Raw genomic sequence first — 288,358 nt, 5'->3', positions numbered from 1 at the left:
ATGGGGTGCTGAGATTTGTTGTGATTATGGACATTAGAAGACTTCTTCAAGTACTACTAGTGACTTGAGACTTGAATCAGTCTGGGTTCAACCAAGTCTGCCTATAGCAGCCTAGGCTGATAATTGCTTGAGTAGTTGAGAGACCTTATAGGAAGTATTAATGAGTGTTGTGAAAAGATGATTGATTTTCTTTTTTTTTTTTTCTCTTAAATAATGATCTTGTGGTTTGCTTAGTTTTCATGAACATCACTGAACAAATGATACCATAAAGATAAAAAACAACAGATCTATTTGAAAATGTGTTGCTTCAAGTTTACAAGGAGGACTTATGTTTTATTTCTTCCTAATTATATTGCTTTGTAATCGGTTGCCTAGCTTGCTTTACATTAGTGTCCTGTGTGATAGTGGCTGGGATAGTTGACTGCCTGTAGTAGACAACATTAAAAATGCTACCATAGTAGAGAAAGTCTCCTAGAAAGAGGGAAAGAAGAGAGGGTTGGGAAAGATTACATGGAAAAGAAAAAGAAAGCATGTTATTAAAAGGGCAGCAAGTTTTTTCATGAATACTACTAATAAAAAACACACTCGCTTTTAGATCATGGGCGAAGTAGCTTTCATATTAGACACCAAATGTGAAAAACAAGCCCGGTTTCCAGCTTAAATCCATGAAGCAGAACACACGATCCATAAATTTAAGATAGTGCCTTTCTAAGAGCATTCGTCCATCTCCTGCTTATGTGTATTAGCTAATTTACAGAGAAGGTAGTCAGACCTGTGGTTGTTGCTTACTTGGCGTGACAGAGTAGCTACAGAATACTGACAAGTGTCTTAACAAAAACAATCTAGTAGTGAAGCCAAAAGTGAAGTTTTGGCAGGCAGCACTGGTGGTACCCCATATGATAGCTCCATGCTGTCCTCTGAAAGTGTTGTTTCTTGTCCCTGTGGCTGTCAGGAACTGAGGGGTGTTTGGGAGTTTTAAGAAGTGGCAAGCACGCAGAGTTTTTAAAGTATGAAACAACTTGTCCATTCTTTCATGCTACTTAGAGTGATGACAGTATTTGTATTAAAATAAGTAAACACCACAAAAAATTTAGTGTTCTGTCAGCTTTTCAAGAATCTGTTAGTTTGTCCTTTGAGTTGCTTGAGGAAGTGAGAAGGTTGCAGCAGTGTTGCTGTCATTAGTGCCGATTGACCTGGGGTGAAGAAGAAATGGGTCCTACTGTGAAGTTTTGATCCAATTCCGGAGGTATCCATTTTAATAAGATGGCTAAAGTGACGTGAGGGGTGTATGTATGTACATGATGTTTTGAAAAACACCACAGAAAAATGTCACAACTTGATAATTCTGATATACATATGCAGAGCAAAAATAACTACAGAAACAATGAAATTACAATGGGGAAGTTACTTTGGGAATAGCGTTGTTGGATGGATGTTCCCTGGGACAATGAAGAGATGGAGAGCTTCAGTGTGAAATGCAGCAGCTGTTGTGTAACTTGTCTTAGTGTGAAATAGCCAGACTTTTCTGGGGATAACCAAGGATAGAGGAAGTTAGAAGTTAGGAGATGTTTGAAACAATCGGAGGCAGAAGTCCTAAATATTTCTACAAGGGGACAGCTATCCATGATAGCTGACAGTTGATAAACTATACATTTGAAGTGGAAGGTAAATGGGAGTTAGAGAGCCAGGTCCATTCTTGGAAGGAGTATGTTTTAGCTATGAGATGCAGATGTGCTCAGAAAGAAGCTGACAAAAGTAAGACTAGATTTGGTGCAGCCGAGGCTTTCATTAATTGAGGAGCTCAGTCACTATGTAGACAAGATGGGTAGTAAATATTTTTTAAAGAAGTGGTTTCTCCCCAATTAAGCATGTCCCACAGCTCTTAAGTTTCTGTCCCGCAGAAACAGGTATGAATTTAAACCTGAAATATCATGTGACTTCCAAAAGCTTTTGCGTGTAAAATCACTGTCTAGGTAAATAAAACCTGAAGAAAGGCTGGAAAGACTTCCCTTACCCCAGTATAAAGAGAAAATATTAGTTTTTCTCTTCTCTTGTCAACAAATAGATGTGTTTAGATGCAGACTCTTAGGTCAGTTTATTAATAGGGTGAAACTGCACAGTGATTTTTGGTCTGCAGCTTGAAGGAGGTGAGATCACTGAAATAGCTGTTCATGGTCAGCAAAAGTTAAAATAGTAAAGACGTGTTGAAGCTTTGGAAATGCAGTGGTGGCTGAAGGGTATTTGTCTGAAAGTGGGTGATGATTTTAAAGAGAACAAAGAGAAATTTTTCTGCTTGATGAGAACTAAGTTTAATCTTAACAAAAAGGCTACTAGGTAAAAAAACCAAACAGAACAAAACACAAAGGTCATAGCAGGCAATTTAAATCTAAGGAGTAAAATGGTTACATCTATTTGATTGTTCTCGTAAAGAAATTGACTTGTTTTGGAGAGGGATCTTTGTTTAACTTAAGATTTTTCTTGATGCAGTGAAAGCAAAAAGTAGACTACTGGTGAAGTAATACTGATGATCTGCAAAGCTGAGTCATATTCTTTCAGGAAGGATACTGCTGTTTTGAGAAAACAGATCACTTATCCAGTAGTGAGTAGGAGGAATTGAAATGACAGGGAACAACTCAAGTGCTTTTAGCAGTAGACACTACGGCACATTAAAGCATCTGATTTTCAGCCTCTAGAGTAGGTTGTTGTATTGATGCACAAAGAGGAGGGTCATAAATGAGTTGTGTCCACAAAGTTTTACCAAACAGCACAAATGACAAGATTATGCTTTAAAGATATAAAGCCCTTTCCAGTGGCTTTTTTGCCAAATAGCTGCTCTAATTCATCTGAAATAGCCTAATTGTCTTTGTGCATTTATTTAAAAAATAGGGTTGTTTTTCAGGGCTGTTGAGTGGAGTCTTCTAAAATCATTTAGTCAAATTTGTTTCATCTGCTGTGTTACTGCTATGCATAAATGGCAGTACCATTGGTTAATAAAAAACACTGCAAATATGTAACAGGTTTTCCTGCTGAGCAGTGCTGAACTGCATCTCTTGCTGGTCTTCTGAGTGTGATATTTTGTAATCTGGACCTTACTGAAGAACAGAAATAAGCATTACTGCTTCATAATTATGATTTTTTTTTCCTTAAGAGGACAAAGGAACCTTTACAGGAGGATGAGAAAATTCCTTTTATTGTCTTTCTAAGATGTTGAGGAGGCAAGTTGTAAAGTATAGGAAGAAAAGTGTAGGCTTCCAGCATTCAAAATATGTCAGCAGTTTGCTATATTTTATAGTATAATATATGTATAGTACGGCGTGATTGGATAATTCCTGCAAATCTTTGTAAGAGTCAGGAAAATGTTACTGGCATGTGTAAGAGTGAGAACATGAGTCTGAGATTAGGAAGGTTGGTTTTACCAGTGTGCGTGGAGATATATGTGTCCGTGTATACACTGTCAAACTAAATATTCCATGTAGCTTCAAGTTCTGAGCAAATACATGGCAAATCTCTTAGTTAAAAAGTTGGAGAAAGTATTCTGGGCAGCAGGCACTGAACAGGGCTATTGTGAGCAATCCCGATGCATTCTAGTCACCTGTGAAACTACACGGAGCTTAATTACTCATGTTTTCTTGTAGTCTTAGTGCATGTATGAGCAGTAATAGACATTTGTGAGGTGTCTGCTGACTGTGTAAACAACCAGTAGTGATTTTTGTGGTTAGATTTGTGCATGACTGCTTAGCAATTAGAGTCTGAGGATCTGGGGTTATAGTGAAGTAAGATTTCCTAAGTACTAAAAATGAACAGGGAAATATACTGCTGACAGATAGGGCTCACAAGGACATGGTAAATACCTACTTGTTTTTGTCTAGTCTATACCTCGCTTATTGCATGAAAGAGTGAATCAAAATCCAAAACTTTCAGGGTTTATACTGAATTCCTGCATTTTTGTGGATAATTTTGTGGAAACCTGCAGCCTTATGAGATACTTTATCAAGGCATTTGGTCAAAGGCTTTTCACTAGCTTTGTGATGGTCACATAGCTGGTTAATAACTTTGAGGTATCGAACAATGAAAAATGTTGATGCTGAGATTTAGTGAAAACAGAAGTGTTTGAAGTCTTGGGGATTGCTTGTTTTCAGAGCCCAAGTAGCTGTTAAATGTTGGGAAGAAATTAAGTGACATTTCTTAAAACTTGGCCTAGATAATAAAGGGAGGATACATCAAGAGTTAGAATAAATGGAGTATTTAAATACTAAATATTACTTGACTGACCTCCTGTGCTACACAGTGGACTTTGCTATACACATTGTACGATCTTGGCTGTTGAATATAATTTTCTACCAGCATTAAAGTAGTAAGTTCTTCCAAATTTCAAGTGTTTGTCATGCCATTAAGTTTTGGACATGTTGAGTGCAAAGATGGTACCATTTTCTGTGATCATAAAAATGCTCCACCCTCTTCTAAAAACTTTAGGCTAAGGTTGAAATGTCTTGGCCTTTTGTAATTCTTCTACTGAATTCCAGATATCTGCAGCTCAAAGCACAGAAAATAAAATAGAAAACCATCAGCAAATCAAGGTGAATTGAAATATAAATTGACTGAATTGTCCTGTTCTGTGCAAAAGCTGATAGCACATAGTGCGGTGAACATCAGACTTAAGATGTCAAAACCCATCTTTAGAGGCTTTCTTCTGTCTGTTATTATAGAGTAATAAAATAGGATATGATTTCTTTTCTAAAGAAGCTGAACAGCCATTATTGTTTGGTTTTTTTTTTAATAAAGATTTACTCTTGAAGCTTTTATCCCTGTCTTTATTTATTTGCTTTATTGAGGTTAGTTAGCAAGTTCATTTTGGTTGCATATTGCACATCAGATTGGCCCTAAAAAGAATGGAACTGGAATAGTTACGGCAGTATCTTATGGTCTTACTTTACACCCTGAAAGTCACACTTTGTGTACCCCAAGTACTTGTTTTCTGCAGTTAAGGATAGTTGTTAGACTTGAACTTGCCATAGCTTGCAAAGTTCAAACAAGAAATCAGTGCTGTGCACTGCTTAATTGACAGGGTATAATGTGAGCCAGGCTCCTGTAAGGACAGCAAAGGCAAGCCAAACTAAAATTTATTAGGACAATGGCACCTTTTCACATGGAAAGATGAGGTCAGCCATAATGGCTTATCTAGTAACTTGTTGGTTGACTGTTGTGGTTTAGGAATGGCATTCTCCAATTTAGTGTTCCTGTCAAAGCCACTCCAAATCTCTTGTCACTTGCTCACTCCCCTTTCCCCCTACCTCTCCCCTGTGGCGAGGTGGAGAGGAGAATTGGAGGCACAAAAGGTAAAAGTCACAGGTTGAGATAAGAACAATTTACTGGAAACAACAATGAGATAAGAAAAGGGACAGTAGAAGAAATGTTATTCCTCACCCCCTGTGGAAATCCCTGACACTCCCTGACTGTTCCCTCCAGCACCACGACCTGGCAGCGAGCCTTTCCACCTGTTCCTGGAAAATAATGTGAGGTGGTATAGAACAACATCGGGGTCCTAGCCATGCTCCCTCCTGGCTGGAACCAGGACATTGGCTTGTTAATGCTATATTTTAATAAATAAATAAAAAGATACCAGCTTCTCCAAATGTAGTGGAAGGCTGACTTTGGAAGGAAAACTAGGGCATGTACTTGACTGAATTTCTTGCCTCGGTGGAAGTTACAAAACTGAACTTCATTTCTGTCCCCGTTTTGGAAAAATTCTATTGTTTGTCTGTTGAATTATCAAGGCAGGAGAGCCAAGTCAAGCTAGCTTATAGAAGGTGATAAAATATGGTTGGGCTAGTGATGATCCTTGTTGAGTTTAGCCGTGACATACTTTTACCTGTCAGTGCAGGAAGAGCAAAATCTTTTGTAGTACAGGACGAGGACTGGAGTCAAGTTTGCTTATGCTTAACTCAGAACAAAGGTACAATTCAGCCAACAATAACCACTCAGTGTGTGTGTGTGTGTGTGTGAACTTTTTTTTTAAGCTTGGAATCAGATGCATCCTTCCCTCGCCAAAGGGAAACATTTGAGAAGCTGTGACGCATTTATGCAGATGAAGGAAGGAAATGTCCAAAAGAGTCAAAAGCTAAAAATAGATCAGTTTACTGAGTTGAACTCGAGGTGGGAATTGATGAACTAAATATAAATCTAAATTTGAACCTTTGTGACTTATATAACTGAGTGATGTAACCCTTTCTGGGTTTTGGTGCTTTTTTTTGCATTAAACTTTATAGTAGACAGCTTCAGATAAAAACTTGTGTCAAGCCTTGTGAGACTGCTTTGCAGTGCTTTAAATAGAGAGCACTGAGAATTGGGATTGTCTCTTGATGATTATTGTTACAGCGTAGTTTCACTCCCTGGAAGAGTGGATTGTTGGTTGTGTTTTTGTTTGTTTTGAAGAGCTTCTGTGTGGAAATGGTATCTCCTGTCTGTACTGAATGGAAGTTTTAAGCCAGTAGCTATTAGAACCAGTATCTGTGAGGTTAAAAAAAGGAGCATATTTTTTTTCCCCAACTTCTTCAAAAAGCAGTAAATTTGCCTTTGTCTGATCTGTATGTAAAAAGTAGCGATAACCTGAGCCTTTAAGAATTGCTGTTTGGCTTTGCTTTTTGCAAAAGGGTTTGCTGTCTGCCTTGTCATGAACCAAAGTTTGGAAACTATCAGCTTTCATTTGTGATAAAGAAAAAACAAGCTTGTTGGAGTGTGTGAAATTTGTGTAATGAAAGGGAGTATTGGAAAAACTGTTAATCTGTTAGAGTGTTCTAGATTACTGTCCTTAGATGATGATGCTAGTGCCAAGTTTTCTTTCTTTCTTCCTGTCTTTTTTGGGACAACTGGTGGCAACCAACACAATACCGTTAACTAAGAACTGGCCTTTTCCAGTGCGTGATGAAGCTGGGACAGTGCAAGTGAATCCCTGTAGTTTGGCATTTGCCAACTGCTAGTGAAGAAGTGATTCTTTCATAATGCTGTACCTAATTCTAAAGCTTTGCATTGGAGGGGTGAAATACGTATACTAATGCATTGACTTTGTCAGGAAAACGTTCCTATAAAAGTAGACATATATACAAATATAGTCAATGTAATAGAAAATAATGGGTAAAGTTTGTGGTAGCGCTGAGTAGATTAACTTGAAGCAGTAACTATCTCCTCCCCCATCCAAGGGAGGGTTAGTTTTCTTACTCAATACCTACTCTTTTCTTACTATATCTCTGCTGTAGAATGTTTGCTTGGTAGATGTATAAATAGTTGTGCTCTTGTTTGCTTTTTGTTTTTGTTTGGTTTTCCAAAGGAGCCTGAGAATGTTTTTGCAAGGTTGTACTGAACAAATTTGGAGTCTTTGATTACTAAAAATAGTATTTTTTTCCAAGCAGCAATTTATCTGTTAAAACAATGAACAGTTTGTAGCAAAATATTCTGACTACTTACAGTCATGGGTATGTACCAATATGCCAATTTAAACTTTGTGTTTATGGAATATATTGTTATATAGCAAAGTGTGAGAACTACTGTTTTTAAAATCTCATCTTTCTAGAATATGCTTTTGAAGTGGAATTGTCTGTGTTGTTATCTCCACTATGTTAACCCACTGTTAGAAAGTTAAAGCTGTAAAACCCTTTTTCAAGAGCACTTGGTTAGCTGGGCAGCTACTCAGTCTGTGGTATTTCTGCTTGTAGGCAAGTTCATGATGTAGAATCTGAGCAGGATGTGACTTGCAGTTCATGTCCACTGAGGCAACGTGAGTGGGTTCAAAGAGCAAGAAGGTGCTGCTCTCCATAATGGTGTAGATGGCCTCTAGGCAATGAAAAGGAAGTGGCAGAGCCCTGTGTTTGAGTGTGGGAAGGAAAAGATGGATACACCTTGATGCTCAGGTGGAACATTTAATGTGCAGTCAGTAAGTTGTCTGGGCTGCTTGAGCATGATTCCCTCTGTGTGTACGCTGAAGCTTTTGTATGTGTTGATATAGCAGAGAGTGAGAGGAAGGGTTTATTCGTGGTCTTGAGTAGCCAAAATAGTATCTTAGGCTTTAAGTTGTTTCTTTGTGGAGTATTTTCAGTACTTGGGGTACGAATCTCACTCCCACTTGCCTCCTTTGGTAATACTTTGGCTCTGGCTCTTGTTCTAACTTCAGAAGTGGGGTACAAAACTATCTGATTTGAATTCTAGTTTAGTGAGACTTGCCTAACCACAGGAGAGATGAGTGTTAGAGGAGGAATAGCCATCTTTTTGCAGAATGGCTTATTACTGTCTTAATTGTTGTCCTCAGTTCTGTGATCCCCTTTTCCTCAATAAATAAGACAGAGGTCCAGCAGACAATAAGGTCACTCACCAGGCATCAGTGCTCATCTCCACAGGAGGTCCATTATGTGTACATAAATAAGTAGGGGGTCCTATGCAAAAGCACTACATCTTTGAGAGTTACAGCCTGTGTGCTACACTGACAAATATGGGTTGCCCAGGCAGCCTTAATGCTGCATTACCTAGTTTTTGAGCTCTCTTTGTGGCAGCTTCAGTTGTTCCTGGTCCTAGCTCAATTAAGCACTGTTTAGCGTTTATGTAAAGTTTTCATTAAATGCCTTAGTGGATGACAGTAGATGGCATTGGTTTAACCGGGTGGCAGTGGATTACTATGTTACATCGGAGTTATTTTGGGAGTAAAAATTCATTACTTCACTAAGTAATGTTAAACAAAGCAGATGTGTAAGCTGCTTTGTAATGAAGACATGTTGTGGAAAGCATCTCTTTGAACACAAATTAAGTATTTTACTTTGGGACTTTTTTTGTTGTTGTTTGTTTGTTTGTTTGTTTGGTTTGGGTTTTTTTGTTTGTTTTTTTTTTATAGATTCCCTGAGTACACTACTGTTCAATTTCTTAGGGATTGATTTGTGTCACTTGAGCATCATGTTAGTTCTGCCGTGCTAATAAAAACTAAATGGAACAAGTTGTAAAAATTATCAAATACCAAGGAGGAAAAAGAAATCAAATGATAAATTCTTCTTTCACAAACTTCTGGATCATCATCATGGATAATTAAGATTGAAAAGACAAATTGTGTTCAAAGGTGAGGGAAGCTTTCCCCACAGCATAATAGGCTAGGATTAACGTGTAAACCCCCCATGAAAGAGTATATGACACTGAAGGACTTAATTGGAAATATATAGTAATAAGTGACCTAAGTTATTACACTCTTTATTTTGCCAGCTTTGTGGACTGTATTAAGCACACAAACGGTAAAATTGCTGCTTTAATAAGAAGCATTCTGAACTGAACTGTCATATAGCCTCTGAGAAAGGACCCAAATGGAGATGAAGGGGTGCCTCTCCATAGAATAGGAAGGAATTATGTTGCTGTGTAAAACTGCATTCCTCCTGTTTTGTGGAATAGGAATTGACTGAATATATGAAATAACTGTTTCCATGTTAAGCTAAATATTGTAATGGAATGAAGTGGATTCCTTATTGAAAGGTGACTGGGAAGATAGCTAATTATCAGAAACAAAATAACCCATAGTGAAGTTGTATGTCAAGGATGACAGACATCCTGAAATGTTACAGTTATATTTGAAATGTCAATATTCATTAGTTTCCAAGTCCCGTGCTAGAGATTGGTGTTCTTAGCTTTTGAACAGCATACAGCATAAAGACAGTATTAGTATCCGTGTTAAACCCAGGAATGAATTAATTGTATTTAAGTAGTGCATTTCTCATCCAGGCAACCATTTCTTTTGCAGAAAATTTGAGAATAAAGCCAGGATACAAGTCAAAATTCATATTTCTGTTGCACCGTTGGTATTGTGGGGAAAGAGAGAGAGAAGGGAGTAAAACAGTTGATTGTGCTGGGGACCAGTCAAGCAGTTTCTAACCAGTGAGGCAGGACTTCTGTGTGAATTGTTGAGCATGTAGTAGTTGAAGTATAGTGCTGGAGAATAAGTTCTGCTGTCCTTGTCTTGGTTCTGCCAAAAATACATTCAGGTTTGGCAGTGATGTGAGATGTAGCCTTCAAGAAGGCAGCAATACTTGGCCTAAGGGCAGTCAGGAGCATATCTGAGATGATGAAGGACGAAAGAGAAAACAGAGGAAGAAGAAGACTGACAGAATTCAGGGCAGGGTCAGTTCACTTATAGAAATTATGGAAATCAACACACTACCTACCTACTGCAAAAGCTGCTGTTTCTTTTGTGGTTAAGGTCTTAGACTAAAACAGAACTAACAGTTCTGCTAATGTACACGGGCAGATTAATAGATACAAGGGAGCCTGAATTTTCACAGGCCATTTGACAGAAAACTTAGTTCCCTGAAGCAACTACTAATTTCAGGGCCAAAATAAGGCTTTCTTGTTTTAAAGCAGAGCACAAGAAGAACGAGCTTAGGCAGAAGAATGGGAGGGAGATAATGGGTATTTGATGCAGAAGACTTGGGATTGGAAGTGCAGTGAGGTCATGAAGAGAACTGACCCTTGAAGGGAGCAGAGAGGTGGGTTGCCTTTTTATGTGCCATGCTGCTCAGATGTTTGCTTTACAGGGATAATGTGCTCAAATCAGAGAGACAAGCTGTTAGTAGTCCCTGCCCTAGATAGGTCTATTGCTTCTTTATTCCCCAAAGAGAATAGCAAGAAAGCAGAAAGGAACTTGAATAGAATTCCTTAATTTTGTAATGCGAAGTATAACCTTGATGACACAACTCAAGAAAAAGTCACTCTTAACCTGTTTTTACTTTTAAACTACCTTTTTCCATACTACTACTCCTCAAATTCTCACCACTCACAGTAGAAATGTATTATTTGGTTTTGTGTGGAAAGAGTAGTGCAGTTATTTGAGAAGATTGCTGACAATCTTAGATTCACAAGGACCCCAGCACATAACCATGTTTGTGATTAGTCCCCTTGCTCAAGCCTCTGATCTAGCAGGCCTACTGCAGAGGATAGCTGTATGAGGCTGTACTGATCTCAAGAGTTTTGTTGAACTTGTTGTGTTCAGGTGAGATTACTAATAATATCTTTTAATTAGAGAAATGTCATAGTTGTAGGAAAATAAAGCTATTGGGAAATGGTGGTGGTTATTTTGCTGAGAGTCTTTGTTTAAGGAGGCTCAGTCAAAACCTCCTGCACTGGCAAATGCTCTTGAATGAAAACATGCTGTGACTAATTTAAGGCTAACTTCTTCCCAGGGACTTTTTCTTCTTTGTTGGTGAAGTAGTGAGAGATGTGAAGTATAAATTACTTTGTACTGAACCTATAAAGAGGCAGGTAAATCACTTAAACTTGATTGTTCCCCTCTAGTAAAGTGTGTTGAAAGAAAAGCTGACATTATTAATGTAAAGATAGGTTTCCAAAAAGGGCAGTTTTTGGAAGAAACTAAAGTGGAGTTAAAAAAGAACTAACTTGAGTTTACTCTCTGGGCTAACAGTAATTTCAAAGTTAATGTATTTGAAATGTTGCTTTGATAGCAATCTTGGATTTAATCCTGCAGTATGCAATTAGAATTGTCGTTCCCTGTGATATTTAAAATGCTGCCTTGAGTTTAGCACAGAAAATGAGTATGGTTGAGTGGTTTTTTCGAACATCTACTTCAGTAGTTGCTATCTGTGCAGTTTATCTAGTGTTAACAGCATTCAAGTGTCTAAAATTAGGAATATATTGCTGTCAGAAACAAGCAAACCACAGTTTAAACATGGTGTTAATACTGGGTACTCTGCTTCTGTGGCTTGTTTGGTCGGACTTCTGTGTCCATTGGGCGTATTTTGGTCCATGTCTTAAAGGTAAAATAAAAATTGTTACTGTGACATTTCAAGCTGGTGAAAGAAAGAGTCAGCCAAATGTATGAAGCTAGTAATTGGCTTATAGTTTTAAAATGGTTCTGAATTAACAGGATAAGTTTATGAAGATAGCTATGTATTAATGAGGTAATTTTATATTTTCCTTTAAAATTTGCTTTACCAAAGAGAGGCTTTATGATGGCATCTGGTAAAGGCAGGAGTGGAAAAAATGGCTAGTGGAATGGGAGGACAGGTAGAAAGAGGCTTGTGTTTATGTACAGTTGAAAAAAGTAGACTTAGAAATGCTGTAACAGAACAGCCATATTGACAAGAAGCTGAAGTATGAGGGTAATAATTTATTGCAAATATAATACACAGTTCTAAACAAGATCACAGGAGTTCTTGATAGCCTAACTTAGGTAGAAAATGTGGAAATAAATACTGTTGCACCCATTGTGCTGCCAGTGGTTCTCCCCGTGAACATGATCTGGTGTCACTTTTAATTTGTAGTTGTTTCTAAGGCTGGAAATGGTTAGTCTAGTTTTACTGAAGCTTGCTGTCTGATAATACTACACTTTTTCTTTTTCTGGCTCTTTGGATATCTGTAGTTTGTCTGTTCCCTGACTTCTTAGGGCTGGTGAGAAAGTTTTTTCCTGAAGCAGTGTCTATATGATGGACTTTACTGGGCTTAGAACAGGGAACCAGTGGTCTGACTGTCTCCCGTGTGTTGAAGAGAGTTGAATATAAGCTACACAACTTGAATTCCTGAGGAGAAAGAGTGTGTTCTTTGAAACACTTTTAGTTACTCTATCTCTGCCTTACCCTCAAGCTTTCAGAGACATACCTGAATATAGACTCAATTAAATTCCTGCCCTTTAATGAAGTCCTTTCCTTAATGCGTAGCTGATATGCTTGAAATATCAGGGCATCGGTCAGGATCCAAAATTAATTGCCTCTTGGGACAGATAGGGCCACGTGGGCATCTCAAAGAACACTGTCTCTTTCAAAAGCCTTCTGAATTGGTCAGCTTTGAAAATGAGGCACATCCTTACTATGTTAAGAAAGGTATTTGAGTCTTGAATCCTGCGTCACATTTTCACTTTGTAACAACAAAAGCAAATAAATATTTTGTCTTTTGAAGATGGCACAAGTTGAAAGAGGAGTGTCATAACTTCCTTACTTGCTGCCTTCTTGTGCTCTCCCTCCCCTCCACCAGCTCCCAAATGTAGGAGGAAAAAACCCAAAGCTGGCACAAAGGGAAGAGGGCATGTCATTCCCAAACCAGTGACTAATGCGTCAGTCCATGGTAGAACAATATTGTTTTAACATGACTAAGGCCCTGTTCTTTCCTTTGTATTGAATTCCTTCCTGTTTAAAAACATTGTCTTTAAAGTACACTTATATCAGCTTGAATGGTAGGAACTTTGTGCTTATTGCTATAGTATCTGTATTAATTGATCGGTACAGCTGTTTCAAGTAGGGGGGAAAAAAAAAGAAGTTAAACAGGCATTGTCTGTGGGATACCAAGTGTATTTGTTAGCAGAGCTGTTAAAGCGTGCTAGCTGCATATGGAGTTAAAAGAAGGCAGAACCAGGGAGGAGCTGAAACTCAACTTGCCTTTGGATGCTCAATAAGAGAGGAAGATCCAGCAATCAGGCACAACTATGCTAGATGACATAGATCTAAACATTCAGCTGTCATTAAATATCCCAGATGAATCTCAAATATGTAACTGATGGCCGTTAAGTAACTCAGTGCACCTTTCATGGCCCCTTACATTGTATCAGTTAATATAGAAGATTAAACTCCATTTTCTCAATTAAAGGAAACACCTAATTTTCAGTAATGCTTGAACTAATATCCAGGCATTTCTGTGACTTGCACTTCAAAAGTAAAAGTGGAGGTAGGTATTCTACACATTCTTTCTGACTAATTTCTATGACTTGTATTGGACTGGTTGTGGGCAAGCAGGGAAGGGAGAACTCTGGTTTTTTTTCAATAATTGTGTAATTAAATTCATTGATGGTAGGCCAAGAATACTGATCACAAGGGTTGGTGCTGAATCAGAAGGAATACTTTAAATGGTGCTCTGTTGAACAGAGACATAATTGCCTTCTCTTTCCCCTTCTTGGCTTACTGGATGGCTGAATTGCTCATTTCATACATGACTTTGAGTGTGACTGGAGCTGTGAATCAGTGTTTGTTGGAGTTTTGCATCTGGCTTATGTTCTGACTTCCCTTTTATGAGCTGGAGAGGCTGTCTCTGTTATTACTGTGTAGTGAAAATCCTCTTAAACTCTCCTTCTTGTGAGTGGGTGAAAATGTTTGCCAAACACACGAATCAATAATTGCTTATTTGCCTCACTGCTGCTTTTCAAAAGCTTCACTGTCCTTTTCTGTATTTGCACAGATAATCGATGTCTGTCCCCAAATGATAATTAACAGGGATAGATAACTTAGGGGCCTTCCTTTACAAAGTCATCCTGCAACTGCGCCTCTCTGAAACCGTTCTTGCTTATTCCATTTCTGACCTTTTGTCAACAGCAGCAAGGCTTGCATTTAAATGGCAATAGCTTATATGCAGTTAGAAAAACCTGATGATTATTTGAGTTAGAGGTGTTCACTGCTTTACCATGCTGCTGAAATGCCTGGAGCTCCGTGTGTGACAAAAAGAACAAGTAAACTGAATGAAGGCTATTAAAAGGGAGATATACACTTCTCCGAGTGTGAGCAAAAACACTGCATGTAGCTTGACCTGGTAAGTTTTCATAAAGAAGGCTTTTTAATGGCCTTGTCTAACATATGCGTTTTGTTCTGCAGTTGCTGGCTGAAATTGAAAATTAAAATGAGGGAAAAATAACCTTCATGATTACAGGTTTCCCTTGGGAACTATTTCAATTGTGGCTTTCTTATAACAGAGTTTGTGGCTTCCTTTCTATTTCTGTGGATTGAAAATTCAGATTTGTGTAGCCTGTTTCTAAAGTTAAGAACATTCTAGATACCAGTTTTGGAAGATACGAACAACTTCCAGGTGCCTGCAATTTGAGGAAGTCCCTAACTGAATTAGATTGCCATCTTGATGTGACCTTTGCCAAAAATAACTGCAGTTAAGTAGTACATGCTCAAACTGTCTATGCCGTAGAGCAAGGAAAACACGAAGCAATCTATTTTAATGTACAAGATTTGTTTGCTTTTTTAGATTTGCATTCTGTAGGGGGAAGGCATGCTTTCAAAACTGTCTGTTTTACTTTGTTTGCCGTTCAGGTCAGTGGCATCTTAGTCCACTGGAGGACTGCAAGATAGACTTGAGCTGTTGGCACTGTTCCAAATCAGTAGGGCTCCCTGTCACTCAGTGACATGCTTCGTTCCAGTCCCTGGCTTTGTCATCCACTGAAAAACTACTTTTGGTACCATAGTTCATGTGACTGAAAAACTATTTTTGGTACTGTAATTTACATTACCCGGACGATAACACAATTAAAACTTCAAACTGCATTGTTCCATAGCTCAAATGAACCATAGTGCAATACCTGTACCCACCTAAACCTTAAAGTATGTTCAGATTGTTTGTATCTCAGTGATATGATCTAATGGCAAGAAAGTTACTTCAGTGGACAAAAAGTAGAGGGAAAAGATGACTCTACCCTTCATTCCATGGGCCTGGAACTACATAAAATCTAGACAGAGGATACATGGGTTATCTAGAGCCTTTTAATGGTTGTTTCCATTAGCAATTTAGTTCAGATCAAAGTGTGCTTTTGGAGTGCAATTCTTGATTGTCCTCTTTTGCAGTTCTTTGTTCTTTGTGAAGCATCTCAGGTGCACAAATAATTTCATCTGAAAAGAATTCTAAGTTGGAAGACATACACTAGTTGTAATATATGGATATTAAATGTGCAGAACCAGACATCAGCCAGTCAAAAATAAAACTTCCTGTAAAGCTTCCTTCCAAATATGCAGTTTAGGCATTGAGGTCTCTGCATCAAGGTTTTGCTGTACTGACCCTCTTCTGTTGTGCTGTGCAACAAGCTAGTGTAGACTCAACTGAAGAGGGTCACCAGGTAAGTCCTGAAACTCAGCAGATGGTCTAATGAAGTAACAAAGACCTTATAGTGACAGAGGGTTTATTTACAGTGTGAATTGAAAGATCACTCTAAAGAAGTGGATCGTGCTTCAGAAACCTTTCTTGATATCAAAATAGTCCTGAGACCTCAAGGACTTGGAGAGCTAAAGGAAGGGAGGAGGTGGCTGCTCAAGTAGGTATGAGATGAAGGGCTTAGTGCTGCGTGTGGCAGAGTAGGTGCTGCAGTTGTGTTTTCTCCTGTGACAAGGCACTGAGGTTTCCTGTCATCCCTACCCTAATGCAGGTCCCAGTCAAAACTGCGACTTTTGCGTCAACTTTTGAAGGGTTCTGCATGTCTAAAAAGCACAAGTTTGTCACTAATGCTCTAGAGAGGGGCAGACATTCAAGGTTCTTCTCTACCAAATGCAATTGGATGGAAGGTGTTTTCTTCCTTCACACATTCACTCCTAGAAAAAACATGGTTGAGGTGTGAATGGGAAGATAACCATACGTGTCCCAGTGCTACATTTGTTGGAAATGGCAAGTTCTTTTGCTGTAGAGCTGCCTAAAGCCAAGAAACAAATGAAGTGCTGTAGGAGGAAGACAACCAGAAGCAGGCGTGTGAACTGACTCTCCAATGCAGATAGGCTGGAGAAATCCTTCTCGTCCAAGAGCTACTCCAAAGTTATTAATTTGGAAAGGAATTCAGTAACTAAATCATCAGTGACTGAGCACTGGCCATACCTTTTGAAAAATTTGAAGTGTTATTGTGGAATTCACAATTAGTTGAAGTATTTTTGCAACATGTTGGAGAAGTATAACTGTCTAGTGGATAATGTTATCCTTCCACTGTGCCTTTTCTGATGAGTGTAAATTGTTAGCTCCTAATTTTTAGATAAATATTTGAGTCGAATGGTACTAATTGGCTTAGTGTAAGACCCATCATGTAAGACTTAGAGCTCAAGTTGCCTTGCTATGATAGCTAGATTTTACTTACTTGCCCCACCTGCCAGAATTTCATTTTTGTAGTATAGTTATCTGGAAGAATATTTTCTCAAGTTTCAGCTGCTTGATTGCAGCATCATTGTAGCTTAGCCCAAATGTTGCTAGCTTATGGGTTTGAAAAGTTGCACTTCAGTGGAGGTGTCAGCACTCCATTTGTCTTCTCTGTGGGTGGCATCTGGAGCAGAAACATATCAGGATAACTTACAAGAGAAGTAATGTTGGAAACTGTTGGCAACATTGATCAATTTTGATTAAAAGTCCTGGTGTGGAGCTGTTGTACTTAATGAAGATGTGCAAAGTGGCCTGGTGAAGGTCACTGCTGGCAGTAAGGACTCGTTGAAATCCTGTCTCTTTAAGGGCTGCTGCCAACATAAAGAAAACCTTCCAAGCCCTCAGTTCTTTTGGCTGCTGAGTGTGTTTGCATTGCCCAGGAGTGGGGATGGGAGACTAAGGTGAAAATTTAGATTTCCGAAGACCTACTGTGAGTGAGTTCATTTGCTTTTGCATACTTGTCTGGAGAGACTGTAAGCTCTGGCAGATGAGCAAGACACCTTATTCTTAAATCTGTCATGAGTTGTAAGTTGACGCTATCACAAGAAATAAGAAAAACTTTTTAAAGAAAGTTAATTTATTTTGATGACTTTAAAGTCCTCTGCTCCCTCAAAACTCCAGGTGTAGGTTTCATATTCAGTTCTGATGTAAAAGACAGCATTGAATTTGAAAAATTGTCAAAGTCTCTGGTACTTACTGTCTTACTATCAGTAGGATGGTCCATCTAGTCAGAATTGTGTATGTGCTTGCCAATACATTTGCATCTTTGAAATTTGTGCGTAATGCGTGTCTTGCCACCTTGTGTTTAGTGCCCTAATGGTGACATGTTTTTGCTGGAGGATGATGCAAACCTTGGTCCTCTAGTCACTGTTCTGGTGCCTGTACCCTGATGCATCAACAACCAGCAGCCATCTGTTTCCTACGGGACTTTAACCCTAACCTGTCAACTCTAAGGAGATCTGGTTGTACAGCTTCTTTCTTGAGGGGGAAGCTAAAGTAATGGTGTGACTTAGTGGGTATTTGAGAAATACTTGTATTAATAGATTGAGTTTGAATTTTGTATAAGTGAGTATCACTAAACAGCATTTTTGAAAAGAATGTTTAGTATGTTTAAGATGACAGTATTACCAATGATTTTGTGGAGTAAAAATTAAATGGCATACTTTAGTCATCCCAGAATCAGAGACATGAAGGAACATTTACAAAGGGAGTTCAATTTTACTTTACTTTCCTTAGTTGCATTTATAGGTTGACACATTGGTTTCATAAACCTGTTTGTAGAACTCAGCCTGGACTTTGCATGTGTGTTGTCTAACAGCACAGTTACAATCTGAGGTGATGAGGAAATTCAGGCACATCTTTACCTTTTCCCTTTTCAGGGAAGGGAAATGTTGTGACTAGAAGTCAGTCTGTGACCTCTTGAGGCAAGTGGCTTGTATGGGTAAACATAGCTGGATCTCCTTCAGAAGGGAACCTGTTACTGCACCTCTTTGTTCAGGGAAAGTGAAATAGTATTTCTGATGTGTGCTTGCATATGATAGAAATCTGTGGCCTGAAAATGGTACTTTAGCCTGCAGTAAATTCTGGCTTCCTAGTGTGACTCCTGGTATCCTGAACTTTGGTGCATTTTTCTCTCCTTTAGTAACTTGTAAGGAGTTGTAGTCATTTGTGTGACTGATAATAGACCCTTTGTAAAATCAGAATTGTCAGGCGTGATTGAAAAAACACTCCCTACACAGTCAGAATTGCTATATTTGGAGTTGTTGTGGGATAATTTTCCTCTCTCCTAATATAGCCTCTTTCCCACACTACCCCTCCATTTTGCAGTCAGTGCTATGAGGGCAGAAGTCCCTCAGTGACAGACTTACTGAATTCTGCAGACATGTATGTGGATACCAAGTAGGAGATCTCAGAAGAGGTTTGGCTGAAATATACAGAGCTCTGGTGAGAATGTTGACTCAGGCTGAACTCTACCTTTCCCTTGGTGTAATTCCTATTACGGATTTTCAAGAATTCAGTGTTATCCCTTTCAAAAGTACCCCTTACCTCCAGTTGCTTATTTGACTAATAAGTTCATATGGATATGAGACTCCACATTGCTTTCATATTAATTATGAACACTCAGATGAGAGGAGCAGTTGTTCCTGTAAATAGAATGCTATAGTACAAACGTGTTTCCCAGGTAATAGTCAAATTACTTAAGCAATCTTTTGGTCAGCTTTCATTTTAGATAATAGATTGTGGACATGAGTTATCCTGGAATACTAGTTATTTCTGGTATCCCAACAGGTGCTGTTAACTATGAAACTTGTTATTAGCAGCTGGAATTCCTGTCTGTAATTTTTTTGAAATGTCTTAAGCTGCAGGAACTTGAAGAACTATAGTCAACCCAAATGTGCATCTGTCCCATTATCCTACCTCTTCCAGTGACCAAACCAAATGCCGAGGGAACACTCCCACAAGGATCGGATAAACATCTGTGGAGCTTCTCCATTGCCTTGTCCCAACATGCAACAAGATCTTCCAAAGCCAAATGATATTTCTGTATTTTCAATGACCTGTAGAGTTTTGTTTTTCTACCAACTTGTTCAGTGTCCCCTGGAGTTTGTATGTGCTTTTATATTTTGGAAATCCAGTGGTAGACAACTTAATCCCTTTAACCACACATAGATCGAGGGACCACCTCCTTGTGTTGTTTTGAGCCTACTACCTTCTAGTTTTGTTTGAGAACTCTGTCTCTTGTGTTGGAAGAGTTTGCAAACAATTAATTTGCCCTGTTCCAAACCACTCATGATTTTATAAACCTCTCTCACGTTCCCACACATTTCCATGCTTTTTTATGCAAAAAGCCGCTTTTTATGCAAAAGGATTAGAATCATGGAATGAATCATGGAATCATAGAATGGTTTGGGTTAGAAGGGACCTTGAAGATCATGTAGTTGCAACACTTCTGGATGTTGGTTCCAACAGCAGGGACACATTCTGCTAGACGAGGTTGCTCTAAGCCCCGTCCAGCCTGGCCTTGAACACTTCAAGGGATGGGACATTCACAACTTCACTGGACAACCTGTCCCAGTGCTTCACCACCCTCACTGTAAAGAATTTGTTCCTAATATCTAATCTAAACCTATTCTTGGTAAAGTTTGAAACCATTCCCCTTTGTCCTGTCACTACATGCTCCTGTAAGCTGTCTCTCTCCATCATTCTTGTGGGCTCCTTTCAGGTACTGGAAGGCCACAATTAGTCACCTTGAAGCCTCCTCCTTTCCAGGCTAACAAGTACAATTCCCTCAGCCTGTCCTCATAGGAAAGGTGCTCCATCCCTCTAATCATCTTGGTGGCTCTACTCTGGAGTCGCTCCAGTCTTTCCTGTGCTGAGGACTCCAGAGCTGGATGCAGCACTCCAGGTGGGGTCTCACCAGAGCAGAGCAGAGGGGCAGAATCCCCTCCCTCAACCTGCTGCCCACACTGCTCTGGATGCAGCCCAGGATACAATTTTGGCTTTCTGGGCTGCAAATGCACATTGCTGGCTCATGTCCAGCCACTTATCCACCAGCGCCCTCAAGTCCTTCTTGTCAGGGCTGCTCTTGATCTGTTCATCCCCCAGCTTGTATTGACATCAGGGGTTGCTCCAATCCAGGTGCAGCACCTGCCACATGGTCTTCTTGTTAAACCTCATGAGACTCCTATGGACCCATCTCTGGAGCCTGTCTAGGTCCCTCTGAATGGCATCCCATCCTTCAGGTGTGTCAATGGCACCACTACATCAGGTTGGTGTCATTTGAAATTTGCTGAGAGTGCACTCAATCCCTTTGATTAATTTTATTTATTCCTGTTGTTCTTTGTTGAACTTTCTCAGGTTTTTCTACCTAATTTGAGAAGGTGGAATTAGACTGTGTTGAAAATGTGATCACATTGCACCTTTACACAGTAGTATAATGTGTTCATTGTCTTTCTCTTTTCCTTTGCCACTAATTCAGAGCATTCAGTCTGAATTTTTAATATACTTTCCTCCCTGTGTGGATGCTTTTGTTTATATCTTTATTGATATGGTTAACAAAATACTTAGTTAAATTGTAAATTAAGCTAATGCCACTACTACATCAGTACCACTGTAGTTTAGGCATTAGATGCTGAGCAAAACAACACCTCTGTGCAAGAAAAGTTTAGTATTAATAAACCAGTTTTCTTGAAAGTAAGTGAAAGTGTTCATGACCTTGGATTGCCTGATAATGGGCAACAAGCCTCAGGTCTAGGACTATCTTGAAATTAGTTTCTAAATCTTTAAAAGTAAGATGATTTTTTTCTTGTCTGTGCAAATCCTCTCTCTCATGATTAAGTGTGAAATTACTGACCTTGGGAGAATTTTGGGACTTGAGTATGAGTTTTTATTTGCAAAGGGATAGTGTGGCTTCTCATTCCTTTTGCATAATAGCTCTAACATAAAGTGCTTTGTTTAATCTGTCATTTAAGGATGTGCAAGATGTTGCATCTGTTGGTGGACTTGAAGAACGAGATGATGACGCTGTTAGTGAATATAGAAACAAACAATTATAAGGTGTTGTTTCATTCTATAATAAGCTTATTAGTTCATTGTGAAGACAAAAAAAAAGGACAGTCTTACATACCAAGACGACTGTTGTTATTTAACTTGGTTTTCACCAACGCTACTATAATTTCTTCCCTGTGTTTTGGGTGAGGTGAAGCCCTTGTGCCTGGCGATGCATATGACAGTGCAATTGGTATTGACATTCAAATGGTTCTTGGAATTGGACATTATATTTAAGCTCTGATACTGGTACTCATTGCTGAAGTTGTGAATGGCCTCAGTTTCCAAAAAGATGTACTGTGAAATCTCTGTGTACTCATGGTATCGCAGGTCATTTGATTGCTGAGACTGAATGGAGCTTTTATGAGTTCTGGCATTTATGCATGTAAATATATGTAGGTGTGTGGGCATCTTTGAGGAATTACTATGCATGGAAAAAAGGAGAAGTAGTAGTTTGTTCCAATCCACTTTCACTTGCAAGATTTTTCCATTCTATTTTATTTTTCTCCCATTGAGATAACTCCTTGGAGTTTGAATGCCAAACCTGCATTAGTGAAACACTTTCTCTTTTAGTGAAGCACATGAAACCAGTAGCCATGAATGCCTAGAAATATGCTTCATGCATGTGGGATGGTGCAGAGGAGAGCAGCACTAACCACAGGAGCTCAGAGAGGAATTGTCATGAGACCATGCTGGCCATCCTTTGGTAGCTAGAGGTTATGATATGTTTTGTTGGAATAATCAAGAGCTGATATTGCACACAAATTCCACTTGCATATAAAGCTTTATACTGCACAGGTGTAAAAATAGAGTTCTTTCCAAGGGTTAATATAATAAGACAATCCTATAATAATATTAGAGCTTATGCAGTGTGTATTATTCATCTTAGCCAGATAAGACTTTTTCTGCAACAGTTGAATTAACTGTAATTTGTACTGATATCAGTAAATATAATAAAAAAAAAATTTAGTCTAGATGCCTTTAAAATACAAGGAGTTTTAATAGAGAAGCAAAGACACCTATAATCTTCTAGACTGCTCAAATTACTATAGCCTCTAGGCAGTGTAACCTATATTCAGTTTAGTCCTGCAAACTGTACAACACAAAGCCAATAAGGAAAATACACTAGTAGTAATTAGGATTTAAATTGGAGGTGGGAGTGGTCTTTTTCCCAGTAAGCTAACTGTATGGGATATATGGAATTCTGGAATCATAACATTGTAAAATAATTTGGAATGCATGTATAAAATTACTACATTGGTTTATACTTAATTTTATTCTTGATGTAGGATAACATGACGTGCTTTATGAGAAAGATGCAAATAACAAGCTATTTCTGCTTTTAAATACATGTTCACAAAGAACTTTAAAAAAAATCCATTATTATCCTTAATCATACGGTGGTCCTCATAAAATAAACTTAATATCAAAGCTGCTGCTCTGGTTGCAGAAGAATATTTTTGGATTAAGCTTGTGTGTGAATGCACATAATTACACAAAGGGAAATGCCATCTCTTTGATTCTGTGGAAATTGAGAAAGCTACTGGTTATGTAAATCAAGAGTTGTTAAGACAGTTTGGATTAGCCCCTACTAGGCTTGTGACTTAATTCTCTTTATTTTTTTCTGTGGGTGTTTTCTTAAATATTTGCTTCAATCTTGTAATAATATATCTGTAGCTGAGTTGGAATTAGCGAGAGTAAACACAGTGTTATTTTATTTTAAATCTCTTTTATTGAAGTTTTTATAAGAAGAGTTTTAGCTAATTAGACACTCCAAATAATTCAAAATAATGCAGAAAATGTCCAGTTAGAATAAATGGTACCAAGCATTCTGTTTAAGTGCTTTTAAAGTGAGAAAGTTGTTCACAGATCTTCCAGAGTGAAAGTGCTTTTTTAAGCAGTACAGCAGTTGCAAGTATGATTTGTGGTTGTACAAAAAGGTTGGTTTGTTTGGAGGAGCCACCCAGCACTCCCCAAACCCTGTAATTTCCAATATTGTGGGGTAGAGGGGTTGTGATTTTTTTTTTTTTAATTACAACAAAACAGAAACAAGTATATCTCTCCTCAGAGGAAGGATGTTATAAACAACTCGAGGATAAGGTTGAGTAAAAACTTGGTATATGTCTAGTTCAACATAAACTGTTAGTTTGAATGTTATTTCAGTACAAGAACTACTGATTGTCTTTATCTTCACAGCACTCTGACATCTTTTCAGTCAGGCTTTAGCTGTTAGTTGAACTTCTAAGTTGCCCCTAACTGCACTTCATGAAAATGTAAGCAGCTTTGTTTAAATTAAATATTAAATTTTAAATACCAAATGAAGTTAGTAATTTGTTGACATGGTTGAGTACTCTCCAGAGGCAATAGGCAGTGTTGTAATGATATATTTGCTAGTTCTAATTGGTGAGAAGAAGCTGAGTAACTGAAAGGCTGTCATTGATCAAGTGCAACGTATGTAGACCAAAATGAATGCTATTTAATTAGAATAACGTCGATGCTGTCTTTAAAGCACTGTCTATTACAGGGAAGTGTCTTAAACATGGGTATGCCATGTGTTATTACAAACACTTCTCCATGACCGGAAGCAAAGAGCATCCCTTTTGAATTGCCCAGGCGAGGGAGAGTAGGAGCATAGCAGAGGTCTTGGAACAAGTCCAGAGGTTGGACAGTTTAGTGAACTGAAATAAATGCTCAATTTTTAAATGTAGTCAGCCTTAAAATTGAGATCTAGAAGGAATGAATGCATACTGAAATGGTATATCCCCACAGGGAAGGGGAGCAAAACCCACTGGCATAAAGACACGGAACTATGGAGTTGAATGTCCTGCTTAGTTATGTAACAGGCCTTTTAGCCTGGAAATTGCATGGGCATACCAAAAGCTTGTAAAAGTTATGACTGTATAAGAACCTGTCTTTTATTTTTACTAACAAGTAATGACCTAAACATGCTCTGAAGCAAGAAGTAGTATTATTTTTGTAATCTGTTACTAGGTGTTCCACGTTACAGGACGAGACCCCCTAAAGAATGCTGTGTTCTGTGTCCTGGAACTATGAACTTGCTTTTTTCATGTTCCCAGATGTGGGAAAACTAGGACATCATTAGTACTTGTCCTTGATCCTACTGCTTAGTATGTTAGCAGTGGGTGTAACAGTTGATTGTATTAATTGCACAGTGGCTTAGTGCAGCCTGTCTGGCAATGGCACTGCTGTAGCCAGCACACAAATAACACTGCTGAGTGGGTAAGTTCTCATTTAATGTGAGTGACTTAATCCCCTCTCTGAGTTTGCTTTAGGGGTTGGATTTGTAGCAAAAATATTAGTTTCTTAGAGCTATTGTAGTTGGAACAAGTACTGCTCTTACTAAAATCTCAAACTGAAAAAGTAGATGTGTTTTATAATGACGTTTTAAAAGCATTAGATAACTTCAGTGTTTTAAACATTGCAAATTCTTTCTGTTACTCTTAAGATAATTTTATCTTTATATACAACACTATTGTCCTAAACATGAAGATCCAAACCACAGAAATTAGTTTGAAGCACACAAGAGGAATAGCATTCTAATCCAAAGAATAAATGTACTTTCTAATTATTTTCGCTTGTTGTTGACTTGGCTAAAATGTATGTTCTACTAAGAAGCTTATGTATACTTAACACAAATAAAAGTGAACTGTCCATAACTAAGAACTTTAGTAAATTTAATATAAGTATGTGTGAGTTTCAATTACTTTTCCAAATATTCAATTTTAAGATAGACTGCATAAAGGAATGAAAATTATGTGAAAACACCGACCTAGATGTTTTGGATTGCAGGGTAAATTAATCATCAGTGATTTCATATCTAATAGGAAAAGCACCAAAACCCAGCAACTGGTGTGTAACCACTGTGTGATTTGACTGACAAGTAAAGTAGTTAGCAGGTAACATTTCGTCTTTGTTGTTGTTACAGAGTTTGTTGTTGTTTTGGGGCACTTGAAAGTTTGGGCAAAAAGCAGGATAAACTTAGAAGATACTGCAGTATGCTTTTCTCTTAAAACAGGAAGTAACTTTTAAAGTAATTGAAGGATAGTTGTTGCACCAGGAATAGCAGTTTGTGATGTTCTTCAGTAAACGACATAGTATAAGCCTAAAAGTTGTAGTTAGGATTCAAAATACTTACTGAATATAGATATTCCCTTAAAGAACAGAATGAGGGCTTCTTTGCATCACAGAAAATTGTGTAGATTTTGAATGCCTTACCTGTATTTTCCATTGGAAGACTTAAATTTTCACAATACTGACATACTGCTAAGTAAGAAAATATCTTTGGGAGTGCCTGAATGTAACAGCTCTGAAAAAAAAAAAAAAGTACACAGATTTTTCGTAAAATCTAATCCATACTTTTAGGGGAGATGAATACTACATAAGATTCTGAAAGTGACCTTAATAGTTGTGTAGCAAATGATTTTATTTATTTATTTTTCAGTTAGTCTGATCTTAAGCTTTAAGACATTTTTGCTTAGCTTAGGCTTGGTTACTTGAAGTTGATTTTATCTCCAACTTTCTTTTCCTCTTTAGCTTGTGCAGTTGTTCCCTGAATATAGTATTAGTAGCTACTGTAGAACAGTGAACTTACAGCCACCAAATTATTCACAGTGATCATAATTATCAAAAGCGTAGGAAACAGTTAATCTGCTAAGCTTTGACAAGTGAATAAGGTTCAAGTGTCCCATTTTATGTTTGAACCATGACTTTATTTAAAAGAAGGAGCAAACCTGAAAACAAACCAGATATACTAAGGTGCTTAGTAATATCTGGATCATCTGAAGATAAAAGAAAAATACTTATTCATAATGTTAAGCAACAGAAATTAAAAGAAGCACATATATGTGTGTCGGGGTTTTGTTTTCTTTGATGTGAGAAATGTGACAACTCAATGAACTATGAGTTTGAGAAGTTTAAGGTATTTACAAACATGATGAACTTATGTTTATAACTTTATTTTCCTCAGAGTAGAAACCAGCCATGTGCAGAAGGGATTTGCTGAGGATAGCCTTAACTGTAGAGTAGAATTTGTTTAGGGTGTAAAATGGTGGGAAAGAACTTAATGGAAGAAGTTGACCCTCTAGGAGGGATGTTGCCTTGTAAATGAGTTCTGTAGCCAGGAGGAGACAATTTGACAAAACATTGAAGAAACCTTATTCAGCACCCTGTACTGATTGCCCAGAGGAACCACCAAACATATTAAATGGTGGGTTATCCTTCTAAGTTGATTCTTGTGAGCAGGTGAAAAGTAGAGTGCTAAAACTAAACAGGGATGTTGGTTGTAACCTTGTAGAAAAGGAACTTGGAAATTTGCTGAATACTGTCTTTGAAAAACACACTTTTAGCCTGCTAAGTCAGTGTGAAAATAATTAGATAATATTGCTCTGACTGTATCTGTGTAAGAACATGCAAATTGGTACTGACTGAAAAAGGAGGGCACTGGCGGAGTACAGGTGGAGCAATCCTTGCAATGAATATTTTCTTCAGTCTTTACTGGATGAAAGTGTAAGGTTGAGGGGGGAAAAAGGAATAAGACAAAAAGTGAGCAACTTTAATTTCAGAACCAAATTTTTTTTACCACTTTTGGAGATTTGCATCATTCTGTAGTATATGGTTTTCTGTTCTGCCACAAATAAAACCTACTGTTTAAGGAATAGGACTGTATAACACCTAATCATAGCTGGGCTTTGTTTGTGGTGTGTGTTGGGTTTTTTTAATTATTTGTTTGTTTGGGGTGTGATTTTTTTGTTTGCTTTTTGTTTTTCTTGTTTTGGGGTATTTTTAGTTGCTATGGATGCACAAACACATGAATTGGAGTCGGTGCAGGCATTTTATTGACATAACATGTAACTGAAAGCAAGGCTGATGATTACTGCTGAGGGAAGAATTTTAGTATGTTAAATGTCAGTTTGAACAGCTCCAGATGACATGAAGGAAGAAGAGTTGAAATTGTGTGTGAGACCTTTTGGGCAGTCTCTAAGCAAAGAAAAAGAAACACATTAGAAGGGTTTTTGTGGTGGGTAGAAAATAGTGAGATTTTGTAGGTAAAATGAGGGCATTTTGATGACTACTTTGAAAAAAAAAAGGTTTGACCTTTGTCAAACTGAACCATTTGGGCTTCATGATGCTGTCATTGACTTGCCAAACATTGTCAGGGGAAGGAAATAAGTAGAAGTTCATAGTAGTCTTTGGTAGTTCATAGCCAGAGAAAAATAAGAATATGTTAAAAAAAATGGTGTTATTGCAGTTCATTAATAATTTCTCTGAATTGCTCAGTCGTGGCCTGTGATCATAGTAGTAGTTATGAAATGAAAGTGCTGGGAATGTTAGAGTTGCCAGGCTGCTCAAGTTGAGCTGAGTCAGTCAGCTGGTGTTATATGGGCTACAGAAAAAGTAGGTGATGAGATACTTCAAAGGGAATAGTTACTAGTGTTCATAGGGATATTTTGGTACCCCTTACTTTTCCTTAGTAACTTCGTGGCTCAGATAAAATGAAATTTTGAAGCGGTAGGTCCCCAATGATAGTGTTTCCAGTCTCATCCTGGGGAGGTACAGATCTATGACAAGGTATTCCTTGCCAAGGTGCTGTTCTTCATCTTATGCTATTATGAGTAAGGGATCGATGCTTGATAGTGGCTTTTTCCACTTTAGAGTCCAGTAATTTCTAGGAAACGTAGAAACTGCTCAGTGGTTCAGAAAGCTGTAGGTCAGATGTTGTTGAGGAAAGGGGAAAATGGGGGAAGAAGAGGGTTAAATTCTAAAAGAGAAATTTAGACATACATGTGAATGCATTTCTTGCAGCTCATAGGTATAAGATATCTTATACCTATTGGACAGGGAGATTTCTGTCCAATCTCCCTAGCCCCTAGTTTGCCTGGATTTTCAATTTGTATCTTAAATGTACAGTTTTATGGCAGACCGAACATGAAAATATTGATGAGGTTGTGTCAGTTCAAATCACCTATTTCCTCAGGGTTTAAAATCTAATTTTGAGATTGTGCTAAAGCAGAGTAATGTACATGGGTGACTTGCTGGTTGCTTAGACACTTGTGGAAGAACTTCATGTTAATGTTACTGTTGAGAGATACTTTTTGTGTGCAGGCATGGCCAATGCTGTGGAGAAGAGAGGTTTTTTGACTGAGTGTGGAACAGTGAAGAGAGAGCTCCAGATTCTCAGGTGTTTAAGAAGAAATGGAACCTTGCAGGGGTTTAAGTGTTTCTGATAATTTGATTAAAATTTTAACTTGAATTAATGATGAGTTCTTGTTTAATGAGCTTTTCCTTGTCTCTTAGGTTAAATATAAAATGGGGGGGAAGTTTAAGCACAGATAATTGTCTGTTTGGCACATGGAGAAGTGGAAGTGTAGGTCTGACAAGAGTATGTTAGAAAAATTTCTTAAACGGTTTGTCTGAACCAAAAAGCGAAGGCCATAATTTAGCTTGGTGGCTACAACTAAATTTAAGCCTTGTGCTTCTTTTCCTCACCTTATACAGAAATTCATAATGCTTAATACAAAAGGCTGCATGAAACAAACGTTTCATACAAGGGAAGAGAGTTTTGCTAAGGATACTTTTTGGAATGATTTTGAATATTGTTAACAAAGAGTGCTTATTCTTCTGAATAAAACATTAACTCATTCAAGCTGGACACGGTAGTGGCTTTTGAAATTGTTGCTAAGTACCCACTGGTGCCACAGAAGCTACACAGACATCAGGCTTGTGAGGTGAGGATATAAATGATACAAGTTATTATCAGAAGAATTTAATTTCTCTGTCAGTGTCTAGGTGTTAAACAGTGGAAAGGAAGTAGCTAGTTTTTTAGATGCAGCAAAAAAGCTAGGAGATTGTTGGTAAGGAGCTTTATTTTTATTTGTAGCCAAGTAGCTAGCATTTTGGTTTAAAAATAAGGGATTCCCTGTCCCTTGTCATGAAATAGTCTTTTGCCCACCCCTCAATTCTGTTGCTTTTGATTGTGTCAACAGAAGCTTGAAGATTGTTGCTGGTAGCTTCTAGGGCTCTCTCTAGTAAACTTGTTCATGGTTCAAACCGGCTTGGTCAAATAGTACAAATGACTGGTGGTAAGCCGCACTCAGGAGCAGTCAGTAGTGTTATTAAGGCCCCTTTCTAAAGGAATTTTATATGACTGGGAGGGTTCTTAGCTTGTGGATTTTTGTTAGGCATGTACTAATTGCATTATGGTACAGGCTACTGGGACTAATGATGGTACACACAGGTTCTGTCTGATACAAGACACACTGGAGCTGAAGATGCTCAGTGGTATAGTCATAGCTAGTGGCTTCAAAGGAAGAGAGGAGGAATATGTGGGTTGTGTAGTGAAATATATGATCAAGTCAAAGTACCTTCAGTTGCCTTATTATGTTACAAAGTTGAATGCTTGGAAAATCAAATGGTTGTAGGTAGCCAGTTTTGATTAATGATATTCAGTAATGGTTAACCTTGTGTTTTTTTTTTTCCACCTGCATCTTCCTGTGGTAGTAGTCTGGTCATGAAACAAAAGTATATGCCAGAATAACCCTCTAGAAGGGCTTGGCAGGGGATGAAGTAACCCCTATAAAAATAGGATTTGGGTGGTATGCTTACACAACACAGAGGCCATTTTCCGTCTAGCAGAGTTTTATTTGTTCTTGTTTATAAAATTTCTCAGCAACCACAGACTTAGGGTGTACTGTGGCTCTTTGGTTGAGATCCAACAGGGTTGAGGTTGAGCCTGTACTAATTAGCATGCTTTACTTCCTTGCGGGTGGTGTCTTCACGCAAGGTACTTGGTCGAAGAGCACAGGATGCACAGCAAAGCCTGGCTTTGAATGGAATCTGCTGTGGTCTGTAAGCTGTCATCAGATAGGCATTTCATAATTTAAAAAGGCTGGTATTTCTGGATCTAAGCTGACCCTTGAAATAACTGAATACCATCTGTGTGATGAGTGTATTTCATCCATTCTGCACTAGGGCTTGATCATGCTGGTTCAGAGCTGGTTCTCTTCTCTGTGACCTGCAATCCCCAGTAACTCACATACAGTGAGGTGAATTACTATTATTTGGAAACTGCTGGTTGGCACAAAAACTGTTTTGTATGAGAATAAGTTAGGAAGCTGTCTTCCTTTGTCTTTAAGATTGTTTGGTGTTATCAAAGCCTGTGAAGTTCTCCTAGAAAGGTACTAAAGAGAACTCAAGTGACAAGTGACAAACTGGGAAGCATTCTGTAGGTAGAAATTGTATGTACTTTGGGAGGCAAAAGCCAGAAAATACTCAGTGGTTTAGTCTGTGGAAGGAAATATAAATCCTGAGTCTTATATCTTAAAATTACTGTGATTTGTAGTGTGAAGATTCAGTGCAAATCAGAAGTTACTTGGGAAGAAATATTAAATTTTACTGGCTGAATAGAGTTGAGGCATATGGCTTGTCGTGCAAGTGTTGTCACATTGACCTTTGGGTTGCACGCTAGATGAAAGTACATAGGGGTACATCAGGTCTGAGTTACTGGCAAACAGTATGTTAGAAACTGAGCAAAGTGTTTTCCCAAATCTAAAGAGAAGGCAGTATTCATCAGCAACAGGTCTACTGAATCTTATTAGGCAATGGAAATGTAACTTTGGCCTTGGGGGGAGGGAGAAGCCATGCACTCCTTAGCTATGATAGAGTTCTCCATCTGAGATCCTTGTGTCAGCGATAAGCACAGTCCAGGAACAGCTGTTAGTGTTCTGGCTGCAGATAGCATCTCCTGTCTCCTAATCCATTTTGTAGTTAAGCCTGGAAACCAACTGAGCACTTTAATAGCTAGAAGGGCAGTCTTTGGATTAAAAATATGGCTGAACTGTTATCAGAGCAGTGACTACTGCAGTGCTAGTGCGTGGGGAATAATTTTCAGTGGCTCAGTGACAATAACTCAGCTTTTCTAATCTTGCAGTTGAAATTGTAACTGGGCAGAAGAACTTCTAGCAAATGGTAAAAAGGTTTAAATTTTTAGCATTCATTTTTGCAAAAGGGTAGTGCATTCTTGAAGGATGGTAAAGGGTTTCATTTCTTGGTTTTAAAAGCATGTAGAGAGCAGGTGTATGGTCCCCTGATGTAGATGGTTTGGCTACTTGGAGGTACTTTAGATTGATTAGCAGTCTTCCTTGTTCAAGTAGGACTAAAGATTTGGAGTGTGATCAAGAGAAATCTTCCTATACTTTAGGGCTTTAAGAAGCCTTCCCCCCTTAAATGACTTGCATTACAGACAACTGTAGGAAGAAGTTAGTCACATATCAGTTCATCATTGCTAGGATAAGGTAACTTTATATCAGTCTTTTAGCTGTTTGTAGAATACATCAAGTGATTTGCTTTGTTTATTTGCTGAGTACCCTTAGAAAAGTCTCCTCAAGGCAGACTTGCTTAAACGAGTTGCCACAGGTCGTTGTTGCAATGCACTGTTCTTCATATTGCTATTCTAATAGGGGAACCTGCAGGTTTTTGGCTGAAGATGTTTGATGTAGGGAAGCCCTCCTATGAATTGCATAGGAGGGCTTCCCCCTTGTTCCCTCCTGTCTGGATTTGTTTTAAACTTTCTATTCTTGGTCTTATAATTGAATCAGGATAGTGATTTTAACTGAGACAAATTAGGCCTTTCTTTGCATTGCACAGGGCAGAATACTGAAGTTCTTACAAAGAAAGTTTTTGTTTAAATAGATACACTTGCAAGGGCAAAATGAGAGTCTTTGAATTGCAGTGTAGGGTTGTCTTGTTCCCTGTAGGATGATAAAACAGCAGCAGGAATAAGTTTTATATTTCTCTTAAAAAACCCACAAAACCAATCAACCATTGTCACTCGAATTTCTGGCTTTACATTATGTCCCTAGAATGCACAACTAAAATGGAAATTTATGAATTAAATTAAGACCAGAGCTATAATTTATTGTAATGGAAGTGAAATCTCAATATGTTATACAAAGAGTATTTTTAGAATTGGTTGATCCTAAAAAGCTGACAGCTTTTTCTACATTAAGATTATTTTAATCTGAAGAAGGAAGTAGTGTGTTTTGGTAGTAGAATAAGCCCAGTATGTAACTCAGATTATGCTCCTTAGAGTATTTTCTTCTGTTGCATGAAAACATCTACTTTCCTCCAATAGAGAGGTCTTTTCACAGGCTTATTATAAGGTGTGTGAGGAATTTTAGTTTTGATATAAATAAGATATTCTGAAATGTTTCTACTCAGCCTTCCTGAGATAAGAAATTTTACATGCAAAGTAAAATACAAGTCTGAGGTCAAGTATTATCTTGCACAGTAACTTGGAAATACAGGAAAAATGGAGAAATATGGTAGTGCCTGTCAAATACTGAAAATAGTTTGTAAACCTAAGACTGGCTAAAAAATGTAGCAGAAATAAACCACGATCAAAACTCTCCCAAAACAGTGACCACTTTGCAGCCTAGCTCTTTCTGTCATCATGCAATATATTGCTGAACAGCAAGAGTGCTGTCAAGACTTAACATTTGCCATCTGGTCTCACCCCAACACCTCCAGTGTTAATGTACCCCCTTCATACTTGACTTCTTCTGCCTCTCTCCTCATGTACTTCCTCTGCCCTGCCCGACACATGCACTGTTTCTTCCCATAGCATTTTTTTCATGGAGTCACACCTACAGCCCTTACGTCTGCTGCTCCTGATTGTCTTCCTGGTGATGAACAGGAATTGAACAACTGGAGGTGGCTGCACTGCTCACAGAGGTTAACCACCGTTCCAGTGCTGCGTTCTTCTCCCATTGCTTACTCCTGACTCTCTTTCCATGCTTGAGGGGGACAACTTCTGCTGTGGCTTTCCTCTCAGCTTGAGAAAGCATTCAGAACTCACTGTGGCACAGTGGATACATGTGTAGGTAAAAGGACTGTAAGGATTTGCTAATGGTAAGTTGGTGTGAGGGCTGTGAGATGCTCCAGGGGAACTGCATAGGGCATGGCCTTGTCATGTGCAGGCTTGGTGTAATTCTGTAAAGACAGAGAAAGCATATGACCCTAGATTTTATGCTTTTTCTGCTCTTTCCATAGGTTTTGACAAATTCTTATTTTAACTCTGTTGTTTTAAGTTTCTTAAATGTGTTGAAAAATTTTGCTCAAATCTTCCCAGTATGTCCCGAGAAGTCCAGAAGTTTTAATTGTGTTGGCCTAAAGTTGTGTGCTGCTCAGCTCTCCAGAGGCTGCGTGTAGATACTGTTTCTGTGATCAGTTTTCCCAGCCTCTGGTCATCTACTCTTATGTTTTGTTGCAATATTTTTCCATGCTTACAGGAATAAAAAGAATCTTTGCAATTTTTCATTGCTACTTGAGGAATAAATGGCTTAAATACAAATTGTAAAGATTTCTGCTGACTAGTAATTATTGCATCTTTGTAGCAGCCATGTATAGTTCCAAAAATTAAGCCATAAATATCATGAGTTGAATACTTGCAGTCATTTGCCACAGAGAGAGCTGTAAGTGCATTTTAAGCATTATTTTTGGTTTATTTGGTTTGTTTTGATTTAAGCATCCTAGCTGAAGTCACCTGCAGGAAAAAGCATTTTGAAAGCCTTCTTTGTAACACTGGTGGGAAAGCTTTTGGAAGGATTTGGTTAGCGTGGAGTCAAGAGCAGAGCCTCAACTAAACCAGCTCTCGTAATTTAGGGTGGCAAGAAGTCTTAAAGCTGATTTGGCACTCAGCAGAAAGAACCTGCTGAGAAAGAGGATAAAAAGGATCTTCACCTTAGGCTGTAATTCAGTTTGCAATTTGGAAACAGTGCCAAATTGAGCTTCCTGGCCACTCCTGCTGGTTCCTATGCACACTGGATTTGAACAAAACTAAGTCAGTATAAGACCTTCCTCCTACTCCCTATCTTTTCAGCAGATTACTCTTTGGCTGGATCAGTTCCCTGCTGCTTTTCATCATGCAGCTGCACAAATACTTCTGTTGGCACAACAGTGGGAGCAGTGTAGGGGCAGGAATGAGCAGCTGGGAACATGGGCTCTATAGGTCAGCTTAGGGATCCACCAGCCACAGTCCGCATCTTCACTCTGTTAAAGCAGAGGAAAAGTCTCATGTTGAGGCTTGTTTGAAAGCTTGACTCCCAGCTCTAGGGGGCTGTGTGAGTAGTCGAGGGTTTTAGCTTGCACAGGCTTCTAAAATATCCGTGTATTTCAGCTGAATTTCATTTCAACTGGAGGAGGCTGGACATCTGAGAATGCTGTACTGTGTTGGTGACTTTACTGTGACTTGATGATGGATTGAGATGCCCTCTGTAAGCATTGCTGCAGCCCTTGAATGAAACTATCTGTGGCATGCAGAAGGTATTTCTAATTCTGTCTTGATTGTCTGCTGCAAAATGTCCACAAATGCTCTTAGTTCCTTTGTAGATAGAAGAGCTGAAGATTGAACATGGGCTTTGTTTGGGCACTTTCATTCTGCTTATCTAGTGAGAACTGAATTGTTTAATTGTGTGGAAAACTTAGCTTGTATAGGCGTTGATAGACAGTAGAGACTATGGGATTGGGGCACCATTGAGTGGAGCAGAGAGAAGATATCTCATTTCTTCTTGCTTTAAAAATCCTTGTAAGCCATGCCTGTTTGGGTGAGGTCTTTCTGACTCAGTTCAGCTATCCACGCAATCCATTACTCTATCAAATGATGCAGTCAGATAAGATTTCTTGATAATTGGTGTCACCAATAATTTTAATGGTGACAACTGGCATTAATTTGTTTCTTCACCTTTGGGTGTCCAAGTGCTGTGTGGCCATTTTGTTTCTTTAACACTGGTAGTGCATTAGGGGTTCTCACGCTTTTTCTGTTAGCACATTCTTGCTTTTTGCAGTAACTAATGAGTGGAGATACATCAAGGGGTGAAGCTAACATCAAAACAGGTTGTTTTGTCAGTGGGCTAAATATGGTGAAAGTAGCACGAGTGGACAAGACTGAGATATTAGAGCATCTGACAGCTCAGTATCATCAGGTTGAGTGAAGTAATATGTAACATGCAATTGGCAAGAATATGGCTAGTCAGGTACCCAGTGAACAGACATCTTGCAAAAAAAGAACTGTTTCCAAAAAATCTTGTTTAATTGCCTGTTGATGGCTGAATCCTTGCACCTCTTTGCCTGGTGCTTAGGAGCTCCTTGAGAACCCACAGCTGCGACACTTCTACTTGCTTTGCTCTCAAAGGGCATTAACTTTCTGGAAATACCTTTTAGAAAGAATGTTCCATGTAAATTTTAAGTGGACTCTTGAATGGTATCCCTACAGTGATGCAAGATGTATTTTAAGAGACTGACTCACTTTTGAAATACTGCCAACATTCTGCAAAAAGGAAGATCTGAGTAATACTTTCAGTTAGAAAATATGTCTACAGGGACAGTTAATAGCAGAAATTTTTTTTCATATACAATGTATCTCCAGTAAGAAGGGTGTTGTCTGAGGAAAAAACTCTATCTACCAATGTATTTAGCACAATTAAAGAAGAAAACCAAGGTTTTTTCTAGGAAGATTTGTTTGTTTATTTTTAAACAGATTTCATTTTCTTTAAAATGAATTTTGAAATAAAGTTGTTATTGAAAAAGTGTGGAAACCATACTTGAGAAATCCCACCTGTAAATACAGTCTAAGCAGACTGAAGAGTTCCAAATGACAACTAATATGAATGCTGTTGTGAGGAAGGTAAGTGACAGAATCTATCTGCAACACAAAATGCCCACAAGAAGATTGGACTCCTTAGCACTGCTGGAAGCTACTGTGGCCAGTACATGAAACAAAAAGTTCAGCTATGTCAGTTAAGCTAAATTGTGAAATTAAGCTCCAGTTTTATATTTCTGCCAGCCTAAAATGGAAGTGAAGAACAGTTTTATTGTTCGTGTTTTGTATTAGAGCAGAAGCATAACGAATTCTACCACTACCAGCTAACTGCTACCAGCATAGCTACCACTATGTGTAGTTTTGGATGTGCATGCTATTGGCCTTTTGCATTTTTCCTGAACTCCGAGCTGAAGCTGTTTGTAGCACCCATATCTCTTTATGTTGTTGAGTGCTGTGGGAGAAAAGTACTCAGTTTTGGCTTTGTGTCTCTATGGTTCTTGTGAATGGTTCATGGACAGTCCTTTTGACTGTGAAGCCTCATTTTCAGTTCAGAATGGGAAAGGGAGAAGATGTTAGTGCTGTACTTGATGACCCAGAACTGTACCCTATTTGTTATTAATAAAAAGGAGAGCTGGGACAGCCTTATTCTCTGATATTTTCACATCTTCTTCATTTCATTTTGTGTTAAAACCCGCTTAAACATCTCTCTAAATGAGTGAGCTTTCTTAGGCTGTATATGAAAGAAAAGTTGTTAACAACTATTTGTAATAATCAGACTGGTTAGACAGAACGTGATGCCTGCTGATAATTAGATATGTATTGGCCAAGACAAAATTGGGGTGTGGGGAGAGGTGGGGAGGGTCAAAGGAGTATTTCTTGGTTTTGCTACCTGACCTCTGTAAGTTCCTTGAAACGAGAATAGTCTTCATGGAATTGTTGACATTTTGGCTTTGAACTTCTTGAACTGTTACGCAGTGGTATAGAAAACTGAAAAGATAGTAGTCCGTGTGTCAAGATTTACTCCTTGTACACAAAATGTGTAGGTAGAGAGGCAAATAGAAAAGCTGAACCAATGGTGTGGAGTGTGGAGTGCACCAAGATATGCTGGATTGGCAATTTTACCTGTTCTTTATCAGATTACATCTGTGTATCAGCTTCCTAAATAAAATTCTCCAGAAATTTTGTTGTGTTTGGAAGTTTATGTCAATATTAGGTTTGAACCTGTTACTGTGAAGGGAGCTCTGATTCTGTTAAGAGTATCTCAACTTTCTTCAACATGTTAAATGATCTAGGAGCACTGTGAGAACGTGATGAAAGCCACAGGAAAAAATGTTTGTGAGTCCTTTAAATTGTCTGGCAGTAGTAGAAATTTGTATCTTCAGATGGACAGGTGTAAGAGCCTAGACAATAAGAGGCTAATGTGCGTTAGTACAAGTATCTATCAATAGCCAGATAGCTGTAGAGCCAATGAAGGATTGTTGAGAAGGAACAGGATGTGGCTGGAGAGGGGGGCCATATGGAGGTAGGGCAGCACTTTTCCAGGACAAACGTCCTTGTTCTAGCTCTGGGAGATAAGCACAACACAGTACAGCGCAGACACAGTAATGAGGTTGAGAAGGGGGCATGGAGTGTAGGGAGGGATCAAGACCACCCAGGACCCCCAAAGCCCTCCCACCCATTTTCAGAAACACCTAGAAGAATGGACTGTGCATGATAACTAATTTGCATAGGAAGTGGGAAACTTATCTCCAGGGCAGGGAAAACTCACCTGTTAGAAGGTACCCCCAGGAAAACCAGGCACACATGCGCCGCAGGACCCTAGACACCCCAGCTGGATTACACTAGAGCCAGAATTGAGTATATATTTTTTTTTAATCTTTCTTACTTACTTCGTCTCTCCCCCTCTTTAATTCATCCCTCACTTCTCTTTCACCCTACCGCTTTGTCCAAAACCTACTGCCATGTGCTGATGTAGGAAGCCAGGGACTAACATACCAATTTCCATGGCAACTGTGTAATTACTAATAAAACTTTTTAAGCTTTTACAGACCTTCTGACTTTTGTGTTTCCTTTAAACCACGAGCATCTTTGAATCTCGGGTGCTCCCTTCCCCTTGTCACAGCATGCTGACAATAATAATGAAGGCTTCCAAGGAAACTAGATCTTAACATAATTGTTTGGGTGCTTCTTTGATGACTTCAGTGACAATGTGTAGTTTGGTAGGGCAGACCTTGTTTTATTTGGAGTGTTTCAGCCTGCCTTGAGCAGACTAAAGCTGAATCTATCTAGATAGCGAAATTGTGCGAACCCTTGATTGGCCGTATCATGACAGGAACAATGTAAAGTGGCTTTTAGGATCTTTTAAGTCTAAAAAGTAATCTTTTGAACTGAAATATGATGAACTACACAGCATCTGCTGCTACCTGGAGTATTATACAGTTGCTATGTAATCTTAAGATGTAAGCTAAAGCTATAGAAGATGCTAATAGTTCAGAATATGTTGCAGTGTGAAAGATATTTAAAACCATAATAGGAGTCAAAGACTCAAGTCTCTAGTTTGGCTTCACCATGTCTGGTGGGTTTCTGTTTGCATGGTTAAGCTTGAGCTTGCTACTGGTCTTGCTGACTGGTAGGTGCATGTGTGACAAAGCTGCTGTTGAGTCAAGATCAGGGCTGAAGGAAGTCTCTGGAGCAGTTAGTATTAAAACATGGTGAAGTAAATAAATGAGCAGTTCTGGAAAAACAAGAGTCCCTTTCCTGTGGTTTGCAGCTTGTCTTATTGACAGACTTTTGAACAAAGACAAGATAAATAAAAAAGTGTCCAAAAACCTAATTCCTTCCCTGGCAGAATCTAGTTGATTTTTTGTTTGTTTGTTTGTGGTTTTTGTTTGGGGTTTTTATTTGTTTGTTTGTTTTTGTTGTTGTTTGGGGGTTTTGTTTGGGTTTGGTTTGGTTTGGTTTTGTTTTTAATTTTTTTTGTTGATTTTTTTAAATTTTATTTTACTGTTTTATACTGGAATTCTCTGGACTAAGTTGCTTCTATGTTTCTGGACTCTAAAGTCTCTCACACAAATGGAAAAAATATACGCCCTCTTCCTCTGTACACTATATATATTATCTATGCCATTGCTAATAGTCAGAATTAGTATTGGGACTTGAATAGCTTAGAATGAAATTTATAAGCAAATGCTCTTTATCAATTGACTCTAAGAATGTATAAGAAGGAAGAACTTTGTAAATGACAGGTACAGGCAAGAGGTGCAAAATCATGAGTTTATAAATGTGATTTACACCTGTTCATAACCCATAAATTCAGTCTTCATGAATATAAAGTGCAACCAGGCTTTGATGTGTTCCATGTAGCTTGAAACCATGACCTTTTTCAGTTTTGCATACATCAGAGAATTTTGCATGAAACCTATTGTCTTGATAGGAATTGTGGCTATTCAGTTCAGTTGGGAGTTTATATAGGTTATATAATGATTGTCTTTGATGATGTATAGCAATGCCTAAAAAGGTTCATTCTGGCTATAGGTGAATAGAAATGCAGATTCACTATTGAACCTGTTTTACAAATCTTCCAACCTTTATAAATTAATATTCTTGTAGGTCAAGTATTGTATGATTTTTTTTTTTTCTCAGTGAAATTTCGGAAGTTTTTCGGCTACAACACAATGGTTGGTAAGCCAAGGAAAAAAATTTGCTAATAATTCAAATAGAAACTACTGGGGGCAGAATATACTTGGGTGAAGCTCAAAGGCAGGTGTTTGGTTTCTCTTTGTGTCCTTTTTCCTATGTGAACCCTTTGAAATGGGGTTTGTTTTTACTCAGATATATCTTTGTGTAAGAATTTGTCATGTTGAAATAGCTTTATGGGTTGCTTTTGATCATGTCTGACCCTCTCCATTGACCGATGAAAGCTGGGATGTGGAGTTGATCTCTGTTCCAGGGGTTAGGATATTTTTTTCAAACCTTAATTTGCCTTTAGCAGTCTTGGATTCCACAAAGTCTGGTTACGGGCTAAACCAATTTATTAATTGGTAAGTGGGCATTAGAAAAAAATCAGTCAGTCCAACCAGTGAAAATTATTTTGGAGAAACGTGAAACCTTTTTTTAACTGGATAACCTTTTTCATTGATGCAGGGGCATGAGTGAGGTGCTCTAATATGTCAGAAAGAAATGAAACCATCTTTCAGCTCATGTCAGCATGATTGCAGTTCTGCTAGCCTGTCTAAAACGATTTGCTTTCCCTAGATTTGCTTACAGTACATGCATAATTTCCCAAATTGGTGCAACTGGCACAGCTACCTAAGGTGTAATGAAGGCTGGTAGCTGAGGTAGACATACAGGCTGAACTAACCTCTTGGCTCTTGATATACTGATACCACGAGAATTGTATTTATGTTACAGGTTGTACTGTGTGCTTAATAGGTGAGTGTGGCATGAATCTGCGCAGTTGTCGTCAACCCCTTTCTGGATGACTTAAAGAACTTTTTAAGTTGATAGTTCAGAGAAGAGTCAGTACTTATAAAAATAGGAATCCTTTGTAAAGCTTAGGAAATGATTCCAAGAATCCATAAAAGTTCCGCATTTGACTGCCTTAAAGACATAGGAAAATATTGTAGATCTAGCTGAAGGTCTCTTTTTAAAAAAAAACACGCAGGTGCACACACACACACACACACACACACACACACACACACACAAAACCCAAACAAGCAAATAAACCCACTCCCGCCCCAAACAAAATCGGATCTTTACACTGTGAATATGACATCTTCTTGAGCATGGCCAATATTTCATATGGTAGAGGATACAAAAAGCATTTTAGCTGAGAAGTTTCTTTAATTTAACCAAAGGTTTGGTTAAATGTCATGGAAAATTTGTAGGTATGTTTGCAGAGAATTTTTACATGTTTGAAAAGTTTTCTTTGAAAAACTGGGAAAAAATTACTTAGGGCTTTCCAAGTGTAACAGAATTGTTAAGCATTAGTAACACATACTGATCAGACAAGAAGAGCCGAATGTTAGATTGCATGTATGTTGTGGATGGCATTTCACACTCCAAAATTAGTCTCTCAAATTTCATTTTAAGTGTATTGGATGTTATGTTTTTCAAGGCTTTAAACAACTTTGTTAATGTAATTTTTATCTCTAACCATAGATTTGTTTTCTCTAAGTAGGAGTTTCACACAAAAGTTTATGTTTAACTTCATCTCTGTTATAAAGTATGCATTTTGCCAAGAAGTTTTTTTTTTGATGGAGGTGGGGGGAAGAGGAGAACTTGTAAATTGTTCTTGGACTACACCTCTGGTCTTGCCACTAGCAGACAAGTTTAAGACATTCCTGCTAGTTTATCTCCTCATCTGTTTAAAACAAACAGACAAAGCCTTGCTAGTTTTCCTGAAACACATCCAGAAAGGATCTCTTATTCAATTTGATCTAAAATTTATAATAAAAATAGTTAAAACATTAAACAGAAGAAGCTTTTAAGGCAGGGAGATCATTGACAAATTCAACTGCAATGTTACAAAAAAAATGCTGTCATTCTGGCTTGTCTTTTCTTGGTTCTACAGCTTTACTGTAAAGCATGTTCAATGGCTGGTGTTAATTTTCAAACTTATTTTGCCTTGATGGGATAGAAATGAAATGTCTATTTCAGCCCAATTAAAATATTTTGTGATAAACAGTATGCGTACATGTGTAGAATCATATAATATATAAATGTAATTAACAAAAACTTAAGCTTCAGAATGATAGAAACAACTCGAGAAACAAGGTCAGCGTTTATAGCATTCTTACAGTTGACAAAGAAGTTTTATAAAGTGAGTTATTATCAGTACATTTTTAAGTCAGGTCTGATATTGATGTTTGGAAATATTTTAGCTGGACAGAGTTCATATTTCCAGTTATTTAACTTCTATAGAGAAAAATGGTTTTGGTGCCAGGTGAAATAGATTTTTTTAATTTTTTTTTAATAAATAGAATAAATGTTTGTGACTGGTTTGGTGGACTGACCTCATTAATGTGGATTGCTGTCATTGTAATGGACAGGAAATGAAACGAGGTTTGTTGCAAGTGGATGAGAAGGAAAGCTAGATGGTGGAGAAATTTCTGCTGAAATAGAAGGTTCCAAGTATCCAGAAGGTGGATGTCCCTGACCTGAAAGTTCTTCATCAAAAAAGATACTGTATATTGCAGGCAGGATTGTTGTACAGGGCTGACCTGGTAGTTTGCTGTCAATTCTCAAGGAATTCAACTAAACTAGAGGCTTAGTCTCCCATCAGCTGAGCATTATAGATGAGGATAATGTGATCTGCTGGTTTGTCATTATGCTTCTGTGCATTTGAAATGGATCAGTTTGTTAAATCATGTAACTAGAATGCAGATACCAGCATTTGATGCAACTATCTCTGTTAAACTGGCCGTTTAGAGTGTAAAAGCCCCTGCAACAGAGCCTCTGAGGTGAGGTGAGCTTCCTTCCTTTGCTTTGGGCCAGAGCCTGCAGTTGCTGCATTGTAGGGGTTTGCCCATGATGGAAAAAACTTCCTTTGGAAAACTATACTGAGAAATTTTACACTAAACACTAGACATGATCTCTTGAGGTGGTGCAAAAAGTTGAACAATGAAAGGAAACACTGCATTAAAATATAATGTGAAACATTACATTTTTGTAATGTTCAGAGCCGTAATAGTATTGCTTCACTGACTTCCAAAAATTCAGATAAAATAATTTTTCATGGGTGTTTTTTTGAAGGGTTTTCCAACTTGAAGCCTGTTACCATATGTTCTCTGTGATAATCAAATTTGCCTGATATAAATTAGTTCAGGTGTTTGCTCACCTACAATAAACTAGGATTTTCCCAACAGTGAATTACAATATTCAGAAGACTAAAGTTTCTCTCCTGCGTTGGCAAGAGGAACATGAAACTACTGAAATCAAGTGCAGCTAAACCTATCAGAATCATAATAGCTAAAAGTGCTATGATAAGCAGAAGCATTGGTGGAATTATGTTTTCTGGGACACATGCACTAATTAATGCCATGTGATAAATGGCAAAGGTGATTAGGAATGGCAATATCAGAATTGATCCATCTTGGGCTACTACTGCTGTTTTACGTATAGGAGTAGTAGAAGTAATTGTGGTCAAAACCAAAACAAATGCTGAGTCTAGCACCTCACTTCAGTTGTCTTTATTTAAAAAAGAAAGTAGTTTCACTACTTTTTTGGCAAAATCCCTCTTAGAAGCTGTTTGTTTAACTTTTACTTCTAGTCAGGAAAGATACATGTGTTCCTGGAAAGATGATTTATTGTTGGCTGTAGTTTGCAAGCACAGCATTTTTGATCTAACCATCCATTATGTTTATTGTATTTCTCAACCTCCCAAGTAGAATGCCTTATTTGTGTAAAAATGCACTCCAGTTCCCCAAACAGGCTATGACTGTATCTGTTGGATTTTTGGCTTGTTAAATATGCAGAAAGGGTGCAAACAACATTTCTCACACACATCTCCAGGATTTCCTGGTTTTCTTGGGTAGAATGTTTGAAATTAGAGAGAGTTGCTGTTCTGTCATTAACCTTTGGCAGAAGATTACTAAAGGGAGGTGGATGCAAGTGGCTAAATTGTTGCATTTGCATTGACAGGAGTAAATAATCTTATGGTAATTTATATTTTACTACAACCTGATATATGACAGATCGATCACCTATGTTTTTGAACTAGATGACTGTGGTTAGCTCATGATTTAATAAAAACATTGCTGTGATTTAATGGTCAATAAAAGAATCTTTAGATCTTCTGTATATATTTGCAATGCTAGTGCTTCCTCTGTCACTTGTTCTTCAGAGATCAAATTACAGGCCTGTGATACTGTTGGCATCTTCTCCTATTTAACAACTTGCTTGCTACAGTCATCTGGATTTGTTAACAGGAAGGTTAACAGTGTGATAAATAAATGGGGTTTCTGAGATGATTCACCACTTCCTCTAATTGTTCCCTGTTTTAAGGATTCTAGGTGTTTTTCAGTGAGAAAATTAGAATATAAGAATGAGAAATACACTTAGGAAATATATTGCTAGGTGCTCAGTGGTAACTGTAGAAAGTTGACTGGGATTTTTGGAACAGGTTGTGAAAGCTAAATGGCAACAAGGAGTGTCTTGATGCGCAATGAAATGATCATGTTGTACCTTCCTCATCAGGTCTAATGATAAAATAGACTTTAGGAGCAATCAGTTCAAGAGGAAAGCTCTTGAGACAGTGAATTAGTCCAAGAAACTGTATGGTAACAGTTTATCTGCAGGAAAAATGCCAAGTAGTAATGCAGAGGAAAACAAAAGTCCAACCAGACTTGAAATAAGAGATGGACATAGAGGGCCACAAGAGGTGCTGCTGCAACATTAACAAGAGAATAATAAAGAAAGAAAAAGTGTGCTGCTGCTGAGTGGGGTGGGTGATTTAGTTGCCATTGATGCAAATGAGGTTGAGGTACTCCAAGGCCTTTTGCACCAAGAAGATCTACCAGGTTGTTGTACCTATGAACAGGATTCAGGGAGGAGAAGAACACCCACTAGTGGAAGATGCTCAAGTCACGGAGCTCTTAAGTCTTGACATATGCAAAGTCCATGGGACTAGCTGGGATCCAACGGTGCTGAGGAATCTGCTTGATGTTAGCATAGCCATAATCTTTGGAAGGTCATGAAGACTGGAGGATTTTCTCAATCACTGGAGAATGGCAAGTGCTCTACCTGTCTTCAAGAAGGGCAAGAAGCATTATCCAGGGAACTACAGGGAGGTCAAGTTCACTTTAATACATGGGAAAATCATGAATTAAGTCCACTTGGAAGTCAGTTGTGGGCATGTAAAGGTTCTGTTGTGGGTTGGAAATAGCCATCATGGGTTTACCAAAGGTAAGTCATGCCTGACCAACCCGGTCACCCTCTATGATGAAATGACTGAATCTGTGAATAAGGCAACAAGCAGTGGATATGATCTATTTTGATCTCAGCAAGGCTTTTGACATGGTTTCCCCAAAGCAACAACCTTGTGTTCAAGTTAGGAGACTGTGATCTAGATAGGTGGACTGCTCATTGAGTGAAAAACTGCCTGAATCTTTAAGCTCAGAGGGTGGTGGTTAATGATAAGTTTTGTACGGGAACAAGTTTAATTCCTCTGCGCTGATCACATCTTGATCAGTGGAGGAGGAGGCCATGTGCCTTCATTAAGTTTGTGGGTGTCATCAGACTGGGGAGTATGGTCCATATGCCTGAGGGCAGGCTGCCATTCAGAGCAGCCTATATAGTATTGAGTTACGCACTGACTCATAGAATAGAATTCAACAGAATTCAACATGGACCAGTGTGAAGTCCCGCAAGTGGAATGGATTAACTCTGTGCATTGATACAGTCCGGGGACTGAGTAGTTGACAGCAGCTCTATACAGAAGGGAGTGGCTGGCCTGATGGACAGTAGGCAAAAAGATGAACCAGCGGTGTGCTCTAGCAGTGAGGAAGGGTAACAGCATCCTGGGCTGTGTCAACAAAAACTTAGCTAGTAGATCGAGATGATGAATTTTCACACAGTATTCAGTATCTAGAATATTGTTTTGAGTCCAGCTGGTGAGCCACTAACATTGCTGGGATGGACCTGTTACTGTGTGAGGAGGCGCTGAAGTTCAATCTGGAGACAAGAAGGCTTCAGGGAACCTAATCGTAACTTTCAGATACCTTGACAGAGGGAACTGAGAAGAAGTCAGGCTCTCTATACATGTGATATGAGGAACAATAGACAACAGTCATGAACTGAAACATGGCAGGTTTTCACTGTAAGGGTCATTGACTCTGGAAAAAGTTGCCCAGAGAGGCTGTGGAATATGGCCCAGGGAGGTTTCCAAGACCCAGCTGCATTAAACACTGAGCAACCTGGTCTGACTTCAGACCTGATCCTGCTTTGAGCAGAAGATTGTGCTGTGGGCCTCCCAAGGTTCCTTCCAATCTGAGCCATTCTGTATTTGGAGCCAGCGTCCAAGTTACACACAGCCAACAGGGGCTGCTTTGTCTTTCAGGGTCCTAAAATGTTTCAGGTACCCTTGTTACCTGAGAATTTTTGGATTACTTATTTTAAGTTATAGGCTTCAGTTCACTTGAAGGGTATAGAAAGAATGTGAATATCCACTGGCATTTCATGTTTTTGAACAAGAATGTACTGAGAATTCTGAGATACTTCTATGACTAGTGAAGTTTACCCATTACCCCAAAATTCAAATCTTTCTCAAGTGCTCATGTAAACTAAAAAGAATTTAGAAATTTTATGGATAAATGGAGCTGTAAATTCTTACTCCATGAATTTAATACTGCAATGATACTTCAAGAAAAAATAGAAAACTAGCATGGGGATGAGACTGTAAGAAAGGAAACAGAAAATGAGGACAGCGGTCAGTTATAACTTTACCATGTGTGCTGTTGCTTTGCATAGGTATGCAGACTGTTGCAACATGGTGTGGTTTTGTGCCTTTGCGGGGTGTCTGGGTGTGCTGAGGAGCAAGTGAGTGGCTGATGGTGGTCTCTGAGGATTTCAGGCAGGAGAAGCTGGGCTTCTTCCTCCCTGGCACCATGTTGGGAGCACCCAGGCTGTGCCAGGCAGTTACTGGGGAGAAGAGAACAGTTGCAGGTCTGGCCCAAATGTGCCTGCCACTGCAAATGAAAGAGTTTGCTATGTGACCCCTGTTTGGCTTGGATTTAGGTACTGTGTATAGACTGTCTCTTTTTTTCCCAATTCGTTGGGGGATAATTGTTTCTTTGATAGGTTTGCCCACATGATGTTGGCAAGGCTCGCATTTAGTACTATATGGATACTTACTGGCCTGTCACAGTGAGCTGCATTCATGTTCAGCAGTAAACCCTGGCACCGGGTTCTAAGTTGAATTGCTTACATAGTTGGCATAGTCTTACTGAAGTAATTGGCGATGTATGGAGCAGTATTTCATGGTAAAACACTCTTTCAAGTGCCTGAGTCATGTTAGAGGCATGTTGTCTGGAAACTGCTGAAAGAGATTCCTTGTTGGTTTCCTTTGTACTCTCATTTCCTGAAGAAGAATGAGGGGTTTAGTAATTTTCTTTTTGTGTAGCAGACTGACATGGAATTGTGGTGGCCCTCAGCTAGGACAGCCCATGTCCTAGGTTAGTTGGGAAAGGTATTAGTGCTGCAGATTGACATGCTGACTGTAACACAGATCAAATGGTTTCCCCTTTGTGTAGCTGACTGTCAGTGACACACTTTCTGATACATGCATCAGGGAAGCATTCTGCTACATGGTGAGCACAGGAAAATGATAGGGATTCTGTCTTTCTTGATTTCCTTAAAAAAAAAAAGATTTTCTTAATTATAAAGCTTTTTTTTTAATGAGTTAATCTGCTGTTAACTGTTCTAACAAAATCATGCTGCTTTATTTGAAAGTCCTGGAAACCAAAGGGAGGGTTCATGAGGTATTGGCAAATGTATGCAGGAATCTGGAAATTATCTGGCTTGCTCCTCGTTTTGTTGTATGAGTTGTTAAACAAGTCTGTGGAAGACTAGTGCTGATGGGGAAGCTGGAATCTTTGTCTGCCCAAATGCTTCTGCTGTATGGAACAGTAGTAATATTCCACATAACAGTGAGAGAGAAAGGACTGTCCTAATTTGGGGTTGTCATCTTAAATGTCTCTAAGCACCAAAGTGGCATTGCCTAATTTAAAGCAAATAAGTATATTTCTTTTTTCCTTGATGTAAACTAGGTAACTTTGGTAATGCAAAGGCCAGATCAGAGTTCAGCTTTTCCTGAAGCATTAAGACGACAGCCTGTGAATAAGGCTTAAGCTGTAGTCTGATAAGACGTGGCACTTCACAAGAGCTGTCATGGAGTAGAGACATGGAGTTAAGAGACATTGAGTCAGTTTGCCCAGAAATGCTCCAGTTACAACCTGGATTTCTTGTGCTAGTGCATGGGTGCCCTGTGACACTCTCAGTCACTCTTGGGAAATGACTGAAATTTTTACATTGTTTTTCATGTTTTGTCTTTACCAACCCAACCCAAACCATCCAGGTGGTTTTTTTTGTCTGAGTGCAGCAATCCCTCATCCTCATAGCTGGTATTAAGAAATTTAAATCCATAGTTTATATTATTCAGGTATGTTGACTTTTTGATTAGAGATGATGAAATAATGAGACATTAGATATCTTCAGGTGAAATCAGGCAGCATATTTTATTCTTCCATGTAATTTATCTAAGTTTTATCATCTAGTGCTGTAGGTAAGAGTTGTTACTCACCCTACTAATGCGTAGTTTGTTCTTAATTAAATTGCTGATGTAGAGCGTTATCCAAATCTGAGGTATGTGTAATGTTGAAATGATGAATTTATCAGCCAGTCAATAATTGTGCAGGTTATTTGTTTGTAGAGTAGTAACTAGGCAGAATACTGGGGTGTTGATAGGGTTTTTTTAGTTTTGTTTCAGAGAGGATTTTCTAGTGCTGTAGAGATCAAGGAAGAATTTAAATATGTCATTTAAGTTTTCATTTTCTAAGGTGGTGTGTATGTCAACTTTCATTTAGATCATGGCAATATCTTCTTCAGGAGGATAAGAATTTCAGAAATGGTGTATGGATGTTCAGGGATAACTGAAGGATTCTGCTTCATGTAAATATAAGCAGAGATGAAATGATTAAGGAAATAATTCTAGATTTCATTATATACTTCTGTGAGATCTCCTTGCTAGCAAGTCCTCATGTATAAGAAAGCCTTTTATGTAACAAATCTAGATTGCAGAATTCATAAAAACAAAGCATAAAACTAAATTTACAGTTGATCCTAATAAAAAAAAATTGCAGATCCTTGAAGCTGCCAGCTCTAAAGGTGGAAGTAGTAACCGAGAATTGCTAGTGGACATCAAGCTAGTGTTCAAATTCTACAATTGAAACAGTAGGCCTGTGTAGGATGAGTAGGTTGACTGTTGAATTTAAAGTACATTGGTTGCTTTGCTGTTAGTGGTGGGTGGCTTAAGTCCAGACATTCAAGCGGTGAACTCTGTTACTAAGTTTTACTGGAATGTCATTGCCTAAAGTTCAGATTATTGAACTGAAATTTTAGATAAGGAATAAGAAAACATATAATATTTTGCTTGTCATAGATACATATATATAAATGTAAAAGATTAATAGTTTTTATTTACAATAGTGGTCTTTTCTATTATTGAGTTTTATAGTTATAAGATTCCTAGCACATGACTCCAGACTTGTATGTAGCCAGGATAGAGACTGTGTTTTTAAACTGTCCTCCGATCTGGGAACAGTTGCATCTGGGTATTACATAGGATTAAATAGCAATCATTGTCAAAGCCTATTTGGTAGTAAATCCAGGCAGAGCAACTGTTAAGCAAACTGACAATCAAGCAAACTGTACAGGCAGAAGATACGCATTGACAAAGATGACTTGGATTTGGAACATGTACTGTTCCTTTTTTCATCTGACTGCTCAAACAAGATGGAAAAATGTTTTGACTTGGAAATAGAGCTCCTTGGAGAAGATAGAAACCCAGCATCTATGGAAACTACAACAAATGTATTGGGGCCTTGAACTCAAATCTTAAGGTTTTTTGCATTGGGATTAATTTTTCCTGATAGAGGGATAAGGATTTAAATTCCTGTTGTTCCCAAGTATCACTTAGTTTATCCTTTCTGTTGGACACGGACATATTGAGCCTCTGGGGGTATGAACGTGTTCTTATAAATGGGATGCAGAACAAAAAACTGGTGTACTGATACTTCTGAATGGTAAGTCACTTGAATATTTCTTGAACACTGTCTTGTAATAGCATGTTATTGTATAATATTCAAAATTAAATTGAATGTGTAGCTATAATATGGTAGAATCATCTCTACTTGTTAGTTAATGACCTTGTAAGATGGAGAAACAGAAAACATAGCTATGGTGGGTGAATCTTGACAGTGCTTCTTGACAATGTGTCAAAGCAATTCTGTATTCTTTTACTCTCCAAATAGATGTGGGTAACACTTCATGTTTTAGCTTGATGTAAGTGATAATGGCAGCTATGGTATTAGGTGTCAATCAAAATAGTGTGCTTGTAATATTAGTCATCTGCTGAAGGGAGCACAAATGCAGATACTAAACTCATTATGAAGAAGGAATGCCTTTGGTGTGTTCAGGGTGAACAGCACTTCCAAGTAAACGAAGAAGATTCTAGAGATAAAGGATGTACACAGATAAGCTAATGGCTGCGTATGTCAAAATAACATTGCTCACCTGACAACTATTTGTTTAAAGATGATCTTGGAGCCAGTAGCAGCAGTTGTTTTCTTGCTCTAAAGCTGCTGTTCTGGAGCGTGAAAATTCAGAGGATGGCATTGTAGCTGCCTGGTGTAATGTAGTAATTCTGGCTCTTGTAATTTGATCCATAATCTCCAGTGGCCTTTCAACAAGTGCTCTTGTCTGCTTTAGATTAATATTATTGTAATGCAGGGTTTCCATGATACTTCCCTTAAAAAGAAATATGCATCTCTTCTTGTAAACAAGAAGGACTGCTTAAGATCTTTCCCAGTTGAAGACTCTAGTTGGCATGTGACATACAGTTAACTTTGCTTGGGCATGCCCCACAGTATGTTAAAATTCAAGCTTGCAGTTGACCTGTTAACATGTGGTACCCTTGAACAGAAATATATGGATGCAATTGGTTTATCTAGCTTAACAGTTTCTACTTGTTTGATGGGCTGGAATTTCAGAACTGGGTCTGCTCCATGGTCAGTTACTAGAACCAGCTCTTAGTCTTAACTAATATGCTGCTGTTCTACTATGCTTTATAAATGTGCTGAGGTACCAAGTATGTGTTGAGTGAGCAGATCATATTTTCTTTTTTTTTTTTGATTGTCAGTTTAAGCATAAGGAACTTTTTTTTTTTTTAAGTCCACATTATGTGTATTTTTTTACCATGTGATATATTGATTTTTGTTAATTATAGGTAGTCACTTTGTTGATATCGCTATATCTTCCTCTTGGAGGTGCACATGTGGATGGAGTGCCTTGATATTGACCAATAACTGCCAGTCAGTCTTCCCTTAAGGAAGACAAAGATGAATATTTCAGCCTACACTTTTTTAACAATAGAATGTGTAAAATCAGTTACAGATATTTGACTTAACATATAGATCCATATGGAACAAATTGTTGTTTTCTTTCACCTGTCTGTCCTGCTTTAAATTTGTGTTTGAAAGTTTGTGTACTGGCATGCCTCGTGCGTTGGGTTGTATTTGTGAAAAGAGTTTCTTCCTGATAAAGCATGCTAGTTTTCACAGCCTTTCTTTTTTCTGAGGTCATGAAGAAGTCTATTTTTCTTGAAATTTTCATTTCTTGCAGATGACATGTTCATTTCAGCGGGGAGATCTCTATGATCTCTATTTGTTCAGTTTCGTTATTTTTAACCAGTTTGTCAATGGACAGCTATACTTGATAATCAGAATTTAATGCATGGGAGCCTTGGTTCAGACTACTGATGTGGTAGTGGTCAATCAAACTAAGAATCCCCAGCCTGCTTTTGGTAATTAATGTAAAACTCTGACTTAAGCTGGCACTGCCACCAAAACGGAATGTTCACTGAATTATGCTCTTGACAGTGTGGTTGTGTGGAGCTTGGCAGAACCCATTCCTTGGCTTTTGCAATGTGCCCGTGCATGTGTGCACATGTTTATCTCCTCCAATCATTTCATGAGCTATCTGTAAGTGTTAGCACCTATGTCTGTACCACAAAAATAAAAATAGCTTAGTTTCATAGTGGACTTGGGAGTTAGCACTTTGATAAAGGCTTAATGCTTAATAATGAATTACCTCCTTTTTTGGAAAACTATAAGTAACTACAAGTAACTTTCCTCTAAATCTTTATAATTAGTCCACTGGCTACCAGTGTTTGTTTCCTGCCTACCCTAACTGTATCATACTGCATTAATATTTTTGATACAAGGAGTTACAGTGCCTAGTATAATTAAGCCTTTGATTCAGTTGTAATCAATTGGTAGGTGCTGATAGACTAACAGGTAGCAACACTGGGCTGAACTGGTGAAATTGAAGCAGACTGGAAAATTTTACTTCCTATCTGGAGGCTCTGTAGCAATTCTTTCTTACTGTTACTAAGAGTGATTCAGTTATTTGGATATTTGAAAGCAAATATTTTGTAGAGGTAAGGGGCTATTGCTAAGAATCGTAAGCCATTTCAAACAGCTCAAGACAACAACAGCAAAGGAAATCACGATAAACTTGACTGTCAGATTTAATTGGAAGTCTTTGTGAGAAATCAAATTTTTAAATACCAATGTCTTCAGCGTGGAATAGTATGGAATAATTGGAAAGGTTAAAAAAAAAGTCTGATAAGGTCAGGGAGCTTATATCCGTAGAAAGTCATTGAGCCAAAAGTTTGAAGGATGACAGTTCAAAAAAATCTGAATGTAAGAACAGTCATTTGAAAAGTGATTTGAATGGCAATCAATTACCCAAAGAGGTCAAAAGCAAGCCTTCTGTAAGGATGGGATTATCTCACATCTGCCAGCAACAGGCGGATTTGGTAGGCAACTTAAGCTTCTGATATTGGCCCTGTCTGAGAAGCCTTTTGGACTCATTCAAGGTATTTTGTCATAAATCCAAATAAACTTTAGCTTTGTTGATTTTGATTCTTAAATGAACTTTCTTTATAAAACAAAGCTATCAAGAAGGCAAGTAGAGATGCTGGATTGTGGTGCTGTAGCTTAGATTCTTGGCATCATCATGTGTATTATTATTTCAAGTGCAAGTGACAGAGTAAGCCGTGCTAGTTCTAAGTTTTTCTTTTTATGAGTGTCAAGTACCTCATATTTGCTTTCCCCATATGTTGAAATGGTAGTACAATTTTTAGTCCACTTTGAAATCCAGGCATTTCTGTTGCTGCTAATAGTATTGGTGCTCTGACAGAAGAATATTCTGCTAGCTTGCTTTTACCTCCTTCTTTGAAGGGTTAGAAGCCATGGAGTTTGTGCTTGGTGCTCAGTTACTGAATTTGGAACTAAGTTGATGTTGGAAGTGTACTGATTTGAGCTAACTGGGATAGATTTGTGTGCAATTGAGTTGTGTGTGGTAATGGACTAAATCTTGCTTCTAAAGTATACTGAGTCAAAGCATCTACTAGAGGAAAGGGTCTCCAGACATCTCATATTGCTGTACATATAGTCCAGGTTCTGTTAAGTAACCTCTGAAGAGGACTAGTCCTCATGAAACGTTTTGTGAAGAGTAAGGAGATAGTAGATAAAATACTCCATCTATTTTATTAGTCTTGTGGTCAAATAGTGCCACTGAACTGACCTATCATCAGCATGAACAAGGTTGATGCAATGGTAGTGAGGATAAAATATATCAGGAAAACTGTGTCCAGAAAGGACTTGGAAAGAATGTTCTTATATATGAAATGTATTGGGTGATACTGGTCATATACAGTTGTGCTGAGTTAGGGAAGCATAAAAAGGGAAGCTGTTAGATGTATCAGCTATGAAAACTTCTGGGGAAGCCTGTTAAGGAGGAGTTGCAGTCCAGGTCTTGCAGTCTAACTGTATGCTTCAGTGTACAATGTATATACTTTCTCTTGTGTTGAGTCCAGAATACATTCATTATCTCTCTATAACAAAATGACTTGTGCTGCAAAAGGATGTGATACTACTTCCTATTCAAGCTTACAATAGCTGCCAGGCAAAAGAAAAGAAAGACTCAATAAACCTCTGACATGAGTTAATTTCTCAGGATTTTTTTTGTTTTTCTTTTAAATAATAGTAGATATGAGAGTTTGGCAATGTGAATGGGATGTCAGAGTATTGGAGCTCAAAAGCAAGTAAGAATGACTTGTCTACAACAAAAGTGGTTCTATACCAAAAGCACTTTAGTAAAGAATGCTTCTTATTTAATAATTTGCAAAAATAAAAATATTTGCCTAACTAAATAATGTAGCAACTGCTGCTCTAGTAATGCCATAAACTTGTGTTTTAACCTGCTGAGAAGAGTTGGGGGTGGAAATAATAAAAGAAAGATGAAAACAGCCTAAGAGAAATCTAATTTCACATTTGTTACTATTCTACTCTACAGAAGCTGATATTTTTAATTAAGCTTGCTAGGTCACTTAAATGTACACCTATGGACTGCTAATTGGTTTTAGAATTTAAAATCTTCAGAGACAACTTTGTGAATCTTTAATCATGTCAGGAACAGAAGACATGAAGGCAGAGGCATTGTTAAAATCTTACCTAGTGCTCTTAAAATACATCGTAGACTTTTGAAGTAATGGATTCATATACCTGCCAAAGTACTTTGCTGCTTTTTAATGCAATTAAAATGTTAGCTCCCATTGTTGTCTCAAAGAGCTTTTCCAGGAAATCATGTGTTTAGAATTTTGTGTAGAGTGAGTCAGTGTAGCAGAAGACCAGCAAACCCATTTAATTGAGCTTAAATTAGGCCAGTTTTGTGAACTTAATTAAAATATTGTAACTTCCAGTTCTTGAATCATTGTAGTTATCCTGATTTGCAGATGGTATCACATGGTGTCTATACCATACTTCATAATGCCTGGTAAGTCTGAGCATGTTCTTTAAAGGCATGGATCAGAGGTGCTTGAACATGCCCACGTGATGAATGCCCTCTATTGAAATAAAATAATACAGAAAACATTTGCTGGTGGTGGCATTTTGCAGGTAGTGTTACGGAGGTGAATGGCTGAAGAATAAAGCTGATGCGTGAATACTTACTGTCTATGCTAAGAGAAAAGTAATTGCCTGCGCTTTCTTATCTTAATGAGAGCAACCATCTCTATTTTAACACTGTATCTGTGTGTCAATATATGTGGTGTTAAAATCTGAGCATGAAATAGTGGATTCTCACAATTATTAGGCTGCATTTGTTGTGCTGGCAAGTAGTAGGAAGTGGTAAATTGCAGTCAAGTTTAAATACCTTTTGTCTAGTTTGGTCTGTAAAATGAGCAAGATTTCACATGTGTTTTTTTGCTTGTTTTAAGTTGAAGGGAAACTTGATTTGCACACTTATGAGTATAATGCAGTACCTCTACTTTCAAGTAACAGTTGTTACCAAAGAAACACGACACTATTGTAATGTATATCAATTGTTTGACTGTGCATGCAAACGAACAGTTATCTGAATGTCTTTGGAACATTATGTCTATGGGTTTCTGTCCTAAATACCATTGGGAGCTGCTTGCTTTGTCTTGTCTGTCTTGGTATTGCATATGCTGCATATCCTTGATAAAAATGAATTTGAAGCTAATTTACTCATGAGTTGAGGATAGGTGAGCTGATGAGAAATGCTGGTTTTGAGTGCCGAGTTTGGGAGTATGCTTCTGACCAGAGCCCTGAAAGTGCACGTGCTGCATTTATAGTAACATGTAGCTGTTTGCAGAAATGGAAGAAAGTGAAGGCAAGATGTTTATCTTGCTCTCATTACAGCAACATTGGAGCTGAGTAAATGGAGTTCACGAAGAACACCCAGCCTTGATTTAGGTTAAATTTGTGTACTTAAGTAGCTGTGTTAAATGTAGCTCTAATGAGATTCAGGCTACTTGCCTTTGTCATCTGAAGGAGATAATCTGCTAGAACAAATTTAATAAATGAAGAATGAAATCTCCCTTTCTTAGTCATGACAGCCTGCAAAATCCTTTCTGTTTATTCTTGAGTGAAATCCGTTCATAAAGCATAACGTGGTAAGGGTCTTTTTGTTTCTACTGAAATTTGCCAAAGGGATCAGGTGGGGAGCATTTTTGACAGGATGGGGAGAGGAAGGTTTACGTGACTCCAGATCGCTCGTATTTCTGCCTCCGTATGGTTTGGGGGATGGATCCGGGAATGCAGCATGTGGCTGCGCTCCTCCCGAGCCGAGCTGAGCGATGGCTCAGCCCTGCACAAAGCTGGTGATGTAATGTGTGCCGCTGCGAGTGCGGTGGGCATGTGGGAGCCATGCTGTCACCCGCTCGCATGCGGATCGAGCTGTGCTGCACCGCTTCCACGCTGCCAAGCCCGCGCGTGGCTCACATTGTCTCAGCAGAGCGATTGCTTGTTCGCTTTCTTTGCCTTATAGTGTCTTAAACAATTGTCTTGTGTTTTTTGATTAACGTGGCATGTGTGTTGAGAATACACACCTGCTAAGAGTAATTCAGGCTAGAATTTCTGACGTAATCCTTGAGCAAACGAGATGTGTGTTGGACATCCCTTTTGGTGTTTCGTGCTAATCTTGCTCTCCCTTTTAAAGGCAGGGAGGGAGGGAGAGACAGGTTGCTGTTAGCAACCGCTCACATATTAAAAGTGAAATACCCAAGCTCTAATTCCCCTGTTGACTCCTGATCGCTACTCTTTTTTTTCTTTTTTTCTTTTTTTTTCTTTTTTTTTCTTTTTTTTTCGTTTTTTTTTTTTTAAGAATTGGTTCATTCTAACCAGTAGCTTATGTTAATCAGTGTTTTAAGTAAAATCGATTCAGTAAAGAGATAGAACAGGGAGATGCTCTGATGTAAAACTTTATTCTCTCCCTTCTAAATACTTCTAGCAGCCCCACATCTAAAATTAAGAGCTATAGCTGTGTACGATTCTTTTGCTCTGGTGTTTGATTCAGTAGGACCCTGACAGTTTTTACAGTGCAAGATGAAGAAAAGTGTCTCCTCCTTCCTCCTCATATAGATCTTTTGTATGTGCACTGCAATATAGCAGAGAAGCTTGGATTCATCCTAGATTTCCTGTGTCTCAGTGCTTTTGGAGCTCAAGCTCCTTATGGCTGCAAACTAATAAAATGGGAATTTGAAGGAAGGAGAGCTGTGCACAAATCAGGTTATTTGACATACATCTTGTTGCAAATGGCTAGTTTTTCCACAGAAGGAATATAAAATGTCCTGCAAAAAAAGGAAGGGAGGAGGGAGGAGGAATATTCAAAAAAAATGGTTGTTTAAGTACCAGTGCCTGAAAGTATGAACGTAACCAAGTCTAATTTTTGCATATGTATCTCCATAAGGTGACAAAAATGTTGTGAAAGTGTGTGCATATTTAAAAAGAAAAAAGGGTGGAGAAAAGGAAAAAAAAAGTAACCATTAAATGCCAAATCTTGGGGTCTGTGAATGATAGAAAGCCCAAGTGCAATACCTTGTGCTATAAAAAGGTTTTTTTATTGAAAAATATTCAGTCTGGGTTTGGGGTATTTTTGATTGATTTTGGGGCTGATGGAAATAGTTCTTCCTATTGTTGCTCAGGATAAAACAATGCAGGGTGATTTTCAAGATGTTTTCAAGTTGCTTATTTTTACTGCTCTTGCTGTAGTCTTTATCAATTTCACTGTGGAAAAAGATTTCTCCAGATGGTGATTTGGAACAAGAGCCAAAGGACATGATCTAAAACGTTATGTTCCAGCTGTTGCTGCGCAGAATTTCGAAGCTACTGCCTTTTACTTGATCTGTGTTTTGAACAGAAGAATAAGTAAAATTGCTTACAGACCTCGTTAAAACAACTGCGTGTTAAACCATTCTTTTATAGGAGACTGGGTACCCTCCTGGTGAACTGACAGTGCAGGCCCCTAAGCTGTGACTGTCTGTAGCAACAGTTAACAGGGAAAGTGTCTGACTGCAGTGAGAGCCGTGTGCTGCTGCTGTACACCACAAAAAGGTTTGCTACCTCAGCAGGGCAGTGAATTGAAGTATTGCAGCGCTTAGAGATGGATGAGCAGTTCCCACCAAAACAAATGAACTTCCAACAATGCTGGTAGGACAGCAGGAACAGACTGAACATCCTGAAGAGATAGAGAAATTTAATAACACAGTTGTCCTCATGTTAAAGCGGGAAACTTTGGAGATTTTGATGGTCTCAAGTTTCAGTTGAAAAATGGACATTTGTACTTCTGTCTACACATTTCATAGAATCAAAGGGTAATTCAGGTTGGAAAGGACCTCGGTACAAAATATGGATAGCTCTAAGGTTCTTGTTACCCACTTAAAAGGAAATTGCAGATTTTTAACTGTGATTTAGGATTTGGAGTTTTCTTCAACTTACATTCTTAAGGCAGCTCTTCATCAAGTTTTGCAGTACACACCTGAGGTAGCTAGTTTCCGCTAATTGCTGATTAATAAGTAATTAACTGAGCAATAAATGAGTACGTCAGCTTCCAAGAAAGGGATGGTCATTCAGTCAATGAATTTGATCTTGTTTGAGTAATTACTGCCAAGTACACTAATAGTCTTCTTGTCCCACATCTCTCTGTATGGTACTGTGCTCTTCCCATAATTTAAAGACAGGAGAGATGTGTCCCGGTGTCAGAATAAACCAGGGAACTGGTAAAAATGGCAAGAGAGAACCTCAACACTTAGCCAAAATGCCAAAAGCTGAAAGTGGCTTAAAGAGCTAGTAACTTTCTAATGAATCTCATTTTCTTATTTCAAGGCAGTTTCTCAGCTGTCTGCTTCTGTGAGGCCCTGATTGCCAAATGGTAGCACTGCATATACAGGCTTGGTACTGATGTGTTACAATTCCCTGCAGCTTGTATGGAGAGTGTGTAAGTTGGAAAATGTAAGCTGGAAAAAAAAAGAAAAGGGAAAAGGAGGGGCATTTCTGTGATCTGTTGTGGTTAAAGTGAGGGTTTGAAGGCATGAAGTTTTCTGATGAGTGGGTCTTCAACCTGATCAGACCTGAAGGGAGTCAAAAGCTTTAGAATTGCTTTAAATTCAGGACTAGGTTTTTACCATTAAATGAATACAGCAAATATTTTGCTGAAGTTCATGACTATGGCTGCTGGAACAACACTGAAATCATGCTGCTTTGGTTATATCCCTCTAAACTGTATCCTTGTTGGAGTCCCCTGGAGGTTTTAGAATCTGGACTGAGAAAAAGTGAATGAATAAATGATGAATACCAAGGTTACTAATGTTGCCCAGTGACCTGTATGTCATTAAAAAACCCTGCTGATAGTTCCTTATTTTCTCTAAGAAGAAAGGTCTTAAAGATGCCATGACAGGCATACTTAAAAGTTAGTGTTTCTGAGATGGTTTTGAAACTGGTCATCTGCAAGCTCACAAAGCTTCAGAGAAAGAACTGCAGTCTATGCCATAATTTTCCTGAATTCTCTTGCTTTGTTGCAATGTGAAAGATGGTGTGAGATTGCTGAGCAGCGCTGAATATAGGCAATGTCTATAACGGGAAGTGATAACAGTGCAGTTGGTGAATTGACAGCTCTGATTGCACTATGAATCCTTTACTTGCATCCAAAAGTATGAATTTATAGTTAAGCCTACCATAAAATTGAAATTGGCATTTAAAATTCTTGAGTCAAAATCAAGGAGAGCTATCAGTAATCCCATATATGCACTAACTTTAGTTGCCTTTTGATTGCCTTTGCAATCCCTTTGGGTTATATTCTCATTTACTGCTGTTTTTTTGCCATTTCCTGCTTATGAAAGTTCAGTTTTCTTTCTCACCTTTACCTCAGTAGTCTGATTTCATTTAAAAACCTAAAGACTTGTGGGGTTCAGCAATCATTGAATCTGATTGAAGGAAAGAATTTAATGGTTTTACTGACTTAATCTATACTGGTTTCTATGTAGAACTTCACAGTAAGAATGTAAAAGGTTTTACAGTGGCTGCCTGTGAATCTCCTCATATCTTGTTTAAAATTATTTTTCATGGAATAATACCTTATTTAGAAATTTACACACCAACTTTTAAAACTTCTCCATATTAAAATGGGATAAGAGGAACCTGCTTTGTGCTGTCTTTCTGGACACCTGAAAAACATGGGAGGTAGTGTATAAATTGACTTACAGCTGTGGTTTATCATTTACAGTTGTTAACTGATAAGCAAAGTTGAATAAACCTATAGGTTTCTGGGACTTATCATGGTGCTGATAATGTCAAGGTCGTGGGTTTGATCACTGTACAGGCCATTCACTTAAGAGTTAAACTCGATGATCCTTGTGGGTCCCTTCCAATTAAGAATATTCTGTGATCTTGTAATACGGGGAATTCTGAAAAAGAACAAATAATGAAACCTTAGTCAGTCTAATACTGCACTAATTTTATTCAATTTGAGCTTCTTTATTCCTCCTTTTTTTCCCCCTCCTCTTTTTACTTGATTAAAAAGCAGTTTCTCTTGAAATGTAGCTAGGATGAATTTACAAATAAAGAGAGGAATAGCTCAAATTTCAGTCATGTAGTTGATATAATTCATGCTGTGAAATAGGAAAAAAAGCTAAAGACAGCAGCATCTTGGATTTTTTTTGCTTAAACGTTGACTAGCTGCATTTTTGAGATTTTCTGTTCCAAGGTATCCTTAACACAAAAGGATTAGTGGATGCAAGGAGTTGTGGAGAATGGTTTACAGTTGCTGCTACCTTAGCTGGATGAAGGACATGGCTGCTTGGCTGGGAAACAGTCTCTTCCCCACCCATGGAGGTAGATGTATCTCTCATCTTCTAGCAAATATTTCATTTCACTTAAGACTAACCTAAATCAGACAAGTTATCACCTAGTAACAGGTAATCAGCAGTTCTGAGTCCTGCTTGTACAATTTCTATGTGGGTTTTCCTTCCTGTAGAATTTAGCATAGATTTTTTGAGTAGAAGTCTATTGAAGCAGATCCATTGAAATGAAGAGAGTAGTCTATTGGAAAATAACTCACTGAAAGAGTTTTCTCTGATTCAGGATGGGATATCTGTCAAAGAAGAGGCGGGTATTAGAAGTCTCATACTGGAGTGAGCAGCCTGGTAGATAAGGTGCTTGCTTTCTGTTGGTGACATGACAGGGAATCATTCTGAAGTACAAACAGAGGCTAAAGCACCTCTGGGTTGAGTCTGGGTTTTTTTGTTTGTGCCTGTTAAAAGGTCTTGTTTTTATTTTGCAAGATGAAAAGCAGTTGTGTTATTTAAGGTGTGAGTTTTCAGGGCGAGAGCATTCCCTTTTTTTTGTTCATGTTTTTCTCCAGCCATGTTTCAGAAAAATTTCAAATCAGTTGTGTGTGACAGCAATGGATGAGTGCTTGGTCAACCTCTTTGCTAATAGGTGCTGCTCTTAGCCTCAATTTCTGAGTCTTTGTTGATGTAATTTCTGATTCCATGTTTTATGTTTGTTGCCATAACTGAACAATGTACATCACTGAAGACACCTCTGAAGTAAAGACTCCTGTGTTCTTGGGGTAACAGTGCATCTTTGGGAAAGGGGTTTCCAACACTGATTCATATCTCATTTCTGTAATGAAATTGTTACCTTAAAAGGCTTGAGGCAATTTTGTCTGCTTCATGTAATTGTGTGGCTGACTAGTTACTGATCGTTGCAGTACGAGATGACAACAGAGTTACCTTGTTTTCTGCACGTGAAGGAAGCCTCGGTCTTACACTAATAAGGCGTTGTGTAAACTTCCACACAAGTACCCAGTGTGTTACAGCTCTAAAGGTGACTTTTTCACTGTATTTAAATACCTGTGGGAAGTTTCAGCCAGTTGGGTAACTGGAGAGCAGCAAAGTTACAGGAATGCTATGATTTCCAGGCAAAGATGGCTCCTTTACACTGGGTTACTCTCTGGTTTCCAGGGCAGGTGGACATGCAGCTCTGCACCAGGTCTTCACCAGATTTGGGAACACTTGCAGCCCAAATGAGAGGAATCTGCCCTGGCCATTTGGGTAAAGATCTCTCGGAAACCTCCTAGGGTTGATAACTCTACCCCAAAAATGCTGTCTTTTCATGGATGTTTTAACTTATAAAATAATGTAATATATTATTTATAAAATAATATGTTGCGGCAAAATATCTTAGCTTCATACAACATGAGAAAAAGCACAGACAGTGTAGTTTTTTACATTTGTCTAATCGATGGTGTCTTCTGGCTTTGAACTTGTAGGGGCAAAGATGTGACAGGGTGTGTGTTTGTGGGGAAGACTTCCTAATTTTCTAACATATACATCTGGATAAAGAGTTTAGATTACTTTGCTTGTTTCCTATTGGCATGTTTTAAATATCTTAAGTTGTGTGATAGAACATTTCAATAACTGCTCTGTAATAAGACAGTTTTAGTAAAAGACTATATAACTCACAGGATTGTGTAATTCTGTAATTCTTTGTAAGGGGTGGGGGGAACCTCTTAAATTGAAGTGGGCTATGTAGTCGTGTGTTACTTAATCTACTGAAATTGAATATTAATTAGCATAATTTGAGCATCCTCCCTCCTGACTGGTAGTAAGGGAAAAGAGTCTGTATGATGGGCAACAGAAAGGCATATACTACCTATTAAAAATGCAAAACTGTAAAATAAGTATTTCTTTAATAGGTGTTGAAAATATAAAGGATGATTTTCCTATATAAGACTGAAATTGTCTTTAAAAGATGTAGGATTTATTATTAGAAACAACATTTTTAAAATAAGAATGCCTCTTCAGGTAAACTGGATACCAAAAAGAACAGCATAAATATGTGCCATAGATGCACATACATTGTGCTTCCAAAAGAGAAGAATGTGCCACGGGAATGAAAACGCTCTGGAATTTCATACTTGCCCAGCTGCACCGTGCAGGCGTGGGTTGTACTTTTCCATGGAGCTGGCCACGCCGGGAGTGGGTCTGCCAGCGACCCCTCTGCTCGCCCGTGGCTGCGGGTGGGTACCGAGGCTGCGGGCACTGCGGCGGCACCGCGGCGGCGGGAGCTGCAGCCGCCCGGCTCGGGAAGGATGACATCACCCCCAGGAACATGTGATGCAGCCGGCTGGCGCGGAGGATGCTGAGCTGTGTAGGGAGAGATTGGTGCAGATATTTATGGCATTTCATTTGAGTGTGGTAAATGCCTTTTAAATTTTTTTTTTTAAATTAAATCCTCATAATCGCAAATGTTTCGTGGAATAGAGGCTTTAAAAAGAGGGGGGAGGACAAACCCCAAGCCCTTAAGACCTGCTTATATTGCTGGGTTTTTGTTTTATTATTGCTTCATTGGAGATAAAAATATGATACTTTCCTGCTGTATTCACCCTCTTTGCTCCCTAGCATTCTTTCATCTGTTGTAATCCCCACAGTCTTTTCAGTTAAGCTTTAACACTGCAGAACTGGAATAAAAATAGACTGTTTAGAGCAGCAGGAATATGATAATCCAAGGCAGTCAGCCTTAAGGATATGCAGATGCAGAACATGAGCCAAGCACTAACGTATTTGCTAGGGTGTTTACCTTGAGCGGCCCCTTAATAGTCAGAGAAATGTTAGCTAAATGTTTCTCCCTTCTTACATGCCACAGGCAAAGTAAAACGTGCAGCTGCTGAGCATCATCCGAGGTGAAGTAGTTTAAGGGTTTAGAAATCTGAGCAAGCAATTGTGGTATCATCAGTGTCTTGGGTAATTTTGAGCTAAGAGAGACAGCAAAGTACAGCACTAGTTTCTGCATGCTTTTTAGGTGAGGAGAAAGTGTTTTCTACCTCTAAATTTACTGTAAAGAGAAGGAATTGCCATGGTTGATATGAAAGCTGAGCATGCTAAATTGGCATTAAGCTTATGGTGGGTAGCTCAAAGCACATTAAAAAAAAATTGAACCCTGGAAGTGTGCCTTAGCAGTCAACTGAAACCCAAATATTTCAATGTATCTGCTGTCCTTTTAGATGATTAATTTAATCTTTTTCTTAAAGTCTTGTTTAGAACTTTAGTCCATAATAAGCAAAAACTTAGTAGGATAAAACTAGTAGGCAGTTTTAGTAAAAAGCTGATAACTCAAAGCCATTACTCTGGAGGAGGAATAATGCTCGAGGTTCCTTTGGCTCTCTCTTAGACTCTTGAGAGCCTAAGTGAAAACATGAAAGTAATCCCTCCACTTCTTTGCCAGTCTGGAGTTGCCGTGTAATTGCAAAATACTGTCCATCGTGTAGAAACCCTCCGCGCTGCATGGTTACCCAAAGAACTAGTTTTTCCTGCTCTCGCCTTTCTGAGAAAATGTACCGAATTTTGGGTTTGTTTTTGGTTTATGGCGTTCATGAAAAAACACAGAACTAGCCAGGGAATTTCCATCTGGCTGGAAGTTGATATGTTTTGTTTTCTTTTGTTTGCATTCTGCGGGTGCTGAGACAATGTCGTGGTTGAACACTTCAGTTACAGTGAATTGGAGGGACCCGTTTTTGACAGACATTTGTCTGAATGCGTGTTTTAAAAGTCCCCAGTCATGGGTAGGCCATAGTCTTTCACAGGCAGTCCTATGTGCTGCTTCATGGTTCTTTCCTTTACAAAACGTCCTGCCACCTAAAGTAAACCTCCCAGTGTAATTCTAGTCAGCTTACTTTTGCCACCACTGGGCTTTATGTGTTTTGAGGGCAGTTCTTCAGGATCAACAGTGTCATTCAGTGTAGTTGATGACGTGCGAACACTTGACCATCCGTGTCCCTTGAGTGTTGTGTTTGGTGCATCCTGGGTCTGTTTTGAAGGGCAGTGCCCATAACCTATTGTGTTAGTGACACAGAAGTCTCAATATTGCTGTCTGGATTGGAAAACCTGTTATGTAATTTACATATATGATGCCCTTAATTATAGATCTTATGTTACTTGATGACACCCATTTGCTACCTTCAGGTTTTAGCTCTGAAGTGCGCAGGTCTTTCATTTAAGCTCAGAACCTGAGACCAAAAGTTATGAAAATTTAGATGTTTTTGAGGAGGAAGTGAAGTGATAGCCTCCCTGCTGGACATCAGTGGGGGTTTCTGCTGCCGTCTCTAGAGACACAGGGGAAGAACAATTTATTTTAGAAAAGATTGCCACATATGCACCAGAGCTTGCTCTTGAATGTTTCTCTGAAACTACAAATAATTAAAAAGCTTATTTTACCTTCTATACATCTCAAACTGTTGCCTTTAAGGAACACAACTATGGTGTCATAGAAAGCTATTTAAGCTGTCTTAAAAGCACTTCTGTGCTTTAACAGTGATAGAGAAGTAAAGTGCTTCCCGCTTGCCCCATCAGAGGTACTTTCTTCAGAAATAAGATTATTTAAAAAAACCCCATGAATCCAAATAGACCAGAAAGGGTCATACAGTTAGTTGAGATCTGTTGTATCACAGTTCTTGTAAGATGAACAAAATTGGCCTAAACATGACGATTTCTGTGCTGTACAGGTCAATATGGAGTATAAGGTTAAAAGATCTTCCTTATCAAAGAAGGAAGAACTTAGAATTTGGCCACAGAAACAGAGTAGTAGAAATAGGAAGTCAAGAGGAGGGACAAACTGTTGATGTGCTGCTTTACAAGATTGACTGTAATCACTCACCTTGGGGACAGTTTCAAACTCCATGTATGTGTAGAGTTAATGTGACAAAATGTGCTCTCACTTACAAAATTCTGTGCCTGTCAGGCAGCAGAAAAGAATTGTGCTTACAGAAGTGATTTAAAGAAAGTTGTATGTAAATAGCATCGGGGTTTTTTGGTGTGTGTTTTTGTGTGGGTTTTTTTGGTGGTTGGGGTTTTTTGGTGGGTTTTTTTTGTTGTTTTGTTGTTTGTTTGTTTAGATGGTTTTGTTTGTTTGTCTGTGTTGTTGTGGGGTTTTGGTGGGTTGGGTTGGGGGTTTTTTTGCTGATAATTTTTCTAAAGGTACATGGTCTTAATAGCTTGATGCCCTCCTCCCAGACTTTTATTATAAGGTTATCTTAATTCCTGTAATCATAACATTCACAATATATTCCGAGGGCAAATGTTTTACAGTGCATTCATTAAATGTAGAAGCTGAGCTTGTCTGAATTTCTGACTAATCATCTTTTCGTTTTTTCAGGGTTTCGCAAAAATGATGAAATGAAGGCTATGGAAGTATTGCCAATTTTAAAGGAAAAAGTTGCATACCTTTCAGGTACAGTTATTTTCTGTTGTAGAATATCCAACTGTGGTGTTAGTAGCATGTAAAATGGTATTTTTAATACTTTAATTATTATTACAAAAATCACAGAGAGCTGGGTAGCACCTATTCCAATTGGATATCCCAAACATAGCATAAGCATTTTCAAAGGATCTGTAATAAAGAAGGTGTATGTTTTGTTGAATTTGGAACATTGCTAGTTGTCGTCCTGATCATGTCATATCCCGCATTCCCTCAACCCTGCTTATCTAACAGCATTATTTGCAGCAACCTAGAACTTACTGTACCAATGTCATATTCTTATTTCTGCTTCTTCTGCTGGGGAGTTTTACAGAGTTGCCTTTGTTATTGGCCCATCTGAAGCATATTCTGGAGAAATACCTCCGTTGCAGAGGTGAACTTGCAGTGCCTGTTGGTTACTGAACAAAGAATAGCAGAGGATTTAAAAGTGGGGTTTATATGAGTTAGTATCATAACATAGTCTGTAAATTGATAAGTAACTTTACTTGATGGAATGATGGCTGAGTTGCTTATTCTTGTGAAGTGCATTTTGGTGTGACTTTCTAGGATTAAACACCATCATCCCCTCGGCCATAATCTTAATGTCAAACAATTTAGAGGACATTCTCATATTTGAAAAGGGTTTTTTCAATAAATAATTTGTCAAGAAAGGCAGAAATAAAGCTCTTGTCTGTTAATATTAAAACACAAAAAATGATTCCTGAAATTGTACTATTTAAGAGATTTGCTATGCATGGATGCTGATGCTTGCAAGTACAGCATGTGGTACAGAGTACTTTATCCTGTCCACTCTTTTGAATCAAGTAGAAGCTTAAAGCAAAAAAACGTGTGTGTGTGTGTGTTTTGGGTTTTTTTGGTTTTGTTTTTTTTTTTTCCTAAAAGTTCCTGGCAACTGTAGTGAATGATATAACAGATTCCCCAGAGCTGATTTCTCTGGTATCATGGTAATTCACAATTCTGCAGATGAATTGTAGTGCTGGTGAAAGCTTTCTTAAAACTGTATTTTCAGAGGGAAAGAAGATAAGAGAGTTAAGCACAATTTTTCAATCCCTCATTACTCTTTTTTGGACCTTGTTTTGTAGTATTTAATGAAAATGAAGTCAGTTTCTATTAAAAACCCTCAGAATTTCCAGATTGTCCAGTACTTAGTTTAGACCCCTTAGAAGGGATCTGAAAAATGATTGTTGTTTTCTGATGATAATTTCTAAGCAGATGGCATCTCAAAAGGCATTAATTCAGTGTAAGTGAAATGGGCCAAATGAAAGCTGAAGATAAATTTAAGGGGAGATGATAGATTGTGAACCAGAGCAGATAAGGTGTCAGTAGGAATAAATGGTTGCCAGCTTACCTGTGTGAAGGTAGCAACTTCTAATGGAAGAATAGAGCAAACAGCTGTGGGCAACAAGGCTGGCCAGAACTGATGTGCCAAAATCCATAGTTTCACATTTCCATTGCAAGTGAAACTCAAATGAAATGAGATACTTTAGTAGTGCAAATGATTTAAAAAAACTTCATGAGCAACAACCCACAACAACATTCTTCAGTGTGTTCCCCCCCTTCCCTTTCCCTCAACAAAAGTACCACCACCACTAGGGCTTAACCATTGTGGAACGAGAACTGTCAAGCTTTATACCTGGGAATGAAAAGGAAAGGAAGATTGTTGGTTTACTGAACCAGTTTTCACCTAACTGGGAAATAAACTGCTTTGAATATTGGATGTCTTAGTACCTGAAATGGTTACATCTCTAGGCTTTGCTGTGAAGTACAAATAGAGTCACAGATGCAATTTTTTTTGTTAAGTTTAAACTGAAGTTTGTCCAAGTACAGATACTCTTGCATCTCTACACAAACTTAGATGAGGAGAGCATTTTCTTGCAAGGGACAGTTATCTTGGTTTCATATGGAGAAATAGCCCTTGATAACTTGTCTTGCCATAATAAAAGCTCACTGTTTAGCTTTACCCAAGTACTTTGAAACTAGGTAAAAAGGCATATTCTTAAAATGCCTTCATCAGCCTGTTGAATTTTAGTGCCATTTGAAGACCGTTGACAATACTCCTATTAGTGATGTGCACTACACAGAAGTGATTTGTGTTAGATGGCTCATGTGAGGTGATCAGGTATTCATGTGACACATTTTGGCCTAAACACAGAATATCTCAGTACTGTGGGGGGGGTTGTATAAAAGGAAAGGGGTAAAAATTGAAGTCTCACTGTTGAAAGTAGTATTTTAACATATTTTTGTTAAACCAAGACTAATAGGGAATTGAGTTGGATAAAGACTGTTGTGAGACAGGAAATTCCCACCTGATGCCTCATACATTGTTGCTTTTAACTTTCCTGTTTGTCTATGACACAGGAGCATCAGGAACAAAGGCGATGAGAGTTATTTATTGGAAAAGGCCTAAGAAAGCTGTCAGTATAGCTGATGAAAAGACTCAAGTCTTAGGGACTTTTTTGCTTAATATTTGCAGTTTTGCTATCTGGTTTAAGGTGAGATAAACAGTAAGTGAGAGAACAGTGAAAAGAGCAGTGAAGTTCTTTTTATCAAAAATCAAGGCTGTATTAATTTCTTCATTACACATCTAGACCTGAAATTTGTACAGCAGATTTTGTCTCCGATGTACAAAAATTTCAGGATGTTTTATCAGAAATTTAAGTACCATTTTTAAAAATGGGTTTTCTCTATGACATACGTGGAGCTGGGAGCCAACTGAAGTGGTGTCCAGAATGACATAAAGAATAAGGGTTCCTTTCTTCTGCCATACTGAGAAAATTGCATGATGCAGGAGCTACAGTGTGGGAAAGACCCAGAGGACTGATCTGAGGTGACTGCGTGTAACAAAGCATTTGTTTAAAATGCTTAGAGAACGTTAAAGACAATTCAGCATATGGTCTTCTCTGCTAGCTGCTGCTTTTAAAAGAAGAATATCCACCCTGAGGATTTGAGTTAGTTTTTCTGGGGGTTTGGAATCAGTAGCACTTACCGGTTGAAACATGAATTTTTAAGATCTGAAGGTGATGATGGCCTGTGGTGCAATGAGGAGAGCATTAAGGACTGCAGCAGACTTTCAACTGAGCTTGGTAGCTTTGGGGACCAGTGATCACTCTGGAGCTCAGTAGGGGCTTGAGCAGTTGGACTCTCAGTCTTGTCATTTATCATTCCTCTCTCTTACGGCTCCTGTGTTGTTTTTCTCCTGTCACTTGCTGTGTAAAAATCCTCAAAGCTCTCTGCTTGGCAAATGAGTCAGGATGGTCAAGACCAGCCTTTCTCCATTAGAATGAGACAACTAAGTTTTTTATCTTATCTCCCACTTAAAAAGGTCATGGAAGATAAGGATATGAATTTCCTTTTAAGTTTAGGCTTCTGACACTCTAGTTTGACAGACATTCAAAGATGCTTTTACCTCTTCTGAGTTTCATGTGGTGCCTCACAGGGAACATGTCCAGTGTAGACAGTCCCTAGAGACTTTGACAGTCAGGCTTACTGTCTCTAGCAAGCAGATGCAGACTGTTGGAGAGGATAGTGATGAATTTTTGAGTGACTGGTTTCTTTTATTATTTTTATTTTCTTTTAGCCTTCCTTTCAAAGTGATTTTTAAAAAACTTTTTTTAGTAACGTGGAATTACAATGAGGAGCTGATTTAAAATGAGAAATTCTGGACTGAGGATAGTGTTTTTCTGCGTTTCCATGGGACAGGAGAAAACAGTCCACACATCTGTGGTTGAGAACATATATGTGAAATTTAACTTGCAAGAAAGTGTCTGTGCTATTATGGATGTGTTGATAAAGATATCCTACTGGCTTCAATATAGCCTTTAGTAATAGTAACGGTTTGTTGTCACTAGAAAGGGGTTGGATATAAAATTACATTTTACTATTTGACTGCAGTAAGTCTGTGCAATTTTATGACTGAGATGAACACATTGAAGTGGAACCACTTGAAGTCAGATTTTTTTGCATTATATATTAAGTGGATTCAAAATTTTCTGCATTGTTAACAAAATTTAAAAGTAACAATTCTGAATCTGCAAATTGGAACAGGATAAAAATACAAGTTAAATGCTTAAATAGTTGACATCTACTCAATCTAGCATATGTATGAGTGTGAAATACTATACACCCACATTCTGCTAGTAATGAAGTTAATCATAGAATCATAAGGTCATTTAGGTTGGAAAAGACTTTTAAAATCATTAAGTCCAGCCCCTAACCTGGCACTGCCAAGTCCACCACTAAACCATGTCCCTGCATACCTCATCTACGTGTCTTTTAAATACCTCCAGGGATGGTGACACAACCCCTTCCCTGGGCAGCCTATTCCAATGCTTGACAAATCTTCTGGTGAAGATATTGTTCCTAAACCTCCCCTGGCACAACTTGGGGACATTTTCTCTTATCCTGTCCCTTGTTACCTGGGAGAAGAGACCAAGACTCATCTCAATGTAGCTTCCTTTCAGGTAGTTGTAGAAAGCGATAAGGTCTCCCCTTGAGGCTCCTTTTCTGCCAGCTAAACAACCTCAGCTCCCTCAGCTGCTCCTCATCACACTTGTGCTCTAGACCCTTCACCAGCTCCATTGCCCTTCTTTGGACTCACTCCAGCACCTCAATGCCCTTCTTGTAGTGAGGGGCCCAGAACTGAACACAGGATTCAAGATGTGGTCTCACCAGTGCTGAGTATAGGGGGACGATCACTGCCCTAATCCTGCTGGCCATACTGTTGCTGATATAGACCAGGATGTTATTGACCTTTTTGGCCACCTGGGCATGCTGCTGGCTCACATTCAGATGGCTGTTGACCAGCACCCCCAGGTCTGCCCCTAGACTGTAAAGTTGCATGGAGTTGTTGCGACCCAAGTGCAGGTCCTGGCACTTGGCCTTGTTGAACCTCAATGGCCTTGGCCCATTGATCCACTCCTGCCCAACTGGGCATCATCTGCAAACTTTTCCTTGATTCATATCCATAAACACTCACCCTGTTGTCACTGTCACTGAGCTCTAGACAATCATAACTCTCCTAACATATGGGGCTACCCTGCTGCCTCTCCTTCTTTGTCTATGCCTTCTGACGAGTTTACACCCTTCCATTGCAGCACTCCAGTTGTGCAAGTCATCCCACCGTGTTTCCATGATGGCAGCTATGCCACGCTTTTCCTGCTGCCCAGTGGCTTCCAGCTACTCCTGTCTGTTGCCCATGCTACATGCATTAGTGTAGATGCACTTCAGTTGGGCTGTTGATTCTGTCACCTTTTTGGGGGCAGAAGCCTTCGTTTCTATGTGACTTCTCTCAGGTGCTTCCATCGTTTCAAACACATCAATAACCCTTACGTCTTGGCTGCTGCATGGATCTTCATCCCTATCTCCACTGAGATGGCAGACTGAAGGACCTTGCTAGCATACCTCAAACACTGGTGTGCTAACCACAGGCTTATGTCTAGTGAGCACGGCTTTGTCCCTTTTCCCTTCAAATTAGTTTAAAGCTCTTTCAGCGAGTCCTGGTAACTCCTGTGCAAAGATCCATTTTGTCCTTTGAGACAGGTGTACCTTGTCTTCACTATCAGGCTTAATGATGTGTAAACCAACTCATGATCAAAAAACCCAAAAACCTTCTGGTGACACCAGGCTTGGAGCCAGGTATTTATCTACTGGCTCTTCCCATTTCTTCCCTTATCATTCCCTGCAACTGGAAGGATAGAGAAGCATCGGCTGTGCTTCTGATCCCCCAACCAGTCATCCCAAGGCCATCAGGGAGAGACTTCAGTCATGTCCCTCTTGATTGCTCTTGGGCTTCTTGTTTCAGTGTCATTGCTGCCTACTTGAAAAACCCATAATGGATAATAATCCAAGGGCCATACCAGGGTAGGAAGCTTAATCATCACTTCTTTAACCTGGGACCCAGGGAGGCAGTAGGCTTTCAAGAAGAAGTGGATTCACTTGGCACATAGGGCTTTCTATTCCTTTCAGAAAGGGAGTCTCCTATGACAATGATCCATCCGTCTTCAACCTACTCACCTCCTCCCTGAGCTCTGTCACTAAGTGGAGGAGCTCCTCTACCTGGGTGCGCTTCTCACAGCTGTGCTCTCTGCTGCCATATCATCTAAATACTTGCCTACAGAGTAGCATAATTCTGTGTTTAAATTTAATCTGTACAATTGCTGAGTCAAAAATTAAATACATAACAAAGCACCATTGCTGGAGGTGTCACACTGCCAGTCAGACTTGAACATGACTGTAATGTTTAAGTGTAATGTTCTGGTTATTCTTTGTTGCAATTTTTTTTACATGTATTTTCTCATTGTAGGAGTTGTAACAGTGTGCTGATCAGTGCTCCTAAAATTCAGTCTTAAGTTGGTGTTGAAATGACAGTGTTGGCATTTAAGTTGAAATCGCTTTTTTGGAAGTAGATACTGGCGACTAGTTCTGCTAACAAGAATAGTGTTATGCTGTGGGGTCTTTTAACATTTTTAATTTTTCAGGTGGCAGAGATAAGCGTGGAGGTCCCATTCTAACGTTTCCAGCTCGTAGTAATCATGATAGAATACGGCAAGAAGACCTTAGAAGACTAATTTCATATTTAGCATGTATTCCTAGGTAAGTGATAGTCTGATAAGCTCTAAAGCTGTATAACAAAATAAATGGATTATGTTGCAATACACCCACAAGCTAGATGACTGAATGGGTTAATAAAATGAGCTAATCAATACCAAGTTTTGACAGTTGCTATTTTCAAGTTGCTTTTTGGACGAGAAATAATTACTCTGCCCTGTAAAAGGAAGGCCATTGGCAGAACGGATGGTGTACTTTAGCTGGAAGTAGTTTGTGTCTTGGAAACAGCACTACCATGCCATATTGCTGTCTGTGTTGAAGATTGCAAATACAACTCAAAGGCCTTCAGTTCATCAGTAACTAGAAACATGCTGGTCATCATTCACAATATGCCTTGTGTGGAGTGGGGTCAGCATAACACTCCTAACTCTTATTTGTGTTAGGTAAATCATAGTGTCCGGATAAAGCACAGAAATAACCAGGAGAGAGATATGTAAAATTGCTTGTAAAGGTCTCAGATAAATCTGTGGAGTGATCTGTGAAAGTACTGATAGCATTACATTATCAGCAATTTAAGTTATGCATTGCAATGTGCTATTCAAGTAAATTGGCAGAAGTTAAATCCAATGCTTGTGTGTGTGTGTATATATATACTCCCATATATATATGTATATATGAAGTTAAGAGATATTTTGTATATATGTAAAAAAAGTTTGTTTATATATAACTTTGCTTCTAGGACTATCTGAGCTGGGGACAAAAATGATCCTAAGACCCTGACTTTAGGTCCTCCTTGGAATCTGCCAACATTTGTTGTGGGCTGGAGCAATGCTTGCTGTGCTTCACTATGTTTGCCTATGACCTCAAGGAGCAGTTGTCATTACAGTTGAAAAAAATTCCTTGGACAACATCCCTGAAGGCAACATCTTCTGTGTTTCTGTAATGTGTTAATTTACAACTGGTCTTTTCACCTGATGTAATCAGATGCCAGTTTCAGACTGACAGAAGTGGTTTCATAAAAATAACTTCAAGATATCTAGCTGACAGTGTATGCGGCCTCTTTTTTGTAAAGTTAACTGGGGGAGGTAGAGGAAGAAGGACAGGAAGAAGGCTTGAGATCTTTACTTTCAGATTTGAATGGTGAGATGTATGCTAGCCATTGAGAGCTTCAAGTTATTAGAGAAGTTAATAGATAAATGTGCATCAAACTGTGTCCAAGAATTTTCTAGAGATAACCTGGCAAGATACAGCAATCCTCTGGCAAAAGGCTTATGTTAGTTTAGCATCAAGAGATGTAAGATTAAAAGTTAGTGCAGGTTTTATATCTCTTTAAACATGGCAAAGCTTTGAGAATAAAGGGAGCTTTATTAAAAGCAAGACTCATTTTCATACAAGGCATATTTTAGGGACTGATCATGCAACTCTAGCTGATTAAGAAGTCCAAGGTGGTACAAATAGCCCCCAACATTTGGGCTGTCTGGTATTTATTGCAGTACTGTTATTTGATGTATCTGAAGAATCAGAGGTATCAACTGTTTGGCAAGAGATCTAAAAACTCAAGTTGATTCAGTCTCACAATTTTAGTAATTTAACAATCTATCTTATTGAAAAATATAGCTAAACTTAAGTCATCACCACTGACTGTACCAGTATTTTAGTGTAGTTCAGGTTTACAAACGGATGACCTTGGCTGACTAAAGCCTCCTACCCTAATTGTTGTGATCCTTGGCTAAAAGACATTCAACTTGTGTCAGATGATGGGACCACATGATTGATGACACATCTGATTGTGTCACATGATGAGGGCTTGCTTTGTACACCCCAGTAGATGTACGTATTGTGTGAATTAGTGGCAAGCACTCCTCATGCAGTCCTCAGTTTGGTGGTAGAATAGGGAAGGGCAGAGCAGCACTCATATAATAGCATTTGGCCTTTAAATAATGGGTCTGTCCTTAAAACAGACCCATTGTTTTTGTGCTTGAATGCTGTATCTTAGAAAACATTTTCATTATGGTCAGAAAATTGTAGATTGTAGATTCCAAGCTAGTCAATTTTAATATATTTTGCTTCTGCCATTGCAGTTTTTGATGTTTCTATGGGCAGGTGGTAGAGCCATCATTTATCGTGATAAACTCCCTTTTTTAAATTTTGCAGACTTTTCTTTTTTTTTCCTAACTTTTAAGTTTTCAAACTTAAAATACCCTCCTCTTCTAAGGAACTGATACTGTCACTTTTTCCAGAAGATCTCCTGTATCGGTCATAACACATCTTTCTACAGTGTGACTAATACAAGTGTGTAAAGTATGCCAGTGAAGCTTCCCTGCTTCTTGGATACTCTGAAAAACCTCACCACATGAACTCTAGAATGGCATTTGTATTAGTCACATCCCTGAAAGTGACTCCTACTCAAACAATGGACATTTGGTCCTTTTTGATAGTCTGTTGGCTATGATGCATTGGTTTTGAAATATTTCATTTTCCATGGTCATGCTACAAGGTCACGTAGCAAATTCTGCTGGAATAAAATCAAAGTTTCTGGTGGTGGTGGTGATTGTCACTTTTGATCAATTGCAAGCACTAAATGTACAGAAGGTACTGATGAAAAGAAATTAAATCTTCCATTCTCAGAAGAGGTGCTGGAGAATTTGAATGTAAGGTCTGTCGACTTTTGGACAACAAAACTGAGCTCAAGTTTTGTAACCTGTAAACAGGTTGATGTGGTTTTGTTCACAATGATAAAATACTGTCTTATCCATTAACTGTCCACAAATCGATCCTGTTACAAAAGAAATGGTCAAAAATGGCTTTTTTTCCTCTGCAGACTCTGACTCTCAGATAATATGGGTCTAAATATGAGACAATTTGAAAAAGTTGCAAAGTGGTAGGTAAGAACAATTTACCATCTTCTGTCTTTTAGAGGATCCCCTCAATCATTAGAAAGGCATGAATATTGTCATCCGTCAAGTAAGTGTGTGTGTGTTCCGAAGAGTCAGAATATCAAGTCAGCAACGGGTATAAAGCTATCACCCACAAGGAGTTTGGCATGAGGGTCAGAGAAACTTCTTGAGAGGTTCATGAGATCTGCTGTACGTCTTAGCTAGTGAACAGTGAGACCCTAAAGTGTTACAATTGGCTGAGCAGACTATGTTCCTTAGGCAGTGTGGTGCAGTAGAGTCTGTGTTTGAAGTTATAACACTTGCTTGATAACCTTTTCTTCTTTCTTCTGCAGTGAGGAAGTATGTAAACGAGGATTCACTGTCATTGTAGATATGCGTGGGTCAAAATGGGACTCCATAAAGCCTCTGCTGAAGATTTTACAGGAATCCTTTCCCTGTTGTATTCATGTTGCACTGATAATCAAGCCAGACAATTTCTGGCAGAAACAGAGGACTAACTTTGGCAGCTCTAAGTTTGAGTTTGAGGTAATTTTCCCTGTGGAATATAAATTTATATTTATTTCATGGTTTTAAGTGCTCGCTAATGATCAGCACCTTGAAAACTCCCAGATAAATTATATTCTGCATGAAGGGAGGGTTACTTTAGGCCAGTGGTGCTAGAAGGAATGTGGTTTTCTTCTTTTTTCTTTCTACCTATTAAACTAGGTAGTTGTGCATGTTGTTGTTTATATTCTTTTTCTGAGTGTAAGAAAGATGGAATTAGGGTTTTACCTCTACTACTATAAAGCTAGGTTTCCTCTGTTTATCTTGGTCTGCACTGAGGTAATTGTGATACCTCCAGCATGAAGAGGAAAGCAGCTGTCTGAACCTTACTGTTATCTTCCTTCGGCTTTGCAATACACAAAGTCAAAGCTTAATCAAAACAGTAGTCAAAGGAGTGGCTACTGTTTTCTTCTGAAGTGTAGTGAGGTAAGAAATAAATATTTCTCTGATATTGGGAAATACCTGCAAGACCTTCTGTCTTCTGCTGTTCAGAATTGATAGTGGAAAAGACATGTGTGAGAAAAGGTGCCACGTGGACTTTGTGCACAAAATGATCAACTCTTACAAAGAGAAAACCAAAAGCTTGAAAGGAAATTTCAAATTAATTTCAGTAACAGCATTTTTTTATTTCTGCTTTTATTTTCTAGACAAATATGGTGTCTCTGGAAGGCCTTACCAAAGTAGTTGATCCTTCTCAGCTAACCCCAGAATTTGATGGCTGTTTGGAATACAACCATGAGGAGTGGATAGAAATCAGAGTTGCCTTTGAGGACTACATTAGCAATGCAACCCATATGCTGTCCAGACTGGAGGAACTGCAAGATATATTGTCAAAAAAAGAAATGCCTCAGGACCTGGAAGGTGCTCGCAATATGATAGAGGAGCATTCACAATTAAAAAAGAAAGTCATTAAGGCCCCTATCGAGGACCTTGATGTGGAAGGACAGAAGCTGCTCCAGCGAATACAGAGCAGTGATAGCTTTCCCAAAAAGAACTCGGGGTCAGGGAATGCAGACTTACAGAACCTTTTACCCAAAGTATCCACCATGCTGGACAGGCTGCACTCAACACGGCAGCATCTGCATCAGATGTGGCATGTGCGAAAATTGAAATTGGACCAATGTTTTCAGCTCAGGCTGTTTGAGCAGGATGCTGAAAAGGTAAGGGATTGAGGGAGGGCAGTATAAATGGCTGGTGCTTGATGGACTTGAGAGAAGTACCAGGGGTAACTCCAAATAGTCATTTTTGTCTTTAATCGCTAGACTTTTAACAAGAAATAAGGGACGTCTTGGTTGAGAGGCACTAAGAGTCTTGTAGAGTAAAGGGCATGGGATAGTACTGATAAGCTGTAAAGGACACAGGTAGCTCTCACCAAAGAATATTTTAAGTGCTAGTGACTTGAAAGCTTTTGTTTTGTTAAGGGTTTGTTCCAACCCTTTTTGCCTGCATCATGTGAAGATGAATGCTGTATACTTTATAAATACAGATGACTAAGGACTACATTGGTCTTCTTTAGTGATCTTTGGACAGTGAGTGACAGGCAGTTGACAAAGTCTAAAGAGGCTGATGTGGGAAACTGTTTCATTGATGTAGGGTTTAAAGTCCCAGGCTAAAAACTGATGTATCTCTTCTGACAGTGCATATGTCATTAATAGGGAACTGAGTGATTTCATAATGTTTGAGGCTAACCAGTCCCTTCAGATGAGAAAGCCCTTGATTGTCATGGAATTTGAAGAGGAGGTATGGCAGGCAGTTCACTTTTGAATGAGCTCAAATAAGATCTGTTTTCATATAGAATGGTGTTACAATCACTTACTATTGACTTGTTACTATGGAACAAGTATCTTCAAGGTAGGGTGCAGAGTTTTTCTCCAGGGAAGTGGTAACTAAGCTATGCAATCAAGTGGTCAGTATGGCCTTTGTCAGAGTTCCTAAAGTATTTGGATTTCTTGAAGTATTTTATGTAAGATTACCTGAACTGTATGAAACCAAAGGTCTGTGTTAAACCAGTATCCTGCTCTCCAGCAGTGGTCATAACAAATGCATGAGGAGGAGTAAAAGCAGAGCAAACGTGTTTCAACTCAGGGACTTTTTTTGTACTGCTCTAATGTTTTGTGCTGTGTTTAAAAAAGAAATAATTTTTAAAAGTACCATTTAAAGCAAGCATTTGCTGAATAGATAGAGCTGAAAGTAGTAGGGACATGTAAAGAGTTGAAATAGTTATAAAATTATTAATTATAACATTATTGAGAAAATAGCAAGCTGTTGGTCTAGTGTTGGTCTTTCAGACCCAAATGCTTTTATCAACCTTTCGGGCACTTCCTTGCAGCATTAATTGTTCTGTGTTATGGCATGTCTTTCAGTACTGTGGAAGCACCATCAAAATATATTTTTTTCATTTACTCATCTTTTACCAAGTTGCTTATATAACTTGGGCTTTAAGAAACTTCTTGTGAAATACTTGAGCCTGTGGGATTGACCTCTGTCCTGCCATGTGGTTGCATAAGCTCCTGTGTTTTCTAGGTTTCTGATTGCAAGAATAAGTCGCTATTAAATTAACACATCTTTCTTTCATAAGGCAAATATTAGGCACCTCAAAATGAAGTTGACAGCAGCTAGCATACCTGGGACTTTATTCTCTCAACAACCAGTAAAAAAAAAGATTAAAAAGAAGGTTTATGTAGTATCCCAACTCACTTTTGGATTAAGACCCTTGCCCTAATCTATTTGCAGCCCTTATTTTTACTGCTTATGTCCGATTAGATTTCATAGCTCATGGGTTCTTTATCAGTGTATGTCTATGTATTTTACTTAAATGTGGGAAAGATAAAGGGTATTGTATGAGGAGAAATAAACACGTTCCTTTTGGAGGACTTGCTCAACTCTGTGCTCTCTGGTCCAGAAGAAGAAAAGGCAAGAAGGGGCGAGGTGGGAGGGAATCTAGAATTGCCCTGTAGGTGTCTGAAGGCCGCGAATTAAGATGACCTAGAGAAAGGTGGTCATGAGCAGTACCAGTCTCTATTTTGAACAATGTTCTAACACATCTTCACTGTGTTCTAGATAAGAAGATGAAAATTTTAGGAGTATGTGATTAGCTGTCTCAGTTGTCTAAGCTCTTAGAAGTTTGGTTTACAGTCCTTACCATCTTGTGTTCTACTTATAATTTGTTTTTTTATGGACCTGGGACAAATACTGGATTTGGTTCTGTTAGCCAGCATATTTTGAAAGATCTTTAAACAAGTATTTACTGCTCATTTATACTATTATTGTCTGAACAATCTTTTTCAGGCTATTCAGAGAATGGGTGTATCTTTTTTGCTGAGATACAGCAAAGATTTCAAGACCGTTGAAACTCCCCATTGGGTGGGATGTTAAGCTTAGCTTTTGATGTGTTGCTTGGTCTTTGAAAACTTTGTCTTCCAGTGCCGCTGTTAACATACCTATGTATATCCATTGATGGCCATTGCCAGATAAGGTCTTTTCCTAAAATTTCTTAGGATATTAAAATAATTGGGTTTTTGTTCTTAAAAACAAACGTATTTAAGGGTTCTTCTTAAACTTCTTTGGAAGAAGGTAATGTGTAACTCTTTACTCAAGTATACTTTTATTAAGTCATCTAGAAATAGAATAGTTGTTTTCAAATCTGCTGTAAAGTTACGAACTAAAAATATTAAGCTTGCTGCTGAAGTACTTGATCAGCAAGAATGAATTTATACTTAATTTCCATGAGTTGCTGTTTTCATTTAAATTGCTAAGCTGCTGATGTCAAGAAGTGCTGACACTAGAGAACGTCTAAGCTTGGCAGCTCAGGGCTGTGCTCCAAGTCTGTTTGTTTACTATGACTTCTTTGTAATAATGAAGTTTACAATTACAACTTTACTGTAGCTTGTTGAGATAAACACCTGTAGTAAAGGTAACAGTAACAGCAACAGCCTCAGCTCTTTGATCCACAAAGATTTCAGCAATGATTGGGTTAAAATCATGTAATTTAGAATGGAAAGAGCGTTCATGTTGATTTTTGTGACCTTGGACTCTGTCTTCTCTGTTCACAGATTTCTTAAATTACTTGTCTATGATTTCTGCCATAACAAATTTTTGAACTTTTTTCTTTCCTTAATATTTTCATGTAGATGTTTGACTGGATCACACACAACAAAGGTCTGTTTCTGAACAGCTACACAGAGATTGGAACCAGTCACCCCCACGCAATGGAACTTCAGACACAGCACAATCATTTTGCCATGAACTGTATGGTAAGAACAGGCCTCCCTTCACCACACAAAGATACAAATTATCTATTTGTTCTATGTCAAGGTAGAATTTGTAAGTCATAGACATAAATCATTCCTTCTTTACAAGTAGTATCAGATTTGTATTGGAGAAGTGAAATTATAAAACACAAGGGAGGAAAATAAAGGGTAGTCAAGTACAGAGGTACTGTGATCAAGCAGCAAAATTGTTTTGACAAATGGCTATGTTCAATACAACCTCATCACTCCTCAAATATAAGCATCCGACCTTCTAGAACCTGGGATGTGTGTTTGAGTACTGCTTTGGATCTTGTAGGATGTTTCAGAGAATCATGTGTAGTATGGATTTTAGCTCTCCATTTTGAAAGAAGTAGTTCTCAGAATCTTCTGAATAGATTGCAGCTCAGACAAAAGGTTCTGAGGAGTAGCTGAGCTTGGTGTAATAATTTTCCATGTTTTTAAGAAGACATTTCCCATTTCTGGCATAGTGGAATGGAGCTAAAACAAACAATTTTCTCGGGCAAATATCATCTTAGGATGAGCTGTCAGTAGACTGCAATTAAAAATTTGGATTTTAATTGACAGTGAGTAAAAGCTGTTTATTTTCAGTTTCATGAATCCCTGTTTGGACATGGGGACAAAATTCTCAAGTACATTTTAGATCCCTTACACTAGGAGCATTTGAAGTATTTAAATAACCTTGAGAGTCTGAGCCTAAATCCAGTTCCTGTCTGTCAGATCAATGAAGGAAGAACACTACCAGTCTTGTTAGAAATTAACATTCTTGGCAGTCCAAAGATGGGAATTGAATTACAATATGGTTGAAACAATCAACTCTTGCAAGAGGGTCTTTTTGTAGGACAGGACTACTAATTGCAGAGAGTGGCAAAGTAAACTTAGCTAGGTTATGTGTCTTGCTGAAGTAACAGAGGGGCTAGTAAGGCAGCTCTTGTGTATGGTATAGCTGGAGTTAAGGCAATAGAAGACACCATTAGAGAAGGTACATTTTCTTCTTTAGAAACTCAGATATGTTTGCAAAAGTTAAATAAAAATCAATATGTACTTTTTGAAAAGAGTAAAGCAAATGCTGGGGAACTTTGCAATTAAGTTATGTAACATCATATGTGGATGTAACTTTGACCATTAGGTTTGGTTCGTGGCATGGGGAATAACTCCCTTATGGTGAACCTCGTTGTTGTTCCTCACTGCTCAGCATATGAAGTAGAGCAGAAACAAACTCACAAGATGACAGTAGATGCCATTGACATGAGATGACTTTTGGAACTTAGCAATTTTGGATGACCTTCCAGGCAATTCTTAAGCTTGTACTCCAAGGATTAAAATCTTCATCTGTCAGCCTTTTCTGGTTTAGTCACTATTGTCCTCTTTCCTTCAAATGGGATGACTTTTTTATTTTTTCCCTGCTTTTGTACTATTCAGATGCTATCAACAGTGGGAAGCACTTGAGCGATGCAGCATAATCCTTCCTGCTCTGTGTTTGCTATTAGTCTTTTGCTGTTAATCTCTCTTTTGCCTGTACTTGTCAAATGCTTTAATTACAGGGGACTTTTTCTCAGCCTGCAAAATGATTTCTTGAAGCGTACAGGCAGCAGCTTAAATTTTGGGCAAATTAAACTATCCCAACATTCAAAAGGGGAAAAAGAAGCTGTGTTTTTTGAATGTGTTTCTGTATCATAATCTCCTCCAGGAGAGGTTCTTTGGCACAGAATAGGAAAATACAAATTCAAAATGATCGGTCACTGGTTTTGATTTAAGCAGGGTTCAGATTTTCTGGATTTTATTTGGTTAAATAGCAAAAGCCTTTCATATAGATTAAGGGCAAAGATTAAACTGAATGTGACATAAAAAATTGACATGAACTGATTGAATTTTGGCAAGCCTTCTTTTTCATTAGCTTTTAACTGGAAAAATGTTGGGCAGTCCTAACTCCTGCAAACATGTTCAGCTTCTCCCTGACCACTCTCCGCATATGCTCTGTGCTTAGCAAGCTGCTGTTAGTTCATTGTTCCTGTCAGTGTAACTCTTTAGCAATCAAAGTTGATTTAAGATCTCTTATGTGAATGCTATAATGCTAGAAGTGGAATTTAACTTTTAACCCATCTACAACCATGCAAAATTATTCAATTAGATGGAGTAGAGAAAAGAAGACAACTATGTATAAGCTTTATTTATTGCAGGAGATTTTGAAGGCTTTTCATTGTGACCCTAACTGGACCTTAATAGAGCTTGATTTCTAGGTAGTTTTCTTAGACTCACTTGAGGTGGGGAAGGGCTGTTCAAAGGATGAATGCTGCCCAAGCAGCTAAATGCAACCTCTTGCACTTGCTCACAACTTAACTCTGATGTTGCAGCTGCTTTTCCCAACACACTGTGGTTGCTGCAGGGCACATGCTCCCTTCCACAGCAGGTGCTACCCTCAGTCAATAGCTGGGTCTCATCTTCCTTCCCAAGAAGCAGCTTGGCTTTCTAAGAGGTGCAGGAGGGCAACTTCCGCAGCTGCTTCTGCCAAACTCAGCTGAGAAAGAGTGACAGCCTTTGGGTGAGATGCCAAAATTTTGATCTGGTCTTCCAGTCTGAAGTGAGCCACCTGGATGTAAACCATTGTGAAAGCCACTTAGTTCCTGTCATGAACAGGAGTTGGTTACATCAAGGACAAAGAAGAAATACAGATTTTTTTTTTTCTTGTAATGGTTTTCTGCTATTTTTAGAATCTGCTTTTCGGGGTTAACATAAAGTTGTTGGAAATGTAAACCAAATGTTATAAACCAAAAAGGTTTATGTAGCTTTACTTTCAACAGTTTCATTAGCAAGTAGTCACTCTGGGAATCTTTTGTATTCAGTATGTGATAGGCTCACGTGGTTGCACTTCAAGGTAAAAGGAATAAGTTCATGCAAATCTTAAGTGTAATACACACACTGTTTCTCATTGCAATGAATCTGTCCTAGAGCAAAGCTGGATAGGTGTAGGGCTGTGCATTGAAGGGGGACCTATATTTGGTTACCACTGATTAACACACAGGGTGATGTTGCTAAAAGAGTGAGCTGCTGACTGAAGGACAGTTCACATGTGCAGCTGTAGGTATGTGACCTCCTGTTACTCCTGAATTTGATTCTATCCACTGATAAATGTCAAAACTGTGTCTTTATAAGGCAGGTAGATCCCATCTTCCATAACTGTGGGGAAAAATAAACGCTCAGTGATTCTGCTCTCTAAAGATGAGGATGAATTCTCAGTACAATTTAAAAGGCCTGCTTTCAGCAACAGTAAATTGCTGTTGTCAAGTCCCAAGATTTATTTGAGTTAAGCAATGCTCAGTTTCAGCTTGACGTTCCTCTTTGGGTGACTAAACCAATGCTTCACTTCTCAAAACAAGATTTTAGTACCTTTTAAGGGAGAAACTTTCAAATAAGACATCATAGGAGTTGCAAGTATAAAATTTATGTGTTGAGTTTTCGAACTGCAAAAATAAAGTACCTATGATTGTGCGATTAGTCAGTCTTGCATGCAAGACTGAGAAAGAGTGATTCTCTGTCTGTCCACTCTTTTTCTTGCCATTTTCTATACATCTGCTGCTGCACAAGGAAAACAAGAAGTCACTTGAAGTATGGGTGAGGAGGAGGAGGAAGATGTTATCTGCTTGAACATTTTCTACTCTTGTTGCTGGACCAGATGACCTTGCTTTCATTACATTTTATCTGTGCCTTGCAGTGCACTGGGGAGGGTTAAAATGCTTAGGAAGTGATGTAGGCAAAATGAAACTTTGAAGAAAGCTGGCACATGCTACTGTTAAAGGGTGTGCTGTGACTACTTGTCTCAGTGTTGATAGGACCATCAGTAGAAGTTACTTTTATTAACCATAGTCCAAAAGGTCCAGTGTCAATTGTAAGTATATAGCTAAGTTGATTGATGTTTTCAGAACACGATGTTTTTATACACTAAACCACTTTATCAAGGTAGTAATCAAACACTGAATGGTTTCCAGAAAAAGAATGTCAGAAATGAGCACTGCTGAGAGTTTTGGGATGTTAAAATAAAAGTATGAACACAACAATGGAGTATCACTGGGTTTGCAAAGTTAAAAGTTATGAAGATGACCTGTTTGGCTTGCTCAGATCCAGCCACAGGGACTGGTACAAAAGAAAACATAAACAAGGTCAGGTGAGGTAAAATCAACTTAGTTGACAGCTTGTGTAACTTTTTCCTCTTTCTTTATACTACTGATACATTTGAGCCTTGAGATTCTTTTTACTTTAAATATGTATTTTTGTAACCATACAGATTTGTTGCTTGAGATAGAATTAAGCACCATGTGAATTCTAGAACTGCCCTTGGTCCTCTGGGATTTTGGCATATGGGAGCAAGACCAAAAGTGGTGATTTGGCTGTTTTTCCTCATATTGCTTTGAAATGCAGACTTTCACAAAAGACTTCTTGTACCATGGTGAACAGTAGTAAGCTATCTCTTCATACTTGGTGGGGACGTGCCTGTTTTGTGGGGTCTGATGGGTTTTATTGGTGGGGGTTTTTTAACTTATTTTTATGTTGTTAATCTAATGCTTTGCTTAAGTAGCGCTTGCAGTAAAATAAATAAATAAAAGTTAAATAGTTAAATCCATCAGCTGTTCAACCAATCTAACATCCCTAATAGACAAAGACTCTAAATAGGCATGGGACAGCACAGGAGGTAAAATGTATTCAGTCGCGTTTTTGGTAGTTCTGGGTAACCACAGTCAAACAAACTGTGTATTTTTGGTGTTTTTGAAGTTCAGAGAATGCACAGCTGTGGGTCCTGGTCAGATTGGGAAGGATGTGTCTTGAGTGCACATGCCTAAGAGAATCTTTGTGGTTGAGCAGTTAATGCTTAGACATAATGTCTGGATGCCACCAACCTGAGAACTGACTGAAAAAGGCGAAATGAGTTCAGGCTATTTTCAGCTTCTGAGGAGCACTCAAAAGTCAACCAGGTGAAATAGAACAGGCTAGGTCTGCAACCTTCCTAAGAAGGAAGAAGCAAATAAACATTTTAAAAAGCAGTCAGCTGCTGAGGTGTTAATACAGCAACAAGTGTACTCGTGTCAATGAATCACGGACTAAAGGAACAGACAGTGGTGTTACTGAAAAGAAGCAAATCTTATTTCACTTTTGGTACTTATTGGGAGTGCTGAACTTCAGATTTGTAAAGAAATTGCTCTGGTTCAGTTGGTCCTATTAGAGAACTAGGTCCAGTTTAGAGCCTCATTCTTAATGTTGTAATGGGAAACATCTACATGAAAATGACATGGCTGTAAGGAGAGGTTGAAGGCATGGGTGTTTACTATGAGTAAGTGAAAGTAAGTGAAAAGTACAGGAGGAAAGAAAGTAGTGTTGGCATTGGACTATACAGTCTTGCAGTAAGATTCCCCAGGTCCACCATAAAAAAATGTTGGAAAGAGGTGATAAATTTGAAGAAATTAAGAGTGAAATTATATTTCACTTGTTCCAGTGCTAATAGCAATGGTTAAATGGTTCCCTGAGAATATTTAGAGGATCCTTGTAGTTGAAGGACAGGTTAAACACTTTCCTTACTTGTAATCTTGAGTTGCTGAGTTTGTTTTTTTTTCAAGGGAATAGATCAGGTTATACCTCTAGTTGTTCTGCAGCCCTCATTGTTAAAGTTTGGATTCCAAAACTGAAAGTGTTACTGTTGCTTCAAGAATGAGACTAGAAGAGTTGTTAGAGAACATTTAAATCATTAAAGCAGGTGTTAATTCATACATTAATGCTACACTGTGTTTTGATGGCCATTTGCATGTGAAGTGGCAGATGATTTGAAAATTCCATTGCTAAATTATTTCTATCATAGTCAAATAGCTCCAACTCACTACAGTCTATATAGAGATGCCAGTTATGATGCTTATGGACTGTATCACTGAGGTGATGACATTTAAAACTGAATGCTTAATAGTTTCTGTGTCAGAAAACTACTATTTGAAATCTTGAAGCTAAACAAACATTTTCTAAATGTGTCTGGGAAAATCAGGAAATAAAATAGAACCTTCAGGTCACCTGCCAGGTTTATTTTGTATCGAGTGTGATAGCGGTTCAGTTAAGCTGGTAGGCTGTCACCTGTGCTTTTCGCCTGTGTACTTGCCTTTCAGGCATGCACCAAAGAATGACAGAGTGCACTGCAGCTTGTGTTGAGCTACTAATCTGTGTTGCCTGCTCAGCAATACTTGTTTTATACGTATTCTCCCTTTAGAGAATAGTTCTGCAATGAGGAGCTTTCCAGATATTGTAAGGTGTCTTTTCAACTTCTGGCTGAAGAGCATTTTGGGAGAAAATCATCATACTAAGTACATTTGTGTACTTACTAAACACACTGTAATGCAATAACTTGAATTGTTCCCTTTTTAGTCTTGTTACAATAGTCATGTTTGTAAGACAGTGGAAAAATCACAGAATCACAGAATATGCCAAGGGACCCACAAGGATCATCGAGTCCAACCCTTAGCCCTGTGCAGGACCATTCCCAAGAGTGCCTGTGCCTACCACATGCATACCACATGCCTGAGAATATCATCCAAATACTTCTTGAACTCTGTCAGGCTTGGTGCTGTGACTACTTCCCTGGGGAGCCTGTTCCAGCACTCAACCACCCTCTGGGTGAAGAAACTTTTTCTAATATTCAACCTAAACCTTTCCTGACACAACTTCAGGCCATTCCCTGAGGTTCTGTCACTGGGCACCACAGAGATCAAGCAATGCAGTATCACTTCAGCCTTTCACTTTTTAGACTTTCTAAATGGATACACATTTAGAAGCTTTGGGTGCTTCATGCATAGTCACATTATGTAAATGATATCACTAAATAAATCTTTAGCAGTTATTACCTCATAGCTTTTGCTTTCCTAACTAAAACCAGGATGTAAATCCCTACAGTGAATATATCAGTCCCTGGGGAATGAGCAACAGCATACTTGTAGCAGTGTTTCTCATCTCTTAAGCAGTGTGCAAAATATGGAGTTGTCATATAATAATGGCAGTGGACTTGCCTGTCCTTGTAGGAAATTGAACAAAATTTGTTAACCTTGAAGGATCAGCTGAAGACAGTCTTAACTGTAGCAAGATGCTATTGGAGATTCTTTTCCTTCTTGACTAAGTCTGTCTCTTTTGGGTCATTGCATTTTAAAATACCATCACTTAAAACTTTAGTAGATATATCACATAGTGAGGGAAAAAGTTTAGATTATTGTTAGTTGTTTTTTGTTTGTTCTTTTTTGAGGGATGGAATGTGGTGTACATAGCTTGGAAAGTATTCAACTGTCAGCATATTAACTCATATTCATACTGCTACAGGGGGTGTTCTTCCACACTTGTGAAACCAGATTGCCATGGGAAAATGAATGCATGTTAACCACAGCTCAGTTTTAATTTGTTTTGCTTCACATGTACCGTACCATGTCCTTCATTTTTAACTGGTGTTCCAGAATTTTAAAAATTTCTTTTATTATGGTACAGAAATAGTTCAAATGACAGTCTATGGTTGCCTTTATTCTTTTCTCTTTTGGCACTTGTTGTTTGTTGTTTTTTTTTTCCACAACTGTAAAGACCATTTAAGGGCTTTCTGGATTCATTTAGCAGTCTTGTATTTATGCTACATACACTTAAATAGGCCTAAATGCTCTCCACTCTTTTAAAATTTGTTAGAAATAGCAGATTTGTATTCTTCCAGTTGTTCGACCCTGATTAAAAGGAGAGCAGAGATGTGTGGGATAACCTAAAAAATGGAAAGCAAATATTGTGCAGAAAGGAAAAACAGCCAACATGACACTGCTGTGCTCAGTTTATTAGGTGGACCAGGTGAGGTGTAGGCTGTGTCAGGTCTGCTCCTGCTTGCACATATGCATACAGTTTACAATTAATAGAGACCTGTGCTAATTACCACTCAGATGAGACTGGACAGTGAAGCCTAGTAGAACTGCAACACTTGCTCCAGCCACTCAGTGTCAGGCTCTGGGTAGTGGCTGGGTGCCAACAGGTAGTGGTTCCACCTGAGATGCTCAGCGTCTACGTGGTTGGACTTAGATGACCTCCAACCTCAACAATCCTGTGATTCTAAGAACTTCATTCTAGATGTCTGGGAGTCTACCCAGTTGAAAGTGTCAACTCAGTATTATATACACGTAACTCTGAAAGGGCTACTCAGAAACATTTTGGTGGTGAAGTTGTTCTTGTTGCTGGCTTTGCAGGAATAAGAAACTGTGGATTGAAAATAAGAATGACTAAGAGCCATCAGTGAGTAATGCCAGGATGCTAGAGAATACTTATGATTTTGGACCTTATTTGTCTAATTTTCAGTGCTAGCTCAGAGGGAATATAGCGGCAGGAAAATGTAGTTACTTTAAAAGTGACTTTCACAAGTTGATGTAAAGGTTTGTAGAGTGATGTTGCACATGCGGATACTGTGGATAGATCAGGTACTTACTAATTATACTTTGATTCTCCTATATCGTGTGTGTCTGAATGTCTTGTTGACTTAAATATCCATTAACATTTTTGTTGAGACTGTTGTAAAACATGGTTAACTCTTCCTCTTCCTCTTCATTGTAATAATGCGTCTTCAAATAATATGCATTTGCTTAAGCTGACTGTTAATGTGACTTTTAGACTCTGATTATTTCAAGTCATCTTTCTCACTCGTTATGTTATACACCTAGATTCCAAAGTTTGGCATGTACAAACTTGGCAAATAAAACCAGTCTATTAAATAGTACTGTAATAAAGTAGATTTTTTTAGAAGTATACCTCTTTATTTCAGTGGTCTGCTAACTTCCACTGTATTTTCCCTCCTTCTTCTCCACAGAATGTGTATGTAAACATAAGCCGCATAATGTCAGTAGCAAATCGCCTGATTGAGTCTGGCCATTATGCTTCACAACAAATAAAACAGATTGCCAGTCAGCTGGAGCAAGAGTGGAAGGCATTTGCTGCAGCCTTGGATGAACGTAGCACGTTACTGGATATGTCCTCCATCTTCCATCAGAAGGCTGAACAGGTTAGTGAATGGAGAGGGCACCAACAAAAGTTTATGTGCTGGATGGGTTAGTTGTGCTGTTTGCTTTTGATTTGGTTAAAAGTACAAGAAAGTGATTGAAAAGGTTGGCAGGAAAGCCAGAACATTTATTTCTGCTAATTTCAGTTGATAATCAAACAAAAACTTGTTCTCCTCAGTTTAGCCCACAGCCTTTAAATTCTCCACAAAATGCTTTGCCCATATCAATGCAAGATAAAGCAACCAAGCTATCTCTGTCAATCAAAATGAAGTGGACAGAAATGCCTAACTGTATAAAGCTTTTAATATTGATATAATGCCTTTCCTACATCTAGAAATCATAACCTGTTCTACTGTCCTCACCACTCTGCCCCAATCAGTCCTTGGAGTGTCAAGATTTAACTTACAGTAATTGCTTATAGAAAACTAAGTTGAACTGACCTGAAAGCTGAGAACTTAATTAACTATCTGAATCTGAAATTGTGGTGGGTGATGTTTACTTAGTATTTCATGAGAGATTCCTCATATATTAAAAAAAAAATTAGCTTTAGGCCTATACCAATTATTTTAATTAAGTCATTAACTGTATGTAACTGCCAGAGAAGAGATATATGTATGGGAAGTAGGAATAAATATCCCCAAGTTAATAGTCTTAATGGTGAAAGCGTGTTTTGCCCTCAAGGGAATTCAGTTCTGAAGGAGTTGCTATGTGTGCGCACTTGAGTCACCCGTTGATATTACAGACTGTCTGCTCTGTACATCCCTGGTGTATTTGGAGAGCAGAGGTTCTTGGATGGTTATGGCTGATTGAAGCTCTGATGTGCTGTATGTAGATACTTTTCTTTCCATTTGCCTTGCTAAATTATATCCAAGAAAAAGTCTCATGTCTGATATAACTTTAATTTGAAGTCAATGAAGGAAGCACTTGGGAGTTGAAAATTTCAGAAACGGATAGATGGTGCAGTTTATTTTAAGTTTTCTACCTGATTTCTACTACACAGAAATTTAACTTAATAAATAGCTAGACACTAGAAATATGAATGTATTAAGATGCAAATACACATTGCTTTTTATTATGGTTAGTGGTGACATTGGTTTAATGTCTTAAGACAGACTAAGGTAAAGTGTATAAACTGATGCCACTATAAGTACTTTTGGCAGGTTTTACAGAAAAGCTACATGAAAATGAGATGAAGGAATTGTTTTCTTGTAGAAAAGTCACCAATCAGCTTGAAGCATTTGGTAGACATTGTGTGGTACCTTATCATTATTGATGTTTTTCTAATTACTTGGATCGTTCAGGTTTACATTTAAGCTCTGTCAGCCGTACATGTAGGAGAAAGATGAATGAAATGTTAAAGATAGGTATATCTTGGCTCAAATGCTATCCTTTTTCATTAAAAAAGAAATAAAACTATGCTCATCAGAAGTCAGGGGACTAAATTTTGTGGGATCGTGTGCTGGGCAGCTGTAGTAAGGGTTGGTGTTAACTTCTTTACCACTAATGTAAGTGTAAACAAGAGAAAAGATAAGAATGAGGGAAATAGTGCAGCATCTGTTGGGATTAATTTCCTTTTAATTGCTCCTTCTGCGGTTTTCATTTTATGATTAACTGTGATGGATTGTCCTAGTTGCTTTGTAAGATACCTGGCTGTGATATATTAGCTGTTTCATTAACAGTGGAGCGTGAGTTCAAGGTAAGAGGGTTTGGAATGTGAGGAATGACCCCTCTAGAGACTGGTGGTGCTTGACCTACATAGAAAGATTAAAAAGCAAGCAACCCAAGAAATAACACACTGTTCTTGAATGCCTGTGTTCTCTTGCAAGTAGCAGGTAAGTGTTGCTGCCTACTGTCAGACACAGTGAAGACTGCACCCAACTTTCAGTGCGGGCTAACTAGTGCCAGAGATGTAACTCTGTGGTCCCACATGGAGCTTCTATTAGTGTTCAGTGCTTAACATCAGAGATTTTTTAAGCTGGCCCTCGGTGAAATGAGAATTAAATAAGTATCTTACAGCTAAGTACTCTATCACCCTTCTGCCCAGCTTTGAAACAATAGTAGAGTACCAGAAATGATCTGCTTTTTCCTCAAAATACTACATGTGCTCCAAGAATTAAAATATGTGTGATGAGACAAATGGCTTGGTCTCTTAAAACTTTTGAGTCTTGAACTTGACATAAATAGAGGACAAATTTACTTTAAAGAAATCATATGCTTGGCTGTACTAGGTTTAACAACTATGAAAACTCCTAGAAAAACAGGTTCTTTTCTTCTCTTTCCTTTCCTAGCATAACAGGGGTATAAAATTCATGCCCCCTAGCTGTGAAAAATAAGTTTGCAGAACTTGTACTATGCATATATGTCTGTCAAGACGATTTAAACTTCAGGGATAACTTAAATTGTCTACATAAGAGATTTCTGTAGCAGTATCCTCAATTTCCCCTGAAAGGCTTGACTTGAGCAGTTATGCTGACATAGCTGTGTGCTCAAAGTTCAGTGTTAGTCCTAAGAGACCCCCACTGAAGCTGTAAATCCCTTACACACTTCCTTCTGTAGTAGCTTACCAAATGGATTTAGTGCTTCTTTGCATGTAGAAGTTAGGGCTTTGGAGACTGAGGTGTGAATTTGCTGTGCCCTGACACTGCTTCACCTCCTTGATAACCTCTTTCCAGCAAAACACAACTATGGAGTGTTTCAGTGAACAGTTCACCAGTAATTCTTTGTCTGCATGTGCACACGCGTACAAAGTAACATGGTTTTCTCTGAAGATTAAAAAAGGTGAGGTGATAAACCTCATGATCCCATGAGGTTTTACCTCCTTGTGAAGACAAGACCTTAATTGGCTTTCATGTGTCTGAAATGGTGGTGCAGGGTGAAGCAAACTTTTTCGTAGCTGCAAAATCAAGAAAAAGAGCAATAGTAAAATTGAAGCATCAGTATTGCCAACAGTTAAATCAGTTCTGAAGGCTACCGATATACAGCTAAGCCTACCTGCCTCTAAAGAACTCAAAGAGTTTCAGATACCTAAAAGCATAAGTATACTCAGACTTGAATATTTCTTTCTATCCTGATATAAACTTAATCTTGGCTGTTTCAGAGACAAATGCCATAAGGATTTTTCAGTGGCTGTTACAGAGATGCCTGTCCTTTTGAAAGTTACCAACACGTGTGTACTCACTGGTAGAACCCAAAATCAAGCAGAATGTTTTTTCTCTGTTGCAGTACATGAGCAATGTGGACTCATGGTGTAAAGCCTGTGGTGAGGTGGAGCTTCCCTCAGAACTGCAAGACTTGGAAGATGCTATCCATCATCATCAAGGGATATATGAACATATTACCTTGGCTTACTCTGAGGTAAGTATCTTGTTTGTTTCCTTAGGTAAAATTGTGTCATGTTAAGTGTGGATCATGAATTGGCATCTCTTGTTGCATAGTGCATTAATTGGAAACTCAAGTGCTAGGCTTCTTTTTAAATTTAGTATACTGGATTTTACTGCTATTATTCAAAAATGAAGTGCTAAATCTTCCCCTTAATCTTCTGAAAGAAATTTAAAAGGCAAGATGTAACCATACGTGGTACAAACAACCCATGCAGTGTACTCAGTGTGTTTTAATTTACATTCACATGTTACTACCTCTTAATAGCAGTCTGATACTATCGTCTAAATACTTACTTGAAGGGAACTTAACTGGGTATTCTTTGGGAAAGTATTCTGTTGGCATGGATTGCTCTAAATGTGTTTTGTTGAAAATCCATTGCTGAAATTGCCTCACGGAAAAGGCTTAACCATCAAAGGACTTGTCACTTGACAAGCCAGAAGGTAATACACTTAGTTTCATCAACCTCAAAGACACATAAATGAGCCAGCATGCCTGTGTAGTCATCATTTGTAAGACTAGTGTATCCTATGCTGCTGCTGTAATCTTGGATTCAGCACACAACGGAATCATAATATTTGTCAGTATTTCTAATGATTGCATTTACAACTTAAGATGAAATGCTTATTCTGAAGGTGGCCTAGAAAGTGATGACTATCTGTTTTTTTTTGTCCTCAAATCTAGAGTTTTCTTTTGTGAAAAGAGAAAGTTTAAGTTTACTTAGCTGAAATTAGAAATCAAATGGGTATTCACTTCACTATTACATAACAGGTATTTTCTGCATTTCCTGCTTTACTTATCTTTCTTTCTTCTGACGGGTTGTTCTCATCGTGGAGTAAAATTGGTTTTGCTATTAAATCGGACTGATGTTAGTGTGGATTAAATACAGTAGTTTCTGTACTCATAAAATTATGCATTTGGTTAAATCTTGTTAAAAATGATCAGTGGACACAAGGTAACTTAGGCTACAGCTTGCACCTTTCTTTAAAAGGAGGTCACGTGGGTTTGAACTAACGGTTGTGATTTATACATTACATTAAAGATGCAACTACTTTGTGATGAACCAGCTTTATTATAGGAAGCTGAATTCAAAATCTGGTTACATTTCATTCAGCAGTAAAGGAAGATAAGATTAGTGCTGATGATCAGTGCTATTGTTAGTGTATCAAAACTGGGTTTTTTTGAATACCTGCCATTTTGGGGCCTGCATAAACTTTATGACCATGAGTCAGATGTCCAGAGTTCACACGAGTTCTTGTTCTTCTGTGTAAAATACGCACTGATATCCCTCTTCTTGATTTACGCCACCTTGCTGTGTCAGCTTATCTAATGACATACTGAAGCATACCTTTGGTGATAGTACTTGTGATATTACTACATGTAAGTGTTGTAACTCATTCTTGAGAGTATATTTTGTAGTAAGATTTCTTTTCTTCATTATAACCTTTCGTCATTGGAAGGGTCCCTTTCTAAAACAAGAGATAGGGAAATAGCACATTTGTAATAGATTTATGTGAAGAGAGGCAAGCTGGAGTGCACGCTCCATGAGAGTGCAGCAAGGAATAGGAAGGCTGGATCTCTCTAGAATAATGATTATAAAGAACTGAGGTTAAAATAGTGGCATTTTTTCTATTTGGTTCTATTTGTTTTGGGTTGGTTTTATGTGTTGTTTTTTTTTTTTATCAGGGATGTGATTGGATGAGCCTACTGTTAAGTGTAAATAACTACTGTGGATTAGCATGTTAAATACTGTTTGCTTGCTGGTGATGCCTAATGAAAATAAATTAGACAGGTAGATTATAGGATTGCTCTGGCAAATACCCTGAAAATTTATTTAGGATTTCAAAGGTGTAGCTTTTGACTTTGGCATAGCTAGAAATTTTAACAAATTCTTCATTGTAACTGCTCAAAAAAGAAGAAAAGCAAGCTTTAAGTGCCTTTCTTTTGAGTTCCGGTCATTACTTTTTGCCATCTGGTAAAACAATAGCTTTAGCAGAAATAATAATTGTATGTTTATGCACAAGTCGTGTTCCTCCTCTGGGCAGAAGGTTTTATTTTGTGTTTTTTAAACATGCATTCCTTTTTGAAGATTGATGGAGGTGTCTTTCTGTGTCAAGATATTACACCACTATTGCTTATCATTATTAGATGTATGACTTCATTTCTATTAAAGTACACAGCTCCTTTCATTTTGTGATGAATGAACACTGGGGGAAGAGAGAGAGGAACACTATGGAAATTATAACACTTTGTCATTCATTTTAGATTATAGTGTCTTGACAACATGACTTGGTTGCAAAGTAGAAGACAGTAATTTTAAGGAAGTAGATGCTTTTAATTCTAGACAGTCTGATTTTACTGAGGGTAATTACTGTATATTACTAATAAACTTACTAGCTAACAAGCTGAGATAACTGGTGTACCTGAAACTCCAACAGCTGTGCCTTAAATGAAGTTATATGTATAGATAAGGTTATACATCTCACTGAAATCTTAAGGTAGTCATGCTCTGGGAAGGAAGAAAACTTTAACTCCAGAAGAAAAGCTGTGCGTGGTCATTTGTTTGTAAAGCTAATAAACTAATCAGATCAAGGGACCATCGCAATTTTTTTTTCACCTGAATTTCATGGAATCTGGATAGATCATTGAAGTCGATTATCTTGAAATATTTGAAAGACTTACTAGATGATTCTTTTGGATACAAAAAGGAAAAATATTATTATAACTACTACTATGGACTATGCATTTTTTCATCCTGACTTGACTCTACAGGGGCTGCTTTTCACTAGTGAGCTTCACTTTCTCTGTTGATACTTATTACTAAAATGAAAAAGCTTAAATTGGAACTGAGAAAAAAAATAAGCTCCATTGTAATCTAATTATTAGAAAAGAATTTTCATTTGGTTCTGTTTGACTACTGAATAGCAAATTTAAAATGTGCCTAGATTCAGTAAAAAATTACAGAAAGTAACCACTGGGGAAAGGCCTTGTCAAATTTGCTGTTTCTGACATTATGTTGATTTGATGGTTTCAGACTATTGTTTACACTCCAGTCTTTTGGTTTCAGATGATTTTTTCCTGCCTGCTGGATGAGCTATTTGAAAAGTTCTTTACAGATAGCTGAATGATACTGAATTATAACAGTTCTCTGAGCTTCATGCTAAAAGTGATAGAACAGTTAAACACCAGTGAAAAGTGCTTTCAACACTGAATGGTAACAGGGACCAGATGAGATAGGATTATTGCTTTTTAATTAGCATGCAAGGTAAATCTTAATATTTCTACTGTGGTTTAAATTAGAGAAGATGACAATTAGAAATGACTAATATTTCTAGTCAGTATCAGTTGTTAAACACATTTTGGAAAAGAGTATTTTTCTGTGCTGCGTGGAAAGATTTTAAGTGATTTAATTAAGTTTGCTGTAACAACAGTTGGCACTTGGCTTACCAGTAACAGTAATAATTTAGAAGTTGTAAATTGTGCCAGATAGAATCATGTTCTGAGTTTTATATCTGTTGGTTTAAATGTATTCATCAAATTAATATTAACCTACAGGTAGTAACGTCCCTGTTCACCTTTACAGCAAATGAAAAGAGAGATGCTTCTGGAAGGATAATTCTGAACAAATGCTTAATTTTAGGTATTTTGTTGACTAGAGAAAGAGTTGAATATTCTAAATTAGACTTGACTTGTTTAAAAAATACAACAACAAAAAACCCCAAAACAAACAAAGAAAAAATCCCCAACACTTTAAAGCAAAACCACTTTTAAGATAATGAAAAAATGGAAAGACAGGCTGTTATTTAGAAGAGTGCTGCTTCCTAAAAGTATCTTACATAGAAGGAGAATATAATGTTTTTCCTTTTTTCTATAACAGCTGCATGTCATAATCATGCTTGTAGTAAAAAACAAATCTTCATCACTGCTCCTCGAATTCTTAAAGACATCTAAAATGGGGAGAGGAGGTGGGGGAACAAAATAGTAGCCTAACAAGCTTTTGGCAAGACAAGTAATTCTTCATCCTCTTTGGTCAGGTGAGCCAAGATGGGAAGTCACTCCTTGACAAACTCCAAAGACCTTTGACTCCTGGGAGTTCCGATTCCCTCACTGCTTCTGCCAACTACTCAAAAGCAGTTCATCATGTTCTGGATGTCATCCATGAAGTACTGCACCACCAGCGCCAACTGGAAAATATCTGGCAGCATCGAAAGGTCCGCTTGCACCAGCGGCTTCAGCTGTGCGTTTTTCAACAGGATGTTCAACAAGTAGGTTTTATTTCATGTTGTCTAAATGCCTTTGTATTCTGTCAGCCTGTGATTCCAAGCTGATTGCATTGACAGGTGAGTTTTGACTGCTAAAACCTGTGTTCTTTCATTCAGCAGTTGAATAGTTGAATGGAATTGACTGTCTGATACCCAGTCCTATGTGTTATCAGAGGGTATTGGCTGGTATGGATAGTAATCATATTTGTAAGTTAACCCTACTTCATTTTTTTCTGGTTTTAAATTAATTTATTTACTTTGAGTCAGATATGATGACAAAGACTTCTAGTCTTTTTATTTGGCTATTCTGAGATTGTGCTGGAAGCTGACATTCACATTCTAGGTAAGATTCTGGACTTGAAGTGCCAAAAAGACTTGTAGGAGTAACATGCAAAAAATTAAAAGTGCTATTCTGTAAAATTTTTCGTTTCAAATCCTCAGTGATACATAATTGGCTTAATCATGTTTCTTTAAAACCCAAGAGTAGTATATAAGGAGTTGTAAAGGTTATGGATGAGATTACTTTCTGGTAATAGCACTGTTCTTGAATTAATGGCTATTAGCTGGTATATTTTTTTCATTATGACAACATCCATAAAAGTTAGTAGTTATGTACAGGCATTAGTATCTTTGACATTGTTTAGAATTTCTTGGTTAATGGATTTTTAATAAACATAAAATAGTGGCCTTGGGCTGCAATTGACAGAGACATTAGTAATTTATCCTTTAATAGCTCATCTTCATGAAAAGTAAAGATGGCCAGTATTTACTGATCGTGATCTTTCATTTGAGCATAAAAGTGTTCACAAATCAGGAACTTCCTAGTGGGGTTTTTAGATAGCCAGTTATACATTCTGGTTAAACTAATCTTTTTTCTTCTTCTGTACTTAGCTGGTTCAAGAAGATACTGGATGTGAGCAGTTGGGAGTGAAATAACTGGCTTTCATAATTTACAGTAGTTGAAAGAGATAATTTAGGCAGATGGTGGAGAGAGTGAGCAATCTTGTTAGCTCAACTTTCTTCTATATGGGGTGACTCTATGTAATTAAACAACATAAATACTTAAGCAGTAAATTAAGTACAATTTTTAAAACTTTATTACTTATTTTTTTGTCTGAAAAGAGGCATATATTGAAAGACAGGCTGTTTTTCAAATTCTCAACACTCGGATGTGACAAAGGATGCAGAAAGGCATGAAAAATGTTAGCTGACAAAAGAAGTAGGAGAAAGTAGAGTCAATGTTATGAATTGTCAGGAAGGGCATAGAGAACCAAACTGAAAACTCTGTTATGCCATTGTAAAAATTCTTGAGGCTCTTCATCAAGATAACAACATAAGTAGTAACTAGTCAGGAGGGTCAGTGCTGGTACTTGCACGAGTTGTCAGTGAAGGGCCAACTCAAAATATTCTGTGATCCTTTGATGAGGCACAGTCTGCAAATGAATCACCTCTGAAACTCAAAAGGCTTCATAAGGAGTCTTCAGAAAATGAAATTAACACAGTAGTTTGCTTCTCACAGAGAAAAATGTAGGTCTTCTCTGTAGTCTAGTGCCACCAAGCGTGGATTGGATGGTGAAACTTTCTCCTTCAGTTTGAATTCAGTTCAAGTAGGGCCTACTTAGCCAGTCTAGGCCAGGTGATCTCCTGAGGTAATCTGCCAGGTGCATAATTCAAGTTTCAGGCCTGTAGGCCAGGCTGCAGGCAGTTTGTTCCCTGGGGAAAGGTGTTCATTAAATGCTGCAGATTGTCTTGTTGTGCTGTTCCTAGTCTTTGCCTTTATTATCTTGGGAGTAATAAAATGCTTGCAGGAAGGAGCAGAAAATGAAAATTTCCAAAGTCATGGTTATCAGTGTGGAGGAGTTAGCTCTCAGACTGCTTTGTTCTTTGAAGCTGGCAAATAACTCTTCATTAGCCTCAAGTTATTGTACAGTCACCACCATGTTCTTCAGCAAGAAGCTGGATTTTCCTTTTCAGTATGAGACCCCTCAGCCTTTGGAATGGATGCATTTAAGATCAAGTAGTCACAGATTTGAAAACAACAAAGTAGACAGCTTTACCTGTTTTTATAACTTCCAGTATCAAAAATGTGTTATCCAAATCATGCATGTGGATTGTAAGTATACGGGAGGTTTTCAGTATGAACCAGGTGGCTCAAGGAGGTTGATCCATCTCAACTTATTATTCAGTACTTGCCTTACCTACTGGTTGGAGAAATTTGTTTCTTCCTGTTTGTGCCTGTGGTTCCTTTATATGCTTTGCAAGGCAGACATTGCATTAGATAGCAAGATATCCTCTTGACAGTTTGAAGTTGTGGCCTTTTGTTCTAATGCACATCTTTATCAATCACATGAAATTTTGAACTAGATATGTACAGAGATGCAGCCCTTACTTGCCATGGTTCTAAGCCCTTCCCTTAATATCCAGTAATTATCACTGCCAGAGATTGGGTTGTCCTTCGGTTTATCCCTGTAGCGACTGTTAACTTCTGAGTGGTGCATGAGGAACTTTAGCTCCTTGTTACGTTGCTTTAACTTAACTTTACAGATATTGGTGTATTTTAGGCACTGCCTTATGAATCACAATGTCAATTTTACTTAATGTTCCCTTTCATGATACAGCTTTTCATACTTGGATTTCAGTGCAGGTCAGTCTGTAAGACAATGGCAATTCAACATCTGTACCAAATAAATTAATCCAATAGCCACAGCAGATGTCTTAAAGATAACAGGCAAGCAAATAAGGGTATTTCCATGGAATAGCCTTGATTTGACAGATTGTAGCTCTCTCAGCTTTCAAAATTCATCAGGGGAAAAAAGCGATCTTGAATAATAAGGATACTTTTTTTCTGGCAAAACAAAACCAAAACAACCTTATCAGATTATCTTAATTTGTCTGAGAAATGCTAGCTTTTCAATCAAATAATCATTAATGCCATTCAGTACATGAAATTACTCTGGTTTGAGGTGTTAGTTAAATTTATATCTGAGACAATTCTGGAATGGTTTATGTGGAGCTCCAAAGCAGTTTTCTAAAATACTTTAGTTTTTGTTTGCACATTCTCTCAGGCTTCCTGGTCTTTGTTCAAACTTAAAAAAATTCAATTAATATTGATTTAGAAACTAACGTAAAAACCTTTTAAAATTATTGTCAATAAAAGTTATATGTGGTGGGGATTTTTTTCATGTCAAACTAAGGGGGCTCTCTTCCACTGTTTATAGTTAAATTGCACGTAGTGGCAAGCAACCAAGTGCATTGTAAGCGAATCTGTAACTGTCCTTTAGCGTGAGTCTGATTTCCTCCTCTTCCCTCTGCTGGCATTGTTTTCTGCTGGATTAATGAAATAAATCAGTTTATGGAAGTGTGAAGTGAGTGACAGAGCTGAGTTGGAAAAGGGAATTTGCCGTGTTGAGCTGGTACTTCACATTGTGTTACTTCCACCTTAGAAAACTCATTGAGTTTTTTTTCTTCTATCTTTCATGTTCTTGTATAAGGTGAAACTATTTCTAGTGGAGCTTTCCAAATCAACAAAAGCATTGTAGTGCTATCTGTATACACCATCTGCTAATATCTTGAAATAAGTAGTAAGGAAAGTAGCATGTGAAATAATAAAAAATAGTAGATAAGATGTGAGTTACAGCAAATTTGAAATGTGAAAACCTATGACCATCTTAAGCTGAATGGAATTCTGAATTTGACCCTAGATAGCAGAAACATGCCTGGAGATGTAGTTTCTGGTTAGTTTGTATATTAACACCAAAAGAGAGGATGTTAATTTACATTTTTTTGAAAAATTCTGGCCACTGGCTGTTGCATTCAGTTGTTTAATGTAACCTTCTAATACAAAGCATGCTAGTAAAAGTATAATTTCATACTTAAAAGTTAACAAGCTTACCAAGTGGATAATAGAGCCAGCCTTTTACCTAAGTAAAGGAGCTGGCTCTGATGCTGATATGAAGCAGTAAAGTAGACTTGGAGCAGCAACGTGGAGTTCTCTACTTGTAGGCCGTGAAAGGTCGAAATTGAATGTACAGATAATGTTTCTGGTAGAGTGACACTGCTGACACTCGTATGATCAGAGTTTTGGTGCTTGAAAAACACTCCTGATGGCTTGCAAGCCAGAAATAAGTAAAACATACTGGTAGGAGGTTTGTTGGGATTTTTGTTTGTTTTCTTTTTGTTTGGTTGGTTTTCTCCCCAGACATACATTTATTGGTTCTTACTGACCTTGTGTGCCTTCTCTCTCCATTCTGGATAAATGTGCTGTTTCTCCTTCCTTGATCTGCCTACCTCAGAGATAGGTTTTTTTGTTACAGTCACTAGTTTCAGCCTTGACTAATGAAGGGTGGACCATGAATGCTTGCTACTTGTTCAGCATGAACATGATTTCACTGTGTGATTCCCACGTGGCTTTTGAAGGTGGTTCCAGTGTAAAATGGTTCTTTTGGGGAGAGAGTATTTCCACATTCTCACTATCCAAAGATTAGAAATACGAAGGTTTCCATCTTCCCCTTCTGAATGTTATGTCAGCAGCAAGTAAGTGGTGGAGACCAGAAAAATGAGTGTGTGCAAAGTACGTAAAGGGGCAGGGGATAAGGGCTGGATAATAATGTGGGAAAGACTGGTGAAAATAAGCATACCGGATCTGCAAAAGATCGGATTTATTTCTACAAGCAACATACATAAAACACTTATTTTACAGGCATGAGCAATGATTCTGTCAAAATGAAGCTATAGTTTCCATAGTAGTTTCTTTTATATTCAGTTTGATGCTAGAAAAATATGCGTTTTTCTAGATCCTGTATTGGACATAAGGATGGTTCTGCTGAGACTGCAGTTGGAGCTTAATTGCATAATTAAAACAACTTGCTGCAGTGGAGGATGATATTATTCACCCTTTCACTGAAAAGTGTTGAGCCTCTTAAACTCCTATGTATTGCTTAGTACCAGACTGAATTCGATTTGCTTTTAGTTTAGTAGAAGAGTCCTTAGTGGGTCAGTATGATGGTTTCTGTAATGTGTATTTCTCCCAGGAAGAGGAAGAAAATGCGTAAGTTAAGGTTGCTAGATGGCTAATATCAGTGCCAACTAATTGTATCATGCTTTGGTTGAAGTGGTACGCAAAACTCTCACTGCTGAGCAAGAGCATCCTGTGACTCTGCCTTTATATGGTAAAATTCCCAAATAAAGAGTGCTTCCTCAGTTTTGTTAAGAATCAAGGTAAGAAGGCTGAGCATTAATAAGACTTATATTCATCCTGGTTTCACTGAAAGCCAGTGATGTTTCTCTACATGAGTGGTTTATGTCGTGGTCTGTGTACTGGATTTCTATGACAATTTCTTCCCTTGAGAAGTTACTGAGCATTATTTGGAGCAAAAATCATTCTCCCTGGGCTGTTTTCTGCATTTCATCCCATACTTTCTGGGACTGATTTTGCTGTTGATTTCATTTGTTAGCTTATAACTGTTAGTAGTCTCCAGAGTCCAGTCTAATTCTTTCATCCAAACATATCTCTTTTTAGCTCTTTTTATAACGAGAAAAGCAGAGTAGTCTCATGAAACTAGTCAAAAGTATTGGTAATATAAACTTCACAGGTAACTGAGGCCATGTTTGTCTCCTCACTCTCTCTGATCAATACCTTCCCTTGAAAGAAGCAAATGAAAACTAGCAATGACCTAAAACACAATAAAATTCTTTTGGCAATACTTGCTAGGAAAACAAATATTACATAAGTTAAGTATTTAGATTTAATGAAGTGTTGGTGCTTTGAAGTGGCTTATTTTGTGGTATTAGGGGATTGTTTATTGTTTTGAAGATGTCCAGTAGGAGAGAGGATTCGAACAGTCAAGATAAATAAGAAAATCATGTTTTCATTTTACTGCTAAAGAAAGCATGAATGTTTTTTATAGAAATAGTGTGTGGGATTACATGTGTGTTGAATGTAGTCATGAGTGATGTTGCAGAAGTGATTCTCAAACCTGTTTGGAAGCAAAAAGGAAAAAAAAAAGTCTTTCTCTTTAGTTACACTAAGTATTAAATGCTTTCAGTACAAGAAAAGGGGGGAAAAGCTTCACCCAACTTCAGGAATCAGAGTAAAGGACACTAGTAGATAAGAAGAGGGAAGATACAGGCTTTTGAAAGGCATATTCAAAACAAACTGAACTATTCATGTTTTAAAAAAAAAAGAACACCTAGCACGAATTTTCCACACCACTACATAAATACTGTATAAAAATGGTTAGCTGACTTAAGAAAACTGCTTATATGCAGTTGTCTTTAATTTTGAACATCATTCTTGGACCTCTGAGTATCTTCCAAAAGGTTAAATACCATATGCATTCTAACTAATGAATTAAGATATGACTAGGATGTATTAGTTTGGAGAGGGATCAGATGTTTTTGTTCATTCACTCATCAGAAATTTGGTTTATGTGCAGGAATAACTTTTGTTAACTGGCAGGAACTAATTACGTGTACAGTTTTTACTATTTATAGAGCCGCCAGCCCAATCCTTGTGGTAGAAACATTAATGCCCTTAAAATGTCTTCCGCTCATCAGTTTTTCAGGTATAAAATTTGCAATAAACAATTATATGTGATGTTTTGAGAGGATACTTCAGAATTGGGGCAAATTCCTCCATATGCTCTGAATACAGACATTGTCATTATCTCAGTGATTTCTACTCAATTTTCTTGTGTTAGTTAAAAATTGTACTACTGATTCTTTCTTCTTGACTGTGGAAGGAGAAGCAAGCTCTCATCTAAAATAAAATTTCACTGTGTTATTCAGCAGTAGTGTGCAAACTCTGTTAGTCTTACATTGCAGAAAAATGTCAGCTGAAGGCATAAACAGATTAGAGAGACCCTCATGAGGGGTCCCACCACTCAGATCAGATTACTGTCAAATTGATGAATGTAGAGAATTGAACTTGTCCTTCAAAATAAACTTATAATCTTGAATCATACTATTTTGCTAGTTTGAGCTTAGTTTCTGCTTTGAGAAAAGTTAAGAGATGTAGTCAATGTCCTTCAATGGCAACACTGTGTTTTAATCCAACAGTAAGTTCCTTATAAGCAGTCCCCTTACAGCTTCTTAGTTTCTTGAATAGTTGTCTTTTTGTTGTAACACTCAGTACGTCCACTCAGAGTTTCTGTGTTGTCTCTCTTCTGTACCACAGGTGTTGGATTGGATTGAAAACCATGGAGAAGCTTTTCTTAGCAAGCATACTGGAGTGGGAAAGTCGCTGCATCGGGCCAGAGCTTTGCAGAAACGCCATGAAGACTTTGAAGAAGTTGCGCAGGTAAAAGCAATCGCATGAAGGACTGTACACTTGCCATGGAAATAAATGAAAAATTCCTGCTTTTGCACTGAAGGGCTGGGCACAAGGAGCTGCACTATAAAACATTCAGTTGCAGGAACAGACTATTTTGTTTCTGTTGCAAGTTTTTGTTTCATTTCTCTTTTGTGCTCCAGCTTTGATAAGAAAAAGACAAACTTCCACAGTCCCACGGAGTGGGAGTCTTGGGGCACAACAGGGCTGCTTTGCTATTATTTATCATTATTATTATTTTCAAAAGTATGCTTTCAAATATTGATTCACAGAAGAATGAAAGGTCTTCCTTAAAAGTAACTTAGTTCTATAGGATTCTAGGATTTAAACTTTTGTGCAACCTAATAAGAGAGGCTGGAGATCAATTAGAAGTCCTGCTTTCTGACTTTAAGCTTGGAGAGCTCTCAAATCCTCTCACCACAATCTCATGTGGAGGAAGAGGGGAGATTCCTAAGGAAACCAGGTGAGCCAGCAAACTGGCTGATCTGGCTTGAAGTTTATTCTTTAAATACAGTTCAGTTTGTATATGCGCTCCTGTTCTGAACCACTGATACCAATGCTTTTTCCATAGGAGGACTCCATGGGAAGTTAAGTGGAACCGATAGAACTTCAAAACACTTTTCTGTGAAAAAAAAAGAGTCAAAAGACACAGAGATTCAAAGGGATACAGGGACATTAACAAGAAATTGGTGTGGGTGTCATCCTCTAAAAGGGCATGTGAGCTGAATAAAACCCTGCAAAGGAAGCTGAAGGCCAGAATCCTCCCCATTAGTAACATTCACTATCTGTCCAATCGTAATGATGGATAAGAGTAAGAATATCTAAGATTAATCAAGAAAAGTGTCCTTAATGTAGGGTTGACATAGTGGCCCTTCAGTCAGAACAGAAGACAATGCTATTAGAAAATTCTGAAGTGACATGCAGGAACTCAGCAGTCACATATACTATGGTGGATGCATCACAAGTGTGTTTACAGTTTACCTGTTTAGTGGAAGATGAGGCTCTTGATAAAATTTTGTTTTAAATACGGTCCTCCAGTGACCGAGGACTTTGAAATAGCATCAGAAAGCTTCCTCAATACTGATTTCCTATAACATTTTCAAAAATAATAGGTGTTGTTATTTTTGATTATATATATGCTAGATTTTCCAAATGCATGTCTAATACTTCATTTTTAGTAAGAACCGTAATATTTTCCATGTGGAAATACTTACTTTTCTGGGTCAGACAAGCAAGAATCTATTTCCATAAGATACTTCAGAAAACCTGAATGATCTCATACTTAATACTGTGTTATTTGAACGAAGAAGAAAAAAATGTTTGAGTAACCAAAGGGGATGAAGTGTGTAGAACTGTTAGTGGGATGTTAAAAAAAGTGTCTTGTTAATTTGCATTATACTTTTAAAGTAGAAAATTGTAAAGCAAATTCTTAGCAAAAACTTCATAAAACTGAATGTTACTAGAGTTTAAAATTATCTCTTTAGGGGATTGGATGGAAAGTCTATTTTTGGAGATAGAAAACTTAGATTGGTCAAAGAACTTAAATATACTACAGGGGACTATCTTCCATTGACAGAAGGATGGACAAAATGATCTAATAAGTACTTTTTTCATCTCTAACTCTTGAATGTGTAGCGAGTTACTGCCAAGACAGGCACACCCTCTGAGTTATTCCTCTTATGTGCTCTAAAACTGGATATAAGCAGGCCCCAAAAGGCATTCCTGTTGTTGCTGTTACAAGGAAGATTATGTTCAAGTATAAAACAGCAATCTGCAGTCCTTTGTTAAAGTGTCAATAACTTTCAGCTGACTGACTCTCTACCTACATTTCTGTTTTGTCCATGTCTTGGTTGCGTTTTGGATTTTGGTTTTTGTTGTTGTCATTTTGTTTTGTTTCATTTTTTAATAGGACCCTAGGCATAATCAGAGAATTTCAGTCAGTTCTAGTTAGAAGTTGAGAGAAAGTAGTGTCAAGTGAAGTGTTGGTGGCATGGCAATGTTCTAGGAAATGCAGGGAGCCAGCAGTAATGTTGAAATGTTCCTGATCAAAGGTTAACTGCTGATTTTGAGGGGAGCAAAAATTATTATTTCTTTTTTCCTCCTTTCTGGTTCCTCCCTCATTCTTTTTTTAATGTGAATGAGGTGCCATTTCCTCAACAGCATTCAAAGAGTTATTATTCAGCTGTATGTTGAATAGAAAAGAAGTTGCATAGTCAATAGGCTGTGGTCTCACAAATTATTCACTTTAAAATTCATGTGAAATGACAGTTTGTTTTTTCTCTTCAACACTTTTTGTTAGCACTTCAGAAAATATATAGATAAAACTCAGCTACTGATTCTCCCTAAATTCTTTTGATAAATTCCTACACATACATACTTGGACTTGGACCCACCCTTGTAAAATTTTGTTGCTCTCTTCATGTAAAGCCTGTCCAGTTCAATTACCCATTTTTTTTCTTTTTTTCCCCTCTCCTCATGATCATCTTTGTGTCCATGAGACCATTTAGTCAAAGTGTCAAGACTCCAAATTTGTACATAATTGATTCACTTTTGGGCATGTATTTTCAAGTTAGAAACACTGGATACAAGTCAGTATTGTGGTTCTACTTCCCCATGCGTTTCCACGTGAAATTGTAAGTCAGCTTTTTGTGTTTCAACTATAATCTATGTCTGCTTTTAACAGTAATCTATGCTCAAAAAACACAAAAGATATATGACAAGAATTAATTAATGGGATCTTTTTCCATAGGTAAGTTCTTTTCTCCATGTGCAGACTGCATCTGAGTAAAGAACTCAAGTCTTCTTGGTGCAAGAAATGCACAAGAAAGATTCTTCCAAGTTTGTGTTTGAATACCCCTTTTAAACACCACCACCAGTTGCTCTCTCCTTTAAGGTTATTAAAAAAAAAGTTATGTATTTGAACTGGTTTGGAATTTTACTCATGAAGGTTGCAGTACATCAAATTAAAGGTCCATGTCTTACAGTATCTTGTGCCTATCACCAGATGCATAAAGAAAAGGGACCTGTACACTTAAAAAATTACCTTCCCAGTTATCTGGGCCTGTTTGATGTTGGAACTGAATGATGCATCAGAACCAGTGTTTAATAGTCACTGATGGACTTTTCTTTCCTTAATTAGGCTAGCTACTTTTTGAACCCATTTATGGTCTTGGAACGTGCGCCAGATCCTGTGGCAATGAGTTACGCAATTTAATTGCTCCTTAGATGAAAAGTACTTTGCTTTTTCATTTTAAGTGTGTTGTCTGATGTTTAAATGCAATAGCATCCATTGTAGTTAATGACTAATCTATCTTAATTTTCTCTACCTTTAATGATTTGTATACCTCTGTTGATCTCCCTCCATCCATTTGTGTCTCTTTTCTCTTTCTGTAGTGCAATAAACTCCAGTTTTTGTCAAGTTCAGACCATACCTCCACTCACTTCTGTTGCTGTATTTATGGTCAGTTGTACTTATTTCTGCACTAAAATTTAGCCTTTGGGTTTTCTGTGATGTGCCACTTCATATGCTTTCTAAACATATGGTGTTTGTTTTTTGTGAAGAATATGTAGAAAAGGTTTCTCAACAGGAAGACTGGAAAAATGATGGAATATGTTGTTGCAGAAGGTGGTAAATTCCATACAGAGAATTTTTCAGCCTTTTGGAGAATAATGCCTGTTAAAGACTCAGATCTTGGGGCACAGAGGGATGGACTACAGGTCATCTTGAAGCTCTTACAGGGCTGCTTCCTTTCCCCTGGGATCTGGGGAGGCATATGCTAGTGGAGATATTCTGAGGAAAGTTTTTCACGGTGAAGTCTTTGCCAGTTTAGGAAACTGGCATAAGCAGCATCATGGGAGAACTCCTGCTCTTTCTGCCTAACTTTCTGCTTTCTAACTGGTGGCTGTCTCCTCGGACCAGCATTTTCAAAATCTTCACATTGCTCCTTTGTTTCCTCCGAGCATTGTTTAGAAGTAAGCAGAAAACTGTGAAAGGCAGTAGTTAGTACCGAACGCCTATTTGCTGTGATGTCTATTTCAATAGGCAGTTAATATTTATGTTATATTTCAGCTCTACTTGGAAGTGAAATTTGTGTGTTAAGGCATGTGTCTGCTGCTAGATTTGAGAATCACAACCCCTTTTGAAGAAGCATCCAGGTTGTGATCTTTTCTGAATACAGACAGTTCACCATCCCGTTTACAGAAAGAGAAGTCAGATATGCCTGGGCCTGTGTAATGCGGAAGATACTTCTGGAATTTGTAAACAATGCTTCACATGTGAGATAAAGTTTTCATTAAAATGGGAAACTTCTGTTTCAGCCATCTGCAACTGGGTGTGGTGCTCTGGATTGATGAAGTAGTTTTTGTTTGAGGAGTGCCTTTAAGGCTCTTTGACCTTGCCCCTTGAACACATGTGAGCTGCAACCATGGAAGTCAAAATACCAAAGCACAGATCAGAGTGTGTTCTGGGCCAGCATGGCCTGAAACAGTGGTCTGGAGTGTTGAGTAGTGCGCTCCCCACTGAATAAGGTATACTTATATTTATCTCTGCAGCCTTGCTGAGGGAAACCAGGGAGGAGTTCTCTACCCCTCCATGCAATTAAAAAGCTGAAAGTTAAGGAAGGGCTAAGAGGTACATAGTCAAATTCAAGAAACAGCATGGATTCAATTCCTTACATAAATAGATCATAATAAATGAAGGGGGAACTCCCCCGCAAATATATGAAAGCTGCACTGAGTCATGTAATCTGTCCTGGGCTTGTCTGGTAATTTGCTTGATATCCTGGGGCAGAGGTCTTATTTCCTGCCCTTCAGTACAGTTTTAGGGCCGGACTTGGATTTAACTTTTGTGGATATTATAATGTTAATTAGAGGTGTGATACTATATTTATGGCAAAGAAAAGTACATTTGCATAGGCTTAATTTATCTTGGCCAGCAGTGTTTTTACTTGGTGTAATTGATGTTGGGAAAACATGGAAGGACAGAATTGAAAAGAAAAAGCTGTAGTTTATATTGTCAAGAATGCTTTCTTTTTTTAGTCTGTGGTGCAAACCTATCAGAAGACCTGATGTGGTGACATAAGCAAAGCTTCTTTAGTCTAGACTTGACTTCAGTCTATTTTCTCCAGAGGTTAACATCCTTCTAAGCTTTCTTGAGTATTTTGAGAACCATTCTAAAATATGAAAACCCAAGGTTAGGCTCAAAAAGAGCAACCAAATGATAATGAATGCCTGGACTCAGTCCTGTTTTGAATTAATGAGAAAGTTATAGAGGCAGACTGCAAATTCTAAGTTTTAAGAGTTGTTAGACATCTGTCTCTTCTCTGGACCATAGCACTCGCAGCACACAAGATACCAGACTTCTGTTCTTTTTCTGCTTAGACCCAAGTCTCTTGCAGGACTGTTGATCTGCATTTGTTAATCCTGTGATGTATTGGGACAGTATTCCATTCAGGCACTCAGCCATAGCTGACTTCTGAATCTTCCTGTGCTGCTGCTGTTTCACAAATGATCCGCTTGACACATGAATTTTGGACGCCTCGCTTCTGTAAGGATGGAGCGAAATGTTCGCCTTCTGTACCTGGTCACTTTCCACCTTCCTGCTGGATGTGTGGACTGGATGTAAAGCATCTCTACCAGCAGTTAGAACTTCTTCAACTCTAGTAATACATATTTGAAAAGACTTCTGTCCCTGACTGTAGTGATTTCTCCAGTATTGATGCAGGCCAGTTTGCAAGTAGTTAGATGTTTAGGCCGATCTTTATTCTAGATGTGAATATAAAATACTAATTCCAAGTTCTGGATCAGGAAGACATTTTAATAGACATAAATAAGGAGGTAAGAAATTAATTTATTCACAGTTAAATGAAAAAGTATATAGAAATCTAACAAAATCTTTAGTAAGATTATATTCTACTTTCTTTAAGAAAAGAAGAAAGAAAAATACATTCCAAGGACCTTTTTGTCATTTTGTTTTCATTAGCGGAGCAGCTTTAAAATATAATTACTTTTTTTTTTCATTTAAACCTGTGAAACTAACTTATTTCTCTACAGAACACATATACCAACGCAGATAAGCTCCTAGAAGCAGCAGAACAGCTCGCTCAGACTGGGGAGTGTGACCCGGAGGAAATTTATCAAGCTGCCCATCAGCTCGAAGACCGGATACAGGATTTTGTTAGGCGTGTGGAGCAACGCAAGATCCTGCTGGACATGTCTGTGTCCTTTCACACTCATGTTAAAGAGGTAAAACTTCAAGCCTTAAAACTGGTATTGTCTAATGTTGCTTTCATTGTTGGAACCTTGCCATAGGACATAATGAAAACCCCTACTGTATGATGAATTTCATTTTCACAAACTTACTGAGTTTGTAATTCACTGTGGATAGTGGGCTGGGGTAGGGTGGTTGTTCTTTTTAAGGATTTAATTATTTATTTAATTATTTTTTTATTTTTATTTTTTGCTTTCAGAAGCAGTTTCTGCCTGCTTTGTTGTGCAAGTACACATGCTTGTTCCGTCACGGGAAAGGGGGGAGGGTCAGATCAGGGAACTGGTACAGCTAAAACACAACATTGCAGGGGGAGATACTGTGCACTTGTGGGTTTTTTATATCCAGCCATCTCTCCAGTTGTCTGAGTTACCATGGTTAGACTGACACGGTTCAGGAGACTGAAATGTATGGCAGAAGCACAAGGCTACTTAAGGCAACCCTGCTGCCCAGAAAGATTTTGGTCCTTTCTCTCTTTTGCTCATTGCATTTTTATCTTGTATATTGACAGTTCTTTGCAAAGTAAAGAGCTTATCTGATAATGACAATGGTTTGCCTCATGTTTGCAATTTTTAGTCTTCTTCAAAGCTTGAACTGATATACCAGGAAAAAGAAAATTCAGCCAAACAATTTTCAGCAAGTTCATTTTTTTGCTCCAATTCAGAACACAGATCATATGAATTTATAAGCTCATGGGAGAGGGTGGAACAGACTACAACAAAAATAAGGTCTTCAGTAAGGCATTTTAGTTACCATTGTGGCAAATTTTGACAACTTTAGGTCACTTGGTTTCTCTTTGGAGCTCATGTTAAATCTCAGTGTTCAAACTTGGTGAAAATACAAAAAGCTTCTGGATCACAGCATGTCCTGGTATGTGTTCCTTCCCTTCACCATACATTGAGAAATGGTCTGTTCAGTGGTATAGTATTCTAAGTAGCTTCTTCAGCAAAACCTTGTGGAGCATAGGAATGGGAGTTTTTTGTGTGTGAAACATCTGCTTTGCACTTGAAACAAAAGCACAAGGCAGTTGGTCTTTGAAGGAGGTCAGGATTAAATTACTTTTTAGCTCTAGACATGAGTACATAGCTCCCCCATCAGTTTTCTGTTAGATGCTTCCTTGCCAATACTCTCCCAGGGCTCTGCTTGTTCAAACAAAATATAAATGCTGTTTCATAAACTATCCTTAGGGGGCAGCTTTTTCATTTCACTTTCTCAAGCACATGGCACTGGTCCATTACCTGTTATGAAGCACAGGACCAGTCAGATGCTGAAACATTTTCATTTTTTCTGTATATTTCTTCATTACCTGTTCTTCTTAGAGCAACAGCTGGAATGGTTTTTAGATGGAATACAGTTGGTTGTAGTGATGAAAGATGGAGACTGTAAAAGGATTTGCTTTCAAAAATCCAAAAAACTGAAAAGCAGACTAATCTGTGAGTCACCGTTGAGTAATTCAGGGAGGCTGATCCAGATGTGCTGGCATGTTGCCACTGCTCCCCTAGATAATAATGTTTTATTGAAAAGGAAAAAAAAAAATCTGTATTTTGATTTATTACTTTGGGAAAATGGATATTATTTTGAGTCTGTAAGCACACACAGCTGTTACTATGGTAGCCTTTTTGCAGCCTGGACTTTAGGGAAAAGGTGCTGTAGTGGCTGATGTGCACATGTTGATTTTTTTGGTTTTGTCATGTGGATGACCTTTATAATTAATAAGGAAAATTTTTAAAAGTACTTATTTATGTAAGGAAGGCTGTGTTTTTATTTATTTGCATTCTACTTAAAAAATACAGATGAGAGTGAGATGCATGGTTCATATTTAGTAGACTAGTCCTTTGGTTCAGGTGCAAAGAAATAGCAAGCTCAAAGCTGTCTTATGCTTTCTGTGTTCTGATCTGTTTTCAAGAGCATGTTGTTTGTTATCAAACATGCGTGTGGAGCACTGAGAAGGCATCACAAAGCAGATGGAAGATAAAAATGCCCTAAACCTGAAAGTCATCCACGCTTTATTGGCAGGAGAATTGTATTTCTCCGGCAGGATGTGGGAAATCACTGAATGAATTAGTGCATACCTGTAAGCAACGTAATCTTTCTGCTGTATTGTGAAGAAGTTAACATGCACACTTAGCTAGCGAAGAGAGGAGTTCAAGTAGTAGGATAATACATTAGCTGTTGAACCAGAAAGAGATGCTTCAGTTGTGAAGTAAAAATAAAAAAAAACAATACAAAAAAGTCCAACACCAAAAAACCCAACCCACCAACCAATCAACTCTCAAAACACAAAAAACCCCCGAAGAAATCAAAACACCACCAATGCATTTTGCCCTTCAAGTGTTCAGGGTGAATTTTGTCTCTTGTATCTTTTTTGTGTTTTCCTGGTAAAAAAATAGACATGAGGAGTTAAAACCCTGTTTATATATGACAGTTTAGAGGGAGCCACAGAGCTGAGAAAAGCTGTGTGAGTTATTGACTGTTTTGAGAGTTTGAAACCTGGCTCTGATATCCATTAAATCCCTTGATTTTTTTGAAGTAGGATGTTTTAGTGTGTTTTATTTTTTTCCCCAGAAATACTTCATGTTGAATGAATGCTTCTCATCTGGATGAGAGCATTCCAATACAACTTCTTCCCTGTAGATTTACATAACCTTTATACCTGACACAGAATTTGCCTACAACTTTTCCCAGCTTCCCTGGGAAGCATCAGCCCTTCAGTGTCTGCACAGTACTCTTTTTCTGCTCGTACTTAGTAAATCAGCACAGTTTCTGCTTTCAGAAGCAATGTGTTTGCCACGAAACGCTCATCCTGGAAGTAACAGACTTTTGCTATACCTGTGCACAAAGCGACTGTGTGGTATGTGTGCAGCAGCCTGTTATGACGCACATGGAAAATACTGTCTGTCTTGAACATTTCCAGAAGTTTTTTTGTGAGGTAGTTACAAGCTGGTAGAGGTCTCTGTGGTTTACAAGCATGAAAAAAAACATAAAAGTTCTCAGACTCCTCATAGATTAACCTCAGTAGACAACATTTTTCGGTGGGGGAAAAAAAGATGTATTCAGGGAAAACAGAAATACAGTGTTGTGTAATGGTATCACTCATTTTGGTTAGTGGTGATCTGAGAAAATCAGTTGCTTGCTATATATAGATTGTGATGCTTTTACGTTATTATTAGTTTTAAAGTTGTAAGGTTGTGAATATTGAGTTTTAGTAAGACATTTCGATCTATAAGCCGAACGTCTCAGTAAGTGATGTACTGAAGTTAAGCTATGCACTGGCAAGCTTTAAAAGTGTTTGGGATAATAAATATCCCTATCAGGATCTTTGCATTGAAAGTACTGTGTCCTGACAGATTCCCAGCCTGAGGATGAATAAAATACAACTTAACACCTGAAACTTACCATTGCAAGACAGTGAAACCCTTATGACTTCTGTGCCTTTTGACATTTAATAATATGGCAAGGTACATGGTGAGAAAAAAGGTGCACAGATAAAAGATAACATCTCTTAAATAAACAGTTATCAGAAATGGTTGTGTGCAAAACACAGCAGCAGGAGTCTCAATAGTGTTTGCTGTGAAATGTGTCACAAAGTAGAGATGAACAGCGTTTTGATCTGAGTTCAAACTCTTCCACACACAAAAATACTGATGTGCACACACACACTCTCTCCAAAATGTCTCTCTCAGCAGCTATGAGTGGGAAGACTGAAATCCTGTCCAAGCCAGGTGTTTGTTGTAGTGCCAAAGTAGAGCAACAGATATTTTCCTAACTGGAGTCAAGTGTGGGAATACAGACCAGGCTGACTGTAAGTGGAAGAGAATGATCTCTTAAAAGCCTGTTATTTTTTTGCATATAACCTTTTGTGTGTATTCTGGCAAGTTGATAAAATAGCTCAGAGCACTTTTTATGTATACACAGTATGCTTAATGGAGTTAGTAGATGTGTCTCTTCTTTTTTTGTCTTGCTTAAGCTAGATTTTGCTCTAGAATAGACCAAGGTTGAAATAAAGGGAAGGGAAGTGGAGTTGGCTAAGTTTTCAAATAAAAAGCCTTCATTACCAGAGTAATGAACACTAACCTGTGCAAGCTTTTGAAAAAAGGTGGCAGAATTTTGAGGGTGCCAGTGCATGGGGAAGGCAGAGGAGGCCTTGCTCTGACCACAGTGCTGCCCTTACATTCAGATCTAGCTATGAGGCATGTCTATTTGGTTCAAAAAAACTTGTTGATAATGGTCTTGCTTTGTCTCACTGCCAGAAATATGCTCTCCTTTGCATTATCCAGTATGGAAGGGCGTCCATCACACAGTGGTGCATTCCTTTCATCCTGGGATGAATCCTGAGATGACAGACCTGCTCTTGTGGTTGTCTGTCACTCCTGGGTATTTGATCCTTCTGTGCCGGTGGTCTACAGGTTAAATTTGCATGTCATAATAAGGCTGCCCTCTCCTCTGTGTGCCCTTTCCAGGCAGCAGAGCATCGTCTGGATTGCCCGCATCTAAGTGTAAAGGCTCTGTCTCTCAGTCTTGTGCTTCTCTAATATTTTAATTGTGTCATTATAGCACAGCAATGCTCAGTGTGACAGGTCTGGCAAAAGATACAAAGTGCAGTTTCTGGCCAGTCTTTTGCTGATCATCTTGAGTCTGAGAGCTGAGGAGGACACTTTTTAAATTTGAAATGAGAAACACATTCAGTGGCTGCACACTCAAGTGTGTTGTGGCTTACTGCTTCAGTAGGACTGGAATCCAGTTCCCCAGCACAGCTTTTTTTCTCTCTTGAGCTTTTCAATACCAGTAGCTACTTTGCATGGAAAAAGGGATGAAATTTAGGTCCAAGTGCAGTTGAAATAGCACTAAGTGCTTGATAAAAGTGAGGCAGAAGTAGGCCTTTATACTGTATTAAGCTAAGGTATAGACATTTTTGTCTTGTTCGGGTAAGAAATGGGAGAAATGTTAACAGGATAGTAGTAGTTGGTGTAATTTTAGGAAGATGTGAGCAACTTGGTTTCGCTTAAAGGATGAATTTATGCTGAATAGGAAATTAATTCCTTTATAACCGTAGAATAGATAGGGATATTTGAAGCTTTTAAAGATAATTCTATCTAGTTAAAAAAAATACAGGCATTTAACATCCTGAATATCACTGAAAGACCCTGGAAGACAAACTCCAGGGGGTTTAACATCTTATGGGTTTTGTTTTTAAAAAGATGCATTTTCTGTCTGCTGCATGTCCTGAAAGCCAAAGCTTAGAGGCAGAGATACACACATTAGCCCCTTTCTGCATCTAGATATACTTGTTGGGGAATACTATCGACATTTGACCCTGTACAAATAATAGCTCCTTCAGTAACTGTGCCTGTGGTAATACACATGCTGCAACACTGTGCTGGGGGACAGGCAGAAAGAGGAATTTGCAGTTTTTACATGCAGAAACTGCGTGCCTTTCTTTGCCTGGCCTTCTGAAAAGGCAGACTTCATATCCAAAAGCCATTATTATAAAAATGCAAAACTTAATGGTGAAAGATGCATATTTTACTCTTATAAAATATTTTTGTGCTCTTGGGGAAGGTATTAACTCAAAAATAATTGTTCTCTGATTACATTCAGCAAAATACAGAAGGGTCTTATTTAACTGCAGTCTTTCAGGAGATGGCTGAGATGGGACTTAAATGGATAGAGGCCCGTGATGGAAACACTGTAACTTCCAGGATGTTGCAGACAATTAAAATAATACCATCTCAGTGACTAATGGCATGGTCCCAAGAACTTAGGAAAGAGGTAGTACAGGATGCAGGCTCATTCAAGCAGATGTTTCTTAGTCTGTGCTATATTTAGATCAAGAAAAAAAAAATCTGCTGGGTGAAACATTTGCCTGTCAGGGACTCAGAATTTTATTTCCCTCTCCAAATAAGATAAGATGCAAAGAGCAGATGAAAAGATCAGAAGCCTCCTGTGACTGGATTGAGTTATGTATACAGCTGTCTTGCCACTGGATAAAGTTCTTACTGAGGTCGCAGGACTGGATGGTTTGTTTAGGGATCTTCATACTGCGTCTCTTAGAAAGAATAGAAAAAGACATGACTGGAAGTTGCTCAGAGTTCACACCAAGAGAAAGTTAATAGTTTCTTAATGATGAGGAGTTTGTGGTTTTTTTCCCAGTGGGTTTTTGTTGCCAAACTCTCTTTTATGGATAATGGGTTACCTCAAAAAGTCATTGCACTGTAAAATCTGCAGTTCTGCACTGCTGAACATGTATGGGTAAGCTGTAGTCTCCGTTCACACTCTGCTGTAAACTGTTTGCTTTCTTGTGGCTTTGCTGTGCATCGTATTACAGTCTTCATCCTTAATTTTGTATCTGAAAACATGGTAATTTACGTAATTTCCAGTATATCCAGGGCTCGTTCTGGTTTGAAAGCTGTAGAGAAGCCAACTGGCTATTGCCACCCATTAAGAATTAAGCTCCTCTCAGTTTGTATGAATTTGTATCCAGCTTTAATAATCTGACTTTTTTTTTTTCATGTATGGTGGCTTTATTATAACTTTTGTGTATAAACACCAAGATTATTTTGAGGGGAAGCTGTTTGTCAGAAACTTGCTTGGGGGAAAAGTGTAAAAAGCTTATTTGGTAATCTATCAGAGTAACTTTTGCTATGGAAGTGTCACAGAGCTGTTTAGTCACTTCATAAATGGCTTAAATTGTTCCACTTTCAACAGCGTATGAATCAAAGCTAGGCAAGTAATGCATACTAATTACTCTCCTTCTCTTTCTGCACATTCATGAAATGTTTTTTCTTCCCAAACAGTGGACAATTCAGCTAATGAGCTAGGGAAATGAAATACATTTTTGAGGCCTTTGGTACCCCGGGGGCAAGATACTATGTTTATAGTCATGGCGTGCTGGCCAGGCGCTAAGTCAGTCAGCATCACACTTTGTTGTACTGGCACCTATGTCTTTCTGCTAAAGGCAGGTGGTGTTGCCCTGAGCTGGCTATGCAGAGGGAGAAGTCTGCTTGTTCTGTGTTAGGTTGGTCTCTTGCATCCAGAGTGAGCTTTAAGGGAATTATTCACACGCACAGTACATCACCAGTCCAGCATTTTTAAGTTTTGTTGCTCCTTCTAGGTCTTTTCCACTCAGTTATAGAAATGACTGAAGTGTATGTGAAGAATAAAAAATGCAGAGATGAGGTGTATTCCTTGTGTGAGTCTAACACAATACAGCTGCAGAAAACATATTGCAAAAAATTGAAATGATTCTCGGACCTGTCTTGAGCTGCAATACAGGTGCTTTTAAGGGATCCAAGGGGCAAACTTGATATAGTCCTAGAGACTCAAAATGGTTTTAGTGCCAGTTGCTCTGGCATTAAATGTGTTATAAACATCTGTGAAAGTTGGGCCTCTTATAGGCAACATAGTAAGCATGAAGTGTAGAGGTCTTCCAGCCAGCATCAAGCACATTGCAGAAAACAACGAAGTGTTACTCTCTAATGTATGTATTTCCACAGTTGCAGGGTGTACTAGTTGTATGTAGATAGATACCAGCTCACTTGGAAGGTCTCTGACTTAATACCCTGTTAGTATGATTCAGACATAAACTTCATAAGCTAAAAGAGGCATAGATACATGTCCTCTAGACATGGAAACATGAGTAAAGTTTTCAGGTTGTATTGTCAGACTTCTTGCTCTTAAGTTTCATTTGTCTCCAAGTTAAAGTTGCATTCCAAAGTATACATTTGGAAAAAAAAAATCGGATGGTGCATTTGGTTATGCTGGAATGAATGTTGAAGAGTGCTTCTGACCCACTTGTTAAGTTCTATTGATTTGTGCTCCTTTTAATAAGAAAGACCGCTGTGCCTTAAGCTTGTGGTGTTGACGGTTGTGGAGTTGCATTCAGATTTGTGACAAGCATTGTCTTTGAAGCATATGAGTAGTCAGAATAACAGTGTATGAATAGGCAGTTCTGGTTTGGGGAGGATGGGTAGTAGATTTGTAGAAGAGAGTCTGGTTAAATGTCATTAGTTCTTCCCAATTGTGAAAATTTAACCTATAGCTTCGTTTACTCAAAACCCACCTAAGGAGGCGTATAAGACTATGAGATACAAAAACTAACATTTGATTTTAAAACAAAGCTTCAAAGGAACTGATTAATCAAGATTTAGAATTCTTCACTGAATTTTCTGTTTTAATGAAGCTCCATTGGTGGTTAGGAAACCTTTATGATCAGAACGTTATACAAACAGCAGCATGAAATGGGTAGAAAATGTTAAGCAAAGAAATAAAGAAAACATTTGGTTTTCTGTCTTTTGAAATTAAGCCAGTTTTGATTGCTTAGTGTCTGTATTTTGACAGTGTTAACATTTTAATTAAGTTCAATGTATCTGTAAAATTTTTAAAGGCAGAGACTGAATGTCATCAAAAGAACTAATACTTACAATCAGATCAGAGTTATTCTATCAGGATAAAAAAATAAAAGCTCTAATCATTGTTCTTGGAATTGCAGCATTTGGGATGGGATGGTAAAATAGACAGGAGGGACTGGGTTTGAATGTTTCCTGTGAGAGCAGCTGTTCCACTGTGCTGTTAGTGCTGCTCACGGGAGTGTTGCAGGAGACAACCGTGCTCCCTCTCTTCATGCAGCGTTTTTATCAGTTCTACAATAGATGTCTGATGATAACTTTCACACAGAGCTTAAGATGCAACAGCTTCCCTCATAAAATTGTGGGAAAGATCACTGTGAGGTTCAAGTGACCCACTGTGATACCTGGGTAGTATACACCTAGGGATTTTTGTGTAAGTTGCAGAGCATGGGCAGTTTGGAGCAGTTTTGCACATGTGAAGCAGGGAGGAAAAGTGCTGAATTAACTGGTAGAATTGCTTATGATGATTTTTGTCGTAATAGCATGAAATTAAAATCAAGGGGGCAAACACAACATGAGAGAACAATAACTTCACACATCTGGTTTGTCTCTGTATTTTGTTTTCTAAAATGCCCTTTCTTTTTCCTTTTTTTGAAGGCCACTGAAAAGTGTTATGTTGTCTGTGTGCATGTGTCAGCCTGGCAGTGCAAATTTGATGGTGGCTACAATACATCTCCCTTCCTTCCTTCCTTCCTTCCTTCCTCTCTTCTCTCAGGGAGTGTTACCATAGCATTTTTCTCCCAGGGACTCTCGCGCAGAGCTGCAGATGGGATTCTCGCTATGAACTCTGTGCTGCTCAATCGGATACGCTTCGTTCTGTAGAAGGAAAATGGGAAAGAAAGGGTGACTTAGCAACACGGATAAAGCTTTCCTGGTATTTCCAAGAAACGAAAACTATTTGAAACAAAGGCTTGTTTTCATTAATATGAAGATGGGATTTTTCTATGAAGAAAAACAAATCCTCTTTTTCTCTGCCACCTCAGTCTGTTTTCTCTTGTCCAGTGAGACTGATTTGGAATAGTGACTGCCTGATCCTTGGGCTTACATTTCTTGCTTTTTCCCTCTCCTTTAGCTGTGGACGTGGCTTGAAGAGCTACAGAAGGAACTGCTTGATGATGTCTATGCTGAGTCTGTGGAGGCTGTTCAAGACCTGATTAAACGTTTTGGTCAACAACAACAGACCACTCTGCAGGTTACAGTCAATGTCATAAAAGAAGGTGAAGATCTTATACAGCAACTAAGGTAAAACAGATTCTTATTTCAATCTCTTCTCACGTTCATCTGATGTTCTGTGAGGCTTTTTCTGTTTTGAGGGTAGAGGTAATGTGTACAAGATATGACCTATACTAAAGCTTGTAAATATTAGGACTACAATGATTTTTCATGCAGTACTGACTCTAACCTCTATTTACAGGAAGCTCAGCTTATAAACACTATCTCCACAAGAAGGAGATTTTGTTTACATTAGCTACCTTTTTGATAGGAGCAATTGTATGTCTTTGTAGTCTGACATGCAGGGCTCCAACACATGCAGTGTTTAGAGTTTTGAGCAGCAGCCTTTTTATAAAGAGACACTTGAATTTGTTTTGCAGACTGATAAGTAACTTCACTGTAGTAAAGCCCATCAGTTTGCAGTCCATTGCATTCAGTAGCAATCTGAATAAATAAATTTGGGCCACAGCTGCCCTGGTACATGTCTCCTTTCTGCAGAAGATTAGCATATCTGAATTTGAAGGTTTTATACTCAGGTAAAAGATTAGGTAATTTTTTTTAATTGACTAATTTGGATTTTCTTTTACTGCTAGGAAGATTCAGTAAATAGTTATCATATGCCACTTGTTTTCACAATGGAAGGGTTTGTCTCTGGTTTGAAATTTTACCTTTCCTGTAAACAGAATGTCTTTACATGATGAATAGGCCAAAAAATGAAAGTAATTTAGCTTTCATGTAATATGGCTTGCACTAACCTTTTCTGAAACAGGCTTATATTTTGTGGTCATGTATAGCGTCCAAATTGTATGGGGTTTTATTCAATAATACTCTTTTTTTCTTCCTCCTCCCCTTTCTCTGCTTTGAATAGGGATTCTGCCATTTCTAGTAACAAGACCCCCCATAACAGCTCGATCAACCACATAGAGACAGTTCTGCAGCAGCTGGATGAGGCCCAGTCTCAGATGGAGGAGCTTTTTCAAGAACGCAAGATCAAACTTGAGCTGTTTCTGCAGCTCCGCATATTTGAAAGAGATGCAATAGATGTGAGTGTCTGCTTTTGGGCTTGAACTGCACGGACTTCTCTAGTGTACAAACGTTTATGCTGAGATTGTTGCGTGGTTGCAGTAGCATGTGGCTCAAATGACTGATAGACTTAGTTCTTACCTGACCTGTCTTGTATGTGAAAGTGTCAGAAGAGTGCAGAGCTGAGCTTTTTGATAATAACTCAAGCTCTGGTTGGCTCTCAGTGCATCTTTAAGCAAGCATCTAGTAAAATCATGATGTGTCAGTTGCTTTGTCTGGTAAGTTCAGTTTGAAAATCAAACTGCCTTGATATATCTAGTATGCTTACAGTTATTATGAATAAGACTTGCAAGATGGTTTTGTACAAACTCTCTAAACTGGTGCTTTGTAGTAGCACCCCTCTTCTCTTTCTTTTGCAAATCAGCAGTCTTTTTTCATTTTGTAGCTACAAGTAGTGTTTGGAATTATGTCTTAATCTTTGGGGATGTTGTATGGGCTGTCTGTTGTTTTTTTAAAATAAGATTTTTTTTTCACCCCTGGAAATAATTCAAAAGCAGTTCTAGTGCCACATCCCTACAAAACTTCAAGTTTTGAAACTGTTCAAGCTTTGAAGGTGAGTTATGGCTTATCAGTTGTAGAGTTTCTGTTTGTGTGCAGAGACACGTACAAACAGACATGAAACTCCACAGGGAGCTTAGGTTAATAGAATTGCATTATAAAGCTTCAGCTAAGTTCATATGACTTTTGTAAAACCACTAGTGCTGTACGCAGTGACTGATACCAAGTTGGTGCCTCAGAAGGTTCAGGGTTATCTACTGGTAAATTGTCATGATTGAGTGTATAACGACTTATCTCAAGGATTTGGAAATCAGGAGTTACAATGATAATTCTACCTTTTTGTGTATTGTAAAAGCTGCAACTGTTTATGAAACCCTTGATTGATTGGTGTAAAGGCGAAGAGGCAGGCGGCAGAAGTGATAGCTTCTCAGGTTTTAGTGTTTTTATGTCTTAAAATCAGGATTAGATGTCTTTGCTGAAGTCTGGTTTAGCTAATCAGATTGTTAAGTGCAATGCAGGAATAGACAGACCCAGTTCCTTGATCAGTGCCCATAGAGGAAGTGAGAGTGTGTGCTCCGCAGTAATAACTCTGGTGTAAAGGAAAAATAAGAAGATTTTTCTTGCAATTTTGCAATTCACAGTGGCCTGCAGAGAGTTTGCTACTTTGATTATGTGAGAGTAGCTGTCTCAAATATGCTTACAGTCTTTGCAGGAGTAATCTGCAGTGCTCTATGTCTATGAGATGTTCTCATAACACTTTTACTGAGGAAATGACAGACGTGGGGCAATGCATACCAAGAAAATAATGGAAGAATTAATTGTGATAAATGTTTGAGTGAAGTTCAGACTAACTCTGTAGGTTACATAAGCCAGGATTCTACAAGAGCAAAAGGCTGGTGGGAGCTTGTGGGAGCCCAGCTTAACAGATGTGTTCTAGTCCTGCAGTGCAGGACAACACCTGTATAGGTAGTAGTACTTCTTGTACTGTTATTTAGTGGTGCTCGTATGATTTTTCACTGGAAAGCTGCAAACTTGAACTTCATAGACTAGAATATACTGAGTTGGAAGGGACCCACTAGGATCATCGAGTCCAATTCCTGGCCCTGCACAGGGCACCCCAAGAATCACACCATGTACATGAAAGTGTTGTCCAAATGCTTATTGAACTCAGAGAGGCTTGGTGCTGTGACCACTTCCCTGGGGAGCCTGTGCCAGTGCCCAACCACTTTCTGGGTGAAAAACATTTTCCTAATATCCAACCTACACTTCCCTTGACTCAGGTTCATGCCATTTCCTTGAGCCCTGGTTACAAGAGTGAAGAGATCGGTACTTGCCCTCCTGAGGATGTTGAAGACCACAGTGAGATCTCTCCTTAGTCTCCTCTTCTCCAGACTGAACAAACCAAGTGACCTCAGCCATTCCTCATACAGCTTCCCCTCTGAACTCTTCACCATCCTTGTGGCCCTCCTTTGGACACTCTTTAATAGCTTAGTGTCTTTTTCAGATTGTGTTGCCCAAAACTGCACACACTTGGCAGGTCTTGCTTTTTCTAAAGCTGATACTTGGCATGCATTACATTTTGATATGTACATTGTAAAGCAAAGTACCAATTACAGTTGTTGAAAGAGTTGGTGTGATTTGTCTATACAACTTGGAAATAAAAATTGTGCTTATTTTAGATTGATGAAGAGTCCTCCAGGGAAGAAAATTACCCTGGCTGCAGAGTGTCTTCAGCAAAATGTTTATTGTTTTGCTGTCTCTGTCCATGTCCTCTCTGCTTCCTCAGCAAAGCACACTTCTCTTTTCTCTCTCCCTGAAGGCAGACATCTGTTCAGGAACTTCCAGGAAGAAAATGTGGAGACTAGTTTCAGGTCAGTTGTTTGAAAGCAGTAGCTCAGCTGAAGTAACTTGATAATGAGGAGGAGCCAGATGCCAGCTAGGAATTTGCAGACCTTGTTTTGACCTTCTCTTTCCTCGAGGATTTTGTGTGACTGGTCCAGTCAATTAAGACTTGCCTGTAAAGGCAGTTCATTCAGGGGAGTGTCCTCTGAGGACAGCTTTTCTGGAAGGCAAGTAGTGTTTTTAGCTTCTGTTAGTGCTTGCAAAATAACATAGGCTAAAATGGGAGAAATGGCTCTTCTAGCACTGCAGGATCGTACCGTGCAGCTGTGCTTCTGAGGGCAGTGGTAAGATTTGCTGCCAGGGTTAGTTCCTTTCTTCTCCTTCCTCTCCCTTTATTATTTGCTGATAAAATACTCTGTTTCTTTTATCTTACAGCTTTTGAGATACTCCTGCTCTTCTGAAATTGATGTAACTGCAGTACTGTCTGCTTTGCCCCTGCTCTTAGTATACAAACTTGACCTTCTCTATCCTTAGCAGGATTTTAAGTGCCATTGGTTGTGAGATATTTGAAGGACTCCTTCGTAAATGCCTGTATTAACTAAAGACAAGAATGAGCAAAATAGTGTAGGTGAAGAGTCCCTTGCTGGTGTGAGGAAGATGTGTATGAACTTAGCCAGTGAGAAGGTAACACTGGTGGCAACGTATGCAGTCCAAAATGTGTTTGTTTCATCCATGTCTGTGCACTTTTACATGTCTGTAACTTAAATGCCTCGAGGCCTATGCCAGAGCTCTACACAGAGCATACCACACACTTTTCAACTCACAGCTTTATCTCAACTCTATTTTTGGACCACACTTACAAGATGCCTGTTAAGTTACACAGCTGAAAAGACAAGGATGCAAAGTGCTGGATCACAGAGACCTAACTCTTCTCCCTTTTCCATTTTTCCTTTTTCTTTCTCCTCAGCACATAATATTTTCCAGGTCTTGGTTAGTGCTCAGTTGATACCAGGAATGCTAGTTAGACTCTTCTGAGAAGAGACCCGTGGTTCTTTATTTCTTTCCCACTCGGTGTGAAAGAGTCGGCATCCCTTCCGATTTATACCCTGCCTTATTTTCTGTCAGTGTTACCTTTAGTTTGACAAAACATGGGAATGTCAGGCAGCTCAGAATCTGCACTAGGAACTTCTTGAACATACGCTATGGTAAGTAGTTAGGCCGTGTTTATGCTGGGATGTCCATGTCCTGAGAGCAATATGAATTTGTGATTCTGTTACTTTAGATGTCTATTAGTAATTAATCTTTTTTCTGTTTGTTTACTACTAATTGTCTTGACAAAACTTTACAAACAAAATAGGAGCCTGCTTACCCTAAAAGTGTTGTCTGTAAAGCAGAACTTGAGGGGAAGCACTGACGAGTGTGAGCAGAGGGGGCTCGGTGCATGGTTTTTTGGTATTAATTCTGCCTCAGAGCATTTCAGATTTGCATAGTGGGTACAACGGCTGAAATAGATCACCTCGCACTACCTAATTACTGCTGAAAAAAATGTAAGGATTACTGCCATTGTTAGGGAACCTGGCTGGGATGGTCGCTGATAACTTATCTTTTGAATGAGTCTGGGAATATGCTAGCATTATTTATTTGAGTTGTGGGCTTCCTGGTATTTCGAAGGGTTAAAGGAATGTATTGTTTTTGTTCAGAGTGTTTCAAACTGCTTTAAACAGTGTATGTGCCTTGATCTTAACCATGGGGTTGTATGAAATAGCATGGGAAGGAGCTACAATTCCTAATGGTTGGTTGTTGTTCTTTGGAGGCACTATCACTGAAACTTCCTGACTAAGGTGACACGCAGTATTGACCTCTTAAAATTAGTTGTTGTTCCTTTCAGGTAGAATGAATGTTAGGATAGACCAAGAGGATATGGGGACTACAATCAATTTCATTATTATTAAAATACTGACAGCCACAACAGTGTCATATTGTGAGCTTACTGTGTGTTTTACTTTATTTCCACTCAATTTGCTAGTAAGAGAGGTAAGGTTTTGGTGTCTGTTCTGAAGGGAGGTAGACTGGCTTTGCTTTTAAAACAGTGTCATAAATGTGCCATGTTAAATCCTAAGCCACTCTGTAATGGTGTTTAGCAAGACAGTGAAAGGTGGTGTTTTGATGGTGGAGTTTCACATCCTTCTTTAATGCTCAGATTTCTCAGTTTCACAAAGTCTAACTACAATTATTTCTTCAGGATAACCTTTGAATGTTGTTAACTGACCTGGATGAAAATAAGATGCTAAATCTGATTTCTGAGAACTTCTCTAAGTGCAGTGGATGAAGAAACAAACATTAAATAACCTCCACTGCTTTTTAATAATGGATGAACATAGAATTTCGAAGACAAGTTGGAAAAGCAGGTCTGAGGTGCCCAAGAACAGAAAAGCAGGGGAGCAGAAAGTAAGCAGGCTGGATTGTCAGGAAAACTTGAAGTTTTTTAAAAATTTCAGATCAGTTAAAAGGAGATGAAGAGAGGTGATGAGACGTGTTCGGCATGGATCGAGCAAAAAGGATATGAAGGGAACTTGTTAAGGATTTTGTGGGAGATGAATCCTGTGTGTGTGTGTTTAGGCATTACGAGTGGTATTCCCTCTAAATAGATTGTGTGTGTGATGTTTAAAGCCCATGCAAGAAAGATGAAAGAAGCTTCAAGCAGTGGCTAAAAGCTGTGTCTTCTATATATCTGTATATGTCTACCTATATATCTTCCTGAATACTTTGTCCATCAGCTTTTCTGTTTTCAGTGTTACCCCTGAAACATGAGTTTCTGCCTTTTTTCACTGTAGTAGAGCTAGCTGATCAGGATTAAGGATTGTAAATAGCTACCCTAATAGTTTGGTATCTCCCATTCATGACATGGTGTGAAAAACTGAATACTTAGTGAATCAAGTAAAACTTTTGCAGAACACATTTAAAAAATTAAATAACTCACTGGTGCCACAATTTTAAAATTAATTGCTTGACGTGTCCATTTTTCTACAGTGCTATGTGAGCAGAATGGAAAAAAGCCTTCAAGAAAGATTGTAGCTGACTACAGAAACTTTATACAGATGATTTAACTTTGCTTTCTCCTCAATTCTGTTTTTTTTCTAGAAGGCTTCTTTTCCTGGAACTTCTCTTGTAGTTTAACTGTCTCAGTAACTTCGGAGGTATTGTGGCCACTTGGAAAGGGTACTGGCATCTTTCTTTTGGTGACAGCAAATGACTTTGGTTAAATATTTATCGCAGAATCACAGAATATGCCAAGTTGGAAGGGACCCATAAGGACCATCGAGTGCAACTCCTAGTCCTGCACAGGACCATCCCCAAAAGTCACACCATGTGTCTGAGACTATCATCCAGACACCGGTTGAACTCTATCAGGCTTGGTGCTGTGACCACTTCTTTGGGGAGAGCCTGTTCCACATCTAACCACCCTCTGTGTGAAAAACCTTTTCCTGATATCCGGGCTAATCCTTCCCTGACACAGCTTCAGGCCATTCCCTTGGGTTCTGTCACTGGTCACCATAGAGAAGAAATCAGTGTCTGCCCCTCCTCTTCCCTTCACAAGGAAGTTGTAGACTGCAATGAGGTCTCCTCTAAGTCTCCTTCAGGGTGAACAGACCAAGTGACCTGAGCCGCTTCTCATATGTCTTCCCCTCAAGTCCCTTCACCATCATTGCCCTCCTTTGGACACTCTCTAAGAGCTTAATATCTTCCTTAAACTTAATATCTATCTTAATATCTCTATGCTCAAAACTGCACACAACATTCAAGGTGAGGCTGCACCAGTACAGAGCAGAGAAGGACAATCCCTTCCCTTGACCAGCTGGCAATGCTTTGCCTGATGCCCCCCAGGATACGGTTGGTCCTCCTGGCTGCCAAAGCACACTGCTGACATGCACTCAGCAACTTTGTTGCTAATGCCCCTTTAGTCAGAACCTCTTTTTATTGTGTCTTGCTGCATAAATAGGTATTTTCTTGTCATTTAACACCATTCACATCAGTTTGTCCTACTCCTGAAATTGTAGAACGCTGGAACTAAGCCATACTTCCTTCTTGATATTTATAATTTTGCTTTCCCAATGAACTCCAATAGTTTGTGCCAAAACTCTGCTGAAAAGTCTGAAAAAAAAAATTTGATTACAGGCTTGAAGAATGTGACTTAGACAGACTTTTTTGAAGTAACTGATGCATCAGATCTGTGCCATAGGAACTCAACCCGCGTTGATCAATGAGGATTGCAAGCATTATCTGTTAACCTTAAAAACAGTTTTGTATCCCAGTTAAAAGGAATATTTTATATTTCAGCCAGACTTTGCCATATAATTTGGAAAATGCACTTGGGTGGATAGACCCAGGAGGACTTATTGTTGTGATGCATATGTTAAAAAACCCCAAAACTTTTTTAGCTACCTTTCTTTGGACATCTTATGATTAAGAATAAAATCCAGAATTGAATTGTAAACTGAAGTGTAGCCGAAATACGTCAGCAATCAAATTTAGCTCTGACATTGCAGTAATATTGTAATAAAGTATGCTTTTGATTTTACACCATTCACTAAGTACCCAGCGTTGTGATAAGTGTGCTTCTCAGTTGTCAGGCAGAAGTCAAAGATGCTCACAGCCTGATGCTTCCTGCCCACAGAAGGGTAGAGCTGGCTTTCTTGTAAAAGGACTCAAGACTGGCATAATTGTAAGCTAAGCTGAATCTTGATGTGTGAATTATTACTTGGTACAGTTTGAAGAATTGAAAAGATGTTTCAGATCCACATTTTCCTTTAAAAGCAGAGATAAGGACATGTTAACTTTATCTGTTTCACAAGTCGTGTTAATGAAAGTGTGCCTTAAATAAGACATGGGTACCCATAGGGTTGCAAGCACTGGTTGAAGGAGAACTGTAGTGGTTCTCAAAGAGAGTCTTTTTGTTTGTTTGCCAAAAGTTAAAATCCATGCTAAGATAGCCTATGTCTGAACTATGTTTGAACCTGATCAGTGAAGTTAATCAGCAATGAGCAACTTGAGTTCCCTACCTTGGTCATAAGTGCAACATTGGAAATTAACTGGTTTGTGTTGTGTAATGAGTAATTGAACATTATCGTCCTCCTTTTTTCACCAGATAATTTCAGACCTCGAGTCTTGGAATGATGAGCTCTCTCAGCAGATGAATGACTTCGACACTGAAGATCTTACAATAGCAGAACAGAGGCTCCAGCATCATGCAGACAAAGCCCTGACCATGAATAACTTGACCTTTGATGTCATCCACCAAGGGCAGGATCTGCTACAGTATGTCAATGAAGTGCAGGCATCTGGTAAGATGGCTCCTTTGTGCTATTTCAGGCAGTGGCTTTATAAGAATTATCCAGTTGTCTCTCCATGGGATGTGTGAAAATAACAGAGATGCTGGTTAACTGTAAACTGGAGATATGTGAGCTCCTTTATACTAAAATCATATGATAGTGTTCATGAGAGCATACTGTTATTATGGCACATAATTTTCTTCAAAGAGTTGGCAACATCTGAAGATGTTTAGTTTTTAAAGAAAGGGATTTCACTCAACAATTCAGTAAAATTAGAGTAAATAAGGGGGAGTAAGTTTTATAATTAATGAGATCAGTGCAGTCAAACAAAAATTTTCAGTTTTCAAGTAATGTCTTCCTTTTTTGTTCCTTATGCCCCTTCATGTGATATTTTTCACTGTGTACAGTCACCTAGAGTAAATATCAGACTTTAAAAAAAATTAATATTGCACTTTTAGAGTGCAAAAACCTATGCTCGTAATGCAAGTGCTCTGAGGATTAAGTTGAACTTGGCAAAGAAACAAGAAAATTAAGTGTAAAACAATGGAAATGGGCTATTTCTCTTCAGAAACCTTGTAAGTCATTCATAAACGACTGTCTGATTGCAGGTGTCGAGCTGCTTTGCGATAGAGACGTAGACATGGCAACTCGCGTCCAGGACCTGCTGGAGTTCCTGCACGAGAAGCAGCAGGAGCTGGACGTGGCGGCCGAGCAGCACCGCAAGCACCTGGAGCAGTGCGTGCAGCTGCGCCACCTGCAGGCCGAGGTCAAGCAGGTACGGCCCACCCCGCATCCCATTAGAGCTGTTCCACACCTCCTGGAGAGCTCTGTTCCCATTGCTTCCAGCTGTATAATGTCTTTCACTGGGAGAGGGGAAGGACTTTGACCACCTAAGAAACTTCATCCGCCGTTAACATCAAGTGCGTTTTTTTAATTTGCATCACCCGTCCATATTGCTGCATGGATCTAGAGTACAAGTCATGAGGACCAGCCGAGGGAGCTGCGGTTGTTTAGCCTGGAGAAAAGTAGGCTCAGGCCAAACCTTATCGCTGTCTGCAGCTACTTGACAGGAGGTTGAATCAAAGTGGGGGTTGGGGTTTTTTTCTATGGTTTTTTTTCCCAGGTAGCAAGTGATAGGACAAGAAGAAAAGGCCTCAAGTTGTGCCAGAGGAGGTTTAGGTTAGTGTTGGGTATTTAAAAGTCATATCGATGTGACATTGAGGTACATGGTTTAGTGGTGGACTTGGCAGTGCTGGGTTAACAGCTGGACTTGGTGATCTTAAAAGTCCTTTCTGACCCAAAGTACTTTGTAATTCTATAAATACAAGTCAAGTATTTGAAGTGTAGAGCGATTTGAACTAATGTTAAACTCATACTTTTATCATCTGTGTGGTGATGAATGAAAATACTTAGTCATAGTCCCTGCATACTGGCCTAATTCTTTTTGGTAAATTGTTTGAAACATCTACAAATAGTGATAACATAATATCAACACGGTTTATTTTCCGTGAGAAGAAAAACAAGGTTATGCTTTTCCTGGCAATAAAGGAGCAACTTTTGAGGTCCTTATATGAGAAACACCTAAAGCTTTGGTGAATTTGAGATACTGTGGGCAAAACCACTGAAGTAGGTGAAAGTTTAAAAAAGAAACAGAACACTAGAGAAGGTAAGAAGTTTTGATCTTTCTCACACTTGGCAGCATCACAGAAGTCTGCCACAGTCTGTTGTCTTACTGTGGTCCATAATGGCTGCCAGTGCAACTTGTCCTTTCTTCTGCTTGTCATGAGGTCTTAAAAAATTCATCTCCCTCATGTGACTGTGACTGACAGGCCCAAAATTGCAAAGGAATATAGAAGGTGTCCAGTTAGGATTAGGAGAGGTGAACAAGAGGTTCCCAAAGTATTTCCAGGCAGTGGTTGGTTAGTCTATAGCAGCAGATGCAAAGTCTCTGTGTAGTCTTGACTTAAAGGAATGCAAGAAAATGGTCGTGCCTCTGTTAGTGGAATATAGGCATCAATCAAATACATTATGTTCTATTTCTAGCCTTTGCATACTCTGCTGAACTGTCCTGTATCCATCTTAACACTTATCTTCATAAATGCAAATTAGAGATTACTCCTTTCACGTGAGTAATGGTTGAGGTACAGTTCTTGTAGATCGGGATAGTTTCTGTACTCAGTTGCATATTATCTTGAGGATAAAGGAAAAGAGTGCATATCTGTGAAGGAAAGAAAAAAATAAAAAAAAAATAAGTGAATGCCAGCTGAGGCAGTCTCATCCCTTTGTGGTACATCAGTGGGTTAGGATGGGATGGGTTAGTAAAAAAAAGAAATTGTTAATTTCCATGACACTGAAATAACATTCAGTAAAAGAACAGAATATAGCACTTTTTAGGTAGTGTTTCAAAGAGACACTATTTAAGTAGTTATCTATATTGCATGATCACACAATAAAGTGAGTGCATTGCTCCACTAGCTTTGTTTGTATGCAAGTTAAATGGGACAGGAAAGACACATGTGTTTAAATCCTGTGTTTGTGGAACAACTGTCCTGTATTTTGGCAGATATAGACAGATTATGAACATCACAACTGTAGAGGAATAACCATGTTGCACTTAGTATGTGATTTGTACGTCCTTCTGTAAGAATTTTGTAACTTTTTTGAACTACTGCTAGCCCTGACTGAAAACTCAAGCTGAAGTTCAGATTTTTAAGAAAGCACTTGAAAAAAAAGAGTTTATCCTATAATAAAGATATAGGTTGTACACTATTCTAACCAGCTGGCTTTTCCTGGTAGACTGAGATTTGGAAGAAAACATGTATTCTGTTTTATATTCCTAGAACATACCTCTATATGTTGAATTATATGCTGTAGTAGGTGTGAATTTTCAAACAAACCAACATAAACATGTAGCTGACAGAATGTTTGTGTATTACTTTTCCAGATTTTTATTGCACAGGTTAACCTGCAATACTTCCCCAACCTGAGGCCTAAAAATTGAACGGAACTAAAACTGAATGTTAGTACATTGTCTCACAGGATTTCTTTTGATCCCCTTTGGAATGGCTTTGAGGCTACTAACTCTTAGTTTTGTGATTTCAGTTGCATTTTCAGACAACCACATCTGATTTATTTTAGTTTTTATTAAGTATCAGAAAGCATGATCTTCTCCTGAATCCCCTACACTGGGAAAAACTTCATAGCTGAGCAGGTCACAGCAGGTGCTTTACCTGAGAGTAAAATAGCATGATAAACCTCCTCTTCAGTCTGTTTTGTTTATATTTTGTTGTCTGAAGCAGTGAACACATGGTTTTCCAGTTCAATTACTGTGATTTTCTATCAGATTTATTGTTAACGAATTGGGTGTAAACGCACTTATTATGTAGATGGGATACTGTCTCTATAGCAAGATTTCTAACAACATTTCTATTTGAATTTTTCCTGCCAAATCAACATTACTGCTATTGAATTTTCACTCACCCATATGTATATATCTATCTATATAAAATACATAAACATATATAGCTTTTAGTCATGCAAAGAGGTTAGACTGAAATACAACATGAATTTAGAGAAATACTTGCAAAGATTCTCTTCAGTACTAGGTAGTGAAACTTGTAGCTTAGTGAATTCTTATCATATAAGCACAGAAAGTAGATAAAAGCATTCAGTATTTCTTCTTTCTTAACTAGTGTACCAGTACTTCTGCATTGAAGTTCTATAGATCAAGCCTCAGTACTAGGAGGAAACAAGGGCCAGAAGACAAACAGAGGTTTAAAGAAAACCTGCAGAGAATTTACTTGTCAACTTGATATGTCAGAGGTGCAGAAAGGGCAAGACCAGGTAGAAGATTACAGTGTAGAGAAACCTTGGAAGATTGGGGGAAGAGGTTTCTGACTGAAATAGGAAGTGACAGTTGTATGTGGGTAAAAACAACATGGAAAGGAAAATGTGACCATTTTTTACAGGGCAGGGACATATGAATAGGTGGAGGCAGAGAAATATAATATCTGTCTCATCCAGAGCTCCACTTGCATGTTTGCCAGACAAAGGTTTTTTATTAATCACATAAAATACAGCTGTTGGATTACTTATTGCTGCAATCGCTCCCGCATACTCACTTTGTAGAATGAATGCTCTATTCTGTTTAAGGTCAAAATCTCTACTAAGCTTCAAACCCAGTCCAACTGGTTTTAGTATGCTCATTAAGCCTTTTTAGTGCAATATTATCTGCGGTTCCAATCATGGTGTATGTTCTTGGGTATATAACTATATATTCATATCTGTACAACAGTGTACAGATACTTGTATCATCAAAAGTACCTTGAGCTGCTTTGTCTTTCACAAGGAGATCTTTTAGCTTGGTGCTTGAGCTCTGATTATCCCAAAATACTACTCAGGAAGAGTATCCTGGCACTCCGTATAATGCCATATGGATGTGAAAGCATAGCTAGGACAGCAGACTGAAGCAGGTTGTCTCATAATCATGTTTAGTCAAAAATCAGTCCAAGAAACTAATCCTAAATCAAGCATTTATCTAACAGACCTGCCTATGTGACCCTTTCAAGTGTCCCAAACTCTGTTTCATTCCCACTGTTTTGCTGATGCTGTACTGATGTTTTTATAGCCTGCTGAAAGCTGCGAGGGGAAAGATGGGGGGTGTGGTTCACCCAGACAGTGAGCTGATGGGATCATGCCAACAAACCCAGGAAGGCAGCAGCCCTGGAAAAGGAGCATACTCACTATTTACTTGATATTACTATTCACTGTTTACTTTATATTTTCCCCTTGAGTCTGAGCAGAGGGCAGGGGACTACTGGCAGAGTTCCTCCTGTGAGTTCACCAGCTTCTGGACTTGCACCCTGACCCACACCAAGCAGGAGGGCAAATCATTGTGTTTGTGGTCTGTGCTACCTGTCTCTATGTGTATGGCGGGATACCGAGTCAAGAGGAGCTTTTGACTGGTGCTGTTTAAGCATTTTCCTTCATTAAAATTCTCGAAGAAGGCTAAATGTATTTTAGAGTCCTAAGAAGGTGTGTTTTGTTACACTATACCTGGAGGAATTATTTTGTAAGATAGAGATGGAGCTTAAAACCACTACTACTAAGACAAAATAGAAATAAAGAAGAGATTTAAAAAAATCTGGGAGGTGCTGTCATGCCCTCCATCTACACTGCAGACTTATTCTTTTCCACAGACTTGCAGAATTTATATAGAAGAATTGAAATACATGCTATCAGGGTGGAAAAAAACTTGTTAGCTATTTGTTGTGCAGATAGAAGTGGGAAAAACTGCATTAATAATACAACAACATTGCAGTCGGGGTAAGTGTAAGACAGAGGGTTAACTTGTGATGCAGATTTGAGGCAATAGATGTTGTGTCAAGATGGCTAGACCTCAGTTGTTCAAACTGTTAGACTAAATGTTACAGTGTACTTTGGATGTATACCACATGTGCTGTTTGGTTTTGAGGAACTGAGTTTTAATAGGTGGTTTTCTCGGTTTCTGCCCATGTTTTCAGTCTATGGCTACAGTCATATCATCCTGATTACTTAATAATAATGTGGTGCAGTAGCATTAATGGTAGTGTCATGTGTGGATCACTAGATGAGAGTATGTAGTGTTAAGACCTAACTGTGATTTGGTATTTCAAATATTGATTATCAGTGGTTAAAGGTCTAAAATCAATTAGTAGGAAGGAGTTAGAGAAGATATGCTTAAACTGGTGATGTTCAGTCAATTGGGCCCAAAGGAATTCACTGTAAAATATCTAGAAAACTGCCTGAAATAATGTCATAGACAGTGCTTATCATTTCCAAACATCAGGAGATTGGATGAGATTCTGGAGGCCTGGAACTCAATGCCTACTTCTCAAAAGTGGGAAAGGACTAGCTAAGGGAGGATTATAGGTCAGCTACCTAATTCCAAGGAAAAGTATTGAAACAAGTAGATTACTAAACTTGAACAGTGACAAGGAGAGGAGGAAAGGCTAACACATTAATTAAGCATAGCTTCCCATTGATAAATCTTTTTTTTTTTTTTCTGACAAGGTAACAGCTCTTCTGGGAGGGGTGGAAAAGCAGTATTAAAGCTTTTAAAATAGTTAAACTCAGTCTGTCTGGCCCAAGCTTACTGTGAGAAAGTCATATAAGACTACATTGCCATGAATGCTAACTTGCTGAAAAACCATAATCAGTAACAAAAGTTATTAAGAGACTCAATGGATTGCAAAACAGATTTAAAAATAAAAAAAAATTTAATCTGTACATGTCTGTATTTGGATACCACAAGTTCATGTTGTCAGTCAGAAAATGTACGTGTTAGAGTAGAGATTATGCTTTTAAATTTGAAATTAAAGGCAAAAGAAGCTGGAACAGGGATTTGAGTTTAGCAGAAGGCACTGGATTGTGGTCTAGAATTATCTTGACGTATGGGAGAATTGGGCTCTAAGAAGGATATGAGTTTTCATAGTGAAAAATACGGAGCATGAGGTACTGGCAAGAATAATCAGCTGAATAAATACAGGTGCGATTACTGGCTGGGCAGCAGTTCCATAGAAAAGTTGAACAGATGACAGTGGATAACCTGAATTATGTCCAGTTTTACTCAGTATTTGAAAACTTATGACTGAAGTCATGGTTATCAACTGGAGAGAGCTCATAAAAGAGCAGTGATAAAAATAAGGCAACTAACTTCACATGGGAGAGATTGAAGAGAGAGACTGTGGTCAGCAAGAGAAGTCTGAAGGGGGGGCACAGGTAATGTTCTTGATGGAGAGAGGAGGGGGAAAAACAAAGCTGATGCTAAGAGGGAGAAAATGCCTCATTTTCTTCTTCCTCCCCCCCCTTCCCCGATTTTAGGCAGGAGAAATGAAAGCCAAAATTAAAGCAAGAGAGATTTGAGTGTTAGACCTTAAAAAGACTTAGGGTGATAAAACTGGCTAGTGAAAGTGTGAAATTATAGTCTTGAGTAATGAACAAGGTAGAGAACTTTTGGGAGGGGTCTTAAGGTTGCATGTTCCTGTTGTTGATAAGGAATGTACAAGGTGGTCTCCTGAGGCTTTAGCCCACCGGGGGATTTTTCCAGTTTCACTGAACATGTCAAAGAAGGCACATTCTGAAAACTGAAAATCTTCAAGCAGTTAGAAGACACTTAATGGTCGCATTTTTCTCAACATTAATATTCAAAATTATTTGCTTACTTTTTGCTAGGCTATATGTCTTCAATTTACATTGCTGACACTGGCTTTTAGGCAAATATTGCTTGTAACTTGTTCCAGTTTTTCAGGTGACAGAAGCGGTATTCAGAAACACAACCTTGCTCAGAGTATGAACTGAAACCACAAGCACGTAGTAGTTGACTGAAAGCTGTGAGTTGTTAGCTCAGTGAAATTATAGTAAATGTCATTCACTGTGCTGACTCTATATATAATTCACTGTAATATGTAATTAATAAATGATTTTGTTATAAATTCCAGTACTAATGTGACCATAAATGTTTTTGTCCCTACAATGATGCTTTTTTGCTAGTTGGCAGTGGAATTACATATTTCATGGTCTTCTCTTTTATTACAGGTTTTGGGCTGGATCCGAAATGGAGAGTCAATGTTAAATGCTGGGCTTATCACTGCTAGCTCTTTGCAAGAGGCAGAACAGTTACAGAGGGAGCATGAGCAGTTTCAACATGCAATAGAGGTAAAACCACCATTTTAGTGACCATAGTCAAGATGTCTTGTATTACAGTTCATCAGTCTCTCTAAATAGCACTTTTGGGTTCATGCTACAATATTTTTAGTTTAGGAAAAACTGTTGAACTAATCTTATGGCAAAGAGATAAAAACACTTACTGGGAAGGTGTTTTTTTTCGTTCTTGTTCATTTTGAAGCTGCAATTCCAGGTGAACATCTTTGCAGTGCCTTTTTGCATCTTTGTGAACTGATAGCTGTTCACAGTAATTTTACTGAAAATAGTGTTTTCCTTTGTTAGAATGTAACATCTAATGCTAATTATAAAAGTTAAAAATAAATGGAACAGCAAGCATCAGTTTTATGTATTCTGATGTGATCCTTTAATGTTTCCATTTTTGTTTGAGAGTAGGTTTCACTGAAATTTGTGTGGTGGTGTGTCAGTTCCCCTGCCATGACTTCAAACTAAGCTTATTAAATTGGTCATATTGCTGCAAAACAATAGGCAGAGTTCTTAAGATTGACTAAAATGTGGTATTATTAATTTATATGCACTACTGAGGGACTTACAGTAATATTGAATATATATAGCATATATTTTTAAAGAACTTCTGTTGAAATATTAACGATGTTATGATTGTTTGGGTAGACTATTTTCAGAAGTACTCTGACTTGCATTACCTCTTTCATGTTTGTTGTCTTTTACAGTATATGCACCCTCATTTTGAGAGCTTTGGTAATTCCTAAGTGTAAAAATCATGAGACCTCTAGGTGTTTGTCAATTTAAAAATAAATTACTGGGAAGCTTAAAATCTGTATTTTCTGGATCATTCTTTACTTAGATATAATAATACTTAGTATTTAACCCCTTCTTTTTTTTTTTATTCCTTGATTTTAGGCAAGTATATGTTTACACAGACAAATACAGTTAAAAAGAAATTTGCTTACAATTAATAGAGAGTTGTCTTTATTTACTGACCTTCATGCCTGCACCTTTCTTTGTTCACTATTTATGTGCAAAAGACCTGGAGTTAATGCTGTAAGGACAGGAATAGCAGTCAAGCCAAAATAAGATATACATCCTTTTCATCTTTTTTTAAAGTGAAGAGAAAGAAAATCAACCTGAAATTCATAATTATAACAGTGTGTACAGCAGCATAGATAAGTCAGATGTGGCTTAATGCTAGACAGTGACTATTTGTTACGAGCTGCTGTTTAGTGTTGATTTGATGATAAATCTCTACAGGACTTAACTTCCTTTGTATTTGCATAGAGAAGTCACACAGTAACTAATATTAGACAGTTATTTTTAGTTGTTGGGTGTTTGTGCGTGTATAGAAGTGTCATTGACACAAGTGGAAATGTGACCCTTTGAGGTCTTCAAGCAAATGAACTCAAGTGCTCCACTGAACTCCTGAATTTTCACCTCTTGTCAGAAAACACATCAAAGTGCCCTGCAGGTTCAGCAGAAGGCAGAAGCAATGCTGCAGGCTAATCACTATGATATGGATATGATCCGGGAGTGTGCAGAGAAGGTTGCTTCCCATTGGCAACAGCTGATGCTGAAGATGGAGGACCGTCTCAAGCTTGTGAATGCCTCTGTTGCCTTTTATAAAACTTCTGAACAGGTACAGAAATGCTACATGACCTGTGTCTGCCTTGGTTAATTCCTCAGTGTGGCATAGAACAGCATTACCTTAAAAATGATTGCCTAGGTTTGGTTGTATTTACCCATTTACAATAGTTGCGGTTATACAAAAAAATGAAAAAAGCAAATCCTCTCACCAGCTGCCTTAGAATGAGAAATCTTGTGTTGCAACCTTTCAGTAAATTAAGGGGTCTTATAAAGCAACAACTTTTTACCAGGCCTGTAGTGACATGACAAGGGGCAGTGGTTTCAAATTCCTCACATTCTTACTCTTTTATTGAGAAAAGTTTTGTAGAATATTTTCAAGATAAGGCACACTTACAAGTTGTATTGTTGGATTTTTGCTTGTTTCAAGAAGTTTTGCTTAAACCATAAACAAGTTACACGTAGGTTTTAGTGAAAGTGCTCCAGATGGCTAATTCTAGGGTTTTTTGTGGGAGTCAGAGAAAAATCAGCTCCATCCTACTTGTCCACAGAAAAGTTTGGGGGAAGGTTGGCAAGGTTGCTTCCAGTGCAGTCATAACTTAAGCCCATCCTGTATTATGCAATCACAGAGGCAGAGAAAGATGAACAACTTTAGGGATGGCCTCTGAGCAATTGCACATAAGCAGGTCAATGCTTGCAAACCTACAGCCAAAGTTTGTTGCCTTCTCTTATGTCCTGGTCAAAATATGTCAGAAGCTGAGGTATATGTAAGAGGTAGATTGGTTTTCCTTTTATTTAGGCTTGAATTTTGATTTTTTTCTCTTACTGAATTGTATTTGAGTTGGTCTCGTTTTTCATGATAGGTGTGCAGTGTGCTGGAAAGCCTGGAGCAAGAATATAAGCGAGAAGAAGATTGGTGTGGGGGAGCAGACAAACTGGGTCCCAACTCTGAAACAGATCATGTTACTCCCATGATAAGCAAACACCTGGAACAGAAGGAGGCATTCCTAAAGGTAAGGTTGATGATGTTTGGTAGTCTTTTGTGTCTTGGAAAGCATGCAGGCAAACGCTCACTCTTACAGTTCTGAAATTGCTGTGGAAAGCAACAGTGCCCACTCAAACTACAGGTATGTCTCAATGCGAAGTTGTGGGAAGTAATGTGTTAACTACTTGTGAGAGTGATTAAGAGAATACTTTCAAGTGCATAAAATTGTAACCAGTTTTATAAATATATTTCCCGTTGAACTTCAGTAGATGTCAGGTCTCCCAGTGTGATGGAAGAGGAATTGGAAGTCACTGCTTTGAACTACTGTCATTCTAAAGAATGCTTAAAGGCTGCTGCTTTGGAAGAGAAACTGACAGTCACATAGTGCCATTGCTGCCTGTGCATCAGAGCAGCTCTGATGTACTTGGACTGCAGTGGAGTGCAGGAGGAGGAAACTGGTAGACAAGCATCTGGGAGTAGTTGGGTTTGTGTAACAGTTTTCAGATAAATTAAAGATTTTTGTTCCAACAAATGTCCTAGTGAAGAAGGTTATTGATCATACTGAATTAAATATGTAATGGATGCTTGCAGAGCAGTGTAAGTAACTCTGTAATCAAAGGCATTTTCCAGCATCACCATAAAAGACTAAGAGCATAAAACTTTTTTGTTAAAAACCTTTTTGTCCTCAGTGCACAGACTACAACACTCAAAAACATATTAGTGTAACTCAAAGTATACTGCCAGATAGATCCTTCTGCAGCTGGCATGAGTTACCAACTTTATCTTTAAATGGTATGAGAAATTATTTAGTTTCTTTGTTACTGTATCAAACCATGCTACCTTTAATCTTTTGAAGTAGCATTCCACATTCGGTGTATTAGAAATAAGGTAGCCAGCCCATATGTAGTGCTTGGTGTATGTTAAGATGAAGAAGACAGCTGAGCTGAGTGTTGGCATTACAGTGGCAAGGTTTGAAAGCTCTCAAGGCCTTGCCTTAATATTTTGAGGGCATGTCTTACTAGTTTGGCACTTTTGGTTTCACTTTAGCAGAGCATTTACTTTTTGTTTAAAGTACTAATGGATGTTTTGGAATATCCCAGTGAGTACATAAGCAGGTGCACTCCGTTTACACAGTAAACAAACTTCAGGTGGCACATGGCTCATACTCTAAATAAACTTCTCTGTGAGCTCTGAGTCACACTAAAAGCTCAAGAGCAGGTAATTACTTTTCAGGATCTTCAGATGAAAAGGAATAGCATTTTATTTGGAGTTGTTTGTCTGTTTCTTTTTGTTTGTTTTTTTTTTTTTCCTGCTAGGTAAGAAAGGTTTAACTGCTATTTGGTGGAAAAACTGTTTTAATAGTTGGGTTGACTTGGCTTACTTGTACAAAAATTTAACAACCAACGCTTTCCAATATTGGAGAGTGTGAGAAATATTCAAAAAGGGGTAAAGAAGGTCCTTAATCTCTTTCTGGATGTGTATCTGTGCACCTTCAAATAAAGTAATACCTCTGGCTCTCTAGGCTTGCACGCTGGCTCGAAGGAATGCTGATGTCTTTCTGAAATACCTGCACAGGAACAGCGTCAACATGCCCGGGATGGTGACGCACATCAAAGCACCTGAACAACAAGTGAAAAGTAAGGGGTTTCTTGTTCTTTTTTTGTTACACACGAAAATATGGTCATCACATGCTGTGGTATGTGTGGTGATGGGGCAGTGAAGCTTGCCCAGGTGGAAAGAGTTCTGTCAGACTTAACAGGAAACAGTTAAAATTGCTCGCACACTTTGAAGGATCTACCAGTCTTCGAAGTCTTTTATACTTAAGTGAAGTTGCTTGGAATTTATTTATCTGCTGCTTACACCTAATCTTCTTTCAATTTGAGATTCAAATGTGCTGTTTTTATTGAGACAATGAGATAGTAAACTTCAATATGATAATGTTTGGTCTGAAGCCAGATGGGAGCTCGTTGTGCATTCTCTAAGTTCCTTAGGAGTGCCAGTGATCCCACTGGTAATCCCTTGAGCTATGCCCTTGGGCCCTTTATATAGTTTGAATCAGTATTGGATAACTTTATGAAGTATAGGATAACTGACATCATATTTAAATTAGTTGAGTAGGTAGGTAGTACCTGAGGTGAAGCAGGAAAGAGCTCCTATATGAGGCTTGGCTTTTGCTATGATTAATAATATGTTGTGCAGCTTTAAGGTATAATATGCATTCTAGGGAATCAAGAGAGAGATCTGTAGGGCTTTCAGGGAAGAAAGAGCAAAAATTAATAGGATATGTGTAACTGATGTGTGAGGTAGGCAGAACAGAGATCAGAGAGATTCAGAAGTAAATATTGCATTTTACTAATTTAGTTGCAAGTTGTATTCCTCTCTGTGCATTTTGAAGCTGTGACTGAACACTCTGGCTATGCTACAGACTCAAAACCAGAGAAGTTTAACTGTGTAATTAAGTGCTGTTTGCAGCTACCCAAAGGGGGGTTGTGCGTATGATGGAGCCAAACTCAAGAGGAACATGGCGATAGGTCCAGAGGAAAAGTTGCAGCAAGGAAAATTCTGTAGTGGGAGACAGTGTTACAGCAATATGGAGTAGAGCAGGTAGCCTAGAGAGGTAGTAGAATCTCTGCCCTCAAAAATTTTTAGAACTTAGTTGAACAAGCCCCTGAGAAACTTTGAAGTTAGTCCTGCTTTGAAGAGGAGATTGAAACAGATGGCCTCCAGAGGTCACTTCCGCTCTAATTTACTTGATGACTCTACTAGAAAGGGACATGCTCACTGCTTCACTTTACTACAACGGAAAAGTAGTTTGTGTTAAATTTACCCGTATATCTGACAGTGCTCAAGTTGAAGGTCTTCCTGTGTTGAATTTTTGTATTGGAAAGATAATAGAGTATTGACCATACTTTTCACTCTTAAAGAAATAATTGGATTGTACCAGTTGAAACTTTTAGCATGTAGAGCTAAGACAAAGGATTGTTTTTCCACTGTTGCCAAGACATCAACATTTACAGAACTGTGCAAGACAAAATCTCAACATAACTGCCAGCACTATCAATAATTGAAGAAGTGTTGCTGACATTTGTCACATTTGACTTTGTCTCAGTAGTAGACAATGAAAACAAAGCAGAAGCAAGCAGGAAGTTGTAGCTTATTGAGTACTAGGCAAACTTTTTAAAAATGCAGTTTGGAAATCTGTGCAGAAACAGTCATTCTGAGAGAGGTAAAATGTGTTCAGATGAGGAAAGAGTAGAAAGGTCTCCTCTAATATCCTTAAGAATAATAATTATACGTCAGAACCATAGTACTGTGCGTGTTCTGTGTACATGTAAAATTCTAGATGAGTGATACATGTCTAAACAGCAGCAAAAAAAGCAGCAAAAATCCCCAAGCAGAAAAAATAAGCTATGTGCTCTAACTTTTTTCCTCTATAGGCCGTGTAATATATGCTGCTGAGAATTAAACATGAGTCGAGATAGAACTAGTTAGGACTCCCTTCGTATTAGGTCTCAATGGTATGGCAGTAGCTGACCAAATGATTTAAAAGTTAATTCTGTCCTTCATGTTCACATATGCATGTAAGGAAAAAAAACCCTCTCTTCATCTCCTTTTCTAAATGGAGGAAAAAAAATAGAATGTTTATTTTATTTTGGTGAAATAGAGATTACATGCATTTTACTAGAGCATCACACATTCATACTCAGGTGTATGCTTGAAACTGGCATACTGCACTCAGTATATAGTACATTAACACTTCAAAAATTTGAGTAACTCTTGAGTTTGGGTTCTTGCAGAACTGCTGAACATTTTTGAAAAACCTCATTCAGTGGCGTACTTGATTCTTATCCCCAGCTGCAAATACCTAGAAAAGCAATGTCTTAATCTAGGTGAAGTTTAGCTAAGAACATGCTTCATGGGAAACAGGAATTGCAGTGATACTGAACTCTGAGAGGTGTCCCTCTGTCCCTGCATACCAGTGTAAATTATTTCTTTGATGTGCAGTTCAGAGTATCCAAATACTCTCTTTATTTAGGAAAGAGTTGTGGCCTAAAACTGTGCTGTGGCAGGTAGATTCAATTGGTGACAATTACTCAGAAGTAATTAAGTTAGCTCAGAAATGGGGCATCTTCATCTTTGTTTCTGCTACTGAGTTTGTATGCTTCTCTGTTACCTGTTTCTGCTGTACAGGCTGCAACTGAACATTGTACAGGAACTTGCCTAATGGTGCTTATATTTTTAGATAGGTTGATAGAGGGTACAGGATGCATAGAGATAACTTAGAGCTCTTTGAGCCTGGAAGTTTAGAAAATAGTCCTAACAAATGCTGGATTTAAAAGAAAATGACAACAGAGACTGTAGTTCAGATGGCTTGAGATAGAGCTGTTTTTCCAAACCTAGTATTAAATATTGATGTTCTATAACTTTCTTAGAGTATTTTATAGAATATTTTTTCTCTTCCTTGTCAGTCCAAGAAATTAATGGCACTAACAATGACAGTGCCCAGCCAAATATCTCTCACTGCCTTGCCATCTGTATCATGTCCTGACAAAACAAATGCTGTTCCAGTTTGCTAAATTCACCTCGCTTGCTCTTTGTCAGAACTACTTTGTTTGCGTCACTATCGAGATGTCTCTTTTTATATGGTGTGTCCAGCTGGCTGTGTTGCATTGTATAATGGTAATTGTGTCCCACCCACCCCTCCCCAGCTCCCTCCCTCCCTAAGTCTGGCATATATTCTGAGCAGGCATTTTGGAAGTGACATAAGGCAGAAATAAAACCGAGAAAGCAGGAGAGGTTCATAGCAGATCAGCTCATAACTTGGCTAAGGGACAGATCAGTTGAGGCTTATTTGAGGGGAGCCTGACCAGCAGAAAGAAAACCTTGGCCACAGTGACCAGATTCCAACCAAAAGCAAGTCCTGGGTGATCTCAGCACCCTGTGGCAAGTGGGAATACTTGCTTCCAAGGAGGAGGATGTTGGCAGTGATGCAGACAGGTTTCATAATTCAGAGAGGCTGTCACAAGTGGTTGTGTTTGGTCCCAGATAACTGATGAGGTAAACAGAGATGCTTTTTCCCTCCATCTTCTTGTTATTTGAGCTTCTCTGTCAAACTGTATCTTGGAGTTGTTAGCTTTTGAAATGTGAAGTATGGTGGACCTGCACAGTGGGGGAGCAGAATGCATAGACCTTAAGGCACCTAGCACCTGTTATCCTCCATTTCTAATTGTGGATCACGGAAAATAGCCAGCTGTGGGTATAAGAGAAAATCAAGTAAAGCTTTAGTGTGAAGAATGAGCCCTTTTTGTCATCTCTTCTACTAGACCTCCCCTTTGGCTCTGTGCACTTCTGACAGAATTACCTGGTGGAGACATTGGGTGTCCCCATTTCCCTGTGACTCAGCTTGCCGTCTGGGTTTGCAGTAGCTACAAAGTCAAGTAGAGCAGCTTCTCTGGAAGCAGCTGTAGTGGACTGATTACAAGATGGAGTCTGCTTCACCATTGTCTTGAGCATGGGGTTGAATTATTGTTTTGGGATCCTGCATCTGGCCTTGTTTGTGTCTTAATCTCGCTTATGGGAATGTTTTTAGAACCTGGTTCCCCTCTGCATCTAAGCGGATCGGAACAGCAGCAGTGGGTAAAGTGAACTTTATAAGAAACTGCTAGAATTTCTTTGTTTGGTGATAAAAGCCATAAGCATTAAAGAAGCAGAGTTCCTTTGCTAGGAACAATTTAAAAGTTGGACATATGGAATTGCGTGTTAATAGTGGGATGTGGATGTGAATTCTCAATGGCAGACAGTTCGTGATGCTCAGGAACGGAATAACAAATTGTAGAGTTAATTATTTGATACCTGGAAATTCTTTCAAGGGTCAACGAACATTCATATTTGAACAAGTCAACTTACTCAATTATACTGTGTGGGTTTTGATTTTTTTTTTTTGTGATAGAGAATTATAATCTTACTAATTGTCTATTTTTATTACTTGAGTTTCTGTACATATATTGTCTTTTTGTGCTGCATTTGATCTTGTGGTGACTTAAGGTTGTGTATTTGTTCATATGTATTAAATCATTAAAATACTTTATAGGAAACTGATATAATAAGACAATATTTTTTTAATTGTGATTAATATGAGATGTTAAGCATGTAGTGATTACTTGTGCATGCTCATTCTCTCTGAGGTTCCATTCAGGAACCATCTTTATCAGACTACATTTTCAATTCTGCTATAAGCAGTGGCAGTCTCTTCGTGAAAAATATTTGAGAGAAAAAAGAGTGTCACTAGTAAGTTTTAATTGCATCTCTAGTTTCTTTAACCAGCATTTCTGTAAGTAGTGAAAAAGCAACACTCTGTTTTTCATGAATATCGGGAAAAAAAACAAAACAAAGAATAGCAGAAAGAGTAAGCGTATAGTAAATTCTACAATATAAAGTACTTTATTCTCCTGATTTTAATATGATATTTCAATTTTGGTTATAATAACCTCTATTGAAACTATTTTGATTTCTTCAGATATCTTGAATGAGCTGTTCCAGAGGGAGAACCGTGTGCTGCATTATTGGACCATGCGTAAAAGACGTCTTGATCAATGCCAACAGTATGTGGTGTTTGAAAGAAGTGCCAAACAGGTGAGGGTTTTATATAAAAATCCTCTTTGGTGTGATCCAGGGTTGATATACACTGTTTTGTCTCACAGTAAAACATTTGCCGTTGACTTCAATATTTCGAATGGCTGAAAGATCAGTGGTCAAAATAGAAAGGTAAATTATTTGTCTTTCCTTTAATACAGAAAACTAAATTTGTTGAAGCGGGGTGCCTGTACTGCTGTAACTTAAAGGTGGTATTTTGCTTTTGCCAGCTTCATTTGGTACTGGCAAATCTCATTTCTGCAAGCTTGTGTTTGACAAATTGTTATGCTTGTTAACTTTTACACACACACCTAATTTGTCGTGGGAAAATAACTGGCAGCAGCGTTTTTCTCAGACGTTGCGGAAAAAATATCTAATTAAGTTGACTGACAGTTCTAGAAATCTGACAAGTTGGATAACTCGTTAAACAATAATAACTGAATTACTTTGGTTTTTCAATTCTGTGTATATTTGGTGTCTTGCATGGTAGATCCGCCTCTTTGTATTTTATTGAGTTTACCAGTCTGGAAAGAACTATTAAGTAACTACCACACACACAGAAAAAATCCCCTTTACTAATCAAAACACATGCCATAAAAATAAGTAGGGGGGGATCAAGGCAGAATGAGTAACTAGAATGATCTGCAGTGGTCTCTTACCACTTTTTTTTTTTAACTGGATATAGGACAAAGAAAGGAAACTATCTGTTCCTGTTCTGCAGAAAAGGGTACAACGCCCATAGTTTGAAATATAGTTAGATCTACTTTAAAGGACTCAAAAAACTAATTTTTTATTTCCTTCTGACAGCAAATTTAGACAAAAGTTTAAATACTTGTGGTCTGTTTTGCTCTCTTGAACAAATTCTCCAGTCTGTCTTTCATGCTTTCACAAAGAAATTAATACAAGATAAATCTTGGAGTGAATTTGAAGATTGATACCTCTTTAAAACAACAACGACACCTCTTCACTACCCCCTACCCCACTTTTGAATAACCTTAATTTCAGCCTCTACCAAGCACATGATCTACTTGGTTTTGTATAGAGATTACTGACTAACAGTCAAACAGTGGAAATAAAGATCTGTCAGCATTTTCATTGCAAATCCCATTTTTCAGCAATCACCAGTTCAGTCACTGAAAAGCAAAGCAAACTAAACCATATATGGGACTCCACACTGATTAGCCAAAAAAATGGGAATGTTGCTGTCTTCATTTAGATTTCTGTTTGGAAGATGGAAAAACACATTCTTTGTGCTTTCAGAACTTGATGCCCTTGCGATGGAAACAGATACTATAGTAGTTTGTGAGAACAATGGTAGATCCTCAAATCTTTCTGGAATTAAGGACCTATCTAATCCCTAACTTGATTTCTCTAGTTCTTGTAGTGATAGCTCACATGAAATGAGAGCTGATCTAAATTGTAGGAATTAAATCAGGATGAACTTTGTCATATTGTGCCTCTAGAAAGCTGCCAACAAGTTATGAGAGGATAACATTTCATTGTCATGGTGGGTGTATTGGAACTAATTGATCTTTAAGGTCTTTTCCAACCTAAACCATCTATGATGTGGGAAGGGGAAGGTTTTGTTCCATTGATTCCAGCATTGTGTAATAAACCCACTAAAAAAAGGTAGAGGTTAAAAAGTTAAAAGCAAGTATCAAATGTTGTTAGTAATATCAGCAGTAGCCATGCTGCCTGTCCATATCAGTCTTCATTTGCAAAAATTGACATTGGAATGACAAAGGGTGTCATAGAGGTGGTTGGTTGAATTGTTGCTTTTTTTGATAGTAGTTCAAGAGTTGTTGGTTTGTTTCCATCAGTGAACTTTTAAAGGTATAGGCCCATCTTCTCAGACTTGCATCTGTACTAATACGTGACTAGGTAAATGGCATCCTAGCATTCACATTCAGTGTTGGATTTTGAAGGCTTTCTACTCACTTTAGTTTTTGTACCAAGATGCAAAAGCATCCTAAGTGGAAGTAAGGGAATCAAAGTTGTTCTGTCACAGTTTTGATGAGTTTAAGTTGTTGGTGGAATTATAATACAGACAATGCCTTTTCTGATTCAGTGTAAGGTTGTGCTTTTGAAAAATACATATCTACTGTCCACCAAGATAAAACTTTTTTTGTTCTTGGTAATGTGGATAGGTTAACTCTCATAATTTCAGTTTGCCCTTTTAAGGAAGGAGCAAGGACCCATTAGCAATCTACTACTTTTTCTCTCGGAGTATGAAATTTTTGTCTAGTGCTGTATGTATTTACTGAAGTCACAGAAGATACACATGCATTGAGTAATAAGATGGTTCTAAGCAAGCTGTATTAAACTCTTTGAACATCTGATATTGGCTTTGTCAGAAACAAGGCGTTTCTAAGTTCATGTACCTCTACGTACTGCTGTAGGTATCCTGCATTTAGCGCTGCAAACAGTCTTCAGGTTGAGTTTTACTGTTATGCAGCAGTTTGAGATGACTTGTTTTTCTGGGAGCCAGAGATTCCTTGTGACCACTGAGTTTTGCTTAAAAGGGCAGCAGATATTAATGGGGGTAGAGCATAGATAATAACATGGATCAGCATTTTTCATAATAGTGAGCAAATAAGGTGTCAGGATGTGGAAGATAAACAATTTTAGTTTGCAGTTCTTAGTTCTTGTCTTTTTCTACCTGTATGTACATTAGTTGGTTTAACTGATACATCTCACCATTCCCTATCTGCTGTAGGTTGAGTTTCTAGGAGCACAGGCTGTACTTCATGAGGCTGGAATATGTCAGAGTGAAGTGATAGTTACATCTTACGTGCTTGGAAAGTTTAACCTACTTTAGTAGTTTTATGTACATTTTTACAAATTGGAAAATGCGTATTTCTGAGTACAGCTGTCCTGTGTGGCACCAAAAAAGTGTTTATTTTTTTCTCAGTTGGGGAGTATACTACCAAAACTGTAAACACAGTCAGTTAGAACCTTTTAACAGTGGACTGCTATAATCCTGTAGTAGTGGACTTCCCTGAAGTATTCAGATTCATATGTAATTTTTAGTTCTTTAAGCATTGCTTCATAGACTAAGTGAATTATTTAAGAGTTATGAACTGATGGATATTGTAGATGATTGCCACAAATGACATGGAGTAAAATTCACCTGTGGCCAATCTGTGTTTGTGAAATACTGATTACAGATGGTCTCTATTGGCAAAAATACATTGCCTTTTCTCTTACTTTCCTTCATTATTGTTTTATTTAGGCTCTGGAATGGATTCATGACAATGGAGAGTTTTATTTATCCACACATACTTCCACTGGTTCCAGTATCCAGCACACTCAAGAGCTGTTAAAAGAGCATGAAGAATTTCAGATCACAGCAAAGGTAAAATAAACAAAATATCACAGCATCACAGAATCGTTAGGGTTGGAAGGAACTTCTGGAGATCATCTAGTCCAACCCCCGCTGCCCCCTACCCCTAGAGCAGGTTACGCAGGAATGCATCCAGGAGGGTTTGGAGTGTCTCCAGAGAGGGAAACTCCACAACCTCCCTGGGCAGCCTGTTCCAGTGCTCTGCCACCCCCAATGTGAAGAAGTTCTTCCTCACGTTAAGGTGGAACTTCCTGTGGTTTAGTTTATGGCCATTACTCCTTGTGCTGTCTCTGGGCATCACTGAAGAGTCTGTCATCATCCTCTCGACACCTGCCTTGAGATACTTACACTAATTAATGAGATCCCCTCTCAGTCCTCAGTTCTCCAGACTAAACAGGCCCAGCTACCACAGTCTTTCCTCATAAGAGAGATGCTCCAGACCCCTCCTCATCTTTGTGGCCTCCAGTGAATCCTCTCCAGTTGTTCCTTGTCTTTCCTGAACTATGGAGACCAGAATTGAACACAGTTCTCCAGAAGCGGCCTCATGAGGGCCAAGTAGAGGATCCCCTCTCTCCACCTGCTGGCCACACTTCCTGATGCACCCTATGATACCAATGGCCCTCCTGGCTGGAAGGGCACACTACCAGCTCATGGTCAACTTGTCATCCATCAAGACTCCCAGGTCCTTCTCTGCCGAGCTGCTCTCTAGTAGGTCAACCCCCAACCTGTACTGGTACCTAGGATTATTCTTCCACAGAAGCAGGACCCTGCACTTCCCTTTGTTGAACTTCATTAGATTTCTCTCTGCCAAGCTCTCCAGCCTATCAAGGTCCCACTGAATGGCAGCACAGCTTTCAGATGTATCAGCTACTCCCCCCAGTTTCCTATCATCAGCAAACTTGCTTAGGGTGCATTCTATCCCTTTGTCCAGGTTGTTGATAAACAAGTTGAATACAAGTTGAATTATGTAAGATTTGAAACAAAATAAAACAACCGAAATTCCCCCTGACCCTCAAAAGATCTCTCTGTGTTTCTACTGGGAATAGAATAAACTAGAAGATAGCTGGCAGATAATCATTATTGTTACTGGAGCTCCATGTGCCCTATGTGCTGTTGATTTCTCATGACAGAATTGTAGTGAGATAGCTTAAAAATGTTTTCAATACCTACAAACCTTGCAGGGCCTTCGATTTCCACTTTCATATCCTCGTGATTGTGGACTACTGGATGTTTATTTAGCATATAAAATACAAAAAGGTGTATTATTATTCAGCTATGATTTAATTAGAGGATAGTAGAAGAATTAAAGCTTTATTTGTTAGGTAACTCATTAAAGTATTCTGTGATTCTCCTGTAAACTTTTTTGTGTCATGGCAGCACAATGTAATACTACATCTCTGAAGGCCTTTACAGAGATGCAGATGTCACTCGAGAGGCTTACCAGTTTTCACATGTGAAAAACAGACAACCAGTGCATGACTGAAGTACCTGAATTTATGTAGCCTTGTCTGTCTCTGTGTTTCATTTTGTCACCTATTCGAACTGTTGCCTGTTTCCACCCCTTGGCTTTCTGACCTTCATAGAGAAATCATAGAGCCCAAGAAAGCAAGCAAGTGTTCATTTGTCTGAAGGACCACTTCAGAAGACACTTGGAGAGGGAGTTGGTCATGGGGACATGTGGGAGAGAATCCAGAAAGAACAGAGATCACTTTTGATTTTCAAATCTGGATTTTCTTCCATCTAAGCTTTGCTCCAGCCTTTGTTCTGCTGGATCCATTCCAGCGTGCAGAGCACCACTGCTCCCCCTTGCTTCCTCTGTCAGCTTGCAGATGACGTGGGTGCCCCTTTTGAAAGGATGTTGTTTGTGCCACTCCCTTGGCATTTTGCTACCTGTTGGGAGGATATGTTAGACCTTGCTAATTCCATAGTGAAAAGAAATGCTTGAGTGAGGAACCATTAGGAAAGAAAAAGAATTAAAAAAAAAAAGAGGACAAACGGCTGACTTTTTTCAACTAACATAAGAATCAAGTTTTTACTGACTGTTTTGCTTAACTCCCTGTTAACAAGGGGCCTGGCAGTACACTATACTCTTACGTGCTATCAGAGAGAGAGGTGGATCTATAAACTCATCCATTGTGCATGGTCTGTGATTTACATGAAAGAAGGTGCATAGTCTCAAGCACCTTGTTATTTGGGAAAAACACTTAGTTACAGATTTGATGGTGGCTACTTGTTCTCTTAGTTTCTCTCGAACAGCTGCGTGACAACAAAGCATAATATTGAAAAGACCTAAAGAATATAGTCTTAATCCATTAAAGAGTAAAGCATATAACAAGTCTTATCTCCAGCATTTCAGTGGTGTCTAAAGGAGGTACATTTCTGAGACCAGATTCTATGAGCCAGGTCGAATACCAGTGCTTCAGTGGTAATAAACAAAATACCCTCTTTGGCACCAAAACCCTTTGTATTGATGCAAGAAGAATACCCGTGCTCTGAAAAGCTTGCCTAGCTGAATTTAATCTCTGGGTTCGATATGAAGCACATTTTTGAAAGAAAAATTAACAACCTGCTTCTAGACCTGTAATAATAAAGCCCAAGGAAACTTACATTAATCTTATGATATTTTTATTAAGTAGAAGGTATCTGTTTATTAAGTAGAAGGTTTCTGGGAAGAGAGAGGAGGAAGGTAGCTCCTTCAATGGCTTCTCCGGTTGCGCTTAGTAGCAAGTTAAGCAAAATGACCCCCTGCATGACAGGTAGAGCTGGTAACTGTACTATATTTTCCTGTTTTCATAGCAAACCAAAGAGAGAGTGAAGTTGTTGATACAGCTGGCTGATGGCTTTTGTGAAAAAGGGCATGCTCATGCAACAGAGATTAAAAAATGTGTCACAGCAGTGGATAAGAGGTACAGAGACTTTTCCCTGCGCATGGAGAAATACAGGACCTCTTTAGAGAAAGCTCTGGGTATTTCCTCCGACTCCAATAAATCGGTAAGAGAAATTTGAGTGTGATGACAGACAAACAAGCTTTACTTGCATTTGATTTAGCTGCTGTTTTCTCCTGTCTCCTTCCTTAATCAGTTCTTCCTTTCTTTAATAAAGAGCAAAAGCTTGCAGCTGGATATAATCCCAGCCAGTGTCCCTGGGTCAGAGGTGAAACTGCGCGATGCTGCTCATGAGCTTAACGAAGAAAAACGAAAGTCTGCCCGCAGGAAAGAGTAATAAACTTATTTATTTTTAATTAATGAGAATGCATAAATCACTCCTGATAATGAAACAACTGTCATGGCTTGTCTGGCCGCTTAGAAATTGTATAAATGGTAAAAAGAGAGTGATATTACTTAGCAGCTTCTGTTGCCATTTATTCACATGCTTGTTCTCACAGATAATTCTAGCATGTCAGAATCTTAAACTTTCAAAACTATGTTAGACTTCTTTTAACATGCTTTTTTCCTTTTAAAAATAATGTGAAATAAATGTGTAAAGGGAGGAGGGAAGACAGAAGTTAAAAAACTGTAGCAAGTGAAAAGTGTTAGAGAAAAAATTCCATCTCCTTCCCCATTTCTTTTTGTGCTGGTTAGTAATGGAGGATGTTACCTCTTATGTTTCCTTCATCTGTGGTCCCTCTTCACATTTCAGTTCTCAAATTTTTCTCGCAGCAGTGGAAAAAGCAAAAGCTGATGAGGAGAAAGATGTATTCATGGTTATTATGTATTCACAGTGATCTAACAGACTGAGATTTGATTATTCTTTCTGTTGTCACCTAAGGTTCATTATGGCTGAGCTAATTCAGACAGAAAAGGCTTACGTAAGAGACCTCCGGGAATGCATGGATGTAAGTTTGTTTTTTTTTCACTTATCTTTGAAGACAGGATTCAATCCATTGCTTTCTTTTTCTTTCTGGTTTTAACAGCCGAGCATGATTGGTTTAGAGTCATAGAACCAAGTTAAGTATCTTTACTGCTATTAAGAAGAAACCTAGAATTACATCTGATAACAGCCATTTCAGAACTCATCCTGTATGTTTTGCTTTTGTCAGTACTGAGTTTAAGCATTTGTTCCTTTCCCAGTTCATGATTGTGTGTGGGGGTTTTGTTTTAGAGAGGTGGGGAAAAGGAGGGGTTTACTTTATTTGCTTTGCTAGCAATAGAGAAGAGCTTGTGCTAATTCTCTTATTATCTGTATCACATGTTCTGCTACTAGCTGACTTTTTGAATAGAAATTCAGAGAGATTCCATGGAAAAGTGCCCAGTAATTGTTATGCTGAAGCAACTAATGTTCATTGGTAGTTGTTGCACAAAGCATGAACTTCTAGACTGCAGACATGACCTTGATAAGGAATGTCCTGAAGCATTAGAGGTTGTCAAGAACACTATGCATTTTAAATGATGAAGTCTCAGGGACTATGTTAAATTGTCAGTTTTAGAACTTGGATTTCACTGTCAAAATCACAAGGTATATTTGACACAACAGGCACTGTCACAATTGGAGATGATGATGCTGTGTGATGTTTCCCTAGTTTCTCTCCAGGAATGCATGCTTACAGATACCTGGCTGCTCCTGTTGGGAGTTTATCATCACTTTTCACGCATCTTTTTTGTTCTGGGCAGACATATCTATGGGAAATGACAAGTGGAGTCGAGGAGATCCCACCTGGTATTGTAAACAAAGAACACATTATCTTTGGAAACATGCAGGAAATTTATGAGTTCCACAATAAGTGAGTGACTTATCTTCCATTTCCATATTACTTCTAAATCCAAATGATGACCTGAGGGGTTTCCTAATGAAAATATTGTGTATATGAAGAATGGATGCTTTTTCATTAAAAAAATCTGAAGGTTTTCCTCTTGCATTGGTAAATTATTTCAGTTGTTGCTTTTTGCAACCAGGTAAGTACACTGTGAGAAGCTGTATTTTTCAGTCTCAGGCATCTTTAAGCTTTTAGAAAATTATTTGGATACATGAAAATTTTCTTGTAGGTTTTTTAATTGTTCTAAAGAGATAAAAAACACTGAAGTCAATAGAATACAAACATAGCGCAAACATCAGAACACTGTCATTCTTTCAGAACACTCATTCTTGATTTCCACATGCTGCTGTTAGTCAGAAAAAGTAGGGCTTGCCACTTTTTCTTGGCTCTTCTTAGCTTCTGTGGAGATGCCCTGGCATAAATACATTTACTTGGGTATGGAGCATGACGGAGGCTTGTCCACTACATTTCTTCTGAATGCAATGGTTCCTAGGGAAATCCGTGTACAGAAATCTTGCTCTGAATTTTCCTGCTTTGTTAATTCATTGGTGTTTGTATTAGGTTATGATTTTTAAAGTAATAAAGCATACTTAGCGTATTACAGACCCTGATTTTATAGTTCTTTGTATGCTTTGTGTTAACTTAAGAACTTGAGCATCCAAGAAACAACTCACTTTTTTTTTAGTTTTTTTTTTTAATTGAGATGGAGGCTAAACTTTTCTTGAAACTGGAAACAGTAGGAAACCTTCTTGATGGAAAACAAAAGAAATTACTAAATTTGTGTGCACTCGTATGTGTTAACTGCATGTGTGCTGGTTCAATTTCTGATGTTCACATGAGAATTTTTATTGAATCGTATTTTATACTAGTACTTTTATTACACATTTCTATCCATTCCAGTTATCTGTATTTCTTTAAGTCATGCTTTTGGCATGAATTACAGCAAGTTTTCTAATTGCCTTTATTAACAGACAATAGATCCATATCAGGTGCTGTAATGAATATGTTTCATGTGCTTTGTACTATTTGTTTCTTTTCTATCCACAGTATATTTCTCAAGGAGCTGGAAAAATATGAACAGCTACCAGAAGATGTTGGACATTGCTTCGTTACTTGGGTAATAAGTCAGACTTATTTTCAAAAGAAAAAAGGAAGATAGGAGGCATGAAGGGATGGATTCTTACTCTCAGATGCCTTTTTAATTTGTAAAATTTGTGACACTACCTCTTCCTTCAAATTTGAGTAAAAACATGTGTGTCTTTAACTGAGAAAAAAAAATAGAGCACTCCTGTCATACAACCATGCTTAGCTGCTCTTGAAATGTATGCAAGTTGCCTAAACCCATGTGCAGGTTTGGTTTGTCTTAGCTATTAATAACCTACTTTTGCATACATTGCTCTTGTTTTCAATCTTACTTACCTGATATATATTCTTACGCTACCAGTTTGAATGGGAAAATAAATCTGTATAGCTCAATTTCTTGATAGAGAAGATAAGCTCTCTTATAATTGTGTAAAGTCTTTGAGATGGGAATGATGCTCTCTGATAACCTGTGTAAATTTGCACTATGTTCTGCAGGCAGACAAATTCCAGATGTATGTTACTTACTGTAAAAACAAGCCAGATTCTACTCAGCTGATATTAGAACATGCAGGAGCATACTTTGATGTAAGTACCTCGTGTCCATCTTAAAAGTATGTCTTGGCAGTTTAACTCACGTATTTGTAGTTATGCTGAGTGCCTAATTTCTTGAGAAAATGCAAGTTTCCTGTTACTAATGCTGCAATTTATTAAGCTGTCAGCTTAAGAAAATCAATCCTGTATCTCTCATGGTTATCTTGTATTGCTAAGTTGGTGTTACAAAGCTGTCAAATCAGATGTGAAAAGTTGCTGTCACGTACCAGAGCAGTTCAGAACTGCAAGCAGGTTCTGGCAACAACAGCCAAGACATGAATCTTCAGCTCACACAAGGACATTCTGCAAATCTTAGCATCTTGATATGCTTATGATGAGCCATTGTATGATATCAAGATAGAATTTTTTGTTAAATTTTTTGAGTACTTTAAATTGTAATTGCACGTAGTGGTTAATTCAGTTGACTGCTGTTGTTCAGAACAGCTAAACCAACCACATTGCCTATTCAGTCCCAAGGTTCCTTGGTCTACACATGTAATACTCTTCATAAAAAAGGACAAAAATGTAGATCTGTTAGAGGTTTTAGGGACGAATTTTGGCCACACTAAGTAAGTTTTGGTTGAATGTGTATTTACGGATAATTCGATTAGAGTGCTCTCTTTCTGGTTTTGTTTTTTCCCCACTGTGCTGAGCCACTAGCTGTGTAGTGAAACCACAATTTTTTTAGAATTGTTTGTAGAACTAGAGGGAAGGACATAATAAAAAAATCAACCAAACAAGAAAAACGTCCCTGAAGTTCTTGGGGTTAATTTAAAAAGTCTTATCACTGAGGAGATGGGGGTTCTAAACATTGGAAGGTAAATCAGGCAGATATGACCAAAAAAAAAATCAAAGAAAAATTTAGTAAATACCATTTTAAATAATAAGAAAGGGCCCTGATAAAAGTATTAGAAATAAATGCTTGCCACCACCTCCTTTGATCCCTCTGTTTTACTAGTATATCCAGAGCTCTCCAATCACCTGATCCACCTAAATTATATTAGAAGTGTGAAAACCTAATTCTGTTCTCAGATAACTTCAAGAGCTTCCACTGATGTCACACTGGTCCATGTGAAAATATTATGTGTATCCTATCCTGGGAATTTCTGATATTGTAATCATAGTTAGAAAGCACGTAGCTGCAGAGCATAACTTACTGTTTGAAATTGCCTGGTTAAAATACATCCAATACTGTGATAAATGGCAGACCCTATCAGTGAAGTTCAGCCCTGATCAGTACTTGAAATCTGAAATCTGTAATCATCCCATCTAACTCATTTAAATCTGTTTGCCTCCTTTAGCTTCGTGAAGGTCATTCTTTTTTTGACTTATGAGTGGCTGTTTTCGAGTGCTTGCTAGCCTCTTTTCTTTAGTCAGAAGCTGTTTCTCCGTGCTCCCCCTTGTGGAGGACGAGGCCGTCTTTGGCTGTTGGCAGTTAAACTACCAGGGGATGCTGAGAAACCTCCACCTCAGCCTTCCTCTCAAAATCCTGGCTCTTCCCTGGAACACTGAAATTTAGGGTTTTTTCTCTTTTGCGAGTAACAAAAGTAGTACAGATTTTAATGTGTTTAAAAAAGGTGTTGCCACATGTTTTATATCCCTAATTGTTGCTCTTTGTATTTAGGTTTATTGAAATGTTTCACAGTTGCTCTTGGAGGTGATAATCTTCTGTTTGTATGAAATGAGCAGACAGATGTACAGCGTAACTATTCACTGTGTCTGGAATATCTGGTGTTCCTGGTTTTGTTTTGTTGGTTTTTTTTTTGTTAAAATAGAATTTGAACTTAATGTATATTATTGCTTAGTCCTCAAACAGTCTATATCTGAGTGTCGGTGCTTACAGTCCTCAAATGTTTGGGGTTTTTTTTAATGTAGGAGATACAACAACGACATGGACTGGCCAACTCTATCTCTTCTTACCTTATCAAACCTGTCCAAAGGATAACAAAATACCAGCTTCTTTTAAAGGTCAGTGTTAATTGAAAGTTCTTCATCTGATTCTGCTGTTCTTAAGAAGGCAAAGCTCTTGCTGAAGCAGAAGGGCTGTACTACTGTGTGCTCTGAGACTACAGCATCCTGGGCAGCCTCAAATACTGCTGCAATATTTCTTAGTAGACCACTGAAAATGAAAGAAGGCATAAACAAGCAACGTTTTTGTCCAGATTTCTGTAAATTGAAAATATACCTTTCTCCTAATGTTTACTTAAGAAAATATAATTTGCATTCCCGGGGTAAAAAAGTAATTTATGGCTGTATAGATGCATTTTTATAGTGGTTTCTACAACAAATTTTGGCAAGGCATTAACTATGCTGACGGTAGTACTGTAAAATAGATATAATTTAATATATTCATATATAAAACTATAATATAAAATATAAGATATATAAATATATGTGTATATATAAGTATTTATATACACACACTGAGTACCTGTAGAGCTGTTGCACAAACAGTTGTTATTTGTAAAGTTGACTGGAAATGTCAAGTAAATAGTAGCTGCTAAAATAAACAAAATTTTTTGAAACCTGTAGTTAAAACTTTCAGTGGACAGATGTCTTCTCAACTGAGCAGGAGTGTTATTGAACTGTACTTGCTCTCTGTTAGGTGGCATTGCTTGTTTTGTTACAGCTGCCTAAAAAAGCACTCTAACTGATCTGTGTCTCCCCTTTTTACTTGAAAACAGCCACGCATGATTGCTTTTGAAATTTCTGAAAAACGTTAGAGGCTATTTCAGGTCAGGTTGGGTGGAAACAAGTCTGTCACTTTTGACTGTCTGTTCTCCTCTTGCAACGAGTTGTAACTTAATCAAGTTATAACTTACAGAAATACTCTAGGCTGTGCTGTTTTGGAATTTTTGAGGTATTAATTCCAACAATTATTTTTTGAAATATAAGTATGCCTTAGCCTGCTACGTTATTGAAGTGATGGGATAGATCAGTTTCACCACTGTTTGCAGAGTCAGATGGCTTTGCTGCATAGTAAAACGGATTTATTTGGTGGTCTCTGGGTTTTCTTTCCTTTTTTTTTCTTTTTTCTTTTTTTTTTTTTTTTTTTAACCTGTAAGAAGAGAGACATAAAACATGGAGGATTGAGAGCCCAAAACTTGAATGATAGCTGAAACATTTTATATTTCTGGAAGTTCTGCTTGTTTTTCCCAGTAATATTGAAGCTGCTCATCTTCTGTGCCTCTGAGGGATATTTAATTACTCTCACTGTTCTGTGCAGTTGTCATGCAAAATTTAAGTGTGATCATGTAGTGTTTTGCTGTTATGGTGGTATTGGCAGTTAAATAAAAATAATGTAATGATGATAAGAGTAGGAATCACATGGCTTTCCCTTTAAAAAGGAAAAAGGAATTTAACCTAAGGGGATGAATTAAGTGGGCTGTTTGAATAATAGAAGGAACAGAATATGCCCTTTTGGTTACATAAGCTACATATTATCTTGATACTGTTCAAATGCTTAAAGGCTGTGAGGAAATTTGAATATCAGCTCAGGCGCTGTTATGTTAAATCTGTGGGATGTTGAATGGGCAGAGAACTGTATGCCTTAAATTCCACTACAACACTTCAGCATGTTCCATTCTGTAACTTCTGTCCATTAGTTAACGCTTGTTTGTATTAAAAAGATTTGTCTGTAGGTTGCTTTTAACTGTGTGAATACAGAATAGAGTCATTTATGCAATACTTTGAATAAAGCAATGTAAATCCTCTTATCAGCAGTAGTACAGAGCCAGGTCTTTGATGCAGTGGAGCAATGACTGACATGGGAGGTGGGAGGGGTCCTTTTGTGCTGTCCTGCTTTCTACCATCTTCATGACTTGGCAACTGTGTTGTTTTGGGCCTTGATGTAGCACAGCATCTGATAACTGTGTCTGTGCTTATCAGAATAAAAAATGTTCCCTAATGTAACTTATGAAGATTTCTGATTAAGCAGATAATCCTGTTTAAATTAGAAGTGGTTAACTGAAAGCTTGGGCTGTTTCTTGAAGAACCGTTAGAAGTACTTGTTAGAAGTACTGTTTGATTGTCTGTTGTATTAGTGGAGAAATACATGATAGAGTCCTCTTGTCTGCTTGTCTTTTGCAGGAGCTGCTCACGTGCTGTGAAGAAGGTAAAGGTGAGATTAAGGATGGCCTGGAGGTGATGCTTAGTGTGCCAAAGCGAGCCAATGATGCCATGCACCTCAGCATGCTGGAAGGTAGGAGTCAAGCTGCCTTTCCAATTTCATTGTATGCTGCAGATTAACTTCGTTTAAGAACATGAATATACTCTTATCTCTGGGTTTGTATTTTTCATACCTATTTTTCTGGAGGTATATAAAATGCAAACTTATTTAGGAAAATTACTTGTTACAGACAGCTTTGTTAATTTTTTAGGTGTTCTTTCATCCTGATCTATAGCTGTGCGGATTTGAAAAACAGTAAGCTAACGAAGTATTCCACTACTTACCCAAAATGCAATAAGTGGCTGGTTCAATATGATAGCTTTGGATACATTTTCCAATTAGTATGCTTGGTATCTTTGTAAGAGGCACATAAGCGTATTGGAGGTGATTTATCTATCAACTAATTGTCTCCAAAAAGTTTGTCTTTTTCACATGTTTGCTGCCTGTTTCATAACAGTCTTCTGGCTGAAATGCAATGTATCTTCTGGCAGTAAAATGTCAGCATAAGCCAAGTTAGCCCAAACCTTAGCCAGCAAAATCATGTTCATGGCAGACAGTGGAGGTTGGATGTAATTGCTTCTATGTGCTTAGAACAACTTTCTGCCAAAATGTGTTTTGTAATAGGCATATTGTCATGTATGATGGTGCCATCATACAGTTAGTAATAAAAGTGATTTTCTTTGGCATTTAATTTTTTTGAGATTAAAGCAAGGACACCTTACCCTGCAGTTGCTGTATAAAACTTATAGGTGCTTCTAGTCAATATTCCTTTTCTTCCTCTCTGTCTTCTAGTAGTAAAATGCAGCTTATCATGGGATGTCCACTATTGTGCTAGTTACAGTAAAACTCATCTTGGTTCGACATGTGGTCCTTGATCATGTGTATCTCAAAATCACCTCTGTTCCTTGATTTTAAGCAATAGGGATGTTGGTCAATTTACAGGATTGGTTCCAAATGCTTTGTTCAGGAGATGGTTTTAGTGCAAATGCTGACCAGCTTTGGTAATAATCTTTTAACACTGGGAGTGCAACTCTGGAGAATATCCTAATCTTTTACAGAAGTTGGTTTTATAACAAATCATGCCTGTATTGTTGAGTCATCCTACATTACACAAATATAGCGTGTGAGCACATTTCCTCTTTATATCTCTGGAGGATTTTGAATGAATGTCCTGATGGAACTTGCCTCTGATTCTCTCCATACTATTGCCCTGTTGAGACCAGTGAGAACTGACAAGCTGTATTTATTTAAAATACAGTTTAGTACCACTTGGAAGAGTATGGTAGACCAGTTTTTGTTATCCTGCAACTCTAAAGCTGTGTATTAAACTGGGAGAACATGGTACCACTACAGTGGAAGTAAAACTCTTGGTATTCTCAGTCTTCATCTTTTTTCATTATGTCTCAAGATAAGTGATCCAGGTGCTAACTTTTTTATTGTGGATCAATTCTAGAGTGACCAATGTCAGGCTGATCGCTTGCCAACAGCTCCAAGCTACCATGTGTTTTCATCACCAACTTGAACATGTTTGCATGCTTGTTGTGTATATGGTAGGGAATGTGTACCTCCAGAAAAAGTGGCATTTGGGAGCTTGCCATCGCAAGAAGAACCTGATGTGCTCTGTGTGTCCTACAGTGTCAGAAAACTTATAAAAGAAATCATTTTAATCATGGAAGAGGTTACTAGAAGCTGTCGTTGGTTGGTAAAATACTGCCAGAAGAGTTGATGAACTTAGCAGTTGGATCTCTAAATTTAGAAGTAGACTTGAGCTACAGAGTTACATCTAGTATATTGCAGTGTTGAAATCAGTCTTGTTTTTAGTACTGCTTCCTTGGAATCCCATCTTCTGCATGTTGTATCGGGGGGAAAAATGATATCGCTAAATCAACAGGAGCTATGCTTTTTAATTTCCTTGTATTACCAACTTTTCATGGTGAACCATTACTCTCCCTTGGTTTCTAGGTTTTGATGAAAATATAGAATCTCAGGGAGAGCTCATCCTTCAAGAATCCTTCCAAGTGTGGGACCCAAAAACTCTGATTCGAAAGGGAAGAGAGAGGCACCTTTTCCTTTTTGAGATGTCCTTGGTTTTCAGTAAAGAAGTAAAGGACTCAAGTGGAAGGAGCAAATACATTTACAAGAGCAAACTGTTTGTAAGTATGGGAGAACAAGTGATCATATTTACAAAACTGTCTAGACTAGACTCTGACTAAGCTTAGATGATTTAAATTTGCCTGAAGAATTTGAACAGCTATTATAGTGCACTGGAAGAATAGCCTTGGAATGTACAGAGACTGAATCTTGTAAATCTACTACTTCATTTTGCTTTTGAGGAGAAAGAGTAGGGTCAAAGCAGCTGCTGAAGGATACTTCAGCAATCTTGGTGTGTCAGATCAAAGGAAAATCAATATTGGGCTGGACTGATTTTGTCTTAATTGTGTATGTAGATTGCTGGTTCTTTAAGGCTTATTTATATAAAGCAGAAGGATGGAAGGACTTGACAAGCTGCCTTCACCTTTCTTGTTTACTATTGCTGTTGTAGTATATTGATGTTACGGATTCCTTTTAGTGGATATTCTACACATACTGATTGGGAAAGGCAAGAACTTTGTTTTGGAAAAGTTCATTCTGGAATGTTCATTCTGTCTGCTGAGACCGATAGTCTTACAATAAAGTTCTGTAAATAGAGTTATAGTACTTATGGTCTACTGAAAGGATGTAAAGGTGGAAATGTTTTTCCTCCCATCTAAAAAAAATAATTCAAAAAACTCCAACCTCCACTCTTGCTTTCCTTATCTGTAGCATGTATGCTTTACAAAATGTGTCCCTGGAATTCGTATCCTTCCTCTCTCATTGGATGACTTGGGTGAGAGCAGTATTCACACTCCACAACTTTAGATAGCCAAATGGCAAGACAATCTCCCTTGGCTTGCTCTGCATCTGTCGGAGGCAAGATTAGCTTTTATTCCAAACAGTTCAGAACAAGTACTTGAAGTTACTTTCCTTCTTAGAATCACACTCTAGAAAACATTGTTCTTTTATTGATCCTATTGGGATATATAACTAAGTCTACATAGTATAAATACTGAGTCTTTTCTCTGTGTGTCTGCTCCTTTTCCTTCGTTCATTCCCACTTCTGTATCTGAACTGGTAAAGCAGGTTGGTCAGGAAAACCTTCTCTTTTTCCATATCTTACTTTGCATATTCTGTCACTTGATTTCCAACTCTTGCTTTTCTTCCTGATACAAGATAGCTAGCGGGTAACACAGCTGCAGCTGTTTTGTTGAGCACACCTTTCTTTGGTGCTCTTGAGAACTGAAATACGAAAAAATGCCGGTGTACTGTAACCTAACAACAGCTGCCAAGGAGTTAGGTGGGAGAAGAGACAGCTGAAAAATCAGTCCTGTAAGCTTGCCATGTCAGTTCCTCTGGCAGGAATTTACTAATAGCCTTAGGTCCTAGGGAAGCTGATGGAAATCTTGAAGACTCTCGTTGTGCCTCATTTTTAAAATACAAGGCTTCTTTTTGTTTTCATATTTTATTTTGGCAAAATATCCTGTAGTGCAGCTTACTATTACAGCAGTTCTTAGTTTGTTCTTTAGAAAAGGCATTCATGCAGGTGTTGATAGCATCCATGTTGATTTGAGCTAAAGATCTTTTTTGCACGCTATCCCATGTCCTGCCTGTGGAACGTGGTTTTACAAAAGTGAGGTTCTTCTCTTTGCTTTGGGCATGAAGAGCAGCAGGGTTTCCTGAGCACACGATACTCAATGTCATGATCTGTTTAAGAGGAAGAATGTGTTACTGAACTCCTTTGGCAAGACATTTAGTGTCCAAAGGCAAATGCCTAAGAAGGACTATGGGAGCAAGGCAAACAGGTTTTACTTTGACAGAAAACCTTCCCAGTCACCAGTAACTGGCTGTTTGGGAGCTTCATCACTTCAGTGTGGTTTCAATGCATTCAGAAACCCACAACGATTTCTCTTCTGTGAGCTTGTCCTTGGACTGCATGCAGACTTTCAGCATTTACAGTGTCCTTTGCTGAGAGCTGTATTGCTCAACTACATACTGGGCACAGGCAAGCCTCCTTGTGTTGGGTTTTGCACCTGACTCCCTCCCGCTAGTTTCACTTGATGCTGTACCACTATTGAGAGGGACAGTGAACAACCCATGTCTGCTTTGCCACTCCTTGCTGTACAGACCTCTACTGCATTGTCCCTCAGTGATCACTTGTAAAATTAATATCTACAAGTGCACCAAGCTTCTAAATTTGCTAGGCTTTAAAAAATAAACAATATTAAAAATTGTACTTTCTTGCCTATTCAGACTTTGTGTTAGCAGCATGGTAGAGTGTATTTTTTTGGAATTGCATAATGTAATGTTGCATTAAGTATTTTAAAAGCTCTTTAACACACAGAAGAGTTGTTGGTGAGTCAAGTTTAAAACACATTACAGGCTTTTAAGTATTTCAGTGAAGAAGAGTTCATTCTACCAAAAAGAGATGACAAAGCTGAAAGAGTAGATATGTTGGTTTGGGGTTTTTTTTAGAAGAAATAATAAAAAAAAAACAACAAAAACCCCACCCACCAAAACAGAAGAAAACCATGATGGCATCCAAGTGATGCAGGAAAAAAATTACCTTTACTCAGGTACTGCATATCCAACATCTCTTGTGATGAACTGTGTACATGCTAATGATCATGTGTATGAGGGGAAAAATACAGCTTCCAATCATGTAAAAATGCTTAACAGCTGTTTGAGAGTGAGAGTTCTTGTAGTTTGAGCTTTATTTCTTAGTTTGCAATTTTTTTTGGAGCAGAGCCTGTATGAATTGTTTAACTGGAAACCAATTCACATGAGTGAGATGTTGTTCCACTCAGAAAGTGAAAACATTTTGGATGATAACTAGCTGTTAAGGTCTGATATTAGAACATTCCCAAAGACTGATTGTTAATATAGTTGTCTCAAAAAATTCTCCAGGGAAACTGTATTTCTGAATTATTTTGTCTGTTTCAGAGGGAAGGAATCACACTGGGAAAGGCTCATTTGACAGGAAAGAGATCAAAGTTTTAGAAGATATCAAGAGAATTCTTAAGTGTATCTTACCTGAGAGAAAACATAAAAATCAGTAAATAGTGAGTGTTTCCCAGTGGAAGTCAACAGGGATAGAAGCCAAAACTTATTTTTTTGCGAAACACCTTTTTTAGAGTTATAAGGCTTTTACTGTCAAGTCCAAAAACTAAAATGAGCAATTTGGTATTCAGATTATAAATGCTATTGTTTATTGTTACTTTCTAGAAAAAACTTAAGTTTGCAGTTCTTCCTTTTTTGAAGAGACCTCACCACTGCTACCAGAATAAAGGATTCTCTCTAGCATATGAGTTAACTTTAAGCTTCTGAAAGTCTCTTTAAATAGCAGAGATCAGTTTTTTAGAATATTAGCATGCCCTTGTGGCTTCTGAAAAAACAAACAAATTTGTTTGTCCTAACAAATTTTTCTTAATTCCAGACTTCTGAACTGGGTGTCACAGAACATGTAGAAGGAGATCCCTGCAAGTTTGCTCTATGGGTTGGAAGGACACCAACTTCAGATAACAAAATTGTTCTTAAGGTAATTTAAACAGATGTGCTTGTACAATCTATACCAAGTCTTGTTGTTCTTGTTGATACTTGGGAAGGCAACAAGTGGTGACTTTTCCTGCTTTGAGGGGGACAGCTGCTGACAGATAAATTTCTTTGTGGTGGTGTATATATATCTAACTCATGTGGCCTGATGGCAGAGGGGAATCTGTGTAGTCTGCTGAAGGATTAAAAAAAACTTGCTTTCACAAATTGTAGAAGGGAGATGTTTGATGCCATGGACCTCTATAGCTTGAAGGCTTCAGCAATTAGCTGACAGGGCAACTGATGCCAGATAGAAATGATGGCGTCAGTGTTATGTTTCACACTCAAGTCATTGCTGCTGGTTAGTGATGCTGCTTTTCAGGACCCATATTTTTATGCAGAAAATAAGCACTGCAAAAGATTTTTATGTTTTTCTGAAGCTGCTTGACTTTAGATGAAAGTGCATGCAATGCCTATAAATTTTGCGTCTGGACAAGTTATAGGTGTCAGTAGTGCTCTTTGTCTAGCTAGGAGAATGGCTGAATCAATTTTTCCTGTGATTATGGTATGTAGCCCGGGACTACTTTTCAACTGGAGGACCTTTTTGAAATACCATAAGCAGTGCTGCGTGGGTAATTTGACATATTTTGAGGAATGTGTCTGCTTTGAAATTTTTCTTTTGTTATCTGTTAAGTGTGTTGAGCTGAAACAAAGTTCATCTTCCCTTTTACAGGTTAATACACCTATTATTAAAATTGTTCATGATTTCACATATATTTTTAGTGAATACTCAATAATGCCACTTAAAAATGGCCCATCAAGAAAGGCTCACATTAGTTTTTTGGCAGCAGTCAATGAATCAAAGAAATTAAATGTAACACTAATAAATACTAGAATTTTTTTAGTCTTATTACTCCATAATTTTACAGACAGTACTTTGAAGCCTGAAATGGTCCTCCCAGAGTAGAGCAGAGTAAGGGATTTTATTTAAGTGCTCTCTGCATAAGATCACTTCAAGGTGTTCTTGTTTGGTGCTTTACTTAGAGCGTAGAATATTTAGGTAACTTGTATGATATTAAGCTCTTCAACAATTTTGTTGACGTTTTTGTTTGTCTGTTTTTGAAGGCTGGAAACAAACACTTCCTTAGCTCATTAGTTTTGAAAAAAATTCCATGAAAAACAAAACAAAATATTTTTTAAAAATCATGTTTAGCTTCTTTTCCTAAATGTTCTTTTTGTAAAAGAAAAAAAATTCTTTTTCCTACCTGTTCATCCATTCCTACAACTTTCTCCATCCCTTTGGAATCCCTGGTTATTAAATATTTATGGTATATTAAATACTTGTAGTGTATTTGAAGCCAATTACATCAGGAGACAGCAATTAAGAGAAGTAAGAAATTTATATATAATAACTTCTTTAGATCTGCAATAATGTTTATATTTAATAGCATTTCAGGTGTAGGGTTAAATTGGATTAAACAATCAGATTACAAGTTGGCCAGGTGGATATCAAGTAGTTTCTGGAGTATCTCAAAAAACAGATATGTTGCAGGTAGTTATTGAAATACAGACCCTAAATTAGCTTTTTGCCTCGAGATATGTATCAAAAAGTGGGAGGAGTAATACATGAAATGTGTTGTAGAAGTACATGTGTTGCAGTGAAAGTTAATTTTTCTTTCAGTAAGATTAGATTAATATATCAAGTTAGAATTGACCTAAAACGTAGTATGAGTTTAAAATACAAATGTTCAAGGTGTTATTACTGGAATTCTTGAAGTAAATTAACCCACCCTGTCTAACAAGAGATGCATACAGGGCTTCAGTCTTCAAGTTATAAAAGTGGACTCTGAATTTAAGTTAAAATGTTTTTTAAAAGAACAATATTCATAGTGTTCAGAAGTGTAAAATAGTGTCGATGATTCAAAGTGAAGATAACTAGCTCGAATTTCCTTTTCTCTGTTCAGGTTTTCAAGTATTATTCACAAAGTTATTCCTTATGCCTTCCTCTTTCTGTTTATTAGCTGACTATATGTGTGGATCTTCTCTGCTATAATAGTCCATTGTGGGGGTTTTGTTTCTTTTGCATATCAAAGGCATCTAGTATAGAGAATAAACAGGACTGGATCAAACACATCCGCGAAGTGATACAAGAAAGGACCATTCATCTGAAAGGAGCATTGAAAGAGCCGATCCACATCCCCAAAACCGCACCAACAACAAAACAGAAGGGAAGAAGGTAAGTAGTATTTCAAATAATCAGAGATCTCTACGTACACAATAGCACTCTTTCCTCTGTAGTGTTGAATTTCTAATGACTTTCAGTGAATTGGACAAAAGTGAGAGTAATTTTGTCCAGCTTTATCTTATCATTAATTTACAATTTCCTGCAATGCTGAATTTATTGAGATTTCTGCTCTGAAGAGTCGTTGCCTTGTGTACATTCAGCCATTACAGAAGGGATTTAGAACTGCAATTCAGGATAGGTGTACATTTTGGATTTTTGCAATTCTGTGTGTGTTGTTCAGGTCCTTGGTTTTCCTTTCATGAAGCTTGAAATAGGTGACTGAGTGTCCTGCTTACTAGCTTTGGCTAAGTGTTTGTGCAAGTTTCTTGCCGTAGTTCTGACTGATTGGTTGTTGCCTTAATTCTACATGATGTAGACCTTCAGCAAATGAATCTGTTCTCTTACAGCCCTGAACAAAGTATTAAGTACTGAATATTTGATTCTTGCATCAGTTGGTTTATTTGGTGTCTGTTGCTGCTTTGTCTAGGACTGTCTCACTTCTTCAGAGTTGCAAGTAGGGAGCTAACATGTTACAAACAGTACTACTATTGTAATGAAAACTGAATTCTTTGCAGAGATGGCGAGGACCTGGACAGTCAGGGAGACGGTAGCAGCCAGCCTGATACTATTTCGATTGCCTCACGAACCTCACAGAACACACTAGACAGCGATAAGGTAAGTTGCCCAGATATTGCTCTATTCTGAGAGCAAATGATTAATCTCTTAGTGTGACTTAGCACCCTAGATTAGTTTTTCGTACCTTCAGATAGGAGGCATGGAAATATTCAATCTCTTGAAAATAACTGTCTGCAGTAGAGAAAATACACTGATACCATGGAGAAGCAGGGGTGATAGTTTAAATCTAATAGGTCATGAAGAAATATGTTTGTTCCAAACTGAAATCATTTTGGTCCCCTCTGTTCTGCAGTTTGTTCGAAGATTTGACCCTATTTAAAAGGAAGTTTTATTTTCCATAAAAGTTGATACTGATGCACAGAATTTTTCTTCATGTTAGTCTCAGCCTTTCTGAAAGCATGCCATCTGCTTTTTGCGTTAGCTTGAGGCTGGTGACTGCCATAGTTTCTGTTGTGAAGGAAAAATACTCCTCAATGTTCATGGGTTAGAGATGAAGTGTTCACTTTCTGCATGAAAGCTGATAGAAATCACCCAAGAGTAACTTGCAGCCTTGTTGTATGATACTGGTGCTAGTGTTTCCTTTCCTCCATCTCTGCCTAAAGACTCTGGCTGGGTTATACCATGAGGATTCACAGCCAGAGTTTCTCCTGGGTGGAAGAAAGATACGCACCAAAAGAATAAAAATTCTTCTGAAACGTGTATGTTACTTGTCGTTAAAATAAGATTTCTGGCAAGTGAGAAGTGTTAGGACCCTGGAGGGACGTAGAGATGGATAATAGAAGTTTATCAAGCAGAAGGATGAATTAAAACATTGAGGCTTTCTAGCAAATTACTTGTAAATGTGGTTAGGGATTTCTGGCTTATTGCCTTCTTGGGTAAAATTGTTCTGATAAACCATTTAAACTATGCAGATAAATATCCAGTATTTTACAGGGTAGCTAAGTGAATAGGTTTTCAGAGTAATATTTTGACCATTCCCATTGTCACCTAAACTTAGTGAGTTTTCTGTATTTTTTCATGTGACTCAAACTCTGTAGTTTGATTTTCCCATGTAAAGAAGCAGACGGAAGAAAGTCTGCTTGTATTTGTCAAAAATAGCCTGTTTTGATGTTGTGCATTTGTACTGAAGTTGTTCTGTAGTTGTGATGATGGCTTCTTTTGAAGATATCTGTGAGAAAAATGGTTGGTTAGAGAAAAAAATCTTTTGATGACTTTTGTTTTGCTATTTTATTCTTTGCATTCTTACTTGCCTTTTTAGTGATTTACAAAAATTGTGCTTTGTATGCTAGCAAACAGTTTAGTTCATTTTTTTCTATGTTCTTAAGAGTTTAGGTAATCTGTCACACTCAGAAGCAAGACATGCTCTCTCTGATTTCCCTGATTGTTGGCTGAGATGTCAAACTGTGTGCGTGCAGCCTGGCTGGATTGTGCTTCAATTCAAATGGAGGTGGTGCAATCCATCCCTGCCATGCAGAGCCATCACCCTTCTTCAGTTGTTTGTGATGTACTGTTTACTGGGGTGAATAGCATGGATTGTCTTCTGTTGCCCTTCATGGTAATATTTCGTATCATGTGAGAATTGCTAAGAAAGTTGGCCATGTAAAATGCCCTCAGGATTGTTTTCCAATCTGACATGAGGAGGAGTCTTACCAACAACCTGTTCAACAGGAGTAATAAGTTAAAAGAAGGAGAAATGGAAGGAAGGAGAGATGGAGAATGCTTTTCAATGTTTTCCTGAAAAATTAAATTTTAAATGTGACTGTTTTTAAAGTATTTTGGAGTTCTCGCATTGGCGTATAAAGTTTTTGTTAGACTTTTCTCTGACAAGAAAGACAAGCGGAAGATTCCCTGGAAATTACCTATGCCGTGTACTGTATGTCTAAAGAAGGAATTTATTAGTTGTGCACTTGTAAAAGTGCGTGAGTTAGCAGGGTAGCTTTGTTTAATGTTTCTCTTATATGTTTTGGTTTGCTAGATACATTAAGAGGAGAAAATTTTTGATCTGTTTAAAAATACAAAATAAAAATCAGTAAGGAAAAGTAACAGGCAGAAGGCCAGAGGAATCTGTAGGGTATTTTAACACCGTTGCTGAACCTGAAATAATCATTCACTTTGTGTGTTGAAAATTCCTGCAGTCCATTTGAGGTTTAAAAGCCACTGTTTTCTCAGCCTAGAAGGCTAGAAGTATGTATGAAAGTCTTACAGAGATGGAGTAAAACAGTTTTATGGATGTTAGGTGCTGTTGGTGTTGTTAGCCAGAGGAAGCAGTGGAACACCTCGGTCGAATTTGGAGTATGTCCCAAACTAAAATGGGAATCCAAATCAAGTAACATTAAGAATATCATGTAATTGAAAGTAGTATTAATCAAGCGGTAAAAATGTTTAACTCTGTATTATTTATTTTGCTTTTGCTGAACATTCTTCTGTTTATGTGTATCCACTCGAGATTAAGAAAAGACAACAAATATCAAATATGTCACAGTAATCAACAGCCAAGTAAAACCATTCTTTTATTTCCTCCAGTTAATTCTTTTAAAATAAATATTTTGGTTAGAAGTGCTAAGCTATTATACAGGGAGAATATCAAGAGTGAAATCCTTTATCCAACAGTCAATACTGTTTCTCACCTCCTCAGAGATATACTTTGAAAGAACTAAAAATCCTTAGCCTTGGTAATAAGTACCTGAATATTGTCCAGATAAGTTTCTTTCCTTGCATCCTGTTTTCTGACATAATTGGAATTGCTTTAACAACAGAGAATAACTTCATAATTAACTTTTTTCTTCTCCACTCTTGCTTTTTAGGCTAGAATTGTAACTTCTGATTGTTGGCTCCACTCTTGCAGTACTGCTTTTCATTAATGACTGGGATGATGCAATAGACCATATGTTTATAAAGCTGACATCCTTCCTAGCTTCATGTCATCTGAAAACTGTACTGGAAGGTAGAATTAGAATTCAGAATAATCTTGGCAAATTAGTGGGAGAAATTAATTGGCAAAATACCACAATTTAATAGGAACATGTTTGAGCTAATGTGAATAGGTGGAAATAGTTAAATACTAATAAAAACAGTGAGAGTCCAGAATGGTTTTTGAGAGGATGATTGAGAAGCTATAGAGGCTCACAAGCTGTTTATTGTTTTAACAGTGTGATATTATTGGGGAGGCAAGGGAAGCAGCAATATATTGGCTTGTAGAAATAGGATGCTGAGCTGCAGGACAGGAGTCCTCATTCTTTACTCAGCACTTGTAAGGCTTCTGTTAGAGGCTACATCTGGTTTTGAGTTCAGATTTTTAGGAAATCAGTGGTCCATTTGAAGTGTTCTAGGGGAAAGAAGAAAAAGATTAATTAGACGTCCACCAAACATAACTTACAAAGCAGCAAGATAAAGAGTTAGGACTAATAAGTCTAAAGAAAAAAAAGGTAGGAAAAACTTCAGGTCTTTAAGTGTGTAAAACCACACAGTGTTACAGAACAGTCTTTTACCTGTATTTTCAGTGAATGGGATGAAATCAAAGGACTTATTTTTTAAAAGATAACAAAAATATTTTTTATGTGTATGCAGATATGAAATCCTAGAGCAGAGTACTTGTGAAGCCTTGGAAATCTCCATGACTGGAGTGCTTTGAGGATAGTTTGGATAAATATTAATGATTCTCACAGCTGTAGTTGATCATGTTCTAAAGGAAAAAAGTGAATTAGGTAACTTAAGGTCCCTTTCCAGCCTGTTTTTATTATCATGGGATGTATCTTCATATTGCAAGACGTGTTAAATACATCCATAGCACTGACCCATCTTGACATATTAGAAGGTATAATGGAGTCCTGAGTGAAATACAAAATTTCTGAGAGAGACATTTCTACTTCATCAAAGCGTCTCAGTTTTCTGCAGGAGTGCTCTTACTGTACCCTAGTCAGTAAAACTTTGCTTTTCACCTTTCATAGTATTTCTTTAGTGCATGTTCTGTAGCTGAGTAGCCAGCATTTTAGGTGGCTAACAAGTAAAAGAGATTCTTGCCCCATTCATTCGGTCTTTCAATAGTTCCTAGCCTCAGAGCTTCATCTGATTTTTAACGTGGTCTTTTGAACTTGATCCAGTGCACAGGAAATTAAATGGGGAGGCTGAAGGAAACAATATAGGTCTGGTAGGGTTTTTTCATGCTTGTATTCAGTGATTTGGTAGAAATGTGAAATAAACCAAACTAGCATTTTGGTAGCTGAGAAGATGAGAGGCTTTTAGAAGAACTGTCATAACTTGTTATCCTAAATAGTAGGAATCATGCTAGCTGCTGTGGGTGGTCAGTGGAGCAATATTTTATTTTTAACAAATTGTCTTTTGTGCCCAGCTGGTAACACTTTGTACTACTGTCAATGTGAAGTTGTATTTCATTTTCGTGCTTCTTTAAGCTTGCGTGTAGTTCTTTGGAAAACAGAAAAAGGACTGAAGCAGCAGGAGACAACCAAGTATTTCATTCTACCAGCTGAGTCTGCCGAAGAGAAAAGGCTCCCATCAGTAGAAAAAATATTAGTAAAAAAGCAGACATGACTCTGAGTATACACCTCTTTTCAGAGTCAGAAACCAAATCTGGGCAGCTACCTGGTCAAAGCAAAATGCTCTTTATTTGAGACAGAAGTTTTGCTCCGTCCCATTTCTTTTCTCCCACAATGCACTTATTTCCATTTTAAAAGGGGATTAAAGATTTTCACGCTTGAAATAATTTAGAAATCTTGTTAACTTCTCTTTGCTTTCCCTTCTCCTTAATGTAAAATTACCATGGTATATTAAATTTAATTTGCAGTCCTAAGAGGAGGTTATATGGCCTAATGTAAAGGCTCTTTTGTCTGGTCAGGAGTGATCTTCACAGATAGTGGTAGCAGATGAACTCTTAATGTGGTATCCCTGACTTCAGCAAACCTATGCTAAGAATGTACTCAGTCAGTGAGTGTGTGTGCGTGTTTGTATCATTTGGGATTTTTTTTCTCTCTGCAATCAACAGTGATTAAAAGGCCCCAGAGGTGAACATAAGTGGTTAAGGTTAATTTCGGCAACAGCAAGACGTTATGTCCTGTGATAAGCTGTTTCATTAAACCTTGCACCTTTTTTAATCTGCATTTCTGTTTCTGTCTGGCTTTTATTTTCTCATCTTGTGTCTGTCTCTTCAGTTTCCATGTTTCAGACATAGCATCATTTATTTTTATCATGCATGATTAATTCAGTTTACATAAAGGGTTTCTTGAGAAGGATGGATAAAGTATATAAAGCCTTTGTTCAGCCTAAATTTGGATTTAGTTGGTTTGTAACTCTTTTCCCTTCAGTGCAAGTCAGTCTCCCATTTCTGCTGTACCTCTTGCTCTTCCCTCCAGCTAGCCTAGAGAGCCTTGCCAAAGCTGTCCAACAACAGCTGTTGAGCAACGTGCTTAATCACAGACACTCCTTGCTGTCCAACTGCATTTAATCAGTGAGAAAGATGAAATTGCTTTCAGAAAGTGTGTTATGGAGAGAAAACGAGCAATGAAACAAAGAGGAAAGCAGTTTCCTTACCGCTACTGCAGCAGAGAGAAAGAACAGTTGTTAACCCAAAGGAAGGGAAAATCAGTAAATGCTGTTTTGGTCAGCTCTCCAAAATGATGTCTATGTGTGCTGGGTAGAGAAGTCATTGTTTTTGGTGTGTCAGGCAGTAGTGGACACATCCTGCACTAAGTTGAATCTGGCAGCTACCATGTTTGAGCATGGTGTGGACCTAACTACTGCATGCAAGAAGTGTGTTGCACACTGTACTGAAGTGTGATTGAATATTGAATTTCAGTGGAATACCAACTAGCTAGGATATCTGATTCCCACAGAGTCTGAAAAACTAGGAAATTTTTGTACTTTAATAGTTTCTGATATGGCAGAAATTACAGTCTTTGTTTGCTTTTTTCTTTAGCTTAACGTTATATAAAATACTCAGAGAACATAAAATCTGAGATCTTTTTTGTTGTTTTATTAGGGGAAGGGGAAGGAAGAACATCTGTATTACCAAAACATGTGGCCATTACATCAGTCACAAAATATATTTCCTATTTGTAGGAAGAGAAGATTGGGAAAGCAAACAGAACCAAAGATACATTCCTGTAGGTATTTAGGAGAAAATACAAGGACTAGATGCAGTTTCTGGAGAGTATCAGCTTGTTACTGTCTTGGTGCTTGCACTGGTTGGGATAAGGACCTCCTGAGAAAAATTTGGTCTGCACTGGACACCTTGTGAAGTCATACTTCATCAACTTTTTTGTTAGTCCCCATCAGGCATACAGATGGTTTCAATTGTTTCTGAGTTTGTCTGAAGAAGGCTGTAACATAAATCAATACCAGAAAACCAGGGAAAGCTCTTTATTTTTCCCCTTTGACAATAGTTTTGCATGGACTAAAATCTAAGACAGTGGAGTGTAAGGGAACAGAAAACATTTTAATGAGAGAGGAGGTAGCATGTTTTGAAGATGTAACCCCTCCATAATCTGGGTATTGGGTCTGTCCGGAGAGACAGAGTAGACGCAATGTGATTAATTTTTAGCCTGGATATAAATGGGTACAACCTGATTTATCTTCCTTAAACACTAGATATATGAGGGTTTTCTGCCCTTCTTGGCCCCAGCATTCCCCTAAGAAAACTTTTCCCTCTTTGTAAGCACACACAAGCAAGGATAGCTGGTGAGATTAGCAGGCAGATACCATGGGAAAACTCTGGAGTTACTGCAGCCTGTCTGCTAGGAGTTATGTCCTGTCATTTGTTGCAGACTTGAGGTAGAGAAGGTTGGAATTATCCTTTGATTCTTACTGGGGTTTTGCTGGTTTTGTCATTCTTGCTTGATAACAAATAGCGTTATCCTAGAAAAGTTCCTATCCAGTGTTTCTGTCCCAGGCTTGTAATGAAAACTAATAAATAAGAAACAATGCAGTTTCTTATCTCCTTTTTCTAAAGCTCTTGAGATGTAACTGGCAGCCCTGCAAGAGCCTAAACATAACAGTTAAAACCAGCATGGCAGGAACTGTGCAGAATGTTGGTATAGCACATGCTTCTATACTTGCTGCAGTTGGAACTCTCGCAGGGTATTTTGTCCTCCTTTGTCAGCATAGAGCATTGCAGGATTACCTCAGGTAATGAGTTGAATGAGTTTGCTGGCTTGTTTCAAAATTACTGAATTCACAGAAGTTGAATACCATCTGAGATCTGGTATGAGTATTGCACTGAAGCAGTCTGAGCAATAGAAATATTCACATATAAATAGCTGAAGTAACCTGGAATGCCATTGCTGTATGGAAGGAGAAGTTGGATGGGTGCTTTGGCGCTGAGCAATCTTGGGAACTTTGGAAAGTTTTGATAATAATTTTCATTTCACATCAAAGCAGACGAAACAATCAAAGAGAGGAAACTTAAGCTTAGGCAAAGTTATTCTAATGAAGTGTTTAGAAGAGGGGGAGGAAAACCCTGAGCTTGCATGCTTTTAATTCAAGCTTGTGCAGTTTTATTTGGAGAATCAACAAAAATGTGAAAGTTGTAAGCCCATGTGAATTTTCTACCAAATAGTTAAGTATTTGGGAATCTTATGTGAAGAGCTTTATGCTGATTTTTATAATTGTGTATGGTGTATTCTGAATGATTTTGTGCCCTGTATGCGTAACCCGTGAGTAGGGTGGGAATAAGGCAGTAGTTTCATTCGAAACAAGTCCCTCTTTCTGTCTTCAGTTTACAAGATAACTATGAGTGACTGTATTAAGTAATGTCCGGCCTTTTTGTTGCAAATTATGACACATAAAATATATTCTGAAGTGCCTTCTACTTCAGCTCATGGGATAAGGAGCAGTCTAGCAAGAAAAACCGCTTAAATCCTCCGCCCAGCATTGTCACAACCAGTGTGCTTTGAACAATAGGCAGAGACAAGCAGAGTTAGAAATCTGTTCTAAAACGCCAGAACTGCCTGATTTTGAAATGATCTCTTCTTGATGTGGAAAGTCCCAGAAGCCTGCTGTCTCATCCAAAATACAAATCCTGCCAGGAGTCCTAAATAGGTAACGGTGCGTGACGGATGGTTTGATAACGAGCATTCATCTGGCTTCTCCTTGTTTTTCCCCTCACAGTTGTCTGGTGGGTGCGAGCTGACAGTGGTAATCCATGACTTCACCGCCTGCAATAGTAATGAGCTGACAATCCGCCGTGGGCAGACAGTGGAGGTCCTGGAGAGGCCCCATGACAAGCCTGACTGGTGTCTGGTCCGAACCACAGATCGGTCCCCAGCTGCGGAAGGCCTGGTCCCCTGTGGGTCCCTCTGCATCGCTCACTCTCGCAGTAGTATGGAGATGGAGGGGATTTTTAACCACAAAGGTAAGAAATTATGGAACCAAAATCTAGTCATCAGCAGCGTGAGTTTTGGGAAACGGGGAGAAAAACTTTGGTGTTTTTGCACTGTCTTGGTTTCAGCTACCATGCTGTCTATTCCAAGAATAAAGCAGTTGGCAGTTCTCAGTCTTAGGTGAAAATGTGGCTTAAGATAGGGAAGAGATTTAAACAAATTATATCTTGGTGAAGAGTTATATATCAGATAGAGCTGCAACGATAGGAAAATCTATTCCTGACACATGCTGAAAGGAGGGAAGGAAATCTCCAACATGGTTATCAGTGGTTCCTGAGAAACCCTGCAGTAAGAAGTCATGACAAGATCAGGTTCAGCAATGGAAAAAGTAAATAGATTCATCCATATGACCTGCCACAGGTATTTTACTTAACCGAGTTTTTCAGAGTAGCAGTGGCATACTCATCCCTCTTTCTCAGAGGAGCTCTGAAATATTACTTTGGTTCTTTTCAGATGCATGAAAGAATATTCTTCTGAAGGATGCAAGAAAAATCTTACGATTCTTTTGAAAGTGTTTAAGGATCTAGTGTGCTGTAGTCCTTTGGCTCTCTAAACTCCCCAGGCTCACAGAGTAGATTGTCACTAGAGAAAATGCTTGCTTCATTTACAACTACTTAAGTTTGCAGGCTGTGAACAGAAAGAAATGTGAATTAAAAAAAAAAACACACACAGCAGAAAATAGTTCACTAGAAGGCATTTCATCACATACTGCTTCAAAAAGTTTGCTACTGCAAGTAACAAAATTAGCAGACAAGTAGTGCTGGGGAAAATTTGTTTTCCAGCACACAAAATTCAGATTTTGGAGAGATTTTCGAGAGATTTTCATGGATATAATCCTTTTTTTTTTGATTATTTGGTCCATTCCAGCCATTACAATTTTTCCCAGTATTTTTTCAGACGCTGTATAAATATTCTTGACTAAAACAGGAACAAGTCTGTGTTTCTTACATTAGGGGCATGCACAGCAGGAACTTCCTGAATGCAGGGTGATTGAGGGGGAGGGGAAGCTTGAAGGATTGAGCTGTATAGTTGTAATACTTCCTCGTCCTCTTGTGTCCTGTAACAATTTGGATAAGGAAAGCTTGCAGATGTTCTCATGATAAAATTGGAAAATGTAGTTAGGTATCACTAAAACTTTTCTTCCTTTGACTAGGGGGTGAAATCATGGAAACGTCAACATTTTTTTTTAACTACACTCACAGAATTGATAAATCCAATGTCCTTTGGAGCTAAGGGACTTCACCTTTGAATGCAGAGAATTTCATTAGGAGAGGCAGATTGTACTGGACAATACATATATTATATGAAGTACACTGAGCCTGTCAGACTCCTGAGAGACAGACAGACCTGGTTTTGTGTTTGAGACGTTAGTTTTATAACCAAACCAGTGCACATAACCTGTACTGCTTTTTTTTCTTTAGCATTTGTTTGGGGAGAATGGGGCAGAGCACTTTGAAGATACTTTACTTGGTTTAACATGGTACTTTGAAATAAAGAGCATTAATTAATTATATTAATCACGGAGAATGAAGAAGAAGAGAAAGCTGTTGCTAGAATAAGCATGATTTGCAGGGTTGAATGCAGCCTCAGAAGTGCCGTCTGTCACTGCCACAGGCTTCCTGCGGGATATTATGGTATGCCTTCTAAACCCCAGCTGATAAGAAGCAGCTGCTGATTGTTTATTCCCACATTAGTGGGTGTCAGGCTTTAAGAGATGGATGTTTAATTTGTAAAGTTTCCCGTGTGTGTGACTTCAGTCAGTGTGAACTGTCTTGAACATGCAAACTATTATAATGTTAAAAATCGGGGGGGGGGGGGAGGTACTTGAAACCACTGGATATGTTTCACTTTGGTCTCTACCTCAACTTTCTATTGCTTGAAAGAGTTTGATAATCTTCATTTTACAGAGGGATTACAAAAATTAAGCAAAACCAGTGGAGTGCTTTGATTTTATTTTTCCCCCTATAGTGAAAAGTACCTCAGACAATCCCACAAACCAATTATTCATCTCAAGTACTGCATTTGATTAAAGGTCTTTAAATAAAGCATTGGGGAATATGCTAATCAGAAGAATAGAAAAAACAATTAGATGAACTTCTCAGAATTGTTCATTGTGGGCATTGATAGAGGTAGGAATTCCTAAAAAAACAAAACAAAACAAATCCTGTAACAAAGGACAAGTGAATGACTTATTTAAGGCAGTCCATGTTCTTGGGTGGATAACTTCTAATGTATGTCCTAGATTTCTAGTACTTGATTCTGTAGCTTCAGTCTTTTTAATACAGATTTTTTTTTCCTTTTTTGACCATAATTCAGTAAAACTTTCAGAGTTTTTGAGAGATTGGACAAATTAGGATATTGCCCCCTGGAATTTTTAGGTCTGAAAATACACATCATATGTGAGACTCACAGTGTGAGCATCAAGTCAGAGTAATTTTGTACAGTTCATGGGCAAAGCCACATGCAGTAGACATGAGTCTGGAATTTTTGCACGTCTAACGTCACAAGCTGTTGTGGGAGGCTGAGGGAGAGAGGTTTTATGTATTATTGCAAGAGAAAGAAGGTGATCACCGTTCAGAAGTGGTGGGGTTAGCTACTTGGATGTTGTGTGCTTAGCCTATACAGATGTCTTGTTGAATAGAAGAGTTTTGCGCTCCTTTTAATATCTATGGACGCTACAATTTTGATCTTTTCAACAGTGTTTATTAGTACCGTTTGCCAGTGAAACAAGTTGGAAAGTCACGGCATATCAGAGTTGAAGGGAGCTTCACAGTTTTGAAATGGCAAACCTTTTGTAGCTGACAGCTGGTTCTTAAGTTGTGTCAAACCACATACCATCACTGAGTACAGAAATGTTGGGTGGTACTTAATGCCTTAAATAATCTGAAATTATTATCCAAAGTTGGGGAACATGCAAGTTTATTAAAGCAGAAAGTATGTTCAGTGAAACCTAGTTCTAACAGCTGATCTTAGTCATTCCTTGTCTGTCCACATATTGTCTGTCAACAATGAAAGATAATGTTGTTTTATTCTCATGTTAAAAGACAGCCCCAAAAATGACCCTCATCATTTGCCTACAAGTATAGGTGTTACTTCTGCTCTAAGAATGTATATTATCTTAAGCATCTAATCAGTATCAATAGGTAAAAAAAATATGCATTTACATTATCTTAAATTTCTAAGATTTTATAGTAGTTAGGGTGTCACTTCATTAAGAGTATGAGGAAAGCATCACACAGAAAAGATGTTCACTAGGTAGATAGTAATTTAGGGGAGGACTTGATTGCAGGTTCCTGACCTCTTGCTTGCTCTGCTGGATATCAAATCTATTTTTTTAAGTTATTTAGGTGATTTAATCAAGCTGTACAGTTTACAGATGAATACATTTTAAAAAAATCTAGATCCCTTTTATAATGGGGGAAAAAGAGAAACAAGTGGGTAGTGAAGAGGCTTAGTAACAGTTGGTGCACTCTACAAAAAATAAATCATTAGCTCTGGAAGAACATGTTTTTCACAAGTAATACATAAAGCAATGGGGTTTTTTGCAATGATTTCCCACATGTTTCTGGGTGTGGGGAAGAAAGAATTTTCCTGTTATTTTATTTGGTGCTTCTCTTTTTTAACATGCGTTTCTTCTCATCCTGTGGTACATTCATTTTTACATGTGCAGTTCTCTTTTGTTTTCAGGGCATTTATACTGCCACTGGACTTTGGGTAAAGGCCATGGGACAGGATACAGTGTAATGAAATTGAACATGTAAGCTCAGAAAAATTTGCAGCTATTTAAAATTGTTTGTGCATATCTTGCCTGTTTAGATCACAAGTTCACTGTCTTTTCCAAATTCATGGGTACTTCTGAAGAATTCCTGATAGTCCATCGTATCCCTTCTGTAGGTGCTACTGTTCAGAGAACTATAAAGGCTACAATAAACCTCTGCTCATGAGGCCACATTTATATGTCTTCAAGTTACAGAATCTTTGGGGGGACCATGTCTAACTGTCAATTCATCTGTTTGTTCCAAAACTTGGCCACAGAGTTCTTTTAATTTACCTGGAGGTACAATGTCTGCCTGTTTTATACAGTCGTATAATCCAGGGATCTGTGTAGGTTTGTTCAAATCTGAGAGGTCGGTGATGTCTTAGTAACATAGTGCCAAACCACACACATCTCACATACTGAATACTGGCTTTTGATTATACTCTCAGGATGCTGTCCTGACTGGTGCCATAAACAGAAAAATGTTGTTTCAGCAATCTTTTTTCTCCAACTGTAGTCTCTCTCAAAGAATATACCACAATAAGGAAGATCAAATGGCTTTCCAAGACAAAGATTGGCAAATTTGTTCAAATTAGCTGTGTACTAAGCCATTGTCTACATCTGCAAGATGGGAAAGAATGATGTAGGGCAGGCGTTAGAGCTCTTCTTGAATTGGTATAGGTACCTTCTGTTCAGGAATTAGGGAAAAGAAATACTGCATGGTGACCTAGATATGTTTCCCCAGAAAAGAGAGATATTTTATAGCTGAGGCCACAGAATGGGTTAAGATAGTCTTGAATTCATTATGTTAAGTAAGCTTGCGCTTGCACAACTGACGACCTTCTATTCAGAATATTAATTTTCAATGAAAGGGGAAGGGGAGAGAGTAAAGGTAAAATGTCTCATGGGTGATCCAGAGCTTTGAAAGTTATGGTTGAGAAATGGACTGTTTCATGCTGAGTCCAAATACTGTTTCATATAGGAAGAGGAAGCTGTGGATAGCAGCAGCAGAACTTGAGTAAAATTGGGATCCAGTTTGGATAATGGAAGAAGGACTCCCTGTTTGTAGTGGAAGAAAAGAAGGGTGACTTGGGCAGCAATTGTTTGCTTACAAGCAGAGGGAGGCTGTAGAAGGGGAGGATTTGCTGTTTTGAAACTGCAAGCAAGCGAAGCATGGGCCATGTGTAAGGAAAAAGGATCCCCACCCGTGGCTCAGAGCCAAAACGCTGCCTGTGAGACTGCCTGACAGCGTTTGCAGCTGCAGGAAATGAGTTACAGCCCAGGCCAGAGGGGAAAGTAACTCTTAACAATGAGCTGGTAGGGGACGTGCTCTGCCGTGGGGCCAGGTGGCAAAAGGGTGGGGGCTGTAGTTTCCAAGGCACCATACCAAAAGGGATCTGCTGCTGATACGATCGCATGCAGAAAGTGATATAGAGGAATATGTTGAAGTTGTACAAGACAGCAAACATTAATCTAAAAAGTCTGTTTCTTGACAAATCAATTACCTCCTCAAAACTTTCCAAATAACAGATTGCCCATCCAGATATAACCAGCTAATAGAAAGCCTTATGAGTTGCTCACAGGAGGAAAAGCCTAGCAGTCAGTTGGATTTGACACTCCACTTGTTTAAATTAGAAAAAAAATTGTAAAAGCTGTGCTGCAGTGTCAGTTCAAGTTATTTATCAGGCAGACATTTGCTTGAACAGAGGTACCTGTATTTTAATAGCTAAAGTTCAACTTCACAGTTTTCAGTTGTTTTGAAAACCTAATAAATCATAAGTTTTAATTTAGTCACAAACATTTTGTGCAAAAGCACTAGGAGTCTACTAGTGGCAAAGATAGTTTGAATTTAGGTTGTGTGCGTGTGGTTTTTCAAACATGTTCTCGTGCTTTAGTCCAGGTAAATAAAATAGCTGCAGTATAAAGTAAAACAAGAATTCTCTATCCTGACTTTCCTACCCTGTGGTTTTAGTTGAGTTTGCAGTTAAAAACATCATTTGAGCATAAGTAAATGTAAATAAAATGGCAGCAACTGACTGTAGTTCATCAGATCATGATCTTTGCTTTGAGCTTTGTAGATGTCAGATGGTCAGAGTTAGACTAATATAGTCAAATTCTAATTCAGCCTTGATAAATAGTAAAGTCTGTATAAATTATTTTCTAAATGTTGTGCAGTCTTAAATTAGACAAGGAGGTTCAGTGAATATCACAACTTGAATTTCCAGAAGCATTTTCTCTAAACCAAGTTTACATGTCCTCTGAAACATCATAGGATTGATTTCTGCATAAACCTGCCTTTAACTCCTGCATTATTCTTTTATCATAAAGCAGCCCAGGAAGACCAGTCAGATCTATCAGTATTTCCCATGCTTACTCTATTTGTGAGCAGAAGTATGTGGTTAATTTGTCTCTGGAGTTTTTGTATATAGCTAATGAAAGTGTTTTACCCAGCTTGGGAGCTCAGTATTACAACTGAGAAAAAGAAGACATTTTTGTAATACTGGCTTGAATATACTTTTGGTCCCAGACAGCTGCCAAACGTATTTCTCTTATATATGGTAGTTGGAAAGGAAATCAGTGTGTGAAAAGTATCTGCTTCAGAACAGATGTATTTGCACAGCTGATCTTTGGGAGGTAGAGTGTGGATATAAACCAGCAATTCTGATGGCTTTAGGTTTCCCAGAAGAGTTGTTACTTTGCTTGCAATTTGACAGCAGTTTCTTTTTCTAACCAAGGTTAGAACAGAATACAAACTCAAATTGTACCCTACTAAATTGGATTCTTCACCCAGAGGGTGGTTGGGTGCTGGACTGACTTCCTCCGATTCTGTTTTTGTGGGGAGGCTGCTGAATGTGTTCCATTGACTTCATTTCACTTTTCCTGCAATCAAATAGTAAAATATTATCTCTGTCATGCATGCTAAACTGGAAGTGTTGCATCACTTTTAACGTAACGCTATTTGAACCTTTTTTGCAGATGCCATTGACATCTCTTGAGTTGTTGGCATTACTGTGCAATATTTTGCTTCTATTTTGAGTGCATGTTCACTGACATAGATGTAATTACAATTTGGGACATGCTTGTGTTGGCTCCTAGCTTTGAGTTGAGTACAAACAGAAAGACTTTTTACTCTATATGGAACAACTATTGAACCTAAATTCATTATTCTCTAACATGGAAGTTAAGCAAAAAGCAGCAGAATTATTAGAACAAACTATGTAAAAGAGGCTGTTATGATAAGTTAATAAAAACATGTAATGATCCCAGGAAAACATACTGATAATGCTTTTCAGAAATTTTCACTCTGCATTTTCTAGGGTGGATGTATAATGGTTAACCCCTACAGCAATAGAAGACATTTGCATAACTGACATTCAAGCATGATATCTCAGGTAGACTTGTTATCAAATTGTCCTTGATGACCAGAATCCTGTAGTAAGTTTTCCCTGTGTTTGTAAACCAGCTGTGGCTAACCTACTGTTCATTTACAGTGCAGCAGAAATAGTCTGTCTTATAAGAACAGGTTGAAAGTATGTCAGGTTTTCAAGAGCAGACTGGACAAAGACCCAAGTAATCTAGTCTGATCTCATAACTGACCCATCCTTTTGAGCAGAAGGTTGAACTATGTGGATTTTTGAGGCCACTTGGAACTTGAGTTATCCTATGATACTATGCTAAAAGTTAGAATTGCTAGCATGGATTTACATTCTAAATGTTCCTGGAGTCTTGGACTCCCCTTAATGCCTGTGGGACTATCAGAAATGCTTAAGATTTTGCCCCCAAATACATTTGTTCTATGTAAGAAATGGGAAGGAATCATAAAAAGTATTTCTACTTGTGAAAAACTCTAGTTGTTGTTGCATTCTGCTGGGTCATAACCTTATTAAGCATATGTTCATTTGTTAATATAAGCTTTAAACTATCAGTGATACAGAGATTCCTTAAACACAGAGTCTAGGGGAATCTATTTGCATGTAAGAATCTGCAAATACACTGAAGGAAGGAAAGGTGCTGGGGAATCTACATGGAAAGAGGGACTAGTAAAGCTGAATGGTCCTTTGTTGCTTTCTACAGAAAAACTTAGGGGACATGGAAGTAAATGGGGTCATGAAGCTCTAAGTTCAAGCTGTTGTTCTTCACTTTACACTTTATAAATATTAGGAGAGGATTCTAGAAATGTTAAATATAGGGAATTTGTAGTGATGAGAAAGATCCTGAAAGAGAGTGAGTAAGAAAACATAGCTCACTAACAAAAACAGTGAAAGGGTTTAAAAAAACCCAAACTAAACTAAAAACAAAAGGCTGAAGCATAGAATCATAGAATCATTTAGGTTGGAAAAGACCTTTAACAACATCAAGTCCAACCGTTAACCCAGCACTGTCAAGTCCACCACTAAACCATATCCCTCGAAGGAAACATCACCTCTCCATCCATGAATTGCACCCTGGTCTCCTGCATGACAGGTGGGGACTGGCTGACTAGATTGAAGTATTCTTTAGGTAGAATACAGAAAAACTTGACTGGTGAAAACCACCAAATTATTAACCACTTAAAATGTTTTTATCAGTAGCTAATGTATTTTAAAGAGTTTGTCCTGACCTGACTTGGTTGTTGGTCCATCCTAGTGTGCTAACTTCTCTCATTGTCTCATGGACAAAATACATGCAGTCTAAATGCTGGTTGATTTCTAGAAAAGGCTTAGGTGTATTTATCCTTCCACCCTAAAGGTGTGGCAGGACTACAAGCAGTCATGCCAGAGTCAGTTTGGAAAGCACTGACTTAGAGTTGTGTCTTAGAGCTTAAAGTCTCAGGGTAACGTCTAAAGAAACAGTGCTTACAGCAGGTGGTACCCTGGAGGTATGAGGCGTGTTCTCTTTGTGTCCTGGTTGCTTACTTAAGTGAAAGTTGAGGCTTTGGGATCCACTGCTCGCTCACATCGTCTTTGGCTATGTGGAAGTTATAGTCCTCAGAACTGGAGTAAATTAATAATAGTAGCATTTTACTATCTTATGCTATTTGTGGAATAATCCTGTTATTGTAGCTGTTGGGGTGATGACAAGCATTTACAGCTCTGTAATGATTTTTGTTTGAAAATAAGTATTTTATCTGTTTTGACAGTCTCCTCTTTCATGTAGGAGCATTTTATTATTTTATAAAGCCAAATGCCATTCTAAATTGCAGAAGGAGATAGCACTGTTTTGTCAAGTTGTGAGTTTTTGAAAGACAGCATTATTACCTTTTGGAAAGGTTTAAGTTTTTAAGAATACTAAGTTCATATTTTTGTCATCAAGAGGCATACATATTAGGATGTTTATTTCTTCCTGTGTGCTTCAGGAAGTTAACATTATTAGCAATCTAAAATTTCTAGCATGATGCCATGCTTTGTTCAGGAGGAACTCACTGGGAAAAGAGAACGTGGAGAAATTTTGAGTCAATTAAAACAATTTTCTTGCACCTAAATTTTAATTACTGTCCTAAAGGAACATTGTTGTCTTAACTGAGTGTAGTAGCTTTCGGAAATACCTGAAGTATAGACTTAGAATGGCTATTTCATAACTGCATTTTCACAATTCTAATAAGGGGTGATGCTATAATTTGTAGGAAGTATATACCCTTTTCAATTTTGTGAACTGTGCAGTCATGTTAATTTATTTTGTTCAGAGGTAATTTTCTTTTAAATGTGGGTAAAACATGTTATGTGTAACCCAAACAGAAATGTTTTACCTTTTTCACGACTGAATTATGCTATTTTTAAAATTCAGAGTAGATATAAAAAAATGTTAATTACAATGCAGAAACCCTCACATTTGTGGAATTGTGTAACAGTACACAATTTCAAGTGTTTCTGTGTTTTAACATCTGTTAGGCAATGTATAATAATAAACCCCAGTCCTGTGGATTTTTTTACTCTTTTTTCTCTTGTGCCTATGGTAAAACTAGCCTCCAAATACATATAAATATATTTAGTAACAAATCTGTGTTTATTATTCACGAAAATGCAGCTTAGAAAGAGAGAGAGAGAGAAAAGACCTGTTTCTGGTTTTGCTGTCATGTTAGATGTAGTGCAGAGGAACTGAGCAGCTTGCTTCATGTTGCCAAAATATCTTTTACTATAATAAAGGAGGCTGTGAAAGTATATAAGGTTTTTTGTGTTAAATGTTAGTATTTGAAATCCAGTCAGGTGCTTTCAGAGTCCATGTGCCTTTCTGGCTTCCAGAAGCAGTAAGGTGTTGGATTGTGGTTGGGCTTCATCTGCCATACCTAGCAGTGCCAAGCAACTTAACCTGTTACAGGAACATGACTTGTGGTGAGCAGTACTGAGCAGTGACAAAAGCAGAAGTGGTCATGATGTAACCCTATGTAAGTAACCAAAAAGCATTTGTACAATTTGAACTTAGCAAAAGGAGAGTAAGAGCAGTGTTTTGGTCAGTAATACCAATCAGCAGGTAGTGTGCACAGCCTACAGAAGTAATTCCTCAAGATGCGTTTGTATAGAACTTCAGCCTCGGTGTTTCTTACAGGGAGGGAGTACGTGTCCAATTTTGAAAGTTTTGCTTGTGGTTCGGGTTTTGTTTTGCTTTTTAATGACCTGATTTGGTTACTAGAACTATTAATTTTCCTTTTAAGTGACTTAAAAGACATAATTTTAAGTCAAGAACAATTCAGTAGTCTGAGTACTTCTGATGAATATATTCTTTTGTCTTTGACTGCATGCATTTTTATTTATGGTAATTAGCTAAGAGACTTAGGTTAAAAAGAACCTTAACTCCTGTATGTGCAGTTACAACTGGTTTGGAAAATTAAACCTTCTTTTGACCAGATTTTTTTTGTCACACCAAAAGGCTGTTTACCCTTGGGGAACTGAAGAAAAAAAAGGATGATGAAGGGTGACTTGTATAATAAAATTAATGTAAAAAACGAGTGCTTCTTCACTACATCTCATTAGGACAGCAAGTATTTCTTGCTTGCTACACTTTTTGTGTTTTTCTCCAATGTAGAGATGAGGCATGTCCTATTCCTACACTTTTTGTGTTTTTCTCCAATGTAGAGATGAGGCATGTCCTATTCCTTCTCTCCTCCTGTCCCTTGCTAAGTACTGAATGTATGTGGAACAACATTCCTTACACTCATCCAAAAGATTTTGTTTGAATTATCTAAAGCTGGTTTGTTGGGGTTTTGCTGACAGTGGCTGGGATCCTTCAAGCTGATTTGGCATGCTGCAGTGGTGACTGTGTTGAAGAGTCAGAATTTTCCCAAAGCTTTTCCAGATAAACAGAAGACAAGGGACACTGAATATCTCATAATTTCTTTGAAAGGCCTCCTCATTCTTGAGAGTGTTACAGAGACTCCAATCCCTTGACTACAGCACAGAACAGAGTTAAAAACTCAAGAAAATAATAGCCAAATGATTAAGATGGGAGAGAGTTTACTGTGTCATGTGCTTTTTGATATTCTTTCTTATAGTAGGCATGAGGGCATGTTCTTACTAGGGCATGTTCTACAAAGCTGGAAACGGGAAGGACTTGTTTAGAAACTGGCCGTGATAACTGAATAGTTGGCTACATGGTTGATTTCCCAGACACTTCAGTGTCTTGGTATTGGTTGCTCCTGATGAATGCTTTGCTTTACGCAAGATGTATAAGGGAAGGCTATAAACCAGCCAGCTGAAAATATCTCTTTACCCTCAATCAGAAAATACTTTTCCCGGGTTTGCCAGCCACTTAGATAGCCCACATGTTTTGTTGGAGGTGGCTGTTGGTTGAGTTTTTCTGGGCTTTGGGTTTTTATTTTTGGTTTGTTTTTTTATTTTTGGGGGGGAGGGGGTGTTGTTGTTGTTGTTTGGGTTTTTTGTTTGGAGGTTTTTTTGGTTGAAAAATACCAGTATTTTGAAAAGAATTCTTTGAAATCTCAAATTAAGGATGTTCACACAATTCATCGAAAAATACAGTTTGACTGATTAAATTTAAAGTGTCTCTGGCAGCTGGCAGCAGTGGTAGTAAAGAACAGGAAACAACATGCTGAATGTAAGTCCAAAGAGCCACTGTTGTGACGATTCCGCTCCTTGCAGACTCGCAGTGTTATCTGTGAGACTAAGGAGCAGCGAGGCTATTTTTTTGGGAACAGGATGATCTTTGTGTGTGGAGCTAAAGAAACCAGATGCTAGTGGCGCAGCTGTACCCCAAGCAGTTAAACTGTGGGCACATTGTACACTGAGGAAAAGGCAAAGTTAGACTCCTTTCAGAATTTTCATCGTAGTGTGGGAACTCACCTTTGAAGATTCAACCTCAGATTTATTTATTGATGCATTTTACCTTTTTTCAATTTCTTGAATTAGAGTTAGAGTGTTAGAGTATTCTGGTGTGAGGCAGAGTGCCTAACTTGCCAAAGATAGGATTTGTATGCAAAGTCTGCCTGATTTTTTTTTTAATGCAAAATGCATATTGTAAATAAAATTCCTTTTGGTTTTTACAGTGTTATTTAGTTCAAGAATTTTAATAGTCATGAATTTATGTCTGCCTTTGGCTCTGAGGTCTAGATGGTCTTTGGTCCTGCACAGTTCTGGAAAAGTCTGACTCTTTTCTTTCCCATATGCAGAAACATAATTCAAAGTTGTAAGAACTGTGCAATGCTAAATCATGGAAGCATTTGTCTCAGAGATAATTGCAAAAATGGTTTTAAAATTGTGACATTTAGATGCTGGCAGAACTGAATAAAGAATTCACTCTTCTACTAATTTCAACTATTTTGTATAAGCTTCTCCAGTCCTAAGATGAACAAGAATTTTTTAAATAACTTTGTAGTATTGATTTCAAAATCTGTGAATTGCTTTTGTAAATGGAATGTCAGGAATATGAGAGGGAAGATGCCAGAGACAACAGATTTAGTTTTACTTGAGAACAACATTGAATTTTGAAGCTGTGTTTTCTCATGATATAATCTTTCAAACACACGCACACCTTCCCACCCTGCCAAGACAGATATTAAGGAAGAAAAGTTGGCTCTATGACTTCTTGCTCTCAGGCAACTTAGTGTAGGTATTTAAATTTGAAATTCTGCATTTTATTAGCTTCCTTCCCCTGTTTTGCTTGTTTTCACCACGATGGTGCAAAATATAATGGGACCTTGCACAGAGTAAACTGGAATGCTGTTTATCCTCATTTTAATATGTTATTTCTGTTACCATGCAAATGTCTTGAGAGTATGAAAAAGGCAGTCAGCATAACTCCAGTTGTCCCCTTAAATGAAAGAAGAGATGAATATTTCCATTCTTACATGCAGGACTAGTAGTAGAACCCTCAGATGAGGTAGCAGTTCCGTAGGCAGGTTAACACAGTGGCAGACGGTGGTTGTAGATGCTGCAAGTGAGGAGCTGGTACCCATGAGAAGCTGAAGCGGCAGTGATCTAATTCATTGACCGTCAATGGCAGAGACTGATGGGCTGCTACTGCTGTGCTGGGGTGAGCTGGCAAAATGTTAATACCTTGAAATGGTTTTGGCAGGTTGACATTGTCCATTGGTGAGCTCTGAGATTAATTGCAGAAAGTTGATCCCATTCCTTCACTGTAGTGACAGATACAGGCATCTGACTCTTCATTTAAATATAGCATACAAATGAGCTACCTCACCTACTGGGGATATACAGTGCTTTTCTAGCTGGGTTTTTTTCTTTTTGGTTTCTCCGTTTGATCACTGGGATGTAGTCTCTCTTACAAAATGCTGTCTTAAAAATGAGTAGGCTCTTTTGCCTGGAATTTTAAAATCTTCATGAAACAGTCAAAATTTTCACCTGGACACTCGATTTTGTCACAGTTTTTAAGTAGCTGAGAAATGTCTTAAATTGCTAGGGGCCTGAAGGACCATTCATCGGTACTTTTCTTTCAGAAATGGAGATGATAACTATCTACTTTTTCAAAGGATGTTATATAAAATATATAGCCAAGAAAACTCATTTCAGCTTTATGCAGGTAAGACGAGAAAGAAACAGTTAATTTTTACTTGAAAAAAAAGAGCCACAACTATTTCAAATTCTGTCAACTGGCATAGGTCAGTATATGAGCTTTTTTCTTTGCTAATTTCATCAAAGTTTGTTTTCCTGTTGTCCTGGGGTCTGTGAATACTGAAGCAGCAGATAAAGTGGGGGAAGCTCACTGTGTGCAACACGCCATGCAATCCAACCTCTTCTGCGCTGAGCTTGTGCTCTGTACCCAGCTGTCATTTTTCCTAAAGGTGTTCTTCATGTAGATATATTCTTGCCTGCAGAATTGAGGTTACCTGACTGGTTTTTATTACCAAGGATGAGTTCCTATAAAAATTGCTGATCTGAAGAGCTGCAGGAAGAGCTGTCTAGCAGACAGGGGTAGCTAATGCAGGATATGGCACTGAAATACAGAAAACCGGATGGAGCTAAAGGACAAAGAGAGCTTTGTGGTAGAGCTTGAAGTAAACTGTGGAATGACATTAATGGGCTGCCTGTTTGGGCTTAAAATTACATATATTGATACAGGTCCCTGTCTCAGAAACTGAGACTTGTGATACATCTTCAGGTGTTTAAGTCTGATTTGACAGTGGTACTGAATAATGGTACCTCCATGTTAAATTAAGAAATAGTGGGTTTGTGATATAGAAATTATCTGCCTTTTGCTTATACTTCAGTAGGAGAAGTTACGAGTCTGACCTCTCTGCCTTGGATGTAGCTGTTATTTCAGCATATGCATTTAGATTGTTTTTTAGTCAAATTCTTCACTGCATGACATTCACGTGGAGTCTCATCTCCACTCCAGTGTTGCTATGAAGCAATTGCATTTCACAAAAATCCTATACATCAAAGACAACCCCATATCCATGACACTTTCTTCTTAAACATGTAACCTGTGAAATATAATTCTGTGAGACAGTTCATGTGGTCATTCTCTCTCCCTCACCACCTTGATTTGCATGTCAGATTTTTCTCTGAGGAGAGAAGGGGTCAAAGCAAAACCTGAAAATAAGTGTTTGCTTTTAGTAGGAACTGAAGAACTTTTTGCAATAGCAAGCTGTAAATATGTGGTTCCCAGAGAATTTAAAGTATCTTCCTGCATATATTACTGGTTTTATAAGGGCAGGGTATGTGCAGTTAAAAAACAAAACAAAACCAACCTAAAAGCAGTTTTATATATAAATTTTGCTGTGTTTTAGTCAGAAGCTTTCTTACATATGAAATCACTACTTCAAAGCTGTATCGATAACCTCACTAACTTTGTGTAGATGTTAGTTAAAGGCGTGAGAGTTTTAGTGCAATAAGAATGACTGGATATTCTTTAGTATGCTCTCGATGTGCGTGGGAATGGTTGTGGAATAGAAGAAAGGGATTGTTTCTTTTTTTTTTTCTTACTCAACTAGAAATTAGAATCATTTTCAGATGTTCTACAATTTCACGAAGAGTAAACTAGCCTTAGTGGAAGTCTCACTGTAGGTGGTAAACTATAAAGATCACTTATCCTGAAGAAAGAGAGGTTTTTTTCTTCCTCTGCCTTGCCCAGCCCCCTCCCACCTCTTCCTCTGCCTTGCCCAGCCCCCTCCCACCTCTTCCCAATGCCTCCCACCCCTTAGGAATTCAGTGTCATTTGGAGGTTGTTTGGGGTCAGAAGAAAATTGATCAAGAATCAGAATTAATGGTTTCAATACAGGAGGATGTGAAAGAGAAACTGGTTCAGAATTTAGATTGGCTCTCCTTAGAAAGCAAAACATTATTCTCCGGTGGAAGGTGACCACAGCTCTTCAATAGTGCAAACGGGATAAGGTGTCTGTAACAACTTGTGTTACGTGCTAATGATAAGCTTTCTTTGACTTTGGGAGACAAATACACTCTGAGTTCCGCATAAAATTCCTATTTATTCTCACAATACATGCATTTCTTTGTGCTGTTATCATTGGCAGCCCCCTTACTGCTTTATTTTCTTCTTATGCTCTACATATTTGTGTATTTTGTAGTATTGTTTGTTCAATCTCATTTTAGGGCTCTTTTTTCATGACAGTATAACAAAAGCATTTAATTTCTGTTTTCACAGAAACTTAATTCTTGGTTTGGCTGTTTATCTGGTGAATGTAGCTTTTTGTAGGTCCTTTAAAATTATCTGATGATGTGTTCAGGGGAAGAAACCAAACATCTTTTTTGGGTTTGTATAGCTAAAAAAAAATCAAAACTATGAATGAATATTTATAGATAAATGCTTTTGTGGCATGCGAGGTGAAGAATGCTTAGATAAAAAATAAAATACATGCAGTTTCAGTTTACTGAACAGAAAGACAGCTTAATGAACTAGAAATTTATCTTGCAGAAAATTAGCTTAGAGGTGAAAGAGATCTGAAGTGCAGCTTAAACAAGGGCAAGATCTTAAATTAATTTATCAAAACCTGTGAATTTTCTAGTATTGTGGGTTTTGGTTTATTTATTTAGTTAGTTAGTTAGTTAATCTATCACAAACAAGGCTCAAGAGAAGATGTTGTTTCTCAAAGAAAATGAAAGTTCCACGGAAAGCACTGCATGGTTTAGCTGACCAGAAAATGTCCATCCTTTTTGTATTTATGGCTTTAGCTAAAGCATGAAAAACTACACAGTGTAAAATAAAAAGAGGTGTTAGAGGTTGGTTTTGTGCATTCCGGTTACTATAGAACTTTGTAGGGGTACTAGACTGCATCTTTTCTGAAGGCTGAGATGGAAAATTCGTGGTTTGCTGTATTTTTTAAGATCATCTTGAGCCTCAATTAGGATAGTTACGGTAGAGTGTAATCTGCTGCATCTGGCTATTCCCACATGTGAATTTAAAGACTGGAACTGTGTTCAGTGAGTCAGAGGAGAGCATCCCTAGAAGAGAGGAGCTGCTCTGACGGCAGGCAGGGGTCTAAACCAGACTGAGAAGATAACAACAACTTCCTCATTCTGATGGCGTTGCTTGTAGCATTATCTGGGTGAACGTCTTCAGGAGAAGCTGTGACCCATCCCTGGGGTGCAGACGAGTAGGTTATTTGTCAGCTGTGGGTATCGGAGCAGCTGACTCCCCACCATGCCGAACAGGATTAAACAGATTGACACTCTGGGATCGCTTCACTCAGTAAATCCTACCTGCTGCGGCAACGGGCAGCCGAGTGGCTGTAAATACTGGATCCTGGACTTAGGTACAAATAGGCGCTATAGAGATATAATGGGCAGGGGGAGGTGGGTTGGTTGGCTGTTTGGGGGATGTTTTCAAATCACAGGAGTTTAGTAGGATGCTTTTTTTTTTCTCCTCTCTCTTCCTCTACTCTCCCCTCCCTTTGACCCCAGTCAAAAAATACAGAATACTACAGAAAGGACCTGTATGGGAAAGGGAGCAGTTATGGAATGAATCTGCTCTGTAAACTGCTGAGGTGCTGTACAGTAAGCTCTTTCAGGAAAAGCTTGTAAAATGCATGTGCTACTTTATGGAGTTTTTTTAGTTGAACTAGGGAAATGAGAAATGGTAACGCTTGCTCTGTGAAACATTATTAATGGTAGTATTTTGTTTTAAGGACTTAGCAGAAATTTTCTTAGAATGTTGCTGCTAAACCAAAGAAATCCTACATTACTTAACATGTATCACTTCTGTTAAATTGTTATTGAGAAGTAGTGCTTTTGGGGGAATAGGACTTGAAAAGAAAGAGCAGTTGGGAAATAAATTTGTCTGTGTGAAATTTATTTAGAGGCAGTATTGATTCTGAAATGTAATATGAAGGAAAACTGTGCTCTTCCAGTCTCGACTGGAGGAGCTCAGAGGTGTGAGGGTAAAGATGTTCATGTTAAACTCAGTTCTTGTTGGGTCTTCTCCCATTCCTCCTTTGTAAATTTAACTGGAAACAATACTTGTGCTTGGTATTTGGTCTGCTGCTGACAAACAAGTTTGTACGATTCTCATTAATATGTCGGAAATGTCTGCAGGACAAAGCAGTGCTAACCTTCAGTTTCTGGAGCTGATGCACCTGTTGGGATGACTTCTTTTTATAATCCAGCTGTTTGCAGCTAGATTGAAGTCTTAACATACCTGTTGCTGTATACTGTGTGCATATACTAAAAATAAATACCAAAAGGCAAGTTATAATCAGTGTTATTTGATAGTATCCAAACTGCTGTTATGGATGGACTGAGAGGAGAGGGAGGATGGTGGAAGGCTTGCAAACATGAAATCAAGGATGCAAGGCAGAGTAATCTTTCTATCTTCAGAAGTCTGAAGATAGGGTCGCATGTCGTGGGATGGCAGTATCTCTCAGTAGTTCCTTGAAAGGTAATGGGGCCTCAGAGTACCAGCCAGTGGGAGTTAATGTTAGCAGGCTGTCATCTCTGATCCCAGCAATAGAGCTGTGTTCTCAGAAGGCTGCTCTGTAGCCCTCAGTGCTGCACAATCACTTCCTTTAACAGCAGTTATTCCAGTTTTTGGAAGTAAACAAGTACAGAGTATCTTGCAGGGAGGTGGGGGTGAAAGAAGTCAATTATAAATAGTAACTGATAGGTGGAATGCTCCTCAGCAAAATATTTTACAGCAAGTCCTCACCCGGAGCTGTGACTGCCTAATCAACTGGAGGTCTGTTAATGGCACAGCAACAATCTTCTCCCCTTTCTGTTGCTTTGCATTCTCCTGTCTTCGCTGTATCTCCTTTGCTTCAGTTTTGAACTCTTGGCGCTGCAGTGGTTAGCTTTTTACTTCCAAATAATTTTTACAAAACGTGTTTTATAAAGTGCTGGGTGTAGTCCATCCTGATCAGTGAGATGCTTTCTGTTATTACCATAAATTAAGATCATAGACAGACATGAAGTCTTGTTTGGCAAGCATACATGGTTTCAAAAACATTCTTCATTGTTCCCTTTCTCTGTCTTAAAAACAGATGTCCGTGCATACAGACCATGTCATAAGGAGGCTCAATAGCCTTTCATAATAGAGGAACAAAGCTTATTTGGATGCCCCAGTATAACTGTAACTGTGCCATCTCTTGAACTGAAAGGAGTAAAAAATTATATCTGTAGTATTACTAACCACTGCAAACTTAAAACTGCTGATTTGGGATTTAGGCTTAATACTCAGAATGTACTCTAGTGCATGATTTTGTTTGTAGCAGACGTAAAGTTTTTTTTTAAGGAATTAAAAGTTTGGTTTATTTTTCATTAAAATGTTAGAATAGATGTGAAATTAATAATTATGTATTCCTGCTCTAATTAAATTATCTGAATTTTTATTCTGCTTATTCATCAAGCCTGAGGAAGAAAAACTTGTTCAGATTTAGGGAGAAAGAAAATAGATCTTTGAGTAATGAACTGGCAAGTAACTACTGAAACTAATAAATAAGTATTGTATTTTTGCCTTTATCTGACATCAGTTGGAGAAAGCAGTGGTGATGGTAGGAGGAAACCAATTCTCATGGTAATTCCACCCATTTCTGTAACTTAAAAATGCTTTGCATGTGAGACAAGCAAGACAAGATGAATATTAAAGTTGTTTACAGTTATCTGGCTGGAGAGAGTGTTGAGTAGTTTCAACCGAATATTGAAAATAACATATTTTTTCAGTTACTTTATGAGCTGGAAGAAACAATAGGATGTATGTGTTTCAGTCCCTATGTGGATTGTGTGAGTCTGTATTTCACTTGGGAAATTTGAGAGGCAAATCTCATGGATAAAATCCAGGGAATAAATCTACAAACCCCAAATTTATTCTGAAGTTATTAACCATCTGGGGGTTGGGTTTTGAAGGAGGAAAGGTGGTTGTAAAAGTAGAGGGAGTTCTCATTTAGCTTTGAAGAAATACATTCATTATATGTGTCATAGATTGCTTAAAAGAATGTATGTGAATCAAACTATCTTTTTCCCTTTCATAACATTTTATGATATATCAAGCCTCAGAAATAATTCATCCATGAAACAGGATGCTTTTACTGTAAGTAATTGTTAACAAATGGTGTCCAAGAGTGGATAAGAATCTCTGAGGACTGAACTCAGAGGATGCAGTGGGAGAGTCCAGTTATTACTAATGGGTTGGTGTAATTCTTGGCATAGATTCACCACTACACTTTGAAAGTCCGTTCTTTTAGAATACAGATGGAAGCTGTTAAGTATGTGCTGTGTGTGCCTTTCCATCTCCACAAAGAGCATGCAACAAAAATCCTCCTGAAACAGAGCTCATGTATCAGCTATATAGTTACACATGCAAAAGAACTACTTTCCTGACCTCTCTGTCCTTACAGACTTGTTCTTGCAACATGGCTTTTCTGAATCATTAGGCTGCAGGACATGCAAGAGACTTAGCTGAAGGTGCTGTTTCACAGTTAGTAAAAATTGAGCTGCATGTCAGGTACTGCTAGTTTATTTACCCTGTGCTTGCACATAGGATCCAGCTGCTTCTTGTGCACCAACATGAGCAATCATACAGGCAGCCAGACCAGAGATTTCATCCTGCAGAAAATGCCGTACCATTCCCTCCCTCCACCCCACCCCCCAAAAAACCCAAATAAAACAACAACCACCGAACAAACAAACAAACAAACAAACAAAAAATCCCCACAACCAAACTCCATGTTATGAGGTATAGGAGCTTATGCAAGAGAGATATTGATGTCCTTTTGTAATTGCCATCCCTGCTTGTGAACCTGAAGAATTGATACGCAGGTTTTTTGCTCTGAGTGAGCTGATAAGATCCACAGCTACCCATATTTTCATCTGAACTACTCCTATTTTTTTCTCCTTTAATTTGAATATATCTTATTAGTCACTTGAAAAGGCCATTTCTGTAGCTCTCAGGTGGGTTACCTGCTCTGTGAAATAAACCAAAACTGAGCAGCAGTATGGATCAGAGATGTGTATGGAGTTAGCCCCAGGCAGCCTTCTGCCTCTAATCCCTGGAAGTCTACTCCCTCCACTGCAACACTTTCCACTCTGACCTTGTATAAGTACTGCATGAAAATGGAGTACTTTAAAGTGATTCTTTTAGCCCCAGCTCTTTCTCAAACCAGCTATTCAGTTCTGAGTTTTAAGGATTTTTTTGAAAGATATGATAGGAAAATGTATGCTTTTCTAGAAGAAATGTAGTTAGGTTTATAATACAATCTTCATGTAATAAGGACTTGTAACTCCCTTTCTGTAATAAGAAGAAAGTATTTATAGATAAGCATTTTTTGATTTTACTAAGATGACTATTCCTGTGTATTGCTACTGAAGCATATTCAGAAAGCTTAGTGAAGAATTTCTAGATTTTCCAAAAGATGATGGAAAAATGAGCAGTCAATATCAAGAAGGCTTCCCAGGGAGAGAGGTAATGAGAACAGAATTTAGGTGATATAGGTATATTCCATCCTGCTTTGAACATGGAACTGGACACCTCCAGTCAATCTTCTTGAATGAGTGGTTAAAAAAAGTCACACCACCCAATATATAAGCTGCGTGGGATAGTTTTGCCCTAACAAGAGAGCAGCATAGAGATCAGCTGTCTAGATGCATTGTAGGAAGTGCGGGGGACTTGACAAAAAGAAGCAATGGTTTTTTTAGTAGAAGAATGAATAGAAGCTAATTAAATTTCTTATTTTGTTTCCTCCAGATAAGTTATTTGTCCATAAATTTAGGCTTACAGTTGAGTCTTTAACTTAAACAAGCAGTCATTATTGTTCTGTAGAAATTATTTTTATTGATACAGATTTCCCTCCCTCCCCCTGCTTCATGTCTAATTAAAGCAAGTAATAAGAATTCTATTTCTTTGCCTTTTTATCTTTTTATTGCCTTTCAGAAGACGTTTGCTGCTTTTTTTTTTTCTAAACCTTTTTTTACCTTTTGCTTCCTGCTTCCAAACCAGTTTTGGATATCTCTCCCATGATCCTGTCACATCATTTTCCTGTGGCCACTTGGGTAATATTAGATGGATGGGAGCTGAGGAATGATTTGAGGAATCAGAATTTAGATGACTGGGTGGACAAGGCAGTTGACAACATCACCTTCATCCTAAGGCTTTATTGGAAGTAGTTGAAGGAAACAAAAACAACAGAAAAATTGCATGACAAAATGTAGCTTTTTGTGTGTACAAGATATGGGCTTGATCATGCCAAAGAAAATTGAGTAGTGCATTTGTTATTCCTGAAGAGACTGTAATCAAGTTAATGAACATCACAGTGATTCTGTTTGTAGTATTTAGTGTATTTGAATTGCACATTGAGATAAAATGTCACATCTTCCATTAACTTATAGTTTTAAAATAATTATAGTTTAAAATACTTGTTTATACCAAGGAGTTTATAACAAGGAGTTATCTTTCCCTTTTAACTCCATCTTTAGTCAAGATTGGTGAATTATTGAAGGAGTATCTTCCCCTTTCCTAATCCCTTAAAATACTCCATCCTGAAAGGCATCTCTGCAGCAGTTTGGTATTATGACTTTCAATAGCTATCTGCTAGTCAACCTTGACTGTGAGTTTGTTTAAAAAAACCCTTTCCAGTGTGACTGACCTTTATTAAAATCACGTGTGCTCTCATCGCATTGCTCAGGTTACATTTCCATCTGAAGACAAAAAATATCAGACCAGTTCAGTTTCTAATCACTGTCATCTAAGTCTGCTCTTGATAATGTAGTTATTGAGGTGGGATTGCATTCGGAGGAAGTTGTCTGTCATCACCTACAGTCATCTAGTTACGCAGTGGGGAGGCTGAAAGCAGTGGCGTGGCTGCAAGGGCCTCACTCTGCTCAGTAATGCTCCAGATAATGTGTGCACCAAACAGGTCAACGTTTTACAGTGCAAAGTAATGTTAGTACAATTCATTTCTACCACTATTATCAATTAATTGGGTAAGGAGGCAACATCTTTTTTTATGTATAGGAATTTCAGATGACCCATTTTTGTCACTATTTCAGCCATTCCATCTTTCTTCCCAGTTCCCTTAATTACTTTTTCAATGTATTTTTGAGGGCTAAAACAGTATAACATTTGGAAAGAGAAAATGACCAAAATTATTGTAATAGCCCCAAAGCTAAACAGTATGAGTATATTGTTATTCTTAAGCTTATGTCAGAGTTCCTAACTTCAGATTGATGTGTTTGTACAGCTGCTGCTAAAGCTGTGGCTTCAAACAATTGCTAGTTGTTCTAATGAGCTCTTCTGCTTTGACTCAAGAGGATGGGGGAAAAGGAAAAAAGACTGTTAAAATTGCTGTTGGATTAGTATATGTGTTTAGGTTAACATGTAACTGCAGTATGTGAACAGGAAACAAGTATTTTTTTAGTACAAGTAGTCTAATAAGTTGGGGGTTTAAAACTAATGACATTTGATAAAGTCATAATTTCTTTTGGATTATTTGTTTCTGTAACTCAATATTAATAGTGTGTACTATCTCTTTATATTTATAAACTTTACACTTAAGGATATGCTTAGCAATTAGTAGTATCAAAGTATGTTTATTGACTTGTCATATATTCTCTCAGTTTTACTAGAGAATTTTTGGAGGTTTTCTTATAGGTGGGAATTTTTTAAGGCATTTGGAAAAGAGAGAGAATAAAATGCATCTACTTTCATCTTCTCCTAGAGGTCACTAATTTTTAAAAACATGGCAGAAGTTATACTTGCTTAAATTTTTTCAGACTTCTGAACAAAAGAAAAGAAGTAATTTTGGCTCAGCATTTTATAAATTGTTGTAAATTTATAAATTGTATAAATTGTTTTTTGTCTTCATAATTGTGAAGCTTGCTTATATTGATTATGTAAGTGGTGGAAGCTAATTTCCTCCCTATCCATGTATGTATTCCCAGTTTCAACAGTGCAACAGTAGAACTGTGTCCCCCCCCTTCCTTCCTTTTGAGATCAGGCTTGTTGAAACTTGCATTTGCAATATCTTAGCAGTATACAGCCTTTTTCTTGAAGTGGTGGAGAGTGTTTTAAAATCTGCATAGGATAAATTCCTTCCATTGGTATGCCCTGCGTTGCTGAACGTTTGCACAGGGAAGCGTGGCATGTATTGCTTTAAATAACATCAGAGATCATGATTCTTCCTAATGCAATCTCTGCAGACGTACTTCTCTCCCTCCCTTCCTCCACAGCTTTCTCCACTTTCAGTAGAGCTGAGGGTTTGCTGAATGCATCTTTCCCTTCCCCCTTTTGGTTGGCCATTCTGTTATCTGTATTGATATGGACATATTTGTTTCATATCTGTTCATAATTTTCCTCTTCTGGACTGATGCACAAAGCATATCAGAGGAGTTGTTGTGCTGCTTCAGAGCTATATTTCTAGGACTGGAGTTTATTTTTATCCATTTCTGAGCAAAAATTTACTTTGCAGCAAAAATTAAAGTAGCAGATGATAAAACCCCTACAGCTCCGTAACAGATGAGCAGAATTAATTGTGCAGTTGCCCCAATTAAAAGCTGTAACTGCTTATCACGAATCTTGTCAGTAGCAGTTCCCATTCGTAGGATGTGACTTACAGCTCTCCACCGAGAGCAGAGCCGCATTTCTGGGGCTGACATCGTGCAGCATGACTCTTGGGAAGTAGGGTGCACACAGCATGCACGAGGCCAGTAGCTTGTCAGCAGTCGTCAAAACTCTGTCTAGTGTCTTAAGCACTAGTGCTGCCTACAAGGCCCAGGCCCAAAGCTTCTGCCTTCACTCTTTTCCTTCTTTGGCTCAGACTTCACTTCTCTGTACCAGCTAGCTGCTTGGTTTTGTCAAAGGCAGGGAGTTGTACTGTGGAGCAGTTGGAAGGGAGCTAATGCTGCCAACTCCCACTGCTTCAGTAGCTGTCTTGTGCCCTCAAAGAGCTTCTTGTGCCGAGATCTTAAACTCATGAGCAGCAGCAGTGATGGGAAGCAGGCTGGAGCCAAGGGCCGTACATAGCTCTTCTCAGCTCAACATAGTGAGGAGGCAGTAGCCCTGGGCCTATAAGTTGTTCCTGGCAGTGGTTCTACTGCATCTGTTCATCTGGAGGGAAGTGTAGTTGGGCCGTGCCTTCATCTGATCTTCTACATTGGTCATCCTAAAGTAGTTGGATATACCTGATGCTAGGCATCTAGCTAAAAAAAGCATATGAAAACTTCTTTAAATATTCATATCTCCACAGTAAAGCTCCAAAATACCCATGCTTTGAAAATGAGTGATGTAGTTGAGTCTTTGTGAATCATCTCCGTTAGTAATTGATCTTAAAAGCTACTGTATTTAAAGCAAAATAAGGAAAATACGTTGTTGCTCTTGGAAAACCTGTTTGCTAATATAGAAAAGCAGTGTTATTCTAATTTTCTTTTGCTCTTTGCACTGAAGAAGTTTCTCAACTAAAGGAAGGGTGTCACCTTAATATTCCGAATTACACAGTATGTGTCAGCCCCTGTGAGGGGGAGTTAGTATGTCACTTAGATCTGTCACTGAAAAGCTTGCATATTGTAGGTCTGCAGAGCAAATAATCTTATGTGCTCCTTCACAGTGATGTAAAATTATGTCATATAACAGGAGGCACAGGTGAAATACAAGAGATAAGTAACTGGCTGATGGCCCTAGTTTTGCCCGAGGGAACTCACTGGAGGTTGCTTGCAAAAAGGAGAATACTTGAAAATTAGAACATGAGTTTCTGTTCATTAGCTCTTATGCAAAAGCTCGCAAAGCCTCTGTGCAGTTAATGGTTAGAAGAAATACACTCTCCCTTCCAGTGTGAAATAATCATATTAAAATAATTGGGGCACTCGCTTTGATCTGTAGAGGGGATGGCTCAGTGCACTGACATAGAGTGAGAACTTAACTGAGAAACAGTGCTAAATTACATAAATCCGTCCTGGGTGTGTCCTGCCAGGCATGTGGATGTAGCCTTCTTTAGATCTGAACAAACAGGTGGCCAAAGGAGTAGAGTTGAAATCCAGACTTGCCTGTTAAAATATAAGCTGTGTACAGGGAGGCTGAGATTTAATCTATTAAAAGCTCGTGGTTTTCACAAATTGTGAAACTAAACTTCAACAGTGCAAGTAACTCTTAATGCTTCCTACTTTTGACACAAAATGTATTTCTCTCCAGAAACAGGAGAGAGAAACAGTTAATTGCAAAGAATGAAATGCCCCTCAAAGTCCACTCTCCCCTTCTGTAGTGCTGCCTCGTGCTTGTAGCATTATACAAGATTTAGATTAGGCACTTTATATCCCTGTGGTCTGAATTCCAGGGAGCACAAACAGAACTGCTTCTATTAACCTAGGAAAGTTTTTTTCTGGCACAATATCATGTCTTCTTTCTGCTTAAAAAAGAAAAAAGAAAAAAAACACCAAACAAGTGTGGATGCAAAACTGTCCAACATTTTTAAGAGGAGGATTTTTTCCATCTGAATTTTGTTGGTGTTTAGCTCCTAGGTAGCAGTTGTGTTTGCGGCTCCCTCTGTGTACGCTCTATAATGCACGTAAAACTGTTTAAAAGCTTAAATGTAAAACCTTGGTTTACAAAAACTTGGTTTTACATTTATGAGGTAGGAAGGCAAGAGAAGATATTAAAAAAAATCAGTAGCATGAGCGTATTAAACCTTTCAGGCATATGCTCATAACTTTTTAACTCAGATGAACAGTGTATCCATTTTGCTCTTAATCAGTTTTCTTCATTCCTTTCTCTAGTACAGTTGCAAATATGTTTGCTGAATGACTTTTCTCAATATCAGAAAGACCTTTGGAGTCATTAAGATGGCAGTCTCTGTCTTGGGGGGAGAGTTGGCTTTTTTTAATTGCTTGTGAGGCAGTTTCCTATCTCATTAAGAGAAGCTTAAGAGTATCTAACCTCAAGCTTAGAATTCCAGTCTATCTGATACTAACGTAATCAGCTTTTGATGACTTGGAAGACTTAATTATTGAATACATGTAAATCCAAATGCTGTGGACTAGTGTCTGTATCAGTCAAAATTAGTACAGATAACTCATTAATCAGGGAAGATATGCTAAGGAGTTGAACTCTTTGTCTACTCACACACTGAAAACATTAGAAAATTGTATTTCAGTGTATTTCAGTGTAACTTGAAATAAAAGACAGGAAAGGTTTTCCTGACCAGAGATGAAGACTGAGTGTGTTTGTGTCATTCCAGACACAAATGTGATTGAGGGATTTCCTTTCATATATTGAGTACTAGCTTTCTTCATTTCGTGATTTTTTTAAATTTTTTTTTTTAGGAAGCTAGTTTAATGAAAATTATATTACTTAACCTCACGAATGAAATTCTTGCTTCCCAAAGGGCATGGTGGAAATACCCCATTTGCAAGCCTGATAATGCTTAAGCTGCATTGTCTTTAAATGGTGACTGCTTTTATGTTGGCTTGTTAAAAGTTGAAACACATCTAATGCCTTTTGATGTCTATTCCAGTACTGGATTACAAAAAATAGGCAGTGAGGCTATTTTAAAGAGGATACCCAGCAGGAGAGAAATAAAATTCCTGAATACATACAAAATTATCTGAATGGTCTTGTACATGGCAGATTGATAACCTCTTATGTCAAAAGCAGTTCCCAGGCAGAAACTGTGTCCATGACTAAAATAATCCTTGCACTGTTTTTTTTCAAACTTTCCCCATCTCATCTAATAACAAGTGATCACTGTGTACGTGGGTGGCATTTAGACTTTTGTCATTAGATGCTTGTAAACTATCTTTGCTTTCTTTGATGATATGTTGGCTTGGCTCAGATTGGAGCGTGTGTGTTTGCAGGTAGATGTGGGCTTGGGAGATCACTGAACTTGACCTGTTTCCACCTTGCATGTTAAACTTGCAAGTGCATCAGTGTAGATCATGCTCTCTGTTTTTTGACCAACAAGCAGCTCCTGTCCCCAAATACTGATAATGTACATGCACCAAATCTTACTGATCAGCTGGTTAATTGCTTCTGATGGGTTTTCTAGGCTGTTTTTTGGGGGGTGGTCCTTAAAATTCATGGTGGATGGCAGATTTGCAGTGGAAGTGTGACATGCCATTTGAGGTTGCTAAGTTTGCTTTGCTCCATTTTTCAGTCTTTGCCCCATCTCTGTTTCACAATCCAGAGACGATGCAATGTTCTTATTTTTTATTTTGGAGCATTTTGGGTTTAGAAGTGCAGAGCAGGCATTAAACAGACTTGGTTTGATTCCCTAGGTAAAAGAGTCAGGGTTTTTGTAGCCCCTTGCACTAAAACTCAAAAAACAGCAATATGGAAATAGTTAATGTGAAGCAGAGCCTTTCAAGTCATCAACTAGCCTAACATGGTTGATTTATTTTTTAGGGGAAAAAAACAGTTTATTAATCACAGATGTGCATGTTTCTAGTGTTAAAAAAGCTGGGACTAGAATGAGAATTCCCATTTCCCTTCCAGTTTCAAAATTTTCCTGTTTGTTCCAGGTAACTTTATCTCCTAGTTTGAGGGGGTCAGAACCCATGCTGCCTGCCCTTTAGCTTCAAAAATATATTTATGGACTCTGAATGAACTCTCTGACCTCACCACCAGAGCAACATATGTGGTTTTTACTTTCCGAGAAACGGCAGTTAAATGCCTTCTTTTCTTATTGAGGCTATGAATTATAAAACAAAACCCATCCATTAGGTTTTTTAAAATACTTTATTGAATTGCAAAATTTCTTTACTCGAACAAGTAGTGACTTTATTAATTCAGTGGTTTCTTGTTGGATTGCTGTTGCTGTGTGTGATCATTATATGTGTGTTGGGTTTTTCTTCTCTCCAAGATGTCCATCTGTTGCATTTATCTTTTTCTAAACGGGAATCTGATGCTCACTAGAAAGTTTGCTGTACTTGAAACACAGTTGGGGTTAGCATACCCCAAATTTCTTCCATCTGTTTTGGTTTTAAAATTCCATGTTGTTCTTGGTTGAATTCTGAATATTCCTTTTTTCCTTTTAGCGTGTCTTAGTGATAAAATATTCTTGAGCAACCCTAGAAAAACAATTTTCTGTGTAGTCATAAAGGAAACAAAGCCAATTTAATGTAAACAATCCCAAGCATGGTAATCAAACCAAGTCTGTATCCCTATATAGACAGCAGTAGAATATAGTGATGGGACAGGGAGAAATAAGACACAGCCATGTGGCTGTTCTCATAGGGAGGGTGAAAGCTCTTTTGGTGCTCTTGAAAACGCCTGTATTGGATTTGATATGCCCTAATGCTTGGATCTGGCAATGCCTGTACATAAATGTATGAACTCGAGCACCTAGGTTTTGTACATGACTGTTACTGGGGTCCTGGGAGTAAGTAATTTGAGAATCTGGACTCCTGTCAGCTGGGATGGGATGAGAAAATAGATAGTAAAGGGCCTCACTGGAAAATACTAGCATGGAATATTTCTAGTGAGTGTTAACTCAACTATGAGGCTGTGGGGATGTTTTCTGCAAATTTAAAGAGGGGCAAAAAAAATCAGGTCTGATCTCTGAAGAGGCTAGTGGGTTGGTATTCCATTCAGGTTAACACTGGTGATTCTAAACCTCTTTTTTTTTTAATGCTAGTTTTTAAAAAAAATGATCTTTAGGCTGCTGCTTTTATGGCAATGCAGTATTTTTATTTATTTTAAGAAGAGGTGTTAACAATGCATACAAGTATATTAAGGGTGGGTTTCAAGAGAATGGGACCAGACACTCTTCAGTGGTGCCCAGTGACCGGACAAGGGGCAGCGGGCACAAACTGAAACATAGGAAGGTCCATCTGAATATGAAGAAGAACTTTACTGTAAGGGTGGCAGAGCACTGAAACAGGCTGCCCAGAAAGGTCATGGAGTCTCCTTCTCTGGAGGTACTCAAAACCTGCCTGGACACAATCCCATACACCCTGATGTGGGTGAGCCTGCTTTAGCAGGGGGCATGGACTAGATGATCTCCAGAGGTCCCCAACCTCTGTGATTTTCCTTCTCCCCTGGAGCTTTCATGCTTTAAAGAGCAAAGTGGAACAGTGCTATCATTTTGGTGTACTGCTTACACTTATGTCTGCTTTTATGATTCCCTGAAGCCCTAATAATACTCCAGTGAGTATTTCATATTAAATCATGCAGAAGAGAAGATAAGAAGCAGTTACATGCTGCACACCAAATGAAAACTAATGTTGTGTGGGAGGATATGGCTAAAGTATGTGCTGCGAAACATGTCTAGCTAACATTGTTTTGTCTCTTAGATCCTCTTCACTTGAGCAGAGTGTATGTATTTCGTGCTCTCTTCCCTCCCCCTGCCCACAAACTCTTGGCCAACTAGGGTTAAGATCAGGAGTGGTACCACAAAAGTACAGTCAAATTAAAATATTTGTCTTCCACAGTTTCAGGGGCTCTGCCCTGTACTGCTTGATTTTAAAAGAAATTTGGTAGTTGGTAAGTGTAGATTGTCAAAGGGATGTGTGAGAATTTGAGGAGGTGGAGCACACTTTTTATAAAAAGAAAAATGGGTTTATTAACTGCAGGCATGTTACATGCTTAGAGGTAGGAATGTTTATATAAAAGTAAATCTTATGCAATCAGTTACTGCACCACCATGCTGCCTTTTTGTTAGAAAGGAGTAATCAGAAAAAAATGCAACAGATACAAAAATACAAAACAGTATATGGTGAACTTCTGCAAAGGCTTATTTTTTTCTTCTTATATAAACAAGTGAATGTTCTCTTATTTTATTTGTATGGAAGGAACCTTGTATGAACCATCACTGAGCAGAAAAATATATACAAATGAAAGAAAAACTTGGCTGAGTGTTTATAACATCTTCAAGCTTTGGAATCTTGAAAACAAGTCATTTAGTTTGTGCTTTAAAAAACTTATTTACAAGAACACCAGCACCGTTTTCTCATCTTCTGTATTACACTAGCAGATTAGCAGAGGGCTGTTTATTGAAATATCCATCAACTGATGTTTGCTATGATTTGTGAAACAAGGCATCTGATAACAACTAAAATGCCCGATAGAGTAAAGGTAAAGTTAAGTTTGGTGAAAGAATAGTCAATCTGACTTCTTACAGAGGTTTAATAGGAGATTGTTTGGATTCCTGTGGAGAGCTTGCAGATGGTTGCAAGTTTTGTTTGGAATTTTTTTAATAAGCAGATCACTTTCTTTTTTAATGAAGTAAAAAATCTGTCATGATGTGGACGCTGATTTCTAGTAAGCTTGCTTTTCTTGCATATGTGCTGATAACCCTTTAGCAGTAATCCAGGGGCCTTGAGGGATACTCGGATTGCAAGTTGAAAACCATTGTTATAAGTAATTAATTTCTTCCTTATGTTTTCCACTTCAACAAGAAAATAATGTGGCAATTCTGTAGCACTGCTAACCCATGATTTAGAGACAAACTGGTGTAGCTCTGTAGTACCCATTACTTAAAGCCTTGAAACCAGGTTAATGACATGAGGAACTCTCCCTACCTGTGTGCACAACAACTAGAAGATAATTCTATAGATGAATCCTGATTTTAAAGTGTTAGCAGCTAGCTTGTTAGACTGAAAGTATGCTTTATAAAGTTTATCTTCTGCTTTATGGAAGCAATGAAAAGGGGTGGTTAACACAATTATTATGTACGTGTTCATAACGCTATAAGCTACAGATGTTCTTGGCATGAGAACTGGTGTATCTTAATAGTGACATGCAATGGGTTTTATTGGAATAGAGAAAAATTTTTGCAAACAGCATGACAGAACACAATTTGGGATTCCAAGGAAAGGATGCCCTTTTTGGAACAGTTTTGAAACTGCCCTTGAATAGTGCAGGAAAAATAAAAAGCCCTAATTTCTTATTTTCATGTTTTGTGTCTCTTTCCCCATCTCTGTTCCAAACCATGATTTACGCTTAGTGCTCTGTGGAAACGGAACAGACTCACATACTTGGATCAAAATATTTGGGTGTTTATGATGAAGTGTATTAGTACATCAGTGTGTCCATATTATTCTGCAAAATTCAAACTATCTCTGGTCAGACTGGCAGTGCACCTCTTAGGGAAAAGCTGCCAGACGAGGTGACCTGAACATCTGTGTCAAGCTTCAAGAAGGAATACAAGCACTGCATTTAACTCCCAGCGTAGCAACATTCAACAAAACATTATTTATGTCATCCTTCTGTAAACTATCTGTCTGCAAAAGTGCACGCACAGGGGAAAAAACCCCCATATTTGACAACCTACGAGAATCTTGTTAATACCCTAGTGGTAAATAATATTTATAGGAGTGGTGTTACAAGAATGTTTCCCCCCCTGCCAAAAAAGTATGTTTTTAGGAAAAGAGGATTGTTGGGGGGAAAAGCATTGTGCTGCATGGGGAAAAAGGAAACCTAGTCTCACAATAGGTAACCAGTGGAGGTTCACTGTAAGCATACAGTCCTGTTCAAGTGACAGGAACCTCGGTGGGAATATTCTTGACCTCATGCACATTTAACTGTGACTTGAGAAAAGTGTATCCTTTGTTTCATTACAGTACTTCAAGCATGTCATGCTGAGAACTACTGCTGATCCTGAGATTTCAGCAAGTGGGCTTTTAAACATTGTTCTGTGCCTTTTTAAAAAGCAAACAAAACAAAGCCAAAAGTCTGAGAAGATTTAAGCAAAAGACAGACATTTAACTCTCTTCTGGTTTCTTCTTCCTTTTGTCCCAAGGGCCGGGTAAATAAATAAATAATGAAAGTAATTGGAGCATTTGTAATTGAATTTAGTGTTTGAAAAATTATTTACTTAGGCAGTTATAGTTACCCTTCGTGTCTTTGCTCAAAGCAGTAAACATTAAAAGATAAAACAAGCATATCCTTCCATAAAGTTAGATGACATATGGAAAGTATAATTCACTATCAAATAAGTATCAGCAGTGGGAAGTATGAATTATAATTGAGGCAGAAGCAACTTAATGAAGCTTGACTGTTACAAGCTTGTCTATGGACAGCCACGTGCAGCATGTACACTGATAGTTGTAGTGTCATTAAAGGCCAGATTACCTCCAAATAATCTGATTGATTTGTCCGTACATCCAATCTGATATCTGTTATCACATACATCCATTTACCTTGTTTCTTATTTGCCTGTGTTTCAGCTTTAAAATGCCCTCCTTGTTCTTTTTCCAGACTCCCTTTCAGTCTCCAGCAATGATGCCAGTCCTCCTGCTTCAGTAACATCACTTCAGGCCCACATGATTGGTGCTCAGAGCTCCCCAGGCCCCAAGCGCCCTGGCAACACGTTGAGGAAATGGCTTACCAGTCCTGTGAGGCGCCTTAGCAGTGGAAAAGCAGATGGGCATGTCAAAAAACTGGCCCACAAGCATAAGAAGAGTAGAGAGGTTCGTAAAAGTGCCGATGCGGGCTCTCAGAAGGACTCTGATGATAGTGCAGCAACCCCACAAGACGAAACCATTGAAGAGGTAAGTGTTCAGGGCAGCTTCCCAAGACTTGTTTTTATATTTTTCAAAGAACTAATGTTGTCAGGTGAAAGTTGTCTCCTCAGTTGACTGTCCAGCAGTGGAGCAAAGTAGTATGTGCCCTGTGCTCATTTTTGTTGACTACTATACTCTGCATAAGTACTGTGCAAGGGACAGTTTGTGCCCTCTGCATTGAGAGTGTTAGTTAAGCTCTGTGAAGGATCTCTAATTGAAAAAGAGAAATGGGAGAGTAAAAAGTTGTTCTTTGGCTTTGCTCTCTTATCCTAATTCGGAAAGCGCCTTTGTGAACAAAGGTGCTTCAAGGTCTGGGAATAATCAGGTCATTTTGTACTTCCTCTCTTTTTCTTGGTGATGGGTCAGGGAAGATATTGGGAGAGCTGCTTAGCTGCTTAAAGCTGTATTTACACCTTGATTAAGAGTCAGAACACAGAAAAATTACTGACCCTTTGAATTAAAAGGTAGTTACCATTAGTCAAATAGTATGCATGGCAGTTTTCATTGGAGGGAGGAAAACTGTGAACTGTTCCAAACTTTGCCACCAACAACATCTACTGAGGGCTTCCCTTCCTCCTACAAGCACGTGCCCCTCCTTCTAAGCCTGGAACTCTGTATGAACAAAGCCATCCTCCAGTTAGGTGCAGACAAGAGCCAAATTCTTTTTTGTTACAAACCAACATTTCAGGCTGAAATGTCATCTTACTGCTTCCAAGGGCAGAGCTAGATGCATGCTATACACTTATTCCTTTTTACCAGGATTGAGTCGTGACTACCAGTTTTGGTACTTACCATGCAGATCCTCAATTTTTAATGTGTTGCATTGTTTTCTTTTCCTCACAACATATTTTGCTACAAGCTTGGAATATTAGTGATATTATACAATGAATCTAGGGAAAGAAGAGACTAGAGACTTGGAGCATAGTGAGTCGAGAGATGTTGCTTAGGAATGAGCAATGAATGCCTCTGTCCTTGGATGTCAGACTGTAGAAAGAGACCCTCTGTGCTGCACTTGCAGCACTGTTATGGAAGTATCTGTTACTCTGCAGTTCTGTGAGTGAGGGGAAAACCTTAAAGTCAGGAAAAACCAATAACCATCTATGCTGTCTTCCTGTAAAGATAGATGAATTATCCTGCAAGATCGGTTACACAAACTTTGGGTACTTGAAATCATAGTTCCTTGTGGGGGACAGAAAGGATAATTAACAAAATACTTCATGTAGCGATAGCAGGTTTTTTTTTCCTATGATACATAGCAAGATTACAGAACTGAAATTGGAAAGAAAGCATGGCTTTGATAATGCTTTCCTATAGTAAATTTCAAGCTGAATGTCTTGTTCTTAGTGTCTCAATCCGTCTGCTTTTACCAAAGATTGAAAACTGTCTTTGGCATTTGCATTTTCCCCCTCTGTTAAGGAGGAGATCCTGCTGTGTTTATAGGAGCATCTTGACTTTTTGGGAGAGGGCTGAAACTATATAACAGACTTAAGACAAGCTTCATGCTGTTGAGAAGATATCAGAGCTTGAATATCTTGATGTTTTTTACAGAGAGGTCGAAATGAGGGGCTGAGCAGTGGCACTCTGTCCAAGTCATCCTCTTCAGGCATGCAGAGCTGTGGAGAGGAGGAAGGTGAAGAGGGAGCAGATGCTGTACCACTTCCTCCTCCGATGGCAATTCAGCAACACAGTCTTCTCCAGCCCGACTCCCAGGATGACAAGGTAGGAGGGAAGGCTTTACATGTTGAGATAACCTCTGTTTGCACAAATCTTTCTTCTGTTCTTGAAGGTCTCCAAATTGTACATAATACAGCTTTATGGAAGACAGAAGTAATCACTATGCCACTCTAGACAACATTAAAAGGATGTTCTGTGAAAAGAGCATGAATTAAATGCTTTTCTATCTTAAAAGCAGAACTGTAGAAATTTTTGTACTGTCCCTTTAAATGTGAAAATGGGCTACTTTGTGTGCTCACAGACCAATTTACATCTCTTTTACTGGTGCTATATTTAATGATTAGAATCTAATTGTTTTATAATCCTACCTTTTATTCTTTTTTTTTGGGGGGGGAAGGGGGATGCCTATGAGAAAGGAATTACCACCTAAGGGTATTACTTGTCCTGGTTTAACCTCAACTGGCAACTAAGCCCCACACAGCCACTGCTCCCTCCCTCCATGGGATGGGGAAGAGAATCAGAAGAGTGAGAAAACCCATGGGTAGAAATAAAGAGAGTTTAATAGGGAAGGCAAAAGCTGCATACACAAACAAGGCAAAACAAGGAATTTGTTCACCCCTTCCCATGGTCCAGGCAGGTGTTTAACCGTCCCCAGGAAAGTGGAGCTCCATCAAATGTAATGGTGACTTGGCAAGATAAATGCCATCACTCCAAACGTCCCCCCTTCCTTCTTCTTCCACCAGTTTTATATGCTGAGTAAGATGCCATATGGTATGGAATATCCTTTGGGTCAGTTGGGGTCAGCTGTCCTGACTATGTCCCCTCCCAATTCTCTGTGCCCTGCCGTTCTCCTCACTGGTGGGGTGGGGTGAGAAACAGAAAAGGCATTGGTGCTGCGTGAGCTCTGCTCAGCAATAGCTAAAACATCCCTGAGTTATCAGCGCCATTTCCAGCACAGACCCAAAACACAACTCCACACAGCTACAGTGAAGAAATTTAACTCTACCCCAGCGAAAACCAGCACATAATCCAGCTGATTTTTACAAAGAAAGGCACATTAAAATTGAGGGTAAAAATTTTCCATCAGTAATGAGATTTTACATGTAGATAGTAACTGCATGAAGGAAATCTTCCCTACGTATCTTCTACTTTTCTTTGATGTTATGACGTTCATACATTGAGGGGGTTTATTTCTGTTTTCAACCTGGATCACATGTTTAGGGGACAAGTATCAAGCCTGGAAATAGAGGGTTTTATAAGGGAAACAATCTGGGCTTGTGCAACAAATATACACATTCCTGTTTTCTTCCCATTTTGCTCCTTAAAATTTTTAACCTTTGCAATCTACAGCACTGAATATTGTTAATGAATTTTGTGACTGGTTCCTCTCTGTTCTCAGTGATACAGATGCTGTTCATAACTTTGGCTGATCTTACTTATTTTTGGGTTTTTAATTCCTTTAAAAAGACTTCCTTTCAGTGGGAATCTGACTCATCCCTGAGAATATCGTTTGTAGGATCAAAATGGCTGGTTCCTATGCTCTATGTGTTTTTAATTCCTATGTGTTTTCTGAATTGAAAAAGTGTAACGTATGAGTTGGAGAGTTAATATGTGGGGAAATATTCCTGAAACAAAACAAGCAAAAATAGGCCCGCCTTTCGACCTGAGAGAATGTTTTCCTGCTAGAATATAACAATCTCAGTTCGAGATTTGGAAATAGGATGAAAATAACGGTGGTGGAAATATGTTTAAGTTCCTGCTGATGCGCTGTCATATTTGTGTGTCCCTTCAGTGACAGAAAAAAATTGATACACAAGTATTAAAAAAAGTTCTCCAGAGAAAAGTTAATTTGATTATATAATTCTTTACATAGCAAGAACAGTTATGTGAGGGGATATGCTTGTAAATTAGTGTCTACTCACTAGTGTATTTCTGGTGCAAACCCTTACCACAGTTGAGTAAGAGGCTTTGAGTAGCTTTCAATCCACAGTAAATTTTAATTTCACTTCTGTTGTGGTTTAACCCTAGCCAGCCACCAAGTACCATGCAGCTGATTGCTCACTCTCCCACCAGTGGGATCAGGGGGAGAATGGGACATGTAAAAGGGAGAAAACTTGTGGATTGAGATAAAGCAAAAACTATGCATGCAAGCAAAGTAAAACAAGGAATTAATTCACTGCTTCCCATGGGCAGGCAGGTGTTCAGCTATCCCCAGGAGAGCGGGGCCCCATCACGTGTAACAGTGACTTGGGAAGACAAACACTGTCACTTCAAACGTCCCCACCACTTCCTCCTTCTTTCCTCCACTTTATATCCTGGGCATAATGTCCTATGGTATAGAATATCCTTTTGATCAATTTGGGTCACCCCTCCCAGCTATGTCTCCTTCCAATTTCCCATGCACCTCCAGCCTCCTCACCAGCAATGAGGTACAGAAAGCAGAAAAGGCCTTGGCTCTGTGTAAGCACTGCTCAGCAATAACAAAAACATTTCTATATTATCAACACTTTCTTTAGCACAAATCCATAACATAGCCCATACCAGCCACTGTGAAGAAAATTAACTCTCTCCCAGACAAAAGCAGCAGCAATTCTTAAGCAGTTAACATGCACCCACTACAGTAAAAACACGTTGGGAAAGTTTTTAAAGTAGCTTGAACTACATTTTAGAGAAGACTTCCATGAAGTTAAAATTTGGTAATGTTAATATTACACCATAGTTTTTCAAAGTATGTAAATAGTGATTCTTCTGCAATTTGCTGTTGTTATGCAATATCTGTCCTGCGTGGTGGGGGGCAAAAAAGTCCTCTCATGAGGCAACCTGGGAGGCTGTGTGTGCCTCCCTGAAGTCCACATGCCACCAACTTCTAGTACCTAAAGCAAATGCTTTATTGGAGTGCAGAAGTGAGAAGCCAAGTTTTACACACTAGAAGGTAGTTGACTCTATTGATAGAGTTCCTGATTAATAAAAGGTTTGCAAACAAATTCCTAGTTGTCTGCCTTCTGGGTGGAGTCCTCCTTCACATTCCTGCCGTGCTGAGTGGTTTTTTGGGTTGCTCATCTCCTCTGGATCCCAAGGAATGTCTCCACCTTTCAGTGACCTCAGAGACTTGGCTTTCCTCTGTGCCTCCCTGCAAGCATTTCTTCCTCTCTAGAGCTTCTTGTCTATACTCAGTGCTGGAAACTCCCTGCTTGCTGGGTTTCTCCTTGCTCTCCCAGCTTGCTATGGGCCCTAGCCTGTGTGAGCTCAGTTGCTCCCTCCACCTTTCCTTGGTTTCTGGGCAAGGGGTGTACTTTGCTCCCATAGTACATCATCAGGACAGTCTGCAGGCAGACTTCATGTATGCAGCTCCTTCTTCTTCAGATAATATGTGATATAATCACATGAACTAGAAACGAAACAGTTCTGAAGTTTTACAGCACTCACACCTCTTATATCCCAGAAGAGAGAGAGAAGGGACCACGACCAGATTCAGATTCCAGCACTGACAGTGTTTTGTAAGACTAAGCTGAGCTCTACATCCAAAGTGAAAACCCACGTACAAGCACAGCTTTGGAAAACCTGGTCAATGGTCAGATTCAGGGGCATGTAATTGCCTAAAAGTCAGGCTAGCTGTGGGATTCCAAAGTTTTTTGTGTTCATGCAAGCATCATGTGCTAGGCCATGCTGAGTTGTCTAATATCATTAAATAACACAACCATTTTCTCCCCTAAGAGCTCATCTGCACAGTATACATTCTTCCATTCAGCGGAATCATTGCACACGTCATGTGTGCATTTGGTGGCAGTTTACAAGTTGTTTGCATTTAATTTTTGGATAAGCTGTATTAAAGTTTCAAGATCAGTTGTGTTAATATGAAACTAATTATTTTCGCTTTTTGTTTTCTCTTTTTGTAAACTCTGATGCAGCATTATGTTGACTTGTGTTCTGTCTCTGCTTTGGCTCAGTTCCCGTATCTTTCCGTTTAAAGTTATTTGTATTTCCTTTGCTTACCCAACTCCTGTTTTCCTTTCCAAATAAGGCAAATACAAGGCAAACTACCTAAAATCTGTCTATTCTTTTTTTTTTTTTTTTAATTTACTTATGGGGAGTCTTGTTACACCCATGCTTGATTTGAGCAGAACCTCTTGTGTGAAGTCATTATACGTACCATTTCTTTGTCTGATTTGTTGAAAACATTTGCAGGACAGCTTACCCTGTGCTACATGATGTTCACTGTGCTGTTTGTAATATGAAGTAAACTTCATATTACACCGATTCCACTTTCCAGTTACTAAATGGCAAATGTAATATGCAAACAACTCCTGTTTGCAGATTACTGAGGCTGAATTTAATGGCCTTCTCCCAGAATCCTTTACTGTGAACACCTTTTACCTTCAGTTGTATCTATAAACTGGCATTTTATAGCTTATGAGGCCAGAGATCTTCTGTGCTCTACACATACCATTGGGGAAAATGGATGGCACAAGGAATGGTGAGCTCAATTTCCCATCTGAATCTGGGCAGTATACTCCAGCTCCTTTAGAAAAGTAAATGCCCCCGAGTTACTGGTGTATTTTTTCTTAATGTAGTAATGCTTTCTCATTTATTTCAAGTCTTCTTGGTTTCTCTTACCATTCTGCAGTTGTTGCTTTGTTTAAGTAGCAGTAAAATAGGCTAACAAACTGTTGGTTTTCCATTGGGTCAACTCAGGCAGCTTTTATAGCTTAGCTATTTGTCAGGAATTATCATCAGCAAAAGGAAAGATACTTCTTTGACTTCTATTGCATGTAGGAACAGGAATTTTTGTCACAACCTTTACCTTCTATGGGGTTTACTTGTTGGAAGGGATGATCTTAGTGTTATAGTATACTGACAGTTACTGTCAGGTACCTTTGTCTGACAGAGAAGTGAAGGAGGTCTCTTGATCCTTGAGCAAGTACCAGGGTAACTCTGGGATTTTCCTTCCTTTTTGTCATTGCACAGACATCATCTCGATTATTGGTGCGGCCGACCAGCTCCGAGACACCCAGTGCTGCAGAACTAGTCAGTGCAATTGAAGAGCTCGTCAAAAGTAAAATGGTGAGGCTGACTAGCAGATGCATGTGTCTAAGGAAGTTGTGTCTTCAAGTCCCAACTTGCTATTCAAAGAAAAGCTACATTCTTTCCACTGACTTTTAAAACTTGCTGCCTGTTTCAAAAATCACTTTCTGGGGTAATGGACGGGTCATTTTGTACACACGCTGTTGTGCTTTTTACTTCTCTTGCACCAGAACAGTGAATAGGAAGTAATCTATGAGAAAATTCAACACAGTCTTTTGTTAATGGGAAGTTTGGTAGTCCGTGTGTCTTGCAGGCTGCCCAGCAGTGTATATAACCTAATGGTCCATGCATATAGTCCCTGGTGGAGATGTTCTCATTTCACAATTTTAGCCAAGGGTCAGCTTCCCCTGGTTTTTGGGCCAGTCATATCATTATTGGTTTTTTTACTTTTTGTGGGAAAAGAAAAAAGATTACAGCTGAACCCCACCCTGGTGAAGTAAATGTGTCTTGCATTAAAAGCTGTATCACATGCAAGGAAAATGTGATGTTTAACTGTAGCTTGATCCAAGATTATGAACCTGAATTAAAAAAATCCAATAAATACTTCATAGAAGTTATTTGTGTTATTTCTCCCATTGCTTCTACATCTTTTGTACAAACAGAAGCCTGTGAGGTCCATGCAAAGGAAACAGTATATTTGGCATGGGATACAGGGACTCTTTCCTAAGATCCGAACTGTCATGAAGCTCACAAGCAACACTGATGGTGTAGAAGTCATTATTTTCTTTACTGAGTCACTATTTTGGCTAATTAATGAGATAAACAAAATGTCTTACAAAGAATGCTACTTTGTTGTGTTAAAAATGTAACATTGAAAAAACCTCCTTTAAAGATGTTTTATTTATTATTGGAAGTAACTTGTATATGCCAGAACTCAAATGCGACAAATATAATTTAATCCTTGGCAATGAGTGCACATCTGTGTATCTTTCCCCATAAAAATACTTACATCCTGAGCAGGATACTCTGACTTTTAACCATTGCTGCTTAAACCAACTCAACTCCTTTCTTTCCTGTGAAGGAAAGACTGTCATATCCCAAATGTGCTTCTATAAGGCTGTTATCTTGGAAAACCCATAGTGTTGGCTGGTTTCCTGGAGGCTTGAAATCTGCTTTGCCAAGATACATAACAGTAATTGATCTCCCATAGATTCCTTTATACAGCTGCATGTAATGTGTCTTGTGAATAAAGGAGAAATAAATCATTGTTGCTGACTGTCTTGAATACCTTCTCAGGCTCTGGAGGACCGTCCAAGTTCCTTGTTGGTAGATCAAGGTGACAGCAGCAGTCCATCCTTTAACCCTTCAGATAACTCCCTTCTATCTTCCTCGTCACCCATTGATGAGATGGAAGAAAGGAAATCCAGCTCCTTAAAAAGACGACAGTAAGACCACATCTTTACTCAGTTTTTTACAATTTTCTTTTTTTTTTTTTTTACAATGCCCATTTTGAACTGGCAGCAGAAGCTGTTAGTCTGAAAGGGAGGAGACTTGCATTAGGTGTCAAGCATGTAGTTATGTTTCTCAGACATTCGTTGCAGTTTCAATTTCCTGTGATTTTTAATCTTAGTCATACCTGTGTTTAACTTCTGTCATGTGTCACTCTTATTTATTCAGGAAGATGCTGATCTTTAAATGTCCAACAGACTATTAGGCTTCAAAAAAATGGTCATTCCCCTTGTTCTGCTTCATCCCACACGTTATTTCTTTATGTAGTAGTAAACTGTTACCATGGTAGAACAAAAACATGTCTAGTTTCAAAATTTTTTAAACCTGTGTGTAGAAATAACAGTTCATATAGTTAAGAGTCTCCAGACCAGAGACATAATAGCATTTTATTTTAAACAATAGTTAAATGTTTAATTTTAATGTCATGTTTAAGAAAACATCTGACTTTAGATAAACAGACGCAAACCTTGTCCAGTTTCAAAGTCAAAGCAGTATCTTACTTAGAACCAACGTACAATAATTCTTCCATTTCAGTTCTGCCTATCAAACACATGTGACTGCAAATGTCTAAGAAGTTGTGTGCCATTAATCCTCTTGAGGAATGTGTTTAATTTTTTAATATATGTTCACCATTTTCCTTCCCCTGTAGCTATGTCTTACAGGAATTAGTGGAGACAGAACGAGATTATGTGCGAGATCTGGGCTACGTAGTTGAGGTATGATGTTTTACTTTCTCCTGATTTCTTCTTTTTTTTAAAATATGATACTAACCAGCTGTGCAGCTTGAACCTCACAATGTTTTTCAAAACAAAACACATGAAGAAACTGGAAATTTGAGAGTTTGCATTTTGAGTTTTCCCTCCTGCAGGCTTTTAATGTATTAGAAATGCTGCATCATATCTTATTCCCTTTTTGGTTCCTCTTATTGTGTCCACCTTGTTGTTCTTCTGAAGAGCGTAGTTCTTTGTCATTTTTTTAGGATCACTACCTCTGGCCTAATATTATCTTAGGCTAGATGGTTTTATTTAGCACAACCAAATTTAAAAAAAAAAAAATTGTAGTTCAGCATACAGGACTTTAAAGTCCACCTTCCTCTCCTACTGCTAGACTTCTTTTAGACTTCCTAGCTTCCCCTACTGTAAAATGACATAACATCACACATCTCTCTTCAGTCTTCAGATACCAACAAGATGCATTTGGAAAAATAGAATGAGCATGACAGTGAATTTCAGCCTAAGAATGTTCAATTCTTAAACTCTGTTTTAGAGGGAAGGAAGGAAAGAAAGATTGGCATTGTGAGAAGTGTTTTTACAGTATTTAAAGGGTGCATTAGAAGGCTATGAATAGATGTATTTTTGTAACTAACAAAATAATTCCTGATGAAAATGCTAGACATCAAAACATAAACTCGGCAAACCAAAACCAGACCTGGCTATTTAGGAATAGAAGTATTTAAAAAAAAAAAAAAGGAATAGAGTTGCATGAATATTACAAAATTTAAAATACTCCCAGCTCTAACTATATGATAGAATTGCTCGGTGACATGACTGTGTAGATACCAAAAATAGACTGAGACTATGGGAAAATGTAAAAGGACCATTACTGTAGCTGGAATGCTTGCTAACAGAATTGATGTTCAGCTTCTTTGTGTTTGTTTTGTTCATACTGCAAGTAGTAGTTCATGCACTGCAGTCCCATAGGCAGTACAGCTGCTTTCTTCCTCAGCATAGTTTGGTGTAGGGTTAGTGTGGATGACTGAAATAAGAAACATCGAGCAAAGCACTACAGAAACCAGTTCAGCAGCTCTGACATGTACTCAGTAGCAGCCCTATTTGGCAAAGCATTGCAACTGCTTCAGACAATAAGAAGAAGGGTTGTGGAAGTTTCCTTCATGCTTTGGTTCTGTTCACACAGGCTAAATTAGCTGGAGTGAATTCATTTTTCTAGCACTGGGCAGTGTTGTGCAGACAGCCTCAAGTCAATTTGTGATACTTTGTGTCTGTGCTCAATGTTATACTATGTTATAGAGCAGGTTTTTGCTTTGGTTTTGTGTCCCAAGCAAGCAGTTGCCATGGGCAATTTGGACAGCTTTTGGGAAAATGGGGATTAAAAGAAAGCTCACTTTTTTAAGAGTAAGAATGTTCACAGTGAATTTACTTGGATTGTTGCAGGGTTATATGGCACTTATGAAGGAAGATGGTGTACCTGATGATATGAAAGGCAAAGACAAGATTGTATTTGGAAACATTCACCAGATTTATGACTGGCACAGAGAGTATGTATTAACTTGAAAACTATCTGCTGAACTATTCTACCTAAAAAATATTAGACTGACTTCAAGACATTGTTTTATTTCCTCAAATATTCAGATAAAAACAGTTAGTCTTGTGCTTTGAGTTGTAGATTCAGCTTACAAACGTTGGTGTGAAGATCTATAAACAAGGATGCATATATATATATATATATATGTATGTATATATATATATATATATATATATTATATATATATATAAAACAAGTGCTTCACCTGAGAATCTCTAGTATGGATAGTATTAAGTACAAGAAGTATCTCCATTGTTCGAGACTTTGTTTTCTCTCTAAGAATACAGACTAAAGAACTTACCAGGGGTTAGCATAGCAATATTAGCACCTCAGGCATTCAGACTAGGAAGGAGAAAGCTTTGAATCAATATATATGAAATGAAATAATTTTATTAGTGAACACTAGGGGGTTTTCCATTTAAAAAATTACATTAAAATATTACACTGTTAACACTGTAATTTTGGACATACATTAATATCCAAAGCTGCTGTTATGGGACACAAATTGTCTTGCCTTGCAGTAAGACCACTTCCCTTGCAAAGTTGCTAGATATAGATATATTTATACAGATACATATATATATATATACACCTGTTGCTATAATGTGTGCTATCAGGAAAAAAAAAACACAAAAGCAACAAAAGTACTTATTCTATTTATGTTCAGCTTCTTTTTAGGAGAGTTGGAAAAGTGCCTTGAAGATCCCGAAAAGCTAGGATCCCTGTTTGTTAAGCATGTAAGTGCAAACATCGTCCTTGGCAAACTCTATTGCTGCTACTGCCCAACATGTTTGATTACTAAGTGCAACACAGTGGAAGTGCTGTACAGTATTTGTCACTGTAAGATATGGAGAGAGAGTTTTTAAGAGCTTATAAATAAGTGCTGTAGTTTTTGTCCCTGATATCTTTGTGTGGGGAGTAAACATAAATGAGCACCCCATTTCTCAATTCAGTTACACTTTGGTGCAAGGGAATTGTCATTTCATATGACACCTGCCTTCTAATCCCAGGTATCCATGCAGTACCACAGAACATAATATATAAAAATAGTAAAGAGGCTCGTTCTTCCTTCTAGTTTCAGTGCAGTCTAGTTCTGTATTCTTTCCCCCCTTCTGAGAATTTTGTTGCTGGCAAAATGCAAAACCTGTAGGAAGTAATTGTCCCTCTTTCTGATTGCTGTTTTACTTTCTCCTGGTATTATTTGTAACTGAGTTGTCTTTGAAAGGCACCTTTATCACTTCAGATAAAAAGGCAAGCTGTGATATTATTACAGCATCCTCTAGGAAAACCCTGACTGTTAGCTAGAACACAGCAATTCAGTTCCTGCTCTTAATCTATGTCCTGTGTCCTTTTCAATCTCCATCTTATTTCTTCATTTTTTTCATTACCATTTGTCTTCACTGGTCAGTACTCTGGGCAGCAAAGCCTCTAACGGCAAACCAATGCTAGCAAAGTGATAGGAAAGAGTTTGGAGTAGGTGACACGTATGGTATGTCTGCACTTCTTAACCAGCAAGATCAGCAACCAAGAACGAATCTTGAAGTTATTCTCTCTCTCTTGTTCTTTGTTGCTTTGTTGTTAAAAGCACTTTCACAAAATAAAGCAACAGAGCTAAAAAATACTAGCGCTGCCATTTCCAGGCTTCATCACCTACATCCGCACTCAAACTCCGGTAGGACAGACTGTACTAAACAGAGTACTCGAGAGGTTTCTCTTAACTATTCTGTAAATCTAAACAGGAGGAGGTCATTATTCTAATAAATTAGAATAATAATCAGATTATTAAAATAAAATTTAAAAATATTAAATTTCAGAGACTACATGCATTACAGAATCACAGAATGGTTAAGTTAGAAGGGACCACTGTGGTGTCATCTGGTCCAACCTCTCATTGCTCTTGCTAAAGGAAAAAGATAACCATTTTCATACTTAACTTTATTGTGGGACCTGCCGAGCTATCATCCTTGAACACCTGTTGTTCAGGAGGATTTATAACTGTGGGAATATTTTTCACTTGTGTTGCCTTTTTAAAATCATAATGATATTCTCAAATAAATGTGTTTTCAGATCTGTAATTTCTGCATATGTAACTGCTTTTCCTCAAAGTTTTTTTAAGTTCATACTTTTGAACAGCTGTACTTCTTAAAATAATGCTCCATTTCAATCTGGCATGTTTTTCTTGATAATGATGTATCATTCTGTGTCTTTGTTCCTCCAGGAGAGAAGGTTGCACATGTACATAGTTTACTGCCAAAACAAACCAAAGTCTGAGCACATCGTCTCAGAATACATTGATACATTTTTTGAGGTAAGTTCCTGAGAGAGGATGTGCCAGGTGAAGGGTGTGTGCAAATCATAAGCATTATCAGATCTGTTGATCAAACCAAAAACCAACCAACCAAAGAAATGCAGCAGATATTATTATTGCTGTTTTAAATTATAATTTCTTGCCACTTCTGTTCTAATTCCTCAAATCTGATACAGACTCCTAGAGATGAAAACCAAAGTTTAGGTATAAGATATTAATTAATCAGTAGAGTCTTGTCCTTACTAACCCTAGGCCAGGCAGTTACCAGTGCATATTACATGAAATGGCAATTTCGGATGAGCAGAGATCACTGTTGAAAATAGGTTATATACAACCTGTGACTGAAAAATTACATTTCACTATGCAGTCTTGTCAAAAAAAAGAGATGAAAGATACTTGCAGAGTGGAATACTTTGAAAACAAAGGTGATACAGATAAGGGAAGGACTCCAGCTTTTGCTAACTGAAGATTAGATTCTGCTCTGACTTTTGCCAATTTCTGGTATGATTGCCATTAATACTGATACATCCTTCTATATGTATATATCTCTCTCCATATACTGATATGAATACTGTGTTTTTAACTCAAAAACAAAGTTCTTTATTACTGAACAAACAAAAACGTTTGTTTTACAACTCTCAGGATCTAAAGCAACGCCTTGGCCACAGACTTCAGCTCACGGACTTGCTAATAAAACCTGTGCAGAGAATTATGAAATACCAGCTGTTACTAAAGGTAAAGTGATGTAGAGATGAATGTGTTAACAGATAGGTTATAGATGTATTAATAGCTATGTTTTCTTTTTTAATTATTGCTGATATTTTTCCACCCTTCTCCCAAGCAGAACCCAGATTTGTAAGCAATACCAAATGATTATTTTCTGAGAATGTTTAGTTATAAAAATTGCAGTAAATGGCTTGGGCAGAAATTTGCTGCTTCTTTTAAGAGACCAAATGTTTAGATATGGAAATATTTAGAATTTTTACCAGTGTCATATGAACGGGAGAAAGAACTCTCAACTGTTTTCAGATGTAAAAGTGATATGAGTTGTTGGGACTGATCCCAGCGTCTACACCTGCAACCATTTTAATGTCGCATAAGTGTTTAGTCAAGAGCAACCCTGTGTAACACAGTTCTTGTATGAGCTAAGTCCAAATGGTGAATAAATCTTAAACTAAAACATTAAAAATAAAATTTTTCTGTGTGTTTTCTGCAGTTTGTCATATTCTGACAGAGGATAGTAAATTCAGATTTTTTTCTTTTTCAGGACTTCCTCAAATATTCTAAAAAAGCTAATCTTGACACAACAGAACTAGAGGTACTTGAAACATTTTCTCTTAGTGACATGAATTCTCTTAACTCTGAACTTCTCTTGTTTTGGCAGAGTTACTTTCCTTTTCTGATCTTCCTGAGAATGTGATTTCAAGTGTTTACTTACTGCATTTCTGTTCTAAAGCAACCATATCAAATTAAACAAAATGTTATGCTGCTAATTCATTTGGAAAATAAAGCTTTGACTTTTTATTTGTCTTGAACAGAAAGCTGTAGAGGTCATGTGTATAGTACCAAAACGGTGTAATGACATGATGAATGTTGGCCGCCTGCAAGGATTTGATGTAAGTTGGCTGGAGTTTTGCTTAGAGATTTCGTCAGGTTCTCTAGAAATTAACCATTAATGTTGTGGGGAGAAAATGAGGTAGAGTTGCTACCTCATTATCTGGTTATCTGGTGCAAAAAGCAGTGAATGAAAAATCAAGTCTTAGCCCTGTCAAGGACTTTTTCCTGGGATACTTCACCTGCCATGTCAGTCACACTAGGTAAGTCCTTCTGCAAAATCTAGAAAGTGCAGGTGTTATTGCAACTCCCTTGTTGACTAAAAAAGGCTTGCAAAATAGTGAAGTAATCAGTTGTCAGTAGGTGAGCAGCCCTGATTTCAGTAGTGTAGACAAAGGAGGAGTTCCTAAGTGACCTCAGTAATGTATGTGAGGCAACCGTAATCTTTCTCCTTGTTTTGCTAAGTCTAGAAGAGCTGGAAATTGGCTGTTGAAGCAGTATGTATCATTTCAGACCACAGTCACAAGTTCTGCTTGCAAAGCCCTTTATATTCTGTGATGCAGGTATGAACTTGAATTCTTCCCCTATTCAGCACCCTGGAAGGCACTGGAAGAATATATAAGTAACTGTTAGAGTTATTGAGAATAGAGAAATGAAAGCCTTAGTGTTCCAAGCCTCAAAATGGAGTATGAATTGAAAAGGGTGGGAGTGGCTTTTGGGGGGTTTGTTTGGTTGGGTTTTTTTATCTTCACGATGTTTGCTTTTTTGAGAAAGGGCACAAGAATGTCTTGTGTATAGGAGGAACAATGAATATATAATGGTCAGTGACAGTTGGAAGTTGGGAAATATAGAAAGCTATTTGGCATGAGCATCTGCTCAAAAAGATTGATTGGGGAAAGAAATGAAGAACTGCACTAAATGTGTTTCTGCTTCCCTCTGTATTTAGGGTAAAATTGTAGCCCAGGGTAAGCTCCTGCTCCAGGACACATTCTTGGTTACAGACCAGGATGCGGGACTTCTGCCACGCTGCAAGGAGAGACGGGTCTTCCTCTTTGAGCAGATTGTCATTTTCAGTGAGCTGCTAGATAAAAAGAAGGGTTTCTCCATGCCCGGATTCTTGTTTAAAAACAGTATCAAGGTAACTGTTGTGTGTGAGTCTTTGTGTCCCCTGCACAAACTCTGCTAAGGTAACAGTTTCTCATTCTGTGGGGAGTCACTAGTGACATCTAGATGTGCAATCATAGAGCACAGTGAGGTGTCAGTTATTTCCTGAAATACCAAATCTATTCTCACTCTGATGATATATGGAAATCTTTGGATCTGATGCTACCTACATGAAGCATATGAAAACAGGTGTTCTTGCACAAAGCTGGACAAGCGTTCACAAAGAATTTAGTTTTAAGCTCTGTGCTATGTGTACAACACATAGCAAAGTAATTGCAAATAGATTTAATAACTTTTTATATATTCTTTCTGATATTCAAATATGTAGATAATATTTGTAAGTAGTGCGACCTTCTTAGGTGTGTCAGCTCTCCCTCAAACAAAAAGCGTTTTCCCTCACTTCAAGCTTGTCAAAAAAACTTGATAATATTAGAGCCCAGCAGCCGTCCTCATGAAGTGTTTTGGGTGGACCCTGCTTCCCCTAATTCACCTTGGTGCTTTGTCTGCTGGCTGAGCCTCCTGTTCATAGCGCTAGCTGAACAACCTGGTCCAAGGAATTGCTGTATCTGCAGCTGAAGCCTTTGGTGTGGGCCAGTGGTAGAGCTCCCTGGCAGGCTTAGCTTTTTAACTAACATGAAAGGAAAGTGAGGGATGATGAAGAACATTGGGCCATGCTGACCAGCTGGAGATTGTTCAGGCAAGTGTGTCAGTAAACTGTACACCAATCCTCAGTTTACTGTAATCCTTCATTTCATGGTATTACTTTACCGAAGGAAAGAACAGTTATCATTTGAAGATCTGACTCTAAACTCCTAAGAGATTTTTAGAGGTATGTTTCGCATAAAATGCACAAATAAATTATCTTTTTCTTTCATGAAGGTGAGTTGCCTTTCCCTGGAGGAAAATGTGGACAGCGATCCATGTAAATTTGCACTAACATCAAGGACGGGCGATGTCACGGAAACCTTTATTTTGCATTCTGCCAGTCCAGGAGTCCGCCAGTTATGGATCCATGAAATTAACCAAATTTTGGAAAACCAGCGCAACTTTTTAAATGGTAAATTATTTCCTTTCACTGAAAGTTCATAATTGAATTACTTGATTCTTTCATCTGTTGTTTCTTGGATCAGTAAGTTTTCTTTTTCCTGAGCTAATACAGAACAGTTGGGGGATATGTGCCGCATTTCTGCTTCAGAACAGATGCTAGCATTTATAATAAGAGTGGTAGTCTGAATTTACATGGTGTTCTCTTGGTGAAATTTTCCAAATGTTTTGTAGGAGTGAATCAAGATTGTCACCATCCGTTGAGGTGGAGAGCTTGTGTACCCCTTTTAAGCAAAGCAAGCCTTTAAATGCTAAACCCAAGTGGAATTTTAAGCATCTATTCAGAATATGTTTTGCTTGTGTTATTTTGGTGGCCATTGTTGTCACATCTTATTGTGGCAACATACAGATTCTGCAGGAGAAAAGTAGAAGGTGGTAGTGTCTGTTGTGACACTAGAAGGTTCTTGCTGTATTTTTATATCTATCAGTTGTTGCCCCAATATAGACTTTTTTTAAAGAGTTACAATAAAGAGAATTTGGAGTCACACTTGTTTTTTTTCCCAGCTTGGCTGCTGACTAACAATGTGATCCTAGAGGAAAACATTTCTTCCTATTTTCAGATTCTTAATTGTTAATATAGGCTAATGTAGCAGGTCATGAAGGTGAGATATAGAAAAGTGACTTGACCAGCATTGTTATGGAAATTTATTTGAACAGCACTCCCCTTTTTGCCAGTAAACATGTCTGTTTTAAACTGCTCCTGTTCCCTTTCCTGCCCTCTCTCTCCCCGATCGCCTCCCCTCCCGCCCCCATTGCAGCCTTGACGTCCCCAATCGAGTACCAGAGGAACCACAGCAGTGGTGGAGGCGGCAGCGGGAGCAGCAGTGGTAACAGCAGCGGCCCCAGCAGCTGTAGTGGCATCCCCAGCTCCAGCCGTAGCCGGCCATCCCGGATCCCCCAGCCTGTCAGACACCATTCCCCAGTCCTGGTCTCCTCTGCAGCCTCGGCCCAAGCAGAGGCAGACAAGATGTCAGGTATGTCCATTCACAATCACTCCCTGCCACACTACAACACCTCCTTAGAAACTGGCCTGAGCCAGCCAGACAGGCACCCTCCCAATGCAGAGCCGGATGGTCCTCAGAGAGAAGCTGAACAGATTCCCAAGATGAAAGTTATTGAAAGTCCCAGGAAGACAGCAGGAAATATTTCTGGCTCAACTGATGGAGCCCAGAAGGACTCACGTGGAAGCTCAGAGGACAGTCGAACAAGAAACAGCATAGGATCACTGACGCTTGGGAAGCCAAGGCCAGGGGCCATCTCACCAATGAACTCTCCTCTCTCCACGACTTTCCCTTCTCCCTTTGGCAAGGAAACTTTTCCACCCAGCAGCCCCCTGCAGAAGGGCTCCTTTTGGAGCTCCATCCCAGCATCCCCTGCCAGCCGCCCTGGCTCCTTCACTTTCCCTGGGGACAATGACTCCCTCCAGCGGCAGGGCCCCCGCCCCCCTTCACACAGCAAGGACACAGACCGCATGAGCACATGCTCCTCGACCAGCGAGCAGTCAGTTCACTCCACCCAGAGTAATGGGGTAAGAGCGGAGCACCTCTGTCCTGCGAGCTCTTCTAAAACCTTCCCATGCTCCCTTTCTGTGCGTTGCCATCATTCTTCGTACTAACTTCTGGCTCTCCAGTGCTGTACTGCTCTGAAATAATCAACTGTTCAAATATCTTCTGCACATTAAAAAGAACAAGAGTGTCTACCTCTCTGTGTATGTATACATACGAACATAGCTATGTATACAGACACAAAAGCAACTGCTAACATTAGATGCAATTTCTGCCTCTGCTGAAAACATAAGTCGCTAAGCTGATAACTACTAACTCGCTGTCCTTGCTTTTTTCGTCTCTAATTTGAAGGCACATAATTAACATGCTGAAGCGTGGCAGCCAGAGCACCTTGGGGTATGCATTGTGCCAGCACTTAAACCTGACTTCAAGAGTTTGGCAGATTGCCTTGGGGCTTTTTTTCCCTTTCACGCACAAATTTGCCACCATTGTCGTGGAGACATCTACGGTCCCTGGGCTACTTGATTTTTATTTTTTTATTAATTTATTTTCCCCTCTCTCCTTTCAGCCTTAGTTGTTGTACAGAATTCTCTTTTTAAATCCTATGTTTGATCAAGGAAGCTTTCTGCAATCCACTCAAAATAGACCAACAAAACCTAGCTAAAATAATCTTCTTTCTACTACAATCAAAACAAATACCCGCTCCACTTGCCTTCTTTCCTTTGTTAAGAAGAACCGGTTTAGGGTATCTGGAGATTCAGCTTCTTAGTATGCACTTGGTGTGTTTGTGTGGAAATCTGGGGTATCAACAGAATCTACGTTACCTGTAATAACGTCTAACATCCACCAGGAATGCAACACAGCAATTACAGGGGCATGTGCAAATATAAAGCAAAAATGTGGGAGGCTCTTGCCATGGATGTGGTAGGCAGGTTATGGTGCCTTTCTTTTTAAAATCGCATTTGATTTTTCTCTCACTAAGCATCGTGTTCATGAATGTTTGTCTTTCCACTCTCTCACAAATAGTATGCAATACCAATTTTACAAATGACCTAATTTGCTGGACCTTTTTTAAATGCATGCTTATCTTTATAGAACTGTTTAACATACAATGCTTTCTTGACTTCCTAGTTCTTATACTTACTTTTATAATAGCTTCAAAAGAAAAAAATTATGCTTTGCATGTTTTGTATTTTTATCCCAATCTTCCTTCAGCTTTTTTTTTGGTTTAGCTCTGTCTTGTGTTTATTTTCTGTCTAGCAAAATGTGATGTGATGTAATGTAATATAATATCTGGGGTAATTTGAGTATTTCTCACTTACTGCATAGTATATGAATCAAGATGGTGGTACTTTTTATATGCAGAGAAGACTTGCCTAATATTAATTCAGGTTGTTCCATTAAAAAAAAGAGAGAGGGAAAGATGGGATGGCACTGAGTTTGCAAAACATTTGGATTTTGGTACTATCTCAGCAAAGACAACATTGGTTGTTTTTATCTCACTGTGAGAGGTAATCATGGAATGCACGCCTTCTGCTTCACAACTGTGTCTTTTAGTTTGGTAATTGAGATGGGCCATCAGTCCTCATTTATAACCTCATTTATAGACCAATCAGCAAGATTTCACACCACACTGAACAAGCTAGAGAAAATGGGTTGTGAAGGTTTATTTTGATTTAACCACATGTGCATATGGTTATGGTTGATTACTTTTGGAAAGTTACTTCTACAAAGAAGAAACAGGAATAGGTTTTGCTAACTGTGGAATATGGGAGGAATTTTTTATATTTTATTTGTAGCTCCTTCTCTAATCCCATAGTTGAGGTCAGTGATGACAAGCAGAACTTGAAGCAGAAAAACATTAACTGTGCAAGAATAATTATTTCCTTGCAAGGCAGAAGAGAAGGCTACCTTTCTGTGGTGAGAATGAATGCTTGATATAAACACATTCTCAAGAACATTTGTCACTTAGTAGTTACCAGACACTTGTTTGTTTAACAGATTTAACTGTCCCTGTTGAAAATAAGAAATATTCAGTTTAATATGATCCTTCAAGACTTAAATGTTAAAAAGGAATACTATGTTACAGAAAGGCCAGTCTTTCAGTTACACAAATTCTGCTGCATGCTTAGAAGCAGTATGTTCAAGAATAGTGTGTGGGGCAGGGTTTGGTGCTTAGGTTGAGATTGCTTCTTCCCTTCATCTCCCCCTGTAAGCGTAACAAGAGGAGTTAACAAAAGCAGCTTTTTTCTGAATAGAGTTGTTTTTCATCTAGGTAAAAGAATGTAGCAAGTTGTAATCTTAATTTAAATAATGACTGAAAATTAAATTACTTTGTTCAGTTTGGCTATGCCCAGTTTGCCTGAATCATGGAATGGGCTTGTAAGTACGAAAAGGCATGCAGGCAGTCCTCTAAACTAGAAAAAACAAATTCTCCTGCTGGAAATAACAGCATCTGAAATTAATGTAAATATCCTTTAGTAGAGGTATGATCCATGATAAGATCTTTCTCTCTGAAGTAGCATTTGCTTCATCATCCTAATAAGGCAAAAAAAAAAGACTTGGATCACCCAGTTGAATGTAACAGTCCAGCTAGAATAAAATGTACAGTCACTGGAAACCCAAGCCTCAGTGTGCTGAATGTGCTATGAATGAGTAATCTGAAACTGTTCCTTTCCAAATCTCTTGGTTTCTCAACCAGAGTACTCATAGGGAAGCACAGGCACAGAGAGGTGGAGTGACTTGTTCAAGGCCATTAGCAGATTAGAAGAGAATGCGGTTTTCAGGGCTTCCAGTGTACCACACTGTCCACTGACACCTGCTGCATCTCCTCAACACTGAGGGGAGAAATATTTCACAGTTTTGAGAAAAAAGATTACACTCTTTTAATCCTGTGTGCCAAGCTTTCTACTAGCGCATACACGGTGCCAACACGTGGTTATGCTATACAGGCAACAGGAGTCTACAGCTACACCTGTGTACTAATTTCCTTCTTCAGCTCAGCTACTAATGAGCAATAGTGAGCCCTCACTGGTAGTGAGTGACCTGAAACAATTTGAAATAAAAACAGAGACAAAAGACAGGCGCGCACACACATACGCACTTCATGTCACATCATTAGTAGGCCATCCAGTTTGTTTTTAGTTTGTTTCAAGAAGGAAATAACTTATCAAGGGAGAAGGTTATGTAATCTTGTAACAGATTTCTCACTGCCATTTATTAAACCTCATATACTGAATACATGCAAATGGACAAAATAAGTCTTAGTTTTAAAAAATAATAATTTCTAGTGAATTTATGGTCAGGACAAGGATTTTTTTTTTTAAAGTACTATGATTACAACTGATCCACCATAATTAGCTTTCTACAAATGCTTAGTGAGGATCATGAACAGTAGTTGAAAGTGTATGATAAACAACCAACACTACTCAGCTATCACAGTCACTAATCAATTAGAAGTGATTCTGATAGTATAGTGGGCCTGTTTTGACCAAGAAATTTATCACTTCTTATTTCAGTAATTTACCTCATCCTCTGCATTTTAAGGAATAAACCAGATCATAGAGATTCAACCACATATAAGCCTATGTTTTTGAGACACACTGTCAAAAGCCTGTTTTGTTCTTTTGTACCTTGTCATGTTTTGTGTGCAGAAGGCTGGTGTCTGAGATCTGACAAATAGTTAGGGAAGACTGTATGTATTTTTTGTTGTCGGAATTTTCAGTGTTTATGAGGTAATGATTTTGATTTTGAAACTGCACTTTTAAGACCATGCATACTTGTACTATAGTTTTGTTGCCTGATGAAGATGCGAGGTTCAATGTCTGGGCTTGAAAAGAAGATGAGTTGAGATCTATGTATAAACTGATTCTTAGTTAATGGAAATAATCTTGAGTAAAAGTAATGGAAATCAATTTATGCAGCAGTGGTATGTGAAGATATTCAAATATCAAACTAATGCACAAGAAAAATAGACACAGGCAGCTTTAAAAGAGAAGTTGTTGCTCTTTTCTTTGACTACAGTTTAAACTGTGTGGATTATGCAGGTAATGTAGCAGGCCAAGAACAGCTAGTCTTCTTCACGAACTTTAAACTTGATTCTCTTTTTTTCCCCCCTTCTCTCTGCTTCTGATCGACACTTGCAGAGTGAAAGTAGCAGCAGTAGCAATATCTCCACCATGCTGGTGACACACGATTACACGGCAGTGAAGGAGGATGAGATAAATGTCTACCAAGGAGAGGTCGTGCAGATTCTAGCCAGCAACCAACAGAACATGTTTTTGGTGTTCAGAGCCGCCACTGATCAGTGCCCCGCAGCCGAGGGCTGGATTCCCGGCTATGTCTTGGGGCATACCAGTGCAGTCATCATTGACAACCCTGATGGAACCATCAAGTGAGTGCCTGGGTGTGTGTAGAAGGGGAGGAGAAAGAAAAACTTCCAATTTAGGCAAGGCTTTGAACCTTCTAAACCAAAAGTTGATGTGATCGTTGAGAAATAAATGAACAACAAGCAGAATGAGTACTTAAGAGGTCGCTTAGCAAATTTCAAAATATAAGCTAGTAAGAAAGATCCCCGAAGCACATATTCTTTATTAAAAAGTTTAATAGCCCAGTCGTCTGGGAAAAGAATGCCTGATCTAAGAGCAGCAATGGTTTATTTAATAGAATGAGTTACCAGTCTAGACATCATTGTCTAGGAAAACAGGGAGGGGATGTTTGTTCAAGTGAAACAAGATTTCAGAGTTCCTAGATCTCCACTTTGAGCCACAAAGAAAATAAAAATAACTGGTTGTGCTCAGAAGACCTCTCTCAAATCTGCAATGGAAGAAATTATATCAAAGTTCTTAGCACTGAAATTTTATATAAAACTCCTGTAGCCTGTATTTGGTATGGGTTTCATACTGACCATTGCTCAGTTTGATTGACAGTTTGTATTTTCATATAGAAAGTTTGCCATTTGAGCAATGATTTCAAGAAATACTGAAATACAGACTACATTACTAGCTTGCTGACAGTTTTAGGCAAGGATGGCATCTCATGTAATACTTAATTTCATTTCACTATACTGTAATACATAGAAATAACATTTTGACATACTTTTCCAATGACCTTTGAAAATAGATAGTATAGCACATAACATGAAAAAGATTGATAGAAGTTTCACATTCTGTGTCCAGGAAGTCAACGTCTTGGCACACAGCACTCCGATTAAGGAAGAAATCTGAGAAAAAAGATAAAGACGGCAAAAGGGAAGGCAAGCTAGAAAATGGTTACCGCAAATCCCGAGAAGGACTTGCCAACAAGGTTTCTGTAAAGGTAAGTCTTACACAGATGTAGTAGTTTCCGAAAGTTGTTGGGTTTGGATTTCTTTAAAGTAGCTCTTCTGTCAGAATTTCACAGGAAGAAATCAAAGACAACAGTGGTTTTAATGGACCTTTCTGAAAACAGGAAGGTATAATCTTTGAACCTGCAGGCATGATACAACAAAAGGATACTGCAGGAAAAAAAAAAGAGTAATGCAGAAATTATTGAATAATGTTTAGATGTTTCATGGATTTTTGTGGGTACAACTAACTTTGACCTATCACTGTACTTGGTTTTCTGCCATTCTTTAAGTTATTATAAGGTTATCAGGACATTAATTCTGTAATTTCTTCTTTTCAGCTTCTCAACCCCAATTACATTTATGATGGTAAGTTGCTTTAATTTTTTAGAAGTTGCAGTCAATATAATTTGATTAAAACATCATTTGCTTGATACAAGTTATGTTGGGAACTGAGGGCATTGTATCAAAATGTACACAGGCTCTTTTTGGATAAGGTAGAATGAAATAATGTCATATTTCCTTTTAAGGAACTTTTTTTTTTTTTTCCACAAATCTAAACCTACATAAAACACAAGGACCATATGATGTGTTCTGTATGGAGACTGTATGGAAGTTGGGCCTTGCTGAATTTGCAAAGTAAAAAGGCCTGGAGTTGGAACTACTTTGTTTTTAACCTTGCACCCGAGGGAATGTTCACGACCTCTCCAGTACAGAGGCAAATCAGGACAAAGACAGTGGCCCTTTGGGGTCAGAGCCAAACTGGATTTTTGGCATAATACACAGAACCAAACTTTCTGAGTTTCACCCATGGAAAAGGGAAACCACTACAGCACCTCGGTAGATGAAGTGTTCTGTGTTCCCTTTTGCAAACTCAGCTGGATATACAGATAGCCTAGCTGGGCACATCCTTAAATATTACCCAGTAGAGTTTTCTCAGCTTGCCATAAACAGGGCATTTGGTTCACCATGGTAGGCTTCACAGTTGTCTGTGGCATAGCAGCAGTGTTGTGTCTAAGTTCATGTAGAGGAAAATTTACTAGCTCTGCAGAGCCTCACCAAGTGGCCTAAGCATGGATCTGCTCCAACGGTAGAGGGATGGATACATCTTGGAAATGTAGAGTGCCCTGCTATTTTGTCTAATAGAAAAGAAAGAGCACAAGGAATAGAAATTAAATGTATTTACTTCAGTTACCTAATACCATTAATTTTCTTTTTCCAGTTCCCCCAGAGTTTATAATTCCATTGAGTGAGGTAACATGTGAGACAGGAGAGACCATCGTGCTTAGGTGTAAAGTCTGTGGTCGCCCCAAGGCTTCAGTTACTTGGAAAGGTCCTGATCATAACACACTGAGCAATGACGGTCATCACAGCATTTCATACAGGTACAGTAATTTGTGCAATGTTCAACAGGAAATGCTGAAACAGTTGTATTTTCTATCTGTCCTGGTGCAGGGCAGCTTTTGGCTATGAGGCATGAAGACAGGATTGCCCTCAGACAGAGAGGGAGATTTCACAGCTGAGATTTTCCTGAAATGTTGTGTAACTTCTGTGTATGGCTGGGGTGTCAAAATGTCATATTTACTTGATTTTTAAAAACAAAATTAATGCGTTATTTCTGATTAACTATTGCAACAGCTGTTCTTCTGTCATGCTGACCTGGTGCTTGAAACAGAACAGTATGTTGTGACATGCCGGATGTTGTGAGAGTGACAGATCCTGCCAGTCCCTCATTTCCTTTAGTAGCTTTCAGATCACACTACAGTAATTTGCAAAGAAAAGCCTCTGGTTCCTACTGAGGTGGCAATGTCACTCTTTATTTTTGAAACATGGATATTAACATTTTTGCCTGGTTTTAGCTTTGCTATGATAGAACTTTACAGAATAACTGGTAACTCAAACACCTGATTAGTAAGAGAAACTGTTATTTTGGAATAGGAAACTGCGTGGTGAAAAATATTTTTTCTGAAAAAGCATTCTTTCATTCTTTTAAATACAGAAAATTTTGTTTATTGAGTAACTTCAATGTGAAGAAGTATGTCATGTATGCCCTTAATTCAGAATGAAGAGCTCTTTTATGAAAACTTGATGGCATGTTATACTGTTTTTCTGTACTTCCTGCTGCTCCTGCTTTTTGTTTGTTTTTTGTTTGTTTGTTTTTAATGGAGTGACAGAGGCAGTGTGGCAGCTTTGCTACTGCATCCAGGGCTGTTGTGAGATAAGTAAGAGTTAGATTAGCTAGGTTTAATTCACTGTTACTCATTACTCTTACAGAACTATATCCAGTAAATCATGTTGTCGGTGGCTGACAGATTTTTAGAAATAGTCGTGACTTATTCTTTGAGCTGGGGAAGGTGGTCATCTTCCTATGTTTCTTAAACTTACCTTCTTTTTTTCTCCTAAACCTGTGTGGTGAAGATCGTGGCAAATAGTTTTTAGTTCAGTCGGTAAAATGACTTGAAGTAACTAAGATGAATCCAAAGGAAAGCAATAAGAACGATAGAAAATCTTGAAAATATGCATTATTGTGGAAAAAAATAACACAATGTTAGGGTTGTTTTGAGCCTAGAGCTGTAAAGTGTAGGGAGAACTTGCCAAGTATTCACATTTGTAAGAGACTGTTGCAAATTAAATTACCTGCTGTTCATGTCCATGGCAGATAGTCAAAAGAATACTAGAAATTAATTGCACAGAGAAAGATCTAAGTAGACATTTAAAGACAAACCATCAAATAAAACGTCTGGTTGAATAGTGAGAAAGATTAAGGAAGAGCCTGCAGAATCTTTCTGCTATGGTCTTACATAGCTTATTGCTGTTGCTGCCCTGAAGCACAGGGAAAACTTAAGTCCTTTTTAGGTTCCTCCCATCCTCATTCTCCCAGATTCTGAGGTCTCCAAAGTTGTGAAATGTGCCTCTTGTGTTGAAGAGGAAGCTCCCTCTTACAAGGAGTAAATGCTCTGAAAGTACAAACGATAGATCAGCTGATATCTGCTGGGAGTTAGGGATGGAAACAAACCTTTCAGAAAGAACCATGATGGACGTTTGTGTTGATACAGCTTCTCATAACTTGAAGAAGGTAAAGGAAGCTGGAAGAAATAGGGAAAGCACTTTAATTTTCAAACACAATGGAACCTGGGGCATGCTGAGACAGAGTGTCAGTGAGGATGTTTTTCTAATAATCTGTAGGACATTCCAAGGCACTTGATGAACACAAAGTGCTCACATCTGGAAGACACTTCTGATATGGCAAGGACAAGGTTAGTAATGTTCGTCCAGAGAGAGATAAGGGCTGGAGAATAAGAAGTATAAACAGTATCAATCTAACTTTGTCTAGTTTTCATATCCTAAGGTGTGCAAAATTAATGTAAAGTTAACAGATGCCCTTGTGTTTCCCAGTGACTTAGGAGAGGCTTCGCTGAAAATCATTGGCGTCACTGCAGAAGACGATGGTATCTACACGTGTATAGCTGCAAACGATATGGGTTCGGTTTCATCTTCCGCCAGTCTACGAGTTTTAGGTAGGCCTGTCTCTTTGTTTTTTTAAAAAATCTAGTTACATTCAAAGTGTCTAGTACCCATAGAACAGTAAAAAGAAAAGCTCAGCCCTTGGGCATCCCTTTGTTAAAGCAATATCATACCAAGCCTTTTTACCTGTGATATATTGCTTGATTTAGCAGGAAGAGGTACAGTTTTAGAATGTAACTGATTAGAGGTCCATACATAAATTATGTACTGACACAGTACTGTCAACATGCATTCACTTTGCCAGTATTAGTTCAAAATCATATTTTATCATCAGCATTCTTAGTTTAATCTCAATGAATATTATTATGCTAACTTGTAATTTCTGAAGTGTACAGGTAAGAGTAGCATTACTCTGTATCTTAAATTTTCCTTTACTAGAATTGTACAGCCACAATGTTTAGGAGAACATAAAATGAGTTCTTGTCTTTGCATCACTGATCTACAGTTACACTGCATGATTTCAGTACCTGAAGTGAGGCAACCTGATTGTTTGTGAGGGAACAAAAAGGAGACCTGCAAAGATGAAAAATGCCTCTGTTTTGGAGGCAGACAGCAAAGGGGGAAAAAGATTTTTATTTTATGTGTTTGATGACATAATGATAAGTTTTGGTGCATGTTTGTACATTCAGTTATTCTTAAGTGTTCAAGATTCTCTGTTTTTAGAAACAGGGAAAGCACAGAGAGACAGAAGGATAGCAGGCTTTCTTACATGCAGGTCATAATTAATTGATGCTGACTAGATCCTTTAGACCATGGAGAGGCCCATATATTTATCCACTGGTGAGAATTTATTCATAGATTTTAACTGCAATGGGTCTGTCTCAAATTGACTCATATAAAAGAAAACAAGATATGAAGTGCTGCTCTCTGTCTTTGTACATCTGTCCCAGCTAATATGGGGACTTTTACGGTTGTCCTGAACCTCTCCAAAATACATTCCTTATTCCCTTTTTTTTCAAAGAATTTTGACATTTTTTGGAATGTTAAACTAGACTGTGAAAACTAAGTCCCTTCCAAATCTCATCTGAAATTTTCGGGGGTTTATATCCAGTGCTGCCACTCCGAGCTCTGCCTATTGGCAGCCACAGTAAGTGCCTTACTGCCAAGGCATTGAGGTGGTGATTATTCCAGGCACTTCCTGCCCACTGACCAAGACAGACAGTAGTTAAGCCCTAGGATGAGTGTGCTGCAATATATAAAGGAGTCAGAAAATTAAATTTTTATCTTTATACTAATGTTTCATGAAAAATAGAGTTACTTTTTAAGGTAGCTGTTACACGACCTGGTCACTGTTTTTTTCCAGTGGCAGGTGTATTGTTGATTACGAGATATAATGTAAGATGCCTTTTCTTTTTACTGTTTCCCTCAATTTGCCAAGGGTACTCATTCCTGTACATATAGTATCCACTGTACCTGAATTAATTCCACTATAGAATTTGTTCTGCTGCATTGGCCAGGCTGCTTTGGTGTGTAATCCAGTTTGTCTTGCTGCCACCCTGTGTCATATAGGGATTAACATAGTATCTCAGCCAAGGAAACTTTCTAGTTGGGAGAGTAAAAAGCTCCTGATGGATAAGAATCAGTGTAAAACTGTGCTTTAAGGACCTCCTGTAATGAGTGTCCTTCCAACACCAGTTCAGAAGCCTAAAACTGATTTGACCAGAATCAAGAGTCACGGAAGTCTTGTAGACTAAACTACTGTCTTTCAGACACAGTCTTCGGTCTTACTGACCTTGTCCAAAAGCAAGTGTTTACTTTTCCATCAAAACTAAGCTAGAATTTGGTATGTTGTGGTTACTCTGAAACTAGACTCCAAAGGACAGGCAGCTGTATTTTGCTAGTCCTACTCAACTCTACCATTACTTTTACGGAGAAGTTCCAGCCCTAGTTTTCTGGGGCCATTCTACCCTTCATTTCCCCTGCCTATAAATGTAAAATGAAAACTCTAAGTCTGCACAAAGTAAGGTTTCAACTTCAAGCTTTGAAAAAAGTATTTTTTAGTCTTTCAGACTTGAACTGACTTGCCATTTGATTGTATTCAGCCCTTGTGCAAAGAGTAAAGAATACTCCTTATCTTCTGTTGCTGTAGCAGTCATTAAAAACTATCAATGAAGTAGTTGATTACAGAAATAATTTTCTTTCTGAGCTGCAAGAGGATGGGCAATATGAGGCCTTGAGTTGTTTTTCAATATGGACACAGCTTCAAAAGAAAGATGATAGGGCCCAGTCTGACTGAGGCAAATTCTTCCTGAAATGTATTCCGTAACAGGATAAGAAATCAAAATTTCTCCTTCTGCAAACATTTGAAACAACATACTGATTACAATGACAACAATTTAGTTTAAGATTTGAGTATAATGAATCTTGGACATACTGTCCCACTCTTTTTTTTTTTTTTTCCCTAGGTCCTGGAAGTGATGGGATCATGGTAATCTGGAAAGACAACTTTGATTCCCACTACAGTGAAGTGGCTGAGCTTGGCAGGTGCGTTCTGTGTGTCTATGTCAAAATACTTCTCTTTCAAAAATTAAATTCTCCTTGAAAAATACTTGTTGTATGAGCCTAAAAGGTCAGAATTGCATTGGATTAAATAGAAATGAGGAAGCAAAAGTTTTACCAGCACTAGATGGCACTGCATAAACAGAATGTAGTTAGGCTGAAGTGGTGTCATAGATTAAGGGATTTTTTTTTAAGTGTACCTTACAGTGACTGACACTGCTTCTGCAGTGAAGCTCCCCTAAACTTTTTTTATTTAGGTTATGAAAATTACAGACAGAAAAAAGTCTGAAAATGGGCAAAATAAGTCACGTAGAAAATACAGTTGACCAATTTAGTGGTAACCTTTGAAACTGGATATTGCTCTGACTTGAGTTCTCTGCAGTTGTGATAAAACAGGTCTTTGTCAGGTTTATACAGACACAATTTGTAGTAGGTGCATGCACTGAAAACTCTTATGTCCAGGAATTGCTCTGTAAGGGTAGCTTATTAGAGATCTAAGGTTAGATTCTCTTGCAGTATATCTTTCAAGTAAAAGTATGCCCTTATTCTCTTGGTTAATTCTTTCCTTTCGATGTTGTGTTCCAGGGGCAGATTTTCTGTCGTTAAGAAGTGTGACCAGAAGGGAACCAAGCGAGCAGTAGCCACTAAGTTTGTGAATAAGAAGCTGATGAAGCGAGACCAGGTTACCCATGAACTTGGAGTCATGCAGAATCTCCAGCATCCCCAGCTCATTGGCCTTATCGATACCTTTGAGACCTCCACCAACTACATACTAGTATTAGAAATGTGTGTGAACTCTTAACATTATCTGTAAAATCTTCAGAGTTTCTGGGGCATTTTTAGGGGTTTATGAATAAGGAGCTCTAAGATTTCATGGAAGTTTGAAAGCACATAAGTAAAATATTGTAGTTGTCTAATGCTGTTACTAAAGTGTTTAGTTTATTACTCAGAAGGAAACAAATTGAGATATTAAATTGATATGTGGATGATTATCTTAGCCTGAAGGTCCAGCAGTTATTTTGTATCAAGTGGCTGCACAAGTAAATTAGGAATGTTGTGATCTGGTAGCTTGATATGAAATCTCCTCTTCATACCATAGTCCTCTGTCTTCTAGGTGCTGCAGGCTACAGTTGTTCCTGTAGTCTATAACCTGTTAGGTTTTCCTTTTGGTTCTGATATATAGATTTATCCAGAATATAACCCTTGTAATTCTAACAGGGCTGACCAGGGTCGCCTTCTAGACTACATCGTGCGATGGGGAAACCTCACAGAAGGGAAGATTAGACTCTACCTGGGAGAGATTCTGGAAGCTGTGCAGTATCTTCATAACTGCAGAATAGCACATTTGGACCTAAAGGTGAGGTGTGAATGGGATTCCTGGCAGTGTGCATCATTCCAGGCATAAAAATCTCCCTCCTCTTGGAAACTCACAGCTGGGAACATAGAACTGTGAATTGCTTTGAGACTGTATGAACGGTATGGCTGGGGCTCCATCTCCAGAGTTTTTAGATTACTCTTAGCCAGCAAAGCAGAAACTTTCAGCTCCCTGTGCTCTCTCCTTATAGCTTCCTGGCCCTGTGTGGTGCTTTGTGCTGGAAATAATTGCTGACAGGAACAGTTTTGTTTGATTTTTTATTTATTTATTTATTTACTTTCTGATAACTTTGCAGCAGAAATCTGTTTCTTTCTCAAGAAGCATGGAGTTTGTTGTGAAAGAGACTACTTTTCCTCTCTTGCTGCAAATATGTTTCTCATCTTCTCACTTTGAGGGCTGTGATACCTATGTGAATGGTACCTGTTTGGACCTTTGTTCTACCCTTTGAACTTTACTTGAGCCACAAGGATTTGATGCATTTTAGTAGGAAAAGCTATATGACAAGGTCTTAATGTGAATATTAATTAAAAACTTACTCTTTACACTTTTCTTCACCTGTATATGAATAATAAGGGATTTTAGCATTGACAAGTCATCTTTGTAGGCAGAGTCTCTTTAGACAAATGGGGTCATGGTAAGAAAAAGCAAGAAGAGCCTGAATCTTCCCTCCATATATTTCTGTTTTCCAAGCAGAACCAGTTTTGGGTCTTTATACCATGGAGACCCAAAATTTAATTTTTTTTCTAGTGATATACAGAGTTCACCAGTACTTTTTCTGGTCTCACGGTACATACAGATGAACCAGTTGAAAACTAGTCGTTTGTAAGTCACTCTTACTTTGCAGAGATTACAGCTATAGCTGCAGTAGCTTCAGAAATAAAACTGTAGAAATAATTCCTCTTTCAGCTCACCAGTAGTGGGGCAGTTCTCTTGAAGTCATGTACATCCAACAGGATCTGCTGCTGCCAGTCTCCTAACAGTGCTTGTCTTCCATCTGTACAGCTGCATTCCATTAAAGAATCGCCAAGTAAAACTGAATTCTGTTGAAAGCATCATGCAAATTCCAACAAGGTTTTCCAGTCTTGAAATGCAAGGGTTTTGTTGTCTCTGTCATAAAACAAATAGATCAGTTGCTTTATTCACCCTTTGTAGTTGCTGTTCTTTAAGCTTAAGTTCCCAAACACAGGTTCCCGTGAAACTTTGCAAAGCTGCTGTCATGAACAGCTGCAGTATAATCTGGCAGAACTATACTTCCTGCAAAATTTATAGTGCCAGCAGCTAAAGCAGGTGCATTGCATGCTGTAGTAGGCAAGAACCTGCCTGCTAGTTGGTTTGGGGGAAGCCTTGGTAAGACTGCCTCAGAGCTTTGCAGAGCTGGCCTTCAGCAGTAATCCTTGTAGCGTGCAGTTCTTTGCTGTGTTGTAGAGCTGACCACACTGGTTGGGAAGCTGTTATGTTGGAGCATTTAATATATGTTAGACCGACTTGAAAAAAGACATATTAACTTTTGCTTTTGTTTTCTAGCCTGAAAATATTTTGGTGGACCAGAGTTCCACTAAGCCAACAATAAAACTGGCTGATTTTGGAGACGCAGTCCAGCTCAATACCACGTATTATATCCACCAGTTACTTGGAAACCCAGAGTTTGCAGCTCCTGAAATTATTCTTGGAAATCCTGTTTCCCTCACTTCAGATGTTTGGAGCATTGGAGTGCTCACATATGTCCTTCTTAGTGGCGTCTCTCCTTTCCTGGATGAAAGTGTAGAGGAAACTTGCCTGAATATTTGCCGCTTAGACTTTAGTTTCCCAGATGACTACTTCAAAGGAGTTAGCCAGAAGGCCAAAGATTTTGTATGCTTCCTACTTCAGGATGACCCAGCTAAGCGTCCTTCGGCTGCACTGGCCCTCCAGGAGCAATGGCTGCAGCTGGGGAATAGCAAAAGTGCTGACAGCATTGATATATCCAGACTGACTTCATTCATTGAGCGGCGAAAACACCAGAATGATGTTCGACCCATCCGTAGCATTAAAAACTTCTTACAGAGCAGGCTCTTGCCAAGAGTTTGACCTTGCTTGAAGTTCTCTCTCATTCTCTTTCACCTGCCAATCAATCAGACCGGAGATGGACTCCTCCTGCCAATCAATCAGACTGGAGATAGACTCCTTCTGCCAATCAGCTGTTGACTTGAATTTTGAGGAAAGCAAACCCCAAGCCAACCAGCTGCTAGCGAATGTTCGTGTGCAAATGCATTCCACAGAGACCCGCGCAGGGCGGCGTGGGGGACTGGTGATGCAGACTTCACGGGGGTGGAGGACAATAGCACTGTACTCTGCAAAAAGCAGTCACAAGCGATACAGTAACAGTATTTTATTCAGGTTTCTGCAAAAAAAAAAATAGTTTTTTTAATAAACAAGAGTTGAATTTTGCAAGTGAACTTAGCTACCGTTTTCAAGATTTATTCAAGGAAGAAATGCCTATGTTCAAAGCACTGGTGTTAAACAAAAAATCAAATCATGCCTGGAGAAGACTCACCAAAATGGCTGCCCATTGGTACGGCCTTCATTTATAACATCTGATTTTCACTTGGTCCTAGAGCTTTCCAGTTGCCTCGCCTGTATGTATCTCACGTAGCAGTGCACTGAGATCAGACTCTGCTTTTAAGTGCATCCAACCTCAAAGTTTTTGCATACAAATAGAAGGAAATGTTTTGCTCTGATAAAATGTAGGCCTTACTTGTATATAGACTGTTACCTGCCTTCGATCTGTAATTTTTTTTCCCCCTCCTCTTATCCATTTTTCCCCCTCCTTCCTAAATGGTGGTATACCACTGTGCGGGTCTTCAGTTTGGGTCAGTACTCACTGTCTCCCTAGAAAAGGACTTTGGGTTGGTGCCCAGCTTGCTGACCCAATTGTCAAGCAGTATACAGCAGGATGTAATACTGTAAATGCACTCATTTGGGATTTTGTTTTCTTTCATATCATGTGCAATGTTGTGGCTTTAACATTTTATGCAACTATTTATGAGGACCTCTGTTGTAACTGTAATAAATATATAGAAAAAGCACATACTTAGTACGGCGAGCTTTATGGTTTTGTTTGTGTGATTGGGGGTTCTGGGTGGGCAGGGGCGGGTGTGTTGTACCACACTGTCATTATTAGTTTAAGATGAGGGTTAGCATAGGATTTAGTCAAGACTAGTCAGGTTTAAGTATTGTTTAAAAAAAAAAAAAAACAGGAGAGAGAGATTTGTATCCCAAATGTCAAACTGGTTAAGAAGTAGGGTGACACTTGTTAAAATTTATTATTATATTTAAAATGCCAAAGTCTGACTTTCCCCAAATCAGTCTCAATACTTACTACTTTTTAGAATTTTCAAATCTGTGTTTACTTCTTTCTGTGAAATGAACAAATTAATTTTGTGCTCTTTGGTGAAGAATACGTTCAGAAAGTAGTGGTCAGATGAGGAGAACTGGACACATAATGTAATTGTCTTAGTAACTGTTTTAAAGGTTGAAGTAATATTAACGTGAGCTATTTAAAAAGATAGAGGTGGTTTTCTGTGCATCACTGAGTTCATATGGGTGTGTTGTCATCTATGTTCGTGTGAAACGCCATGTTTAAGGAAACCACGCTGACATCCCACAATAGTTAGATGTATGGGTCTTAAGCCATAACCTAGCTTGGGTTAGTTTTGAGCTTTGTGGCTTCCACTGTATCCTATTTATTCTTTTGTTTGTTTGTTTTTTGGGGTTTTTTTGTAAAGTTGTACAGAAACTTTTTAAAAGAAAACAACTGACTTCGAAACTGGACGTGTATTCGTACCAACCTCATATCATTATGTTTGTGTATTATTTTCCTTTATTGTTTTAGTTAAATTTTTTGCTTTATTTTGCATGTATATTTCTTTGTACAGTTACATGTTTACACAATATGACATGATGTAAATATTTTATTTTGCCATCAGTTACTTTGAAAAAAATTAAACATATTTGACATAATTGTCTGATCTCTTGCTTTAAGGAGTTTGACAGTTTAGGTTTGGCTATATTTTAATTGGGCTCTGTATTTTAAAAGAAAAAAGTATGTAATTTTATTGCCATAAAATTTATTTTAAATTGCGATGATGTATCTCCCTTCATGCCTTACAAAATAATATTTGCCTTTGCTCTAAGTGTTGAGTGCTTTGTAGCGTCATGAATTCTTTTATATAAAACATGTGTAACTCTCTAACTGTGGAAATTCATTATAGTCTTTATTAGCTAATAAATTTTGACCAGCATAGTTTTCTAACAGATGTTCCCACTTAAAGACCAAAGGATCATATTTCAGTTTAATATTAAGCTGGAGAACAGATTTCCCACATCTTTTAGGCATTCCAAATTTAGTATGAAGAAAAGTTACTTTCAACCATAAAGATTTGGGATTTGCAACTAAACTCATGAAACAGGAAAGTTTTTCATTGTGTATATTTATCTCCCTCCCTTTTCTGCTACCAGTAACCATTTGTAACTCAAAATGAAGTGAATGGTCAGAGAACAATACAGAGTGTTTATGCTTGTTGCTGCATTGTATACGTGATTTTTTTTTCCTCTATTATCTGTCAAATGATGAAACAGTCCCTTTATTTCTCACAATTTACTTATTGAGAGAGATGTTTTACATTGAGAGAGACAGAGGATATTCAGGAAGGACGTATTGACAAAGATGAGTAACTGGAAGCTTTTTCCGTGACAGAGGAATAGATGGCCACATGCTTTGTGGAAGAGTTTTTATCCTTCAGTTCTCTAAAATGAAGCTACACTGATCAGGGGAAAAGCTACCCAAGTGCTATACAGACAGATAATGCACTTGCAGGTGTTTCAAGTAGCAGAGATAGTTTCTTCCACTTGTACATAAACAGGAGTGTGCTGTTTCTGGCCCTCTCCGTGAGCCCCGTTACTTAGGAGAGCCAACATCTTTTGACAGAGTGCAGTTTTGCACAAAAACCTGCTGTTTGGTGCAAGAACTTCCAGCTGAACAAAGCTTGAATGATGAGCTTGAGATCTTCAACTTCGATATCTCTCCAGATGCTTTGAAGAGATAATGTAAGGGCCCTTTGTTTCGCCAGATTGTGCAGCTGGAGCTCCAAATGCTGCTTGGACTCAGTTGGACGCAGTTCTTGTTGACTGTCTTGCACACCACCAACCAGCACTGCAGGCTGATAGAGTGGAGACCAAAAGTATGGGTGAGAGCAGTTGGTATGAGGTCATTGTGGGAACATTGACTGCCATTCCCTATGCTTTTCAATATCATAGCTGAAAAGGGGGAAATAGCTAGGAAGATTCAAGAGAAGACTGTGTTTAAGTGTGTCTTTTTGATAGCATACCCAAATCACTTCTTATTTAGGAAGAGGTTGCCAGACTTCAAAGTCAGTACAAGAGCCAGTAGTTTTCAAGTTGAGTTTGGGAGTGTAGGAGTTCTCAGTTGCATGTTTGAGGAACACAGATTAACTGGAAGACTATTATGCAACTGCTAAGCAGAAAGCCTGGCTAGATAACATTTCCATGGTTAGAAAAGCAACCTACATTGTCTTCCTAATGGGCAGAGGCCTAACACATACCTATGCTCATGTTGACTGTAAGTCATCCTTATTCTCAAATGGGACTATTAATGTGTTGATGAATAGAAGAAAAAAAAATTGGTTTTTTCTTACTCCAAATCCAGAAGTATGTTCAGGCCAGGGCACAACAGAGATCCTCCACAATGACACAGCAAAAGCATCTGACTTCTTGAAAAGATTTCAGTAACTATGCATACCTGATTGGTAGTAAAAGATGCCTGAAAATATAACAGGATGTTCTTTGCATGTAACATACTACATGACATTGCCAGGAAATGTTAAAACCCCAGTGCAGAGGGTGTCAGTGTAGAACTAAATAAAGAACCAAGGATGGCTGATTTGAGGTTAAGCCCCATGGTTCCCAAAGATCTTAAGAGAAATGAAATCCGGAATATACTTAACCACCGGCTGTGGATAGTGAAATCTATGAGTAGCTGGTATTTGGTGAAGTATCTGGACAACCAATCTTTACTACAAACAGCAGTGTATTTGTGTGCTAGGGATTAGTGTAGGGAGTGTTATCATGTCTGCTCCAGTCCAGAAGATGAGCTAAGATTTATATACCTTTTCCATATATGTATAGACTCAGTGTGGAGGTGTTACTAATTTCTCTGCTATAGGAATTCAAGTGCACGTGGAGGTAGGTAGAATCTGGTAAAACCAACTTTCTGTGTTTGTTTAAACAAGCTCCAGATATTGTGGTGTTTTTGTCAGAACCACTGCTTTATCCCTCAGGCAAACAACTTATGAATTTCTTTTTTCCTGAAATTAAATCTTGGTGGAGATTATATTGGAGAGTAACAGATAGATTTTGCATCTGTAGAGGTGGTGCTTCCAGTACTTTCTGCACATTCATATCTGCTCAAGCAGTCAAGACAAAAGGCTCTTCCTGTGTGAACTATAATGCCAAAGCATGATGATCTGTTATTGCTGCAAAGCAGCTGTTGCCCACTGTTCTCTCTCCTTCCTGGCAAGCAAAGACAGATATCCAGCACCTCAGGCTTCACATGCCTGGTAGTCACCTCAGCATTTCCCTAGTAACTGCACTGAGTGTCCTCAGTGTGATGCCATAATACTGAGCATCAACACAAGAAAGAGATCTCCCATTTAACTGACCTGTCACAGGGACAAGGAGCCTGATGTATAGGAGCAGAAGAATATACTTCTCGCGTGATGTCGTTGTCCTCAAAACAGGAACGCTTCGCATCTCCTCTGATTTACTCCCTTTAACCCTACCCAAAAAGCTTTAGGGGTGTGGGGGTGGAGGGGCAGTTGGGAATATTGCGTACAGCAGCATGATCTCCCGCTAGTTAATGTCAGAAGAGTCAACACCAAGCCTGCTAATAATAAACTCCCATCAGCCAATCTGAGCCTTCTTTCACCCTGCTTCTTCATAATTTTTCATCTTAATATGTGCATTCTTTACTGCTGGAGGTACTTATTTTCTTTGTTGTTCAAGGTGTAGGTGTGTTGTTCATGTGTAGGGGAGGTACTTGAGACTGTATGAGTTGCAGCAGATAAAGCTGCAGATCCCATCACTATGCCTGTGGTAATGTATTGGTTCTCATTGCTCAAAATTTCTGGGTTTCTGAAGGAAAGTATCTTCTATCCAAAGGTGACAAATATACTGAACTATAGAAAGGATGAAATCTTAACACCAAAGCAATACTTCAATCTCTGCAGCTGAATTTTCAGCTCCCAAAAGACAAAAGCATTCTCTTCTATCATACTCAGTAGTCTTCCTACAAAATTATGGCTTTGCATCTCATGGAAGAAAAGTCCACTGAGGTATACTTCATGGCCAGGCTTCACGAACAAAGATTTGGGGAGAGCTTGTTTGTTACAACCCATGTTTGTTACAAGCGCACTGGTGGCTAAAAAGGCCGATATGGGATAGGCACATCCGGTTGCATGAGGTATACTTAATACATAATTACTGGTTTGGAATAGCAGTAAATCATTGGTAGCCATAACTTTGTAGGAACAGGTTATGCAATTGAACTCTTTATTGTATCAAGAACCCACTGACTTCTTCCTTTAATATCTCTGAAGCTTTGTTTTAGAAAAGACTATGAGCAGTTCATCTCCTCAACTTTTGTGCCCTACCTTTGCTTTTACAGTCTTCTACCTCACTTTTCATCAGGTCATCTGTTTACAAGCTATATATTTACGGTCTATATATTCCTCCTAGGGAAGCTATTTATCATCTTAATTGCCTTATTCTGAACCTTCCCTAGTTGTATATTTTCTGTGATGGGAGGAGGCAAAGCTCTGGTGGTGCATCTCCCCTCCACCAGAAAAAAAAACAAAAACAAAAAACCCACATACAATATTTATGATACAGGTGCATCATAAGTTACATAGCTGGAAAATGCACCTTGTTCTCTATTCCTTTTCTAAAAATTACAAGTGTTTGACTTCTTTTGAGCTGATACTTTGCAGAGTAATAAATCCTGAGATCACGTGCCCAAGCTTAGCTGCAATGGTTTGTTTAGAGCCCATGACCATACATGTAAAAGCTGGATCTCCCTTTTAGCACATCCCCCATGAACAATAATTTTGTTGAATTTCTTCAGCCACTTTACTTCCTAGACAACACTGAGGTATTACAATTGCCTTAGGGAGCAGTTGTTCTGGTGGAACTGAGTATGAAGATCTCTTCTATTAAACAAATAGAAGCTGATTACTGCTGCCTGCCTTCTACTATTCCCCCAGCCTAGCTCCCCTGACTTTTTGAAGAACTCCTTTTGTGGGACTTTCTTGCCAGCTGCTTCAACCATCAAACTCATCTCCTCTTGTCCTGAGGGAGGAAACTGTAACCTGCCTTGGACTTCATTAAGCTGAAACTCTGCACTTTCCAATTAAATGTCAAACACTGATTTTAGTGAGGCTAGCACCCTCACTTTAATGAAAGGATTTATTTGGGTCTCAAGCAGGAGACTTTTTTCTCTCCTGAAATCATGCATCAGGAGTATCTCCAAACATTACTTGCAGAAATTTCACATTAAGCTTCCTGAAGATTCAACTGGCAGTAGTCAGCACCAGGAATTCATTTAGCACACCCTGAACTCAGTCTCTGTGATGGTTTGCAATACCAAGGGTTATTCCCAATACTGAGGAAGAGCTGGCAGCAGCGGAAATCTTGCCCTTTTGTACCATTGGGAATCTGTCTAATCAGTTCTGGTCAAGTAGCAATTTTCATCATGTATCTTGCCTGTTTTTACACATCTTCCTGTATGTTTGTGAAGACCATGGGATCCCTTGAGATTGATGGTTCTTCAGGATCTCAGACTTTCCCTTCAGTGATGCCAAGATCCACTGAGTATTTGCAGAATGATGTCATTTATTTGCCATCTCTCAAGACTGAGGGTGAAAGAATACTTCCTTCTTTGGTGATGGAGTGCTCTCCTGGGACTTGGAGGGTTCTGGACTCTTTGCTTGCCAGGAAAACTCAAAACTGAGAATCTCTGCTAGTCCTAGTTACTGGAGTTAATGCATCCATTGGTTTATTCTGATATTGTTGCTCTTCTTGGGAGCTTTAGATGCTAGTGGCTATTTCACACATGGAAAAAAGAATGTCATCATATATCATGAAGCATTAAGGGGAGACTTTTAGTATAGGGCATCCTGAAGGTAACTTGATCACCACCAAAATGTGCCTGAATGTCAAAATTACACAGTGTTTGTGGAGTTGAATGGAGGCTTAGACTCATTTTTTTCAAGGATCCTTCACAAAGGCAGGGTGTATATCTGGTGATGATTGCTGTTTTTACCCTGGCTACTGGTTGTGAATGACAACTGGAGATCTTACTTTGCTCTTCAGACCTGCTTGCAGAGAATGTAAAGTGTGCTGTTGTACTTCATCCCACAGCTCAGGTGTGTAATGGTTCTCCAGTCTAAAGTGAGTCTAGCCTTTCTTTTTGGAACAAGTTCAAATTTTTCTAAGGGGACCTGATTTTTCACTTAATATTTAGCCATCCATTTCCTTTTCAAGACCCCCCACCTGTTTAATAGTCTGTTATTTTTTAAATGTAAATATGATGTTCTCTATTTGATGAAGTCTGGGTATAGTATAACTAATTTGATACGTGATACAGTACAAGGTTGCAATATAGGGATCAGCCTCTCTACTGCAAAATTTATCTGCTTGCTGTAAGAGCCTCTGTTTTCTCTCATTCTGCTCTCTAGGGAATTTTTAAGTATGAAAATCCTAGCCGAATTCCTATTACACTGGTAATCATGATATGGATGAGGCAATTGTAACTTGTAACCTGAGCTCATAACAGCCTTCACCTTTTAACAAAATTTTTTCTTCCAGGAGCATGAGAGAGATTCTGGCCTATTAACTGTTCCTTCTAATATTCTCTTCTTCCAAGTAACTTATTGGGGTTTTTTAAGAGCTTATGCTGGGACAATTCTCCATGTTCTTTCTGCCAGGAGTCAAGAAATTAATGTAATTGTTTTCTTTTCCAGTTAGCACATTTCTGTGGCCAAGGGCTTGCTTCATAACTCACTCAAAACTTTAGCTTTTACTTCGTTATGCAGAAAGTCAAACCTTTCCAGGGAATCTGCATACATGGTGGTTACCAAAACTAAATGATCTAATGGTGTGATCCTAGGGAAGTACTTTCACTGGTTATCTGGCAATTTCATGACTTGCAGCAAGACTCTAAAAGTAGATCCGCAATCTTTGCTGAGAGCATTCTTTGCTGCAACTCAGGCAACAGCAGTGAAAAATGTCCTTGTCCTCATGATTTGCAAAGTCATTGTTGGGGGGCTGCATTTGCACAGAGGCACTACACTGTTCCTTGGTTTCCATGTCTGATGTGTCTGTTCCTGCTCAGTAAAAATCTACAATACCCATTCAGTTGCTATGTGAATGTGTGTGGTGTTGCCTGGATTTATCACGCAGTGTGGAGCAGGTATGGGAGAAAGGAAAACTCGTCATTCACTTGCACATTTTAAGACATGTTCTCCATCTGTTGTTGTTTCTCTAACTATCTTCCTTCTGCCAGATCATCTTACGTGAGATAAGAAAGGATATAACGTCTACGGTGCTAAAATACATTGGCACACATGGATAACGTTGTGCTGTAAGAAGGGGTGGAAGCTGCAGTGGAGTGCATGCATGCTGCAAATACTGCAAAAAGTATGAATGTGGAAAAATGTATAGATTTCTTCAAGATATGTTGACTGCACATACAATTCTTGGTGGTTCTTTTTTCTGAATTTCAGGGGTAGCAAACTAATATCATGCATAAAATGGTATTTGCCCTTGCTTTGCTTTCTCTGTAAGTAGAAATACAGCAGTGATGAAGAGAGACATAGGTGGTTATTTGTATGCACAGTGAAAGGAAGCTTCGTTTCCTAGGGTCTGCCTCAGAGTTGAATTATGTGGTAGTTCATGGAAAAGAAGTTAAAACTTTCCCAAAATATGAGTTACTCATGATAACAGCATGACACAGTAACAGCATAAGCTTCTTCTTCCTGATGTCTTGGAGAAGCCAAGGGTGCTACGTCCAATTCAAGACATTCAGCAATTCAAAAAGTACTCAAGAAGCCCAAGATAGATGGAGACTGGGGAGAAATAAGTGAAAGATAGCAGGCAAACACAGAAAGGAGGTGAGTACACGTGTCTTACTAAGGTGCCACTGATAAGTTAACCTCCTCAGGATTAGGCATGCACAACACTGGACTTTGACACAGTGGTCAGGATCAGACACACAGGTAGAGTCTAGAAACCATGGCATGGTTACCTGTGCATGATCTGCCTCTTGATATGGAACTTTACAACAAATACCTAATTTACTTGATGTCTTTTTCTCCACACTGATATAGTGCTATTTGCTACCTCTTTGTAGTGGCTGTAAGTTTTCTGTTACTAGGTCACGACTGGCTTTAGAGATTGCACTGCCATCCAGCAGCTCAACCATGAGCAATTCCTTGCAGCCAACTTTCAACATCTTTGGAGCAGGATGGGAGAAGAGCTGAAGAGGATGGTAAGCCCTGGAAAGGATTGACTTGGAAACACATTCAAATATCTAAAATGGTAATCAATATGTTTACTATAAAAAGTATTTCCAGTAACTTTTGATAAGCTAATGGGTCTAGTGGAGGAAAGGATAAGAGTGTACTGAAAATAGATGGCATCCCTCCAAAATAACTCACTGTGTAAGTCAAAAGCATTCCCCTAGAAGTATCTGCCACTTGTCTTGGAAGATAATATTCCAAAGAGACTGCAGAGCTAAAGTTTGGAGAGATGAAAATATATTTATTTGGTATTTAATAAAGATATTATAAGTATCTTTGAGTAAGAATATTCAGGGATAGTCAGTACATGGCCGATAGGCCTATGATTCCTTTTCATCCTCCAAAGGATTTATGCATGGGTAGGGATGGCATTTGTTTGTGAAAGCAAATATTTGTTTCTGTTTGCATGCTGTGACTTTTCCAGTTGTGCGTGGTTAGGTAAGTAGTGCAAGTACTTGATTAAAGTTGAATCTTCCTCTTGTGTTTGTAATGTTTGGTTTTGACAAATAATCAAGAAACATACTTTTCGCTGTTAGTCAGCTGCAAGGGTTGGAAGGAGTAACATTTTACAAGGCCTAAATACTGTTGGTTTAAAAAAAAAATGATGAGGAAACGGTAATGCTCTTTCCCATTAGTTCAGATGTAAACAGTTTCTGTACTCCAGTGCTCCACAGAAACTCTCCATCTGCTTTATGAATCTATTCCCAAATAACCTGAGTATTTTTTTCTAACAATCTTGCCTTTCTAGTTTATAATTTATATCTAATAGAGTGAAAGCTGCAGCCGAAGTTGTAAAGGGTTTTTTTCAGAGCCTTGGTATTACTGTACTGTGTAATGCAGTGTTTTATTTTCCATGGTTAAGCTTGCTTGATGTCAAACATTGACTTTTTGCCCAAGTCAGACAGAGAAATACTAACTTCTGCCATGTTACTTGAGCCTCCCTGTCTGTTATATTTTAGAGGTGCAAGGGAAAAGCTTTCCAATTGGATAAAAGAGCATTAGATGAAGAATACATCTCTGTGGAAATACTGGAGGTCTTCTATAACAAAGTAGTATAAAGATGAGTTGTCTTAAGTATCAACAGCTGTTGTATTTCTCTTTTATGCTGTGGTGCTGCCTCATTGCAGCTATTTCTTGTCAACAAAGAAGTTTTGGGGTTTTTTTGTTTGGGTTGGTTTGGAGGGTTTTTTGTACATTTCTGAGTTTCTCCAGCCACTGTGTCCTAGTTAGAACAGCTGGGACCAGTTCATCACTGTATGGGTGTAACCCAAAACTGTGTATTCTATAGCCTTCCATGCCATTTCCCAGAAACTGTTGTCAATAGACTATTTATACCCTCTGCCCAGAGCAGCCTGACTCCTTAGGCTATAAACTGGGTGTTAAGAGGCCTGGGAGATAGGAGGGTGCCCCCTGTCCTCACACCCATTGAGGAACTCCCCGCCCTGAGGGAAGTACTGGGCATTCCTGCCTGAACTGGAGAATATATAATCTTGGAGTCTTGGAACTTTTTTAACCACTCATGGGATCCAGAGGAAGACTGCAGACCACCACTCTCGACTGGACTGCAATCACCACTTTTCAACCAGACTGCAACCATCACTCTCGACCAGACTGCAATCCCCACTCTTGACCAAACTGCAACAGCACTCTCACCAACAGGTTTTTCCCCTCTCCTTTTACTTTGGACTCAGGGGGCCCAAAGAACACCACTCTGTTCATGCCCCAGGGTGCTGGGTTATACATTTGGGTTTTGTGGGTTAAAACCAATTGTTGTCTGTATAATCGTATTTATTGTATTATTTTATTAAATTGTTATTCTGACTTATAATCTCTCTTTTGAGTTGGGTTCATTTCCCCTGCCGGTTTACCTTTAAACCAGCACACACTGGAAGTGAAAATGATGTTATTTCGTTGTAGAGAAGTGTTATACTGAAAGATGTTACCTTTAGCAGGGATCGCTGTTCTAATCTTTCTGCTGGAGAACACAATTCCCAGAACTCTGTTTGTACCACACTAGGGAACTCTGCACGAGCTGTTCTCCCAAGCTGTCTACTTGTATTTCTCCACCTTCTTCCCTTCTGTGCATACTTAAAGCTTTCCTACAGCACTCAGTGAGAGGGAAGGCAAAAGGGCTCTTTGCTAATTATGGAACAGTTAAAAATGTCTTTCTGAGCTGCTCCTGGCAGGGGGGTGTAGAAACACTTGTATTGGGGGAAAAATGAAGAGATACAAATGGCAAATCCTGAGAGCTGTGTGAGAATTCATGCTCTTCTGCTGGTTGCTTATCCTTAGTTATGGTGGTGAGCATCTGACAGACAGGAGGGGTGTATTAAGCGCAGGGACACAGGAATGCACATGCCAGAAGGACAGAGCTTTATGTCCAAAGTGCCCTGTCCTAGAAACAAAGAGCTTAGGTGTAGAGCAGTTTTGTTGGGAAGAATCTATACAGATATATATATAAAAAAAAGATCAAGCCCTTAAATGAGTTATCTATACAAATTTGTTATGTACTAATGTTGTTGCCTTACAGTGTTTTAATGCACACTGTATGTCCTGGCCTTCCTTTGAGGTGACTAAGCAGGTGTTACATCCTAAATCTGTCGTTGTGATGGGCATACCTCAGCTTCCTGTTTCCAGCAAGACAGTTGACTCCACACTGTGGAACTCCTATATAAAAAGTCAAAACTGCTTTAGCTCTTTGTGACAGTGGTGCTTGGCAGAGCAAATCCCTCACAGTAGTCAGGTGATGGAGGGAGGATGGTAGCAGAGATGTCTGCTTAGTTGCCCTGTGAAGTCCCATCATTGGTTCTGATGAGGAAAATATGAGGAATGACAGCTGTCTAGCATGTATTTGCCATTCCCTCAGCCACACCTAGTCTGCTTTTTTAAAATGTTTTGATTTGTTCCACAGACAGGACAAATCTAATGTTACAGTTAGGTGCAGGGATCAGGGAGAGGACAGGAAGCTTCCAAAAGCTGTAAGTCCATGTATGGAGACCCAGGGTGTTCAGTTTGCAAAACCTACTACCATCTGCAGCTTTAACGTCAGCATTTGAGGCCTCCTACTAGTTTGACTATACAAATATCCCAGCTTCTGTCAAATTGCTCATTTGCAGCTGACATATTGCCACTTAAAAGTAGTGCCTCAGCTCTAGCTGAGCTCCATGTTGGACTTTATAACATCTCTCTGTATTTGTTTATTCAGCATAAATTATTTTACTACTGGGTGTAGCTCTTTATGAAGCCTGTCTCCTGGAGATATTGCCAGTGAAAGGAAGTATATGATATTTACCTTACCATGATGCTGTTGTAGTCATACTATTTGACTCATGCTTAGTACAGTTTGTTTTAGAGTAATACTTGAAGGTCAGTGGAGGAAGGACTGTTCCTACGTTCACTTGGAAAAAAACAAATGAAGCAAAGCACAAAGAGTCATCTCCTTGGGTTTTTTTCACTTGTAATACACAACTGATAGCAGACTGGAGCTATGCATTTCAAAGTTATGTTAAAATAATTTAAAAAAAAATCCAGTAACATTATGCTTGTATGACCTGTAGGAAAGTGCTCCAACATCTTCTGGAACAACTTACAGTAGATGATTCAATTTTTGAAATGTCCTGAAGGTGAGGTATATTGAACACATGAGACACCTGTTAGCAGAGGAGACCCCAAGAGCAAGGCTCTGCAGTGCCTCTGAACTGGGGATCTATATTTAACAGCAGTGATGGTTGTGCATTCTGTTCCTCATTTGTTTCCTGCTGTGTCCCCAGCATGTCAGATTCCTTCCCTCACAAAAATGGAAGTTTAGATGGTCTCCCTTTCATTTCTCCCCCAAGACAATTTGTCATGCATTTTTGCTCTCAGTGCTAAAATCAGTTTATTAACATATGTAGACACCATTTGAGCTTTTCAAACAAAACCTGTAGCATAAGGATCCAATTATGTGATTGTATAGTTAATGATCCTTTTAAATTTAAAACTCCCTGTAAAATTTTACTGGAAGCTTCAAGAGTCTTCAAACTGTCATCCTGAATTGCCACAAAAAGTAGCATTTTTTTTTATGTAATGTAAATCCAGATTGTTCAGAGGATATGATTAAATCTAAAAGTAATTTTGAGGAAATAAAGGCAGAATCCAAGGCACAGTTCTCCTAAAGTTAGAAGAAAGACTTCTGCTTTGTTCTTCTAGTACTATTCAAAATACACACCTTCCTTGTGTAAAATGAATGCAAGAAGCTTGGAGTCCAACCTGCTGAGGATGGATAAGACCTTCTGGACTGTGCTGCACTGTCTGCTTTGTGCATACCCATGGGTGGGCACCTGGGATCTCTGCATGCCTGACACGCTGAGGGAACCATTCCTGCAGGGGCTTGGGGTCTCCTATAGAGAGAGTTCTCCTGTATAGAAGTCCTGTAGACATCTAAAGCCAGATTTCACTGAGACAATATTTCTGTGGTGGAAGGTGGGTCCAGGGAAATTTGCATGTACATATATATATTTGAGAAGAAGCCAAAAGGGAACAGATAGGAAATTTCATTTTTACATTTTCAACAGAGGGGATTTTTTTTTAAAGAACATGTATGTCATTTATTTGCCAGAAAAATAGAAATCCTAATACCTGCAGTCTAAATAGCAAAATGTCAAAAGGGCTAAGATCATAAAAAAATTGCAGAAAGAGAAATCATTGAATCCTTTGTGAGGAAGGTACTGACATCCCCTGCAAGTAGAATTCTGTCTTTGTTGGCACTAACTGCAAAGGGAGATGAGTGCTGCTTATCATCTCAGCGGGGGCTGTATATTCAGCTGAAGAGTCTCCATCACCATGGTATTTTCAGCACATCTCAGTTTTAATCATCAAGCTTCACTTTAGAGATGGAGAAAGCTTCTTAGTTCCCTCCCCCCTTTTTAACAGGTGGTAAAAGGATTTGTTGAAGATAGCATAAAGTTTTGGCAGCTGCAAAAAATAGATGTCCATGCTCTGAATTCTTCTCCCGTATCCTAATTAAAAGATAGCCATGTCATCCTTCCTTCTGTGTTGTGAAATATACAGTGAAGTATAGCGTATATTAGCTTTGCAGCAGGTTGTTTATACCTGCTAAATGAAGAAGCACATATATTAATTTCAGCTGTAAGCATTGATGGTAATTCTGTAAGAAGATGTGAGAAAGAAAATGGCAAATAGAACCAGGATGTTTATCGCTGCAATTCAGCATAAGCCATCAGCCACACAAAGTGTCTTTCAGAAAGGAACATCTGTTGCTGTTTCTGTTAATCTAAAGGAGATCTAGATCAATAAGCTGCATTATGAAAGGGGGCATGTGCATGCTCAAGCCCTTGTCTCTCCATGACTTTTCCATCAGCACTTTTGTTCCTCAGTGTACAGGCTACTACTTTCCTTTAGTAGCCTGGGATTTTATTTGTATTTCATTTTCCTGCTTGTTACTAAGTTTCCCTCTTAAGAAAATTTGTTCTTTTCACTGATGGCATTCCATGTTTTGGGTTCAAATGACTACTTTCTCTGAAAAGAATGAGCTCCTTTCTTCCCCTTAGTGACCCTGTTTTGCTGTTTCAGTACAAAACAAGCCATTGCTGATCGCTGCTGTGGTTCTTGGTGGAGGTGGCAAGAAAGCAGCTTGCTCCTCCTACTTCAGAAGAGAAGCCCAGGGAAGGAGGTGCTCTCATCATCACATCTTATTCTCAGTGAGTCACTCATAGCACCTAGGTCTTAAAATGCTAGCTTTGGTTTGCTGCTTGCAATTTTGGCAGTGAAACATAAATATTTAGTCACTGTTGCAAAGCCAGGGACTGACACTTGACATACACACACACAAAAGGCAAATGCCTGCAAATAGACTGTCTTGTTTCTTCTGGCACTAACATCTTTCAGCACAAAGGAGAAACAGCTGAACTCTGAGCCTCTGCATGTTGATTTCTAAAGAAATAGTATGGACTCTTATTCCAAGTATGAAGTATCTGCTTTAAAAAGAATTGTCAAAAAGTAAAGTCCATCACAGATTTTTGTAACAGGCATTCCTCTTCCCAAGGAAGTTGATCCCCTGTGCCTAAACCCAGGCATTAGGACACAATTCTGCACTAACAATGCACTTCATTCTTTCACAATCCAGAAAGTAGATTGCACTGATACTGTTCCCCTTATTAGTCTTCTGAAGAGAAGAAATAATCAGAAAAAGGTACCCCTGGGGTACCTGCATAGGACAGCAACTCTCCTGGCCCCACCTGTCCAGCTGCAGCAGAAGGTTGTCAGTGATAAGGATAATTGTTCCTAAAAGGGTGATTTTCCCTCCAGGTAACAGATGAGACAGCAGGACAACTTGTTAGAGCAGAACAAAATGTGACTGCATGCATTTTGGAGGTTGGGGATGTTTGTAACCTTAGTCTGCTTCTGATAGAAAGGGAGAAAGCATGAAGAAAGTAAGAATTTGGCTCTAGAGTTCAATAATGGAAATAAAACTGCCTGCAACTCCAGGACAAACTCAGGTGGCCATCTTGTGCTTACAGCTTTCAGATAGCTGGATGATGTTGTGCCAAGTCACATTTGGGTTTCCCAACAACCACTGAAGACCAAGACCTTTCCTATCATTGGTGAGCATGGAAGCAAGCATATTGAGCTGTGATGAAGTCAAGTGCAGACCTCATTTGCTACATCTCACAGAACCACAAGGGAATGCCATGGGTAGGAGAGGCCATCTGATAACACCCATCGCAGAAGTGTGGGGGTGGACAAAGAAAATTTCCTTGTCAGCTTGTGAATGTGATAACAGTGCAAATAGGCAGGCATGCAAACACTAACTACTTAGTAAAACACGGCTATCCTTAGTTTGTGGACTCCGTCAGCCCAGGTGGTCACTGCCTCCAACATGCTAAACTCATCATCTCCATTTTAGGTTTCTCTTTTTCATCTCCCCATGACCTTGAATAGACCTCTTAGCTGTTTCTAATATAAAAAAAAAAGGTACATGGTTTATGTGGGGAATTTATCCTGTATTTTTTGTAACTTAGTCCAGTTCCAAAGCTCAGCTGAGGCTTTCCGACAAGGAAGGGGTGCAGAAGGCCCTGATTTGTTCTCTTCTCCCTTTTGGAGCTTTTTTTTGCCTGTCACCTAATCCTGTTGGAGCAAAGACAGCATCACTTTCCAACACTCCTCCAAGTTCCTAGATTCCTGCCACAAAGAGTCTTCAGATGTGCCAGCATTTTCACTATGCCCTAGAGATGCTCACTGAGCTATGGAAGAAATGCAGATCTTGGGCAAATACTCGTGCCCCAGCACAGCAGGAAAGGGAAGTAATCCATGCTTTTCCTGCTTGGATAAAACCTAAAGAGATATTAAAGAGTTATCCAGGTGAATCAGCTATGCTTGGTTGGGAAATATGATATATGGGTTTAAGCATGTGGAAACTGCAAGAAAAGAGGAAGAGTAGGCAGTGCTAAATGTCCAGAACTGTTTCTGAGCAGGGCAAATGAACCTACCAGATTAAAAAAATCTAATAAGAAGTACAATACAGGAATTAGGGTGATCAAAGGGAATTGAATGCAGAAAAGAAAGTTAATTTTCACTGTATAAACTAAACAATTTGCTTTTTTGCCTTTTTTTTTTTTAAACACAACAAACAAAACAACAAAAACCAGTGCTGAGCAAGGAAAGCAAAAGAGGGCATGTCCTGTGTTTCTTTCTTCTGTCCTACTAATTTTCTTTCCAGATCTCCCCTTAGAGATGCACTGGTCCTGTAGCCAGCCCACAGGTTTTCCCCCTTCAGAACTATCTTGTTCTGTGAATGGAAACTGAACACAAAGAGACAAAAAAAGCCCATATATATATGCCTATATACATATAAACGTGCACATGTTTATATATAAACATATGAACACTGTTTTTAAGTGTTCACTTGCTGCCTTTGAATGCTTACTGGCATAGAGCCTGAAGAGCATGAGAGCATTCAAAGGCAGAACATTCTTTATTGTTCCTCTCCTTCCTGCATAGTCAATGGTGAAATAAGAAGTGTCTGCAGGCTTGCAGTCATGGGGCCCAAGGCTTGGATTGGAGCAGAGAGAGCAGATTTCACCTTCAGTTCCTGAGCTACCAACAAACAGAAGGAATAATATAATATAGGTAACAGTTATCTCCCCAACTCCACCTTTCCAAATTTATTTTTTTTTAACAAATGCTCCTGATCCAAGGGTAAAAATGGAAAACTAGCATTTTAAAACTAATTTAACAAAAATACTGTAATAAAAGATGTAGAAAGGGAAACCGACATTCTAGTGAGAGGGAAAATGTGAATCAGTAATTGTATTGTTTTTTTTAAAAAATCCGTGTGTAACATGGAGCAACAGTCAACAGAAGAGGAATCTGGCAGGGCAAATGGCTGCTTCTGCCTCTGAAACAAGAACTTGTGGGTATTTTCAGAATGGGATACTAGTGAACTTGTAAGCTAGGGTATTGGGATGTATCTTCCAACAGTGTAATTAAGAGACAATTAATGGTCTGATACTATAGAGAAACCACTTGTCTCAATTTAAAACAATGAGGAAGGAAAAGGAAAGAATGTCTCGAAGGACCCTTTGCTTATTCCTATTAAAAATCCTGCATCTATGAAAGTGATTTAACTGTATCTGTGTAAACTTTGCTTTTACATAGCACAGTCTATATCTTAGTATGGAATGGATGCTTGTGTGGACCACCTGTTTGCACTTCGCGGTCAGACTGTTCCTACAGAAAGCACATTGATTGCACGAAAGTAATGTTAAAAGCTTAGCTATCAAATGTGACATTGGAGTTGAAAAGAAGAGGCTGTGACTCTCTGTGGACTACCACTAAGATAGAAAACATGTATGGATGGTACATCACAGTTCGAAAATCGGCCTGCAATCTCCATCCCGCAAACAACTTGGAAGATGCGGAGGGAGGTAGCAATGTGACCTTTAGAAATAGCTGAGTTATGCTCAATTTTTTTTTCTTGTGGCTTGGATATGGAGAAGCATAGACAGCCTGTGTGACTTTGAAAACTTTAACGGAAATGAAACAGGAAGCCAGATCCTTTCACGCCTTGTTGATCTGTGAAGACAGGCTGAGTCTGTAGAGACCCATTTTCTAACTGCAGCAGAAGTCAGGGGAGAGAAATCCAGCTGAGGGGATACTCTGGAGAGGAGATGCAGAGGCAACATGACAGAAAGGCAAGTAAGAACAAAGACCAGTTCCCTGAGCAAGAAAAGCAAAGCAGAATTAACCACTCAAAGAGAAGTGTCGGTAAGTTCATACAGCTGTGCTCTAAATTTTAGCTTTTCAACAACCTGGTGATCAGCTAGAGAAAAATTCTGTGCTGCTGATCACAGCTGCATGGGTACTACTTTTACCTATGTGTTGGGCTACCTGACCTTGGTAGTAATAATAAATTACAACAAACAAGGAAATGGTTCTTGACTGTTAAAAATGGCTTTGAAAAACTGAGAGGAGGAAGCTCTCACTAGTTCTGTACTCAGGTTTCCGACTTTTACTGGGTTGGATGCTGTTGCCTTTGTCTCAGCACTCCTTTTGAACTGTTTACATTCTTTGGGCCATGGTTATAATCCTGCTTCTCACCTGCAGATGGGAGCAAGAACATGGCAGTTGCTTTGGCTGCTGATTTGTGGGTTTAAGCAGACATGGTTAAGTTGTCCTCACATTTATTTAGCATGGCTTTCAGTATAAGCTTCTGCTGTAATTGCTATGCTGTCTCATGTGGGTACAAGCAGAGGGAGGTAGTCCCAGTCATGGCTGCAGCTTGGAAATGCCATGACCTGCAGAAAAACCCAGAGGTTCGTGTTATATGAAAGTTCATAATGTTCCCCTAAAGGAAGAAAATATCATAAATATCCCTAAGCAGTAGAAGCTTATTTGAGTATCACAAACATGTGCCAAATCCCATGACCAGGAAGTCTAGAGGAAGAGAATTAAACTTAGGCTGCTTCCAGTCTGAGCTCTCTGGAGCTCTCCCTTTGTCCCCATGGAACTGCTGCCTACTCGGAGGCAAAGCAGAGAATGCATTATTTCTGCAGAAACCCATTGAATGCATGCTCTATGCAAGGCCTCCTCTAGCTCCCTACATTGTTCTGTTGGAGAAAGTCCAGAGGAGGGCCATGCAGTTGGTAAGAGGACTGGAGCACCTTCCCTACAAAGACAGGCTGACAAAGTTGGGGCTGTTTAGCCTGGAGAAGAGAAGGTTGCATGGAGACCTCATAGCAACCTTCCAGTATCTCAAGGGGGCCTAAGGGGAAGCCGGAGAGGGACTGTTTGTCAGGAACTGTAGCGAAAGGATAAGGAGTAATGGGTACAAACTGAAAGAGGGAAAATGTACTTTAGACATTAGGGAGAAACTCTTTACTGTGAGGGGCGGGGGGTGAGACACTGGAACAGGCTGCCCAGGGAGGTTGTGGATGCCCCAGCCCTGGCAGTGTTCAAAGCCACATTGGATAAGGCTTTGGGTAACCTGGTCTAGTGGGAGGTATCTCTGAGCATGGCAGGAGGATTTGGGACTAGATGATCTTTAAGGTCCCTTCCAGCCCTCGACATTCTATGATTCTGTGAGATATTTTGGAGAAATTGTCACTTTCTGAAGCTTTCTGAACCCTTGTAACAGCATGTTTCCAATTCTTCACAGGCTGTAAAATAAACTGCCTTCCAGTTAGCTGCTATTTCCGTTTCTGCCATTGATCCTGGCTCGGACCTGCTTGCTCTCTCTAGGATTATCCTAGCTCATTTTCAGCTAACAGGAATGGCATACACAGACCAGTCCAACACAGAGTGCAGGAGGTCTGTGTGTTACCTGACTCAGTCTCACAGTGGTGTCTGCATCTGAGGCCAAGGAGGGAGGCAGGTAGAGGCTGTCCCGTCTCGCTGACTTGCAAGGAGGAGAGAGAGCATTCTCCTTGAGAAGCCTGCAAATGGAAAAAAGGTAGTAGATAGTTCTTCATAGTGACTTAGAGAAGAGGTCCAGAGAGAGCTTAAGGAGGAAGAAAGGGCACAATGGACAGTCTTAGTTAGAAAATTATCCCAAGAGATTTCAAATAAGTGATCTCTGATTGATTGTTTTGTCCCAGGGCTTATTCCCACACAGAGGGGCAGAGGGGCATAGGCCATTCTCCACTGAAGTGCTGAATAAATGCACAGAGGAGAGAACAGAGAGCTGTGAAGTGGGAATGACTCACTGATACAGGGATTGAGCTGCTGTGTTTGTACTATGCATTTCATCTCTCTTCTCTGATGAGTCAGCAGCCAGATAAACACTACCTTTCAGGCCTGTCTGCGCAAAGAAATCACCCATTGAATCCTAAGATCTTAACAGGTTAAGAGAGGGCAGAAAGAGGAATGCTAAACCATCCAGTGGCACCAAGACTGGCCTGGCCAAGGCAAGAAAAAGGAAAGGGAAGCTGAAGTATATGATAGCTGCAGACAAGATATATCTCAGAAATAAATCCCAGGTACCTTGGAGTCTTTGCAGGTGGATGCCATGTGAGCTATATCCTGACAGCATCTCTCTTAGCTGCAGCTGCTGAGACACAGTTATGTTAAACCACAAACTGCATGTCCAAATGGAAAGCACCAAGTAGCTGATGCTGCAGAGAAGCACAGAGGTGGCACTTAGGAAAAATTTTTTTTCCAAATGGATTTTTTGATGGAGCAGCACACAGTGCTACACAACTGACAGCTTTGGGCCTCTGAAGTCAACTATTGACTTTTGCTAATTTTAGCTGGTCTTTAAGCCTAGATTTTCTTTTACTCAGATAAATGTGTTCGTGGCTTTCTGTAAGTGCACCTAAATGAGCGCTTGGCACACAGATATTTAGCAGCTTTTGCCTATTTTGTTCCTTACCCAATTGACTGAGATGGAGAGAGAAACAACCTGATATTCCTGCCAGGCAATACAAATCTCTTCACTGTTTCATGAAAAGTCTTGATTTTTGATCTTCAACTATTTTAATATCTTGTGATATTTTACGGAAAAATACCCCAACAAACCCAAACAGAACCCAATAACAAAAGACCATGTAAGTTTGTCTTAGCTCTGTATTGGAGCAAATTGCTTGTAACTCTGTAAAAGATTTAAGTCTTTGTTTGGACCATTACAATTCCCCTGTTTTTCCTGCAATGTCCCTAGTGATATGGAAGAAAACTATTCTTTAATGTGTAACCAGAAAAGAAAGTACAGCAGTATATGCAAATTTTCTGCATACAGCTGGGAGGAATGATAACTGAAAGACTGTTATAAGGAAATGTACCTGGCAAAGGGGAATTTCTTTTTGGATGAATGCATGTCAACTTGTTAATGAGTGAATTATTGAGGAAATCAACATTTAATGAGAAGGAAAAAACCAAAACCAATCAAAAATTTTGAATTCACTGTGTTTGCATTTCATGGCTAGATTTCAGACAGATGCTGATGACGTTGGTCTCCATTAAGGCAACTGGAATCCCTGGAAGTGCTCCAGGCATTTCCATTCCTGAAAGTGTTCAAGGCCAGACTGGATGGGGCTTTCAGCAACCTAGTCTAGTGGAAAGTGTCCCTTCCCATGGCCCGGGGAGGTTGGAACTAGATGATTTTAAAGGTCCTTTCCAACTCAAATCATTCTATGATTCTATGCTGCTATAAAATGTGACGCAGTGTAGTGTGACACCTGAGCGCAGACTATACCTAACTGATGGAGGAGCGGCAGAGGCTGCCGAGGAAATGGAGAACTCCGCTCGTTTCTTAAGCTGGAAGACAGGCCGAGAGATGAGTGACAAGGGTTATCGCTCTTCCTCGAAACGGGGTCCGCGCCCACCACGGGGCCCGCGGGAGCCCCCGCTCCCCGAGCACGGCTGGGAAACCCCCGGGGGGACGGGGCGGCCGCGCGGACCCGGCCGGGCCGGCGGGGAGCGGGCGGCCCGCGGGATCCCGCCCGGGCGGCGGGGCGTGGTCTCGGTAGCCGGGTCGTTTGCCCGGGAGAGGCGAGCGGAGCGCGGCGGAGCGGGTGAGGCGCCCTGCGGGGGGCTGGAGGGGGGTCCCGGCGCGGTCGCGCAGAGTTAGCCTTTATTTGTTGTTTCTTTAGTTTCATTAATTTTATTTTTTCCACTTGACTCTGTCGGGCCGTTCCCCGAAGGGGCGTTACCCGGAAAGCTGCTCCAAAGGTTTCTTCGCGGCGGGACCGCCTCAGCTGTGCTCCCCCGCGCCGCCCCCGCCGTGTCGGGGCCGGGGGCTGCGGGCAACGCCTGGGCAGGGACCGGCCCCGGGTCTGCGGGGGAAGGGCTGGGTGTGCGAGGGGGGTGTGGGTTTCCTTGGGGAACTGCAGTGTCCGGAGTGCAGAATTAGCGCTGACCTGCGTAGAGATCTGACCTGAGCGCTGACCTGCCAGTTTCACATCGGTGTTCGTCGGGGGTTTGGTTGGGGGGTTAAATTTATTTTTTTTTTCCTTACTGTGTGCAAGACGGTGTTGCAGGCTGGCTTGTATTCCTGTCAGAAAGTGAACTTTTAGAAAAAAGGAGATCATAAGTGTGGACATGATTTAGGAGGACTTGCAGGAAGATGGACACACGCCCCTCCTGACCTACCTGCCAGCTGCAGGTAGTCCTTGGCGTCAGGCATGGCAGAACATGAGCCAGCAGTGGCCAAGAAGGCCAATGGCATCCTGGCTTGTATCAGCAAGAGTGTGGCCAGCAGGACCAGGGCAGTGATCATCCCCCTCTACTCTGCACTGGTGAGGCCACACCTCGAATCCTGTGTTCAGTTTTGGGCCCCTCACTACAAGAAAGACATTGAGGTGCTGGAACATGTGCAGAGAAGGGCAACAGAGCTGGTGAAGGGTCTGGAGCACAAGTCCCATGAGGAGTGACGGAGGGAGCTGGGATTGTTTAGCCTGGAGAGAACAAGGCTCAGAGGAGACCTTATCGCTCTCTACAACTACGTGAAAGGAGGCCATAGGCAGATGGGGGTCAGTCTCTTATCTCAAGTAACAAGCAGTCGGACAAAAGCTTCAAGTCACACCAGCAGAGGTTTAGATTGGATATTAGGAAAATTTCTTCACTGAAAGGATGTTCAGACGTTGGAACAGGCTGCACAGGGAATTGATGTAGTCACCATCCCTGGAGGTATTTAAAAGATGTGGCACTTGGGAATACAGTTTAGTGGTGGACTTGGCAATGCTGGGTTAACAGCTGGACTCAAAGGTCTTTTCCAACTGAAATGATTCTTCAGTTCTATAATCTCTTATGTCACTGGAAAGTGGTCTTTTAGGTTGAAGATACTGTGCCCTGCCAGATCGCTTTTCAGCTGTACATTATGTGGCATGTGATATATTTCGCTTTGATGGTTACTGATCCAGCTCTCATTTTGCACTGCCTTTCATACTAAACCAATTTGTTTTCTTTTTGGAGGAACTGTACAGATTGTATTCAGCTTATACTTTCATTTTCTGCACTGGAGAAAGAACCAGATTTCTGTGGTATTTAGTAACTGATTTTAAGCTAGCATACTGCTGACTGCTCCATTGCTAATATGTGCAAGTATATTATTCCCACTTCCATCCTTTGGGTCACTCCAGTTTCTGCAAGTGATGAAAGAAGGAGGCAAAGTGTGTGAAAGAGGAAGAAATGGCAAGCTCAGAACACTTCTTTGTAATCACTGAAGTTTGCTCCTTTAAGAATTTAATTTCTTTACTAGTGGGCAAATAATTTAATTAGAAACTGAAGGAGAGTCCATACAGTAAGAGGAAAAGATGCCATTTTGCAACACTACCAAGTGAAGGGTGTTAGAATTGGGTTTGAAGGGCAAAAGCAGTATGAAATTGCTAGTCAGCATTTAAATCTAAATGCTTTTATGGATAAGTATCTGTATATGGATTTGGAATTCTGGGGAAAATAATTAATTTTTGTAATTCTGGGATTTTTTGCCATTTTTGGATGTAAGGTTTTTTTTCATTTTGTTTAGCTGTTTGGAACATGTTGCCTGCCTAGATGGTGTTCGTTTCCCATTCAGCATTAAGATTTTCTCTCCACTTTGTTTCTTAGGTACAGCTTCCAGGTTGAATCCTCTCATCCTGTCTACCAAGGATAAGACAACAAGCATTAAAGGGTTTTTCAACAGTGTATGCAGTTTTTCTTGAGCTTAATGTCTGAAAATGATTGGCCTTGCATTACCCAGGCAAATGAGTTTGAGAGTTCAGAAATACCTCTGCTGCACCTCCTCACTCTGCACAGCCTGAACCATCAGACTCACCGTGCCATACTGTCCTAGGGGTGATGAGTGTGGTTATAATTTAGTTGTTTTGAAAACACAGGAAATAACCATTGCTCAGGAGTCAAAAGGTTGTATAATTATGCTGCTTTCATTACACTTGCATAACTAATTTGGGTGTGATTAGAATGGCATAAACTTTACCTTAAGGATCTTCTTAATCTTCTCTTGTTTTAGGCTGTGAAATTATTTTTTTTTAAAATTACCAGTGGACCACATAGGTTGTATTGTAATGGCATTTTTATTCAGGCAATCTGACTTCTAAAGGAGTTATAATACTCTTTAAAGTCAAAACTAATCTGAGTTGTTGTATTGTAATGGCATTTTTATTCAGGCAATCTGACTTCTAAAGGAGTTATAATACTCTTTAAAATCAAAACTAATCTGAGTTGCTGTCTGACATCTGACCCTGAATCACTTCAGGATCTGTTTTCTGCTTTGAGGGAATTTGGGAAGACACAGTGAACACACGGCATCCTTTCTGCACTCCTGCAGTGATACAGCTGGCATGGTGGCAGCGTGTAGCAGTAACAGGGAACTTTGCCCATGTAGTTGGTTGCTGGGATTCCCAGCATAAAAAACACCAGTTCCTCAGTGCATGGTTGCAGTGCTGTGGATCAGACACAATAATGTTGTACCTTCCAAAAAGACAGAGAAGTAGGTATTTTTTAGTGAAAATATCAGCATTTCATGACAGAAAACGGTCAGGACTTGTGTACTTCAGGCACAGCAACATAAAGGCAGTCACTGACAGTTTTAAGAGGGAAGTTTGTCTCTAGGGATCTTGTACCAATTCTGAGGTGCTAGAGAGAGTTTAATTTGTATATAACTGAATTTGGTTTGATGGAAAGTCTGGGTTTTTTCCATGAACACTGTGACTCATGGTTGGACTATCTGTTGCCTGATAACAGAAAAGCATGTAAAAGTTGTGCCCCAGCATAAGTGAGGACAAAAAGGAAAAAAACCCACTTCTTGAGAGGGCTCCAGTGAAGGCATACTTTTTGAAATACTTCAAAACTTCTGCAGGCTACTTCATTAATTTTCTGAGAAATGTTTAAGTCAGCAGCTTTTAGTTTCTTTTTAGCCTTGTTCTGTGGTTTTATCTTCTTCCTATTTTTTCACTGCTGAGGAGTAATACTGTACATTTTTGGCATCCTCAAAATCCAGACTCCAGTGCTTGGGATTTCTCTGTATCCTGTGGGGAGGTGCTGGAAGCTCCTGACAGAGAGGAGATGTCTCTAGCTCCTGTTCCCGTGTTACCAGTGGGAACAGATGCCACTAACACTATGTGTCTGTGCAGAGGGATGTGGCAAGCAAGGCAACTTGTGCTGCCCATACTTTTCTTTCAACAAACATTTCTCTGAGGAGAAACCTGTAGACTGAGCAGAAGACTCATGTTGTCTTATTTGAGCCATACTGTGTGAAGGTGGAGGGCTAAAAATATGGGATGATGTGGCTGTGTATGCTCAGTCTCTAGTCCCTTCACTAGGTCTACATGCGATCTTCAGCAAGACCCCATCTCAGATTCCTTGTCCATAATATGTCGCTGAGGTTTTCTACCTATTTTGAGCATTTAGCATTTGTGTTTCCAGGGCAGGGTCAACACATTGGGTAAATGATGCTATGAAAGCGGGAAATGTGTACTTTAGCATCGGACTAGTGCCTTGATATGATACAGTGTGCATGAGGCTTTAACTGTCCTGAAGTCTACTGCGTCTGTGCAGCAAAGAAGCATCAAGGCAAAGTGCTTGTCACTACACTCACCCTGGTGGTGAGCTGCCACCAGCTAAATCATAGAATTATAGAATGGTTTGGGTTGAAAAGGATCTTACAGATCATCCAGTTCCAATGCCCCTGCCATGGACAGGGCCAGACAAGGTTACTCAAAGTCCCATCCAACCTGGCCTTGAACACTTTCAGGGCTAGGGCATCCACAGCTTCTCTGGGCAGCCTGTTCCAGTATCTCACTACCCTCGCAGTAAAGAATTTCTTCCCAATATCTAATCTAAACCTGCCCTCTTTCAGTCTAAGATCATTCCCCCTTGTCCTGTCATTACATGCCCTTGTAAAAAGTCCCTCTCCACCTTTCTTGTAGGCCCCTTTAGGTAATGGAACGTGCTATAAGGTCTCCTAGGAGCCTTCTCTTCCCCAGGCTGAATGACCTCAGGTCTCTTAGCCTGTCTTCATAGGAGAGGTACTTCAGCCCCCTAATAATTTTCACAGCCTCCTCTGTGGACCTTGCACCATTAGGTCCATATCCTTCTCATGGTGGAGACCCCAGAGCTGGTTGTAGTACTCCAGGTAGGGGCTTGGGAGGGTAAAGTAGAGGGGTAGAATCACCTCCCTTGAAATGTTAGCAAGGTTTTAATTGCTGAGTTTGTGCAAAATCAGTCTTTCTGCAAACTTAAAATACTTGGTTCGGGTCTGCCTGTATGACAAAGAGAAGCCCTACCTGTTTTGCTCCGCGCACAGCACCACGCCATGTGTGTGCCCTGTTGTGTTTGTCTGGGAACAACCTGGGGATATGTTTACTGTCCTTCAATTCTGGTTTCATTTTGTGTCATTTCCTGTGCATGAATTTCATCTGTGATGTGCTTGCCAAAGGCTGAGGCCTTAAAAATGGGGGATTACAAATAAATGTAGAACTTCAGAAATTATTACTGGCTAGGTTCCATGATAGACACTATTCAGTACTCTGTAATTTTCTTAGAAGTTAAAGTTGTGCCTCTGCGAAGTGCCAGCCCCTCAAGAAGAGCTCAATATGCAGGGTTAGACTTAACCATATTCTACAGGGCTGCATGATTAGTATTTTATGTAGACCTTGCTACGTAACTGTCCAGTTTTTAGGCAGTTTGTGCAAAGGCAGAGGTGTCAGGGAGCAGTGGTCTCTTGGTCCCTGCAACCCATGTCTAGAGTGCTTGAAACTTCTCTTGCATCCAAATGTCTGTAACAATACCAACCATGCATTAGCAATAATAATAATGATGATGATGATGATAATAGTAATATGTTTTTACAAGCAGAGAGTTTCCACACAGAACATTCTGCGTTCTTAAATCACATTTTTGTGAAATGGTTATATTAGCTATGATTGTGGTATTACACTGAGTGATAGTAACTGAAATGTAAGTTCTAATGCACTCAGTTTTACCTTTCAACATGCATTTTTGGTTAAGATTTTAGGCAAGATGTGCCTGTAATGCACTCTCACAAAAAGGCAGAGGACTCCTGTGTGCTTGAGCTGATTAAATATGCCAGTTTGAAAGTGTTGCCCTTTAAATGATGAAGAGAGGTCCAGCTGCTTCCATACAAATTGCATGAGCTCTGCAGAATAAAGCTGAAGTTTTGACTTCTATCAGGTTCGACACTGAGAGGCCGGGGAAAGAGATGCAAGACCAATTTTTGTCATTTGCGTTCAGAGTGATGGCTTTGATATTTTGCTTTATGTGGGCTTGCTTTCTGCTTCTCGTCTGTCTTGGAAGGAGGGCAAGACACAGGTAAAACTCCCAAGCAAACAGGTATCACTGCAGGAATAACCCCTGCACACACCTCCTGAGAAAACAGAAGCTTTGTGATCTGATGTGCCATCGGGGGATGTGAATTATTTGTGATTATTAACCATAAATTATGTGTGATTATTAATCAGTGTGAAAAATACACAGCTCTGTGTGCTCTTGCACACAGAATCAGGTACACTTTTGGGGAGGGCCATGCTCTGAAGACAGACATAAAATCTGTGTTGGGTGCAGCAGTCAGACCCTGTATGGAGATGGGAATGACGAGCGATATGGATGCAGCTTGGTGAGAGGCAGGCTGGCCTTTTGCTTAGACAGTAAACAAACTCAGAAGAGTTGAGTTTTTGTTTGTCTTGGGTTATTTGGTCCTGCTGCTTGCCTGGCTGTCACTTGGGATAGCTTTTTATCATCAGGTAAAAACTTAAAACTCCTTGTACTGCCCTGCAGTGTGTGCTTGCAGAGTGGACTGGCATTCCTTGTGCTTTCTCCACAGGGCTATAACACTTCAGTAGAGGATACCTCAAGGTGTCAAACTGCTGTTTAGGAATCAGCTGGCTGGTGACCACTAAGGGGCTGGGGAGTCATCCAGGGCTGTTCAGCGGGTGTTGTGTCCCAGAAGCGCTGCCCATTGCAGGCCAATAAGCAGCTTGTTTCGTTGCTCGCATCAAGATCTTTCCCACACCACTGTCTGTTGGCATTCTCACTTCCTCAATCCAGGTGCTTTTCACCCCTCTGTGTGTGCAGCTGGGGGCTCCTCTACTTTGCTACTTGCATCCCTCCTCTGGTGCTGACGTGGTAGTCACTGCCATGGGTTGTGCTGGAGTCACAGAGCCTAGCAGTCCCTTCCTTTGGGGCAACAGGTGGCAGGCTCAAACAAGTCCTGCTTTCTGGAATGGCAATGACCTTGGTGCCTGCACTGCTGGGGGAACAGGCTTGCATCCAGGCAGGGCCAGGGTCACTTCCCACACTGGAAAACCCCAGGGAGGGAGCAGCTGCCGGTGGACCTCTGTATGGAGAGACCAGGAGGGGTGTTGCCTGGGGTATCACCAGCCTCCTGAGCGTCCTTGTGCCTCCTTGGAGGTTTGGGTGGTAGGTACAAGTCTTATGCTACCTAGCAAACAAGATTTTAAAAAAGGAGGAGGAAAATAATTGCTATTGCTCAATAAGACTTCCAACTTTTTTCCCCCATAATCAAGCTTCAGTTATCTAGACATATGAACATAAAAAACCCAAGGTATTTATACCTGTCAGCTAGACTTAAGTGTAAGAAGATGTTCAGGAGAAGGTAAGTATTTTCTTTAATCTACCAGTTTGGATTCAGTACAACAAAGGAAAAAAGAAAAGCATTTTGAGAATTGTGTTTGTGAATAGGTAAATCAGAAGCAAACATGAGCAGCATTAGGGATGACTCAACATGCGACTCTGCAGCAAGCATAATAAGAATCCTTAGAGTGGGATAATAGATTTAGTGCATTTACATAAGTTCTGTTTGAAGTCTACAGGCAATAGATTTAGTGCATTTACATAAGTTCTGTTTGAAGTCTACAGGCATTAAACTGCAATTCTGAATGAGAACGGATTTTTTTCCACATTAAGAAAAATGCAGTAGCAGAGATTTCAGAGACTCCTTCTTTAAAAGGAGTTTATTTTATTTTTTCAAATTTTTTTTTTACTCATACTTAGGAAAAAGTTTTAGAGGGATACATGTTTTTTGTGGCATTAAATGCTATATTTCTAATCCAGTGTTCTGGACTGTAAGTTCTTAGAAGGCTTCTCTCATGTTTTTTCTTACATAAATGGAAGTGTGGCTGAGCATTATTCATCTGAATGTCCTGGATGAAGCACCCTGTGCCTTAAAAAGGAAGCTGAATTATACAGGAAATCAAGAACTGAACTTTCCTTTGTTCTCGTAGGCATTTGTAGAGGGGAAAATGGTATGTGCAGGCTAGGGCATGCATTAATATCTTGATTATATAGCTGAAATTGGTTTTGTAAAGGTAACTCTAATAGGGTGTATCTTAGGTAATCACACAGTAGGTGAGAACACAGGATGGTTGTTGCTGCACAGTAGGAACAAGTGACACAACTGGAGATAGGTATGTTAACACCAGCAGTTTGGGTCCTGTTGATGATCAGGTCTGAAGAAGGCTGCCAGCCTTGATGTTCTATTTTTTTTCTAAAAGAAGATTAAAGGAACTGAGAGACTACTTGGGACTCCTACACAGGACAGCTGTGTAAATAAAATCTTTCTTGCAAGTGATGGGCCTCAGCGATACCAAAACTATTCCATTTTCTAGTTAATTACATGATTCTAGTTAAGGTTTGGGGCTGAGATTCTGTTTTGTTATTTTTTTGGAGTGGAAATTGAGATCTGATCAGAAGACATGGTTGAACTTTTGATGAGTCACTGATGATTACCATCTTTGCCTGTAAATTATTATTTTTTTCCTTATTATACCAAGGAGAGATCCTCATCTCTAGCTGTTTGTTAGAACAGGTGAAGGTTTGCTTAACAAGCTGACGTTGCTTTGCTCTGTAAAGGAAGGGTTTTGCAATGAAATAGTTATTGAATTCAGCAGTACTTCCCACATATCTTGGTATGCGTTTGATCTGTTCTAAGTATTTTTAAATTCTGTTTGGTGCAGCACTGATAATAAACTGGGAAATCAAAGAATTTGTACTCTCTTGGCACCACTCAGAAAGGCACATTTCTCTCTTCTAAGCTGTTATGTGATGTAATCTTTTGTAGGTATTGAATTTGTATAAGCAGCAGCTTTTTTTCTGAGTCTCCCTCTTGGTTCATTCAGTTGAGGTGTTTGTGCATGTGTGTGCTTGCTCTGTAAGGGAAAGATTACTTGTTTTACCTTAAAAGAGGGACTTAGCCTGTTCTATAACGTACCTCAGTACTGATAGTATATAATCTGGAAAAAAGCAATATGCAACTGTGAAGAGAACTCTGCAGGCACACAGTGAACAAAGGCAGACTTGGACTCCATGCCAAGCCTTGCATCTCTCAGTTGAGGAGTCTCTCTTCCTAGCTCTGGATCCAACAGAAGAGGAAGAAGGAGGGTACAGGTGGGCAGCAGAAGGGTTAGAACACAGGGGTCATACATTCTGTCTCTCTCTCTGAATGAGGGGATACCTGGTTTTGGGAGCTAGGAACATTGTGTTGTGTGATGGGAGTATGAAATTTGGTCACTTTATGGTGACAAGTACTATGGCCTAGTTTCAGTTCCAAAAAGACGGTGAAGAGGAATGTCCTGAACAGAAATCACACTGTCAGGTTCAAATTTGGGAAGACTGTTGTCTTTCTGATGATCTTGTTACAGGGATGGAGGAAAAAAGTAAAATAGTGAATGTGCCATCAGACATGCTGGAATATTGGATTGTGCTTCAGTAATGCATACAGTGCAGTCTGCTAGTTCCCAAGATGATCTCTTATATTTTGCATTTCATGAATTATGCATTTTTAAGATGGCAGCCTCCAAAAACGTGAGGGAGTCAAATGTGAAGCAAGTCTTTTAGAGACTGACTTACTTGAGAAAGAAGCAGGTGTTGCAGATATCTCTTACTGTCTTTTTTTTCTGGCCTTTTTTGTTGGTTTTGTTCTACTGCGTGTCTCTCCTGCTGACTTTGTGGGTGGTAAAAGCTTAAGGTTTGGCATTAGCAGGAAGCTTATGTGGCATGAAAAGAAAACACAATGTACTACTTGCATTGTAAGATAAACACTGCTATCGGCTCCTAATCCAGCTCTGTTCAGCCTCTGTTCATCCAAATTTATGCATGGGAGAAGAGTCAGGCCTCCCTGTCTTCAAGGTGATGCTCATGGTCAGTCTTCAAAAAAATGTGAGCCCAGGAGCTGGTGGCAGCACTGGCCTCCTGAGGAACAGGATGAATTGCGTCCATATCACAGGGAATGGATTTAAAAATCTGTGAACCTATTTCACTCCCCCCACCAGTGTGTTATTAATTTAATTGCTCTTCAGTTTCTGAGAGGGCTGGGAGGGGGTGGAAATATCTATTTTAAACTGCTGCCTTCTTTAATTTATGTTCATGATGTATTTTTACCAGCAACACTTCACAATCCAACTGCCATTTCTAAATGTCATTTACTTGAATAAAAAATGTAATTACATTTCTAAGTGTGACATAAGCACCAGAAGTAGTAACTGAATCACAAAGTGCTGTTTGAACAGCAGCTTTCCCATGACAGGAGGGAAAGTTTATGAAGTCCAGGGTATGCTGTAATACAAGTGTAGCAAAAATACTCAAAGTCACTTGTTTGCTGGTTTTCCCATCTCCCATTAGGCTTTCTATTAGAGTAATACCTATTTATAAATTCCCCGTATTAAATAAAAAGGGGTGAACAATATTTGATTATCTCATGTTCTCTGACATGGATTTGTTGTTTTGATGGGAATGAGTAAGCCAGTGCTTCCCAGCACTCTTTGAAGGGCAGTTGCTCATGCACCTGCTAACCATATGCATTGAAAAGGGGGCTTGTTGAACTCCAGTACTTTTTTTTAGGATTATTACCATCAAAAGCTTTTTCAAAAGATTGCTTGATTCAGTTTAAAAGCTGATACAAACCTCTCATCTTTCTGCCTGTAAAAGGTGTAAAGGAAGATATTTTGCATTCCCATGTATTTCTTGGTACTCCATAAAGCAAAGTATATCATTTTAACAGATGAACCAGCTCTTGCTTTTTATAGACCCAGTTTGTTCAAAATCAAAATTGGGAGTGAACCATACAGTCATTTTAAGTAACGAAATGAAAGTATCTTCCTTTTGGTATTGTATGTTTAAATTGGTGTTAACAAATTTAATTTTAAATATCACTGTTTTGTATACAATAGTGTAAATCCAGAATACCCACTGATCCATGGGCTGAATGTTTGTAAGCCGTCAAGTTCCATTCTAGTTGACAGAAGGTTCAGTTATTCAGAGTCCCCTGAGGTTTTTCAATACTGATGTCTTTATTCTAAAAAAGAGAGAGAAAAAATTGTGATGGCTTGATTCTGCTGATACTGTCATCTGTTACTAATTCTCGGCTGTTGCTCTCTATGTAGAAATTTGTGTGCTTATTGACAATGTACTTACTAGTGTCCCTAGTAAGATGTGTGAGTGTGTGTATATGGGTCTTTTAGCATTAAGTGGGAGTGTCCCAGTGTTTCCATGAGGTTTTCCATTTCCAAACCTTACAACTGATGTTTTGCTGTCCGTTACTTGGCATCAGTAATAAACATTTCCTGGGGCTTCAGGTTTTTGATCTTCTTGGTTGTTCATGAATGCATTTCCTGCTTTTTACTCCTCAGCGTGTGCAGGGAGAACTCCCGGTCATGCTACACATGCACACTTTGGTGCAACCTATGAGCAGAAGCTAAGAGAAGACCTGTCTCTCATCTTGCATGTTCACAGCACACAGTTTTTGTGTAAATGGGAACTAGCAGCCCAACCCCATCTCGAATTAGCTTTTTAAAGTTTATTAACACCTTTTCATTTACAGCTCTTAACCTGCCTTTTATTCATGGGAGAGATGAGGTCTGTCTCTTGCCGCTGGATGACTTGCATACGGCATCCTGTAATAAAACTTCTTCAAACAACAGAATATTTGGAAAAGCTAAATATCAGCAGTGCTCTGTATATATGCAACAGTGCTTGTGAAATGCGTATGTTGCTGTTTATCTCGTTGCCAAGGTTGGGATTCGTATGTAACTCTTTGACTGGATAGTTGTCAACAGTGCATGGGTTTAACTTTCTTGGAAAACTTAAGCTCCTCTTAAATTTCCTGTTAAAGCCAGGAGGGGCAGAAGTTCAGCTGACATAAAACTATGCTGAATGAGTAATTCCCTCTGTGGACTCTCTGTAGAAGGATCTTTACAGCCCTCTCTGGGGATGTCTTTATAAAAAGTTGAGCTCTCATAAAGTTTTCTACTAAAGACATAATAACAGAGCAGCTGTTGATCATAAACTCTGGGAATTTCCTATACTCAAATTTCATCCAGAGGACGAATTTCTCACTTAGGGAGCAGATGCTGCCTTTGACAACTATTCAGTCCCGAGGCCCTCTCTCAGTTGTAGGTCTTCTTATCAACAACAGACAACCATAACCTTTCCTAACCCTGTCTGTAATGCCAACGGCATGACAGAACCGTGTCCTCATTTATGTCTGTAAGAACAGCGAGAGTGCACCCCCTTTGTGATGATCTCCTGAGCTTTCTACCAAATCCCTAGGGAGTTTTAAATTGACCCTAAACTTACCCAAATTGAGGCAGGAACATTCCTTTAATTCCCCAGGCAGTTGTATGATGCTCAGTCAGCTAATATTGCCTTATATGGCCCACTTGTCAACTACAAGTAAGTCCTAGGAACTCCTGGTCTTTAAAGCCATGACTTAAGAGATAAAGTAATGACAGTACAGGTCATCCTGAAGTAAAAAAAAAAAATTATTTTTTTTTGTTTCATTGGTTTTTGGGGTTTTTTTTGTTTTATTGAACAGTTGCTTGGATACCAGTCTTCCTGTGACTCCATTGTAACTATATATATAGTTACAATACAGTAACTATATATATATATATATATAGTTATATCCACTGTGTAGAGGAAAGCTTGGAAATGTGAACTATGTGCACTCAAACCCCTAGAAACTTGAAAAACTAAGTATATAAAGTATATGTATATGTATTAACTAAAATATAGTCTTCTTTTACATGTCACGTTTTGTATTTCATTTGGAGTGGTATCATACTTGGATGATTTTTCTCTTTGTAAGAAAACAAATAAAAACAAGTATTTCAAAATAGTGATAAGATTTTTTCCTCTCTTTTTATGTCTCTTTTAGGAAGGCATGAGGTGTGGTCCTGGACAACAGCTACCAAGGAATCCTTGTGTTTCATGTGGCAAAAAGTGAAAGAGCAGCTAATGCTAAGCATGTCTTTCCTTGCTGCTGTTTTTTGGTATTGTAGAAGGCTATACAGCTTTTTAGCACAGCTACTGAAATGGTAGGTTTTTATTCAGCAGACTTCAATCTTTTCTGCTGTTGCTTATTTCAGTAAATACTGACCTCTTACACCTTCTCATTGACACCTGTTTTATCATTTGTATTTCAGGTGGAGCAACTACCTTCAGAGAAAACTCATAAGTAATCTTTTTGTTGTCATACCACATTCATTAATCCCCCTGCAACTCTTCCCTTTAGATGTAGAACAGTAGAAGGTAACTAATCTATGAATCAATCTCAATTTAGGGAATCTCAGTGTGCTGACAGAAGTTGATCTACTTGGTTATAGTGCGAGAGAATGGAAAGGAGAAACAAAGCAGGCCAAACACATGAGGGAGGTAAGAATTAAATTTTAATCGCTGCATGAGGACGAGGGAGAACTAGTACCTGGGAAAGGAATAGCACTCCCAGTGCAACCAGCTGCAGCAGCTGCCAGAGCCTGCTACACTGGCTTATCAAATGAAAAGCAAAAAGGGCAGCATGAACATGGGTCTAAATAAAGGTTGCAACAGTATGGGCCAAAATGTTGATGAAGTTTTAGTTTTGCATATTCTCTGAATTCTCCCCTCTAGCACCAGCAACACACACAGCGCCCTTAAGGAAAATCATCCCCAGTGCTAACGCCCAGATAATTTGGTCTTAGGTGCTGTCACTTGGCCAGCCTTTGATTTAAAGTAAAACCTCTCACTGCAGGGAGGAATGAAGCATCAAATCCAGTTCTCTTCAAAGCTCTGAAGGTCCATGTGACAGCAGCCAGTGCTTAGCAGCCTTCCCAGCAGCCGCCAAGGCCCCTTGTCCCCGGCGCCATCAGCTGCAGCTGGAGGCAGGCAGGGCAGGAGCTTGCATGTGACCTGTGCCGGCTTGGGTGGTGCCCAGCAGGCATGGAGCCAGTGTGCTGGGCAATGGACATCCCATGCCTCTGCACACCATCCCTCTGCTCCAGGTTCGTGCCGGCATCTTTGCCTACAGAAGGTGCTGCAAGCAAGACACACACAGCTTAAGTGCACCAGTGTATTTGGCATGTGTGTAGCTCTAGGTCATGGTATTCGAATCACAGAGCAAATGCATACCAAGAAGGACATAGGGTAAAAAGAAGCTGATAAGGCTAAACAGCAGCATAAGGGAATTATAGAAAAAAGAAGAGAGTTTTCAGAAAGCTGGAGTTGTGTTCATTTGATGAACAGAGAAAAGATCCAACTTTGCCACGTTAAATGCAAGAACGCAGCAATGCCAGAAGTTCACAGAACAACACAGAAGGCCAAAAACTATTTGGAGGAACAAGTAACAAAAAGATAGCAAAACTTCTAATAAATTTGCAAGCACATACTGGGCAAAAAGGCCTTTCAGAAAATCCATGAGCCTTCTAGATGATAAGAGTTGAAAAGAAAACTCCTATATATGGAGCAGCCAATGGATGGCCGGTTATATCAGGGAGAAGTTGTCACTGTAAGGAGCACATCTTAGGATGAGGTTTTGTGAGATCCTTAACTAGCGTAACATGCTTGCTGTTCCCAAAAGGGCCAGTCCCGTGTTTGTGTTGTCTCTGCTTTCTCACCTAGTTCTAGCTAAGCAGTGCCTCCCCCTCTTTTGTGCTGGCTCTCACGTCTTCTCTAGGATGTGGTCCACCCTGATGGTGAGCTGATAGAGCAGGTCATCCAGCAGGAGCCTTCTCAGAGCCCCCCAAGCTTGCTGAAGCAGCAGGAAGATTTCAGTAGGCTTATTATCACAGCTGATAAAGTAAGAGTTAGGGGAGACAATGCAGCTGAGAAGTGGTGATGGGATGGGGTGAGGAAGGAACAGAGATGAAAGAGGACCAGGGATTGAGAGCATCCTGCTGCCCCCTTCAGGAAGCAAACTGTAAGGGTGATGCAGCGGCCTGTGGGACTCTTCCTGATTTTCTGCAAGTTTATTGCTCCAAATTGTCTCAACAAGGGCTCAGATAGGAGCCAGAGATAATGCAGAGGAAGTGCAGGGAGTGTGTAGCTGGAACAAGGGCTACCCACTTCAGCACAGAGCTGCCAGATCTGCTCAGCCTCAGGTCACCATTGCACAATGGATTCAGGTCAGTGTAAGGAGATGTTTTTGCCAAAAGGAGTTTTCTCCAGGTACCTGTTTCTGCCTTTTTGCTGCTGCATCTCATGTGTCAGTGCAAGTTGCGAAGTGGCTGAGGTTAAAGCTATTATGCCACAGAAATCTTTGCTGATGTGCTGTAATTTGGTTGACCATGTGAATGTTTACGCTAGCAACAGTGCAGAGACTTGAACAAGTCCCTGGGTTTTTACAGAGTGCAGAGTCACTCTTAAGGGGCAGTGCCAGTTTAGGGTGTTTGCAAAAACCACAATGGTGTAACACTTTTGTGTATATAAAACTTAAAAAATATACTCTCTTATTTTCCTAGCCCTCTCTTATGAGTAGTTTGGAACTGGACTACAAACAACATGGGTTTTGTCCAAGATTTAAAATTTTTTATTGCTATTTTTTTTTCTTTTCCTAGGCTTATGAAGAATTGTTTTGGAGCTGTCATATCAAATACTTGAGACAAGTCAGGAGAGACAACTATAGTGCAGTAAGAGCGGTGCTTTTTCAGATATTCAGCCAAGGCATTCCTTTTCCTTCATGGATGAAGGAAAGAGATATATTGAAGGTAAAATTCATGTTCTAAATGAACACAATTCAGCTATCCTTGCACAGCAGAAGGAAGCTTTGTTCAGTGTGGAAACTGATGTGTTGGCTGTCGAAGTAGAGAATCATTATCAGAATTTAAAGAGAAGGTTTTCAAACCCATTTAACTACTTAACTGAAAAACTGTCCATGATATAAGCATACCTATGTGAACATGATATTAATAATTATATTAAAAATATATATATAAATAATGATATTAATAAATTATATTAAAAACAAAAAAAAAAAAGGAAAGATAAGAAAAAGTGGATGGATAAATTTAACTGCCACCCTGACAGATATCACTCCCTTAACACAACAGGATATTTGAATCCTCGTCATCCACATCCATGCAAAGTCCAGTTGATTACTTGGGAACTGCTATGTTGCTGGAGCAGCAGAAATCCTGCCCTGGGCTCCAGATAGCGGCAAGGAGGTGGGAGCTGTTGCTGCTGCCTGTAGAGATGCATGTGCAGCCTGGAAGGTGTCTGTAATCTTAAGTACCTCACTGAATTTGGAAATACCCAGCTTTTCCAGAGTGTGGGTTATATATTTTGCTGAGAGCATATTTTCATCTTTTTTTGACTGGCCCTGTTTTAAAAGTTTCTTAAGGACTTGGCAGTCAAATGGATCCTCCTTCATAGCAGTTGAGTTATGAGGCTGATTTTTTTACAACTAGATGATAGAACCACATCGTAAATTGTATGTAGACAAGTTTATATAACTTTTTATTCTTCTTCTTGTTATGATTATGATTAGCTTGCCTTTTGTTTTTTCCCAGCTTCCTGAAAAGCTTTTGTATTCTCAAGGTTGTAACTGGATTCAGCAATACAGTTTTGGGCCAGAAAGATACACAGGTCCCAATGCCTTTGGGAAATTGCGCAAATGTATGGAGGCATTAAAGACAAATGTGAGTATTTAGGAAATGGCTGGGAGGAATAAAAGCCCTGAGGAATGGTTTGAGACAGAGTTAGAGAACTGCTTCTGGTTACATATTTCTGTGGCAGTCAGCCTCTCTCCCAGGTTCAGACTGCTGAGCTACTTGGGAAGGCCATCACCTCTCCTGCAGGGGAATCCAGCTTTTGGGGATCCACTAGGCTGAGTACTCAAAAGTCCTCTGCAAGTTAGGGAGGCCATCCTCCCCACAGCTGTGCTATGTGGCTAGTCCTTGCCATCAAGTGCAATATTTCATCATTTTGATTAAAAATAAACATGCTGTATGAGATACTTCTGGATTACCTCCCCAAATGGGAAGGAGCAAACACATGGTGCATTTTCTTCTCCAACTATTGTATTTCCTTTGCATTTAAATTGGATTTTCTTAAAGAAAAAAGTTTCAAGGCAACAGAATGAATAAATCCTTACAATTAACAAATTGTTTCAGAGCAGCTCTGTGATGCATTATGCTGTTGCTGGGAATGAGGTCTAGCTCCCAACTTCATTTTATTTTTATAAAGATGGTGTTTGGCCAGTGAGATGGATTTTTGCCTATTTTCACTAGGAGGAGTCTCTGCTTTCTTTCCCATTGCCACAGAATTTTCATTGTCATAGAATCATAGAGTCATTTAGGTTGGAAAGGACCTTTAAGATCATTCACTCTTTGCAACTACCTGAAAGGAGGTTGTAGCCAGGTGGGCATTGGTCTCTTCTCCCAGGCAACCAGCAGTAGGACAAGAGGGCACAGTCTTAAGCTGTGCCAGGGGTGGTTTAAGTTGAATATTAGGAAAAATCTTTTTACAGAGAGAGTAATCAGACATTGGAATGGGCTGCCCAGGTAGGTGGTGGATTCATCGTCCCTGGAGGTTTTTAAGATGAGACTGGATGTGGCACTTAGTGCCATGGTCTAGTAACCATGGCAGTGTTGGATCAAGGGTTGGACTTGATGATCGCAGAGGTCTTTTCCAACCCAGTTGATTCTATGATTCTGTTATCAAGTCCAGCCATTAAACCAGTGCTAAACCATGTCCCCAGGTCCCATATTTACACATATTTTAAATATCTCCAGGGACACTGACTCAATTACTTCCCTGGACAGCCTCTTTCAATGCCTGACAACCCTTTTGATGAAGAATTATTTCATAATATCCAATCTAAACTTTGCCTGGCACAACTTGAGGCCTTTTCCTCTTGTTCTATCACATTAGTTGGGAGAAGAGACTAACCCCTACCTCGCTACAGCCTCCTCTCAGGTAGTTGTAAAGAGTGACAAGGTCTCTCCTTGAGCCTCGTCTTCTCCAGGTTTTCAAGGTGTGGCCTCACCAGTGCTGAGTACAGGGGGACGATCACTGATCCTGCTGGCCAGGTTATTCCTGATACAGCCAGGATGCCATTGGCCTTCTTGGCCACCTAGTCACACTGCTGGCTCACGCTCAGTCAGCTGTTGACCAGCACCCTCAGGTCTTTTTCCACTGAATAACTTCACAGCCACTCTTTCCCAAGCCTGTAGTGCTGTCTGGGGTTGCTGTGACCCACGAGCAGGAACCAGCACTTGGCTTTGTTGAACCTCATACGATTGGCCTTGGTCATCTTGTGGGTTGCTGCCTGCAAATGCTGTTGTGCCTGAGCTGTGCTGGTTAATAAGTGCTTTATGCTTAGAAAAGGTATCTCTTCCTGTTTTGCAATCTTTTGTGTTAAATAGATTTCTTAATAATTTCATTAATATTCTTCTGTGTGCTTTCCAGTGGGCTGAAATAAGTGCTACTAAAGATCATGAAAAAAGAAGAAACATGTGTAATACACTCTTTTCTGATGAAAGCAAGGAACACAAACTATTTGAGGCCATAAAGTTCATCATGCTCTATGAAGTTGTTGAAGCCTATGAGCAGATAAAGAACAGGGAAGAACCTGTACATAATCTTTTTAGCCTTCTTTTTGCTCGTGATACTTCATCTGACCCTCTGAGTTTCATGATGAATCATCTGAACTCCATAGGTGACTCTATTTGCCTAGACCAGGTAAGGATACAAATGAAATATAAATCACAAAACTTATTCCATCTTTGATGTGATTAGATAATTTAATTATACATCATCCATGATAGCTGGCCCATTTTCTTCTTTGGGATGCAGGGAAGTGGACTGAGGATAGCCATTTATTTTCTAGGAAAGAAAACATATTAAGAGTGGACAGTTTTCTTGCTGGGACAAAAATAAATGCTGCGGGCTGTCAGTAAGACATAGTTTAGAAAAATAATACCTTTGATATATAAAACAATTTTAGATTATGCAGTTTTGACCTGTTGTTTTACTTTTCCTATCTGTTCCACTATGCCAAACTCTGTAGCATCCCTCTGTTTTTTCCCCATTCTTTGGTTCCCATGAGATCTAATGTCTGTTAAAAGTACATAATGTGAACTCTACTGTTCATATAAATATGAACTTTAACATAGAAATATGTTAAGGTTTTTGCTTCCTATTTTATATTTAGTGAGGAGTTAAGTACTGACATCTAAGGTCCATGCTGCCAGTCTGCAAGTAGTTTCCCTTTCCAATGGCTGCAATTACTTTTTACAATCAATTTCAGTTATCGAGTCAACTGTTACATGACACAGTCATCTTTAGGAGCTGTTTGATTATAACTGGACAAGTTCTGCTCTGTCTGTCTTTGCCCAAGGAAATGGACTTTTCCCAAAGCATTTCACCAGACTAAGCAATCCTTTGCAAGAAGTGTCAATGAAGATGCCAGTTCTCAAGTTTCATATATGTGAAGTACAAGGAAATTTTTTCCCTTTGCTGTTATATTTTCCTTATGTAGCAAGTGATCACAAGGTGGCAGACTTCCCATTTCGCAAGGTCTATCAATTTTTTGATAATAGCTAGTCCTTTCTTGCTCCCTGCTACGCTGTGTGAGCTGGCTTTGGGAGCAGGTTATGTATCCTATCAGGTGGAGGAGGGATGTTTCCAAAGTGTCAAGCATTAACCAGAATATCTTCTGCATGCAAAAGAGCAGTAGAAGGACTGTTGAGAATACCTTCAAACTTTTTTCTTACTCCTCTTGCAAAAGGGCCCCTTTTATTCCTTGTCTACTGTTTTGAAGCTAAATGACTTGCCCTAACTTGGATTATCATGAGTTTAGTTTTCTACATCTAGAAATAAATGTCTTACATATGTCTTTCATTTTTAGGTTGAACTGTTTCTTCTTGGATATGTACTTGAAGTAAAGATAAGAGTTTACAGACTGCATAGGTTTAATACTGAGGAATTTCAAGTAAACTATCCAGATGAATACCGAAGGGAATGGAATGAGATTTCTCTCCTGACTGAGGATGACCACTACTATCACATCCCCCTGTTCAGAACGTGAAGGACCAGTGACTTGTTTTTCCTTTGTAAAATATAGTGAGTGACCACTTCCAGTGAATTAGGTTTCTAATCATTAGCAGTAAAATCTTGAGAATGCTCGTTAATGATTACAGAATGATTTGTGGGTTTATTGTGTAAACATTTTGCTTTCCCATTGCAGATCAGTTCACCAGCAGTCAGACATAAAAACCGTAAAACATATTGCTATAGTGTCTGGGGGAAAAAAAAGTCGCATTTGAGGGTTGTCAGACAAAAAAAAATTGGACTGCCTGACAAAGAAAGCAAAGGTAATGCTGGATTTTCGATTACTGGCTTAAGGGTTTACTCTGGATGGGTTAAACTCAAGTGCCTAAAGCAGAGACTGCCTTTCCCTACTGCCTGTCTATCTCTAGCTAGGGAGGATGAATCACAGAGGAAGCAACTCTTGGAGTCCCACAGTTTATACTCCGAGGTATTTAAGTTGTATTGACTTGGGGCTACCTGGCATGGGAGGACGTAAACTGGGGCCTTTGTGTAGCTGCTTCAAATCTCACTTGGCTTCCCTTGTTGCTGGAGTGCCTCTCTCCAGGGATGGGCAGAGCAAGCAGCTGCAGGCTGTACTTACTTCAGGCATGAGAAATTAAGCTGTCTGCACCCAGCAGTGATATCTGAAGGTGAAGAACTTTTACACAGGGGAAATCAACAAGAATACTGTGCCAGATGGATGGAAGATCGCTTTATAAGTGAGGAAAGTACGTAGCTTTCTCAAAGCTAAAAAGGCCACTACTAATCAGTCACAGGCAACAGAGTTAGACCAGTAGCTGCGTGTGGTTTTTGTTGACTTGTAAATCCTTTAAGGGATGATTCCAACATTACCTGCCAAGATTTCCTTTGCAATTCATCTGAGAAAACTGTGCATGGAATACATTCACAAACACTGCATTTTTAGAAAATATTCGTTTTCTATGCATTATGTGAATTCAGTAGTGTTGCATACATGTTTTATCCTCTGAGTATGTATTAAACTCCTTGGTTAAGATTGCTATCACTTATTTAGATCTCCATGTTTGAAGAATTCTGTCTGGGACAACTAAATGAAATTTACCTTACTACATGGAACATTTTGCTCAGTTTTGTTTTCTAAAAGAATCAATTGTGTTTTGATTATTTCAAAATAAGGGACCTTAATTTGAAGAAATCTTAGATCTCGCAAAATATTTGTGAAAAGCTTACAGTGCCGTAGGCATACGGTTGTATTGAAGAAAACAGGATTAATTAAGAAACAAAGCCTCTCCTTTCCTTATCCTGGAGATATGAGGACAGGCAGGTTTGTTTTTCAATTCCTTCAGGAGAAAATGCTAACCAGTAATAAAAATGTGAGCAGGGCCTGCAGGAGCTAAAGCAGTTGCATGAGGTATATAAATGTAATGCTTGGAGTCAATGGAGAATACTCAGTTCCTTTGTGTAAAGGAAAGAAATTTTATCCCTTACACTCCTTTTATTTGTATGTATATGTATATATATTTATAAACACAAACACTTAAGTTCTGTATTGTAGCAGTTTTGTTTCCTGGAAGTGTTTCTGAGTTCAGTTTTGCTCAGTAACTTGTAGCTTTTAATTAAAAAGGTTTGATAGCTGTAATAATTTCATCTCATCAAAACTTGCATAGCAAATACTTTATTTATTAAAAGGAACTCTTTTTCACTGAATGAAATAATTTTATTACTTTAGATTTGGTTCTGCTCTGCATGGGGAAATGTTATAATGCTTGAGTGTAGAATATTGCTGTCTATTTTGCATCAACAGTAACATTTACAGCTATCAATAAACTTGTCTATATTTTATTCTTGTTTTGGTGCAAGCAGACATACAAAAAATATGTATTTTTATAGTGGGCTTTTTAATTATTTGCATATTATTTATGAATAGAAATACAAAAACATTACAGCTGAAAGTGATAAATTGTCAAAATGTACATTTTTGTGATCTTGAACATATTAATAGCAGGTGATTAATAAAGATCTAACACAGACAGCGGAATTTACCTCACCAATTTGTATGTCTCCATCTGAACTAGGTCATCTTGGGCTCTCTGCCTTGTCAGTGGCACACAGACAGCCAGAGGAGTGGGTCTCTACCAGGGAGCTGGCAGTGATCAGCATAAATCTCTCTGCCCTAGATATTTGAAGTTAGGTGAGATTTTGTCCCAGTAATCCAGAAAGGACATATTGAAACAGATCTGCTGGCTTATCAGATGTCAGAGGTAGTAGCCAAATCATGACAGGAACAGAAATGGGATGTGAAGAAAGGAGCTACAGGTGAGGATAATCACAAATCAGAGATAAATGCAGAGAGACCTCTACACAGGATCTTAAGAAACATCAAGACAGGCTTGGGGCTGCACTGAGTTTTAATCGGTCACTCTGATAATATATTTTACAGATGTATAAAGCAAGAAATACTAATTTTTACATATAATGAAATACATCTATATTATATATGAAATACATGTGTGTATATATATATATAAAAGAAAAATTCATTTAAAAAATTAATCCGAATAAAGTGCATCTGGAACTAACTGGTGGTATGGAAGTGACAGGTGCTTCAGGATCTGTTCCAATCAGTGGCAGAGATAAATCTGCTATACAAATCCGCTATACAAATCCAGAAGCACAGAGTCATTACCAAGTTTTTTTTAAATGCAGTGTTGCAGGCAGCTAAAGGCAGGATGTGTTTATTATTTATTGGTTTTAGTTTAACAAGAAGAAGAAAACATAATGAAACCTCCGCATCGGATTTGGATTTTTCCCCAAACTTGAAAATGTGTGTTAAGAATTTAACAGAGCAGCTGAAGAAATTTGTATCTTTTATGTGTAATGAAGTAAAAAGTCTTGGATTTTGAATGGAATCTTTTTTTAAAAACTGCATCTCAAAAAATGTATGAACCACATTACATATTTCATTTTATCTGCAAAAGAAATACTGGCAATATTCATTCTTCAGCTCTTAACACTGAAACTGCTTCTTGTCTAGTTTGTGGCTACTGAGGTGAAGCTAAATAGCCCAGTCGTAGTTTTTTTGTTGCTGGTAAGTTCACCTCCTTAGGCTCAGGATATTGAGTTCAATATCTAGGAAATAGTTTTCAAATGCGGTTTTTAATTTGCTTAAAGCACAGATTTAAGGAATATGTACAATTTCAAAATAGTTCAGTTGTCCAGGAAAATAAACATTTGTCCATTCAAAGCACAGAAAGGACCTGCTGATTTTTATTTTTTTTACTGGTAGTTGGATTTCCCTGTCCCCCTATACTTCACCAATCTTATAGCTGTTCCACCAGTGACCCTGTTACATTAGTGCCATTACAGCACTAATTTTTTTGGAGTCTTCATTTTTCTGAAAAGCTGCTGATTTTGAGGAAAAGGTAAAGCTAGAGTTTTGGTACCACAGAAGCCTTGGTCCTTCCCTCT

General features: G+C 38.7%; 2 protein-coding genes across 4 annotated transcripts; both read left to right on the top strand.

The window, feature by feature from the left end:
• Nucleotides 1-65,864: 65,864 nt before the first annotated feature.
• On the top strand, nucleotides 65,865-244,767 carry TRIO (trio Rho guanine nucleotide exchange factor). 2 transcript variants are annotated; one of them, XM_029965287.1, is made up of 56 exons: nucleotides 65,865-65,937; nucleotides 72,441-72,555; nucleotides 75,740-75,932; nucleotides 76,598-77,110; nucleotides 80,081-80,203; nucleotides 89,064-89,255; nucleotides 92,476-92,607; nucleotides 96,666-96,896; nucleotides 104,068-104,190; nucleotides 110,272-110,463; nucleotides 119,963-120,132; nucleotides 120,971-121,145; nucleotides 128,672-128,867; nucleotides 129,464-129,630; nucleotides 136,431-136,550; nucleotides 137,977-138,168; nucleotides 138,977-139,126; nucleotides 140,621-140,735; nucleotides 145,616-145,731; nucleotides 148,964-149,086; nucleotides 151,871-152,065; nucleotides 152,177-152,292; nucleotides 152,843-152,909; nucleotides 153,685-153,794; nucleotides 154,875-154,944; nucleotides 155,406-155,495; nucleotides 157,377-157,469; nucleotides 159,591-159,702; nucleotides 161,632-161,822; nucleotides 165,179-165,280; nucleotides 167,367-167,509; nucleotides 168,133-168,232; nucleotides 176,312-176,555; nucleotides 209,348-209,640; nucleotides 211,201-211,371; nucleotides 216,292-216,387; nucleotides 217,645-217,793; nucleotides 218,507-218,573; nucleotides 220,029-220,132; nucleotides 220,847-220,916; nucleotides 222,398-222,487; nucleotides 223,130-223,222; nucleotides 223,755-223,805; nucleotides 224,026-224,103; nucleotides 224,988-225,179; nucleotides 226,085-226,262; nucleotides 227,068-227,837; nucleotides 231,960-232,207; nucleotides 232,992-233,130; nucleotides 233,479-233,506; nucleotides 234,360-234,522; nucleotides 236,534-236,655; nucleotides 239,068-239,146; nucleotides 239,747-239,947; nucleotides 240,380-240,518; nucleotides 242,061-244,767. In XM_029965287.1, exons 1-56 carry the CDS (start codon nucleotides 65,883-65,885, stop codon nucleotides 242,601-242,603), a joined length of 9,090 nt encoding a protein of 3,029 aa, XP_029821147.1. In that variant the 5' UTR covers nucleotides 65,865-65,882; the 3' UTR covers nucleotides 242,604-244,767. The 2 variants fall into 2 exon arrangements, with proteins under 2 accessions (XP_029821147.1, XP_029821148.1); XM_029965288.1 differs by lacking the exons at nucleotides 232,992-233,130; nucleotides 233,479-233,506; nucleotides 234,360-234,522; ... (3 more) ...; nucleotides 240,380-240,518; nucleotides 242,061-244,767 and having other exon boundaries at nucleotides 227,068-227,283; nucleotides 231,960-232,071.
• Nucleotides 244,768-261,289: 16,522 nt separating this feature from the next.
• Nucleotides 261,290-285,295, top strand: OTULINL (OTU deubiquitinase with linear linkage specificity like). Of its 2 annotated transcripts, none has more exons than XM_018086483.1 (8): nucleotides 261,290-261,430; nucleotides 277,785-277,944; nucleotides 278,053-278,084; nucleotides 278,190-278,281; nucleotides 280,438-280,587; nucleotides 281,389-281,517; nucleotides 283,289-283,561; nucleotides 284,730-285,295. In XM_018086483.1, exons 1-8 carry the CDS (start codon nucleotides 261,334-261,336, stop codon nucleotides 284,907-284,909), a joined length of 1,113 nt encoding a protein of 370 aa, XP_017941972.1. In that variant the 5' UTR covers nucleotides 261,290-261,333; the 3' UTR covers nucleotides 284,910-285,295. The 2 variants fall into 2 exon arrangements, with proteins under 2 accessions (XP_017941972.1, XP_017941971.1); XM_018086482.2 differs by lacking the exon at nucleotides 261,290-261,430 and adding an exon at nucleotides 265,142-265,170.
• The last annotated feature ends 3,063 nt before the right edge of the window (nucleotides 285,296-288,358 follow it).

This window comes from Manacus vitellinus, unplaced genomic scaffold (genome assembly GCF_001715985.3).
Source record: "Manacus vitellinus isolate BGI_N305 unplaced genomic scaffold, ASM171598v3 scaffold_96_pilon, whole genome shotgun sequence".
In the NCBI taxonomy this organism is placed as follows: domain Eukaryota; kingdom Metazoa; phylum Chordata; class Aves; order Passeriformes; family Pipridae; genus Manacus; species Manacus vitellinus.
The sequence above is the reverse complement of the archived record's forward strand: the minus strand, read 5'-3'. Positions and strand labels throughout refer to the sequence as shown.

What these genes read in the sequence shown, in the direction of transcription:
- TRIO (XM_029965287.1), top strand. Translation starts at nt 65,883, where the DNA reads ATGAAGGCTATGGAAGTATTGCCAATTTTAAAGGAAAAAGTTGCATAC. An exon ending in AAAAGTTGCATACCTTTCAG is followed by an intron (nt 65,938 to 72,440) that starts GTACAGTTATTT and finishes TTAATTTTTCAG; the next exon opens with GTGGCAGAGATAAGCGTGGA. An exon ending in TTTACAAGAGCAAACTGTTT is followed by an intron (nt 161,823 to 165,178) that starts GTAAGTATGGGA and finishes TCTTAATTCCAG; the next exon opens with ACTTCTGAACTGGGTGTCAC.
- OTULINL (XM_018086483.1), top strand. Translation starts at nt 261,334, where the DNA reads ATGCAGAGGCAACATGACAGAAAGGCAAGTAAGAACAAAGACCAGTTC. An exon ending in CCACTCAAAGAGAAGTGTCG is followed by an intron (nt 261,431 to 277,784) that starts GTAAGTTCATAC and finishes TGTCTCTTTTAG; the next exon opens with GAAGGCATGAGGTGTGGTCC. An exon ending in AGGAAAGAGATATATTGAAG is followed by an intron (nt 280,588 to 281,388) that starts GTAAAATTCATG and finishes GTTTTTTCCCAG; the next exon opens with CTTCCTGAAAAGCTTTTGTA.